Genomic DNA, 224,754 nt, shown 5'->3' on the forward strand with positions numbered 1-224,754 from the left:
AGGGATTGAACCCAGGTCTCCTGCATAGCTGGTAGACTATGGTCTGAGCCACTATTTTTGTAAAATGTGCAAGATGTGCCTAGATTGCAAAAGTCTAGGCCCCGTGACACTTAGTCTCCCCTGTATAAGATTCAAGCTTGAAGACAGGGCTGCTGGAAGGGGTGCAGAATCATATATACTCAGCTGTTCGTTTTTTCAGCATGAGACGCCCCAGCTCTGAGCGGCAGGGAAGAGCTTTGTGGATCAGTGCGCTCCAGTGCAGCTGAGTTCACTCTGTGCACAGCGAACCTGGGCGCACTGCCGATCTCCAGCCTTCCTCGGACCACTGGCGCCCCCTTCCGGGAGATTTGGAACTGCGCTAGCGCCCGCGAGAAATCAGGCCTTATTCCTGAGGGCGGCGAAGGCTGGTGCCTTTGCGGCCTCTAGTGGACTGTCTGGGAACTGCACCCAGGGCTGTGAGTGTCTTAAAAGTCTCTCAGCTGTGTCCGACTCAGATCCCATGGGCTGTAACCCACCAGGCTCCTCTGTCCATGGGATTCTCCAGGAAAGAATACTGGAGTGGGTTGCCATTTCCTTCTTCAGGGAATCTTCCCGACCCAGGGATTCAACGTGGTTGTCCTGTATTACAGGCAGATTCTTTACTTTCTGAGCCACCAGGGAAGACCCTGAGTGTCCTGGATGAGTTATTTCTGTATCTGGTACGTGACTGTATGTCTGTATATGTGTATACAGCGACGAATCAAAAAAATCACCACTCTCAGCTCCTGCTCTGATCAGGGCCTTAGCTACTCTTTCCCCTATTGTCTCATCTTCGTTTGCTGTATGACAGCCCCCTCCGAGCCTCGTGACCTCGTCCACAAGAGGAGGAGATTTTAGCAAATTTTTGACCTTTAAAAAAATTGCAAAATGTATTTTACACACAAAAGGGTACATATCACAAATGCATACAGTTTAAAGACAATAGTAAACACAGGTACCAGCCACCCTGTGTAAGAAATAGAATATTAAATCTTTCCGTGCCCTTCTGAGTAGAATCCCCCCTCTCCTTGTAAGATGTTATCACTATTCAGAACTTTGTGTTATTTAATCATTTGTATTTTATATAAATAGAATCATACTAAAAAATAAATGCATGGGATCATACTGTGTGCAGTTTTCTGCACTTGCTTTTCGCAGGTAACATAAATTTCATTAGCGCCATCCATAGTGATGCGTGGTCTGAGGTCACTCATTTCTCACTGCATACAGTGCTCTGTAATGTGACTTATGTACCCAGTCCCCTACTGACGGACCTGTGGGTTGGTTCATGGTTTTTGCTGTTATCAGCAGGACTGTTCTGAGTGCCCTTGTGCATGTCTCCCAGGGAAGCTGTGTGTGGAGCAGTGAGATGGCTGCATCACGGGGCGTGTAGTTTAAATGCTGCTAGGTTGGACTGGAGTCTATTCTGATTAAATAGAGGAGTCCAGACCTGGAGGTCCCTTACTTATCACTTAACCCAACACACTCACTGTAAGAGATAAGAAAAGGAAAACCCAGAGACCTTAAGTGACTTGCCCAGAGTCCCCGACCTTGGTCTCTCAGGCTAAGATCACAACTTAGGAAGTAATTTTGGGCGTGGGTGAGGAGAACATATTTCCTTCCCATTTTGAGGATTAGCAAAATTCATTTACCTTTAAAATTGTCCTCTGGTCTGGTTTTAGAATTCTGGACAAAGTAGAGACAAGGATACTCCTTGAAAACTGTTCCACAGATACACACACATATACACATTTACTCCATGTCCAAGCACTGCCAATTCTAACTCCTGAATGTATCCCCAATCCCTGCACTTCTGCCCATCCCCCTGGTTTCCATCATCTGTCACCTGGACATTGCAGTAACCTCTTCATTGGTTTCCCTGCTTCTAGCATTGTGCCCCCAACTCCAAACCCATTCTCCACATGGCAGGCAGAGACATCATTCTAAAGTGTAGGCAGAACACATTACTTCCCTGCTTAAAAGTCTCCTGTGCCTTCCAGTTGCTCTTAAAATAAGATCCTAACCTGGTACCACGGCTCGTAAGGCACAGTGAGGCCTGGCTCCTGTCTGCATCCACCCTGCTACTCACCTGCACTCGCCTCACGGTCACCCTGTCACCTTGGTAACCTTCCAGTTACTCTTCCCCATCTAGGAGGCCTTTGCATGTGCTTGCCTGCTGCCTGTAATTCTGTGCCCTGCAAATAAGCCTTCTTGTTACTCAGGCCTCAGCCCAAACGTCCCTCAGAGGACGTTTCTTCCCTGACCATACCACCTCCTTCCTTTCTTTCTGTTTTTTGGCCACTCCACTTACAGGATCTTTGTTCCCTGACCAGAGACTGAACCCGCCGGGCCCTTGGCAGTGGAAGTACAGCGCCCTGATCATCCGACTGCCAGGGAATTTCCACCATCTCCTTTTTTTTTTTTTTTTTTTATTGAAGTACAGTTGATTTACAAAGTTGTGCCAATATCGGTTGTACAGCAAAGTGACTGAGTCACACACATATGTACATTCATTTTTTAATATCCTTTTCCATATGGTTTATCACAGGATACTGAATATAGTTCCCTCTGCTATACAGCAGGTCCTGGTTTCCCACCATCTCCTTTCATTCTCTGCCTTTCACCCTGTTTTTTGTTTCCTTCCTAGCACCGTTCATATCCGTAACTGTCCTTGGGGAAAGTTGCTGAACCTCTCTGGACTTGTTGCACTGAGAACAACTTATCCTTGTGGCATTTTTTTTAAATGGTCACTGTTATTCCTTCCATCGAAAGGTGGGTCTCTGTCCCCTCCCTGTGACTCCAGATGGGATGCTGTGGCTGTTTCGACCAACATTTTATAGGAAGTAATGCTACATGGCTTCAGCGGCTGTATCACAAAGGCCAGCTTCTGTCTGGTTCTCCTGCAGCGCTCACTCTGGAGGGAGCAGCCGCCAGGTAAGCCTGCCGTGAGACTGGCCAGCTGGCAAGGCCATGCGCAGGTACTCCTGAAGACACTTCTAGCTGAGCTCAGCCAGTCATTCAGGTCTGTGTGAAGCTGTCTTGGATCCTCTGGACTAATCTGTCGGTCAGCTGAGTCCCACTGAGTGACCACTGATGATGCCACAGGGAGCAGAAGAATTGCCCAGTTGCCAAGCCAAGTCGTGGCTTAATTCCTGATCCACAGAATCTGTGAGAGGTAAGAAAATGGCTATTGTTTTTAAGTCACAAAGTTTTGGAGTATTTGTTACCAAGCAATATAAAACCAAAGCAATCTTGTGTGTTTGTTTCCTTGTTTATTGTGTCTCCTTTCTCTAGGATGGGTGTTCCATGGGCTGCTTTGTTCTCTGCTGTGTGACCATTGTCCAGCACAAAGCCTGGCAAAGAGTGGTGCTCAGTAAATACTTGTTGAATAAATGACAGCATGGATGAATAGATGTATGCACAGTACACTCAGCTCGAGCTCCATTCACCCTGCTGGCTGGGGTTTTGGGGACAATCCTACGGATATCTTGGCATTGGGAAGGGGGTACCCAAGCTCCTACCATCCCCTGGCAGCCCACTTCCTAGCTCTGGAAGGGGGTATTGAGAGTTGCTTTGGTCACCAAAGCCCACTAGGGCATCAGGGCCTCTCCATTAAGTGCTCACCCACCTTGACCTCTCTTCTATGGTCCAGCCTCTGGACTTTGTGTAAGTTCCTTCCAATATATCTTCCAAGCCTCCTTCATCTGAAGTCACCTCCTCCCGAAATTGGTCCAGTTTGGGAACTCTCCTCAGGCTGTCTACCTGACCTACAGAAACAAGTACCCTCAACTGCTTATTGATCACAGACAATTCCAGGAATTTCTCTTAGGATCATTCCCGCCCCGTGCCTGCAGAGCACCTCCTTGCTCTATATTGTCATCTCCCAAGGAGCACTCACAGCCCTCTCTCCCACAGTTCAGTCCTCTGATGTCAGCCCCATCCCAAGACACCTCAGCTGGCTGTTTTGCTGCCAGGATCTCATTTCAACGCCTCCACAATCCAGTGAGGTCAGATTCATAATCATCTCACTTTATGAAGAAGAAAGCTGGGATTCCAAGAGGAAAAGCGGGTTCCAGGTACATGACTGGCAAGTACTCTTCTGGGATCCAATTCATCACCGTCATCATCATGACTATAATTTCTTAAAGTACTGACTGTAACGTAAGCAGATTCTTTACCATCTGAGCCACAAGGGAAGCCCTAATAATCCACTGAAGGACGCTAAATTTAATGGGTCAAATTTAAGCAGAAATGGGATATTTTCACAGTTTCAGAATATCTCCCTTAATGTATTTAACAATTACAAAGAGTAAAATATTAATTTTAGTATCAATCCAACAGATACTACCCTAGACAGTGGTCAAGGTGACATTACCAGTTAAACATATCAACCTCACGAAGTCCTGGGGGAGGGCAGTGCATAGAGGAAAGCATATGTCAGTTCTCTGGTGTTTCCCCCCCGAAAATGCATAACCTCAATATGATCATGAGAAAACCTCAGAGAAGCCCACGCTGATGGACATTCTATAAAAGAGCTGGCTAGTACTCTTCAGATGTGTTAAGACCATAAAAGAGATGGAAGGGAGGAGGAACTGTCACAGATCACAGAGGGGACTAAGGAGACACGACAATTGAATGGGATTCTTCCTGCACTGAATTCCAGGACAGAAAAAGGACATTAACAGGCAAACGGATGAAACCTAAATGACTTCTGTTGTTATAACTTTAGTTAATAGTAATGAACCGAGGTTAATTTCTTAGTTCTGATAAGGGTTCTATCATTATGTAAGACGCTGACAAAAGGGAAAGCTGGGAGAAGGACATACGGGAACTCTGTACTATTTTTGCAACTTCTGTAAGTCTAAAATTACCTCAAAAGGAAGGGAAAAAAAACACCTTAAAATAAAGAGGGAGAATGAAGGCTAAGCTAAAATAAGCCTCCTACAGCCCATCTCTCCCACTGGTTACAACTAAAAACTCTGGACAAATTTTTTTTCTTTTTTTTTTTTTTTGGACAAATTTTTAAAAAAGCAACTACTTAAGAGAACATGGTAAAGTAAATAAAAGCAGATTGGAGTGAAAAGTCAAAATCCGAAGAATAACCCACAAAGCAGGTGAGTGAAAACTCACTACCAGGTGAGTTTCCTGGTAAATTTTTTTCCTGTATCTTCTTGCTTAGACCCAGGATACTTTAAATCAGAAAACCCCACATCTGATACAGGCAGCACACACTCCCACAGAGAAGCCCAGCACTCTGGTCAGAGAAGAGGAAAAATGGGCCTCCAGAAGCTGGAGGGTGTAATGAAACTCCTTGTTATTACTTTTGTTTAATCATCGCTCTCAACTAGCCCTGCTGCAGGGCAGCCCCAGTCTGCTTTACAGTTCCAATGCCTTTGAGAGAAAAGTCTGAGAAAACCCACCCCCTGGAGAAAAGAACTTGGAAAAGAACCGCTGAGTGTAAATAGTGTGGGGCAAATCTTCATTTTTTTTGTCTTTTGGTTTTTTGGTGCTTTGCTCCGAAGGTAAGCCCAGCGGTGAGGAATTGTATGACAGTGCTGGTGGTTAGCATTCTGAGAGAACTTCATATTTCTGACCAGAGGACCAGAAAAACAGGTCTGTGGAGCCAGAGAATGTACATATAATCCTGGTGACGAGAGAATGGATAAAGGAAATCCTCCAATTCTATGTTGAACCAGCACAAGTCCTGGGCTCAACCCCAAGCTGAGCCTATGTGGAAGACACCCTAAGAAGAGTGAGAAAATCTTTTGAGTATTGACACCATGTAAACCATTGCCCAAGTCCCAGACTAACCTTTACATCAGGCAGAACCAAACCACATAGGAAAGCTTTGAAAGTAAAACTGATATTAGAATCACTGCCAGTAGAAGGTGATAAAGAACACGTAGTCCGAACCTATCCGATTTTGCGTACTACTAAAAAAAAAAAAAAATCCAGAGCCTTTTACCAGTATCTAGAGTCTCATAATATTGAAAATGTTCAGGATACAATACAAAGTAAGGCACATCCAACCAATTGTCAAAGCAAAAGACAATCAGTAGATTCCAACCATGAAAAGACCCAGATGTTGGGATTGTCAGACAGAGACTTCAAAGCAGCTATTATAAGAGCACACTGTGAAGGGAAAATGGATACTTTAGAATGAATGGGAAAACAGACGTTCTCAGCAGAGAAATAAAAAACATTTAAAAAGACCAAAAAACAGACGGTGTTGGTCAAAGGTACAAAGCTTCCATAACACAAGACCAACAAGTTCTGGAGAGCTGTACAGCACAGGACCTGTAGTTAATGTTGTTTTGTATACTTAAAAACTTGCTGAAAGGGTAGATCTTATGTTAATCGCTCTTACCACAATGAGGAAATCAATATTGGGGGGGGGGGGGAGGGCAGGAGGAAACTTTTGGAGGTGATGGATAAATTTATGGCCTTGATTACTGTGGTGAAGGTTTCAGGGGTGCATACTTACCTTCAAACTCATCAAATCGTATACACTAAATATCTGTAGCTTTCTGTATGTCATACCTTCTGTATGTCATACCTTAACAAAACGATTTTCAAAAGAATCATTGAATTATACTAAAAAACCCCCAAAAGGATCAAATGACCAAATGACAATTTTAAAATGTAAGAAATACAATATCTCAGATCTTAAAAATGCACAAGATAGTCTCAATAGTAAAGAGAGATGACAAAGCAAAGACTCAGTAAACCTGAAGCTAGATCAACAGAAGTGGTCCAATCTAAAGAGGAGTGAATATTTTAAAAACTGAACAGACTTACGGACATGTGGGGAAATATCAAAAGATTTAATATGCATGTCATTTCTGTACCCTTAAAGATGCAAAAAAAAAATTTTAAAGATGCCTTAAAATTTCTCAAATTTGGTGAAAAACTTACATTTACAGATTCAAGAAACCGTGGTCGCTCACACAGTTAAAGAATCTGCCTGCAATGCAGGAGATCCGGGTTCGATCCCTGGGTCTGGAAGATCCCCTGGAGAAGGGAATGGCAATCTACTCCAGTATTCTTGCCCGGGAAATCCCCTGGACAGAGGAGCCTGGTGCGCTACAGTCCATGGGGTCGCAAAGAGTCAGACACAACTTAGAGACTGAACAGCAAATATTGATTCCAAATAACACTTGGTTACGGTTCCAGTTACTACTGTTGCATGACAAGCCACCTGAAAACAGTGTGTAAAACAGCTGTCTGACGTTAATGGATTCTGTGGGTCAGGAATTCAGAAAGGTCACAGCAGAGGTGTCCCATAATGTCTGGGACCTTAGCTGGGAAGACGCAATGGCTGAACGGGACTTGGTGGCTAGGGACTGGGATTGTCTGAAAATGTACATGGCTAGAAGGCTGTAGGCTGGCACCTCAGCACCGACATATGACTTCTCCCTATGTTCTCTCCACATGGGTTAATTTGGCTTCCTCATGGCATGGTGGCTAGGTTTTAAGACAGAGTATCCTGAGAGAGTCCATGGCATCTTATGATCCAGCTTTGGAAGTCACACAGCATCACTTTTACCATGTCCTATGTTTAAGGCTGTCAAAAAGGTGCATTCAGCTTCAGGGGATGGGGACACAGATGCCACCATTTGATGGCAAGAGGGTCCAGGTCACATTGTAAAGAGAGCATGTGGCATTGGAGATACTGTTAAAGCCACAATAATCGAGACGCTTGTTTGTAGGCCATAGTCTAAGTCTGCGGGTGAGAAGTGAGATGTGTTGCTCCAGTAAGGCCTTCCTGCGTGGAAACAGGCACGTGGGAATAAATGAGTCTTGTTCTTGAGAGGAGCATTTCGGCAGAGGGAGGCACAGTTACAAAGGCCCTGCCGTGGGCAAGAGTGGAGTGTGTTCCGAGAACTGAAGGCCAGCATGCCTGGAGTGTGAAGGGAGAGGAGGAGAAGTTGATGAGGAGGCTCCATTTGTGGAGTTTGGCAGAGGGAACCTTAAATATCAGGTTAAGGAGATTACTGGAAGGCCAGTGGGTGGTAATGGAGGTTAAAGGATACCAAGAGGCTGTCCCCACAAAGGCCGGCCCACACGAGGGGGCTTATCCCCATGACCGTGAGACTGGTGAGTTTGAGTTCAGGACATGGCCAGGGGCCCTTACGCCCTGACCTGTGCACCCTCCTTTTGGCCCTGGAAGATCAGGAACAGAAGCTGAAGGCCATTCCACGTTAGTGTGGAGCCCACGTTAGTGTGGGTCCCAGATCCACTGGGATCTGAAGGGACCAATGCCTACCCTGGAGTTGATTTGACGCCCTGCACCACCAGGATCCCACTGCTGCAGCCCTTTGCCAAGTTGGACTGTTCTCTGATGGTCAGAGCAGAGCACTGGGCTGGACCTCAAGCCAATGTCCACACTGCCCATAGCTCCATCCAGAGCTTGGCTTATATGTCACAGCCATGGGTGCCTCTCAGAGAAGCCCTGCTTTCAGTTCAGTTCAGCCACCCATCATGTCTGACTCTTTGTGACCCCATGGACTGCAGCTTGCCAGGCTGTCCTGTCCATCAGCAACTCCCAGAGCTTGCTCAAACTCATGTCCATCGAGTCGGTGATGCCATCCAACCATCACGTCCTCTGTTGTCCCTTTCTCTTCCTGCCTTCAATCTTTCCCATCATCAGGATCTTTCCCAGTGAGTCAGTTCTTCGCATCAAGTGGCCTAAGTTATTGGCGTTTCAGATTCAGCATCAGTCCTTTCAAAGAATATTCAGGACTGGTTTCCTTTAGGATTTACTGGTTTGATCTCCTTGCAGTTCAAGGGACCCTCAAGAGTCTCCTCCAACACCACAGTTCAAAAGCATCTCAGCTTTCTTTATGGTCCAGCTCTCACATCCATACATGACTACTGGAAAACCATACCTTTGACTATACAGACCTTTGTTGGCAAAGTAATATCTGCTTTTTAGTATGCTGTTTATATTTGTCACTGCCATGGGTGCCTCTCAGAGAAGCTCCCTCTTAGACCATCGCATTCACCCTCCTGGTCCCCAAGCAGAGCTTGGGTGTGATTGGCATTACAGAAATATGGAAACCAAGGCCATGGAGGCAGTCAGGAAGAGGGGCTGAAACCAGCAGAGAATGGATCTGGGACTAGAAGCCCAGAAGTGGGCCTCCCAAGCACTCAGTTTCACCGCCCCTAATATTAACCACAGGGTCCTTTGCATGTCGTTTGTATACACCTGCCCAGCTCACAGGTGGTGGTGATGAGGACTCAGGACCCTAGGCCCCGGGATTCCAATGCAGCAAGTTCTGACCAAACCCCACCCCCGCGCCCCATCTCCTGGCCCAAGGCGAGTTCGGATGCCCTTCCTGCGGTCAGAGTGTGAGGGCCTCGGTGCCGGGATAGGGAAACGCCTTCACCTACTCTGCTTCTGCGATCGCCTGCAACGTGGGGTCTCCAGCTTGCACCTCAAGGACCACCTGGTTGGGGGAAGGACCTGAGTAGGCTGGAGGGGGCGGGGCCCCGGGGATCAACGGGGTGAGCCAGTGGGACAGTCAGCGCGAGCGGGCGCGCACTGGAGGGGAGTGGCAGACCTGGCAGGGCCTCGGGGGCGGATCTAGGGGAAGGAGGAGGGGCATTGAGGGGCGGGGTTTGAGTGACTGACAGGGTTGGGGCGTGGCTGGCGCGTGCTGAGGAGACTGCAGTGAGGGAAGGGCTAGGGAGGGGGCGGTACCACAAATGACCGAAAGAACCAGGCAGGAGCCAGGGCGAGGGTTTAATCGAGTCTTGGGAAGGCAGTGCCAGAATGACGGACTGGGCAAGGGGGTGGCCCGGGCTGAGCGATTGAGGACGAGCCTCAGGGTAGGGGCGGGGTCGGCGGGCGGGCTAAGCTAGGCGAGCCGGGCACCGCCAGGGATAAATGACGCGGCTGGGACAGGGCGTCATTTGGTGGAATGCTAGCCTACGAGGTAGAGTCCAGAAGAGCGGGCCCGAAGACTGCTCGAGGGACCGGGGAAGGATGACTGGCAGCTCCAGGACGAGGAAGGAGGGAGGAGACGACGGGCGTAGGTGAGCAGTGTGAGTGACAAGACAGATGGCGGGACCTGGAATAAAGGCCGCTTGTGGGTGGGGCCAAGAGGCCATGAGTGACAACCTCATGGTCCGTTGGGGTCGGCCTCAAACATCTTCCCTGCAACTCTGAGAGGAATTGCTCTTCCGGCTGAACATATAGGGCTTCGTGTATTTCATGCACCAGGTGTAGTGCAGAGACATCAGACCTGCCGGAAGGAGGTTTCGATCTTCCAGGCCACCGGTCCCAATGAAATCCAGCCAAGGGCGTTCACCTGCTTCCGATTGCACCACGTGGGTCTTTCCTAGGGCCAGGAAACCCGCCACTAGCGATTGTCCCCGTGGTAGCCCTGGTTCGGCGTCGGTTCAGACCCGGCCCGCCTGTCCACAGTTGCAGAAGTGCTGTCTAGACTGCTTCCTGGTGTATCTCCGGGTCTTCGATCGACGATCTCCGGGCCTGAGCTGCTGCCCGGAGCCGCCCGGGGCCCTGAAGGCCTCAGAGTTCCTGAATTACAGTGTCTGCTGGGAGTTGGCACGTCAGCCGGCATTCCAGCTGGAGAGAAGGAGAGGGATAGGCTCTTTGTCGTGACCACGCCTCTCTGTTCACTGGCCCCTCCCCCACCCAGCTGGCCCCACCCACCTAGTGCCTCCGCCCCTGCTCTTCCCTGGCCCCCCTCTAATTCGCAGTCCCCGCCCCTAAGGATAAACCCGGTCCACTCCTACTCTCAGGCTCCGGCTACCCGCCATATCCCGCCCAGTCCTTGGCCTCGTCCCGCGCCCTTCCTCGTCTCAGGCTCCCCATTTTCAATCGGCTCCAGGACCTCCCAATGGGGCTGGGAATACGAGTCCGCGACGCTTTGTCCAACACAACAGCCCTCCTTATTTTCGCCTTCGGGTGCTTTCTCTGTATCTCCTCCAAGCTGGGAGAATGAAGGTGGTCCTGCATGAAGTCTGAATTGGGCGAGGGGAGAAGGTCGTACCAATGGGATACGGAGGTCGTGGCTCAGGTCTTTGTGTCTGGGCAGAATCTCAGGGGCTCCCTGAATCTGATCGAGTGAGAGCTGTTCCTTTCTGTAATATGGGCTCCCCCTGGGAGGGTTGGAGCGGCAGAGCCTCTCACCTCCCATTCCAGCTGTTTCCGAAATCTCAGCCTGCATTTACATAGAGGACCCCTTGCCCTGAGTGGGCTGTAATACTCTACCTGGAGCCCGCCTTGTGCCCACCAAGGTTCCCAGGGAGGACTCCTACTCCCTGGCCCTGACACCTCCAAGAGATCTGTTTTACAGAAGAGTCTGACTATTCCCAGGTTCCAGGCCTTGAGACACTGCTGGGCATCAGCCCCCAGAAGGTCCTGCTGCCCTATGTCAACCTTGAGCCGCCTGGAGCCTGCCATCACCCCATCACCCTCAGCCCTGGGGCCAGCTTCCCAAACAGATGTTCTTTGTCACAACATTACCCCACATCTGGAGACTGGAGTTCCCATAGAGGCAGGAGTGGGAGATGGTAGAGGAGAACAGAGGGTCAAGTTCTCTAGATGACTTCTCTTGGGAGGCTTGTGAGCTCTGGGGAAACAGGCTCAGAAATGGCGCTGCTTGGTCGCCATTGAGGCAGCAATAGAGCTGCCACTCACACATCAGCCACTCACTCCAGTGCAACCAGCCTGGAGAGTTCTGATGAGACACCAAGTGTATCCTCCCCAGGCTGCCTGAAGGCGGGTCTTCCCTCTTCTTCTGTCCTTAGGCTTACTCTTCAGGACATCCTGACAGCATCCAAGAGGTGAGGTGATCCTCTTGGGATTCTCTCAACTCTGGAATCCCCTTGATCACGGGGAAGGGGGAGCAGCAGTCTCCAGGAGTAAGCAGGGCCAATCCTGGGCACTGGGGTCGCAGACATCCAGGAGACTCCCACACTGCTTTCTCATCTCCCAGAATGGAGGGGGCCTGCATCCTGCCCACTGGAGGATCTCTCTCTTCAAGGCTCATCTGCCTCCGGAGCAGTAAGCCCCTTCTTCCAGGCAGTGGATAGAGTGGGTCTCTATGGCCTCACTGGGCTACAGGAACCCTGATGGATGGGTGGGTCCTCCGCACACCTCACTGGACCAGAGCTTGGACACCTAGAAAGCTTTGGCCCCAGGCCACAGAAGGGACTCACAGCCTTCATCCATCAGTCCAGCATCAGTATTCTAACAATCCCAAGCCACATTTACTGAACTCATGTTCTGCTCCAGTAACCACATCATTCCCCCTTTTACCTTTATTGGCCTCCCGTCTTTAAAATAAAATCTGAGATCCACACCATGACTTCCAAAGCCCTGCTTGGTGTTCCACTCTCTCCAACTTTCTCCTTTGCCCATTACAATCTGACCAAGATGTTCTCTCTCTATTCTATGAACACATCTGTGTTTTTCTGCCTTTGGGTCTTTGTCCAGGCCTCTCTCTACTTGGAACTAGATTGTAAGCCCTGTAATGGCAAGGACTGTGTTCACTTTTGTTTATCTCTAAATCCTCACACGTTTAAACAATAGACAATAATGCCAGCTCTAACAGGTCTTAATAAACAGTCCTGGAATAAATGTGCCTAATGCTTTTATATTGACATATTTAATCTTTACACAAAGAGACTCAGGGAGGTTTAGCCATTTGTTAAAGGTCACACAGCTAAGAGCTGAACCCCAGAGGGAGGCATTTTCACCTGTCATTGTGATTGGGGGCATGAATGCCAGGTGGTATACCACAGGCCATCCCCAAATTCTATCCTTGTAGCTTCCTGCAGCAGGAAGCATTGGGTCTGCGCTCGAAAGCTGGCAAGACTTGGGTCCTCAAAAGCCCTCTGAGAGTATTCCAGGTAGAAGAAACAGCAGTGAGCAGAAGTGTGAAGGCAAGAAGATCCAGTTCCTGGGACAACCAGCTCAGAGGGCTGAGTTGCCTGGACCCAGGGCTCTATCAGCTGGTTGCCTGGACCCAGGGCTCTATCAGCTGGTGGTCTCCAGAGGCCAGACCCGGATGGGCAGGGAAATTGAGGCATGGTGTCAATGTCACTGTGCAATCCCTCTCCCCAGGCTGTGGGTGGGAGCCCCCAGGGACGCGGGCTGGGCGCTCACAGGCAGGACGTTCCCACGCAGGGGCGGCCCTGGGGAAGGCTGTGGGGCGGGCCCCGGGCAGGCGCCAGCGATCCAGTCCCTCTGCAGCCTGTTCTCTGTTGCTTGCTCTGCAGACCTGGGTCGCGTTCTGGCTCTCTCCAAGCCGCAAGGTGAGTGAGTGGCTGGGGAGAGCCTCAGCTGCCCAAACACCGGCCAGTGGGGGATGCGGCTGGGAATCTGGCTTTCATCACCCCGTCAGGACCTGTGGGGTCACTGCTGTGGAGGAGGATCTGGGGGCTGAGGGCTACTGGCAGCTCAAGGGTGAGGGGAATTTTCCTCTGTCCACATATGGGACACTATCTCTTTCCTCAAATGTAGATTACTCCTTCCCTCTCCCCACAGGTGGGGCTCTGTCACCCACTTATCACTGATGGGGACCCTTTCCTTTCCAAATGTGGGGTGTCTGTCCACTTTCCACATATGGTACACCCTACCCTCTATCTAATTATTGGGTGCCCTTCTCTCTCTCTCTAGATGTAGGGGTCCTTTCAGTTTCCAGAAGTGGGGTACCCTCTTCTTCTCCCCAGATGTGTGCCCCCTCTTCCTATCTCTGACCAAGTTGGTCTTTATCCCCCTCTGAATCTCCTCCTCACAGCCCCCTCAGCCCCTGCCACCCCAGATTGCCAAATCCTGATTTTCCCTGGGGATGGGGGGGTTGGGTTCGCCTGTCCCTCTCTCCCACCAGGTCCAGCAGAGCAGGCTTTCCAGGCACGTAGGCAACCAATTACAGCGGGAGGAGAGGGGGAGGGCAAGCCATCTGCAGGAGACCTTGGCAGATGGCCCTGTAGCAAGACAGTCATCCCAGGAACTGCTCCCTCCCGACCTGGACTCCCAGCCTGTTTCCTCTGGGGGGCAAACAGCTGAGAGAGCTTGTCTAAGCTAGCCACCCACTGTGAGCTGAGGCTGGAACTGAGGCTGGATCTGAGGCTCCCAGATCCAAACTGTTCAGGCCCTGATTCAAGAGTTAGGCCTCGTCCCACTTCTCAGATGACAAACTGAGGCCCCAGGAGGGGGCTCCCAATGTCTAGAAGCCCCATCAACCCCCCATCATACAAACTTAGAAGCGGGCAGGGGCTGGAGATGACCTTGATATCCTGGAGACCATGCCTTTCCCAGTCACCACACCTGTGTAAACCCTGTGTCTCTGTCTGGTCCTGAGGGGAAGGGCAGAGGGCAGTGTGGGGGCAAGACTCACCCCAAACCACGTCCCAGATGACCTTCAGAGCTGCCTGGAGCTTGACCCTGAGGCAAGGGGGCCTTGGAATTCGAGGGATCCACAGTCCAGGAAGCACCGGTAAGACGTGGACATGTCCTCCCTTGCCTAGCTCCGGGGCTTGGGGCAGGGGTCCTGTGTGCAGGCTGCTCCCGCTCCCTTCCATGCTGCTCTGGGCCTGTCCTGAACCATTTCCCATAATCCTGGTCCTTGGTGGGGGGCCACGTTCATCCAGGATATAGACAGCAGCCCCCTCCCCCGAAGTGTTCTCAGGGCCTGACGCCTGTACCTCAGGTTCCTAAGGCCATTGTGTCCGGAGGCAGAGGGTGCTGACAGAACCTTCCAGACCTTTGTGTCCAAGCCAGTTGGAAGAAAGAGGCCTAAAGAAGGGGAGACTTGAGCCAGATAGACGGGCCTTCTTTTTTTTTTTTTTTTATACGGGCCTTCTTGATCCTCTGGAGAATAACAGATAACATTTATTGAGCCCTTACTGTGTGCCCTGAGCTGGGATCGATGTTTTGCACAGATTAACACATTTGGATTTCATAGCAGCCACGTGAAGTGGACACTGTGCCGTTATCTCCTTTTTTCAGATGATCAAACGGTCCTAGACCTGGGACTCTTTTTCCCAAAGCAGTTCCCATGCTCTCTGGGCAAGGTGGTACCAATGCCCTCCTGGAGGGCATCCCAGGTGACAGTAAACAGAAGAAGCTTTCCTGAGACTCTTCTAGGGCCCAGCCTTGTTCTGGACACTCACACGGAGCCCTTGAGGACTAGGCTATCAGGGAGAGCTTCCAGGCATGGAAGTGAGACGTGAAACCAACCTCTATCAGTGTAACTTTTGGGTTTCGGGCCCCGGGCATGATCTTGAAGCTTCCACAACAGTGTGAGATAGGATTACTTACTATCCCCACTTTCCAGGTGAGGACGTGGAACACAGTGAGGTAAAGCGGGCTTGTCGGAGCTGGGGCGGGGTGGACCTGGGGTCTCACGACTCCAAAGCCATGCCTGTGACCACTCATTAAGGGCAGAGGTCTAGTACTTTTCAGTTTGTGGAGCAGTTTCCCAACTGCCATCCCAGGTTCATCTCTTCGAGCCTTTCCCCGCCCATTGCCTTCCCCTGATGTGCCAACCCCACCCCAGATCTTCCCAGAGGACACAGGGTCTGGAGCCAGAGGGGCTGAACTGCCACCCTGGTCCAGCTCCCTCTTGCTCTGCAAACTTCAGTAAGTCCTTTAGCTACTCAGTTTCTTCCTCTGTAAGATGAGACTAATATCACTGTCTCAGAGCCATGCCAAGCCAGAGTCAACCCGCCCAAAGGCCTTGGCATGGTTCCTGGCACACAGTTTAAGTGCTCAATAAGTGCTGCTGCTGCTGCGTCGCTTCAGTCGTGTCCGACTCTGTGCGACCCCATAGACGGCAGCCCACCAGGCTCCCCGTCCCTGGGATTCTCCAGGCAAGAACACTGGAGTGGGTTGCCATTTCCTTCTCCAAGGCATGAAAGTGAAAAGTGAAAGTGAAGTCGCTCAGTCGTGTCCGACCCTCAACGACCCCATGGACTGCAGCCCACCAGGCTCCTCAGCCCATGGGATTTTCCAGGCAAGAGTACTGGAGTGGGGTGCCATTGCCTTCTCCGGCAATAAGTGCTACCCTCTTTGTTAATCTTACGGTTGGTGCTGGGATGTCTCAGGGGCAGCCTCATCTCAGCTCCTCCCTGTGCCCACAGCCCACGGCAAGGAGAAGATGCCTCCCTACACTAACTACCATGCCCAGCGCTCCTACCCCATGCCCGAGGAGCCCTTCTGCATGGAACTCAACGCTGAGCAGCGGGCCCTCAAGGAGAAGGAGAAGGGCAGCTGGACGCAGCTGAGCCATGCCGAGAAGGTGGCCTGTAGGTCTCAGGGTGGGGATGGGAGTGATTTTGCAAAGAAGGGCCTGACCTGTTAGGGAGCAGCCGGCAGGGAGAAACCCTGGCCAAGACAGCTAGAACCCCCTCACCCAAATACTCAAATGCATACCTGAGTGGTGAAATTCATTCTTTTGTTCATTCAGTTTTTAATTCACACAACTGTTTGAGCACAGCCTGATGCTAGGTGATGCTGGGGACACAGAAGTGAATCATGGGGAGGGTTCCTGCCCCTAGGGTGCTCCCAGTCCAGTGGGGGAACCAATGCAAACCCAGAAAGCTGTAATAGAGGATATGCTGCTGGGTGAGGTGTGTTCATGGGGCTGTGAGAACCCAAAGGAGAGAGTGAGATGCATCCTGGTAGGCTTTCCCAAGAAGGGTTGTTCCAGCTGGCCTTGGATGGTGAAGGGGAGGGGCTGCCAGGCAGTGGAAACAGCATGGGGAAGGATATGGGAACTGGAGAGCATGGAGAGTCCTGGGCTTCACTGAGTGGTGTTGGGGGGATGGAGCAGAAAGAGGCAGGTGAGTTGGATGGGAGAGCAGGGGTCTGGCTCTCGGAAGCAGGAAGGATGTGTGACACCAAGTGCTGCCCACCAGAAGTGCCCCCGGGAGCTTTGAGCCTCAACATCAGCTCCTAGCCCTGCTTTGCACACAGTAGATGCTCAGTAGGAATTTGCTGAATGGACAGCTTCTGCTGCAGGGAGGGGGTGGCTGGAAGTCCCCGAGGCCAAGAGTTGGCCCAAGAATTGGATGTATCTGAGGCACCTCCCCCGCCCCCCCCGCCCACCTGCCTCCAGTGTACCGGCTCCAGTTCCATCAGACCTTCGCAGAGATGAACCGACGCTCCAACGAGTGGAAGACAGTGATGGGCTGTGTCTTTTTCTTCTGTGGATTCACAGGTCTGCTGATTTGGTGGCAGCGGGTCTATGGTGAGTGGCAGTGCCTCACCCAGCCACAGTCCTCAGCCATGCCCTTGTGGTCATAACCATCAGCCAAGTTTTGATAAGTGAACTAAGCTAGTACTCATCTGAAGAGTTTTTGAAAAGTCCTCCAGAGTGATGTAGGGTAAAGGGCAGAGCATGGCTGCCTGGGTTGGAATGTAGGGACTCTGCCTCTCTGGGTCTCAACTCCCTCATCCGTAAAATGGGAATAATAGTGCCTACATCTCAGGGTTCTTGTGAGGATTTAATGAGAGAGCTGTTGGCTAGTGCCAGGCACACAGTTATGAATGGTGTTGTTACTAATTGTTGTTATTAGCCATGAACTTTTCAACATATTGTTTCAGCTGCTGTAACAAAGAGTCTCCAATATTCAAGAGCTTAAACAATATAGAAGATGGTTTCTTATGCTTCCCTCTTACTTAACCCCAATAAAACTGGCCGCTCTCATCTTCTCCTTCTTGAGAGGAAGCATAAGAAACTATTTCATGCTGGACGCTTCCCAATAAGTTGGAACAAACTCAGTAATTATAACTATGGTGGTGGTGGTTTAGTCGCTATGTTGTGTCAGATTCTTGCGACCCCATGGACTGTAGCCTGCCAGGTTCCTCTGTCCGTGGGATTCTCCAGGCAAGAATACTGGAGTGGGTTGCCATTTCCTTCTCCAGGAGATCTTCATGACCCAGGGATCGAACCTAGGTCTCCTGCACTACAGGCAGATTCTTTACCAACTGAGCTACCAGGGAAGCTATGGTAGCTATCATGTATTAGGAGCTTAATATCTGTCCCGCATTCTGCTCATTGCATTATAAATATTAACAAATTCAGTCTCCACAAGCCTAGTGGACAGGATTTGTTTTTGACAGGTTAGGAAACTGGGGCTCAGAGATGAAGTGATTTATTCAAGGTAACGCAGTGAGGGAATGGTGGAACTGAGATTTGGACCCCAAAAGACTTCAAGCCAGTGCTCCTCCTATCCTTGGGTCCCAGAGTAGATGAGGAAACTGAGCCTGAGAAAGAGGAAGGACCTCACCCAGTTCCCCCAGTGAGTCCAAGGTGAAGCTGGGGACAGAACCTGGAGTGCAGCTTTAGTGGGGAGTCTAGTGGGGGATGGAGAGAGCAGAGAGGGGTCCTCAGTGCAGGGCATCTCCACCCCATGCCTGGACACCCTGACTCAGTGGGAGGGGGTGGGCTTGGCAGGGTCCCATATGCCCTGGGTCCTATCTGGTTCCTTCCCTGCAGTGTTCCGTAAGAAGCCCATTACCCTGACGGATGAGTGGAAGGCCCAGCAGCTCCAGCGCATCCTGGACATGAAGGGCAACCCCGTGCAAGGCCTGGCCTCCCGGTGGGACTATGAGAGGAAAGAGTGGAAGAAGTGACATGGAATCTCGGTGGCTCCCCCTGCAGCTCCGCCCTCGTCCAGAGCCTGTGGAGGCCCCTCCCCTCCCTTAACCCCAATAAAGCTGGTGGCTCTCATCTGCCTTTAGTCTCCACCACAGTCTCTACCTGCCATAAAGCCTACATTATACCTAAGATTAGGCAGGACAGTAAGTGAGGGGCAATAAGCCACTTGCCAGGACCCCACTTATCAGTGAGGGCTTCCTGGAGGAGAAGGGGTTGGGGTTGAGCCTTTAGTGATAGGTGGGATTCGGAATGGCAGGAGGGAGAGGGAAGGCATTCCAGGTGGAGGGAATGGCTTGAGCAGAGGTAAAGACATTCCTTTATTCTGTCAATTAGCAAATACTTTCTGGGTATCTGCTGTGTCCCAGGTACTAATCCAGGCCCTGGGGATGCAGCAGTGAACACAACACACAGTGTCTGGCCTCTTGGAGGAGGCGTTTCTTTATGTGTGTGTGTGTGTGTGTGTGTGTGTGTGCGCGCGCGCGCGCGTGCACGTGGTGGGGGAGACAGAAAAGGGAATAAGTCAGTACAGTACACAGCGTGTTACACTGTAGGCAGTGCTATGAAGGAACAAAACAGCAGAATAAAGGACAGAGTTAAAAGGGGTTTGGAGGGTGGTAGGTGAAGCTTCTCAGAGAAGGCAATGGCACCCCACTCCAGTACTCTTGCCTGGAAAATCCCATGGATGGAGGAGCCTGGTAGGCTGCAGTCCATGGGGTCGCTAAGAGTCGGACATAACTGAGCGACTTCCCTTTCACTTCACTTTCATGCACTGGAGAAGGAAATGGCAACCCACTCCAGTGTTCTTGCCTGGAGAATCCCAGGGACGGGGGAGCCTGGTGGGCTTCCATCTATGGGGTCGCACAGAGTCGGACACGACTGAAGCGACTTAGCAGCAGGTGAAGCTTCTTAGACGAGGTGGCAAATGAGAAAACAAAACAGCAAGTGAAAAGATCTTGAGATAGGATTTTAGTTTGTCTGCGGAACATCAAGGAGGCCACAGTGATTGGAGCAGAATGATTTGGAATACTGTAAGAAGGTGTGTGCTGAGGGAGAGGGCTGGTCTTGGGGCAAAAAGCAGATTATATAGGAACACACACACACACACACACACACACACACCCCCCCCCCAGAACCAAGAAGAGAAGACTCCTTTCTTCTTGGTATGTCCCCTCCAGCACCCTCTGCTGGCAAAGTTCAGCATCTCACTGTACAGGGGACAACACTGAGTCAGGCTTAGAGCAGGCACTGAGGGGTGAGTTTGGGGTGGAGAGACAATACATTGATAACTGGCACAGCATCTTTGAGAAAGTCTTGACCAGGTCAATAGGGAGCTTTAGACCAAAAAAGGAGGAGTCTTGTATTGGGAAAAATGGACCCATCCCTAGAGCCCCCTTGTGCTCAGTCCTTGGCTAGGTAGGAGCAGCCTGGGGGACTCCGGCCTTGGCAGGAACACTCAGGAGCTCTGAAAGGGTAGCAGCCAGAGATGGTCACACACCTACCCTCCTCACAGCAGGTTCTCTTGAGAGACATCTGAGCAGCACACCTCCACGGACACCCTGGATGTGGATGGAGGGACTCAGCAGAGCAGCTGGGACAATATTCATTCAATCAACGAATACTTGCATCCACCACATGCAGACTCTGGGGGACAGAGTGAATGAGACCTCATTCCGGTGTTATGAGTTCCAGTCCTCATGAATCTGGAAGTCTGTAATTGTCACCCTAATCAATTACAGAACAAATGAATGCTAAGAAGGGGAGGTATGTGGTACTGATACTTGGACTGACCTAATCTACAGAAGTCAGGGTGGGCGTCCCTGAAGAAATGTCTTCATGTTGAGATGTTGTTGCCAAAATTCAGCCCCTGTACACTGGTGCTGGATTAAGCCTCAGAGACAGAGTTTTGAGAGAAGTAGGAAGAAATAGCTTTATTGCTTCTTCAGGCAAAGGGGGGCCACAGTGGACTAATGCTCTCAAGACTGTGACCTGCCCTGAAGGGGATGGTGAGGAGTGCTCGTGGACATTGTTCTGATTGGTTGGTGGTGAGGTAATTGGGAGGCAGCAGCATCAACCTTCCAATGCCAACCCGTCTGGGGTCTACATGCTTATGGGTAGCACAGAGTTAACTTTTCCACCTGATGGGTGTTTCAGTGTCTGCAAAACAGCTTGAAGGACATGGATCAGAATATTACCTAAAGTCCTTGCTGCTGCTGCTGCTGCTAAGTCGCTTCAGTCGTGTCCAACTCTGTGCAACCCCATAGATGGCAGCCCACCAGGCTCCCCTGTCCCTGATATTCTCCAGGCAAGAACACTGGAGTGGGTTGCCGTTTCCTTCTCCAATGCACGAAAGTGAAAAGTGAAAGTGAAGTCACGCAGTCGTGTCTGACTCTTCGAGACCTCATGGACTGCAGCCTACCAGGCTCCTCCATCCATGGGATTTTCCAGGCAAGAGTATTGGAGTGGGGGTGCCATTGCCTTCTCCCTAAAGTCCTTGACTTTGTTTAATGGATAAAGTATTATTATTTTGTCTTGCTTGACTTTTCTTTCTGCATTTTCTCACTTCTCTGATTAAATTTACTCTTTGACTGAAGTTTTTCCACAGAAAAAAGGCAGGTGGAGGACACAGGCAGGCGTCTGTTCTGGGAGGGCCTCATGGGATCCTGTTTGATTACAATATGAAAGATGACTAGGTATAAACTAGGTAAAAGGGGTGGTGGATCAGCATTTTAGGCAGAGAAAAGCACGTGCAAATGCCCTGTGCTAGTGAGGACCACGGCTTGGAAGAAGAAATAAAAGAAGCCAGTTGGAGGAGAAGGAAGAGATGGACAAGGGGAGACAGGGAGGGAGAAGACTCACCTGGAGCCCTGGAGTCTCTGCTTCCTCTTCTGAAGAGACAAATCTGGGGGAAAGCAGGAAGGGATGGAGCTGAGGGAATATGTGGGGGTCAGAGTATGGGAAGCCTTGAACATCTGTATTTTAAAACGATCTTATTTATTTATTTATTTTTGACTGTGTTGGGTCTTAGTTGCTACGGGAGCTTTTCTCTAGTTGCGGCAAGTGGGGGCTACTCTCTTGCTGCAGTGAGTGGGTTTCTCACTGTTGGCGGCTTCTCTTGTTGCAGAGCACAGGCTCTAGGGTGTGTGGGCTTCAGTAGTTTCGGCTCCTGAGCTCTAGAGCACAGGCTCAGTAGTTGTCGTGCACAGGCTTAGTTGCTCCTCGGCATGTGGGATCTTTCTGATCAGGGCTCGATCCCGTGTCTCCTGCATTGGCAGGCAGATTCTTTGCCACTGAACCACCAGGGAAGTACCATATGATTTTTTTTGATATTTATATTTATTTATTTATTCTATTTGACTGTGCCAGTCTTTGCTGCAACATGTGGGATCTTCAGCTGCAGCATGTGGGATCTAGTTCCTGACCAGGGATTGAAGGCTCTCCCCAGCTCCCCCACCCCCCACATTGGGAACACAAGAGTCCTAGCTACTGAACCACCAGGGAAGTCCCCATCTATTTAATTTTTATCTGAGAAAGGCATCTGCCTTCCCACCAGTTTCTGTCTGGCATGAGGGATTCATCTTTTAGTCACTTATCATGAGAGATGCTGGGGATGCTGACATGGAGCAGACAGGAGCCTTGGCCTTCTGGTCTCCTGGCCTGTGGGCAGGACTGGCATAAACTTGGCCAATCAGAGACTAAGGGAATAAGAGCTATAGAAATTTCTGATGGAATGTTTTGAACCCATTGTTTTGTCCTTTTGCTAGCAGCAGGAGCGGTTTGGACATAACTGAAGATGTTGAACTACGCAGGTGGTAAACTTTGTATAGATTAATAAATTGCTAAGGAATTATGTCATGGGTAATAAATAACATTGTCAAAATGGGCCTAGGGGAAAATTTTTTTTCCCTAGTCATTTTTTCCTCTACAATAATACTGTGTAACAAACACCCCCAAAACTTGGTGGCTTATAACTTTGAGCATTTACTTCTGTCTTTCCTGGGCTTGTGGGTTGGCAGAAGCTCTGCTGGGATCTGCCAGGTTTAGTTCCAGGCTCTCCGTTGGTATTTTAGCTTCCTAGGGCTGCCGTAACACAGCCACAGACTGGGTGGCTTAAGCAACAAAAGTGTACTTTCTCATGATTCTGGAGGATAGAAGTCCAAGACTGAGGAATTCTCTGGTGGTCCAGTGGTTAAGACCCCAACATAGGGCGCACAGGTTCAATCCCTGGTTGGGGAACTAAGATCCTACATGCCACGCAGGGTGGTCAAAAATGAAAATAAATAAAAAGGAAAAGAAGTCCAAGATTGAAGCGTTGGTAGGACTGGCTTCTTTGGATGCCTCTCTCCTTGGTTTTTCCAGTGGTCATGTTGGATGTGAGATTCGGACTATAAAGAAAGCTGAACACAGAAGAATTCATGCTTTTGAACTGTGATGTTGGAGAAGACTCTTGAGAGTCCCTTGGACTGCAAGGAGATCCAACCAGTCCATTCTAAAGGAGATCAGTCCTGGGTGTTCATTGGAAGGACTCACATTGAAGCTGAAACTCCAATACTTTGGCCACCTGATGCGAAGAGCTGACTCATTGGAAAAGACCCTGATGCTGGGAAAGATTGGGGGCAGGAGGGGAAGGGGATGACAGAGGATGAGATGGGTGGATGGCATCACCGACTCAATGGACGTGAGTTTGGGTAAACTCCAGGATTTGGTGATGGACAGGGAGGCCTGGCGTGCTGTGGTTCATGGAGTCTCAAAGAACCCGACACGACTGAGCAACCGAACTGAACTGACTCCTTGGTGTGCAGATGGGTTCCTTCTCACGGTGTCCTCACGTGGTCATTCCTCTGTGTGCATATCCATAGCGTCTCCACGTGTGCCCAGATTTCCTCTCCTTCTTTTTTTTTTTTTCTCTCCTTCTTTTGAAACTATTTACTTATTTGGCTGCACCAGGTGTTAGTCGCAGCATGTAGGATCTTTGATCTTCATTATTGCACGTGGGACCTTTTAGTTGTAGCATGCAAACTCTTAGCCGAGGCATGTGGGATCTAGTTTCCTGACCACGGATCAAACCTGAGCCCCCTGCATTGGGATTGCAGAGCCTGAGCCAGCGGACCACCAGGGAAGTTCCCAGATTTCCTTTTCTTATAAGGACACCAGGGAGATCAGTGAAGGCCTTCCCCAATGATGTCATTTAAATTTATCACCTTTTTAAAGGCTCAGCTGGTAAAGAATCTGCCTGCAATGCAGGGGACCTGGGTTCAATCCCTGGGCTGGGAAGATCCCGTAGAGAAGGGAAAGGCCACCCATTCCAGTATTCTGGCTTGGAGAATTCCATGGACTGTACAGTTCGTGGGATTGCAAAGAGTCGGACATGACTGAGTGACTTTCACTTTCATCTCAATACTGCTACATTGGATGTATTGGGAGTTAGAGCTTTGACATATGAATTTGCAGGAAACACAAGCCAGCCCATAACACTTGGGTTTAGGGTTTTTCATGTGTCTTATTGTTCTGACACCAGCAGGCTCCCAGCATGTGTTCTTCTCATGACAGAACTCAGAGACTCCTGAGGGGGCAGAGAGACAGTGGGGACTCATGGTACTCTGAAAGCCCAGGCTCAGAACCACACACAAAGAGCCAGCACCACATTCCAGTGGCTAAAGCAAGTCCTGTGGTGCATCTGTTCCAACTGCTACATTCCAACCACCCTTAAAACTCAAAAGCATGAAACAACCATTTCCTTAGGCTCACCAATTCTGTAGGTTAGGAGTTCAGGCAGGGCACACTGGAAACTGGGCTTCCCAGGTGGCTCAGTGGGTAAAAAATCCTCCTGCAATACAGGAGACACAGGTTTGATCCCTGGGTTGGGAAGATCCCTTGGAGGAGGGCATGGTAACCCACTCTAGTATTCTTGCTTGGAGAATCCCATGAACAGAGGAGACTGGCAGGCTACAGTCCATGGGGTTGCAAAACTTTCATTATTGCCAGGTAGGTGTGGAATTCCAGGCTCCCAATGTGGTCTCCACTGACACTGCGGGGAGAAGGGGTGGTAGGAGAGGGCTCATTAACTGGCCAGCTGAGATGAAAAGTCCTGCTCCCTTGGCCTTATCTCATAACACCCCACATGGCTAGTGGGTAGTCGGGGCACCTTGAATCAGGGAGGAAGCCTAGGGTCCCCACTCACCCTTTGTTGATCTAGTTGGCCATAATTTTCATAGTTTTTTTCTTTTCCCAGTGGCATTTGGCTGGAGTAGAGCTGCAATCGTCTAAAACGTCTATCTTGCTAGGATGTTCCTCTCCTAATCATTTGAATAGACAGAGCTGGCTTCAGTTGGGGCTGTTTTTTCTTTTCTGTGCCCACTGGCTTTTTTGAGTAGCCTGCTACAACTTCTTCAACCCTAAGTCTGGGATCTCTGAGACAGAAAACCCAGAGAACTCACCGCTGTGTTGTTCCTCAGGTTCTCAGGTCCTCATCCAACCTGCCTTCTTTTTACCTTTCAGGGCTTTCTTATGCTTGTTGCATATACAACTTCCAGGGATTTTAGTTTTACTTCTCAGGAGAAATAGAGGGAAGCGCAGCCTCTCCATCTTCCCGGAAGTGGAAGTACAGAAGAGGCGTCATCTGTCCTGAGGAGTGTCCTCCAGGTTGCATTGTACTGTCTGCTTGCCCATGTATCACTCACTGTGCTCTGTCCCCTATATCTTCCATTCAGGGCTGGTCACATTTAGAGGCTTTGGTCAGATTCAGATTTAACTTTTTGGCAAGAGTATTCCGTGAATGTTCTTTTGCCAGGAGGCACACGTGATGCCTCGCCGTCTTTGTGTGCCATTTGCAGCCTTCATTGGTCATTGTGTAGATTCATTAGCTCATTAGGGGTACAGATGGCTTCCACATTATCAAAAGATGTCAACCTCAATTAGAGGCTTGAAAATGAAATTTTAAAGCATGGGATACTATTTTTCCATCGGCCAGATTGACAAAGATCAAGGAGTGTTAAGAAGGATATTGGCAAGGGTTCAGAAGACAGGCAGTCACAGGACGCCAGTTTTGGGTGTCTCCATCAAAGTGACAAAAGGCCTGGAATACTACTTCTATAAATAGCCTGTGGCTACACATGCACGTGTGCAAAATGATGGATCTGTGAGGTAGCTCAGACAGTAAAGAATCTGCCTGCAATGCAGGAGACCTGAATTCAATCCCTGGGTCAGGAATATTCCCTGGAGGAAGGCATGGCAACCCACTCCAGTATTCTTACCTGGAGAATCCCATGGACAGAGGAGCCTGGGGGGCTACAATCCATGGGGTCACAAAGAGTCAGACACAACTGAGCAACTAACACTACTACTACTACTACGCATGTACACGTATAAAATGATGGATCCGTTGTTCACTGCAGTATGGTTTGGATTAGCAAAAGTGGAGAACCACCAGTGGTGCCTCCCTCAAGCTGAATTTTCCAACTGATGTGCTACCAAGTTTTTCATAAGTTGTGGTAGATGTGATGGTGTCCCACCATGTGTCTTCAGACCACCCTGAAAGGTCATGTGCAGCTTTGGTGGACAGTATTCATTTAAGAAACAGGTACCTGGGTCTTCTTGATCATAGGTGTATGCTTGGCAAGTAGGAAGTGCCAAGTACCAAGGAGAAATGACCTAGGAGCTGCCCTAGGCAGATGAGGGATGGGAGTTAGTGTATAAATACCTTGTGTTCTTGCCTCTAGAATGCTCCATGGGTCTATCAATGGATCCTCTGAGAAGGAGCCCCATTGCCTGAAGTGGCAGGTTACTCATCATTGCATCTTCTGTTGATTTCCAAAGTCCCTCCCTGATCACCCCCTGATTCACTGTCCCCACTGCCCTAGGATCACCATTTAAACCACTTAGACTTAACTTAGTCTGCATGCTCAGTCATGTCCGACTTTTTGTGATCCCACGGACTATAAGTCCATGAGATTATCTCGGCAAGAATATTGGAGTGGGTTGCCATTTCCTACTTCAGGGGATCTTCCTGACCCACGGATCGAACCCATGCCTCTTTTGCCTCCTGTACTGGCAGGCAGAGCCTTTACCACCAAGCCTATCTGAATCCTTATTTTAGGCTTTGCCTTTGGGAGGTATCCATGATAAGGTTAGAGCTTAGCCCCAAAACTAGTCCTCTCACCAGTCCCTAGAGCACTGGTGGTAAGGGGTGGGAGGTCTGACAACATAGCCTGATAAAGTTTATATAATATTTATGGTGCCAGAAACCCTTCTTAAGCACTTTACAAGCATAAAAATTTGCATGAAATCTGCATAACTACCCATCAGATCAGATCAGATCAGTCGCTCAGTCGTGTCCAACTCTTTGCGACTCCATGAATTGCAGCACGCCAGGCCTCCCTGTCCATCACCAACTCCTGGAGTTCACTCAGACTCACATCCATCGAGTCAGTGATGCCATCCAGCCATCTCATCCTCTGTCGTCCCCTTCTCCTCTTGCCCCCAATCCCTCCCAGCATCAGAGTCTTTTCCAATGAGTCAACTCTTAGCATGAGGTGGCCAAAGTACTGGAGTTTCAGCTTCAGCATCATTCCTTCCAAAGAAATCCCAGAGCTGATCTCCTTCAGAATGGACTGGTTGGATCTCTTTGCAGTCCAAGGGACTCTCAAGAGTCTTCTCCAACACCACAGTTCAAAAGCATCAATTCTTTGGTGCTCAGCCTTCTTCACAGTCCAACTCTCACATCCATACATGACCACTGGAAAAACTATAGCCTTGACTAGACGAAGCTTTGTTGGCACAGTAATGTCTCTGCTTTTCAATATGCTATCTAGGTTGGTCATAACTTTCCTTCCAAGGAGTAAGTGTCTTTTAATTTCATGGCTGCAGTCACCATCTGTAGTGATTTCGGAGCCCCAAAAAATAAAGTCTGACACTGTTTCCACTGTTTCCCCATCTATTTCCCATGAAGTGATGGGACCAGATGCCATGATCTTCGTTTTCTGAATGTTGAGCTTTAAGCCAACTTTTTCACTCTCCACTTTCACTTTCATCAAGAGGCTTTTTAGTTCCTCTTCACTTTCTGCCATAAGGGTGGTGTCATCTGCATATCTGAGGTTATTGATATTGCTCCCAGCAATCTTGATTCCAGCTTGTGTTTCTTCCAGTCCGGCGTTTCTTATGCTGTACTCTGCATATAAGTTAAATAAACAGGGTGATAATATATAGCCTTGACAAACTCCTTTTCAGATAGGTATAATTATAATTTTACAGATGAGGAAACTCAGGCACAGAGAGGTTAAGTCACTTGTCCCAGGGCTCCCAGCTAGCCCTGGCAGTCTGGTTTTATAGTCTTGCTGCTGCTGCTAAGTTGCTTTGGTCGTGTCCGACTCTGTGTGACCCCATAGACGGCAGCCCATCAGGCTCTGCCATCCCTGGGATTCTCCAGGCAAGAACACTGGAGTGGGTTGCCATTTCCTTCTCCAATGCATGAAAGTGAAAAGTGAAAGTGCAGTCGCGCAGTCGTGTCCGACTTTTAGCGACCCCATGGACTGCAGCCTACCAGGCTCCTCCATCCATGGGATTTTCCAGGCAAGAGTACTGGAGTGGGGTGCCGCTGCCTTCTCCTATAGTCTTGCTGCTAATGGCTATACAGCCCGTCTCTCCTCCCACCCCTGCTGCTCCACCAGAATGAGATGAGCCTGGCCAAGGTTGGGCTCTTCTTTCTTGGACATCTAACTGCAATGGTCACCTGCACAGCACACAACCACCCATCTGGGAGGACCGCCTAACCTCCACAAGCACCCTTCACAAAGGTCATGGAGCCACTGGAGGAGTCTGCTTTCCAGGTGCGCAGGGAGCTTGGCATGAAGCCTGGGGGAGCTTGTTGTTCATAAAAGTGATGGCCAGCTAGCTGCTGGGGAATATTCCACCGTATCAATGGTTTGCAGATAAGGGCCTTATTATTGTTGTTGTTGTTATTATTTTTACAGTGCAACTGGATGGGGGCACAGCTGTTTTCTTTTCCTTCGGTGAGTGCAGGGGGTTGAGGTTTGAGGGCAGCATTTTCACATCAGCACAATTGAAGCCAAGCTGATATGGGCACTGGTCATTTCCCACTCGGCAGCAAATTTACAAACCATGAAAAACATGTAAGACAAATGTAGTGGACTAGGCCACTACATTGTTATACTTTAAAATTTTACTCTTAGAAGACTGTTTTCTTAACTTAATGTCCATATTCTCGGTACCTTAGTGTTTCAAGATTGACTCCCTCCAACTTCAAGACGGAGTTGTTAAAACTCTGTGAAAAGACCATTTAAGTTGATAAGAATTCACAACACTCTTTATCATGAAACTATTCAAGTTAATTATTCATGTGTGAACCTACTGAAATGGGATGGTTTAAATAATTTAGGAGGAAATTAATACTCCATATGCCCTGAATTCTAACATTAGTACATGGATATCTATTAAAAATCAAAGAAGACAAATCAGTAGGGATCATATATGTTCATTTCTATTATTTATTATAGACTAAGAAAAAATTCTTGGTTTTTTTTTTCCCCCTGATTCATGACAAAGGCTGTGATGGTGGAGACAGAAAAATGGAGAGCTGGATATTATGTAATGAATTTGATCATAAGTTGATGATTTTTCTAAGATTTGTTAACTTTAAAAAATTACACAAGCAAAGCACGCAATCATTATCTTAAACTTTAAGAAACTCAGAAGGGTATAAAAAAGTGAAAGCTAACTTTCAACTCTTAGCTTGATAAAAGATTTTTTAAAGCAATAAATAGGTGTTGAATTTTACAAAATACTATTTTGATATCTTCTGAAATACCATAACGATTTTCTTTATTAATGCTTCAGTACAATTACACTGAAAGACTTCTTATACTGAGGCAATCTTATTTACCTGGAATAAGCCCTACTAGGTCATGAGGTATTCTTTTTATATTTTGTTGGATTCCATTTGTTAATATTATACTTAGACCTTTGGCTTGCATGCTCATGAGTGAATTGGTTTAGAATTTGCTTTCCTTTCCTTCTTTCCCTTTCTTCCTTCTCTTCCTTTGTGCTGTACAGCCTTGCTCAGTTTTAATAAGTTATATAATTTTAAAAAAAAGACTTTGAAAGCTTTAGGTCATTTCCTGTGTTCTAGAACTCACAGTTATATTGCTAAATACCCAGAATGAAAAAGTTCATTTGGATTTGAAATTCACTTGATTACAACATTGTATTTGTCAATTTTAAAAAGGGAAGAACAATTGGAACATTAAAAATATAATTTCAATTGTTCTGGAATAGTTTAACATTTTCTTTTATCACTTACCTGAGGTGACAAAGTCTGGTAGTGCTGACTACCAAGAATTTGAAGAGATTATCATTAATCTTGATCAGGAATTGTGTAAACCATTTTGATCATAAAACCTCTTATATATAAAAGTTGCAAAAAATTTAAAAAAATGAATTAGACAAAAAAAACTTGCATTCACAGGAATAAGATCAAGTTTTTTAAGGAATATATTTTAAATAATATATTTAGATTAGTAGTCAAAATTAATTCTTCATATCCTAGGACATGTCATATTGCTATATTTTTCTCATCATAAAAATATATGGAAATGAATTTTTCCCCAGGACCCACATAGACGTCCAAAATCCCTTCCAGCTTTTCCTCAGTGTGCAATTCCAATATTTTATGTGTGTGCCATGCCATGTTTGGGATTCCCTGGTGGCTCAGAGGGTAAAGAGTCTGCCTGAAATGCAGGAGACCTGAGTTCGATCCCTGGGTCAGGAAGACCCCCTGGAGAAGAAAATGGCAACCCACTCCACTACTCTTGCCTGGAAAATTCCATGGACCAAGGAGCCTGGCGGGCTACAGTCCATAGGGTCGCAAAGAGTCAGATAGGACTGAGCGACTTCACTTTCACTTTTCACGCCATGTTTAAGGTTGGAATCACTGAGTTCTGGGTCTGGTTAAAACATTTGTAGAATATTATACAGCTAGAAAAAAGAATTAATCTACCATGAGTTAATTGATGAAGCTGTATAACAATCAGGGATTCATGTAGGAACATGGAAACTTCTATAAGATAAACTATGTAGGCAGAAAAAAAAACAGGCACAGTGTGTCTGTTACTCTTTGTGTAAAAAAACAGAATATAGTTACGTATTATGTGAAAGAAGTGATGCTTTCAAATTGTGGTGCTGGAGAAGGCTCTTTTGAGAGTCCCTAGGACTGCAAGGAGATCAGTCAGTCCTAAAGGAAACCAACCCTGAATATTCATCGGAAGGACTGTTGCTGAAGCTGAAGCTCCAATATTTTGGCCACCTGATGTGAAGAGGTGACTCACTGGAAAAGATGCTGGGAAAGATTGAAGGCAAAACAAAAAGAGGGCAGCAGAGGATGAGATGGTTAGATAGCATCACTGACTCAAGGGACATGAATTTGAGCAAACTCTGGGAGATAGTGGAGGACAGAGGACCCTGGCATGCTACAGTTCCTGGAGTTGCAAAGAGTTGAATACGACTTAGCAGCTTTACAACAAAATTATGTAAAAAGACGTTTCTGGAAGAATCTCAAGAATCTGGAGAGGGGACTTGAGTGGTTAGGTTACCGGCCACGGGCATATCCTGGGCCTAAAGATATAGAAGCCTGGAGGCTTTGGAGAATGGTGACACTGAGCCAGGAGCCATGAAAAGCTATGAATTCGGTACCTAAAGGTTGGAAGTGTAGACGTCCTTCTGGTGAACAGGGCAGAAGATGGGGACACAGTGGAAAGCTGGCCCGACAGATCCTCTGAAGCACTGGGAGGCATCTGGGATGGGAGTGGCTTTCAGGTGGAAACCCCTGGCCACCAGGGGGCAGTTAAGCTCACTCCTGAAAGCAGACGGGGAGGAGCGCCCCCCCACCCGCCAGCTGGAGAGCCTGCCTTCCTATCTGGAGGGCCTGCCTCTGGAGTCCTGCTCCTTTTCCCAGACCCTTCCGGGATCTCCGGCCACAGCCAGTTGAACACCCTGAGGAGCACCTCCTTCTTCCTTTTGAGGGTCTTCCTGATGGCAGGGTCATCACTGCATACCCCCTCAACTTCCAGTTCATCCAAGCCTTGAGATGGGTATTGCAATCCTACCCATTTCACAGATGGGAAAGCTAGGACATAGACTAGGTTACTTGACCAAAGACCAGGAATGGCGACCCAGGATACACACCTGGCTGACCACCCTCAGAACTGGAGCGTTAACTGAGCCATGGCTTCTCCACTCTGCTCTCCTTCCAGAGCCTTCTTCACATAGCAGCCAGAGGGCGCTTTGGGGTCTAAGTGGTATATCACTCCCTAACAACCTTCCTCTGGCTCTCACTGCCCTCAGGATCAAATCCAGTACCCCTATCCCACCTCTCTAGCGTCATATTGACCCAGGAGCCCCCAGACACACCAACTTTCCTTCAGTCTGAAGAGAATTCTTGCTTGTCCTAGCATTTGCTTCTTCAGCAGGACCACTCTTCCTGCCTCCCCGCTTCTTTTGGAGAACTCTTACAGACTTGAAGGCTCTGGTTCTGGTATCATTTCCTCCAGGGAGCCCTCCCTGACTCCCAGACAAGCTCAGGTTCCATATTACATGCTGTTAGAGCATTCACTGTGAACTTCTTGGCCTCAGATGGGTGCTTCACTTCGGGATTATAATGGTGTCACTATTTCAAAACCTGGAATCACCCATGGTTCCTTTCTCTCTAGAGCTCTCTCCAATCCATCAGCTGATCTTCTGGGATTATCTTTAAAATGTTATCTGACCCCTTCTTATCTCCTTCCCCACTAGGTCTTTCATGTCTTGCCGTGCTTCCTCAGAGTCATTCTGTTTCCACCTTTGCCCTGCAACAGTCAGAGCCATCCTTATATTCATCTCCCTGTCTCCCCGACCAGAATGGAAGGTCCATAAAGGAAAGGGCTTCTCTGCAGAATTCCCGGTGCCTAGGGCTGGGATCGGAGAAGGCGATGGCACCCCACTCCAGTACTCTCGTCTGGAGAATCCCATGGACGGACAAGCCTGGTAGGCTGCAGCCATGGGGTTGCTAAGAGTCAGACACAACTGAGCAACTTCACTTTCACTTTTCTCTTTCATGCATTGGAGAAGGAAATGGCAACCCACTCCAGTGTTCTTGCCTGGAGAATCCCAGGGACAGAGGAGCCTGGTGGGCTGCCGTCTATGGGGTCACACAGAGTCGGACACGACTGACACAACTTAGCAGCAGCAGCAGCAGGGCTGGGATTGCCTGGTGCCTGAGATAGAGAATCTGCCTACAATGCAGGAGACGTGGGTTCAATCCCTGGGTCAGGAAGATCCCCTGGAGAAGAGAATGGCAACCCACTCCAGTATTCTTGCCTGGAGAATTCCATGGACGAGAAGCCTGGCGGGCTATAGTCCATGAAGTTGTAAAGAGTTGGACAAACTGAGTGAGACTAACACTTTCACTTTCATTCAGGACTGTGCCTACACAGAGCAGGGCCCAGTAAACACTTGCCAGGTGGCCACTTGACTGTTCCTCCCACTAGAATATCAACTCCTGAGGGCAGGAACTGTGTCTGTCATGTTCACACATAGTCAGTGCCCAGCACATAGCAGGTGCTCAAAAAAACCCAGTGCACAGGTGGAGAAATTCAGGACCAGATAGAGGAAGAAGGGACTTGTCCAAGGTTAGGGCAGCAGAGTCAGCACAGGTACCCAGCTCTCCTGCACCTCTTCTGCTAGCCAAGCGTCCCCTCCCAGAGCACACAAGAGCCCAGGCCCTTTGCTCACGAAGAACACATTTTATTACTGAACTGCACCTTTACTTTCACACAGACTATTTCAAAGAGCTGGAAAAAGTGTGGGCTGGGGGTTGGGGGAGGGACAGGTGCCTCTCAGGAGCCAGGACCCCCGGCTGGCTTCCCCAGACCAGGGCGGGGGGTGGGGTGGGGTGGGGGTGCAGGGAGCATCAGGCTGTTCGATCTCCGGGCACCAGCTCTCCACGTGCACACGCACTGCAAGCCAGCAGCTCCTCACACATAAATACAGACACGCTTAACAAAAATAGTATATCATCTTCACAAGGAATAAAAACTAGTTTCAAATATGTACAGCAGAGAGCCCGGGGTGGCCAGGACTAGGCCTGGACCCCCAGGGATGAGACAGGCTGTGGGTGGAGCAGAGGAGAGAGAGGGAGGTCAGAAGAGCTCCTGGCCAGGCCATCCTGACCTTGGCAGCCCGGCTGCTCAGGCTGAATGGGGGTGGGGTACCAATTGTTCAGGCCAGGCAGGGCTGGCCCCTCCGGCCAATCCCAGCTCCACCCCACGCACAAGGCTCTCCTTCCTGCCCTTCCTGCCTGAGGTAGGAAGACCCTAGGGCTCCCACAGCTGCTCCCTGTAGCTCCCCCTCACCTCTGGACCATGGCCCCTGAACCCCATGGGCAGCAGCCCAAGGCAAAGACGCCACAGGCTCATCTTCTTGCAGGAAGTGAGGCAGCTGAGGCCATGAACGGCTCTGCGGCACCTATCTCAAGCCCAGTTGGTCCCTCAGTCATGGTCATGGAGCCAGGGAAGGGGAAGAACTGGGGTGGTGCTAAACTGCAAGGCCACCCCAGCTTTGGCATGGGGTGCTTCCTACAGCTACAGTCCCTCCATCTCGGGTGAGGCCGGCCTCTAGCCAGAGACCTCCAGAGGACACTGGGATTGGGGGGAGGGACTTTGGCCAGGTCAGAGAGGGGGAGGGGGTCCTGGTCCTTATTTCTTTATCCCAAGCATCCTGAATCCCTAATTAGTCAGAAGTGGGTCCTAAGTGGCTCTTGGAGGGTGGGGATGAATGGACGGGGGGCCCAGGGCCGGGAGGAGGGAGGAGACAGGAAATGATCAATTCTGAGGCCACAGACATCAAAATGAAGGCAATCTATTGTCTCTCTTTCTGGGGAAAAGGGTCAGAAAACTTTCCAGCTCCCTGGCAAGAAAGCATGCTCAGGGACCCTAAATGCGGAAGGGGACCCACCAATCGGGTGGGGCACTCCGGCCCCCAGTCACAACCCCCGACACCTGTTAGCTTCCACCGGGGCAGGTTCTAGGGAATTTTGTGGGTTTTGATGCCACGACAATTGAGGAAGGTGGCTCTCACAGAAACATGTAAATTCTAGAAAACTAATTGCGGGGGATCAGGTCTAGGCCCAACCCTGTGATGTGTGGGTGGCTGTGGGCTCCATGGAGTGGTTCTCCTGGTGGCAATGGTGGCTGGACGGAGAGATGTGGTGGAGGCAGGACGGGGGTGTGTGGGTGAGTTGGTGGTCAGTGTCTGGTCATTTCCGACTGAAGAGCGAGCCCAGCAGAACCACACCAGCCACAGTCATGCCTGTCAGGAACCAGCGGTTGAAGCGCTCCTGGCCCTTCCGGCTCTCGGCTGCTGCATTGTTCCCGTAGAGTTCCACAAAAGTGTCCTGCCGGGAGACAGAAGAGAAGGGAACTGTGTGAGTTCTCAAACAGGAATGTGGCTGGGACAAAGCGGGTGGTCGGCGTGTGATGACCTTGCTGAGCTGAAAAACTGCAGCTGTCCATGCCCCCTTTAGGCCAGATAAAGGGTTAAGGGCGGCTCTTCCTCCTGACCCCCAACTGGGGATAACCAACCCATTTTACTGCTGAGAAAACAGGTGCAAAGTGGGGGCAGAGTTCTGTCCAAGGTCAGCCAGCTAGGAAGTGGTCCTTCAGAACCTGATGGGAAAGAGATGGGCAGGGAACTGAGGGAGGCCAAGGGGCTGGAGCAGGAGAGGAGGAGAGGGGAGGAGATGAGCCTGAAGGGGTGAGTGAGAGCTGGACCACTGTGGTCTGGAAGCTTGGAGGAAGCGGGAGTTGAGCCTGAGGGCAGTGCAGAACTCCAGGCCTCAGCCTTTCCACTGCTGCAAAGGAGGGAGAGAGGGAGGAAGGGGGAGAAAAGAGACAGGGGAAACTCCAGAGTGATTCCGGGGCAGGGCAGGTCTGGAGGAAGCCTCTGACCAGGGCAGGCTGATGGGTGGGCAGAGCAGGGTGGAACAGAGAGGGCAACAGCAGTGCAGGACTGGGATGGGGTCCATGAGGCCCTGTCCCCCACCCCAGGGGGCATGACCCGGGGCCCAGGAGGAGGTGAGCAACAGTCCTCTGCCCTGAAGCTAGTCAGGAGGGAAGCACATGATACCACAAAGGAGGGGCTGCGGGCTGAATGACCCAACCTAGGGTGGAACCAATCTGTGGGGCAGGCGGAGGGGAGCTTGGAGCACCCTTTAAGGAGGGCGCCTTGCACCCCATTTGTCCTTTAATCCTCTCAACAATGCTGCAGTGTGGGCTGTCTCTCCCTACTGGCAGACCAGGAAGCCCAGCCTCTGAGTGCAGAGGAACTTGATCAGGTCACCCAGCTTTGTGGAGGAGCCGGAATCTAAAGCTGGTGTCTGGCATCTAGGATCAGTGTGCTTCGACTCCCCCGGGAGGGAACAGACCACTGGCTGGTTCCAGAGACTGTGTTCTTGCTTCTCCACCATGAACTCACACTGTGGGCCCACACGCTACCTGGGCCAGAGTGGCTGAGCTGTGGGGTGGCCCCCTCAGACCATGCCTGCCATTTCTGGTTGTCTCCACGTCCCACCCAGACAGTTTGCTCACTATGATATGTGCCGGCCCCTACTTCTAGTCTTGACGACACCCCCTCACTCCATGCCAAGATTTTTTAAAACACAGGTCAGAGTGTGGCACACCCACAGCTTTTCCTCGGACTTAGAATGCCAGTGTCACGTCCGTTCATGTCCCTGGTACCCAGCAGAGGGTCATACAAACTGAACTGACAACCTGACTCAAAGAATCCTCTATACTTATTAAGCCATTAGGGAGGCAGCAGTGATGTGTGAGCCAGAGCAGAGTCCTTCTAGAAAGGGGAAAAGGCATTGGGAAGGGAAGGCAGGCAGGTGGGGAAAACCCCACCACTGAGCCCCTGTCACTCCATGCTCTCAAGCTCTCCAAGGCTCCCCATCACACACAGAATCGAGTCTTCACCAAGGCCAGTGAGGCCCAGTAGGCCCCAGCCCCTCCACACTGCACACTCTACTCTAGTTGACTGGGCTGTTGCTGCAACATCTGCTGAGCGCAGCACCTACTGCCCTTGTGGCCTGGAGCACTCGACCCCAGGCTCCCTCATTTCACTCCTAACTCTGTTCAAATGCCATCTCCTCAGGGACACCTTCCCTGGCCACCTTGTCTAATATGGTACCCCCTACCCTGATCTCTCGCTACCTATCCCCTCAACTTGCTCTATTTTTCTTCTTAGCACTTTCTGGAAGCAAAGCCTGCTCTTTTGGGTCTTTGTTTTGATTGATCTCCTGCAGTAGTCATGGTTTGACGAGGCATAGAGGCTGTCCTGTTTCTATATGTCCAGAACCCAAAACAGTGTCTGGCACAGAGTCAGTGATCAATAAATACATGAGGAGAACAAAGGTTTTACATGCCTCCTAAGTTCCAGACACTGTCATCCCCTTCACCTTCATCAGAATCCTCAGATGTAGCAATCTGAGCCCCATGTCACAGATGAAACAACTGAGGTAGACAGTCGGACAGACCTTGCCTGGGGTCACTCAGTTAACAAGGGGCAGAGCCAGGATCAAAGCCCAGGACTGCCTGGTCCCAACCTGGGTGCTGCTGTGAAAGTGAAAGTCGCTCTGCGACCCCATGGACTATGCACAGTCCATGGAATTCTCTAGGCCAGAATACTGGAGTGGGTAGCCTTTCCCTTCTCCAGGGGATCTGCCCAACCCAGGTCTCCTGCATTGCAGGGGAATTCTTTACCAGCTGAGCCACAGGGGGTGCTGCTACAGCAGGACTATTCCCTATGTGGGGCCTGGGGTAGAGGGGGCCTTGGGCCTGGGAAGAGAAGGGCAGTGGCAGCAGCCAGAGTCCTTAATCTTTGGCCTTCATCCTGCTTAGCCTCCATGGGTTTCTTGTTGGACCAGAAAATTCTTACAAGAACTCAAATTTTTCTGGTCCTAAGCGAAGGAGGCCCCAGTTGAAGTCACAAAAAAGACTGATCTGTGATGAGGGAGTCCTGGGCCGTGAGGCGCATGGGAGAGGGAGCCATGGCCAGAAATTATCCCAAGGGGCCAAATGTCCCACAAGAAACCAGGGACACTGGGCTGCAGCCAAAGTGGGAGAGGCCTCCCTCGATGGGAACTTTCCTGAAGTAGAGGGCTGGCAGCCACAGGAAATTTTCGGCTCTGGGCTGAGCTGGAATAAACAGGCCCCGTCCCTGCAAGGGCACAAAGCACTCACTGTCCAGGAACAGTCATTCCAGGGTGGAGGGAACATTCTCCTGTCGGTGCCACGGAGACAAGTCTCTGATCGGCCCAGCCCCCACCGTGCATTAACGCGCTTGGACAATCTTCATCTCCATTTCAGAAGCTCCTCCTAGGGAGGGGGAGAGGATCCTGGGGATTGCTTTCACAGAGAGAGCAGGAGCAAAACGGGGTGTGCTGTTCCAGGGCGGGTGCCGGGGAGGCAGCGGTGAGGGTATATTTAGCCCACGGTTCACACGACACACTTGGAAACAAACACAGCCATTTTCTCGGCAGGCGGCTGCTCTGGGTAAACAAACAGGATTGCGGAGCTGCCCTGGTCTGGAAAAGCAGAGATAAGCCCCCACTGCTGCTCAGTGGCTCCCACTGGTTTGAGCCAGAGCTGCCGTGGTAGACAGGGGGTCAGATGTAAGGTGGGCAGCAGAGAGGTCAGCCTCTGATGTCCCAGAGGCTTTCAGGAGACCCAGCCTAAGGGACTGTGTGCATTCTCAGTGTGGGGCAGGGCAAAATGGGGTGAGCTTCTCTTTGCAGCTGTGATCGCTACCATGGGATCCACGTAGGGCTTTTCAGGACCACTGGGGACAGGGGTGGCTAATGACCTCCATGGGAGAACCATGGATTCCTAGGCTACAGACTCGCCAGTCAACAAGGCCCACCTACTCACCCACTCTACAGTTTCAAAGAGCCAGTCTGTGGGAGAGCTTGGGCTCTATCATCTAGCATTGGGGCCCTTCAGAGTGATTAGACAAGAACCAGGGTCCCCAGGACAAGTAAGGCTGGGACCACTTTCAAGGTCCTACCTCCATCAGTCCCGGCCACCTGCGTGGGATGGCCACAGCCCCACAGCCCAGAGTGCTTCAGGCCCCTGAGCCTGCCAGCTCTGAGCCCTCTAACTGGTAACCCTCCCCACCTCCGCCTTAGTCAGCCAACCCTACCCAGCTTATGTGACCACTTTGGAGTTCTGTCTTCCAAGACTTTCCTACTTATCCTTCCTTCAACTCCAGCAGGAACATCTCCTTTGTACTCCCAGAGATTTTGGACCTTTGTTCATACCGTAACTACTCGGTGTCTACCATGCCCTGGGCCCAGTACTGAACAGGACAAATAAGGTCCCTGCTCTCACAGAGCTTATGTTCTAGTCCATGCATTCTCCATGGGGGTGGGGTGAGGACATAGCATAGAAAGAGATACACAGCACAGCTGTGGTATTCAAACTTATGCCAGAGCAATTAAGATAAACATGTCTAAAAACTAAAAAGACTCCTTAGTAGGGAGTGGTGAGGAGAAAGTAAGGTTGAGAAACACAGTCCTAGAGAGAAGCAAAAAGAATAAGAAGCAAGACAATTTCAGATATGATGGGGTTTTGAAGAGAGTAAATCCTAGGCAGGTGGTAAAGAACACCAGTGGACTGACGCAGGTGGAGTGGTCAGAGAAGGTCTCTCTGGGGGAGGGTGGGGGAGTCTAAACTGAGTCCTGAATAACTAGGTGGCAGTGGCCAAGGGAGGATCAAAAATCTTGGGTGATGAGATTTCCCTGGTGGGCCAGTGGCTAAGTCTGCAGTCCCGACACAGGGGGCCCAGGTTTGATCCCTGTTTGGGGAACTAGATCCCACATGCCACAACTAAGAGCCAGTGAAGCCAAATGCAAAGAAAAAAAAAAAAAAAAAAAACTCTTGGGTGAAAAAGAGCACGTTCCAGCAGAAGTACCAAGTGCCAATACCCTGAGGTGAGAAGGAGAGGCAGCAGCGTCCCCAGGTTGAGGCTGTCTGTATGGTGGTCTCGCCTGTCAGTCCGGGGACTCGGTACAGGCAGGGATCAAGACTGACGTGTCTGAAGCCAGGGGCTCATCCAGACAGGCACAGACTGGCTTCAGCTAGATCTCTGCCAGAGAAAGTCAACTGCACGATGAAGGTTACCTTGCAGCCACCTGCAATCCTGCAGAAGTCAGGAGAAAGGCTGGCACAGCATTGTCCTTGGGCAGCGGTCCAAGTGCCAGTGGACCACCTGCCTTGCCAGGGACTGGAGCGCACTTCCTGCTTGAACCCAGTCAGTTCTCCACTATTCACCCTTCCCTCTCACCTCCCCCATCTCCATGCTTCTGAGAGGCGTGGCTTTGAGCAGGTTACTTCGCTTCTTGAGCCATAGTGTCCTCGACTTTCTAAATAACAGTATAATATCTGGGACATCCCTGGTGGTGCAAGTGGATAGAAATCCGCCTGCCAATGCAGGGGACATGGGTTTGCTCTCTGGTCTGGGAATATCCCACATGCCGTGGAGCAACTAAGCCCATGCGCCACAACTACTGAACCTGTGCTCTCGAGCCTGGGAGCCGCAACCACTGGAGCCCATGACCCAGGAGTCCTGTGGTGGCTTCCCCTGTGCTCTGCAACAGGGGAAGCCACCACAATGAGAAGCCCATACACTGCGACTAGAGAGCAGGCCTAGATCACCACAGACAGAGAAAGTCTAAGAAAAAGCAACGAAGACCCAGTGCAGCCAAAAAGGAAAAAACCAAAACACATAATATGTTATGATGGCACATTCCTTTGTATCACAGAAGTGAATGTTTTGCCTGCTCTAGGCACTGAGCTGAAGCACTTTACTCCAAGGAGGGCTTATTCCCGGGGCACATGCACAGTCACGTTCGCGAGTGAGTGTTTTTGGTCCTGTCTCCCCAACTAGACTGTGTGTGGTTTTTGTCACTTGTACCTCAAGAAGCTGGTGCTGTACCTAGAACACAGCAGGTGCTGTTCTAGATGAATCCATTTGAGATGAACAAATGACTACGTCCAGTCAGCCCTCAGAACATTTTTATCGGAGCCTCATTCTACAGATGTCAAGATGGCGGCTTCAGTGTTCTCCCATAGTCTCTGTCCAGCAAGCGGGAGGACTGGGATTTGTCTGAGTTCTGGCCTCTTGCTCATGCTGAGGTCCAATCCTGCCATCTTGGGTCCCTGCTGTCTCCACCCACAGAGAACTAGGCTCCTCAGCGGCGGCAGCAGCAGCTGACATTTCCAGAGCACTTACCTTGCAAGACCCTCTCCTTGGTCCTTTCTATGGATTGGTTCTTTAAACTGTCTCTATGCTCTGTGGGCCAGTGGGTTCTACTGTTAACCTGCTATACAGCTGATAGACCCGAGGCCCACAGATAATGTGCGACTTGCCCAAGGTCACACAATGGTCTGGTGACATGACTGGGTTGCCTGCACCAACAATCTGGCTCCAGTGCCTTTGCTCCTAACCTCTACCCAGGACTCTGCTCACTTACAAAAGGACAACTGTTCTCAAGGCCCTATCATGGGCCAGGTGCATGCACTATTACTGAAGGAGGGCCTCACTCTAAGCTCAGGTAGGATGAGGCTCAGAGATACTGAGAGACCTGTCTCAAGTGGGTAACTGAAGAACCAGTTCATATTCTGGGGCCAGGCCTATAGCCCTGGGTCCCTCTTAGAGGAGGAAGGTGGCCTGAAGCACCAGCTGAATGAATGAGTTCTGGCCCCAGGCCAGCTGAGGGGAACTGGGTGCCACAGGAAAAGGATGTGACGAAGGCCAGGAGAGAAAGTGAAACCCTTCCGTCCTGGCTTTAGCGGAGAACAAGCACCGCTGCCAGACGGGCCCTTCCTTCCTCTAGTGTGACTCTGGAGAGCCCAGGCCCACTGCTTCCTTCCTGCTTGGTTATTTCTGGAAAGAGGTAGGTGGAGAAGAGGAAGGGGCTCCTAGCAGCCCAGGGAAAGTGCCACGAACATCAAGAATGTACCTGACCCGGCCTCATCAAAGCCCTGCACAGGCAGGCCATGAGTCACTTTCTGCTCTTGGACTCAGTTTCCCTGAGGGAGAGGCTGACAAATGCCAACTAAATAGACAAATGAGGCCTTGCTAGGAGATCTCACAGAGATGGCAGGCAAGTGGGCAGTGGGGCAAACGAAGAGGCCTTATCACTCTCTCAGCAGGGAGCTGCAGGCGGAGACTCGGAAGAAGTGAGGTTTGTGGTTGGAATCCACTTCCCTTGGCTTTCCTAGGGGGGTGGGAGGCGGAGGGCAGGGGTTGTGTGTGGGGTTCAGCAAAATGAGAGGAACACAGCCTCTCTCCTCCACCCTGGGGACCACAGGCCTGGATGCAGGCAACTCAGAGAGGTGACTCCATGGGGCAGGGACAAAGAGATGGGTGGCTAGACAGCTGGGCTGACACCTCAGCTGAGTCAGCCCAGCTGGTGGGTGGCACAGCGGGCCTCTCTACTTCTGAACCTCAGTTTCTCCTGCTTTGACCTCACAGGCAGTGATGGTGAGAAAAGGGGATGAAAGCACTGGTAAAGCAAAGTGACCCTGGTGTTATGGTGGAAGAGGGTGGCATGGGGAGCCCAAGCCATTTGGGCTGTCAGGCTATTTGGAGGCATCCTCACAGCAAACTTCTTGGTAATCTTTCTTTAAGTCTGCCCTTGTCAGCTGCCAGCCTCTCCGGCCCCCCACCCCCCCGCCCCGCCTCCTCCCCCTCCATTAGTTCTAAGAAGCTAAGCCTGATAGATGTGCTCATTTCTCAGAAAAGGAAGTGGTTGTGCCGGGAGGAGATAACACCTCCGCTAGGGAATTGAGAAAGCTATCAGGCCCAGCAGTGTAGCGCAGGCTCTCCACCGCCTCAGCTCAGAAGCGGGGTACCAGTCTTGGAGGAAGAGAGAGGTAATTCAGAAAAGCATTTACTGGGGGCACAGATGCTCATTTAGGGGCTCTTAATCTCCTTCCCAGGGAGTGATAGCTGAGATTTACTGAGCACTTACCAAGCACCAGGCATGGTGCTAAGAGCTTCGTTGTGTATGTAAATTCACCGAATCCTTATAAGAACCCCATGAAGTAAGTGCTATCATTACTCACCATGTTACAGATGAGGAAACAGGCACGGAGAGGTCAAGTGACCTCCCAAGGCCATCCAGTTCATAAATGGCAGAGCAGGGATCTGAATCCAGGCAGTCTGGCTCCAGAGCCCAAAGGCTTAATGGCTCCTGGGCAGCTGCTACCTGCTCATATGCATTCATTCCCTGGAAATCTGAAACTCCCCTCATCTCAATCTTATTTTACCCTTGGTAACTAACTCCCTATTCACTTTTTTCTAGGTATTTTTATTTATTACTTATTTTATTTTTGGTTGCTCTGGGTCTTCACTGCTGTGTTCAGGCTTTCTCTAGTTGCAGAGAGTGGGGCTACTCTAGTTGCGGTGCACAGTTTTCTTACTGCAGTGGCTTCTCTTGCTGCGAAGCATAGGCTCTAGGTGCGTGGGCTTTAGGTGTTGTGGCACACAGCTCTGTAGTTGTGGCTCATGGGCTCCAGGGTATGCAGGCTTCAGTATGAACTCCCTATCTTTCATGAGTAGATGGCCACAGCCTTTCGTTCTTCTCCCAGTGTCCAGGGTGAGAAGGACCAAGGCTCAGCCTCGAAACAGAATCAGAAACTCAAAAGTGACCTTAAAAGATGCCCAAGCAACCTTCCATGTGATGCTCAAGCTCAGCCCTAACATCCTCACTTCCCAGTTGAGGTTCAGAAAGATGGAGAACAAATCTATAGATTCAGTGCAATCCCTACCAAAATATTAATGTCATTTTCCACAGAATTAGAACAAATAATCATAAAAGTTGTATGGAAATACAAAAGACCTCCAATAGCCAAAATAATCTTGAGAAAAAAGAAGAAAGCTTAGAAGCATCATGCTCTCTGATCTGAAACTATACTACAAAGCTACAGTAATCAAAACAGGTTGGTACCAGCAGAAAAAACAGAAACATAGATGAGTGGAACAGAGAGACCAGAAGTGAACCCACAGACAGCTACACGCAAAAGACTCAAACTGGACACTTCTCTCACACCATGCACAAAGATAAATTTTAAATGGATTAAAGGCTTAAATTAAGACCCCAAACCATACAATTCCTAGAAGAAAACACAGGCAGTATGTTCTTTGATTTGTAATACGATATTTTTTGGATACATCTCCAGAGGCAAAAGAAACAAAAGAAAAAATAAACAAATGGGCCACATTAGACTAAAAAGCTTTTGCATGGAGAAGGAAACTATCAACAAAGCTAAAAGGCCACCTACTAAAAGGCAGAAGGTGCCTTTTAGAAGCTAAAAGGCAGAAGATATCTGCAAATGATATAGCCGATAATGGGTTAATATCCAACATATACAAAGAATTCATACAATGCAACATCAAAAAAACAAATAACCAGATTACAAAATGGGCAGAGGATCTGAACAGACATTTTTCCAAGGAAGCCATATGGATAGCCAACAGGTACATGAAAAGATGCTCAACATCAAGAAACATTAGGAAAAGGCAAATCAAAACCACAATCGGCTAACACCTCACACCTGTCAGAATGGCTGTTATCAAAAAGACAACAAATAACAATCACTGATGGGGATGTGGAAAAAAGGGAATCCTCATGTATTATTGGTGGGAATGTAAATTGGTGCAACCATTATGGAATGGAAACAGCATGGAGATTCCTTAGAAAATTAAAAATAGAACTACTATATGATCTAGCCTGCCTGCTAATGCAGGGGATGCAAGTTCGATCTCTGGGTCAGGAAGATCCCCGAGAGAAGGGATCTTGGCAACCCACTCCAGTATTCTCACCTGTAAAATCCCATGGACAGAGGAGCCTGGTGGGCTACATTCCATGGGGTCACAAAGAGTTGGACATGACTGAGCGTGCGCACGGACACACACATACCACAGAATCCAGCAATATCACTCTCTGTATATTTACGTGAAGAAAACAAACACGCTAATTAGAAAACATAAAGGCACCTCTATGTTCACTGAAGCATTATTTCCAACAGCCAAGATACAGAAACAACCTAAGTGCCCATCAACAGATGAATGGATAAAGAAAATATAATACAAATATACAACACTAAATACTAGCCATTAAAAAGGATGAAATCTTGCCATGTGTGACAACATGGAGGGACCTAGAGAGTATTATGCTTAGTGAAATAAGTCAGACAGAGAAAGACAAACACAGTATGGTTTCACTTATATGTGGACTCTAATTCAAAACAAACAAACAAAAACAGAGATACAGATACAGAGAACAAACAGGTGTTTAACAGAGGGAGAGGGGTAGGGACTGGAAAGAAATAGGTGAGGGAGATGAAGAGACATAAACTTTCAGTTGCAAAATGTATGAGTCTTCATGAGTATGAAATGTACAGTGTGGGGAACATAGTCAATAATTATGTAACATCTTTGTATGGTGACTTACCTTAACTACACGTATTGTGGTGATCAGTTCGCACTGTATAGAATTATTGAATCACTACGCTGTATAACAGGAACTAACATAATGTTGTAGGTCAATTATATTTAAAAAATCAAATAGGGACTTCCTTGGTGGTCCAGTGGCCAAGACTTCATGCTCCTAATGTGGAGGACTGGGGGGCTGGGGTTCAATCCCTAGTCAGGGAATTAGATCCCACATGCCACAACTAAAGATCCTGCGTACCCCAGTGCAGCCAAATAAATATTTTTTAAAAAAAGAAAGAAAAAGAGAGCAGATTTGTGGTTACCAGAGGCAGGGTTTGGGGGGATGGGAGGAGCGGGGAGGAAGAAAGTGGCCAAAAGGTAGAAACTTCCAGTTATAAATTGATACTAGGGATGTAATGTACGAAATAAATACAATTAACACTGCTGTATGTTATATATAAAAGGTTTTAAGAGAATATATCCTAAGAGTTCTCATAAGAAGAAAAATTTTTTTCTACTTGATTTTGTACCTCTATGAGATGACAGATTCTCCCTAAACTTCCTGTGGTCATCACTTCATGATGTACGGAAATCAAATCTTTATGCTGTAAACCTTAAACTTTTACAGTACGTATGTCAAATACATTTCAATAAAACTGAAAGGACAAAAAAAAAACAAAAGGAAAGCTGGAGCGCCCTGATTACACAGTAGGTCTGTTTCACTCCAGATGGTCCAGAACCATGGAGTTATCGACAGGGCATTGTCTGCTTACACACTTGCAGTAAAGAATCCGCCTGCCAATGCAGGAGACGCGGGTTCCATCCCTGGGTCAGGATGATGCCCTGGAGAAGGGAATGGCAACCGACTCCAGCATTCTTGCCTGGGAAACCCCATGGACAGAGGAGCCCGGCAGGCTACAGTCCATGGGGTCGCAAGAGTCGGATGAGACTTAGTGACTAAACAACAACACATACGCACTTGTGAGAAGGGGCTCCCTTCGTCCTGTGTGGATCATTTCATTTTTGAGCAGCTCTTTTGGAAAACTTTTCCCTTTGATCGGCTCTAATGGAAAACTTTTTGCCTCTTTCCCTCTACCGCCTGTCCTAGCTGGCCTTAGTTCTGGTTCTCTCTCCTCTGCTGCTCTCTTCCAACTCTCCCAAGGGCTAACCAAGAAGGTAACACGAGCTAGCAGAGAAAGGTTAAGGCCCTGAGCCAGGTCCTGCTGCTCTCTGAGTATCAGCTTCCTCATTTATAAAATAGGAGTGCTATCTAGATGAGGCCAAGGCTGGTGACAAGTTATCTTCTTTTTCTCCACCAAGGTGGGCTTCTACAGCAAAGAACAGGCAGGGACCCAATAAGTCTTGCAATTAGACTCAGATGTTTAGCTTTGGACCTCATTAATAATATGGGAATTAAAGATGTACTCATTTCACAAGAACATTGTGAAAATTCAATAGTAATTCATATAAAGGACTTAGAACTATATGTGACACCTATTAGATTTGCAGTAATTTAAGTAATTATTACTGTTCTTATTATTAGACCAAGGCTCAGCTTGCGTCTTAGACCTTTCTCCATGGTCTGCAGGGTCTCTTCAGCTTTGTCTAGGGCCAGGCTGCTGACCCCTCACACACCATCATCTGTTCAGCCTCAAGATCTTTGCTCACATTGGTCCCTACGCTGAGCTCTCTCCTACTTCTCTCTTAGGGCTCAACCTGCAGGCCTTAAGGAGGCCTTCTGCTCTCCTGCTCCAAGTCTCCTTGAGCTCTCACCCATTTGCTGAGCTGCTCATTTCTGACCATGAGCTCTGTCTCCTAGGCTGAGAGCCTAGTTCTGGGCCCAGAGAAGGTGCTGATGAGTAGGCCGAGTGGTGGGAAGGAAAGAAGGCCAGTTCCCTCTCTCTCTTAAGCCCCACCTTCATCGCCTGCAAAAACTAGGAGGAGGCCCCAAGATACCAGGTGACTGGGCAGGTACCTGGGGCTCCCCAGACACCAAGTTCTCCCAGGCTCGGGAGAAAGTTCTGGAAAAGACATCTTCTGCACTGTGTTGACACAACAGGCAGGAGGGACTAGGGTAGCAATCTATAAGGAACAGAGGTTTGATCTCTGGGGCCAACCCCCTTCCTAATTCTCCTCTGCCTTCTGGGGTCTGCACCTCCAAGTACTCCACGGTCCAAAGCAGCCACTCCCTCCTCCCTTCTGCCCAGGGCTGCCCTACTCTGACACCATCAATGCTGCGTGCTGTGAAGCGCAATGGGCTGGGCGTCAGCAGGTGTGGGTTTTGTGTCCCAGCGCTGTCACTGGCTTGCTTGGGGGTGAGTCCATTCCGCTGTCTGGGATGCTGGGAAAGTCTGGGACTTTCCTCGTCTGTACAATGAAGGCGATCATCTCAAAGGGCTCTCATTAGTGCTGTAGCATGAAGAAGATGAAAATAACTCACACATGGGCAAATAACTGACTACCTGTGTTCTCTCTCAGGGGTATTTGAAAGATCCAGTCATTTAGTGTGGAAGGTGAGAGGCAACATTCTCTCCAAGAAGGACTTGTTGCCTCCACTTCAAAGCCTGCTGAGCCTTGCCGTCCAACCTGCAGATTCCAGGGCAAAGGGCATTGGGCATATCTATGACCAGGGCCAGCTCCTCAGAGGGCCAGATCTTGCCAGGCTCTGCCCCAGTGGCCTCAACCTCCTCACCCCAGCACCGCCTCCAACTAGTCCAGACAAGTCCGGGTATTTTCAGCCACCTTTATCTGATCGGAAATGTTTGGAATTCCACAGCAGAAGGCAACAGCTCTGGAGGATTTGGGGACAGAGCAAATCCCTGCAACCCCTCCCTGCCCCCCACCACATAAGAATGCTCTCACATACAGCGTGTGAAAGTTGTTCAGTCGCGTCCGACACTTTGCGACCCCATGGACTCCTCTGCCCATGGGATTCTCCAGGCAAGAATGCTGGAGTGGATAGCCATTCCCTTCTCCAGGGGATCTTCCCAAGCCAGGGATCAAATCCAGGTCTCCCACACTGCAGGCGGATTCTTTACTGTCTGAACCACCAGGGAAGCCCCTCGCGTACAGCCTTGTAACCAAAACCTCAGTGCTGAAGGCTCCCTCAGGCTGCAGCCTCCCTATTTCATCTTCATTGCAGCCCACCAGCCCCCTCAAGGTGCAGAATAGCAAGGTGCCTGAGACTGGTGTCAGGAAAGCTGGAGGATTCTGTAGCCATGATACTGAGGGAGGGGCCACCTGGAGGTTTGCTGTTCACAGTCAATGCCCACAGCACCAACAAACTGCAGAAGACCACCACCACCAGCATGTTCAACCTCTACTCTAAACAGACGGGAAACTGAGACCTGAGGAGGCAAAGGGACCCCCCTCCTCGAAAGGCCTCTTGACTCCTAGAGTCCAACAGTGTGGGTTCTAACACACACAAGTGTGGGTTCTAACCCCAGCTCTGTGACTGCCGGACCTGGGGCAAGATCCTTTATCTCTCCAAGCCCAGGGTACTGTCTACAAAGTGAGAATACTGCCATCACAGCCTTAGCAGCAAGGATTAAAAGGTCCATGGCAAGTGCTCAATAATTGTTAGCTGTTGTTTTTTATAGCTAAAAATGAATGTCCCCATTTGTGCTTCTCATATTGTAGTCTCATTACTTATAGCTACAAACAAATAACAACAACAACAAAACCCCCACAGCTCATACTGCCTTAGCCCCTACTTGAATTCTCAAAATCTTCCAAGTAGGTGTTGTCCCCATTTTACCAAAGAAGAAACTAAGACTCAGAGAGGTGAGGAAACTTTGTCTGAGATCTGGTTACCCAGTGAGGGTGTCTGACTCCACCGCACGTTAAGTCTGCCAGTGCAATAGGACAGATGCAGAAGGATGTGACTAAGCTCTTCCTTCCTTCCCCTCTTACCCACCCAGTGCCCACTACTTGCTGAGGATCTTGAGCCTTGGATCAGAGACCATTTTGAGGCCAGGGCAGAGGCATGTTCCTTGGTAGCCCCCCTGGGTTTCTTGGTGGCAAGAAGAGAAGTATGCAGATAGCTGCTCTGTGCTTCCCTATTGTCTCCTAACCCAGCCCCTGCAAGGCCAGTCCTTGAAGAGACCCCCTCCCTCCATCTGGTCATCATCTTGGACACAAAAGCATGCCTAGTAGCTTTGGTGGAGCTGTTACCTGAGGTCCAAGATAGACCATGACCTCTTTGTGGGTTGACCTGTGGGGCTGTAGGAGGATTACCTACTTAGCTCTGGACACTCATTCATTTCACAAATCTTTATTAAGAGCCCACTGAATGCCAGGCACCATGTTAAATGCTAGAGATAAAACAGTGACTAAATTAGAAGAAAATTCCTACCTGTGTAAGTTTATAATTTAATGGGACAAGACAGGAAATAAATGTCAGATGGTGGTTAAGTGCTAAAAAGAAAACTAAATGAGAGAAGGGGTTAAAAAGAAACACTGAAGAGGGCAGAATTAAAACCTGGTCAGGGAAAGCTTCCTTAGGAGGTGACATCTGGTCAGAGTCCTGAATGAAGTGAGGAAACAGGCACTACAAGGATCTGAGGAAAGGCAGGGGAAGAGCAAGGGCCAGGCCCCGAGGCAGGAACACACTCAGGGCACTCCGAGAACAGGGAAGACCCCAGTGTGGCTGAAGCTGAGTGAATGAGGGGAGAATGACAGCGTGGGGTCTGGTAGTGGCCAAGGGTCAGAATGTGCAGGGCCTTGAAGGCCATTTAAAGACTTGAGCCTGTCCTTTGAGTGAACACTGCAGGGTTTTGAGCAGGGGAGAGACATGATCTGACTTTGATTTTAACAAAGGCCCTCAAGGCTCTCCAGTTCCTGGGTAGAGACCTGCAGGCGTAAGGGACTGGTGATGACCTGATGCAGCCATCTGGGAAGAACATGAGGGTGGCTTAATCAGGATGGTGCCAGGGAAGCTGGAGAGAAGCAGTCAGATTCAGAATTTATTTCGTAACAGTAAAGCTGAAGGGATTTCCTAATGGACTGGATATGGACCACGCGAGTTGCTTGCTTCTCTGGCCCTGTTTCTCATCTACAAAAGGCAGGGTAAAAGGCCTTTGAGGATTTTTTTCCCAGCTTGATAACTACGAGAACCCTGTGGGAGGAAAAAAGAGATAAAACCACTTCTGCTGTCAAAGCCATTTGCTCACCTGACCTCTAGGCACATGCAGGATCATGGAGTAGCCAGACCCAGGTAGGGGTGGGCATAGCTTTATTGATAAGGGGAGGGGTGGGGCATCAGAGCTGTGCTATGTGTATCTAGGGCCTGCTAGGCAGAAAGTGCTCAGTGTGAGTGAATGAGGCAACGCTGGGAGGCCAGGATGTGTGCAAGAACGTTCCAGGTCCTTCTAAGTTAACAAAAGAAGCCTGGCCCAAGGGATTCCTCTCCCGGCTTTCCTTCTGCATCCATTACATGGGCTGAGTCTCAAGTTCCCGTTCTTCATGAATGGGAGACTTCGATATCTGAAATCACCAAAGTAGAATTTCAGGGCTGGAAGGAAGCAGAGACACGTCTGACCCCCTCTAAACACAATTTCAGCCATCACTGTTTGAGTTTTATTTATGTGTCATGATCATTATGAACATTTTCCTATCAATTGACTTGCTTTTTATTTTTATTTTCATTAGAGTTCACTCTTTTAAAAAAATTTTTAAATGGAGATAGTTGCTTCACAACATTGTGTTGGTTTCTGCCATGTATCAACATGAATTGGTCATAGGTTATACATATGTCCCCTCCCTCTTGAACCTCCCTCCCACCCCTCGAAGTGGTCGCAAAGCACCGGTTTGAGCTCCCTGAGTCATACAGCAAATTCCCACTGCTTATCTGTTTTACATATGATAGTGTATTTGTTTCCATGCTACTCTGTCCATTCGTCCCACCCTCTCCTTCCCCCGCTGTATCTACAAGTTTGACTCACTTTTTAAAGCACTTTTTTCAGTACACACTTAGATGTACAGAAAAGTCTTAACCTACTCCCCAGCTTGTTCTTTCTGCATCTTTCCTCCTTTTACTGAATGATAGTGGTTTCATCTGTCCCGGTATGGAAGTCTGGAACACCTTGCAGTCATCCTTAAGTCTTCTCTAGCTCTGATCTGTCAGAAAATTCCTCTGAATATATATTCAAAATTTATCCAGAATTTCACCACTTCTTACTACCCCCACCGTCCGAACCAACATCATTTTTCTGCCTGTGTTGTTATAACCACATCCTTCCTGATTTCTCTGTTTCTTCCCTCTCTGGTCCTTCACACTGGAGCCAGCATAAGAGTCCTCTAAAGGCAGTAGGATCCGAGCCTGTCTGCTTAAAACACTCCACTGCCTACCCTTCCCATATCACTCAGAGGAAAAGCCACTGTGTCTCACCAGGGCTTACACAAACCTCTGTCTTCTACCACCCTCCTTTGTGCCCTCTGTTCTAGCCACACTCATCTCTGGTCTTCCTCAAACATGCCAAGCACACCCTTCTTACCTTGGGGCTTCTGCACCTGTTCCCTCCGTCTAGAATGTTCTTACCACAGACTGTCACATGGTTTACTCCCTCAGGTCACGCAGATCTCTGCTCGCATGGCTCCTCCTCAGAGAAGCCTTTCCCAATCACTCTTTATTAAAACAAACAAATACCAAGTGTTACCTAGCCACTGTCCATCCCAACCACCATTCCCTGTCTCTTCTGAATGTAAAAACTCCATGAAGGCATATCTCCCAGTAGTTAGAATGGTGCCTGGCATAGGCAGACACTCAGTAAGTATTTGCTAAATGAAAAACTCGAATGAAAAGGCAACATATTATTATTGATATAAACAGAAAACTAATATCATTTGCCACAAATGACAATCAACATAAAATAAAAACACTATTAAAAATTTTTAATGTTTATTTGCATATCATCTGTAAGTTATCTTGAAGGTAACTGGTACCGATCCTGGTCCCACATCTTTATAAAGGAGATACATGAGGTCTCTGGTGGAGAAAGCTCAGGAAGAAATCAGCCAGTCAATTAGAGGCCAGTTCAGAGCAGCCACACAGGTGCCCTTTCCCTGGCTTGGAACCATGGCCCTGCCCTCCAGACTGCAGGCGAAGAGACTGAATCTTGGGATGGGCACAGCTAGGCTGGACCAATGGAGCCTATCTGAAGGGCCAGGAAAGCTCACCCCTTGCACAGGCACAGAACTGGCAGCTCTGCTGAAGAGAACAAAGGCCAAGCTAGAGGAGGCTCGTGGGGCTGCACCGTGGGGGACGGGCATGCATAAACCTGTAGGCAAGGTCCATGGAGACCAGACAGCTGAGAGCAGAAAGGAAAACAGGCTAGGTCCCAAAGGGTGGTAGCTTCAATCCCGTAAACACCAGACAGGCGTGGGGGTTCGGGTGCAGGCCTAGGGGCCCAACTGAGCCCAGGGGGAAGACAAGACCTTCCCAGTCTCCTCCAACAGCGATGATGAGGCCAAGCTGCCCTGAGGAGAGCACTGCCAACCCTGCTACTATTAACCACAGCAGGCATTAGACATTAGGGGGGAAAGAGACAGGGACACCCTCCTAGTCCCCACATCCAGATGGTCTCTCCCAGCACCCTCCTAAGTCCTAGCCAGCTCCATCTACCTGGGCCCTTGAGGACTGGACCCCTGTTTGGAGGGGAACTTTCTTTTCCCATCCCCACAGGGCTGAGCACACATGGCTGCAGGTGCAGGGGGTAGATCGAGAGCTGTTATAACTGCCAGGCCAGCAACGCCTGACCTACATCTCCATGGTTGGTCATGCAAAGAAAAATACCAGGGATTTCCGTTGGTGTTCACCCAATGCAGCTGCCAAGGGAAGGCTGGGCCTTTTGAAGGCCTGTTGTGAGTGGGGTGGAACAAGTGGTAAGCTGGCTGACACAGGCTAGGGGCTGGCCTCTGAATTATTTCCTGGTTTTGAGGACCTCCTTAGTTTTCAGAGAATCTATCAAATGTTTACCTTTTTTCTACCAAGGTCATCTACTGAAGCTCCCCCTGCCCCCCCTTTTAGTATATCACCCTTAATAAGAATTGAGAGAGAAAGAGAAAATGAGAATGAAATTATATTTGGGAAAAAACTGCCCAAACTAAACATTTGTTCTAACTGTAAACTGTTGGCATCTGGAAGGAGGCTTTAGGTTTGCATAGAAAAAAAGACAATTTGGAATCCAGTTTTGCAAGGTAGTGTGAAAACAACCTGGGACCTCAGTGTCAGGATGCTGTGTTTATTACTGCTTTGTGGTGGGCAGAGACCTATCTGGCTGTGGAGAAGTCAGTTAAGCACCCTGGCCTCGCTCTTCTCATCTGTCAAGTGTGGAGGAGGGACCAGAGGATCTCTAAGGCTCTCTCTACAGCTTCAAAGTGCTTTGATCCGATCCCCGAGGCCTTCCTCTGGCAGAATTGCACCCCACCCCCATTAGGGCAGGGGCGCAACATTGTGTAAGAAAAAAGTAAGCTCTCTTTGGTGACAAGAGACCAGAGTTCTAACCCAGTGTTGCAATTTATTAACTCACTGTGTAGTCTTGGGCAAGTCACTGCAACTCTGGGGGCACATCACTTTTTTCACATGTAAATCAAAGACTTGAAAGTGGGGTGAAAAAAGCTCTACAGGAACTCCAGTGTTACTGTGCCTCCCTTATGTCACTGACCCCTTAGCATACACCTGCCTCCTAAAGGGCATGTTCTTCACCTGCAATTGCCTCAACCTGCAAATCATAAGACCGTAGAGACAAAACAGAGGGAAGGTGTGAGAAGCCCCCTCTAAACCCCCTTCTATCTGACTGCAGAGCTTGTGTTCTCCGACTACAAAAATGTGGAGGTGGCATGGATGGTGGAAAGGACTTGGGATTTGGAGTCAGAAGACCTCAGTTCCCTTCATGGTTGAGAGGAAGACCTCCTCTACACCTCCCGGCACAATCAGAGGCTCAGTGAGATAACGCATGTGCGCTCAGTTCTCAGTCGTGTCTGACTCACTGTGACCCTTTGGACTATAGCCTGCCAGGCTCCTTTATCCACGGAATTTTCCAGGCAAGGATACTGAAGTGGGTTGTCATATCCTCCTCCTGGGGATTGTCCTGGCCCACGGATCGAACCTGCATCTCTTGCACTGGCAGGTGGATTCTTTACCGCTGAGCCACCTGGAAGCCCCTGTGAGATAATATATGGATGCAAAGCAGCACTGGACAAAATTCAGTCAATGACCCTGTGCTATTACGCTGTGACCCAAGCCTGGGTTTCCCCACAGCATGAAGGAAAGCAGAAGGAACAGCTGTAATATCTTAGGCGTGTAACAGCTCCACTTTTAAGTCTTCTGTCCTGAACACCTTGGCCTCTCTCTTCTTAGCTGTATCTGTCCATCCTTCCAGACTCTCTTTACCTGGAGTCTCCAGGCCACCCAGCACAGAGTCCACAGTGCTCTCCCTGAGAGGCTATGGAAGGGCTGAGTCCTGAATCTGACGCTAACTTGCTGTGCACTCTGGGCTGATCACTTAAACTCTGAGTCTCAGGGTCCTTACTTATAGGTACCTACAGTCTCATGACCTAAGTTGTTAAGAGGTATGCCTATATGCCTATACTTTATACATCTCTTCTCTCCCATGGGAGCAGTGAGCACCTCACAGGTGTGCAAAGAGCACCTGTTAAATGACTGGGAGAAGGGTCTTTTCTGAGGCAACATCAGTGGGAGACCATCGCCAATGACCACTCCCCAATCCTCGGGCATCACACTGCAGCCCACTCTTTGCCACCCTGTCCTGAATGGTGGGGACAGGGGTGGGGAGTATGAGGTAAAGGGGAGCTGTAGACCCTCTCCTCTAAAGCAGTCACTGTGAGGTGGAGAAGCCAGATTCTCCATCTGAGAGGGCATCAAACAATACAGAAAAGTGGAAGAGGCAGAGAGCCAAGGGATATCCATGGACACTAGAGTGCGTGAGTGAGGGTATCCGAGTCTACTAGATTGCACTTGGATTCTGTCCTTAGTAGTATCTGACCTGTCTTACTCTTGGTTCACTACTCTGGACAACAGGGACAGTATGTTTCCCAAGCAGGATTACTGTGAGGGTTTAAAAATACAACACAGTGCACTTTAAAGCACCCTGCACGTAAGAGGTACTCAATAAATGTCCGCAATTAGGTTTCATTAGTACATTCATCATAGATGGCTTATGTCATTGGGCCCCTCTGCCAGCCAAGAGACTGCACACCAAGAACCAGTAAGACTTACGGCTCTCTACAGCAACTGGAGCTCTGGATGGAGAAAATTCTCTCGACAGAATCCTGATTAGATTTGGAAACCATAGAACTCTCAGCTCAAAACAGACCAGAGACCTCAGCTCAGACATATGTGAGTCCCCTCTGGGGACTCCACAGCTTCCTGGCTGTGTGTTCTTCAGGCCAGTTACTCTGAGCCTGATTCCTCATCTGTATTAGACTCTGAGACCATGTGTTATTCCTCCTGAGGGGCAGTCAGCATGTTATTTAAGAGCATAAGTGTTAGAGAATTTAAACCTGTGTTTGAATCCCAGCTCTGCAACTTACTATTAGGTTGGTGCAAAAGTAACTGTGGTTTTTGCATTATGGAAATTTACCTTTTAATATTGGAATACATTCTAAATAAATGTGGTTATGTTATACATCATTTTAATGTGCATTTCGCGCTTTGTTTATTTTTTTGCTAATGACTTATTGGAGAAGGAAATGGCGACCCACTCCAGTATTCTTGCCTGGAGAATCCCAAGGACAGAGGAGCCTGGTGGGCTAGTCCATGGGGTTGCAAGAGTGGGACATGACTTAGCAACTAAACTACCACCACCACCACTAAAGACTTATCACTTGCTATTTATTTTATATTTATTTTAGACTATGGAAATGATATTAGACAAAAAGCCAATTTGAGCGATTTCCTTATTTGAGTTCAAAATGGGTTGTAAAGCAGTGGAGACAACTCGAAACATCAACAACACATTTGATCCAGAAACTGCAAACGAACGCACAGTGCAGTATGGTTCAAGAAGTTTTGCAAAGGAGATGAGAGCCTTGACGATGAGCGCGGTGGCCAACCATCGGAAGCTGACAATGATAACTGAGAGCATCACTGAAGCTGATCCTCTTATAACTACACAAGAAGTGGCCAAAGAACTCAAATGTTGACCATTCTACAGTCATTTGACATTTGAAGCAAATTGAAAAGGTGAAAAAGCTCAAGAAGCAGGTTCCTCATCAGCTGTCCGCAAATCAAAAAAATCATCATACTGAAGTGCTGTCTTCTCTTATGCCACACAACAACGAGCCATTTCTTAATCAGATCGTGGTGTGTGAAGAAAAGTGGATTTTGTACAACAACTGACAATGACCAGCTCAGTGCCTGGACTGAGAAAAAGCTCCAAAGCACTTCCCAAAGCCAAACTTGCACCAAAAAAGATCATGGTCACTGATGTTCTGCTGCCGGTCTGATCCACTACAGCTTTCTGAATCCCAGTGAAACCATTACATCTGAGAAGTATGCTCAGAAAATCGATGAGATGCACCAAAAGTTGCAACTGCAGCCAGCACTGGTCAACAGAAAGAGCCCAATTCTTCTCCACAACTCCCAACCGCATGCTGCACAACCAGTGCTTCAAAGGTTGAACGAATTGGGCTATGATGTTTTGCCTCATCTGCCATATTCACCTGACCTCTCGCCAACCGACTACCACTTCTTCAAGCATCTTGACAACTTTTTGCAGGGAAAACACTTCCACAACCAGCAGGAGGCAGAAAACGCTTTCTAAGAGTTCGTGGAATCCCAAAGCATGGATTTTTATGCTACAGGAATAAACAAAGTTATTTCTCATTGGCAAAAATGTGTTGATTATAATGGTTCCTATTTTGACTAATAAGGACATGTTTGAGCCTACTTATAATGATTTAAAATACATGGTCCAAAACCACAATTACATTTGCACCAACCTAACAGCTTGGGTCACTGACCATAGTACACTGTTAAACCTTCCTGTGCTTTTTTTATCTAAAAATGTTCCTTGTTGGCTGGCTGTATTACTGGGTCTGGCACATAGTAACAGTATCACTTGATACACGAAAGTGTGATCTTTGTATCTAGAGCCTGCCATGGGAAAGCACTCAGTAAGTATGCTGAATCAGGCCCTGACTGCCCCGGTGGGAGGGTGCAGGGAGGAAGATGCTCCTGTGAGCTGGCACTGCTGCTAATGGCCCACGTTGGTGATGTCTATCAAATCACAAGAGCACACACCCTTTGACCCTGCAACTGCACTTTGAGGGATTGATCCTCCACAGACAGCCTGTAGTCACACGTGGGCCAAACGACAAATATAGAGGGCTGTTCAGTGAGCAGCCCTAATGGGGCTAAAAAACTGCCTCCCAAATGTCTACCACTGCACCCCACTCCAGTACTCTTGCCTGGAAAATCCCATGGGCGGAGGAGCCTGGTAGGCTGCAGTCCATGGGGTTGCGAAGAGTCGGACACGACTGAGCAACTTCACTTTCACTTTTCACTTTTACGCATTGGAGAAGGAAATGGCAACCCACTCCAGTGTTCTTGTCTGGAGAATCCCAGGGGCGGGGGAGCCTGGTGGGCTGCCGTCTATGGGGTCGCACAGAATCGGACACGACTGAAGCGACTTAGCAGCAGCAGGAACTGGTTCAATAAAGGACAGTATTGTGTACGGAATACACTGCAGCTATTAAGAATGAGAAAGTTCTTGATGGACTGATATGGAATGATCTCTGAGAGATACTGTTAAGTGAGAAAATCAAGGTACCAAACAGTATTTATAGCACATAACTGTTTGTATATCATGGGAAATATATGTGATTGCTTATGTCTACAGAGTCCACTCTCCCAGGAAGGGAACTGGGTAGCTAGGAGAAAAAAGTGGGAAGGAGACATTTGTTCCTTTCAAAATTGGAACCCCATGAATATATTATCTATTCCAAGAAAACTAATAAAAAGTTAAGGGCAGGGTGGTTTGAGAGAGGACAGAAGAGAAAAAGAGAAATGAATTCTCCCATAAGAAGCAGTTGGAAAAAAAAAAGAAAAAAGAAAAAAAAAAAAGAAGCAGTTGGGACTGCCCAAAGACAGACCCTGTGGCCAGTTATCACACTATCAGAAAAAAAAGAACTCTGGTATTTGCATCCTGTGACACCAAAATAGCACCACCACTGTATGACCAGCTACACTGGGGCTGCCCCCATCGCTGACCCTTTGGCCCCAGGCAAGGACCAGGAGCCATGATGAAGTTTCTCTGTCCTCTAGGTTAAGTTTGTCTAGGGGAAAAGAAGGTTCTAGTTAAAGTAAAAATTATCCCTGATAGTCTCAGGAGAAAAAACGAAAAAGTGGGGACCTAGCTCTGGAGGAACATGGGCAGTCAGGCTCTAGGGGGAGGGCTGGCAAGCAGGCCTGAAAACCCCCTCCTCCTCCCACCTTTCTTCCCCTAAGCCCCCAACCACTCCTTCTCCTCCTGTTTTCCTTAACAATCTGCCTTTATGCTAAAAAACACTCTATCAGATAGGGACTCCTAGAAGTAAATGGAGACCCAACTGGCTCTGGAAGAAATATACGTGGCTAATCAAATGTAAGAAAAGATGCTTTACTTCCTAAGTAACCCTGAAAATAGTCCTTGAATATTTTTAACTTTTGATTATGAGAATATTTAAACGTGTACAAAAGTAGACAGAATGATAAAATGAACCACCCCCACTCAGCTTCAACAATTATCAACTTCATACCGATCGGATTTTATGTGTTTCCACTCTCCCTTGCACGCATGCGTGCTAAGTCGTTTGTTTCAGTTGCACCCAACTCTGTGACTCTATGGGCTGAGGATCTATGGACTGTAGCCCGCCAGGCTCCTCAGTCCATGGGATTCTCCAGGCAAGAAATACTGAAGTGGGTTGCCATGCCCTCCTACAGAGGATTTTCCCAACTCAGGGATCAAACCTGTCCGTGTCTCCTAAATTCGTAGGCAGGTTCTTTACCACTAGCGCCCCCTGGAAAACCCACTCTCCCTTACCCCTGTATTATTCTGAAGCAAATTCTAGACATAGTTTAATATGTGCTTCTAAAAAAGGAAAAAAAAATTCCATAATTGCAATACCATTATTGTATCTAAAATTTGAAGAAATCCAACAAAAGTCATGGAAGGGTTTTAAATGTGATCAAAACTCCCAAAGAGGGCACCTTTGTTCAACATGAAATATTAATGCAGTGTATATAATAAGCTCTAGGTACAACTGAAGTTATAAATAATTCAGATTTATAGATGTTTAAAGCCTATTGAAATAAAGGTATTCCACCAACAAAAATACTAAGATGACATGAAAGTCAATTCTAGATCTATTAAAGACTTAAATGTGAAAGGCAAAACTTCAAAACTTTAAGGAGAAAATACAACTGTCTTTAGGACTACAGATTAAGGAAGGATTTCTTCAACATAACACAAAATGTGTAAATTGTGGAAGAAAAGATTCAACTACACTAAAATTAAGACATTTTAGGGGGCCTCCCTGATGGTCCAGTGGTTAGATTTTACCTTCCAGTCCAAAGGGTACAGGTTCAATCCCTGGTCAGGCAGCTAAGACCCCACATGCCTCAGGGCCAAAAAACCAAACCAAAACACAAAACAGAAGCAGTGTTGTAACAAATACAATAGACTTTAAAAAAAAAAAAAAAAGAAATTTCAGTCATTAAAAGATATCACATATAAGGTGAAAAGGCAAAATGCAAAACTGAGAGCCTACATTCACAACACATGCAGACAAAAGATTAATGTTCAGAATATGTAGAGAATGCCTACAAATCCATAAGAAAAAGGCATATCAACACTAAACAGAGCAACGAATTGTATAGATATTTTACAAAAGAGGAAACATGAAAGGTCAATAGATGTAAGGAAAGATTCTCCACTCCACCTGTAATCTGAGAAATGCAAATTAAAACCCCAAGACACCATCTCACACCCACCAGCTATATAAAAATTTTCAAGTCTGACTGTATCAAGTATTATTAAGATGTAAAGCAATGGAAACTCATATGCTTCTGCTTGCAGCATAAATTCTTACAAACACATAGGGTAACATTTGGGCATCATCTTCCATCAAGCAATTCCAATCCTTAGAGCAACGTTTCCCACTGTGGTCCAAAGACCCGCAGCAGCAGTATGGCCTGGGGACTTGTTAGAAACGCAAATTCTCAGGCCCCAGTCCAGGCAGACAGAAACACTGCAGGGGTGGAGTCCAGCAATCTGTGGTTTAACCAGCCCTCCAGTTGACTCTGATGAGCAGCTAAGGGGTAGGAACCACTGCCCAAGAGAGATGCTTGAACACGTGCATGTGAGGGGGAGACACACACAGATGTTGTTCAAAATCACACTGTTTGAAACTGCAAAAACAAGGGAACAACCCAAATAACCACTGACAATAGAATGGATAATTTGAGACATAATCATACAAAGGGACATGAAAATAAATGAACTACAGCTATACACGTAACATTGACGGATCTCACAATATTGAATGAAAAAAGTAAACCGCAGATGAATACACACACTATGATATTTAAATGAAATTTAAAAGCATGCAGAAGCACACACACACACACACACACACACACACACACACATTCAAACTTTAAAAAAAGGCAAGGGAATGGTAAACACAAATCTCAGGAAAATGGGCAGGGGGTAGCTGTAACTGGAGGGAGCTTCTGAGGTACTCATAAAAGTTTGATTTCTTAAACTCGGTTACCAGTTTACAGGTGATCATTTTCCTACTGAAACTTTACATATGCATAAGATATTTTCTGTTGTATTTATGATAAATTTCTTTTTTAAAAAAGAAAAAAGGTATGCTGAAACAGTGCAATAGTTGGAGTCAGAACTGCAACCATTTGCTCTGACTACATGTGTGGTGTCCAAAGAGTTAAGCCTGTTTCTGGCCTGCCAGTGGGAGGGCAGGCAGCAGCTGGGGCACAGTGGGAGTCCCTGGCTCCAGCTGGCTCCAGCTTAGATCTGCTTGGATCAAGCACCACGCCCAGGAACTGGCACCTGTGTGTGTGTGTGTGTGTGTGTTGGGGGGGACGGCCTCCGGACAGGTGGCACCTGAAGCCCTTGATGACCTGTCCATGTAAAGAACTGGGCCCAGTTAGAGGGATGGTAGCCTCCTCCTCCTCTAGGAGCCCCTCCATCTGGTAAGAAAGTATGCTGGTGGCAGTTCGGAGTTGGTGAGGAGGGGACGAGGGTCTGGGACTCAGGGTGGGGGTGGGCAAGGAACTGGGTGGGCTGGGCTCAGATATCACCGGAGGCTGCTGGGATTAGCACCTGCTGAGAATGAGATTAGGTTTCTTGGGACAGGCTCATCTCTCTAATGTCTCCCCCCACCCCCCCCCAAAAAAAAGCTGTCTCCCTGTGGCTTTTCTCTGCTGGACAGATGGTGTCTGAGCTGTCTTTTGGAGGGTGGGCTCCTTGAGAGGGTGGTGGAGGTGAGGTGGGAGCTGATGCCTGCTTGGTCATGGGATTCCCTGTCTTCCACAATAATAATGATCAGAGCTCTTACTGAGGCCCTACTATATGCCAAGTACAGGCTTGGTAAACTTAAACACTTGCCCAAAAGTCAAACAGTAAACAAATGAGGCCTTGCATGCAGGCAGCCCTCGCAAGAAACTACTGGCCATGATGATATCTTCGCCTTCTCAATAAACAGCAGCAAGCTTCTTCCAGTTACTCAGGCCAAAAACCCAGACTCTTTTCTCTCTCACACACCCCTTATCCAATCTTAGCAGATCCACTGGACCTGACTTTCAAATTATACTGATGCACTGACCACAGCTCACCACTTTGACCACGCCTCCACCCTCATACAAACCACCCTCATCACCTGCCCAGCTTCTCACTGGGCTCATGCTCCCCGTCTTGCTCATGCAGTGAATATAGGGACTTGGGTTTGTTTAATGCCGTATGCCCAACCTATTACGCAATGCCTAACACATGGCAGCCACTCAAAAATATTTAATGAACAAATGAATGAATGACCAACCTCTCGACCAACCTCTCTTAGGAAATGACTCAGATTCAGAAGGGAGGAAGGCCTGAGTGTCCTTAAGTTTTCTCAGCCAAGATGACCTTTGGTACCCCAAGGCAGTGGTCAAGGTCCTTCCCTATTAGGAAATGCCCTGGGTGCAGAGCATCACCGCTGTGTCATCTGCTTGTGCCTGCACACATGCACATACACACTGGGCCACAGGAGCTGGAGAAGAGCCACTTCTGATTAGGATGTGTCTAGGGGACTGTCCCTGCACTATATACATGGTGGTTTTCATTCTCATGAATGACGAGTCACTCATCGGTTCAGAATGGAGGATTCTGAACTGAAGGATGACAGGGTCTGATCTCTACTTTAGAAGGATCATGGCCGCTATTTGGATAATAGATGGTTGGGGGGGTCGGGGGGGGGGGGGGAACACAAGGGCAGAAGCAGGGAGGCGGCTGTAGAGCTGTCCAGGTGGGAGAGGGAATGAGCAATAGCTTTGCCCTCTCACCTCCCACTGCCGGCCTTTAACCAGGCTAAGTTCTCCTGCCAAATGAGAAACAGTGACAGCACATGCTGGGGACTTCCTCAGCAATTTCCCTTATGAATAAAGCACCTCATTAACCCCCTCAACAGTCCTAGTAAAGCAGATTCTAGCAATACCCAAGATTTACAGAGAAGAAAACGAAGGCACGAAGAGGTAAAGTCACCTGTCAAGATTCTACAGCAGTCCGCTTCCAGCCAGCATCCATCCATAGCCTAGCCAGACTCCAAAGCCCAGTTCCCAGACTTGCTCAATGGCCTTCTTTTGAGGACCTGTCTACAGTGCTACCATTCACTGAGTACTCCCTGGGCGCTAAATGCATTGCTGAACGCTGTACCTGTGTTATGTAATATTCCAATGATCAAAGGAGTCACATACCCTGGTGACTTCCATTTTACACATGAGAACAGCAAAGCTGAGAGAGGCAAAAGTCATAGAACAGGTAAGCTTATTGTCCTACTCACCTGCCACTGAGCCATCTTTTTACTATTTTTCTTTTTCTCTATTTTCTTCCTTTTCAGTCACTGGGTCAATGGAAGATACCCAACAGATCATAGTGTGGTGGATGCTCTGCTCTAAAGTATCAGCTGTCTTTTGTCCCCTTGACCTGATGTTAAATGCCTTAAGGTCAAAGTCCACAAATAACATGTGTTTGCCCATCCTACAGCACTGGACCTGAGCCTTCGACTTGGGCAAAGGAGATGAGAAGGGTCAGGAGTTCTTGTCAAAGTCACAGGGCTAAATGAAGGTGGAGGAGAGGGGCCCTCCTATGAATCCTACACCTGGATGGCACAGTTCCTTTAGCTTGAGAAGCCTCGAGGACACTTTTATCTGGGAAAATGCACCTTCCAACTCTTTATGGGGAGCACTGTTTCAGCTAACACCCTGCAGACAGGTGGAATGTCCGTACCCCAGTCTCATTCTGAAGAGACTTGCGGAGTGGGAAGGAAGGGGCAATGACTTTCAGTTCCCGTTAATGTGTCTAGAAGCAGCAGCTGATTCAGCTAGATGATGTCACCTTCCCAAACCTCCTGACCAGCAGCTGAGATGGTAAAAGCAGGAAACTGGAGGCTACTCAGCTGGCTAAGCCCGAACATGCTTCTGGCAAAGGCCAACAGTAACCCCAGGCTCTGGAGGCATCCTCCTGCAGTTGAGCAAAAAGAGTCCTCACAGATGACAGGATAGTAGGTGTCCTTCAAGACCGTCATGCCAGGATACTACCCTAACTCTCCTTTTGCTCAGCAGCTTTCTGCACATCCCAAACTAACACTTATTCGAGGTTGGAGCCCTGGAAAGAAGCCTGGGTTTGGAGCCAGACCATGCTGGAACTGAACCCAGGTTCCACCATGTCCAAGTTGCAGGACCCTGGGCATGGAACGTCATCTCTCTCAACCTCAACTTCCTCATGGAAAAGAAACAGGGGCTAACAGCCCACTCATCACACAGGCCGGGTAGGAGAATAAACAAGACAATGGACATAAAGTGTCTGATTGGGGAAAGATGCTTAGTAAGTGGTGGTCGCCATTACTCCCTTTGGGTCAGAGTGAAATACCAATACCACAAAGGGAAACCAATGCCCACACTAGACCCACTAGTGTGAGAGCCGAATATATACGTGGGCCCCAAGCCTGGACGAGCCTTGCTTTTCTGTTTGCAAAAATCTTTGCTTCAGATCTTCTCAGGCTGGCTTTCTCCTTCATCTACACTCCGGTCAAAAGTCACCTTCTCAGAGAGGCCTTCTTGACCTCCTCATCTAATGTTGCTTCCCTAGATTCCCTGAGACTGCATTACTCAGTCTCATTTTCATCTGAGATCATCTTGTTTCTTGGGGTAGCTGGCTCCCCAGCTAACATAGTAGTTCTGTGAAAGCAGTGTCCTTGACTGTCCTGTTCATCACAGCATCCCTGGCCCTCAGCAGAGGTCTGGCATGTACTGGTGCTCAACAAACATCTGCTGAATCAATAAATGAATGAATGTACCTGCAATGGCCAAAGGCTAAACTGACAAGGACCCCACACTTATTCCTCTGCTGTCAGGTCTTGGCTCTCATTCCAGATGCTGGCATTGCTACCTGGGAATCAATGAGTGGACCAACAGGTGGCCAGGATGGGCATCCATACCTGGTAATAACTCATATGTTGGGATACCAGGACTGCTGAGGAGGGCCTCAGACTCTCCTGCAAGTCTAGCTTCAGCTGACCTTTCGGTCTTTATTACCTAATAAGCGACCCTTCCATACACATTCCAAAACAGACTGCCACTCCTATGGGTCTCTCCCTCCTTGAGAGTCCATCCCAATTTGCACAACTGAGGTCATGTGGAGCACAAGCCCCTTTTTTCCCTGTCTCTGCAGTAAGTCCCTGCACAAACTCACCTCTTCTGTGAAGTATTGCTCTTATTTGGCATTTAGCATTTATTATTGGTTTTCTCAAGATCTCCCTGTCATGTTCATAACATCTTTTCTAATTCAACTGGAAGTACTTCAAGGGCAGAACTGGCTCTTCAAATGGTGATATCTCAATTAATAAATCTGGGGAAAAGCCTCTCTTTGAAACAAAGCTGGCTGGGTCCAGAAAGGGCCTGCTGGCCAGGCCCCTTTGGTGAAGGAAGCGGAAGAGATCATCATGCCGCCTTAGTCCAGGAGCGAGGGAGCCAATAAACCCTGGACAATCACATGGAGTCTGGGATGATCCCAAGGTCATGCACATGACTGGAGTTTTAAAATATACCATCGTTTTCACAAGTCTGGGCATAATTTACTTACCAATCATAAAGAATGATAGAGAAACTTTGCTCAGTTCCAAGGACTTAGTGGTATCTGCTTCTGTGAACTAAGATAAGCTTAGTCCTGGCCCTCATCTTATCTATACTTTCCTTTCCCTTGACTCCACTCACTATTTTATCCTTTTGATCATATGAATTTTCCTAAGTTGCCAACTAAATTTCCAACTTTTTTGTAAAACAGAGTAAGGCTCTAATAAAATATGACTTGGTCCATTTCTCTTTTAAATGCTACAATGGTACACAAAAACAACATCCCAAACACTTCATTATGACACAGCTCAGTGACAAAAATAATGCCTGAATCACTAAGCAGAGTGCATGGCACTTAGTGAGCATTCAAAAGGTTAAGTTCAAAGAACCTCACAATTCTTACTAGCTTCTTTTCTCTGGGCTGACTCAGTTTTCTCATGTGTAAAATAAAAACAATGTCTTAGGTTTGTTCATTTGTTCAATCATTCATTCCAAAATCATTCACTGAATGCTTACTACCTGTAAGAACAGTTCTAGGTACTAGAGATAAAATGATGACCAAACTAAAGTCCTTGTAATCATGGGGCTTATATATTCTAGAAGGGTGACAAAAAAATCAAGTAAACAGAAAGAAAATTTCAGACAGAGGTTGGTGCTGTGATAAAAATACAAGGTAAAAGACAAGAGAGTAATTAAGTAGTACAAAGCTTGGCTACTTTAGATCAAAGGTCAAAGAGAACCGCCCAGAGGAGATGACCTGTGAGCTGAGTCACCTGGAAGAACCAGCAGGCAAACACCAAGGGCAGAGCACTCCAGGCAGACCCAACAGCAACTACAACGACCCTCCAGCAGGGACAGGTGAGCCTGGAACAGCAGGAGCCCCTAAGCTAGGCGAGCAGAGAGGGAAAAGAAGTGGTAAAGGATGGAGAGGCAGCCAGTATCAGATCGTGCAGGCCTTAGGAAGGCCTCAGTAAGGACTCTGGGTTTTATTCCAAGTGGGTGGAGGGTTGTAAGCAAGAATGTGACAAGATCTGAATTTGGTTTCCAAAAGACCATTCTGCCTGCAAGGTTTGGGAAGAAGTGCTTTTTTTAAGGTACTCTTTTAGCTCCAATATCAGATTCCCCTGTCATTCTAGGCTCCCATGAATTGGTTGCCTGATCCTCCTCAACAAAGAGGAGCAAAGAGGAGGAGCAGTTTCAGCCCTGGGGCAGAAGCAAAGAATATGTGTCACCTTGTTCCGCAGATGGAGGGAGTGGCCCAATCAGGGAGGGGTGGGAATCCCAGCTTGGAAAACAGCATTGCCAAGCCACCTTTATTGTTTCTGCCTCCTGTGTGGAAGTTTCTGCCCAATGACACAGTGCTGTGGAATGCTCTCCCCACCCCCCCACACCCAATCTTCCGTTTACAGAGGCCAGAATTGTACTTTGCATTCCTCCCAGGATTTAGCTCAAATCTAGCCTACAGGAAATGGTCGATAAAGAGCTACTGATTGATTAATGATGAAAGGGAATATTCCCAGCCATTAGGCAAATATTAATGAGCATTATGAGTACTATGTTGGGTCTCTGGGGATACAAGGTGATTAAGATGAGTTTCTTGCCTTCACTGAGTTCAGAATTCAGCAGATGGACCAAAACCACAGACAGCTACAATGAGTCACAGCAGCAACACTGATGAGGCCCTCTTTATCCAGAAGTAGAACACTGGGCTCTGCTGCCAGACGGAAGTTCCAATCACCACTTACCAACCTAGCATCTTTCTACAAACCCCTTAACTTCCCCATGTCTCACTTTTCTCCTCTGTAAAATGAGAATTATAGTAAGAATGCCTACTTCAATGGTATTGTTTGAGAATTCAATGAATACATATGAAACACTTAAGGATAAGTGCTCTGTAAATGTTAGCTATTATTAAAATTGGGCTTCCCTGGTGGCTCAGATGGTAAAGAAACTGCCTGCAATGCAGGAGACCTGGGTTTGATCATTGGGTTGGGGAGATTCCCTAGAGAAGGGAATGGCTATTCACTCCCATATTCTTGCCTAGAGAATTCCATAGACAGAGGCGCCTGGAGGGCTATAGTCCACGGGGTCGCAAAGAGTCAGACACTACTGAGCGACTTTCACTTTTTCATTATTAAAATTACTGTAACATCTGTGCCAAGCTCAACATGATCTCATTTCATCCTACAAAAACCCTACAAATCAGGTATTATCGTCTTCATTGTTGAGATGGGAACTGAGGCTCAGAAAGAAGAATGAGTCCAAAACCAAACAGCTGGTATGTGAAGAAGCCAGATTCAAACTCAGCTCTGCCCCACTCTAGAGCCCATACTTCCGATAATGAAATGATCTCACTCTCTTCAAAAGCCCCCAACACAGTACAGTGCCCCGAACATAGCAGAGGTCTCTGGTTACCATTCCATCATTCCTGAAGATCTTCCAGCAGGAGGTGCTGTGATGCCCAGCGGAAGCACTTCTTTCACCTTGAAGGGGTTTGAGAAGGGCTCAAAGGACACTGACCTGGGCGCCAAGTGTAGACTTTGCTCTGGAGTTGTACGGGTTCTCCATACTGAAGCTTGGGGTACTAATTTGGAACCCTATCTTCCACCACTAAATCAGACCCAGAAACTGCTCCCAGGTGCCTGGACACCTGCGTGGACAGGCAGGCAGTTTTCTCCGGGCTGACTTCTTGTCTGGCCCTACTTGTCTCTCAGTTTCATCACTTAGCCACCAGCCTGGGGCCTCTGCCTGCACCTGCTGCTGGACCCAGTCCCAGGGGACCCTGCCCCGAAGGGCCATTTCTCAGTGACTCCCTGGGGACTTCCTTGATATGGTAATCCCTAGGGTTCCATATGAATGTGGGTGTTGTGAGCAAAGGGAAATTTTTTCTCACTGAGTAGCAGACAGGGAGTGGGTAGAACAAGGGGTGGTTGTTCTTGTTTTGAATCAGAGGTGAGCGTGGGGTGAGGTACACTGGTGCCTCCCAGTTTTATATTTAAGCAGTACTGATCCTGGCCAGTCAGAGTTCCCATTCAGCAGTCTGGCCAAGGTGGGTGAGGACATCCAGGGGTGAGGAATTAGTAGTCATTTCACCTTCCCATTTGAGTTATTACTCAGAGGTCTGGCTTTGCTGCGTAGTTAGACTGCAGAAGGCAACCAATGGCTGAATCAATGAATGACCAAACTTCACAGTGAGAGGAAAAGCAAAGACCCTGTATTTGGGGAGCTTTTACTCCACACCAGGCTCTGTGCCAGGGCACTTTATATACACTGCTCATCATCAGGAATGTTTATCAACTTGGACACTAAACACACAGCCTGGCAGTAGCTGATGGCAGTGAATGGGATGTGGTTTCCACCCTCAATCAGCTCAGAGTACCTGGCTTAATCTTTCTCCCAACAATCCTGTGAAATGATTATTAATTCCACTTTATAGATGTCCAAGCTTAGAGAAGTAAAGTAACTTGTCCAAATTCATGAAGTTACATAAGCCAAACAGCTAGGATATTGCTTCCACCCAAAAAGTGCTTGGTGGTTGAAGGAATGAATGAATGACAGTTATGGTTTGACCTCAGTCAAGGAAGGAGCAGCAACAAGACCAAACATTTATAGTTCTCAAAGTGCTTTTTCATCTATCATCTCCTTGGGCCTCTCAGCTAGCACGAGAATGAGGCAGGGTGGGTGTTATCTTTCTCTAGCAGATGAGGCAACAGGCTTACAACCACACAGCAAACAAGGAGTGAGGCCACTCTGGAAAATGCCAGAGTCCCCACAACACTGTTTAATCATTCAGATGCAAGTCAGGCACCTACTATGTGCTAGGCAAGCTCCTATGCTCTTTAAATATTCAACTCATTAAGTCTTGCCTCAGTCAACAGATGCCTGTCTTCTATGTTTCAGGTTCTGTGGCAGGATCTAGGGACAGAGCAGTAAATAAAGCAGAGGAGGAGATCCCTGCCTTCCTGGAGATACTTGGCAAAGATCGAAAAAAATAAGCCCCATTACCAAATGCCCAGTCAGCAACACTGGCCAAACCCCCACAGTGTACAGCATGACTAGGGGCCCTCGTGGAGGATATGAGGAACAAGGTTAGGAGCTGCAGTCCCCAGCTTCAGGAACCTTAAAATCTCCAAGCTCTTGCTTCAAAGCATATCCACACACTCTGTTAGCCTAAAAGTTTGCTCTTGGAGAGTAGCTCCAATTGTGATCACAACTTCTTGATCACCTGTGATGGCAATCTGCTAGTAACAGCTGTAATAGTAGCTGTCATACTGAGTAACTACACGTGCTAGGCTCCATGCTAAGTGCTCCATGTATCTTATCACATATTTTCATGATCAAGAGAGTCTTTCAAGAAAAGTACTACATTATTTTAGCCTCTTTATAGACGAAGAAACTAAGGCTGAGAGAGATAAGTAATTTGTCCAAGGGTAACTAACTATAGAGCAAGCAGGATGCAGCACTGGTTTGTCACATTTTGTATCTGACTCTTAACAGGGATAGAATTTCTCCCAGGGAAGCAATAGAGAGGCAAACATCAAGAATGCCAAGAGCAGCTGCTTCCTAGAAGGGCTGGGGCCTCAAGAGCCCCCAACAGATTCTTCCTCACCCTCTTTTATCAGGTCTGAACATCAGTACAAGGAGGAAAGGTAAGCAGGTAACGTTAGGTTAGGCATGCTCAAGCTATCCCTAGGGCAACAAGAGTCTCTGCTGAACCTCCAGGAAAGAAGTCTGTGACCTTCATTTGCCACTCACTAACCCCTCAGAGAGAGACAGAAGCAGGGCTGGCGGGGAGGAAGGGGCAGGGGAGTCCTTTCCCTGGCTTGGGGAAGGGTGAGGCCCACCTGGGAAGAAGCCTGACTGGTTCTCTCCTCTCTTGGACAAGAAGTCTGCACATGTGATACGGTGCACATGGACACCCCTCAGGGGAAATGCCAGGCTACCTTTCGGACCCAAGAAGCCTCAGAGAGGAGAGACTGGCACAGCTCTGAACTGCAAGCTAAGCGAACAATTTCTAAGCACTGTAACTAGGTCATCAGGTTCCTGGAGAAGCCAGCTGTGACTGGGAGGTGGGGGATGGGAGGGAAATTTTGCAGCCTACCAAGATCCCTACTTCCCTTCAGGCCCCGCCCTCCCTGAAATCTGCACCTGCTCCCAAACTGACCCCTCCCCCCAGCTGGGCCCAGCTGTCAACGGTTCCCAATGCCCCACCCCTGCCTTCCAGGCGCCGGAACCACAGGGGCCTCTTGGACAGGAGGTACCTTATTGCTACCTGAGCCCTTTGGAAAGGAAGCTGTGGGGCAGGGAAGGAGTGGCCTCTCCCGGGGGGGATTTCTTCTGCCACGAGGGCAGTAAGAAAGCTGGGCCCATTTGGGCCTGCCCAGGGTACCTTCCTGGCATTGCTGCCGCAGGTGGCAGAAGACAGGTGATGTTTACCCGGCTAAGACCAGAGTTGCCAAAAGGCTTCAATCAAGCCTTTGAATCTGCACCTGGCCCAGAGCCCCAAAATAACAACCAGCACTGCCTACCTGATCCACAGGTCGCAGGTGCCTCTGGCTTTTTTTCTCCCTGCAGCTCTGTCTGCTGAGCCCTGGCTGGCAAGGGATCCTGCTCCAGTGATGACTAGGGACCTGGCTGCATCACTCTGGTGCTGGGCCTCTCCCCAGCTGGCCCACCTCTACTGCCAACTATCCCGTCCCTCTGTCCACAGGCTCCCACCATCAGTCACCATTCCCTTCTCCCTTACCGGCTTTATGACAACCCAGACCCTCTTCTGCCGGTCTGCCCCCTCACTGTCGCCCAAATGCTTCCTACACATTTCAGCCTCCACTTCTGTCTGCACTGCTCTTACCTACCAAAGCTGCCCTTGCCACATTCTTTTCACCTACTGTAAGCCTTCATGCTCCACATCTTCCTCGGAGGTAGTAATGACGCCTAACTGAGCATACTGTATTCAGGCACCATGCTAGGTGGGCTAGTCACTCACTCTTTCAGTAAGTATTTGCTGAGTGGACCCCTTGTGCCAAACATTATGAGAGATGCTGGGGATGAAGGAAACATGAGACAAAACTCCTGCACACTGGGAGCTTAGGTTTTACAAAAGGAGACAGACAGTAAGGAGGTAAACACAGGTGGCCTCTGGAGAGGTGACATTTGAGTTGAGACCTAAATGCTAAGACAGCCCTGATCAGATCTAGGGAAAGAGTGATCCACGCAAGCCCGAGCAAAAAAGATCACCACTGCTATCTTCATTAAGGGATGACTACTACCTTTCATTTTATGGACGAGGAAACCGAGGACTTGGTGTGAACTGCACAAAAGTCCTACTGCTGGGAAAGCTATCATTCAAGCCTCTAGTGAACTTTCTCCTTCCTGACACTTTCCACTATTGGCACAGAAGAGGGTCTGAGCTGGCAGTGCAGCTGGCGACGGAGAAGGAGCACAGGATGATGCAGGCTGAGGGTGGAGGCCACTGGGCCGAGTCACCAACTGAGTAGCTGATGGTGGGAGTGGGCTGGTTTGGCGGAGGTCCAGGTACCCGTGGGATGTGGCCAGCGGGTCTGTCCTCTTCCATTTCTGGAGTCTACACTACAGATTTGGCATCGTTTGCCTGGAGCCGTTCACCAAGGGCTGTGAGTGTATTCCTACTGCTTTAAATGAGTTTGCTCCCTTAAGGACATTTTTTAGCCTGTTGCTAAGTCGCTTCAGTGTCCGACTCTGTGCGACCCCATAGACGGCAGCCCACCAGGCTCCCCTGTCCCTGGGATTCTCCAGGCAAGAACACTGGAGTGGGTTGCCATTTCCTTCTCCAATGCATGAAAGTGAAAAGTGAAAGTGAAGCTGCTCAGTCCTGTCCGACTCCTAGCGACCCCATGGACTGCAGCCTACCAGGCTCCTCCATCCATGGGATTTTCCAGGCAAGAGTGCTGGAGTGGGGTGCCATCGCCTTCTCTGTTTGTAGCCTAACCTGCATCTAATAATAACAACCCTTCATGTTCATTGAGCAAATCCTGGCCAAGCCTGTGCCCAACCCTAGGCCCTGTGCCAGGTACTCAGGGGTGAAATAAGCCAGTCTGGGCCTGCAGAGAAACAATGACGCTGTGGTTTGAGGGTAGGCTTTGGTATCAGATACAGCTGAGTGCAAGACCCACCTCTGCCTCTTACAAGGTGAGTCACTCTGGACATGCTATAGGGCCTCTTGAAGCTCTGAATTCTCCATCTTCATACCAAAGCAGTTGTGAGGACCAAAGAGGATGATTATGTCAGGGCATAAACATAGCACCTGGCACAGAGCAAGCACTCAACACACAGCGTCTGTCGTTATTACTAAGGAACACTTACGCGTTTTACTTTCTCATTTGAGCCTTGCTTACTCTGCGGGCTGGTACTATTCTCTCAGATGTGTGGATGAGGCTGGAAAGCTGATTCGGATAGTGCAGCAGCACCACCAGCGAGAAATTAAGCTAAGCTTCAAATCTGAGTGCAGAGTTTTATCTAAGGTTTTGTAGAAAGTGATCAATACATCCTGTAACGAGCCTTGCCTGGTGTGTCTGGGAGCTGAGGGAACAGCTGGGTGCCGCACACAGACTGACTCAGATGGCAGAAGCACACACCAGCATGGCCCAGGGTGTGGGGCATGGAAACAGATCGAGGAAGGGCACCCAGGCCCCTCACTGCAGCACCCACAGCATGCCCAGCACTCAGCATAAATAAAGCATGCACCAGTATTTGCTGATTTAACAAATGAAACAAAACTCAGGACAGCTCTGAGCAATGAATCCAGACTTACTAAAAGCAACATCGCTAAGAGTGAGTTAAAAGAATTCTAAGCCATTTACTGTGGGATAAGACTCCTGCTGTAGTTTCCTCCCTGAAATGGAACTGAACATACCCACATCACTCACTTCACTATGAAATGATGTATACACATCATCTTTATACAAAGACGTAAATTATAAAGTGTTATCATGCACATAAAAACGGTTATCATCATGCTACAGACCACTAAGGCAGTAAAGTGTCGTGAAGACAAGCACCTCAGGTTTGAATCCCCGGTCGTCCTGGTAACAATAGTCTGCGAGGCTCCGAGCATGCCACTTTTCTCTGAGACTCAGTCTTCTCAACTCTACCGTGAAGATGACACTACCTACCTGGCAGGGTTTTTAAGATGGTTTAGAGATAAAGAACACAGGCTTCGAGTAAGCCAGACGTGGTTTCAAATCTTAACTCTGCTTCTTACTAGCTGAGTCCCCCCAAATCTCACTGTCCAGTAATGCTGAGGTTGTTGGACAGTAACACAGAAATGAAGCTGGGGAAAGCCCTGCCGCATAGTAAGCACTGGATAAACGCCAACAACCATTCACACACATTCGGGGAAGGGGGTGCAGTGCAGTGTTTAAAAGGGGGAGCTTGGAAGTTACCCTTGTACGCTTTGCCACTTACTAACCGTGCTACCCTGCATAAGCTACTTAACATCTCTGTACCTCAGTTGCCTCGTTTGAAAAACAGGGATAATAATAGCAACAACTTCAGAATATTGTCTACGAATGGAATAAATTAATACATGTAAAGCATTGTGAACAATGCCTGGCATACAATAAGCACTTGATAAATGTTAGGTGCTATTAATAGTAACATTAACAATAATATTAATCACCAAGTGGAATAAGAGGGAGGGACTGTATAATCCTGGGACACGGGCATCCTGTGGAAGAGTTCCAGGGAAGTCCCTGGGCAGCTGTTTGCAGGCAAGTTCTCAGCCTCTGGCAGAAAGACTCTTCTATAGAAAGGACATGAGGCTGAGGGTTCCTGAGCAAAAACTTCAGTCCTGCTGACCAAGAGGCCAGCCTCTGGGGAGGCCAGTCAGGCTCCTTGGAAGGACACAGTGTTCCCGGCCCCGCCTGACTCGGGGGAACAAAGGCACGTGTGTGTGGCCAGGGAGGAGGGAGGGGAATGTTTCCCTTTCAAGAGCGGAACAAAGGATCTGAGGCATAGCTGAGTGCGTTCCAATTCCCTCCCAGGCTAGCTTCCATTCCTCAGATGATTGTCCAACAAGGTTTTCAATCTTTTAGCTTCCTCCTGAAAGGTGACCGCGGGGAGGGGGTGGCAGGCTCCACTCGACCCTCCATCAATCGTCTCCAAGAGGTAGGATTTCTACCTGCCAAACCTCTGAGGAGTCCCAGGCCTGTGCAGGGGGTGGGGTGGGGACCCCTGAGGGTTAATGGATGACATAGGGCACCGCAAGTGACAGGTTTCATGTCCCTCTAGGGGAAGTTCAAGACTACTACTAACTGCTACTTAGTGCGGAGCCAGGAGGGAATCCAGGAGTTTGGACAACCCCCCTCGAAGGGTGGGTGGAAAGGTGTGACAGAACTCAGTGGAAAGCATTTTCTAAATCTGAAAGGGATGATCGTGAGCTGGAGAGAGAAGACGGTGAAGGGTCAAAGGGGAGGGAACAAAGAAACTGACAAGAGGAAAGGGAGAGACATGGGCAAAAAAGGAGTCTGTGCGTGGGGAGAGCCTTTAGGAATATTACTTTCCAATTTCCACACTCTAGCCAGCAAGAATCCGGCTGCAGGGCTGGGACAGGAAGCAGTCCATGGAAGTCACTGCAATGGCATTTCCTGAAGAGGGAGAAAAAAACCTCTAGTTCCGAGGGGAGCTCTGGAGTCTGACCAAAAAGTGCTGCAGTGGGGAGCCAGTCTCAAAGCTCTGGCTTGGCCTGAGTCTCATCAGGGGTGAAACCATGAGGCAGAAGGTCCCAAAGGCAGTTCCTTTCTGCAAAAATACTATTTACAAAAATCAGTATGTAATAAATGGGAAGCCAGGTGATGTGATTGAAGGAACCCTAGGATGTGACTGCTGATACTAACCGTCACTATGCAGAGCCATACGACAGGAATTAACTCACTGAATCTTCAGAACACGGCACCATTATTACAGCCATTTACAAGGTAAAAGACTTGCCCTAGGTCACACAGCATACAAGTGATCAAATCTAGATCTGAAAGCCCAAACCCTGCATCTTCCTCCTGATGGGCAAGTCACTTCATCTTTCTCAGCCTGATTTCCCTCTGCTCACCTCCCGGGTTGTCGGTTATAACCATCAAAAAGGCAAGGTGGGGGGAATTACTGGCAGTCCAGTGGTTAGGACCCCGAGCTTCCACTGCAGGGGCCATGGGTTTGATCCCTGGAAAGAGCCATCCTACAGCATAACTATCATGAAATATGCCACAATGGTGGAACCCACCACAAGGCCTAGGGCCATTGAGAAGCAGGATTCCTAGACTCAACTTCAAACCTCCATCTTATAGATGGGAAACTGGGGCCTAGAAGTGATGTAGCCAAGGTGAAACAGTGAGCTGAGGCAGATGTGAGACTAGAACTGGGATCCTAACAAAGACCAGCATTTGACTAACATGGCAAAGCAGCACTACAGAGCTCCTGGCAGGACAGGAACACTGCCGGGGCCTGCCTGCCTGCCCTAAGGGTGTGCCAGGTCACTGTGGAGTCCAAACAAGGGAGAACAGATACTGCAGATGCTGTGAATAGGTCTCTGACACAAGCTCTGTGCAAAAATGGTCAGAATTACGATACCAACTACTGTCTGACTCTATGCGTCTCAGGCAGATCTCGTTAGGTCTTTGTGAAGCAGGTAATACCTGCCCTAAGGTTCAGAGAGTTCAAGAAGCTTGCCCAAGGTCACAGAGCTAGACACAGGTGATCTGGGACCTCAATCCAGATGTGGTGCAATTATTCAGAAGCAAGAGTGCTAGAGGGAAGGGCCATTCAGGATACCACATTTGGAGAGACTATCTCCAAAGAACATCTAGCATACTTAAACCTGATTCTATGACTGCTAAGCTAAGTGGTTAAAAAATGTGGCTTTCAAGGTGGTCGGACCCATCAATATGCCATGTGAGTCTGGTCTTGTTCCTTAGTCCCTTTTCACCATTTCCACCTCTACCTCCTGATTCAAGCCACTCTTCTTTCTCACTTGACTGCTGCGCCAGCCTCTTTGCTGGGTTCCCCTGTGGAATTCAGAACTTGTGGAGCTCATCCCTGCTCCTGATCTTTTCCTGGGCTCTCATTCAGCCAAAGTCGAGTCCTCATCACGGCCTGTGATACGCTATGAGACTGGCCCCTGGCTACTCTGCCCCCTCAATTCCACCCACTCTCCCCTCTTCCCTCTCCCCTCTGACCACTCTTTCTCTTGCTGTATTCTCCCCAGCTGCACTGGCCTTCTCTTTCATCCTTGAGCCTGGCCAGCACACTCCCTTCTGAGTCCATCCCTCTGCTTATAACACACTCTCTAAAGGAACCCACATTAACCACCAACTTACCTTCTTCAAGTCTTGGCTGAAATATTACCTTTCAGTGATGCCTTCCCTAGACACTCTTTTAAAACTGCAGCCTTATCTCCTTTGCTAGGCATGCCTCAATGTACTTTATTTTCTTCATAGCACTTAGTCTCAACTGATATATGTTACATATGTATATAATTGGGGCTTCCCAGTTGGCTGAGAGGAGAAGGCACTGGCAAGGCACTCCAGTACTCTTGCCTGGAAAATCCCATGGACGGAGGAGCCTGGTAGGCTGCAGTCCATGGGGTCGCTAAGAGTCAGACACGACTGAGCAACTTCACTTTCACTTTTCTCTTTCATGCATTGGAGAAGGAAATGGCAACCCACTTCAGTGTTCTTGCCTGGAGAATCCCAGGGACGGGGGAGCCTGGTGGGCTGCCATCTATGGGGTCGCAGAGTCGGACATGACTGAAGCGACTTAGCAGCAGCAGCAGGTGCCTGAGAAGTAAAGAATCTGCCTGCCAATGCAGGAGATCTGGGCTGGATCCCTGGGTTGGGAAGACACCCTGGAGAAGGAAATGGCAACCCACTCCAGTATTCTTGCTTGGGAAATGCCATGGACAGAGGAGCCTGGAGGGTTACAATCCACGGAGTCGCAAAGAGTTGGACACAACTTAGAGACTAAACAACAACAATTACATGTTGTCTGTTTCTCCCCATTAGAATATGAGCTCCCGACATAGAAACATAATTTTATGTAATGCTGTACCACTAGTGCCTAGGACAGCCTGACACACAACAGGAGCTCAATTAATACTATCTGAATCAATGCATAAATAATTAGATAAAGGGCAATTCCCATTACTATTATTCTGGTTTGATAAGTGTCTGTTTCTTCAGAAATTTAGTGGGCTTCTCTTTCATTACATACCTGCTATGCCTAAGGCCTCTGCTCCATGTCAATTAAACAAGTATTGACAAGACGTGGAACTCTACTCTCAGGAAATTCCTAAACCTAATAGAGGTGTGGTAGTGTCAGAAATGTCTTTATACTAATTTAAACTCTATCAGTGTGATTAACCTACCCAAGCTCTCCTGTACCATACTAAAAAAAGGCTTAGCCCCTCTTCCTGCAGATATTTGAAACCAGTGATCCTGGTCTCCTGGGTCTTCTTGTCCCCAGGCTAAACAAAAAAACCCACTGGGACTGTCTGACTCAGATCTGCCAACTGGGAACAGGGAAGACAGACTGTCGGCCAGGGAGACAGAAGAGAAGCGGATCCAGGAGCAGACTGACTCCTTCAAAGAAAAGAGAGGGAGTCCTTGGGGAGGACTCCACGGAATTAGGTTGGGGGCGGGGAGAGAGCCCGGCTAATTAAGGCAGTAGGAGATTATGTTTCCGTAGAAGAGCAGCTCACTGGGAATTACCCCTAAATCTATCCATGGTAAACCCAGACAAAATCATGGCTGCTGAAAGAAAGCCCTGTGATGGAAGGCTGAGGGCACTGGAAAAAACCAGGAAGGATGCTCAAGCCTCTAGCCTCAGGACAGATACCTGCTGGGGAAGGGATAACTAACAACTGCACCTTCCGGTAGCCCACACAAAAACCGAGAAAACCCTGCAGGTTCCACTGAAGGCCCCTGAAAAAACCTGGGGTGATTTTCTACCAGAAGCTGAAGGGCTCTGTGGGGCTACTGCGGAAATCAATCCTAGGAAGCCTGGAAAACCCTATTATGGTGATGGAGTTTTAAGGGCAACTTCAAATGTACCTCCAGAAGAACCGAGTGTTTTGAGGGGGAGCCCCTGAGACACTTCTACCTCACTTTGGGACCTGAATGAGATTACTAAAAATTTCCACGTTTGGGGTTTCTAATGGGGTTTCCCCAAGAAAACCGCAGAATTGCCAACAGCTGCTGAGATCTGCAAAGGTCGCTGAGGTGCTTCAGCAAAGCATACATCAGTGCCAATGAAGCCAGAACAGTCAAGAAGAAACCTACAGAAACTAGAAGACCACAGAGCCATGCAGCCTGGGGAAAGGCCAAATGATGTTTTCTTCCCCCACCCCCCAAAAACTGTTCAACAATGTGTTTCCATCAAGCTAAAGGGTTTCCCAGGGACAGTGATCCCAAAATGGCCTGGCCCACCTGGGTCCGACCACCCAACTGTCCACATTCCCATTGGAAAGCCCCAGAAACATTCAATCTCTGCTGTTCTGGTTGAGTATCTCAAGGGCTGGCTTTGTGTCTCAAGAAACTCTGGGGTCAAAGTTCAGTTTTTGGAGCCAGGTAGCCCACTCATTAAAAGAAGTGCCTCCACCATACAATTAGGGCCCAGGAGAGCCTTTGTTCTACATCATTTACTAGAGTCAAGCTATGGCAGGTGGCTATCATTAGTTCACTTTACAGGTGGGAGAGATGAATGGACAAGAGAGACAAACAGGTTCAGCACCTCGCCAGGGGACTCTAGGTAGGCAGTGGTGTGGCTATATAGATGAGGAATTCCAGTCCTTGGGGCATCACCCACAATTAAGCAGACATACTTGGAGTAGGCCATCTTCTCCCTTTATGCACATAATTCTTACCTGCCGGGAGGGCCAGAGACGGTTTTAACAAAAAATTAACAAGAAGCCTACTCTCACTGGGCAAAATCCTGATACTGACTTGAGTTTTACCAGTGACAGAATCTAGAAGCTGCATACATGCCTCTGGCAGCCTGCTACTGCCAACACAGGTGCTGTTCTTCCTGCAGTTCCTGAACAAGGCCAGCATCACAGACTCAAGTGAACACCTCCACAGGCATGTTTTGCTTGGCCCAACAGCGTCTCTGGCTCACATTATTACTCCTAAGACAATGTGATATGGAGGGGAAGAGATTATAGGCTTTGGAATTAGGCCCACCTGGGGTAAATTCTCACTCAGTCACCTAACTGGCTGAGGAATACTTGGGGCCAGTCATTTAAGCTACCAGGAGCTTCATATATAAACTGAGAATAAACCTACCTATCTTAGAAAGTTATTGTGTGGAGTATATGAAATAGCATGTTATTTCCATGAGATAAAGTACCATATCTGGCTTATAGCCAATACCTAGCACATGCCTGCTTCACAGAAGATGCTCAGTGAATTTTGGCTGCATAAGTAAAAGACCTAATACAATGCCTCATGCATAAGATATACTCCATAAAAGCACATTTCCTTTTCCTTTCCTGCAAGGATGCTAAATTTAGAGCATATCCCAGAGTGGAATGGCCCATAATTCTTACATTCATGGATTCCCCAGGCACAGCCTCCAGGAAGGTTATGAGATGCCACTGCAGCAGCCAGTGTGCAGCTCAAATAGAATGGTCCCTGAGAGGAAGTGGGCGGGTACCTTCTACCCAAAGGATCCCAATGTCACATGTTCTCTATCTCTTGGCCTTGGGAAGAACATGTGCCCAGAAATGGTTCTGACATAACTGGCTCTTCTGCACATATCCTCTCTGTCCACCAAGAGGAAGTAACATATGGTATGCTGTCCAACGGGCTCTGGTAACTCTTGGGCAAAGAGACAGCAGAAGATGGAATGTCAATCCAGTGGTGATCTAATGATCTTGCCCAGTGTTGCTGTGTCGAAGACCTCTTTCCACACATAACACTGGGTGACTAACAACTCTCTGGTCCAGGTGGCACTCTTAGACACTGGTTGGCAGGCCAGGAACCTCTCCCATGTTGCCTTTTGTTAACAGTTGGCCACAACCCACATGGTATTAGGACCACCAGCCAGAGATAACAGTGAGGGGCAAATGGCCCAAGTCCCTACTTAGGCCTCAGAGGGTGTGTCGGAAACACTGGAATCCTGTCCCTCCTGTAGTAAGTTAAACAAATATTTGCCCCTAAAGAAAATCAAAGCAGGCAGAAATAAGAGAGGTCATCACACAAACCAACAGGAACTATTTAATCATTTATTCCCCCAGGGAGTTCATTTACTGAAAGGCTTTCAAGTCGGGTCAGTCTTAGCCAAAGAAAGACCTCCACCTTTACCTTCCCAGCCCCACCCCGGTCATCTGACCTCTACTCTGCTTTTTATAAGAACTGGCAGTAGGAAGAGTTGATGAAGTTGCAAAGAAATGGGAAATAAGACAGGGGGTGGTATACCTGGAGGTCCCTTGCTCAGTGGTAAACTGAAGTGGCTGCCACACCCTAGGCCCAGCCTCTGGATAATTGCATTCTCAACATTCCTGAGTCCATGGTGCGTGGCCCTTTCCACCTCAGCTCCTTCAATAGATGACTTATTTTCCACAGCCTGCTCAATTTCTGAAGGACAGAATGAATACCTCTCATAAGCCCTACACCTCCCTGAGGCAGGGAGATAAGCGGGGAGATATGACTGAGTTCACTGCAAAAGAGCAAAAGCTGCTGACAGTGACCACAGGTAAAGAATCCCTCCACACCAGCTCATCCTGACTTGGTGATATCAGGGCAAGGGAATTCTCTTCCCTGGCAAAGGAATGAGGCACGACTCGGGTTCAGAAAGTGTACCTGGATCTGACAATAACTACTAGAGCAAACTTCCTGTCGCTATGCTCACATCAGCTCCAAGATTTACAAGGACTGCAAGGCAAGGAGGGTTGGCCACATTTTTTTAGTGGAAGAACCTGAGGCTCAAGGTAAACTGGCCTGTCCAAGGTCATACACCTAGTTAAGTGACGGGGCTGGGACTCACACCCGTGTCAGTTTGTTTCTGAAGTCTGTCACTGAATCTCAATGTGCCAAGGAGCCCCAAAGACCAGGTTCTTGCATTGCCAGCAAACAGTGCTCAGTGAAGAGGCCCCAGGGCCATGGCAGAAAAGTGACAAGCATAACAGCTGGAGCTCCCCAACCAACCCAGGCAGTGAGGTGCAAAGTCCCTGGGCTTATGCGTGACACAGCAAGCGCTCCACAAACTGGCCAACCACACAGAAAAGTCACATACTTTAGAGCCAATAAACATGGGCCATAGGACAAACACAACTGGCCCACTGGCGCAGCTTACAACCTAAAATCAATCCTCAGCCATCCAAGCCAGAGGGATGCAAAGCCAGGCCATGCAAACTCTGAAATAAAGGGAACCTGATTTAGAGGAGGGAAGCCCAGGACAGGACTGACATCTCAAGGGAGTAAGACTGAAGGGGCTGGTGGGTCACTGATACTCACTATCTTCTCCAGGCATTCCACTCATCACCCCCTTAACATCATGAGCCATTATGTCAGGGTGAGGGGTAACCTGTTACCTTTGCATTCTCAAAGGTTTGGGGCCAAATGAACACACAGGCTATGTTATCTTCTGCAGAGAAACTGGAACACAAGTATGACAGAGTAGGGTCACGAGGAAGACAGAATGAAGATGTCTGGTCCTCACAGAACTAGGTTATCTGTATTTCAGAAGTTAATCTCTGTGATACAATGAGGCCAATTATGTCTCCTTAACAAACAATAATAATCACCCAGCACAACAGACACAGGGGGAAAGGTTGTTGGGGATTTGACCAGAAGCCAAGGAAAATGAATATGTAAGGGGCGTGGTTCTTACCCAGCCGCCGTTCTCCTGGATCCAAGGCTCTAGGTGGTCATTCAGGTAAGTGGCCATCCAAGTTGCGATCCGACTCACCAATACCTGCATCTCCTTGTCTACGCTTTCCACGCACAGTGCCCCACCGAAGGAGAAAAAGGCCACAATGCGACCCCAGTTCACCCCGTCCCGGAAGAGTTCATTCACTACCTGTTCAAAGCTCTGATATGCTGTCCCTGGGGTGATGTGGAGCTGGGACGTCAGGTCGCTGAATGCCCGTCGGTACCTCAGTTCAAACTCATCGCCTGCCTCCCTCAGGGCTTGCTTCACCGCTGCCATGGGGATCACTTCCCGGGCATCCGAGCTTCTGCTGTGGCCAGTGGCTCCATTCACAGCAGGGCTATCCGCCAGGTGCCAGGATGCGTTGCCATTGATGGCACTGGGGGTTTCCATATCTGATTCTGTCCCTTCTGGGGCCTCAGTTCTGTTCTCTTCCACATCACTAAACTGACTCCAGCTGTATCCTTTCTGGGAAAGCTTGTAAGAGAGAAAGTCAACCACCAGCTCCCGGTTACTCTGAGACATTTTTATAATAAGGATGGGCTCCGCCAGTCCATTGTCCAAAACACCTGCTCACTCACTGGGTCTGGTCTCTGCTTAGTGGTTCTCTTCGAAGATCCAAAGCCAAGACAAGGTTCTGAAGGGAGAGAAAGAGCTTCAGGGGTAAAAAAATGAATATGCAAGCCATTTACCTACAACATCCCATTCCCCACTCCAGGTACTTGAACTGGGTTCTTTGCCGCTCTTATGAAGATCTGGGTCTAGCTTCCCAGGTACTTCGATGAAGTCAATTTGAAAGCACCAGTGGGCTCTGAATCATCACACTGACCTTTTTTTCCCCTCCCCTTTTATCCCAGCCACCCCCTTTTCTCTGAAATGTCTTCCTCGAAAAGTCACCCCCATGGGCAGTCTGCCCCCCACCCCCATACCCCCTCACCACCTACATTCAAATCCGTCTCAGGCGACGGCAGGCAGGTGCAGCCCCCGGAAGATCTTTTGTATCATAGGTGGGAGAGGAGGTGGCAGCGGGGATGCCGGTAAGTCAACCGGCCTCGCGGCGGCGGCTGGCAAAAAAAGCAGCTCCGGCTGGAGGGATCATGCGACCCGGCGGACTGAGAGCTCAGGAGGCGACACAGGAATTACGAAGCTCAAGAACCGGCCCCCTCGCTTGCTTCCTCCTCCATCGCCCCGATCGAGGGCGGCCGCTTAGCAGCCGCGGCCTCCTGCCACCCGGGAGCCCAGCCCCCTCGCTCTTGCACGCCCCTTGGCTCTCCGCCTCCTACTGGGAGCTAGGAGAACTCTCTCGGAGGTGGCTGGTGTGAGGTTTAGTTTTTGTTTTTTTCTATTTCAGTATCAGCCCTGGGTGAGGCTTCCGAAGAAACCCTGAAGGGACTTCTCGATGGGGCTCAAGGTTTCGATGAGAAACAGAGGGAGGGGAACACTGCCTTAGATCTGCGGTCTGAGTTTGGAAAGGCCATCCCCGGGTCTTTCTGGGAGGCTGAAAGCCGGAGACCCCCCAGAAACGCCGCTGGCTTTCTTTGAATTCCCCAAAGGCCCTGGTCGTGGCGGTGGCGGTGGGGGATTGCCGGGTCCTCCATTCCCCGCACGGACACAATGGCCGCCGGCGCCCTGCACAAAGACCCGGCGAGGGTGAGGCGCCGAGCCTCTCCACCGGTCAGAGACAAGGGTCGAGGCCTGCTCGAGAGCCCCCACAGCTGAGACTGCGTTTTCCTGGGGACAGGCCCAGGTCGGCTTCTTGGCACCCCCGGGAGGCCTTAGGGGCCCGGGGTTGCACCTCTCTAGAGCCCGGGGTGGGTGGGCTGCGGCCTCGCGGCTTCCTCCGCGCGCTAGGCCGGGTACCCGCCTGGCCACCGCCCCGTTGCTAGGCAACCGCTCTCCCTCAGGGGCGCCCCCTAGACCTTTCTGGGAGGTGGGGTCTCGCCCCCGGCGGCCCGCCCCGGCGTAGCCAATCAATGAGCCCAGGTAGCACGGAAGCAGAACGGCGAGGGCTCCCATTGGGCGCAGCGCCTGCCACGCACAGGAGAGGCGGCGCTCTCACCTGCGAGCCCCGCGAGCCGTGGGGGGCCACATACCCCCTTCATCGGCCAGGTCGTTTCCGGGCGCGAGTGCTCTTCGCGGCCAAGTTCCGCGCTGCGGACCGGGGCCGGCCTACCTGGCTGACGGCTCGCGCTCTCTCTTCCGAACGAGCCGGCCTCAGTTTCCCTGAAGAGACCGGGGGAACTTGCAAGCTCAGTCACTTCCGGTGCCGCGGCAGCGCGCGCGAGCCCGAGACGCAGAGGGAGTGCGCGCCTGGAGGACTGGCGTCAAGAACTGGGCGAGAGCGCCCCCTGGCGATAGATCTGAGGATTCCGGACACACAAGGGAAACATTCACATTTCCATTCATTCTTTTGGTCAGTTTAATCCACCGATCAGTTTGTATATCGAAAAAGTGTTGCCTTGTGGCTAAGAACCTTGTGTTTGGGATTCTAGTCTTGCCGATTTGGCAAGTTACTCAACTGCTGCGCGCCTCAGTTATCCTTAACTCTAAAAATAGAGTAAAAACCAGCCTCCCTCCTTGAGTTATTGTGGTGATTTTAGAGTTATTTGTGAAGTCCATAGTCTTTGCTGCATAAATACATTCGGCAAATATTTATTGTTTGGGTTGCTGAAAATAGACTTAGGAACAAGACAAGACATGACCCATGCTTTCATAGAGACTAAAACCCTTGAGATGGAGAGAGATAGTAAATAACTGAGCCGGGCTCCTCCGTTCATGGGATTTTCCAGGCAAGAGTACTGGAGTGGGGTGCTATTGCCTTCTCCGACTGAGAAAAGAAGGTAATTTCAAATAGTGACTATGGCTCTGAAGAAAACAAATCAGGGTATTTTCATAAAGAGGGTGAAGGAATAGGTGGTCCATTAAAATGGGTGCCCTCTCTGCCCAGTGAGGGAAACAGACATTTTTTTAAACTGTTTTTTTAATTGTTTGTGTAGGGTGCCAGAGATGGCCTCTTTGAAGAAATGACATAGAACCCAAGACCAGAAGTGTAAGAATATGCCAACCCGTTGAAAGAGTGTAGAGAACATCAGACTTAGCAGAGGAAATGGCTTGTACAACGTGTCCTGAGGGAGGAAGCTTCTGGCATGTCCCAGAAACTGAAGGAAAAGCACTGTGACTGAGGGAGGGCAAATGCTATGTGAAAGGATGTTGAGAAGTTGACTGTGGGAATGAGTTGGAATTGATTCTAAACATTGAAAAGTTTTATTTTGTGGTAATTTAGTTGATTGAAAATACAATATTAAAATATACCGAAGAGCATAGAAAGTCCTCTTCCCGCTCCTGCTTTCTAATCCCTGATTCCCCTCACAGAGATCATCACAATTAATTAATTAATTTTTCTGTGACTGTGTGACATGTGGGATCTTAGTTCCCCAACCAGGGGTTGAACCCATGCTCCGTGCAATGGGAGCACAGAGTCTTAACCACTGGACCATCAGGCAAGTCTCAGAGATCATCACTCTTAAGCCTTTCTTCTGGAGTCTTTCAGAGACAGTCACTGTATTCACAAGCAAATGTATACGTAAAAATGTTTTACACAACTGGTAACTTGCTATAAACACTTCTACATCTTGCTTTTTTTTGCTGAGCGCTATGTTTTCAGTCTACCCTGATTTTTTGTTTTATTTCTTAAATATTTAAGTATAATTGATTTACTATGTTGTGTTAATTTCAGATGTACAGCAAAAAAAAAAAGTTATACATATATCCATTCTTTTTTGGATTCTTTTCCCATATAACTCTCCCTTAATTTTTTAAATTAACACACAACTTCATAAAAATATGGGCTTCCCTGGTGACTCAGACGGTAAGGAATCCACCTGCAATGCAGAAGATCCAGGTTCAATCTCTGGGTAGGGAAGAGTCCTTGGGGAAGGGAATGGCTACTGACTCCAATATTCTTGCCTGGAGAAGTCCATGGACAGTGGGCTATAGTCCATGGGGTCGTGAAGAGTAGGACACTAACACTTTATAAAGATAGGCCGTAATGCACTTGCCCAATCCCCTATTTAGGGACAATTAGGTAGTTTCCAGTCTTATCTTATTATAAATAAAGGTATAACTTGTTCATTGGTTATTTTGCATATGTGGGAGTTTATCTGTTAAGTAAATTCCTGGAAGTGGAATTGCCGGTAACTGAATATATGAATTTGTTTTTGTTTTGTTTTAATGGATATTGGCAACATGCTCTACATAGCAGCTGCACCAGTTGGTCCCCACCATTAAAGCATGAGACTGATTATTGCCTCACATCCTGAGCTACACAGAGTGTTATCAAACTTTTTTATCTTCACCAATCTGATAGGTAAAAACTGAGAGGCACTTTTATTTTTCATTTCTTTTTATTGAGTGAAGTTGAGCAATTTTTCATATTTATATGAGACTTTTTGGGGGGTGAGGTTTTGTTCTGATGAATTCTCTGTTTATTTTGCTCGCCGTTTTTTTCAGTTGGTATTTCTGTTGAACTTTTTTCTCATTGATTTGTAGAATGTTTATCCTTTTTTTTTCTCCCCTACATATAAGTTATCAATAGTTTCCCAACGTATTATTTATTACCATGGGAAAACTTTTATTTTCTATATAATTAAATGTATGAGTCTTTTCCTTTGTGGTTTCCAGGTTCTATGTCATTCTTATGAAGACTTTTTCCAGCTTGATACTCTAAAAATAATTCTCTGTTTTCTTCTACTTGGTTTCATATTTTACATTTCAATCTTTGTTCCATCATAAATTCCCTTCAGTGTAAGATGTGAGGCAGGAATCCATAAATTTTTTTCCAAATAACTATCCAGTTACCCCAGTATCATTATCTTTTCCCAACTCACCTGAAATATCTCATTACCATTGTCTATATTCCCAAGTGTATTTGTGTCAATTTCTGAACTTTTCATTATGTTCCAGGGAAAGGTTTTAAACTGGCACAGGACATGATCTGATTTCCTTTATTAAAACTTGTGGTGTCACAATCATTTCAACGTGGAAACTTTTGTTCTGAAGGTCTACGATGGGCTTTGGGAGCCCAGCAGAGGGCAGAGTAGCTGAGGGGCATTTTAGGTGGAAGGTGCTGCCTGAGCAGAGGTGTGGAGTGTTAACAAGAGGATGCAGATGTGTCTTAGAAATAAACCAAGATGACTGAGAGGAAGTGGTGGCAGAGGAAGCAATGCAAATGTGTTTCCGAGGGTGCTGGACACTAAATAGGCACTGGAGGAGCCAGCCATCCTTTTTGAACAGAAAGGCATGAAGAGATTTATATTTGGGGAAGATAGAGCATTTGGGGAAGGGAACTTTGCCAAGATTTATTAAGATCCTTAAAAATGGTTCTGGAGGGACTTCGCTGGTGGTCCAGTAGTTAAGACTCCACACTTCCAATGTAGGGGGTGAGGGTTCAATATTTGGTCAGGGAACAAGAAACTGAGATCCCACACGCTGCATGACATGATCAAAAAAAAAAAAAAAGACTCTGGAAAGATCATTGAAAAATAATCTTTGATTGGAATTGAATTTAAGAAAAAACATGAAGTGCAACCAAAGTTTATCCACGGAAATATTTATACAAGGTTATTTATAACACAGGATAGAAAAAACTGAGAAGTTCAGTAAAAAGAGTGATGCTTTAAATAGATTAAGTTCACACCATACTTCATGATGTGGAAAAATATTCAAACCATAGAAGTTTGAAAAAAGGTTACAAAGCTATTCTGAGAATTATTCTAATTTATTTAAAAATGTACATTACATGCAACATATAGTAGAAAAGATTATACCAGGATGCAAAAAGGTGGTTATTGCTACATAGTCAAATTATGGATAATTTGATTTTCTTTTTTATACTTTTTGTATTATCTAAACATCACTATATTTTGTAAAGTTGAGAAATACTGTTTATAAAAACATGTTTGCTGAGATTTAGATGATGAGATGCTTATGGTATAATGTTAAATGAAGATAAAGATACACAAAATTAGATTTGTGACATCTCAACTCTAAATACCATACATAAGAAAAAAGGCTGGGAAGTCAATATGATAAAGACAAAAGAAAAATGGAGAAAGCCCTTGTGCAGACACTAAAGAGGAACAGAAACGAGTGGCCAATAATCCACAGAGACTGAGGTAGATGCTCAACCCCCATAGTTATCAGGGAAAATGCAGATGAAAACCTCAGTGAGATACCATTTCACATTCATCAGATTGGCAAATCTGAAATTCCATCAGATTGGCAAATGAGAAAATCTGTCTTCTTTTTGGTCTATGATTGTTCAGATCAGATCAGATCAGATCAGCTGCTCAGTCATGTCCGACTCTTTGCAACCGCATGAATCGCAGCACACCAGGCCTCCCTGTCCATCACCAACTCCTGGAGTTCACTGAGACTCACGTCCATCGAGTCAGTGATGCCATCCAGCCATCTCATCCTCTGTCGTCCCCTTCTCCTCCTGCCCCCAATCCCTCCCAGCATCAGAGTCTTTTCCAATGAGTCAACTCTTCGCATGAGGTGGCCAAAATACTGGAGTTTCAGCTTCAGCATCATTCCTTCCAAAGAAATCCCAGGGCTGATGGTCCTTCAGAATGGACTGGTTGGATCTCCTTGCAGTCCAAGGGACTCTCAAGAGTCTTCTCCAACACCAGTTCTTATTTTTGGTGTTTTCATGAGAGTCAGTGAGTTCAAGTCCTTCTAATTTGCCATCTTGTTTCCTCCCTCCAGATTATTTTAATGATGTCCTAAAGTTTGGTAAATATCTTGCCTTTGACTGACTTCTAGAGCTCCTTTCAATCAACTCTCAGAAAGCAAACCATCAATCCAGTGCAGGAACTGGAGGGAATGGTGCTGCCTGCTTGCCAGCATCTCCCTCACCTTGGCAGAGGAAAATTGGATAAAATCAAGTATGGTTCAGGAATATGGTTCAGGAATATTCTTGAATATTCCATTCAAGAATATGGAATAGAGACTTCCCTGGTGGTCCAGTGGTAAAGAATCCGCCTGCCAATGCAGGGGACATCAGTTCGATCCCTGGTCTGGGAAGATTCCACATGCCATGGGGCAGCTATGCTTGTGTGCCACAACTAATGAAGCCGGTGTGCCTAGAACCTGTATTCTGCAACGAGAGAAGCCACCACAATGAGAAGCCCATGCACCTCTACTAGAGAGTAGCCCCTGCTCGCTCCAACTAGAGAAAGGCTGCACAGCAACAAAGACCCAGCACAGTCAAAAATAAATTAAAAAGTAATCTAAAAAAAAAAGAATACAGAATAACTTTGGGAAAAAAAAATTATTGTTACAGAGTAGAATTGAAGATGCCCACAACATATGACCCAGCAATTCTATTTTTTTATATATGTTCTAAAATAACTCTTAACACATGTGTGACATGCAGGTATAAGGATGTTTCTAGCAGTACTACTTGTTATAGCAAAAATATGGAAACTATCCAGTTGTTCATTATAGCAGACAATTAACCAAATAGTAGTATGTTTATGGGCTTCCCAGGTGGCGCTAGTGGTAAAGAACCTGCCTGCCAGTGCAGGAGACGTAAGAGATGCATGCTGCTGCTGCTGCTGCTAAGTCGCTTCAGTCGTGTCCAACTCTGGGTGACCCCATAGATGGCAGCCCACCAGGCCCCCCTGTCCCTGGGATTCTCCAGGCTAGAACACTGGAGTGGGTTGCCATTTCCTCCTCCAATGCATAAAAGTGAAAAGTAAAAGTGAAGTCGCTCAGTCCTGTCCGACTCTGTGCGACCCCATAGACGGCAGCCCACCAGGCTCCTCCACCCATGGGATTTTCCAGGCAAGAGTACTGGAGTGGGGTGCCATTGCCTTCTCTGAAGAGATGCATAAGCATATATAATTTTTGTAATTTAGAAAGTTTTTTTTTAAATAGAAAAAGTCTCCAATATTAAAGCCTTGACCTAGGCCAGGGTCCACTGCAAATGCACAGGATGGAATTTCAAGTGATTTCCCTTTTCCAACTTCGAGAAGAATACAAAAGTGAAAGTGAAGTGAAAGTCGCTCAGTTTTGTCCAACTCTTTGCAACCTCATGGACTATCCAGGCCAGAATACTGGAGTGGGTAGCCTTTGCCTTCTTCAGGGGATCTCCTCAACCCAGGGATCGAACCCAGGTCTCCCACATCGCAGGCAGATTCTTTACCAGCTGAGCCACAAGGGAAGTGAAGAATACAAAGGCACCACTCATTTTCCTCTGTCTCTGAATTTGCCTAGTCTGGCAATTTCATATGGATGGAATTATACAGTATTTGTCCTTTTGAGTCTGGCTTCTTTTATTTAGTATAATGTTTCTGGTTCATCTATTTTGTTGTATATATCAGTATTTTATTCCTTTTATTAAAGAATACTATGCCACTGTATGGATTTACCACATTTTATTTATCCATTCATCAGTTGATGGATGCTTGGTTGTTTCCTATAGTTCATCGCTTTTAATTACTGTGTGCTAATTTATTTGCTGTGTGCCAAGGTGTCATACCTTGTGGCTCAGATGGTAAATCCCCAAGCAACGTGGGAAATCCAGGTTCTATCCCTGGGTAGGGAAGATCCCCTGGAGAAGGGAATGGCTACCCACTCCAGTATTCTTGACTGGAAAATTCCATGGACAGAGGAGCCTGGTGGGCTACAGTCCATGGGATCACAAAGAGTCATACTCGATCTAGTGACTAACGCACAAAGTGTCTTCATGGATCACAGCCTTGTCATGGTGAAGGGGCTTGTGTAACTCGAAGTTATAATCCATGGTGTGCAGGGCCACCCAAGATGGGCTGATTGAACAGACATGAATTTGAGCAAACTCCAGGAGACAGTGGAGGATAGAGGAGCCTGGTGGACTACAGTCCATGGGGTTGAAAAGAGTCAGACACAACTTAGCAGCTGAACAATAACAACAAGGTATCTGTAATTCTTCCTCCAGAATGGATTCCACATCAGCCAGGAAGAGACCAGGACACCCACAGAGCTCCGTGTTTGGTTGGATGGGAACTGTAGAAGACAGATCCTTTTGATGACTGTCACCAATGGCTCACACTTGCAAACTTCTCCAGGGGGTGTCACTGGGTGATCACAACCAACTCGCCTACAGGTATCTGAGGGTTATGCCGCCACCTAGAGCCAGTGACTAGCTGTTGTCTATTCTCCTTGAAGTAGGTGGTCTCCACTGAGCTGAAAGGCAGGTCTGGATTTCTGGCCTGGTGACCACCGGTTGGATGGTGGAGGGAGTGACAGACATGGAATGAAGAAGATTTGGAAGGGGTAGGAGTAAAAGTTGGGTCTTTCCTTCTCACTTTTTAAATACAGAGCTTGGCTTCCTGCACTTCTCCTTTGCAGACATCTTTCCTCTTCCATTATAAGAAATAATAAACTCAAAGTACACAAATATTAATAATACATGGATATATTCTTTTTAAACAATTAAAGATAAATCTCCAATTATTGTTTCTATCCATGTGTCCTGTTTATCCTTCCCTCTGAAGTTCCCACTCTCTGAGTCTCAATTTCCTCAATCTATAAAATGGAAATACAACATCACTTACAGGGTTATTGTTAGGATGAAATGAGTTATGCGCAAAGTACTTCAAAGAGTGCTTGGTATGTGGTAAGTGCCAGGTAAGGGCTAGCTGTTATTACTTCTTCACACCTGTGGGAAAAGTGTTGCACTGTTTTGCATATTAAAAAAAATAATGATCAATTATACTACAATAAAAAAAAATACTTAAGGTCCAGAAAAAAAAAACATAATGGTTTCATAATGAAAAAACAAACCCACAATCAGCACTTTGTGTTTTAACTCAATAATGTGCTTCAAAGATAGCTCCCTATCGGTCCAGATCTATCGAATTCTTTTTGAACTGATGCTTAGTGTTCCATCTTATAGACAGTTTACTGAAACAGCCCCCCCTACTAATGGACAGTTAGGGAGTTTCCAATTTCTCACAACTACAATGCAACAGCCTACTAATTGATATCCCTATTTCTACTCTCGTTCCCCATCCCCCTGTTTTCAGCATAGTAGCCAGAGTTATCCCATTAGAAGTAGAGAGTAAATCAATGCTCAAAACCCTCCCAGGACTCCCACCTTATTCAGAGTAAAAATGAATTTCCTTACTAAGGCCCACTTGATCTACATCCTGCCTGGGAATATCTCTGGCCTCATTTCCTGAAACTCTCCTCCTTTCTGTTTGATCCAGCCACCCTGTGTGTGTGTTAGTCGCTTAATCCTGTCTGACTCTTTTTGACTCATGGACTGTAGCCTGCCAGGATCCTCTATCCATGGAATTCTCCAGGCAAGAATACTGGAGTGGATTGCCATTCCCTTCACCACCAACCACCCTGACTTCCTAGCTATTTCTAAAACATTCCTCTCTGCTCCTGCCTTTGCACTGGCTGTTCCTTCTGCCTAGAACACTCTTCCTTAAGATATCTGCATAACTTACTCCTCCTTCTTCAAGTCTTCATCCAAATGTCCCTGAACTACCCTATTTATATTTACCCTTTTACATGGATAAGGCCAAAACAGTCATGACTGAAATTATGGATGAAGCTAACCGGATGTATCTGTGTTTCTTTCAGGTCTAAAATTCTTTGGTGATTTCAGACCTTGATGTCTCCTATTCATAAATAATGGGAACTTGAGACCCATCATACCATATTAATGGATGCAGAAGGACTCTCTGGGGCCAGGCTTACCTCTTGTTAATTTGGGAGGACTTGGGAAGTTCTTGCACACAGCCTTCTGGCATTGGTTCATTCATTCACTGAGCACTTTCTGCCTAGTAGGCCCTGAACACAGCACAGCTTTGATACCCCTTCTCTTCTAATATAAAACAAGCACATTTACCTTCCCTGCCCATGGCCCTGCATGTACCTGGAGGTCAGTGAACTGCCAAAGCCTAGGCAAGCCCTGTCCTCCCTTTGTCTCTGTCCAGCCCTCTGTTTCTCCTCTTCTTTTCATCTACCCTTAGGGGCCTGGTGAGCAGACAGCTTTGCATTTATCACCTATTATGAGATATCATTTATATTATGAGATCTCATTTATGAGATATTTATTTACCTTGTTTAGTGTCTGTCTTCTCCACTAGTATGTCAGCTCTCTGAAGACAGAGATTTTTGTCTGTCTTTTCACTACTGCATCCCCTCACTTAGCATAGCGACTGACACATAGTAGGCGCTCCATAAATGTTGCAGAGACTGTGTCTTCATGTGAAAGTTGATAAGTGTGTCTCTTGGAACTAAATCTAGAAATAGAAGTTCTAGGTTGCAGGGCACACATGTTTGACATTTTAAATAGATGTTGCCAAGTTGCCCTTTAAAACAGCTGAGCCCATCCATTCGCCCATCTTCTGAGTTACCTTGTAAATTATTGATATCATCACACTTTTAATTTTGGTCAATCTGATGGGTGAAAGACAATACTTGTTTGTTTCATTAAACTTAAAATTAAATTTCAGCATTACTGCTGAGACCAAGCATCTTTTCATGTCTTAATGGCCAGTTTTGTTACTTCTTCTACGAATTGCCTTCCCTCCCACTCCCACGCCTATGGAACTTTTGTCCTCTTATCACTGATTCTTGCTGCTGCTGCTGCTGCTAAGTCGCTTCAGTCGTGTCCGACTCTGTGTGACCCCAGAGACGGCAGCCCACCAGGCTCCCAGGTCCCTGGGATTCTCCAGGCAAGAACACTGGAGTGGGTTGCCATTTCCTTCTCCAATGCATAAAAGTGAAAAGTGAAAGTGAAGTCGCTCAGGCGTGTCCGTCTCTTAGCGACCCCATGGACTTCAGCCTACCAGGCTCCTCCATCCATGGGATTTTCCAGGCAAGAGTGGGGTGCCATTGCCTTCTCCTATCACTGATTCTTAGGAGGGTTTTTGTTGTTGTTTGCATTTTGTTAGATGTTTTGGAAATATTTGATTTTGTTGTTTTTCTTTTTTAAAAATAATTTTATTATTTATTTATTTATGGCTGTGTTGGGTCTTCATTGCTACTCTCTAGTTGTGGTGCAAGGGCTTCTCGCTGTGGTGGCCTCTCTGGTTGCAGAACAGGGGCTTTAGAGCTCATGAGCTCAGTGGGGTTTGTTGCCTTGAGGCATGTGGCATCTTAGTTCCTGGACCAGGGATTGAACTGGCGTCCTGTACACTGGCAGGTGGATTCTTAACCACGAGACCAGGAGGGAAGTCCCTGTTTGTTTTTCTTTTGTCAAACAGAATTTTAAAGTTTTGATTTGGTCAGTCTTTTCCTTTGTGTCTCAGTTTTTTTCTTTTATCTTACTTTAAAATTTCCTATATGATGTCATATTTTTAGCTGTAAAAATTTTAATTATTTTATATCTTTAGGGTTTTAATTCATCTGAAATTTGTTTTTGTAAATAGTACTGGATAAAAATCTAACATAATATTTTCCCCAAATGAAAAGCAAATGTCCCAAATCCATTATTTGTTCCATTTGATTTGAAATTCTACTCAGCATTTACTAAATTCTGATATCCATGGGTCTGTGTCTGCACTCTTAAATTCTTCTACTGATCTTTTGCTGTTGTTAACAAAATTTCTATGCCAGTATCCTACTTTAAAAAACTGTGGAAAATTTCAAATGCATATATGTTTGAATATGTATATACGTGGGCTTCCCAGGTGGTGCTAGTGGTAAAGAACTCTCCCACCAACGCAGGAGACATAAAAGATGCAACTTTGACTCCTGGGTCAGGAAGATCCCCTGGAGGAGGGCATGGCAACCCACTCCAGTGTTCTTAACTTGGAAATTCCCATGGAGAGAGGGGCCTGGTGGGCTATAGTTCATTGGGTCGCAAAGAATCAGGCACGAAGGACTTGGCATGCATGCATGCATGTATATATGTATCATGAACCTGTCAGTCAGGTTTTTAAAAAATGTTTTACTTATTTATTTGGCTGCACTAGGTCTTAGTTGGGGCAAATGGGATCTTTGATCTTCATTGCAGCATGCGGCATCTTTAGTTGCAGCATGTGGGATCTAGTTCCCTTACCAGGAATTGAACTGGGATCCCTGCATTGGGAGCATGGAGTCTTCAGCCACTGGACCACTAGGGAAAACCTCCTGTTACTCAGTTTTAACAATTATCAATTTGTGGCTAACCTTGTTTCAGCTATATTCCCATCTTCTCTTCTTGGCATACTCCAGATTATTTTGAAGCAAATTCTAGAGTTATTTCATCCTTACCCTTTCTATTTGTATCTCTAGAAATAAGGAATATTGAAAAACAAAAACAAACCAAAAAACTCTACTCTTGCTGTATTTTGCTTGTTTTTTTTTTTTTTTTCTGTTTATTTTTTGAAAAAACTAGATCTTTTGTTTTCTTGTTGTCTAGTTGTCCCAACTGGATTTTGCTGATTGTATCCTCATGGAATCAATTAATGATACTTTAAAAATTATAATTTTGTAATATGTTAATATTTATGAGATCTGGTATGGCAATTCCCCCTATTATTTTTCAAAATTCAGATGCCAATTCTTTTATTTTTTTCTTCCATGTGAATTTTAAAGTCAATTTGGCAAATTCCATGACAAACATGTATTGGATTTTCATTAGAATTGTATTTAACTTTTAATATGGAGAATTTACAGTATTAGATCGCACCATTCATTAACAACATATATGAAAGCCTGAGTCACCCAGTCACATCTGACTCTTTGCAACCCCATGGACTGTAGCCCACCAGGCTCCTCTGTCCATGGTATTCTCCAGGCAAGAATACTGGAGTAGGCAGACATTCCCTTTTCCAGGAGATCTTTCCAACTCAGGGATCGAATCCAGGTCTCCTGTACTGCAGGCAGATTCTGTACAGCCTGAGTCACCAGGGACACCCAAGCCTTATTTAATTATTTTTATAGTTATTCAACAAAGTTTCAGTTTTAAAATTTCCTGTAAAAGTTTTAGGCTTATTTGTTAAAACTTTTGTAGCTTTTTTAAATTATGAACACTGATCTTTTAAAAAAATTTTATGTATTTTTACTAAGCATAATTTACATATAGTAAAATACACAAATCTTAAAGGTACAACTTACCAAATTTTACCTATTATACATCAGTGTAACCATCAGATCCAGATATGGAACATCTGTATCACTCCAGAAAGTTCCTCAGATTTGTGTCCTTTTGAAGAAAAAGTTTATCCCCATTCCAAACTGAAGATTATACAAAATCCAATATATTAAAAAAACATATTTAAAAAAAAGAAATTTCTCAGGTTGAGAAGAGGACCCCTCCTCCCACCCACCCCGCTCCCTACTTGTGCAGAACCCTGAGGGGTGTTGGAGGCCAAGTTTGATAATCCATTCTTCTCCACAACCCCCTCAAAACATATTTTAAAAAATATGTGTTTATATTCACATGAATATTTTGAGGGTGCATGGAATTCTAGACCCAAGCTATCCAATACAATATTTAAATGCAAATTAGTTAAGTTTAAATAAAATTATATGTTCCCTTCTGCAGTTGCCTTTTCCACATTTTGAATGTTCACTAGCCATGTGGTGTCACTGTGTTGTCCCACACAGGGTAGAAGAGTTCCATTACCACAGAAAGTTCTATGGGGCAGCACTGATCCAGAGAATTCATTAGCTTCGCAAAAGCATCCATGACCAGAAAATGTTGAGACACTAGGTCAAGTCAGTGAAACTTTTCTTTAAGGAGCCAGAAATTTCTCTGGAGAGCCCAAAGCTCATGGTTGTGACAGAGGCTATGGTCTGCCATGAGTAAATCTTTTTGCTCCAAAAGTCCAGCCCTAAAAGCCGTTAAAATATATCCAGATTTTATGCTTTAGTGACCATCTCCTCCCTTTTTTCTTAGAGAGGGACATCTGAATTCTAATAATATTTGCCATGAGAAAGGTGTTCTTGGCGCCCCAGAGCCTCTGTGCTCAGTGTGAGGCGCAGTGTGAAGTCGGAAGGTGTTGCAGTGATATTGTCCTTTGGTGTGTGGTCGTTCTAGGTGGGCGAGGGGCTCCTGGAAAACGCACCGGGCTCTTGTTGCAGACGGAGAATATCCAGGAGGGCGCAGACAACTTGAAGGAGAAGTAACACGCTGCAACAGAGTGGACCATCCCTCTGCACCTAGGATTCCTGGGCCACTCGGGTAACGTGGCGCCAGAATCTGCAGCAGGCATCTCAGCCTCACAGAATGCTGGGTGGAATAACAGGGGTCCTGGGAGAATCTAGAGCCAAGACCATCCGGCTCAAACCCTTCTTGTCAACACAAATAGGTCCCGAGGCCTGAGATTTTGTTAGTGTCACTTGGTTTAGAGCAGGGGTCTCAAAACTCAGTGGGCATCAGTATCACCTGAGGGGCTGATAGAAAACACAGATTGCTGTGCCCACTCTCAGAGTTTCTGATTCAATAAGTCTCACGTGGGACCTAAAATTTACATTTCTAACAAGTTTCCAACTATACTGATCATCTAGTTCTTTGAGAACTACTGGTTTGGAGTAATGCTTCTCAATCCCGGCTGCATATGAGAATTGCCTGGGCACTTGAAAGTGCCACAGACTAAAACAAAATTCCGAGGGGGGTGTGTGTGGGGTGAAGGTTCATCTTTTTGTTCTTGTTGCTGCTATTACCTCCTAAGTGATTATTGATGATAAATAGGACTAGATGTTCTTAATGCAAATCCCATCTTCTCCACTTAAAAAAAAATGTGATTTCAAACAAGTTTACTCAACTTCTCTAAGCCTTTGTTTTCTCTTCTACAATACGAGGGTAATACAACCAAGGATGTTGGAATTAAAGGAGAAAAGAACAATCCTCTAAAAACCGTGGCTTCAGGCACTAACATCCGGGCGTGGACTTGGATGAAAAGTTTGAGAGACTCCACAGTTGGCAAAGAATCTAAGGGCCAGTCTATGCCGCATTGCAGGGAGCGTGCTAAGTCGCTTCAGTCGTGTCCTACTCTTTGCGACCTATGGACGTTAGCCCTCCAGGCTCCTCTGTCCATGGGATTCTCCAGCAAGACTACTGGAGTGGGTTGTCAAGCTCTCTTCAAGAAAGGAAAGGAAAAAAAAAAAAAAGGAAGGAAAAAAAAAAAAAAAGAAAGGAAAGGACGTGTCCGACTCTTACTGTAGCCTATCAGGCTCCTCCATCTATGGGATTTTCCAAGCAAGAGTGCTGGAGTGGATTGCCATTTCCTTATCCGGGGGATGTTCCCGACCCAGGAATCAAACCCGGGTTTCCCGCATTGCGGGCAGACGTTTTACCGTTTGAGCCACCAGGGAAGCCTCTTCAAGAGGATCTTTCCAACCCAGAGATCGAACCCGTGTCTCTTCTGTCTCCCGCATCTGCAGGGGGATTTTTAACCTCCTATCCCAAATAGTTTGTAGCGGAGCATTCTGGGCTTTGTAGTAACTTCGTTCGTCGAGTTGTTGCAACCGGCTCTCGCAGTTACACTACATTTCCCAGAAGCCTTCGGGGCCGGTTGTTTGCTTGTCCCTCACCCTGACTTCCGGCGTCGCCAGGATCTAAGGGGCCAATCGGAAGGCTGGGATTGCCGGTTCCCGGCACGCTGATTGGTGCGTTTGTGCAGAGTCTGCGTTCAAATTTTTCAACGGTACTGAATGAGTCCCGCGGCGGGTTTTCGCGGCGGTCGGTTGACAGCGCTTGGGCTGAGGTGAGCAGTGAGGAGGGAAGAGGAGCAGTTGGGGCGCCCGGCGGTCTTCACCCTAATTTCAAGCGACTGGAGGTCTCCGCGTGGAGGGCGCAGCTCCTGGGACGTGTACTGCGGGGGTGCCGCCCTGACCCGCGGTGCAGCCGCCCTGACCCGCGGTGCAGGAGCGGAGCTTCCGGCCTCCTTTCCCTTCGCGACAGGATTTCCCCGTGAAGTTCGGCGGAGCGGGTCTAGCAGGCTGTGTTAGCAGGTAGAGGCGGAGGCCAGCGTGGGAAATGGAGGAATTAGGACGAGGCTGTGGGCTAAGGGTAATGACAATTATGTTATTACCCAGCACACAGGCAATTAGAGTTTACTGGACTCAGCACTGTGTGTTTTTTTCATTTAATTTTCTTCCCAAGCCAGTGAAGTCGGTGCTAGTCTTAGCACTCTTTTATAGGAGGGGAAATGAGGCCCGTAATCTAGATAAATTTCTAGAAATGGGTGATACAGTAGCCCGCCCTCAAGACGTGTGGCGTTTGGTGGAGGAAAACAAGGTGTGGCCACGAAACAACTGCATCTCATAACTATTTTGTAAAATAGAAAGGTAAAGGAAGTGAGAACATAATTGAAGGCGTGTAATTCGACTTGGAGTTAACTTCCTGTTGGGGGATTTAAAATTCATTCGGTTTTATCAGTTCTCCCCCTTTGTGTGCATCACGGGGTATTATTGCCTTTCTGATTTCCTGTCCTAAAACACTTAACAGATTGGAGTGGAAAGAAAAAGTGAGCCAGATTATAATATTGTAGGATCGTTTTTCTCCCTGTTTTCTTCATTGCTGCTGCTGCTGCTAAGTCGCTTCGTCGTGTCCGGCTCTGTGAGACCCCGTAGACGGCAGCCCACCAGGCTCCTTTGTCCACGGGATTCTCCAGGCAAGAATACTGGAGTGGGTTGCCATTTCCTTCCCCGGTTTTCTTCATTAGTGGTTTCTTTTTCTCACAATTTTCTAGTACTTAGGTACCAAGAACTTCCAATCAGTCCTGCTTAGGACAAGATAGCATCTGAGTGCTCTACAGATTTTGCTTTAAGATCATCACTTGGAGTTTGCCCTGATTCAGCCTTACCTTGTCTTGATAATCTATGGCCTGTCTTTGAAATTGTCTCATGAGATGTCAAAATTCGAACTATTTGCTGCAATACTAAGGATATTTTTGTGTTGCAGCCTCAGTGTATCACACCCCCTGTCAAGCCACCCCTAAATCAGACTTGAGTCCCTTTGGTTGGTTGTTTTGGTTTTGTACTGTGGGCGTGTCAATTCAGTATTAGGTTGTCAGTCTTGGGATAAAAATTATTGTGACTCCTAGCTCACTTAGCTAATTGATCTTTGAGGTTATACTCTGTGCTCAGATTGGTGTAAGATACTGTGTGTGTACAGTCAAAGGGTTTCTGGTATGCTTGAGGACAAAAGTCTGATTCAAGTTGACAAGTGACAATTAGAACAAGACAAGATAGCATCTGCATATTCTAGTTTTTGTATTGTAAGCACCTGGCAGTTTAGAGGTAAGGGAGATTGTTGAGGCTTAAAACAGGCAAAGGTAGCTTTGGGGAGCAGGAGGGACACAAACTGCTCTTGATAGAGTTCAGTTAGGAACCAGGGCAGTCTTGGTGCATGGAAACCACCAATTCAATATCTGTTGAATTGGAAAGGCAAGAAGGTGTTATCTTAAATTGACTACAAAATTTCAGGTATGAAAAACTGAGTATATTGAATTAGGTTGATAAATTTGTTTAAACCTTCAAGTCATTTAAATAAAACAGTTATTTTGGCCAGCCTTATGCTTAAGTCTGTGCATTCTGACCTTAATAAAGTTACCTTATCCTGTAGCTGCAATTAAGTTTCAATAGGTGACAAGATTAGTGGAAGGGTCCTTTATTTCTTAGGCACCAGGAGAGGGTCAGAGTTCTCCCATATTTCCTATGTGTATTTTTTCTTTAGCCTTTCCCTAATTCTTTTGGAATTGTTGGGGAGGAAAGGAGGAGGAGAGTTTTATGGTTTTTTATTTTTTTAGAAAGTTTTGAGTTTTTTTTTTTCAAGTCTTTAGTTTATGGCTGAACTGGGTCTTCATTGCGGCACATGTGCTCTTCATTTTGCTGTGCTCAGGCTTTCTCTGGTTGTGGTGTGCGAGTGTCTTCTCTTGCGGACCTTAAGGCATGCAAGCTTCAGTAGTTGTGGCTTGTAGGCTTCGTTGCTCCATGGCATGTGGCATCCTAGGTCCCGGACCAGGGATTAAACCCATGTTCCCTGCATTGACAGGCAGATTGCCAACCTCTGGACCACCAGGGAAGTCCCCAGGAGGAGAGATTTAATTGTCCTTTGGCAAACGAATTTTCTTTGCCATGGGTAAAGGTAGGAAGCAGAATTTACTCCAGGGACATTGAACAACCCAGTCAGTTCTGTGAATAGATCTGTGTTTGAGACAGTTCACCTGCCAAGGTACTTTGTGAAGAAAGTATAGGTAACTGGAAGGGGTTCTGTTTTTGTTTGTTTGCTTAAAGAAACTTGATTGGGGGAAATTAAAGGTTAGTGAGAAAGGTATAAAATTGTATGTAGGAGCAAACTTTAGAAATTTTTTTAATGCTGTTTCTACTTTTTTAAATTTAAAAAGGTAGTAAATTTTTTTCATATACAGTATGCCTACACTTTGTCCTGATATTTGAATAGGACACACACTAATGACCCCTTGATGTTAGTGTTCCTCAGTTGCAGACTGTGGAGAGGTTGCTCTGAAGTGGAAGTATGTAACAGCAAAAACACAGGGACATAGCACATATATCCTAAAAAACTTTAAGAACACTTTTACACTAAAGAAACAATAATAGTTAAGTTTGGTGTTTAGGGGGCATCATGCTATTTAGACCTTAGCTCTCGGAAGTACTCTGGTTTTAAGCATGGTTATCCTTGGTGTTTTATACCACCCCTTCTGTTCTCTGCTAACCTTTTTTGCTACAAAGAACTTAAACCTGTTTCATCATCTTTCTGCTTCTTTCAGATTCTGGAAAAGAAGTATTTTCTGGACTTCAGAATTTCAGAAGAGAGGTGAAATAGTATATTGCATCTTTGAATAAAGTCTGTAGTCAGGGGTACTGACCAGATTAAACCACAGGTAAGGCTGTGTTCACAGTGTTACATTGAAAAATAAGGGGACCGCTAATAGCTTAAAAATTATTTAAATAATTTTAATTCATCTTTATAATAACATTTTGGAAGAAAATTTATTTAATATGGAAAAGAAAATAATGTCACCCACTATCCTGCTTCTCAGATAAATTATGGCTAACATTTTGGTAGATTTCCTTCCAATTTGGGGGGGGCAGGGTGGGTAACGTATATTTGGTTTTAAGAAATCATGCACTAATAACTATCATTTTTTTCCACTTTATAATTAGGCTATGAAAATTTTGTCATTTCGTTAAAATTTTCTGTAACATAATTTTAATGGCTAATATATTATTTCATTATATGGTTCTGCTGTAGTATTTTATCCAGTGGAATCACTGGTCAAAAAGAATGGATGTTTTTAAGACTTCGTACAAAACAACAAATTGACCTATCCACTGACAGTGTACATCACACAGGCACAATTTTATATTTCTAAAATATTTAATATTTAGATTCACGAGGTGCAAAAATAAAAGTAATATAAAAAAATTTAGCATTCAAAATCTTCCAACCCTGTCACTGTCTATCTCACCCCTTGCCACCTCATTGGTAATCACTTTTTGAGGTGTCTGCTTTCCAATCTGGAGAAGGAAACGGCAGCCCACTCCAGTATTCTTGCTTGGAAAATCCCATGGACAGTGGAGCCTGGTAGGCTACTGTCCATGGGGTCGCAAAGAGTCGGACACGACTGAGCGACTTCACTTCACTTCACTTCTGCTTTCCAAACCAGACACCTTTTGAGGGATATCATTCTCTGTAAGACTGAGTGAGATTTGACTAGGATTGTAACCTCCTATAGCCCCACTGACTGTCAGCCCTTACCAAGTCTCTTAGCTACTTACTTTTGGAACATCAGAACACTTTGGTAAAGGTAAGAGTTGTTAATTGGCCTAGAGGTAAACGGCATCTTTGATTTCTATCCAGGTTCTATTAGTCATGTAAGAGTGAATTATGGTTTATAGAGTTCTGTGGATGAATAAAAAAAGTGGAACTGAATTTGTAATCATTCAAAAATGAAATATGAAAGTTTGGAAGGAAAGTGATAGAAAAGTGTGTTTGCTTGAGATTTTTGGACAGTGATGAATTAGAACAAATGTCCTTGTGTCCTGTGCTGACTTCTAAGTGCTTGGACAGTGAGAGATTGTCATTGGATTTTAAATTGACCCAATTTTGGAAGCTTCATAGATCTGTTTCTGTAAACAGATCTGATTTCAACATAGAAGTTAGCAAACAAATGTGGAAACACAAAGTCCATTAACTTCCTTCAGACTTGGTTTGTGACTTTGATTAACAATTAAAATTGCAGCCCGGATTGTGTTGGCATTTGCTGTCTCTTGCTAATCCTATGTATAGGAAAAAAAGAAAAAAAGAATGTAGGTATTTTCTCCCTGGGTAAGATGAAAATAACTCAACTCTAACTTGTGGTAGTGTAACAAGATCTCTTATCCCTTGTGGAAATAGGAGAGGGTGTCCCTGGGGAAATGGCACTGCCTGGGATGGGACCATTTTAACTTAACTACACTTCTAATGAGGTCCTGACTTCCTCTGTTTATTCTGTTGTATTACCATTTATTTAACTCATGATTTTCCTCCAAAATAACGAGGCAAGACAGTTCACAAGTGAACTCTGAGGTACTTGAGATCATCTATCACACCAAAGTCTTTGTTTTGCTCAGGAGCTGCTGGTCTGCTATTTCAGCCTTGCTTAGAATGCATCCTTTTCCAGCTTTCCTCCACCCTGCTCTGAACCTGCACCTATTGATTTATAGAGCTTGTCATGGCTGGTTATTTTTGGTTGGAGAGTGAAGAGAGACAGGGAGCCATGGAGGTTAATTTCAGTTGAATGTGGAAATATGTTAACATTGTTTCTTTTACAATCTTTCTCAATTGCATGCTTCCCGGTATGTGTTTTCCTTTTCCATTTATTTCTTCTGCTAGAAAAAGTCAGTATTCATCTTTTTTTTTTTTTTTAATCCTGTAAGAATTTATTCAGTGAACATTTCTTACTAGATCAATAGAGTAAAATTTTTGATAGCACATCTTTAATTAACAGTCTTTATTGGTTCACTTGAAGTCTGAAAATAAGGTTTTGTTAAGCTACCCTCCCATTTCTCTCTGGTGATTCTAACCTATTTTTTTTTTTTTTTTTTTAGTATTTTATTATTTTTTTTTAAAATGTAAATTTATTTATTTTAATTGGAGGCTAAATTACTTTACAATATTGTGTTGGTTTTGCCATACATTGACATGAATCCGCTACGGGTGTACACGTGTTCCCCATCCTGAACCCCCGCTCCCACCTCCCTCCCTATACCATCCCTCTGGGTCATCCCAGTGCACCAGCCCCGAGCACCCTGTATCATGCATCAAACCTGGCCTGGTGATTCATTTCACATATGATATTATACATGTTTCAGTGCCGTTCTCCCAAATCATCCCACCCTCACCCTCTCCCACAGAGTCCAAAAGACTGTTCTAGACATCTGTGTCTCTTTTGCTGTCTCGCATACAGAGTTATCATTACCATCTTTCTAAATTCCATATATAAGCATTATTATACTGTATTGGTGTTTTTCTTTCTGGCTTACTTCACTCTGTTTAATAGGCACCTCAATAGAACTGATTTAAATGTATTCTTTTTAATGGCTGAGTAATACTCCATTGTGTATATGTACCACAGCTTTCTTATCCATTCATCTTCTGATGGACATCTAGGTTGCTTCCATGTCCTGGCTATTATAAACAGTGCTGCGATGAACATTGGGGTACACGTGTCTCTTTCAATTCTGGTTTCCTCGGTGTGTATGCCTAGCAGTGGGATTGCTGGGTTGTATGGCAGTTCTATTTCCAGTTTTTTAAGGAATCTCCACACTGTTCTCCATAGTGGCTGTACTAGTTTGCATTCCCACCAACAGTGTAAGAGGGTTCCCTTTTAGTATTCATCTTTAGCCTGCAGAACTCTGCATGTCTGTCTGTATCTTTTATTTATCACTTCCACCAGCAAACCTTCTCTGACCCTCCTGCATCTATTACCCTTTTCTGCACTTCCACAATGCTGTTTGTTTAGCCCTCATTACTGCACAGTTCACCCTGTATCACAATTAACTGTGAGTTCCTTATGGGGAAGGATTATATGTATCTTTTCAGACTTTGTTTTTTGGAAACAAGAATAAGCTATGTGATATGATGGATGGCACTCAATAGGCAGTTTTAAAAGGAACCTAACTAGTTCATAATGTAGGAGAAGCCTTAGCCTCAGGTCTGTCATAGGATTATTGGTCAGGAAGAGCTATTTCTTCACACAGAATATTTAGTTTTACAGGAGTCTGAAGCTGTGGTGGATTCAGGTAATTTTGAAATGTGAAGCCGATTCTCTTGTGGCAGCTTGATTTGTGTTGGGGAATGTGGCTGACGCATGTGCTTTTTTTTTTTTTTCAGTGAAACCTGTTGACAGAAATTCAATCTTGATTAAGGGGTGCAGGAAAGCATCCAGTTCCACCCTGCTTGGGGCTCTCATTTAAACAGTTGGCTTTGGCCTGTTTCATTTCCCACAAGGCTTTTAGTTTTTGAAGGTTTTACATCCTAATATTTGTGGGAGAGGTGCTGTAATGAAGCAAGCAGTTGCCAGTAGTTACTTTTGGTTTTGTTCATGTATTTGTGCAGTCACTCTCTATTGAGGAGAGTCAAACTTCTCAATGGATATATATTTATTTGTTCCTTTTTTTTGGTAGTAGGGTAGAGGGGTGTACTAGACTAAAAGATGACTCAAAAGAAGATTTTTTGAAAAAGAGATCATTTTAAAAATTAGTATTTTAGTTAAAAATTTTTAACCTACATAAAAATTAGGCATATTTAAGTTTGAGCCCCCTTTGCCTTTTAACCCGCACTGATCAAATGCAGTTCTAGACTTCAGAGCACATCCCTCCTTGTGATGCTTGAATAGTCCCTTTTACTCTGAACTGAGAGATTCAGACAAACCTCCATCTTGTTTATAGCAAAAATTTATATGCAAGAGTACAAACTTAGAAAAAGAGAAATTAAGGGGTGATGTTTTAGTTTATGAGAAGATTCAGCTCCGAGCTTTCTTGGTATACTTAGAATAGGGTTTTTAATTTACCGGGGTGTTCTTTTTGCAAAACTTGTTAAAAATGCTTAATTTTTCTGTAGAGAATAGTTTATTTTTGCATTTGTCTAACAGGCTCCTCATTTTTGAAGGAATATTGATAGGAAAACCCTGTATATTATAGTGACCTCAGATTTTGTAATCCTATAGACCAAGTCTTATAACTCAGTACTGCTACCTGCCAGTTTGTGATCCTGCAGTAGCTTGGATCCTGGAGGAACTGAGTGAAGTCGCTAAGTTGTATCTGACTTTTTGTGACCCCGTGGACTATAGCCTGCCAGGATCCTCCATCCGTGGGATTTTCCAGGCAAGAATACTGAAGTGGGTTGTCATTTCCTTCTCCAGGGGATTTTCCAGAGATCAAACCTGGGTCTCCCGCATTACAGGTGGGCTCTTTACTGTCTGAGCCACCAGGGAGTAGCTGAGTCAGTTCCTTATTTGTAAAACAGTGATGATGATATTTACTTTCTGTTTTGTTAATACAGTTTAAATGAGATAATTTATATGAAGTGCCTAGTAAAGTGCTTGTGCTTGGCCTGTAGTACACAATCAGTATTTGGAAGTTATTATCTAAATAATATTGTCTCTCACTCCTTGACATTTGATATTGATCTACATAAATATCTATCTTTAAGCAGATAGGAGAGGCAGTGGATAGTGTGGTGGATAAGGACACTCCCTTTAGGGCTTGTCTGAGTTCAAATCCTGGCTCTGCTACTTATGTGTATGACCATGAACAAATAGTAAATCTCTCTGTGCCTCAGTTTTCTCATCTGTGAAATTAATAATAGTAACCACTTTATAGAATTACTGTGAGAATTTAGTGGAGTTAATACATGAAAACACTACACAGTGTCTGCTTGTCATAAGTATTCAGTAATTAATAGTTATTACTATTTTTAACTTTGCTTTCCAAGTTTTTATTAGGTCAATACAAAGGATTTTATACAGAAACATTAACAAAGAAAATATTTATCATTTGGATATGTGAAGTTAGTATCCAGTTTATAGACCGTGTAAATGGGAAGCATTATTTCCAAAAATCAAAAGGTTTAACAGTTATTGCTGGATTATAAGAATAATACAAATCCCAGAAAACCTAATGACTTCTGGACTGTCACCATGGATTTTGGGGGATAATAATACTGCTTAACTAGGTCTTTAAACTGCAAAGATATGCATTGAAATAATAGAATACGAAAGTTAATATAGTGAAAAGTGTTCCCCTGACCCAGACCTCTCAGCTTTCTTCCCAGTCCCAAATGCTGTTAACACTTTTGTGTCTTCTATTCATGAGTGTACATTACCTCTTTCCTCTTTAACTTGAATGAGAGCATACACTTGTGCATTTTGCTTTTCTTATTTAATAGTTCTTGGAGCTCATTCTGTAGAAATCACATATGTAACATTATTTAATATTAAAGTTACTTAATATCTCAACATGTGGTTGTGCCATAATTTATTGAACTAATCTATTGGTAAAATTCACATATTCAGTTTTTTGGCTTTTATGAACAATGCTTTGTGAATATTCCTATATATGCATAGATACATGTTTATAAGATAAATTTCTACTTTTGGCAAGAACTATCAAAGAAAAATGCAAATTATTTTCCAAAGAGCCTAGCAGTGTAGCTCCATAATTTAAAAAGAAAAAAGGCTGTGAGGGGTTAAATTTGAATTCTTTCCAGGTAGTTTTCAGCAGCATGCTTTGGTGGAATCATGATTTTTAGAAGACTAAGTGGGATTGCTGCAATTACATTCCTGCCTCTTCCCTCCCCCTAGCTTTACTTGTCTTTGTAACATTCCTGCCTGGGAAGTCTTCCCAGTGACCTGGGTTAGGCATTAAGATCATGGGAATCCAAGATTTTCCCATGTCTTCTAGGATGTTTGTTCAAAGAATAGAAAAACTTCCTTACAGCAGAGGAATTTTAGCCACTGTCAGTTGCTGGAGAATCTTCCAATAGGGTCCTTTGAGTAGAAATATGGTCAAGGAGAGGAAAGGTATCAGAAGGTCAAAAGGCAGTGATCATATCATAGCACTCAAAATACTTTCTTTCTTGTTTATGGGAAGTAGGTAGGCAGAAAAGTGGAGTAACTTCCCCATTGTCATATACATCAAGTAATGCCCGGGAGAGGCCTAGAATTCTGTATTTCCATGTTGGGATTGCTTAGTAAGGACCTATATGAAGAGAATTTTATTGTCTGAAGGTAGGTGGTTGCTGATATTTTATCATCACTGATCAGTAGCTCAGTAATATCTGTTACTCTCGGCCATTTACTCCTGTGTATATGATGACTGCTGTAGCTCTAGCCATTACATCTGCATTCAGGCAAGAAGCAAGGTAAAGGAAAAGGGGAGGAGCAAGGGCTGTAGTATATCTATATTAGGAAAGTATGAGTTTTCTTATGAATCCCTCAGCAGATTCCTACTTTGTTCTTATTGGCCAAACTGTCCCATGGCTACTACTCCAGGCTTGGAAACTTGGTGATCAAGGGGGTGATTTCTGTCTTAGAGCACTTTTTACTGTTTTGATGGTGTTCAATGAAAAACATTTAATCATAGCTTGACTTAAGCCATGTTAACCTCCAATTTTCTTTATGCTTATAGTTCATACTATATGATTTAAATATTTATACCATCTTATCTTTAAGTCTGATTAATAGTCTTAAAATAAGTCTAGGTGTCCCTGATGGCTCAAATGGTAAAGAATCCACCTGCAATGCAGGAGACCTGGATTTGATTCCTGGGTTGGGAAGATTCCCTGGAGGAGGGCATAGCAACCCACTCTAGTATTCTTGCCTGGAGAATCTCATGGACAGAGGAGCCTGACAGGCTACAGTCCATGGGGTCATAAAGAGTCTGACACGACTGAGTGACTACTCACAGCACATCTTTTAAGTCTGATAGGCCTCCTGTCTAGATTTTGAATTCCTTTGTGTCTGAGACTAAATCTTGTACTTTTTGTGTGAGACAGTGTCTCATCCTTGAATATTAGTGAGAAAGGAGCTCCAGTATTATCAAGCCCAGATTTATGGCCACTAGCAAGTATGAGTGAACTGCTACCACATAGCTTACTGAGTTAAATAGAATAATGAAAGTAGAAATTGGGAAGTGTGAAAACTTAAGAATTGAGGATAATAAAGAATCCTCTATTCAGGGTAAAAGACTATGAAGACTGTCTCTACTTGGAAAGAAATACAGTACTGTTTCCTATGCAAATATAGACCATAACTACATTAACATGCTTCTCTAATTCATAGGGTGAGGGCAGATGATGTAGAAAACATATTATACTAAAGTCAGGCGCCTCAGTTCTAGATCAGATTCTTCCTTTATATAACTTTATGATATTGGGCAAGTCTTTTTCAATTTCCCTTACTTTCAGCTTCTTCTTCTAGGATGGGAATGATTGATGCTTTAGAGGATTGTTGAGGGTATTAAAATTGTATGTATTTAGTATTGTTATTTCATGGTGCTTGGCATGTGTAAGCACCTTTGGTACCTTGTTTTTACCATGATCATTAGTAGTAGTGTTGTATGATCCTAGAGGACCTCATTTTGCTTTATTTAATCTTTATCTATAAACTGAAAAATATAGGTGTTGTTTAAAACTCCTCCCAACTCCAAAATGTGATATTTCTACACTAAGTACTTCAATTGGAGCATTGTTATAAAGATACCTGTGGAGGTATAGCTTCATTGAGTTCATAGGGGAGACCATGGGAAGATGATGTTCTTTGGTGCGTAGATTGATTTCACCATGTAAACCAAATAGAACAAATTCCTTCTGAATTACCCAAGTCCACTGAGAGAAATTACCCAAGTCCACTGGCCAAACCACCGAGCAACAATGAGGTTGCTGCTACTGCTAAGTCATTTCAGTCGTGTCCGACTCTGTGTGACCCCATGGATGGCAGCCCGCCAGGCTCCCCTGTCCCTGGGATTCTCCAGGCAAGAACACTGGAGTGGGTTGCCATTTCCTTGCATGAAAGTGAAAAGTGAAAGTGAAGTTGCTCAGTCGTGCCCAACTCCTAGCGACCCCATGGACTGCAGCCTACCAGGCTTCTCCGTCCATGGGATTTCCCAGGCAAGAGTACTGGAGTGGGGTGCCATTGTTGGGTGGACCTAATCTCATAATTTATCTCAGAGCATAAGTATAGTGGTATAATATAGAGAAAATGAATACTGAGGGCTATTAGTACCTGGAAGAGAACTGGCACACCTCTCTGTAACGCAAGGGAATATTACTCTCCTGAGGAACGTTTTCACAGTATGTGTCAATAGCCAGTGATTCTGTCTTTAAGAATTTGTCTTCAGGGAAGAATTAAGTATATATATACAGAAACTTAGCTTCATGGATATTCTTTTATTAGTATCTTTAAAGTGAAAGTATCGGGACAGTCCTAATATAGGGGATAAGTAAATTAGAACACAGTCATTAGTTGCTGATATATCTATATTGACATGGAAGATGCTTGCGATATGTGAAGCAGATTCAAAATGTCAATGATCTCATTGGAAAAAAAAAAGTAAAAGTTAAGTGTGTGTATTTGTTGTGTGTGTAGAGAGAGATTGAGAGAAATTGTGTGGGTGTGTGAAGTAATATGGCATTGTGGATTTTTATGAAAGCTGTTTTTGTAATCTCATTTAAAAAATGAGCATGTATTTATAAAGGCTTAAAGAAAGTACTTAAATTAGCAAATGTGTATGTAAGTCATTAACTGATGTCTACTTCTCTTCCATGATACAGAATACTTTAAGTCCATGTCATTCCATAATGAAGACAAATGATTCATTGGGTTTCGTAGGGAAATTATTTGCCAAGTGAGTATAGCCTTTAGGCTATTACTTTCAGCTGTTTTTTTAACCACATTGGGTTGGAGTGGGGGGCTGACACGCCTACACAGGTTTCCACAGGACAGAGGACACAGGACACATGGCAGCTCTTCTGTACAAAGTATGCAGAAGTAAGGATGGGCCCACATCTTTTTTTTTTAACCTAATCTGCATGTTGTCCCTTTTATGTATTTTTAAAGATATTTGTCTTTATGCCCAGGAGTAGTATTTTTTACAAAAGTATTTTTAAAGAAGAAACCTGTACTTGGCAAAACACTATTGAGATTTTTTTACTATGTATAAGATACTGTTCTGAGCACCTTAATGGATGAGTTATACACAAGTGAGTAGAATTCATCCTTGTCTACAGGAACTTAGCGTTTACTAGGAGAGAGATCTGCATAGTTAACTAATATAAAATTAGATGGTATAAAAGCACAATGGCTTTGGAGGGGCAACAGTAGGTGAAAATTGGGAAAGATTTTAGAGATGATTGAATTGGACTTTGAATGATGAGTAAGATTTTGGCTGGTAGCTATGATGTGTTTCAGAAATTGGGTTATTCAGGGCAAAGAGAAAATGCATTGGATATGGATGAGACTGGAAATGAGAAAACGGTAGATTGAGGAAAATAAGATAATGAATGTAAAAGACTTAGCACAGTACATGACATTTTGTAGGTATTCATTAAATTTGGCCTCTTTCTAATTCCAATGTATTTACTTCAAGGAGTGTTAAGTTACTGAAAAAGTAAACTTTACTTGTAGTGTGATTTGAAAAGTAAGGCCTATTGCCCAGGTTATTTTCAGAATTGCATATGTGATTGTAAAAGCAAAATAGGGTACCAATACCTTAGATAAATGTGCAGTCAAGTTTCTGAACCATTTATCTCCTTAGGAAGTGACCTGTTGAGAAAAGTGACACAAACGTTGGAAGTAACCTACTGTTTTGCACCAAGGGTGGAACACAATGTCACAAGTCACAACCTCTTATTCCTATGATGCTCCAACGGACTTCATCAATTTTTCATCTTTGACTGATGAGGAAGATACGCAACACATAGATTCCTGGTTTGGTAAGTGTCTGCTTTTCTAGTTGTTTTAAGGGATAGTGACTTGCTTTGTGCTGAGCACCTTTCAGAAGAATGGATTGTAGATAGCTAAAACATAAATTCCTTTCTGTACTCAGAGACTTTGTCATCATGATATGATAGAAATAGTTGAAATGTCCACTATTTTGGAAATGGACTATCAGTAGAAATCAAAGTTTTGCAGTTAAAAATGATGAATATTTAAGTTTTATGAACATATGGTAAAATCCGGTTGAAAAAAGTTGAGTGAAATTCAACTACATGTCTATAGTGAGGGCAGTCACATAAAAACTTGCTTTGTTGTCACTGAGCATAGAGTATAACATCACAGCTGGAATGTTGACAGTGATACACTCCACCAGTCTTACTCAGATTTCCCCAGTTTCACTTGTACTTATTTTCATGTGTATTAAGTTCTGTGTGATTTTATCACCTGCGTTGGTTCATTGATTTACTACCACAGTCAAGATATCAAACCTTTCTAACATCATGAGGATCCTTGTGTTCCCCTTTTAGAACTATATGCACCTCCCTCTTGCTACCTCTCCCCAGCTCTTTTTTTTTTTTTTTAATTGAAGGATAATTGTTTTACAGAATTTTCCTGTTTTCTGTCAAATCTCAACATGAATCAGCTGTAGGTATACATATATCCCCTCCCTTTTGAAACTCCCTCCTATCTCCCTCCCCATCCCACCCCTCTAGGTTACAGAGCCCCTGTTTGAGTTTCCTGAGCCATACAACAAATTACTGTTGGCTATCTATTTTACATACGGTAATGTAAGTTTCCATGTTACTCTTTCCATACATCTCACCCTCTCTTCCTCTCTGCCCATGTCCATAAGTCTATTCTCTATGTTTGTTTTCCATTGTTGCCCTGTAAATAAATCCTTCATTATCATTTTTCTAGATTCTGTATATATGTTTTAGAATACGGTATTTATCTTTCTCTTTCTGACTCATTTCACTCTGTATAATAGATTCTAAGTTCATCCACCTCGTTAGAATTGACTCAAATGTGTTCCTTAAAGTAATGCTCAAAATTCTCCAAGCCAGGCTTCAGCAGTACGTGAACCGTGAACTTCCTGATGTTCAAGCTGGTTTTAGAAGGCAGAGGAACCAGAGATCAAATTGCCAACATCCGCTGGATCATGGAAAAAGCAAGAGAGTTCCAGAAAAACATCTATTTCTGCTTTATTGACTATGCCAAAGCCTTTGACTGTGTGGATCACAATCAACTGTGGAAAATTCTGAACGAGATGGGAATATCAGACCACCTGATCTGCCTCTTGAGAAATCTGTATGCAGGTCAGGAAGCAACAGTTAGAACTGGACATGGAACAACAGACTGGTTCCAAATAGGAAAAGGAGTACGTCAAGGCTGTATATTGTCACCCTGCTTATTTAACTTATATGCAGAGTACATCATGAGAAACGCTGGACTGGAAGAAACACAAGCTGGAATCAAGATTGCCGGGAGAAATATCAATAACCTCAGATATGCAGATGACACCACCCTTATGGCAGAAAGTGAAGAGGAACTAAAAAGCCTCTTGATGAAAGTGAAAGTGGAGAGTGAAAAAGTTGGCTTAAAGCTCAACATTCAGAAAATGAAGATCATGGCATCCGGTCCCATCACTTCATGGGAAATAGATGGGGAAACAGTGGAAACAGTGTCAGACTTTATTTTTCTGGGCTCCAAAATCACTGCAGGTGGTGACTGCAGCCATGAAATTAAAAGACACTTACTCCTTGGAAGGAAAATTATGACTAACCTAGATAGCGTATTCAAAAGCAGAGATATTACTTTGCCAACAAAGGTTCGTCTAGTCAAGGCTATGGTTTTTCCTGTGGTCGTGTATGGATGTGAGAGTTGGACTGTGAAGAAGGCTGAGCACCAAAGAATTGATGCTTTTGAACTGTGGTGTTGAAGAAGACTCTTGAGAGTCCCTTGGACTGCAAGGAGATCCAACCAGTCCATTCTGAAGGAGATCAGCCCTGGGATTTCTTTGGAAGGAATGATGCTAAAGCTGAAACTCCAGTACTTTGGCCACCTCATGCGAAGAATTGACTCATTAGAAAAGACTGTGATGCTGGGAGGGATTGGGGGCAAGAGGAGAAGGGGACGACAGAGGATGAGATGGCTGGATGGCATCACTGACTCGATGGACGTGAGTCTGAGTGAACTCCAGGAGTTGGTGATGGACAGGGAGGCCTGGCGTGTTGCGATTCATGGGGTCGCAAAGAGTCGGACTGATCTGATCTGATCTGATTATTCCTTTGTGTATATGTTCCACAACTTCTTTATCCATTCATCTGTTGATGGACATCTACGTTGACTCCATGTTCTAGCTATTGCAGATAGTGCTGCAGTGAACAAAGGGATACATGTGTCTCTTTCAATTTTGGTTTCTTCAGGCTATATGCCTAGGAGTGGGATTGCTGGGTCATATGGTGGGTTTTTTTCTAGTTTTTTAAGAAATCTCCATACTGTCTTCCATAGTGGCTGTATCAATTTACATTCCCACCAACAGTGCAAGAGTGTACCCTTTTCTCCACACCCTCTCTAGCATTTATTGTTTGTAGACTTTTTGATGAGGGCCATTCTGACTGGTGTGAGGTGATATCTCATTGTAGCTTTGATGTGCATTTCTCAAATAATGAGTGAAGATGGGCATCTTTTCATGTGTTAGCCATCTGTATGTCTTCTTTGGAGAAATGTCTGTTTAGGTCTTTTCCCCACTTTTTGATTGGGTTGTTTGCTTTTCTGTTATTGAGTTATATGAACTGCTTGATATTTTGAAAGTTAATCCTTTGTCAGTTGTTTCATTTGCTATTATTTTCTCCCATTCTGAGGTTGTCTTTTCACCTTGCTTATAGTTTCCTTTGCTGTGCAAAAGCTTTTAAGTTTAATCAGGTCCCTCTTGTTTACTTTTCTTTTATTTCCATTTCCCTAGAAGGTGGGTCATAGAGGATCTTGCTTTGTTTTACGTCATCAAGTGTTTTGCCTATGTTTTCCTCTCAGAGTTTTATAGTTTCTGGTCTTACATTTAGGTCTTTAATCCATTTTGAGTTTGTCTTTGTGTATGGTGTTAGGCAGTGTTCTAGTTTCATTCTTTTACATGTAGCTGTCCAGTTTTCCCAGCACCATTTATTGAAGAGGCTGTCTTTGCCCCATTGTATATTCTTGCCTCCTTTGTCAAAAATAAGGTACCCATAAATGCATGGATTTATTTCTAGGCTTTCTATCTTGTTCCACTAGTCTGTGTTTCTTTTTGTACCATACTGTCTTGATGACTGTAGCTTTGTAGTATAATCTGAAGTAAGGAAGATTGATTCCTCCAACTCCATTCTTCTTTCTCAAGACTGCTTTGGTTATTAAAATTCAGGCTTCTGGGATTTATGAAATTAGCCCAAAGTCACAGTGAAAGTGAAAGTGTTAGTCACTCCGTCTTGTCCGACTCTTTGGGACCCCATGAACTGTAGCCCCTCAGGATCCTCTGTCCATAGAATTCTCTAGGCAAAAATACTGGAGTGGGTTGCCATTTTTAAATGGAGGGATTGTGCTACTCAGAACCCAGTCTCCAAATAGAGATAGGATTCCCTGATATTGGGTCAGGTGATATGACACAAACTTTGATATTGTCAACAAATAAGGATGTGAGGGGTTTTTTTAATTTATTTTTTTATTGAAGGATAATTGCTTTACAGAAATTTGTTTTTTTTCTGTCAAACTTCAACATGAATCAGCCATAGGTATACATATATCTTCTCTCTTTTGAACCTCCCTCCCATCTCCTTCCCCATCCTACCCCTCTAGGTTGACACAGAGCCCCTGTTTGAGTTTCCTGAGCCATACAGCAAATTCCCTTTGGCTATCTATTTTACATATTGTAATGTAAGTTTCCATGTTACTCTTTGCATACATCTCACCCTCTCCTCCCCTCTCCCCATGTCCATAAGTGTTCTCTGTTTTTATATTACTTTGGGATAGTATGTGAGACCAGTGATATGTCATGCTAGTTATTGCTGGGTCTTCTTCATTTTCTTCTTTCTCATTAAGAGAAATCAGTATGTGAGGGGGGTAGAAATGAGTCCATTGCAGCTGTACTTCACACTTACAGTGCAGTGTCCAGATGTGATAGCATATGCCATTCTCTTGGAAAAGGACTCTAATGAAATCCAGTGGGTCTGTCGGGTGTGTATAGGAGGAAGGGTGGATAAGAAAGCCTGCTGCCGTACAGAAGGTCTTCTCCATGCCCTTGGTCCACTGAAACCCTGAGGAAATAGCTGGCTGTCTCTCTTTTTCCAAGTTTTTTTCTTGAAAACAGGAAAGGAAATATTAGTACAACAGTAGTTTTAAGTATACTTTGGAAGCAAAAAATGGATCCCACTGTTTTTTCAAAATCATCTTAGTTCTAATGTTCAGTTCAGTTCAGTTGCTCAGTTGTGTCTGACTCTTTGCGATCCCATGGACTGCAGCACGCCAGGCCTCCCTGTCCATCGCCAACTCCCGGAATTTACTCAAACTCATGTCCATTGAGTCAAGTGATGCCATCCAACCATCTCATCCTCTGTCGTCCCCTTCTCCTCCCGCCTTCAGTCTTTCCCAGCATCAGGGTCTTTTCAAATAAGTCAGTTCTTCACATCAGGTAGCCAAGTATTAGAGTTTCAGCTTCAGCATCAGTCCTTCCAATGAATATTCAGGACTGATTTCCTTTAGGATAGACTGGTTGGATCTCCTTGCAGTCCAAGGGATTCTCAAGAGTCTTCTTCAACACCACAGTTCAAAAGCATCAGTTCTTTGGCACTCAGTTTTCTTTATCAGATCAGATCAGTCACTCAGTCGTGTCCGACTCTTTGGGACCCCATGAATCGCAGCACGCCAGGCCTCCCTGTCCATCACCAACTCCTGGAGTTCACTCAGACTCACATCCATCGAGTCAGTGATGCCATCCAGCCATCTCATCCTCTGTCGTCCCCTTCTCCTCCTGCCCCCCATCCCTCCCAGCATCAGAGTCTTTTCTAATGAGTCAATTCTTCGCATGAGGTGGCCAAAGTACTGGAGTTTCAGCTTTAGCATCATTCCTTCCAAAGAAATCCCAGGGCTGATCTCCTTTAGAATGGACTGGTTGGATCTCCTTGCAGTCCAAGGGACTCTCAAGAGTCTTCTCCAACACCACAGTTCAAAAGCATCAATTCTTTGGTGCTCAGCCTTCTTCACAGTCCAACTCTCACATCCATACATGACCACAGGAAAAACCATAGCCTTGACTAGACGAACCTTTGTTGGCAAAGTAATATCTCTGTTTTTGAATATGGTGTCTAGGTTGGTCATAACTTTTCTTCCAAGGAGTGAGCGTCTTTTAATTTCATGAAATCTATACATGAATACTGGAAAAACCATAGCTTTGACTAGACGGACCTTTCTTGGCCAAGTAATGTCTCTGCTTTTTAATATGCTGTCTAGGTTGGTCATAACTTTTCTTCCAAGGAGTGAGCGTCTTTTAATTTCATGGCTGCAGTCACCATCTGCAGTGATTTTGAACCCCAGGAAAATAAAGTCTGTCACTGTTTCCACAGTTTCCCCCCCTATTTGCCATAAAGTGATAGGACCAGATGCCATGATCTTAGTTTTTTGAATGTTGAGCTTGAAGCCAACTTTTTCACTCTCCTCTTTCACTTTCATCAAGAGGCTCTTTAGTTCTTCGCTTTCTGCCATAAGGGTGGTGGCATCTGCGTATCTGGGGTTATTGATATTTCTCCCGGCAATCTTGATTCCAGCTTATGCTTCATCCAGCCCAACGTTTCTCATGATGTACTCTGCATATAAGTTAAATAAACAGGGTGACAATATATGGCCTTGATGTACTCCTTTCCGTATTTGGAACCAGTCTGTTCCATGTCCGGTTCTAACTGTTGTTTTCTGACCTGCATATAGATTTCTCAAAAAACAGGTCTGGTGGTCTGGTATTCCTATTTCTTTCAGAATTTTCCAGAGTTTGTTGTGGTCCACACAAGTTCTAATGTATTCCTTTATAATTTTCTTCCAGATAATTACGTCTTGTTACACAGTTGCAGTCAGAGTATACATTCACAGTGGGACTCAGCACATTCCTAAAACTTGTATCAGTAGGCTGTTGATAGTTTCACTGTTTGTACTGGCTTTGGTCATGGCAAAACCTAAGATATAATTCCCTGAGAGAACCTAGCTCTATTCCATCCTCTTGCACTCCACACTGTCTTAATTGAGGAAGAACCTCAACTCAATTAGACTACAAGATGTCACTTGTAAGCCTTACCAATCTCACTGATTACAGTTTTCTTTAAAAGGAACATGATGTATTTAGGTAGTAGATAAGGCCAGTTTATGATTATGTGTTCCTAAATGTGTATCAAGCAAAGATAAAGAGCTATTCACAATGCAGAGTCTGCACTTCTCCTTTTCTGTAATACTTTGTTCAGTGTTACCAGTGTTTTAGTGATAAGTTTTTGCAGTTGCTGTCTCTGTTATATAACCTGTACTTATTTTTTTTAATCACTGAAACTTTGCTGGTACTTGCCAAATGAGTTCGAAGTGTACCAGTAGGAGGCTTTAGGCCTCATTTTAAGTGTATGACACTCTTTTGTTTGCTTCCTTGCTGGTTGTTTAGATGATCATGATTTTACCTTTTCACAGATGAGAAGGCTAATCTGGAGAATAAGTTTACTGGGAAGGATGGTACAGGAGGGCTTTATCAGGGCAAAACACCTCTGAGGAAGGCTAATCTTCATCGAGATGTCACACCTTTGAGGCCAGGTAAGAAAGAACATCTTAGAAAAAAGCTCCTTGGCAGAATGGTGGAGCAGTATATTAGGAACCCAAGGGACCTGGGGAAATTACCTAAATGATGTATTCCTTTGTTTTTAATTGGTGAAATGGGCTAATTCATTTATTCATTTCATGGTAAGTTGAAAACTAATGATGTGCTATGTTCTTTTCATTTTTCAACCTTTGAGAAATTAAGCTAACATAGAATTTTATTGCCAGATATATAACTATTTTCTTTTTTGACTAGATTTAATGTAACCTAACCCAAGTCTGGCTGGGAAACAAAACAGCAGGAAAGAAGAATGTACTGCTTGATAATTATGCAAGAATTCTTTGAGTCTTGTATCTGATTTTAAAAGATGATTGACATTTAACTAATAGTTACTAAATATAAAAAAATACTGTCTGTTTGATTAGAACAAAAAGTATTCTTTTAAGAGGTCATAAATCCTCAAAAATGATTGTTTTGAAATAGTAGCTATATTTAGATATAATTCACATGTCATACAATTCACTTGCTTAAAGTTTATATTTCAGTCTTCTTTCATATGCTCATGGAATAGTTGCACAATCACCATAATCAATTTAGAACATTTGAGAATTAATCTTATGGGTTAATCTGAAACTCGCCCCAATTGCAGCACTAACTAAAGGGCCATAGACAGTCGCTGTATTTTCAGTGAACTTGTTTAGTTTGCAGAGTCTCAGTTGCTAGGCTGTCTTTCAAACACAGGTGATATCTTACTGAATTTGGGGTTTGGACACGTATCCATCTTTCTTGCATAAGAGGTTATCACCATGTATACATATTTCACTTGAGGTGCTTAGAAGTGTCGAAGATTTTTCTGTTGCTTTGATGGTCTTTGTGCTCTTCTTGAACTGAAAGAGGATGTGATGGTACCTTGTTTGTCTGGACCACTTTCAGTTTAAAATTATTTGTCAACAGTGAGCCCCAGAGCTGGACGCCTCTGCTTGGCCCATCATGTGTCAAAAACCACGTACATTAATTCCACTCGTGCATACCCCTTGGTCACAGGGTTTTTGTTCTTTCTTAGTACACATTCTCACCTGTCTCATCAGTGCTATTCTACCCTTAATCTAACTGGAAAATTCTTATACATCATTCAGTTTCCAACTTAAATATCTTTTTTTCTCTAACTGATTCCCCTTATTTGTGTTCACAAAGCACTTTTTAGAGCTCTGGTTTTTTGGGGGTTTTTTTTGGCCTCTCAGCATGTGGGATCATAGTTCTCCAACCAGGGATCACACCTACTCCCCCTTGCAATGGGAGCACGGTCTTCACTACTGGACTATCAGGGAAGTCCCTAGACCTCTATTTTAATTTCAGCTTTTATTGTGTTGCTAGTACAAATAATTGTGATAAATTTTTCTATATTGATCTTTTATCCTACAACCTTCTAAACTCACTTATTAGTTTTAGTACCTTTTTTGTAGATTTCATCAGATTTCTACCTTAGTGATTATGTCATCTGCAAATAAGCCTTTTGTTTTTCTTGCATATTGCAGTGCCTAGAGCCTTTAATGTGACGTTAAATAGGAGAGAAGTAGACATGCTTGTTTTATTCCTAACTTTAGGGGAAAGCATGCAGGCTTTTACCATTAAGTATAATGTTAACTGTAGTCCTTTTTTTTTGGAGGCCTCAGTTCTTATTTTGATTTCAATCCTGATGTAGTTTTTTTATAGATGTCCTTTATCAGGTTGAGGAATTTCTCTTCTATTCCTATTTTGCTGATAATGTTTATAGTAATATATGCTAAATTTTCTTAGATGCTTTGTCTGCATATATTAGGATGTTTATATGATTTTCTTCCCTTTCTTTTTAGTGTTTAAATTGCTTAGTTACTCTGCTTTTCCAATTTTAAGCCAATCTTTGTTTTCTGGAATGAATCCCAATTGGTCAGGATGGTATTTTTCTTTATATTTATATTTTAGGTTTAGTTTGTTACATTATTTTGTTTAAAATTTTCTTCATCTGTGTTCATGGGGAATAATCTGTAGTTTTCCTTTCTTGTGATGCATTTGTTTGGTTTTGATAGAGTAAATGTTCACCTTACTATATAAATATTCCCTTTTCATATCTCTGGAAGAATTTTTGTAAAATTAATATTATAGAATTCACCATTCAAGCCATCTGGCTCTGCAGTTTTCTTTGCAGAGAGGTTTTTAACTAAAAATTCAATTTCTTTAGCAGATATAGATTATCTGTTGCTTCTTGAATGAGCTTTGGTAGTTTGTCCTTCAAGTAATTTATCAATGTCATCTAAGTTGTTTAATTTATAGGCAAAAAGTTGTCATAATGTTTCCTTATTATCCTTTTGATACTTATAAATTCTGTAGTGATATCATCTCTCTCATTCCCTATATTAGCAATTTGTGTCATCTCTCTCTAATTTTCTAATCAGTGTGGCTAAAGATTTAGCAGTGTTATTAATCTTCTCAAAGAGCCAGCTTATCAGAGTTACCAATCTAACACCTCTCCAGTATTCTTGCCTGGAGATTCCCAATGGACAGAGGAGCCTGAGGAGCCTACAGTCCATAGCGTCGCAAAGAGTTGAACACGACTGAAGTGACTTAGCACATACACGTATGCATGGCTATTATAGTCTTGCTGATTTTTCTGTCAACTTGTTCCATCAGTTAGGGACAGGTTTTGAAATTTCAGACTATGATTGTGGATTGTTTATTTCTCCTTAAGTATCTGGTATGAATACAGATGATACAGTATCCCACTTGATTATGGTGTATGATCCTTTTTTGGTTGAGAATGTTTGCATCTATGTTCATCAGTGACATTGACCTTTTTCTGTAGTATCTGTGTCTGGTTTTGATATCAGGGTGATGCTGGCCCCATGGAATGAGTTTGGAAGAGTTCCTTTCTTTGCAGTTTTTTTAAATAGCTTGAAAAGGATAGGTGTTAACTATTCTAAATGTTTGGTAGAATTTACCTGTGAAGTCATCTGTTTCTGGACTTCTGTTTGTTGGGAGTTTTTTTAAATTAATGATTCAAATTCATTACTAGTAATTGGTTTCTTAATCTTTTCTGTTACTTCCTGATTCAGTCTTAGGAGATTGTACATTTCTAGGAATTTTTCCATTTCTTCTAGGTTGTCCATTTTATTGGCATATAGATGTTTGTAATAATCTCCCGTGATCTTTTGTATTTTTGTGGTGTTGTTTGCAGCTTCTCCTTTTTCATTTCTGACTTTATTGATTTGGCCTTTCTCTCTTCTTAATGAGTCTAGCTGAAATGTTTATCAATTTTATCTTTTCAAAGGACCAGCCCTTAGTTTCATTGATCTTTTCTATTTTTCTTTTAGTCACTATTTCATTTATTTCCATTTATTTACTTCTTTCTGTTCTGATCTTTATGATTTTTTTTTTTTTTTTTTCATTCTGCTAACTGGGTTTTGTTTGTTCTTTCTTTGGTTGATTTAGGTGTAAGTTTAGGTTGATTGAGATTTTTCTTGTTTCCTAAGGTAAGCTTGTATTGCTGTAAACTTCCGTCTTAGAACCACTTTTGCTGCATCCCATAGGTTTTGGACTGTTGTGTTTTTTCATTTGTCTCCAGGTATTTTTTTGATTTCTTTGATTCCTTCAGTGATCCATTGGTTGTTTAGTAGCATATCGGTTAACCTCCAAGTGTTTTTGTGTTTTTGCAGTTTTTTTCTTGTGGTTGGCTGCTAGTGTCATAGTGTTGTGGTCAGAAAAGATGCTTAATATGATTTCAGTTTTCTGAAATTTACAGAAGTTTGTATTGTGGCGTAGAATGTGATCTGTCCTGGAGAATGTTCCCTGTGCACTTGAAAATGATGTGTTTTGCTGCTTTTGGATGAAGTGTTCTCTCTCTATGTATCTGGTCTACTGTGTCCTTTAAGGCCAGTGTTTCCTTCCTGAGTTTTCTGTGGATAATCTGTCCACTGAGGTAAGTGAGGTGTTAAAGTTCTCTGTTGTTGTGTAACTGTCAGTTTCTCCCTTTATGATTGTTAATATTTGTTTTATATGTTTAGGTGGTCCTATGTTGGATACATATATATTTATAATTGCTATGTCTTCTTTTTGAATTGATTCCTTGATCATAAGTAATATCCTTTGTCTTTGTAACAGTCTTTGTTTTAAAGTCCATTTTGTCTGATATAATTATTGCTACCCCTGCTTTTCTTTGATTTGTATTTGCATAGAATGCCTTTTACCATCCTCTCACTTCTGTTTGTGTGTGTCTTTAGATCTGAAGTCAGTCTCTTGTAGGCAGCATATATATGGGTCTTGTTTTGTATCCATTCAACTACTTGGTGTCTTTTGATTGGAGCATTTAATCCATTTGCATTTAGACTAATTACTGATATATATCTACTTATTGCCATTTTAATTGTTTGGGTGTTGTTTTTATATATCTGCTTTTGTTCCTTTGTTCTCTTCCCTTATGGTTTGATGACTATCTGTAGTTCTATATTTGTATTCCTTTCTCTTTTTTATGTGTCTGTATATCTATTATAGATTTTTTTTGGTTTGTGATTACCATGAGGTTTATATATATGTATCTATATCTCCATGATTATTTTATGTTGCTGATCTCATAATTTCAAATGAATTTTAACAGCCCTGAATTTGTACTCTCCTCCCCTTATGATTACTGTCTTTAACATATGCTTACTGAAAAGTCAGTGGATAACCTTATGGGCAGGCTTCCCTGGTAGCTCAGCTAGTAAAGAATCCACATGCAATGCAGGAGACCCTGGTGTGATTCCTGGGTTGGGAAGATCCCCTGGAGAAGGGATAGGCTACCCACTCCAGTGTTCTTGGTGAATATTCCAGTATTCTTTCTCTGGTGGCTCAGACGGTAAAGAATCCTCCTGCAATGCGGGAGACCTGGGTTCAGTCCCTGGGTTAGGAAGATCCCCTGGAGAAGGGAATGGTTACCCTCTCTAGTATTCTTGCCTGGAGAATTCCGTGGACAGAGAAGCCTGGCGGGCTACAGTCCATGGGGTTGCAAAGAGTTGGACAAACTGAGCAACTCACTCTTTCACTTACATGATTATTATAAATGCATTTTTTACAGGCAGCATATAGTTAGGTCTTTTTTAAAATTTAATCATCTGTGTCTTTTAATTGGGTAAGATACTATTGAAGCTTTGACATGGCATACTATTTTTTTTTTCCTATGTCTTTTTCTCCCCTCGAGAAAGAAAGTTCTTTAGGAAATGAGCTAAATAATTGTTCTCTGGAATAAATATTGTGTGAAATGTGTTTTCTTGGCCTGACTTTTATTCCCTGTCATCTGGTTGAAGTGAACTTTAATCAAGGCTCAATTCATAAGCTGTACTATCAAATGCTATTTTTTCCATGAAGCCGTTACTTGATTGTTTCTTTTTCATTATTCTCAGCACTTTTTTTCTGCTTCTGTTTTATGATGTCCATAGTAACATCAGAATACTTTGATAAAATATCTCCTTCTTCTTCCCACCCCATACACAGTCCCTTTTCTTAGATGCTACATTTTAAAATTCTTATTGTTTTAAATTTAATTGGCAGTACTCTTGCCTAGAAAATCCCATTGATGGAGGAGCCTGGAAGGCTGCAGTCCATGGGGTCTCGAAGAGTCGGGCACAACTGAGCGACTTCACTTTCACTTTTCACTTTCATGCATTGGAGAAGGAAATGGCAACCCACTCCAGTATTCTTGCCTGGAGAATCCCAGGGACGGGGGAGCCTGGTGGGCTGCCGTCTATGGGGTCGCACAGTCGGACACGACTGAAGCGACTTAGCAGCAGCAGGGGGTTGTATTTATAATGTCTGGTCATATGATTACTACAGAAATATTTACATTATTTTGATTATGTAAATATTACTCAATGCCAGGTCAGTTACTGTGATGCAGCTACATTTCTTCTTGGTTCTTCTTGGTGTTATTTGTCACAATCCCTTGACCACATAAAGATGATCTTGACATCAGGGTCAGGTAGATTTTTAAACTTGATCAATTACTTAAAATTTTGTCACATTTGAGCTTGCTACATATTGAACAATGATCCTTGGAAGCTATACTGCTTTATTTGAGGGCGGCATTATTTTTCTTAGTTTCTTCTTGGCATCTTGTTTCCTGGGTCTTATGTCCTTTTTCTTGTATTCTTTCATTTGTACTTCATTAGGCAGGGATACGTCCCCAAGGAACTTCCTAAGATAAGGTGCAGGAAGAGAACTTGGAGTTCTCACATGTCTAAAAATGTCATTGTTCCACCTTCGTTTACTATTGAAAGTTGGATTTAATATAGAACTGCAGTTTAAAAGATTTTTTTCTTGATTTCTCTGAAGGCATTGTTCCATTATCTTTTATCTTCCTTTGTTGCTGATGAGAAATTCAGCTTATCCTGTTTTCCTTACTTAGGTGATTTCATTTTTTCACAGAAGGCTTCAGAATTTTTATCTTTTTGAAATGTCATGAGAGGGACTTACTTGGTGGTCTGATGGCTAACACTCTGGTCTCAGTGCAGGATGCCCAGGTTTGATCCCTGGTCAGGGAACCAGATTCCACATGTTGCAACTAAGAGTTCATATGCCACAACTAAAGATCCCACATGCCATGACAAAGGTCAGCAATTCCACATGCTGCAACTGAGACTCAGTACAGCCAGATAAATAAATAATGAAAAAGTGTCATGAGGGGTTTAGGACACTTTTTTCTGAGGTGCCTTAGACTAGTAAATAGGCAGGGCCCTGGATATTTCATTTCTGCTTCAACTATAAAGTAGCTTTTATAAATTGGTCTTCTGCACAAGATTTCACTGGAACAAAAGGTTCCACTGCTTAGGAGGATACACACACACATATTTCAATCTAGAATTTTCTGTATTAAGTCATATGTATATATAGACATGTATTTCCTTGGGATTTGAGTATAGACTAGTTTTTGTTCTCTTGCAGTTGATAATACTTACAACAAACAAGCAGAAAAAGAAAATCTGGTGGAAGAGTCCATTCCATCAAATGAATGTCCCTCTATGAAAGTCAAAGAAACCACATCAAGAAATAATCCAGTTCAGCCTCAGAGGTAAGAGGTGTTCAAAAGTGGCGGTTATATTAATAATGTTCAGAGAAGGGTTATGTGTCCCATAGTACATTAGACTTTTCATGTTACCTTATTTAATCTTCATAACATTAATGAGTTGTAGGTAATATACTTATTTTATATAGATAAGAGCTCAGAGGTGCTAAAGTTGCTTGTCTGGGGCAGATTTATTTCAGAGACAGGATTCAAACTGTTTATAAGAAACAGCTAGAATTTTTCCAAAGTGACTGTAGCATTTTACGTTTCCATAAGCAGGATAGTATGAGAGTATCAGTTGCTCCATATCTTGGCCAACACTTGGTATCAGTCTTTTTACTGATACTTCATTGTATTTATAATTTGCATTTTCTTGATGACTAATGATGTTGATCACATTTTCATGTGGTTTCTGGCCATTCATATGTCTACATATATAATTGCTAAAGACCTTGATGCTGGGAAAGATTGAGGGCAGGAGAAGAAGGGGACGACAGAGGATGAGATGGTTGGATGGTATCACCGACTCAATGCACATGGGTTTGGGTGGACTCTGGGAGTTGGTGATAGACAGGGAGACCTGGGGTGCTACGGTTCATGGGGTCGCAAGGAGTCGGACACGACTGAGCGACTGAACTGAACTGATAATTGCTTTTTAAATCTGCCTTCTTGGAGTCTCCCCTATGCCTGAAGATCTTAGTGGTCAGCCAAAACCAAGTAGAGTTTATACTCAGGCTTAAGTTTTCATCCTCTGTGTGGTTCTCTTAACTTCTGGAGTATTGCCTCTAAATTTCCAGCTGCTTTGCTTCAGACGCCTCAAGCTAGTAAGACTTGAGTTGTGTGCTGTCCTACTATATGCACACTGGGTAATGCACTGAATCAAAAAAAATCCAGCAAACTCACCAGTCTTACCTACTGCACTTGTCTTTTAAGGATGGACACCTCACCAGTTTCTGCTTTCTTCACTGGGCATGTTTGGTCTCCCCTAAATACACATTTCCTTCTCCAGAGGATCTTCCCGACCCAGGGATTGAACCCGGGTCTTCCACATTGTAGGCAGACGCTTTACTGTCTGAGCTACCAGGGAAGTCCAAATACACATAGTTAGCATATATAGTAACAGGAAACTTGTGGAGAGTTTTGGCTCAGATTTTGAGTGACTTGTAGCTCTTTTTCTTCTAGGACTTTCCTCTGAGGTTTCTAGCTCCTGTACTAGCCTGAATTCTATCTTCTGTTATCTAAAGCCAGTGAGAGTAGTTTTCTGCTGTTGGAGCTGCCACATTTGGGGCATGCCTGCAGGCAAAAAACTCATAACTCTTAACCTTTGTAGTTACTATTCATGGATAAATATTCCTGTTTTCTGCCTGCTTTTGGTCACTTTTCCAGTGTACTCAAATAGTCGTATTTTTGTATATTGTGTACATTTTGTAATAATATGCAAGAAGATTTGCATGATAAATATACTGTACATTACTCCATGTTTTTGTTTTTATGAGTCCCTTTAGAGATTAATATGAAAATACTTGCAGATGAAAGATATGAAATTTGGGATTTGCTTCAAAATCTAAGATGGGTAGATGAAAAGAAAGTTAACAATGTGATTGGCTATAAGTTGGTAATTTTTTTTTTCTATAAGTTGATAACTTATAAAGCTGAATGATGAGTACCTATTGGTTCTTTATGTTATTCTCCATTTTTAATATGTTTTAAATTCTTTGTGATAAAGATTTTTAAATTAGGTGCTCTATGCACTCATAAAAATTTGAATATATACTAATAAATCTTGAGAGTGTTGAGAAAAATTAAACAACATCTAAATAAATGACAGGACATACTACATTCATGTTTTATTTGTTCTGGCTATGCTGAGTCTTCTTTGCTGTGCGGGCTTTTCTCTGATTGCAGCAAGTAGAGGCTGCTCTAGTTGTGGTGCAGGCTTCTCTTGTTGCAGACCCTGGGCTCTAGGCATGTGGGCTTTGGTAGTTGCAGCACGTGGACTCAATAGTTGTGGTTCCTGGCTCTAGAACACAGGCTCAATAGTTATGGCTCATGAGCCTATTGCCCTGCAGCATGTGGAATCTTTCCAAGTCAGGGATTGAATGCTTGTCTGCTGCATTGACAGGCAGATTCTTTACCACTGAGACACCAGAGAAGCCCCCTTGTTAATGCTTTGAGAGACTCAATACTATAAATATCAAGTCTCCTTACCCAACCTATAGATTCAATGCTATCTCTACAAAAGTCCCAAAGGTTTTCATTTTGGACATTGATAAGTTGATGCTAAAAGTTGTACAGAAATGCAAAGGTCCAAGAGTAGTCAAAATACTTTTATTTTGTAGATAGCAAGTCATATTATAAAGCTACAATAATTAATGCTTTGTATTAATTTGGGTATTGCCCAATGATGAGACCAATGGAATCATATAGAAGCTTACTCTGTCATATATGGACATATATGGACACAATATATACAAAAGTGGTATTGCATGCCTATGAGGAGAGGATGTTTTTATTTTTCCCCTTCAGTAAACAATGACTGGACAATGGGTAGCCAAATAGAACAAAATGAGAGTTGTCATCTATCTCACTCCATATAAAACAGTCAGTACTAGGTGAATTGTAGATCTAAATGTGAAAACATAGCTCAAGTAAGGAAATACAGGAGAATATCTTCATGACCTTGGAATAGGGAAAGACTTCTTAAATAGAATCCACACAGAAAAGCACTGACATGCTTTTTAGGAAGAAGTGCTTTTTGAACTTACTATCTAATCAAATGATACCATAAAGAGTGAGAAGCCCCACGCCCCCACACCCCCCAAAAAAAGGAGTGAGAAGCCAACCCCTAGATTGGCGGGAGATATTTGTAACACTTAAAACCTACAATGGGCTCATACGCACAGTATATAAAGAATTCCTACTAATCAGAAAAAGATTCACAATGCAGTAGAAAACCAGGACACTTAACTAGTACTTAATGAAATATGATAACCAAATGGCCAATAAACATGTGAAAAGGTGCTCAATCTCCCTGGGAAAAGCAAACTAAAACCACAGTGAGGCTCTATGATTAATATATACCAATCTGTATGACTGAAATTAAGTCATTGACAATACCAAGTGTTTAGGAGAATGTAGAGCAATACAGACTCTTATAAATTTGCCAGTGTAAGCATAAGTTGGTAAAAACACCTTGGAAAATAACTTTAGTTAATAAACCAAAGTCCTGTGACTTAGCAGTCTTACAACAACAATGTGTATATCAGGAGACATATGCGAGAGTCAACAGTTGATTGGATAAATAGTGGTATGTTCCTATAATGAATGTTACAGGGCATTGAAAATTCGTGAATTAGAACTCCGTGAATAAATGTGGTTGAATCTCACAAACATAATATTGAGACAGAAAGCAAGACAAAAATGTATAAAGTTTTTATTTTCTTTTCAAACCAACATACAGTGTTTATGGAATGCATGTCTATATGGTAAAAAAGATAAAGCCAAAGTAGTCATTACTGTAAAATTCAAGGTAGCACCTGCTGCCAGTGTTTTGTTTCTTAGTTTGGGTGGTGATTTCATGAGTCTTCACTTTATAATCATTAACTTAACTTGGTTTTTGTGTACTTTTTGTTATGTGTTACATATTTTAAGAAAAATTGGGGGTCATGACTAAAAGAGGAGAAAATAAACACTTCAGTAAATTTCCAGGAGATCTTCTAACTTCAAGGCTGACTAGTTAGCTGTGTAACAGGGTCAAGTCACCTCATCTTTTTTTTTACTTTTACTGATACCTTCAAAAGGAAGGAGTTGTACCAGTGCCTTTTTACAAAATTAAATCAACTTTATTGAGGTTTGATTTACAAATACCAGTGCACTTAAAGTACCAACATTTTGTGGTGAATTTTCAAAAGCTATCAATAAGACATTAGATTTTTAGAGTGGAAATAATACCATTTTTGTAGTTTGTACAAATAGCCTTTGTAGTTTGACGTATTTTCACATTTCTGCAACATATCTAGTAGATGTATTCATTACAGATAAGTTTTGTCAATTCTTCTACCATAGAAGATCTCTCAGACTCTCTGCTAAGAAGAATTTGGAACAGAAGGAAAAGCAGCATGTAAAAATGAAAGCCAAGAGATGTGGTACTCCTGTAATCATCAATGAATTTCCACCCTCCAAAAAAATGAAAGTGTAAGTAGCCACAGCTTCTGTCAGTTGGCATAGATTTTACCCCTGTTTGCTCCTATGGTAATAGCAAGCAGAATACACGGTGCTTGTTCGTATTTTTGTCAGTTAGGAGTGCGTTTTGTTGAAGGTAATATGGTAGCCAATTTAATTAGAGAAGTTTAAAGAACAGTGATTTATTTGCTTCATAGAATTCTGAAAGTAGTTTGCTGCTAGCTTTGGTTCGATGACATTTCTGAGTCTTAGTGGTTTTTTTTTTCCCCCCATACTTGCTGCTCAAGATGGCTGCTCTGTGTTTCTTAGCTTCTTCCTTGTGCTTGTTGCCTCATTATCACAAGATAGCTTCTCTATCTCTAGGTATTATATCCATGTTCAAGAGAAGGGTCTGGCGAAGAAAGAGGGGTAGCATCCATAATAGGAAAGTAAAATATTTTCCAGTAATGCTTATGTTTATACAGTAGTTGACTGAACTGTAAATTAGATCCCCTCTAGTTGCAGTAGAGATTGTTGAAGCAAGTACAATATTTTTACCGTCATATGTTGGCTGCCCCAAACAAAATTAGAGTTCTGTCAATAAGAAGTGAAAGTGAAATCTCTCAGTGGTGTCTGACTCTTTGTGACCCCATGGACTGTAGCCTACCAGGCTTCTCCGTCCATGGGATTTTCCAGGCAAGAATACCGGAGTGGGTTGCCATTTAAAGCGACATAAATTTTGGAAAGGAAACTATCTTGCATTTGTTCATTTGATGATGAGCAGTTGGAATCTCTTCCCACCTTCCTGAACCATCACCAGACAACTCTTACCTGACTTCTGTTGGTGTTCGCAAAGTTTGCTTGTTGTAGCTATTGTTATATATAAACTGATGATACTGTTGAAAGAACCTTGGCTGTTGAAGTATGGCTGTTGTCCTAAAGAATGAAAAAACTTAAGCCATGTGTAGTAGTAGATCTGGGGAGGAGATTGAGATATTTGTATGCTATAGGGGATTGAGATATTTTTTGTCCTTTTCAACTCAAGTTCTCACAATAAAAAGAATTTAGAAGAAGAGGAAGAAGGCAATGCTTGTCAAGATATTTCTGAAAAGAATGAATCTTCCCCTGAAAAAGCCAAGGGCAGACATACTGCGCCTTGTATCCCACCTGTAAGGTATGATACTTTGCTGAATTTCAGCTTTAGAATCAGAGTAAAATTACAAATGTGTACAACTACAGTCTGTTTGAAGCACATGGAGCCTGGGAAACTCTAAAGGCTGTCACCATGGTAAGGTACATTGTTTATGTCCTAGTGGGTGCTTGAGTTTTATACATTGAAAAAAAATAAACTATTAAAACAAATGTAAAAGAAATAGAAAAAAGTTAGTAAAAGTTCTTGTTTAGTCGCTCAGTCATGTCTGACTCTTTGCAACCCTGTGAACTGCAGCTTGCCAGGCTTCCCTGTCCTTCACAGTCTCCTGGAACTTGCCCAAACTCATGTCTGTTGAATCAGTGATTCCATCCAACCCTCTCATCCTCTGTTGTGTCCTCCTCCTGCCTTCAGTCTTTCCCAGCATCAGGGTCTTTCCTCTGAGTCCTCTCTTCATATCACGTGGCCAATTACCTAAATTGAACAGTATTTACTTTTTCAAGCTCCATTCTGGACTTTACTCAAATAAAATACCTATTTTTACAGTCAGTATTTAAGCAGTCTTTGGATTTTGCTTTATTCACTCACTATGAAACTCTTATTTTCTGTACTGCTACAAAATCTTCACATTTATCTTTCTTTTTGGTTGATGGTTTACATTCTTTATATTAATTGGAAAATTTCCTGTTAAAAACACTGTTTCAAATTTTTCACTGTTACAAGGAATCAGTGAACATCTTTATAGAGAGATTCTTTTCTTTGAATAGTCTCCTCAAGATAAGGAAAGAGAAATGATCCTTTTTATGGCTATTGATATTGTCAGTTTTATTTCTGAAATGTGTGAATTTTTAGTGCCATCAACTTTGAATATTTTTATTTCCTTGTAGTCTCACCTGTATTGAATTTTTTACTTTAAAATTGTTTCAAATTTCACTGATGTAATGTTGATGGCATCAAATTATTTTAATTTTTATTTGTTTGCTAACAGGATTGTATTACTGTTGCTGTAAACATCTTTTCCAGAGTTGTTTCCTTTTTATTTATCTGTAAGTGGTCTTAGTGATGTTTCATTACTAAGAATGACTACTTGATTATTGGTTTTTCTTAAGAATGGCTACTTTAAATTGAACTTATACTATGTCAATTATTTCAGAAACTGTCTGGTTTTTAATAGTCACAAGTATTCTGTGAAAATGAGTATTTGTATTACCCATTTAAACTGGGGAACACTGAGGTTCATAGAGGTCAAATAGTTTTCTCAAGATTACATAGGAAGGAAATGAAACAACAGGGTTGTGATTTGAACTCTGGTTGGCTCTACTCCAAAGGCTTTTCTCTTTATCATAGTATATATTTTATGTATATTAACCTTTTGCTGTGTTTATTGAAAATATTACTACTGGTTTTTTGGTTTTTCTTGTGGCATGAAAATTAATCATTATACAGTCAAATTTGTGGATATTTTGTAAAATCCTCTGTAGTCTATTTTAACTTTTTTTCTGAAATTTTTTCAATATTTTGGAATAAATTTTGCATCTTTTTTTTTCATAGTGTTACCTAGGTTAGTATTGATTTCTTGGATAATACTTTTTGGTTTTGATGGTTATTTTATCCCATGTTAAAAATCTAATCTATATAATGGCTTTAGATTTTTTTTTTTTTTTACCATTAAATCTCTTTCTCCTCTCCTCTCTCATCTCCTTTACTTATTTGCCCTTTAGGCAGAAGATTCTAAAAAGTACTGAGGAGCAAGAGTTGGAAAAGAGAATGAAAATGCAGCAGGAAGTGGTAGAGATGCGGAAAAGGAATGAAGAATTCAAAAAGTTTGCTCTTGCAGGAGCAGGTCAGTTTGGTTCTGATTGAGTCTGATTTATGAGGTGGTGCTTCTCATACCCTTGGTGGTTTTTAAAGTCTCAAAAGCAAAAATGTCTTTCTTGGTCAGTAGTCAGTGTAAAAAGATGTGTTTATTTAGGAGGCTGGACATGGGTGCCATTCATATCCCAATGATCATTCCCTAGAATGTTTTATGTACATTGGTCCTTTCTTAGAGCATGTTGTCGTTCCTCTCCATCTCTAACTGTTGAAGTCACACCCATCTTTTTTTTTTTTTGACACCCATCTTTTGAGGTCTTTTCCATGAGTTCTTACCTTGTTTTCCCAAGTAGAATTAATCTCTTCCTCTTTTTACCTCCTAATTCTTTTTCTTTGTATTAGAAAAAGAAGGAACTAGGATTAAGACAGAAGATAGAGCAGTTGGACAGACCAATTTTTTTTTTTTTCCCTATTTTATCCTAAGCAGAGGAGAAGAAAGTTGAGTGAATCTACTTGTAGCTGGGGAGGAAAGTATGACTGGGGGAGCTGAAAGGATCGGAGTTCTTTTTTGCTTTAGCATAATTATATTGGTGAAGTCAAATCTGTAAAGCTCTGCTTACTGGGTTGAAAAGCATCTTTGGAGTTTATGGGGTCTCCCTTTTAGAGATGCTTAGTTAAGTGTGTTTCGAAAGTCATTTCATAGCTTTTCTTGTCAAAAGTATTCCAGTTTCTGTGTGTCTCCAGAGCTATGAACACACCTGGGAGATGGGATTCTTCTCCCCTCTGCTACCTTATTACAATTTGCATCTGACTGAAGGCCCTCAAACTCAATAGTACTAAATGAATAAGGCACATATTTTGGTGTCCTTGAGGACTGTTTCAAATTGGGTTATATGCAGAGAGTAAATAAAGTTAGATCCATGGTAATAGAAATAACAAAAGGACTGACTAAAAAGGGACTTACTGTATGTATGTTCTGTATTATTCGTGTTACCTGTATGTTTTACTGTACTTTTTACTCAGGACAACCTGTGAAGAAATCAGTGAGCCAGGTAACCAAAGCAGTTGACTTCCACTTCCGCACAGATGAGCGGGTCAAACAGCATCCTAAAAACCAGGAGGAGTATAAGGAAGTGAACTTTACATCGGAACTGCGAAAGCATCCTCCATCTCCTGTAAGTTGACTGTCTAAGTTAATATTCTTGTTAGTTATTCAGCGAAGATTCTGGTGTAGTATTTATGGTCACTGTTGATAATGTAATTGAGAGAAGCATGTGTCTTTCAGTTAAAATATATCTAAATCCTCACTTTGCCCCCTGTTAGCTGTGTGATCTTGAATAAATCACTTTCTCTGGGAAGCATCTTATCAAATTACTGTGAAAACTGAATTGAGAATGTACATAAAACACATAGAATTACATGTGGCAAATTGTAGGTACAGGCTTGTTATGGCTTGTGCTATTAAACATTTGTTTAAAAAAATCTTGTGTCTGCAAAGTTTTGTGCAAACTATAATGGGTTTATGGGGAAAGTCAAGTTGGGGCAGACCACTCAAATCCTATACAGTTTTGTTACCAGAGCGCTAACAAAAGCAGTAATAATCCTAAATTAAAAATCTATCACTAAGAATTTCTACTTGCATTTGCAGTCACCAGCATCATTTTTTTTAAGTAGGTTAATCTCTTTTTAAAAAATTAGTTTTTGGTTGCACTGGGCCTTTATCATTGTGTGTGGCTTTATCTAGTTGTGGCGAGCAGGGGTTACTCTTTGTTGTGGTGCATGAGCTGCTCGTTGCAGTGGCTTCTCTTGTTGCAGAGCACAGGCTCTAGGCATACAGGCTTCAGTAGCTGCAGTACATGAACTCAGTAGCTGGGGCTCTTGGGCCCTAGTGTGCACGGGTTTCAGTAGTTGTGGTTGCTCCACAACGTGTGAAATCTTCCCGGGCCAGGGATCAAACCCAGGTTCCCTGCATTGGCAGGAAGACTCTTACCCACTGTACCACCAGGGAAATCACCAGCATTACTTGTTTAAGTCAGTCCTTTGCAGACTTAAATCCTGGAGTTGTGATTCTTCCTTTGAGATGTAGGTCCTTGAGTTTTACTTCCAGTCAGAAACTAATTTTATAAAAATTAGTGACCCAAGGAGTGGGCTTCTTCATTAGTCAGTTTTGGGGTAGGATATGAGAAGAGAATTTGATTCAGGTAGCTGCCTGAGCTGATCCAGAAGCCCAGTTAAAATTTTTAAATGACTTGGGGTGGGATACCTGTACAGCTTTTTTCCCCTTCTAATTCTAAGAAAACTTGCTCTTGATTGCTTCAAAACATGAGCATGCTTGGAAAAATCACCTTATGTAACAGAATAGACAATTTGTTAAGTGCTAAATGCTTTCTCCCCCTTTTTAAAAGATGGGAGTATACAGATTATAACCCATGCTTAAGGACCGACAACTTAAGAAGAATAATCATCTTGGCTTTCCATGGATTCTTTTCCTTTTAATCTTCTGTGCTGAGTTTGAGGCTTGAGGTGGATCTGAGCTCTTCCATAACATTTCATTTAGGGAATTAATTCTTTCTTTTCAGGCCCGAGTGACTAAGGGATGCACCATTGTTATGCCTTTCAACCTGTCACAAGGAAAGAAAAGAACATTTGATGAGACGGCTTCTACATATGTCCCCCTTGCACAGCAGGTCGAAGCATTCCATAAACGAACCCCTACCAGATACCACCTGAGGAACAGGAAGGATGATATTAGTAAGTTTCTTTCTAGTATCATACTTGGCTGGAGCCTCCCCTAGAATTCCCTGTGCTTGCATCTTAGGTACAAATTTGTATTTAGTTGAAATCCTAGTTTTTGAACTAAAGCATGGCATATGTTGTATGCAGACAACAAATGTACCCATAGTTGAGCATTTCTCAAACCACCTGGCTATCTGTCCACTCATACCCATCAACCACCTTGATCCTCCTGGTCAGTAATTGGCTGAGGGGAATTAAGGTAACACGAGATGTCATGACACATCAAGGCTGTCTTTGCCATGTGTCAAGGTGCACACTTACCTACAGAAAATGAAAGCTTTCTATTCACTTACTGTTGTGTGCTTTTTGTTCATTGGTTCAATAAATGTTGACTGCTACAAAGCAGACACTCTGTGTGATGTAGGCAGTATAGAAGTGAGCAAAACAGACTTGGTGCTCAACATCAAGTTTGTAATTCAGTGAGAGAGATAAACGGGTCATCACAGATTATTGTGAGTGCTGTGAATGTGGAAGGAAATATAAGAATCAAAGGAAGTGCAAGATAGGGAGAGCAGGTCTGTGTGCTGAGAAGTCCAGGCAGGGAAATACAGGAGAGAAAAGAGATAACCAATGGTTAAGACCCTGTACAGGTAGGAGAGGGATACTTAGCACAGGTGGCGTGATTGTTCTTTGAAAGGGGAGTAGAAGAGAGGAATGAGTGCAAATGTTGGTTAGTTTGTAGATTTGGTGGTGAACCGACGAGAGGAAGCTAATCTGACAGTGTGTATCTTTATGAAAATAACTCCTAAAAGAAGTTTGAGGATTGGAGGTGTGGTGTAAACTAGTTGTCAACCGTGCAGGGTAGTATTCTGGATAAAGCAAAATCTGGTTGTTTGACTTTGAAGGTTTCTGAATTTTTCCTGCCTTTGCCTAGGCACTGTTTAGTGCTATTTTAGGCAGTCAGATGAGTTAGTTCCTTTAAGGACAGCATTTCCTAATGTTACCATGTTCTAGTACCCATTTGTCAAATTTTATATCATGAAAATAATCTTTTTTATTCTGATGGAAATTTAAGTATTAACCATGACTTTCCAAATATATGTGACTCTTATTAGAGTCTGGTATTCTGCTCTTAGAATCTTGATCCTAGCAAATAGAAAGAAAAATTATTTTCTGCGATTTTTATTTAAAATTTTGGACTATTATAGCTCAATAATAGTTATATGTATACTTGAAGCCTGGCTTATTTCTAAAATAAGTAGATTTGTTTTCCATCTCCAATTGTTAGGTGGTAAGGTCTAAATTAGAAAATTCATTCTGGGTAATTATGAAAATTGACAAGGTTGCTTCTGGCCAGGTAAATAGTATTTTCTGTGAGTGTTTCCTGTGAATGGTGATGGTGATCTTAATATTGATGCTTTGACATAGCTTTTTTTTTTTTTTTTTACTTTTTTCATTTGACTTTCTGTGGGAGATAGTCTTGATGTTTCGATATAGATGCTTTTAAGGAGTTCATAATACTGGAAATTGTTACTTGGTCTTCAGAAATGCCTTATTTTATTATTTGTCAATAACATGCAAAATAGTTGGCACTGTCAGTAGAAAGGCAGTGCAGGCCTCGGCAGTGATAAGAAATCCATCAGACACAAATGGATTTTAGATTCAGAAGATGATAGCAGAGTTTACCCACAGGCTACCTTTATCATCACCTCTCAATAAAGAGTGATAGGGGAGAAGGGACTGAATGTTTGTCAGACTGACTGTTGTGAGCTGAGCTGAGCTGAGTGTGAGGGGCCAGCCACTCTCTGGCTTAGCATCTCTGGGCTGCCTAGCTGAGTTCAGCACCTACAGGTAAACGGGGTCTTAGCTAGGTGAATGTCTGTGCTCTTGGTTTACAGTGCCATTACCCTCCAAATCTGTGGTCAGAATATGCAGAGACCCACAGACTCCTGTGCTGCAAACCAAACATCGTACAAGGCCTGTGACCTGCAAGAGTGCAGCGGATCTGGAGGCCGAGGAGCTTGAGAAGCAGCAACAGTAAGTTCCACTGGCAGTATTTGAGGGAGAGTTCCAAAAACCTGCCTGCTTCCTTTTCACTTCTGTAAGGGGGACAGTTACTGTTTTTCTTGCCTTGGAAATTATGGTATTTGAGCTACAGGCTCTGCCTTGCCTCTGTGATGAAAGGATTGAAAGTGGGAGTAGGGAGCTGTCCTGGAGTGTAAACTGGTAAAAAAAAAAATAATCAGAGGTTGGGGTGGGAGAATTTACGATTACAATAAAGAGGGCCCTTTGAGGTTTAGATAAATCTCACCCTTTTATGGCTACCCAAGGGATTGTTAAAACTCTTACCAGTGGAGAGAACTGGAATTTAGTGTGAGTTAAGTCTGGGGGTTGTCTCCTGTGGCCTTCTTTCTCCCTTCTTGTACTTCTTTTCGGAAGGGGGAGTTTCTTTTCTCAAAAGAAGTACAAGAGAAACCCCAATCTTTAGAGTGGTGGGGATGTTAGACTGTCTTGTTTTTTCTTTGCTCTCGAGGCAGGGATAATGGCTATGGAGAGAGTTGAATTTTTGTTGCACATGATGGATAATCTTAATGATTACTTTTTTTTTTTCCTGGTTTTGGCCTACTTTGTTGTTTAGTTTTCATTTTATTAAAAAAATCTTTTTTTGTGGTTATCACTTAAATTCTCGCCTTACAGATACAAATTCAAAGCACAGGAACTTGATCCCAGAATTCTTGAAGGTGGGCCCATCTTGCCTAAGAAACCGCCTGTGAAGCCACCTACTCAGCCTGTTGGCTTTGATTTAGAAATTGAGAAAAGGATCCAGGAGCGGGAGTCAAAGAAGAAATTGGAAGAGGAACACTATGAATTTCATTCCAGGCCCTGCCCTACTAAGATCTTGGAAGATGTTGTGGTAAGAGTGGGGAAGCCCTGCGAGCTGGTAGAAGTGTCATGTTCACAACCACATATCCCCCCCAGTCACACATGTTTGGATACTGTGATCAGGACATCGTATTAGGCGCTCTGGGTGAAAAAGAGACATGGCAGAGGTGGATTTTGCTCTTAGGAAACTTAAAGTCCAGTATGGAATCATAAAGTAGCCAGTGGCAGAGCTGGGATATGGATTTAGGTAATGTGGTTCAAAGGTCCATGCTATTGTATTAAAATAGGAGGTACCTTTTAAAATGAAAGGTTCTTAGGAAAATGTATGATTATTTTTTAAAAAGCTGTCTACATCCTACCTAAATATCACCAGTATTACCTGAGCTCCATTTTTAGAAACACTGATGGAGGAAATTGGTTTGGCAGTTTGTTGTACTTTGGAAATGTTGTGGTGAAGTGGTAAGTGGGGATGGGTGGCTAGAGTTCATTAGGAGTTAGTTAAGTGAGATCATAGAGTAGTATTGTACTGGGTAATGTGTTGTTGAGAGTTCTGGATAAATGGATCAGCAAAACACTAGGTGAGTAAGTAAGAACCTACTGAACTGATATGGTATGCTGTAGGGTAGTCATTGCCAAATCACCTGGGTCTCAGAGTCCTCTGGGATTTTGTTACATAAACAGATTCCTGGGCCCCACCCCTGGAGTTTTGATTGTCAGGTGCAGCATAGATTAGAGAGCCCCGATGAAGACCTTAGCGTCTGACACAGAGTATGCAATTGTGCTGTTAATAGTAATAACTGTTGCATGCTTACATTGTGCAGCGTTTTACGTAATTATATTATTGATTTCTCATAACAACTCTTAAGAAATAGGTTCTATTTTTATCCCTACTTTTCAGATTAGCAAAGAGATGCTAAGAGGTGTCTAGTATGCAGAACCAGGATTTGAACCGTCATCTCCTTAAACACTGTGTTTCTCTACCTCACAATGCTGTTATTGTTTATTCTGAGAAGTGCAGTTTTGAGTTTGTTTTCAGCTCTTTCTCTACTGAAATTTCCAGGGACGTCAACTTTTGGATTCTAGAGAAAACAAAGCATAGAAGGAGTCATAGATATATTTATTCCTTCTACTCTCTTCATTTTTTAGAAAAGGGGGGCTTTCTTTGAAGGAACAACATGGCTTGCCCATAGGAACATTTTTAAAAGTTGATGGCAGAACTGAAGTTAGGTGTCTTAACTTTTAGTGCTGGACTCTTAAAGCAAAAAAACACGCCTCCAGAGCCTGAGTGCAACTGTCTGTCTGCGACTGTTGTCTCCATCTCTGTCCCCTCGATGCTGAAGCTCTCTTTCCTGTGTCCTTACAGCGTTTCTTGCGCTCTCCCACTTGTTGATAGGTGGCAAGGAGACAACGGGGCTGATGAGAGATGGGCTTGGGCAGCAGTGGGCCTTGAGGCAGGGATGAGAAAAGGGCTTTTGGGGCCGAGGTGGAGTGATGAAAGCCTTGAGCTCCAGGGTGTGAAATGTGAACTTGGTGCCGACATCCAGTGGGGAGTTGGGGCTCCACAGAGGTGGATATGATATCAGTGAGGCCAGTGAGTAATTTTAGCAGTGATATTTTAGGGACTTGGGGACACCAGCAGGCTTTAGAAAATTTTTTTTCATAGTCCCTGAGATAACATTGCTTCATGGTAATTTCCTAATTGCTCTGGGACAGGCCTGATAACTTGTCCCAGGGCACTTGGGGGCATATCGGCCTTAGGGAGACGTGCTCACCCCTTACATGCCATCCCGGGCTGCTTTTCCTAAATGTGTCTTTTATCCATCCATGTTGCCTGCTTATACCGATTTATCAGCTCTTTAGAAATACCCTCCCTCAGCTTCCTTTCAAAGCTTCCCCATTCCTTCAGCTACATATTCTGTTGGGTTTCTTCAGAGCACTTGTGAAAATCAAAAAATACTTGGTTTGTTACTCTTTCATTGTCTTTTCTTTCCTCCACTAGAATGTGAGCTCCCAGATAGCAAGGACTATGTCTGTCTGTATTGTTCACTCCTGCTTCCCCAACATCTAAGCATAGCATAGACACTGGGGTATTGAACAACTGTGTGAGAGACCATATAAGCTGAAACCCATCAGCCTGTGTTAGACACTGGGAATTCGAATGAAATCAGAAACAGCCTTCATCCTCAAAGCTTTCACAGTCTAGAAGAGCAGATTGGCATGTAGACAAATAAGGACAGTGATACTAATCAACATATGTTCCCTGAACAATTACTACTACTTGTAGGTGCTCTAGAGGAATGCAAATGGCAGTATCTCTACCCTCAAGGAGCTTATAACTAAAAACAACTTTAAAACAGTAAAACAAAAGCTTTCTCTGTTTCTAGAAACCTAGTTTCTTTATCTCTATTTCTGAATGAGCCCCCTATTGGCTTTGATTGCAGTGGAGATGGGGTATGGATAAATAGTTGCTGCAAAGTTGATTTTCATAAATCACCATTCCTTCTCCCTCAAGTAATATGAGGATTGGTCCCACTCATATAAATATCTCTTTCCTGGCTTACTTATTAGAGATTTCTTTTAAAATGCACATCTCTCTGCTGGGAGGATGCAGACAGAGGGGAAAAGTAGGAAATGAGGAATTATTTTAGAACTAAATGAGTTCTCAGATATTTATTTCAATTATTTTTATGAAAAGAAAAAAAAAAAAAACCAAGGACACATTATACAGATTAGAATGAAAGCTGGGCTAGATAAGACCTTTGACTTCTTGTTCAGTGTTCTTTCCATTTCCACCTGTCCTGGCTGTGTTCAAGCTCCAGGCTAGTGTCCACCTGTCCAGGATGTAGAACAAGAGATTTTTGTTGTTTTCTGGTAAGCATTAGATGAAAACCCATTTCATAAACTTTTGTCAGTCTGGTTATAAGTTCTGTATTAAATTTTACTATATTAGTGATTCTGATTTTCTTTGGAAAGTGTGTGACAACTTTTCACAGCAGATTGAAGCTCCCCTTTACAGTAGTCACCTTGAGAGAGTATGTATTCTTTCCAAAGATTGATAGTGTGTACAAAGCATTTTGGAAAAGCCACTTGTCTTGGATGTTGTGACAGTTTTTTGGATCTCTTCAACAATACCAGGTCTTGATACTTTAAAGATAATTAGCTTTTAGGAGTCGGTCTAAAGTCATTCAGAACTAAAACTTCAGAGTAGTCCAAAGTAGTAAAGCTGGAAACAATATTGCTTAATTAAAACTAAAGAGTGAGCAACTGCCTTGCATGGCCCTAAAACTGGCTTTGAAGGCCACTCCAAGAAAGGCATTCCAAACATGTTTGGAGCAGTTGCAGCATTGTTGGGATTAAGAAGTCTCCCAAGGTACAAATTAGAGTCCAAGAGTCTTCAAGGTATAAATTCTGTTATTCATGCTTACAGTATTCATTCAACAAACATTTACTGAATGCCTGATACTTGCCAAGATCTGTGTTAGGTATTAGGGACTGATGGAATAACAGTCCGTACTCTCAAAGCACTCATAGCAGGAGGAGATGAATATCTTAAATCAACAAGGGCAATGAAGGTTTTTTTTTTTTTAATAAATTTATTTATTGTTGCTGTGCACAGGCTTTCTCTAGTTGATGTGAATGGGGGCTCTTCTCTAGCCGTGCACGGGCTCTGAGGAGCTCCGGTTCATCACTAGTTGTGGCCTCTAGGCTTAGTTACCCAGTGGCATGTGGGATCATCCCAGACCAGGGATCAAACCTGTGTCCCCTGCATTGGCAGGTGGATTCTCAACCACTGGACGACCAGGGAAGTCCTGCAATGAAGTTTTTGTATGTACCATAATAAACTGTGTACAAGGGAGAGTGGGGTCAGTAGGTTCAGGGAGTGATCTACTGACGGGTTTTATAAAAGAGGAGATGCTTTAGTGGAGGCTTGAAAAGAAAGATTAGATACTTCCTAGCAGCTGGAGCATTTCAGAGAGAGCATAGGCAAAGATATTGAGATGAGAACCAGTGTTAAATTTTGGCAGTTGCCAGTAGTTCATTGTGGCTAGAAGGTGATGTCTAAAGAGGGACAGGAGACATGCCTGGAGAGTCAGTCAGGGTATCAAATTATGAAGCATCTTGTCCTTCATGCTGGAGAAGGCAATGGCACCCCACTCTAGTACTCTTGCCTGGAAAATCCCATGGATGGAGGAGCCTGGTAGGCTGCAGTCCATGGGGTCGCTAAGAGTCGGACACGACTGAGCGACTTCACTTTCCCTTTTCACTTTCATGCATTGGAGAAGGAAATGGCAACCCACTCCAGTGTTGTTGCCTGGAGAATCCCAGGGATGGGAGAGCCTGGTGGGCTGCCGTCTATGGGGTCACACAGAGTCGGACACGACTGAAGTGACTTAGCAGCAGCAGTCCTTCATGCTAAGGAATATGTTATACTGTTCTAAGTAGACATTGCTGCTGCTGCTGCTAAGTCGCTTTAGTCGTGTCCGACTCTGTGTGACCCCATAGACGGCAGCCCACCAGGCTCCCCCGTCCCTGGGATTCTCCAGGCAAGAACACTGGAGTGGGTTGCCATTTCCTTCTCCAATGCATGAAAGTGAAAGTGAAGTTGCTCAGTCGTGTCTGACCCTCAGCGACCCCATGGACTGCAGCCTACCAGGCTCCTCCGTCCATGGGATTTGCCAGGCAAGAGTACTGGAGTGAGGTGCCACTGCCTTCTCCGAAGTAGACATTAGGAGCCATTAAAGAATTTTAAACCAGGAAGTAAGATGATCAGATCTTTTGACTGTATAAGAAGATGGACTCGCAGAATGAGATGAGAAGCTGAAAGTTGTTAGTGGGCTAGTGGAACGGTACAGGCAATAGATGGTGTGGCCTATGGCATAACAATGAAGAGTTACAGAAGTGGAGTAGAGAGCTGATGGGGGAAGCATATGGATATGGGTGTAACAAATAAGGAGTTACTGAGGATGTCTTTAAGATATTTAAGAAATTGATCTGGTCATACACTATATGCAGAACAAGAGCCCTAGAGATTGCCAGATTCATGATAGAGGGTAAACTCTAGCAGAGTTAGAAAATACTTCTGGAACAGCTTTCTAAAATATATTCGTTTGAATCACATGCATAGTATGATGATACACATAATTCAGTCAGAAAGGATTTGAAATGTTGGCAGTGTTTTGGAATCACAAAGCAGGAAAATCTTTGAAGGAGTTGAATGTGTAAGAATAAAGGAATATAGAGATTAAATGCCTCTTTTAATCTGCTCCCAAAGAGATGCGAGAGTTGATAGTTTGGTGTTCTTTTCGAATTTTATTTTCTATGCTTAGATTAATTATATATTTTTTTTGTTTTATTTTTAGTGTATATGCAGATATCTTTTGATTTGACTTACTAAAAATTTTTTTGGAGTATAGTTGATTTACAGTGTGTTAGTTTCAGATGTACAGCAAAGTGATTCTGTTATATACATACACATATAGTCATTTTTTTCAGATTCTTTTCTCATGTAGGTTATTTTAGAATATTGAATAGAGTTTTCTGTGCTATATAGTAGGTCCTTATTGATTTTCTGTTTTGTATATAGTAGTGTGTGTGTTAATCCCAAGCTCCTAATTTATCCCTGTCCACCCCCCATCCCCTTGCTCCTATTTCCCCTTTGGTAACCATAAGTTTATTTTTGAGATCTGTGAGTCTGTTTCTGTTTGTGAATAAGTTCATTTATATTATTTAAAATTTTTTGATTCCACATGTGAGTGATACCATATATTTGTCTTCCTACATGTACATTTTAAAAACACAAAATATTTTGTTTCAGCCACTTGTCCCTCCTCTCTCAATATTATGAATACTGTTCTATGTCAGTAATAAAGATTTATTTTATTCTTTTTGATGACGTATAATATTCTATTGTGTGGATATGCACCACAGTTTAAGAAAGGATTTAACCAGTTTTTATTCTTTTTAAAAATGTTATATTGAAATATACCTAAAAACTAAACTAGAGGTCAAATATTAGGGTGTAATATTGGGTGAAAGAGAATGACCATTTAAAGGTTTTAATAGCTAATTCCTAAAGATTGTACCAGCTTATGTCCTATACCTCACCCAACTGTATGTGACTGCCAACTTCTCGTCACATGCCAACCAACACTGGTATTAATTAGTCTTTAAAGTGTATTACTCAGTCTTTTAGATGAAAAATGCCTGATTATAGTTTCTAAAATTCTTGAGATTAAGCCTCTTGTGTATTTTTGTTAACTTCTTGCTCTTTGTCCAGTTATTTGGCAAAAGGAAATTAAGCTAGACCTTGCCCAGTGCTTTTTTCCATTCACCTTTTGAGGGTACGTGCGTGCGTGCTACTCTGTGCGACCCCAGAGACGGCAGCCCACCAGGCTCCCCCGTCCCTGGGATTCTCCAGGCAAGAACACTGGAGTGGGTTGCCATTTCCTTCTCCAGTGCATGAAAGTGAAAAGGGAAAGTGAAGTCGCTCAGTCGTGTCTGACTCAGCGACCCCATGGACTGCAGCCCACCAGGCTCCTCCATCCATGGGGTTTTCCAGGCAAGAGCACTGGAGTGGGGTGCCGTTGTAACATTTTAAAATATAAATTCTTATTGTAGAGCTGTATGTGAAATAGGTTTAGCAGAATGGACCATATTCTGTCCCTAGTTAACATTTGGAAATCCTTTTTGATTTTTTTTTTTTTAAGGGATTGGGGTATAAAAGGGAGAGAAGCAATAAAATATTGACGTTAGTTTATTTTGTGGTGTTTTTCAAAAATACCAAAAAATATTTTGATGAGTTTTATTTTTTATTGAATATACAACTCAAACTATGTTTTTTGTTGATCTTCTATCATGTTAATACACCTTTTGAGTACTAATACATACCAGTGTTAGGTGGATAAATAACAACTAGCCTTTTTTGATTTCTGATACATGAACTTCTAAGAAAGGTATTAATTTCATCACATAACCTAGTTGAGATTGTTCTGGGATATCTAATTGAGTTGCTTACTCCCTTCAGGGTGTTCCTGAAAAGAAAGAGCTTCCAATCACTGTTCCAAAGTCACCAGCCTTTGCTCTGAAGAACAGAATCAGAATGCCCACCAAAGAAGATGAGGTGATTCCCTAGGATGGGATCTCTATTCCTTCTGCATAATCAATTTAAGCATTGCATGCATGCTAAATCACTTCAGTTGTGTCCGACTCTGTGATCCTATGGACTGTAGCCCACTAGGCTCCTCTGTTCATGGGTCTCCAGGCAGGAATACTGGAGAGGGTTGCCATGCCCTTCTCCAAATCTAAATGTTACTGTTTCTTAAACATAGAGGAATTCAAAGGCAGTCATTCTTGCCTGAAGTTGTCTTAACAGTGGGTATGAATGATTGGTCATCTATTTTTCCTCTTCCAAGAACAAAGTAGTAAGTGTATGAGGCTCTTTGCCAACAAAGGTCCGTCTAGTCAAAGCTATGGTTTTTCCAGTAGTCATATACGGATGTGAGACTTGGACCATAAAGAAAGCTGAGTGCCGAAGAATTAATGCTTTAGAATTATGGTGCTGGAGAAGACTCTTAAAAGTCCCTTAGACAGCAAGGAGTTCAAGCCAGTCAGTCCTAAAGGAAATCAACCCTGAATATTCATTGGAAGGACTGATGTTGAAGTGGAAACTCTGATACTTTGGCCATCTGATACAAAGAGCTGATGCATTGGACAAGACCCTGATGCTGGGAGATTGAGGGCAGGAGGAAAAGAGGGCAACAGAGGATGATATGGTTGGACGGCATCACCAACTCATGGACATGAATCTTAGCAAACTCTGGGGCACAGTGAAGGACAGGGAAGCCTGGTGTGCTGCAGTCCATGGGGTTTCAAAGAGTTGGACATGGCTTAGCAACTGAATGACAATGATGAGTCATCTTGGCTTTCAGTGGTAACTGGTTGTAACATGTTTGTTTCCATTGGATTGAAAAATCAGTCTTTTTTTAAGACCTATACTCTATTTTGCCTGAGCTATTGTCATCATTCAGTGAAGGACTTTTAAAATTCACACTAAGTAGTTACATCTGCCCTATCCTATCTCCATTGACCCAAGGGGTAAAGAGGTGACTATGTGGTGATGGTTCATGAAGCTGGAATATATAAACTGTCAATTGATCAGGCTAGTTTCTTATTACATCTCCCTTTTTATCTATAAATATCCAGAGTTAGGGTAATTTTATAGCATATCTCAAGCATAAACCTTTTTATAGATTCATTTGAAACTAGAATACACAGTAATCTTATGTTACCAGCTTGAACCCAGTCAACTTACTTGATCCTATTCTGGGTTTGGCAACTGGAAATACTCCCAGTCACATGTTTTAGCAGAGTCTGGAGGCTGGGTCAAAAAAGAGGCCAGGATATATGCTTGGTTAGTACTTTTCTTCTGTTCTTCATTTTACTCACACTGTTTGAGCTCATTTAGTTTTTCCAACCTTCCTGTGAAAAATTTTAGATCCTTTAAAAGTAATTGTGTTACTTTTTGTGAAAATGCTTTCACGTTGATCGTACCCCTGTGAGTTAATAAATGACTTAGGTTGGTGAGTTGGTAGGTATCCCTCTTTGATAGAAAAGGAAGCTAAGACACCTGAGAGGTTGAGTGACTTGCCTTAATGACTTCTTTCATATATTGTCTTCTGACTTCACATTCAGAGGAGGCGAGAGAGTGAGAAATCTTGTCTCTAAACTGCAATTTTTTCCCTTAGGAAGAGGAGGAGCCAGTAATGATAAGAGCTCAACCTGTGCCATATTTTGGAATGCCTTTTAAGCCCCAGATCCCAGTGGGGAGAACTGTGGAAGTATGCCCTTTTTCTTTTGATTCCCGGGACAAAGAACGTCAGTTACAGAAAGAGAAGAAAATAAAAGAACTCCAGAAAGGAGAGGTGGGTGTTCCATTTCTATAAGTAGCATAATATTAATACTAGTCTTTAATCCCTCAAAGGTAATCTTTTATCTTGCACTTTTTAAAAAGTATATTTATTTGGCTGCATCAGGTCTTAGTTGCACCTTGCGAGATCCTCATCGCAGCACATGGACTCTCTAGTTGTGGGTCATGGGCCCCAGAGCATGTGGGCTCTCTAGTTGCCCCATGACATGTTAGTTCCCTGTGTTTCCTGCAGGGAAGGCAGTTCTTAACCACTGGACCACCAGGGAACTTCCTTATGTTGTACTTTTAACTGTATAATCACTAACTTCCTTTGATTCCTCTAAGAACCTTATGAAGTATAAATAGGGCAAGTAATTTAAATAACCATTCTGGAAGTTAAGCACAAGGAAGTTAAGTGACTTGCCTAGGATCATGCTGGTAGTTATTGGCAAAATTGGGAGGAAAACCTCAATTTCCTTTTGAGCTTATTAGTTTTCTGTACCATGCTGGTTTGAAAAACTTGCCTTTCATATTTTTCAGATTCATCCAAATATTCTGGAGCAGCTGTGGCTTTCTGACTAGAAAGGCCTTATCTTAAATCTTACATTTTCTTTTCTACTAGGTGCCCAAGTTCAAGGCACATCCTTTGCCTCACTTTGACACCATTAACCTGCCAGAAAAGAAGGTGAAGAATACCACCCAGGTTGAGCCATTCTGCTTGGAGACAGACAGAAGAGGTGCCCTGAAGGCACAGACTTGGAAGCACCAGGTGGGGATGGGGAGAGCAGTTAAAATGTGAATTGCTCGACTGTTGGTTTGTTGCAGTAGGTAGACCCGCTACACCAGGCTTCATCTGGGAACTAACATACCAGATTGTTTTAGGGACTCTTACTGTAGTCAGGGGTCAGAAAACTTTTTCTATAAAATACCATATATTAAGTATTATAGATTGTATCGGTTACATATGGTCTCTGTCACATGTTGTGTGTTTCAACTCTTTAAAAATATAAAGACCATCTTTAGCCTAAGGGCTGTACAAAAAGACATTGCAAGCTGGATTTGGTCTATAAGCTTAAGTTTGTAAGTGATCATCTGGAGAATGTGAGAGCTGATAGACTCTTTTTGTGACAGGAGATTCTTAAAGATCTCATTTATTTCATCTACTAGACCTGCTCATTAAATATTCACTTTTTTCTGTTGGTGCTTTAATAAGCAACTATGTGATAAAAATAAATTCTCAATAGAGTATGTTTTCTCAACACACTGTGTGCTATTTGCTCTTTATAGATGATAGGTGATTTAAAACAGTTAATCGGTTGTTGGCTGGTTTAGTTGGGATCTGATTCTGCCTTGTCTGGAAAAAAAATCTGAATCCCTAAGTTTGTCAGTATTAATATTATCTCTTATTTTGGAATCTGTCCAAAAGGGGCTCAGGCTTGATCTTTATAGAAAGTCACCACTGTTGAAGCCCAAGAGATATGATTGACTACGTTACTAAGTCTAGGCCCCTTGTTGGCACTGTTCTCTAGGAGAATGTAGGACTGTTGCTTTGAAAGCAGTCATGACATAGAATGTGGGGGGTATTTTCCAAAATAAAAAGATTTTTTTAAGTTTTTCAGACTTATATAAAAGGAAGAATAGTATAATGAACTTCCATGAACCTGGCACCGTGTTTTCTAGTGCTCAAAACATGGAAAATCTTACTTCATCTAACTTTCTACCTACTCATCTCTATACTGGATATTTCTGCCTACACAAGATTATTTTGAAGCAAATCCTAGGTGCTATCTCATTTTATTCAAAAATACTTCAATGTGTAACTTTAAAATGCAAGGATTAAAAGAATTGCATAATTCCAGTGCTGTTATCACACTTAAAAAGATTAATAGTAATTTCTTAATAGTGACAAATAGCATTCATATATCCCCTATCTCTCATTTTTAAAACAGTTGAATTGTTCAAATCAGGATCAAGAAAAGGTCCATATTTTATATTGGTTTGATAAATCTCTAAATCCCTTTTCACCTATAGGCTGCTCTATGTGCATTTTGTATGTTGAATAAATGGGATTGTTTGTCCTATCTAGGTTTTACAATCTGGATTTAGGTCATTGTGTTCCCATGGTATTGATTAATAATCATCTGCTGTCTTTATAGATGAAACAGTTCAGAAACATTCGAACTTGAGTAATTGAGGTGGTAGTTATGGAGAGTTGGTGGTTGCTTGGCTGACAGATTTTCTTTCTTACAGCTGGACGAAGAACTAAAACAGCAGAAAGAAGCAGCTTGCTTCAAGGCTCGTCCAAACACTGTCATCTCCCAGGAGCCCTTTGTTCCTAAGCGAGAGAAAAAATCCGTTATCGGTAGTATTTTATGTGTTCTTGAGGGATTGGGGAAGAATTGTGAGACTTCTAGAACTGAGTTGTGTCAGTACAGTGCTGTGTCAACCAGAAGCATTTGCGTGTAGAGATCTAGCGTTTCTTCCTTAGCAGAACAGCGTCTGGGTGGAGGCAGCTGGCATTTCAACAATTTTACTTCCCAGCTCAAAGAGTAGCAAGTAAGGAGGGAAGAGCCAGGACTTCTTTCTGGACTTCACCTTAAAGCTAGTCTTAGATAGAAGACATTTGATTCCTTTAAGAACTGAGCTGCGTTTCTACTAAAGTGGGATTCTTCTCCTAAATCTGTCTCACGGTCACTATGTAGTTTTGAGCAAGCCACTATCTGTATGGGTCTTGCTTTTCTTCTAAGTAGATGATTTATAGGGGTCCTTACAACCCTGAAAACTTGAGGACTTTTTGTATGTGGCATGCTTCACCTTTCTCCCCCTTGGGCCTCCTTTGAGCTCCGCCTTTCTGTTGCCACGCATCTCTGTACACTTGGTGGGTCTGTGGGGCTAGGGTTCCGCAAGTTATGCTTGTGCACCAATATTTTCTCTGTTTCTGTACTCAGAGGGCCTTTCTGGTTCTCTAGTTCAGGAACCTTTTCAGCTGGCGACAGAGAAGAGAGCCAAGGAGCGGCAGGAGCTGGAGAAAAGAATGGCTGAGGTGGAGGCCCTGAAAGCCCAGCAGCTAGAGGAAGCCAGGCAGCAGGAGGAAGAGCAGCAGAAGGAGGAGTTGGCCAGACTACGAAAAGAACTGGTAACTGGGCAGCCTACATACTGACTAACCCACGATTGCATCTGTTTTGTTTATCTGTACCTTGCCTTGTTCCAGAAGGGATCTAAGGCAACCTCCAAGGATGCATCGAAGATAAGAAGTCACACAAACCAAGGGTGGTGACAAAGTTGACAAGTCAACGAGGCTGAAGATGTGTATATTGTGATCCATGGATCTCCTAAGTTTATACCATAATTTTGGCCCTTTATGGGAACCAACCTGTCAGTTGCAAAACTTATCGTGGTCGAGAGATGTACATTTATCTTTGATCCTAGATTCAGTCAGAATTTCTTCCTGAAGAGAACATCACATGCTATGCCAGTGCACAGTAACACATTTGTAGGACTTTAAAAAATACATACTTTTGGTTGTGCTGGGTCTTCATTGCTGTGTGCAGGCTTCTTATCATGGCGGCATCTCTTGTTGCAGAGCACGGGCTCTAGGCCCATGGGCTTCAGTAGTTGTGCTCCACAGTATGTGGAATCTTCCCAGACCAGGGATCAAACCCGTGTCCCCTGCATTGGCAGGGGGACTTCTATCCACTATACCACCAAGCAAGTCCCAGGACTCTTTATTTAACTTATTTTTATTATTGCCTTAAGGCTTAAGGAATAATAAGGAAACCAATGTGTTTTACAATTAGAATATATAGGTAAGGAAGGGCATGGGAATTGTGTGACAAGTGTATTTTCATTTTCCTCGTAATACTTGATTCAGATTCCTTGGAGTTATAGTGCATATCAGTCCAGGTGACGTTCCATGCTATCACTAGATAATGACTTAAATATTAGTTATCCAAAAAGAAAGCTTAATTCACCTTAAGGACCCTTTCACTAAAACAGTAGCAAGTCACATGAACTGCGTTAATGAGGAACATTTTAGATGGAACTTCAAATGCTTAGTGTAATAAAAGGATGACTGTGGAAATACATGTTATTGAGATTTTGTCGAAAATAGCTAAGCCAGCAGTTGATATAGCTGTTGGTAGAGGTGACAATGTGAAGGAGGACTCTAGAGAGTCCAAACTATTAAAGGGAATAGCTTCTTGACAAAACCAAGCTACCATGTGCTGATTAGATGAAAAAATACATAGATATAATCCTCAGTCCAGATACACTCAGAAAGCTAGCCTCAAATGTTTTGACTTTTCTTCATTGCTTGAGTCCTGCCTCTTGTGTTTATCCATATTGTAGAGCTCTTTAGTAATCTGGTTTGATTCAGGGTTAAGAACGGATGGGACCATGCCTTCTCCCAGCAACACTTCCTAGTTTTTTGTTTGCTTGTTTGTTTGCTTTAAAGTCCATACTTTAGGTGAATATTAAGACTCAGTAAGCTTAAGATTGTACTCTGACAGATTGTTAAGGTGTAACTCCCCTCTGATGTAATTGAGTACACCCCCATTATACCCCAGTACTGAACAGTCAGACTGGAGATAGGTGCCCTCTGAGGAGTCCAGCAAGACCAGAACAGAAATCTACTTGTGGGACGTCCCTGGTGGTCCAGTGCCCTCCAGTGCGGGGGGTGAGGGGTCAGTTCCTGGTTGGGGAGCTAAGATCCGGCATGCCTCATGGCCAAAAAACTAGAGTATGAAAAACAGAAGCAACATTGTAACAAATTCAAAAAATGGTCCACATTAAAAAAAAACAACACTTTAGAATAATAGAAATGAAATCTACTTGGGCTCCAGAGCTCTTAATGCTTTGCTGCTAGACTGTGTTGCCTTTTTCCCCCTTCTCTTAATTAGTGACTGGGATGTGCAAAACTATACAAAAATGTCCTCAAGAAAAATAAAAACACCTGTAAGTGTAGTTCTCTAACCTTCTTATCAATGGGAATTACATTTTTCTCTGCAGGTACACAAAGCAAATCCAATACGAAGATACCAGGGTGTGGAAGTCAAGTCCAGTGACCAGCCCCTGACCGTGCCCGTCTCACCCAAGTTCTCTACCCGATTCCACTGCTAAACTTGGCTTTGAGCTGCAGACACCATCTGGGAACCTGAGCTGCTTTTTCCATCAAACCAGGAGCCACCTTTGTCCTGGGGGCATAGAGAGAATCCATTTCTCCAAGGTTTTTTCCTACCCATGCCTTGCAGAGCATGCCTGACAAGTGTGGACTCCCGATTTCATTGAGAGTTGTTTTCCTATATTATTGTGGCTAATAATGAGACTCAACTCGTGTATGTCTCAACCAGACTCTTTGGAACCATCAGTATGATGGTTGACCTTCAGTATGGACCTTAATTCTGACTAGAATTTAAGCCTCTGTATCAGCGCAGTGTAATTTCTATTGCCCTTATCCCACCTCTCTTTTTCTATTTTAATCATAAAATAAACATAGTTAAATACTGATAGATTTAAGTCATGGATTAAATGGAACCATGAGATTCTTTCTTCTTCTCTGTGCAAAATGAAGTTAGAGTTAAGGAGCCCATCACTATGAGTGGGGAGGCCTCATGAACTGCCTGACGAGGAAGAGACTTGACTGACCAGAACCTCAAAGCGGCCATCAGCGGGCTTCAGGCAGGTCTGCTATTCAGGCAAATTCTTCCCTTGTTGGTGCCTATGATAACAGAACGCTGAGCAGTACATGTGTTAAGTCTTCCAGTGACCTGGACTGGAATAAAATTTGTTTTTCCCCTCCCTCCCCCCAGCCCCAATTTTTTGTTATTTGATGTTTCTACATCTGTTGAGCCCCTTTAGAGGTCACATCTTATTGGGGAAGTGGCTACTTTGAGACAAGAGTCCAGGAGCTTTTAAAAGTATAGGCTCTGTCCTTAAAGGAAAGTGCTCTTTTCTGTCCTGTGTCAGAATCCTTCCATTGTTTGAACTCCCTCCTAGGAACGACTCTGGAAAACTGTTATTCCTTCAAAACGGACTGTGCCTTCTTCTCCAAATGTGTTTTTTCTCATCTGGTAAACTCTTCCTTATGAAATCTTTCTCATAAATCTTTCCTTGACCATGTGGTCTCATCCGGTAAGGATGGTAACTTACTTCTTTGTGCCTCCCAGATGTTTCTTAATGTATATATCTCTAGTAGAACAGGTAAACCACTGAGTTTCTTGGACTTGTTTACAAACTAGTAGAGATGTAGATAACTAAAATTGTTATTCCTTGAAGATAAAAATTAGGGTAATCATATCCGTGGTCCTTGTATTCTGTTGGCACAGAATTTGCTAGGTTCATGTGAAATAGTTTATTTTCTTTTAGACTTGATATCGTTTATGAACTCTTACTCTGTACCAGTCTTAATTCTGTGCCACGAGTTAAAGGCTGTATCCATATTCTGCCGAGGCCAGTCAGTCCTAAGCAGTATATATGATGTTGGATCTATTTTATATTCCTTTTGTTTATTCATTCGGTGAGCATTATTTACAGTCCATTGCAGATTTAGTGATGGGCAGCAAAGCGACGTGTGATTTGCAGATCCCTGCGTCTCCTAAAGGCCCACAGGCTGATACAAAGGGCAGTTCTTTTGCTTATTTCCTAGAGATATGTGGTGTATAGTTCCATAACAACTTGTGTAGTTGCTTTACAAAAGATTGATTTGGTGCTAGTTATACATATGTTGGCATTGTTCTAGTCTCTGGGCATATAAGCAATGAACAGAAATAGAAGACCTTGACTTTATGGAGATTACCTTTTAGAAGGGAGACGGACAATAAACAAGTAACTGTCCTCTTCTGTCAGGTGATAAATGTTTCTCTGACTGACTGCTGTGTGGAAAATAGACTGAGATGGGTATCTGGGGGGCATGTGAGATTGAACAGGAAGGAAAGGAGGTTCTTGCTGTTGTCCAGGTGAGACTGGTAGTGGCTTGGGCTAGAGCGGTAGCAGAGGAGGTGATGAGAAACGGTTGGATTCTGAATGGATTTTGAAGCTGTAACTGACAAGACTTGCTGACTGACTGGACTTGGAGAGGGAGAGAGGGTAGAGAAGGGCATTCAGGTATCAGCCTGAAACAGAGATAGAGTTCTCCAGGCCTTGTGCTGTGAAAAATCAGGTCTACCCCAGTCCTTGTGTCTCTTGTGGATTCTCAGGGGGTGAGGAGGACTTCCATTTGTTTCTTGTCACCTCTCTGGTTTTTCTACCTCTGTTCATATATTGGTCCCCTGTCTGTGCGTGTTCTTTTCGACTTTTCTCCTTCCCGTGTATCAGCAGTTCTCTTAACAGTTCGCTATCGTTCGTAGAGTACCATCTAAAACCATTTTTTCATATATTTTGTCCATTTATTGTTTCAGTTTCAGATGGAAGAATAAATCTGGCCCTCAAGTTGAGAATTTTAGAGTGTTATCAAGAATTGTGGACCTATGGGATTTTTCACCCCATTTGCTCCAGCCTGGATTACCCCCTGTGGACATAACCCACATCAGGGTGGTAATGTGTGACAGCCTTAGAGACAACAAGGAGGGATTATATTACTTCAGAGCAAATAGCTTTTCAAATTAAGATGGCCTTGCTTCCCAGAATTTCTGGGTGGCTGTCTATCTCTATCTCTTCTCTGTCTAGTATTGAATCCTTTCTTTTGGACCACCTCATGTGACCTTCATTTTTCTAGTAAAGGCTCCCATTTTCCCTGAAAGTCAAACTGCTTTTATTTTACAGAGAAATTCAGGTTCTATTTTATCCTTCAAGACTTGTCCAAGAGGGAGCTTTGCTTTTAATACTCAAGCTACCCTGGAATTTTCCTAAACAAAGAACCGGACCTCTAATAGGAATGTACTGAATTCTTCTGAGAAATCTGGTGGCCATACTTGGCTTGGCAATTTTGTAAAACTCATAGCCCATGTGTACATGCAGATTATTGGAATTCCCACACCTTCTGGGAAGGACTCTTCGTTTTCAGTGTTGTTTTGACTTGGTCATGGTTCCCCATTTACATAGTGTTTTATACTAATTAATACAAAATTATTGTTCACTCTTAATTTGATCATTTTGTCCTTGTGTAATTGCTTTATTGCCATTTTGACTCCTGTTTCATTCCTTACCAGTTCTTTTCCACAGAATTTTGTCCTTGGAAAGTGGAGCTTAAGTGGTAGACAGGCTGCAGTGGCATTTGCTCCAGCATTTAATAGAGATAAGTCTTGTACACAAATAGACGTCATACAAGATAGGATGTGACTGAGTAACAGGAGACAGAAAAAATGCTGCAGGAATTTAGAAATTCTTGTTTGAGGTGAGATTGCCGTCCTTAAAGATGTCTCTTTTTTAAGTAAAAATTATGAAAGTAGCACAGTCATCCCTCAGTATCCACAAGGGATGGGTCCCAGGACCTGTGGTACCAAAGTCCACAGATGCTCAAGTCTCATATGAAGTGGGTGTAACCTATGTGCAGCCTCCCATGTACTTGAAATCATCCCTAGATTACTTACAGTACCTAATACAATGTAAGTGGTTGTAAATACAATGTAAATGGTATGTAAAAAGTTGTCCCTATACAGCAAATTCAAGTTTTGTTTTCTGGAACGTCTGGAAATTTTTTTTTTTTTTTAATTTTTGATCTGTGATTGGTTGACTCTGCAGATATGGAGCCTGTAGTTACAGAGGGCTGACTGGACTGTCTTTTGGAAACAAAAAGGTACAAACTGTGTGAAGCATGACAGTCTCCCTCACTGTCCCTCCTCCCGCTCCCCGAGAGTTACCCATTATTAACAGGTGTGTATTCTTCCAGAATGTTTTTTATATACACACACAGTCACAGAGCATTTTTTTAATAATAAGGTGATAGCATTATGCATTTGCCTTTAATTTATTCTTTGAAGGTCACATTAATCAAAATTCAAAAGCTGCGAAAGTGTTTAGTTCCCCACTCCAGGTATAGGTGGTACTCCAGGTTTGTTTCCTTGCAGAGATGGCTTCAGCATGGATGTATTCCTACCTGCTCTCTCTTATTTTTCCACACATAGTATCATAATTTACACTCTGCACCTTGCTCTTCTCATATGTATCTTGCATTGGGTGATGTGACTACCTTGGGCATTGTGCTAGCTTTCTCCCTGGCGAAAGTATGAACCTTCTTAGGAGAATCTAGTGTGATGAGGAGGCACACCTGGAGTGGGGTCTAGTTCTGTGTGACATCCTGGCCAAGTGACCTGATGTCCCAAGGGCTTGAGGTCAGGTCAGCAACACTTGCCCTTTTAGCTCTTCATGGCTTCGCTGAAACCTTGACGGCTTATTGGCCTGAGTATCTGGTTAAACCTGTGTATCCTCTCTGGTAAATCTTGATACGCTTCCTTTTCAGTTCCCTTCTGAGTCTTGCCTGCTGGGGAAGTTCCTCATTGCTGAGAGTAGCAGTTAAAAAAGCTGTCAGACACGTGGCTGGGCTCCTGTTTCTGCACAGGCAGGCTGAGTAACAACTTGGTGGTGTGGATCCAGGTAGAAACTGGCCAGCGTTCTGAATCTGCCTTGCAGCCTGCTGGGATGCTCAGTTTAGACAACATATAAAGTTTCCTGGCTACAGGACAAACCCAGGCCTATGGAAAGAGCCGGAAGGTTAAAGTGTGTGGTACTTTGAGCAGTGACGAGGGCGTAACCAGGGAGCTGACGTGTTTGCTTCAATGCCAAGAATTCCAGGACAATTTGTTATTCAACCAAAGCCTGTGTAGTTGCTACAAAAAAGAAGCCTGGGGACATATCTTTTCCTTGTTTTTGTCTTCCTGCATATCCATTCTGTTCTCTAGTGCTATGGTAAAGATTGCTGACATCAAAAACAATGTCTGATGCTGTTTGCTATTCTCTTTCTTGCAAGAGAGTAAGAGGCAGGGCTCTGGTCAAAACATGGCTCTTATGTGCTGAAAGTATCAGCTTCTTGAAAGGGCTTGACAAATGCTAACATACTCCAAGAAACCATGGTTGGAAGGGCTTAGGAAAATCCTAAATTTTATCAGGAATTATTTTGCCAGATTAAGCCTAGCCTGAGGGCATCAATTACCTTCTTTCTTTTTCTTAAAATTTTATTAAATGAGAAATAAAAACTGACCTGTCTGATGTGCCAAAACCCAAGTAGTTATGGGACTAGTATCCCAGAACCTCACAGGCAGGTGTGTGAACGGGTTAAGAATTGTTCATCAGCTTGTTTCAGCACTGGTAGTATTCTGGAGAAGGAAATGGCATCCCACTCCAGTATTTTTGCCTGGAGAATTTGTGGACAGAGGAGCCTGGCAGGCTACAGTCTATGGGGTCCAAGAGTCGGACACAGCTAAGTGACTAAGCACACACACACTGTTCTCAGGGCTTCTTTCAGGAGCCAAGGTGGGTGTTTTTCAGTAGGTCAAATATATAGTCAGTGGTTATAAATTGTTATTTGAAAAGCATTTTGGGGCAGCATTATCAAGTTTGCTGGTAAGGAGCGATGAAAAGCCTGAATCTGACCTGACACTGACAAACTCCACTCACAGTGTTGCAGTGTACTCTCTTATTTACTCTTTGAATTTGCTCTATGCAAAAATCTCAACTGGGTTTTGCAGTGTTTTTAAAATTGGGATTTATTGTTAATTATATACAGTTCAGAAAATACCTGGTAATGGCAGAAGAAAAAAATCCGTGATCCCATCACCCATGTTCAACACTGGTGTTTCTATGTATAATCTTCTCTTACAAAAATTTTTTTCTACATTGTAGTGGTTTTCTGTTTATATGTATTTTTTGTATTCTGATTTTTTTTTCAGCGTAGCTCAAATATTTTTCCTGTATTACTGCATACTCTATAAATACCAATCGTAATAGCAGCATGCTGTTCCATTGTCTTGAGTTTACTTCTCCCCATTGAAAATGTTTGTTTTGCAAAAGATTTTTCTAGGCTATTTATAAGACAGATTTCTCTGTCCCCCTAATGTATTATATCTGTCTCTAAAATTTAAATGGCTGTTTCAAACCACTTAGTCTTTGTAATTAAAATGTTCAAAGGAAATATAAGTCTCTCCCAAAAGCATAGTTAATGACATCATTCTGGCACACACGTTTGCAAATTGGAAAGCTCCTTTTGGCTGACATGTCCATGTTACTGGCCCTGGTGCCAGTGAAAAAGTTTATTGGCCCTTAGCAAAGCCTTTCTCAAGAGAATTCTAGTTATGCTATTTTAAAGTTTTGGAACTCTGTGTCTTAAGACAGATTTACCCAGTAGATTGTCTCAAAGCTGTTGAGATTTGTCTTTCTTAACTAGCTGGGCTATGAGGTGTCTTTTAGGAAGAGTAGAGGCAGGGAATATAATCTCTCTTCTGGCACAGGCACTCTGGGTGACCTTTAAAAAGGCATTCTGCTTTTCTGGACCTCAGTTTCCACATTACTTCAGTTTCCATATCGTCAAAGACGAGATTGAATTAGAAAGAAAAATAAGGTTCTTCCCAGCTTGAATATTTTCAGATTTTTTTCCTAGGCAATTTGTTTTAATCACAATAGCCCTGCTTTCACATTTATATTTTTCTATAGTCAGCTGCTCAGTCACTGCAAGAGGGCTCTTCTAGCAAGCTCCCTGCCCCTAGATTTCATTTGGACTTGAGTGAAGTATGTTGGAGACCAGTGCACTAATTCGTTGAGGACTTTCCAAGGGTTGTTCTGGAAGCGGAAATCTAGCCCAGATCACACCAGGGGACTAATCTCTGAATAATGTCCTCTGACACACACACATATTTTCTGATGTTTCTCTTGACCTTGGAACTGGTTAGAGACAGCACAGAATGCTCAATGAATTCTAACAGACTACAACAAGGAAGTCCCTCCCACCCTTGGCTTTTCCAAGACGTAAGCTTCTTGAATTGTTAGAGGCAGTTTAAGGATATCACCTTGCCTTGCTGCTCTTCTATTTCTCTCTGCTGCAATTCAGTTTTTATAATGTTTGTGATCAAAGGGACCTTGGATGGATTTGAGATAATTGTCACAGAATTCTGGAGGAGTACAAAATTGTTTAGTGGAGTGAATCCTAGATTGGGGATTGGGAGAACAGCTTCTGGTTTTGTGGTCTTGAGCGTATCATTTGCATTTTGTGGGTCTTAATTCTCCATCTTAGAAGTTTAAAACAGTGTTTCTAGAAAGGACCTTTTCTCCGGCTCCATGAATGAGAATTTGCTCCTAGCTAGAAAATGACCAGAAAGCACTCTGGGCCGTCGTAGTGACTGGCACATTGGGCACTCATTCATCCCTGTGTTGGCCAGCGTGATTCAGTGTGACCCTGCTTGAGTTGTATATTCAATATTAATTGTCAGTATGTGTCACCAGAGGCCCCTGCAGTTTACCTGAAGCTAGCAGCCTGACAGGACAGGGCCAGCAGCTACTAGTCAGCCATAAGCAAGAGAGGCAAGGAAGTTTAGTCGAGCTTGTAGAATCCCGTTCTCACTGGTTCGGAGGTTGATGTCTATACTGTAGCCTCTGTGACTCTTACTTGCACATGAGCCATTTTCTCTCTTGTAATTTGTTACTACAATTATAGAAAACTAATACGTGAAGCAACATAGCAGGTAGGAGTTGGGAGGGGTTGTTAGTATCTTCCCACCTTCACTAAACAACTTTTTGTTCATTTCCCTAGCTATATCTGGTGGGCTGCCGTCTTAGGTCGCACAGAGTCGGACACAACTGAAGCGACTTAGCAGCAGCAGCAGCAGCAGCTATACTGACCACAGGGTCTTTGTGTTTTCCTCACACACAAACCAAAACACTCCTACTCACAGCCCCAGGAAAATGGGTAGGAATTGGCAGGCTTGAAAGCTCAGCCACTAGAGTTGGGGAACTTTTCTTTAGGGTGGTGGTCCTCAGGCTGGCCTGGAGACCAGCAGATCAGCATCACTGGTACTACAAATGCAAATTCTCCAGCCCCCTGAATTAGACACTATGGACATGGAGCCCAGCACTGTGTTTTAACAAGCCCTGCAGAGAGCTGTGAGGTACCCCCATGGGTGAGGACCACTGTGTCAGGAGATGTCCTAGTGGACAACAGGACTCCCAACTCAATGCTCCCTATGAATCAGGAAATCTGCAGCCATTCTCTCCTGTGACCCTCAGTATCCAGGCCAAACCTAGAGCCCATGTGGACAGCAGGAACATGCCTCCCCTCTGAGCTCCCTGGAGAGTCACATTTGTGCAGCCTGTTCATGTTACCCAGGAGAGCTGCTGAGTTTGAGTGTTTATCTCCTTAGCCAAGGCTCCATTACCAGAAGATGGAAGAATGCTTTTCCATATGTCCTTCCAACAAGTCATAAGACAGATGAGGAAAACTGAGGCTCTGAGTTTAAGTTACTATCCCAAAGTCACACTGCTGGTAAGTGGCAGAGTCAGAATTTGACCCAGGTCTGTGCCCTCAAGTGCCTTTTGCACCACACCAGTTACATCCCATGAGAGGATGGATGGACATTTTCAGGAGCTCCTGGAGGACAGGGCCTAGCTCTTTTGGGAGCCGAGTGACACTTGATCAAGAGCCCCATGGGTGAAGAAGAGATTGTTTCTATCACCCACCATGGCCAGCAACTGAGGACTTTGGAGCAAGCTTGTGGGCTGGAGCCCTCATTGAACTCTTGATGTTGCTTGTGGGAACCTCCTGCTATGCTTCCCAGAGACTGGGAGCAGGCGGGGTTCTCTCTCCTCAGTTTCACCCAGCAGGCTTCTCCTCAGACCAAGCTGGATGCTTGCGTTCCTGTCCGGGATGCGGCAGCTGCCGGTCAATTAAGTCACAAGCCTCAGCAGACCTGAATGATAGCCAGAGTGGTCGAAGTGCCAAGTGAGTGCAGCCTGAAGGTGCTTTGTCCCAGGCCACTCATCCTTTATTTGAAACCCCCATTACCATCCCAGATGCGACCCTCTTCTTGCAGCAGTCTCTCAGAGCTTGTCACGCACCCCCTGGCTCATGTGGTAACCCAGTTCAGCAGACGGGCCTGGAGAGTTATAAATAGCTTAGGGGTAGGCCAGGAAGCCAACCGGTGCACCAGGACAGAACATGCATTCCCCGCTTTTGGAGCCATTTCCTGGGATTGTGTGCCGGGAGTGACTCTTACTGCAGGTAAACTCCGATTCCTCTCCTCTCCAGGGTCTGCACTCTGCCCTTTAGTCTTGCTTCTTTCTGTTTGTCCCCCTGCCCCCACGGGCCCTGCCTTTGGAAGGCGGTGCTTCCAAGTCTGCTTCTGGGACATTTCCTGTTCTTGGAACAGCTGCACCAGCCTGGGGTACCCTCCTGCTACATGATCCTATAGGGAGGTATCCAGTGGCCATGGGCAGTTTTCAGATGACCTTGTTCCTCTGACGTCATTAGATGGCTATTTTTGGCTTTGCTGTTTGTGCTGGAGAGAAGTTGGGCTGGGATGGGCGAGAGGGAGAAAGCATGAAAGAGGGTTCGGTCTTGGTTTCTCATCGTCCCAGGGCCCTACCAAAATAGGAGCATTTATACTTCAACATTCACAGAGCACCTACTGAATGTCAGGCCCCGCAGCTACCAAGCTGTGACATAATCTAAATATTCTTCACTCGCCCACAAATTCACTGTTCAGCAGGCGTTTACTTGGTGGTGTGGAACAGTGACGATGAGTGAGGGCTCTCTGCCTGATGGCTTGGGTTTGAATTCTAGTCCCAGTGGAATCCCACATCTGAAACCCTGGGCAAGTTACTCCTCTCTGTGACTCAGTTTCCTCTTGGAAACAGGACTGATAATAGTATCTACCTCATAACGTTACCATGAAGATTAGAGGAGTTCACATCTGCGTCTGGCACAGGGTAAATGCACAATAAATATTAGGGGCTATTATTATTAATGACAGAAGCACCACTGTTTGTACTGAGTCCTTGGGATATAAGGTTGACTGACATGGTCCTGATCTGTTCTGAGCTGGCACCTGATCCCTAGAGCCCCAGGTACTAGGGCAGTGCATGCAGCCAATACAAGTCAGAAGGGAATACCTGCCGTGAGTACTGCGAGACCCTAGCTTGTGGAAGCATTCCAGGGAAACAGGTGAAGTTCTTGCCCTGGGAGAGCCTCAGAGCAGTGGTTTTTAACTCTGACAGCACATGGGAATCCTCTAGGCAGGTTTGAAAAATAAGACTGAGCCCCTCCTCCAAATGTGCTGCTTCAGTGGTTTGAGCTCAAGAGGGGCTCAGACTTTAGAAGTCATGAAAGTTCTCCAGACTTTCCCACGCGCATCAGGGTTGAGAATACAGCCCAGGCTAGAAGGTTGTGTGTCCTGGGAATACCCTGCTGACCACCTCAGGACTGCCTCAAAGGTGGCCTCTGACTCGTGGGTTCTCAAATTTCAGGAGTGCATGAGCGCCCCCTGAAATGCTGGTTATAAAGACAGATTCCTGGGGCCCCATTTGAAGGAGGCTTCATTTTAAACAAACTCTAGGGCCTAGGCACCGAGAAAGCCTGCCGCAGCCATACCTTTAGCTGAGAAGTCACTTGTCCTCAGTCCCCAAAACTGTACCTCTGAGACCCCACGGTGTTTCATATCTCATGTGTAGCTCTAACCATTTTCTGTGTTGAGTTGTAGAAATGTGTATATTGATATCTTGAATTATTTATCGCCTAAGAGTTACAAATAGTCATTTCAAAAATGTCTCAAAATCCAGACAAAGCATAAAAATAATCTCTCCTCCCACACCTGCATGTATATATGTGTATATGCATACATATCCCCCCAGATATTTTCTCTACAAATATTTTTAGCAACAAAAAGAACCCACTTCATGAAGAATTTTGCAGTCTTTTTTTTTTTTTCCCAAAAAATGTACTATATGGTGATTCTAGAGCTTTTCCTCACCTTCATCTCTGTGTCCCCAAAGTGACCAATTTAGTTCTTGCCACAGAGTAGGGCTTCCCTGGTGGCTCAGACGGTAAAGAATCTGCCTACAGTGCAGGAGACCTGGATTCCGTTCCTGGGTCAGGAAGATCCCCTGGAGGAGGGCATGACAACCCACTCCAGTATTCTTGCCCTGGAGTATCCTAGGACAGAGGAGCCTGGGGGGCTAAGGTCCATGGGGGTCTCAAAGAGTCTGACAGGACTGAGTGACTAACACTTTCACAGAGTAGAGCACTTAGTAATAATCTTGGCAATAAAACTCTACAGTTCTGGGTTGAACAATGAGTGTCATTTAAACTTTCAGAGAAATCTACGTCTAGTTGGTCACACAGAATGTCCATAGATCTCTGCTTACCCTCCTTGGAGGAAAGGACTGGGTCTGCGGTAAGGCCAGCAGCCTTACCAGGACTGTCCCTGGGGCTGAGAGGTACTGCCAAAGCCCCAGGCTCAGGGACCCAAGATGGGAGAGGGCAGAAGAAAACAGCCCTTAGTTGCTCCCATATCAGGACTGGAGGGAAAGTCGTGAGGAGAGTTGGCTGCGCTCTTTGGAGTCAGAAAGGTCGTTGCTCAACTCCCTGGATTTTCCATCACAGCCGAGCAGGCAGAGGGTCAGGCCGGGAAATGTCTCCTCTGAGCCGGTCCTTTTAAAGCCTCTTGGCTAAATCTGTTTCCTCCAGGAGCCAGGGAAGCAGTGCCCAAGTGGAGTTAACCCCTCCACACCCAAGGAATTCTCCCAGGGATGGTTGAGCCTGGGAGCCCAGACTTCTGGAATGCAGAGCCTTCCAGGGCAAGAGGCCTAAGGAGCCGTGAACTCTGGCTGGAGAAACCTTCTCTCTGGCCTTGTTAAATCCAGCAGGCATAATTGCATCCTCCTGACCTTAATTCCCCTGGCGGGTTTAATTGGCCCTGGCATTGCCCCACTTCCTGTCCTGCCGCTGTAGAGGCGGGGGTGGGGGGTGGGGGTGCATGGCTGCACAGCTGGTGCAGGGTGGGAAAGCCCCTTCTTAAGGGTGGGCAGGGGCTCTGGCAGCCCCCAGGCAGGTGGAGGAGGTTTCCCCGTGCCCCAGCCCTGTGCCTCCCAGGGAGCAGCTGGCCAAGCTGAGCTCAGCTCCGGCGGGTGGACGGGCGAGCAAGCTGCAGGCAACCCTGTGGATCCAGAAGAGGTCAGGCTCTCGTCTCAGTAGGAGTGAGTATGGAGAACCCTCCAGGGACAGATGAGCCTCCACCTGGGGTGTCCACATGATGGAGACCCCACAGGGCGGCAGGCACTGGGCCAACCACTCTACATCCACGTGCTTGCTAAATGCTCCCAGCTGTCCCTGGGAGAGAAGCAATGGGACAGAGTAGTTATGAGCTGGGTGTTGTGTTAGCTGGTTCAAACCCAACCCTGTGACTTAGCCCTGTGACCCAGTTTTCCTGTCACATCTGTGAAATGGGGATGAAACAGCTGATGTTTATATGGCACTTAAGTACCCACGCGCTGTTCTAATGCTTTATGTACATACTTCCCCTGTGATGAAGGGGCTCGTCCTATAAATGAAAGACAAGAGAAGGCATTTGCCCGAGATTTACAGTCATTAATCTGAGAGCGTCACTGCCCAACCTCCTCAGCCACTGCTTGGCAGGACTGTGGTAAGGATGGAATGAGGACGGGGCCTGGCCCACTTGGTAAGAGTTATTATTTGGGAATCGTAACAGTAACAAATGTAGCAATGAAAGCCCCTTATGTTGTCCCAGCCTGGATTTTGGTCTCAAAGGGTGGCTGTAGATCTGAATCTGGGTGATTTGAAGTTCTTCGATAGCTGTGTGACTAGGGATAAACCTCTTACCCTCTCTCAGCATCAGTTTCCGCACCGTTAAGAGAGTCTAGCACTTGGCACCTGGAGTCCCTTGTGAAGATCCAACAGACTGAGCAAAGCCCCTGGCAGAGCCCCTAGTGGCCCTTCACAGGCACTCACTCACTAAACGGTCAGTACTGATAACCACGACCATAACGAGAAGACATCAGCAAGGGCCATTATGATAGAGTAATCCCACGAACGTGGTCCAGAGCCTGGACCCGGTTACTCATCAGGCACCGGTTGGCAAGTGCACTTTGTGCCGGGGACACGTGTGAGCATCATGCAGCCCCTGCCCTCGAGGGGCTCGGACAGTGTCGGTGGTGGGATCAGCCCAGAACGGGAAGGAACCAGAGGAGGGAGTCCAGCACTTCGAGCTAAACCAGAACATGCTGTGGGGACAACCAAACAGAGGGCCAGGGGTCCATATTATAGGCACAGACAAGAAGATTTCAACCTTCAGAATGCTAGGAGGCCCATAAAACCGGTACCCGGCAGGGAACCAGGGTGAGACACAGTCTGGGAAGTTTTAGGCAAGAAAGAGAACTCTGAGCCATAAAGAAGCACATTTCTGGCCCAGCTCCCTTCCCTGAAGAGTGACTTTTGGCAAGTTACTCTTTGGATTCTGCCGTCTTCACCTAGAAGACAGGTTGAGATCCTTCACAGAGTTATTATCAAGGTGATGTTTTAAGACAGTATGGATAAAGCTAATAGGAGGCACTCAGAAAATGGGAGTTCCCATCTTTTCAGGGAGCCTGGGTTCAGATCCCAGCTCGGCCCCTTCCAAGCCCAATGGCTCTGGGTCAGCTGCTTAACTTCTCTGTGCTTCAGTTCCACCATCTGTAATGGTACCTACCTCACTGAAGATTCCAAAGATCTGGTTCCGAAGATCACACAGGAGCACTTGGAACAAGGGCCAACACACGTGGTGAGTACTGTATAGCTGCTAGTATTTTTGCTTCCTAGAAAAGGCAGGCTGTCAGCTAGGAAGGAGAGAAATGGAATAGGGGAGGCCAGGTCAGAAGAGGAGGACAGACTGAATAAAAGGCAGCAAGCTGGGGAAGGGGCTCCAACTCTGGCGTTTGCTAGCCTTGGACTGACAACCCCGACACTTTCTCACCTAAGAAAACATCATTCATTTTGAATAGTAATCTGTTCACATAATTTTAGGTTCAAATAAAGAAGTAGAAGACTATGCAGTGACATCTTTCTCCCACCTCTGGCTCCCAGTTTCTTAGCCTGTCAAGGAAAACTTCATGCTTGTAAAGGGAAATTGTATATATTAGATATATTGCTGCTGCTGCTAAGTCACTTCAGTCGTGTCCAACTCTGTGCGACCCCAGAGACGGCAGCCCACCAGGCTCCCCCGTCCCTGGGATTCTCCAGGCAAGAACACTGGAGTGGTTTGCCATTTCCTTCTCCAATGCATGAAAGTGAAAAGTGAAAGTGAAATCGCTCAGTCGTGTCCAACTCTTCACGACCCCATGGACGGCAGCCTACCAGGCTCCTCCATCCATGGGATTTTCCAGGCAAGAGTACTGGAGTGGGGTGCCATTGCCTTCTCTGATTAGATATGTTATGTTCACTATTATAAATTTTACCCCCTTTTGCACAAATGATAGCACCTTCTACATGCTGTTCTGCACGTTGCTTTTTGTCCCCCCATTTTGTAGGTTGCTTCTTGTCAGTTCACTCACAGCTTCTTCCATCTTTTTTACAGCTACACAATTTCCTACTGTTCAGATGTGCTGTATTCTCAAGCCATTTCCCCCTTCCCTGTCTCAATGGAGGGCAAGCATTGCTTCCTCTATTTGATCATTGGAGGAGCTGGGCCGTGCAGTGGGGTTGGAATGACTGGATGGGTCACCACAGTCAGGACCTGAACCCAGTCCTGAATCCACTCCAGAACTATTTCCAACGCACTCAGCTTGGGGCTAGTACTCAAGGTGGCCTGCAGAGAAGCTCTGGGCACAACACCTGGGTGATGGAAGGCCCTTTGGATCATACCTCTCCCCATCCCATCTCTGCTTGAACACCTTGGGCTGGTGGTCCCTGGGTCACCACTGTGGAGGAGGATCCTTGGAAAAGACTCTCCACCAGCCAGCCCCCCCCACTTTCCAGTGGGCCATGCATCAGCTCAGGGGAGCAAAAACACTGACCATCTCTCACAGCTGTTTGGGACAGCATCCATCTCCCCAAGAGCCCAGGAAAAAGACATTTCAAAAGAAACGGCTTTCAGGCCCATAGGCAAGTTGAGCAAGCGCCCCCGAGACCTTTTCTTACTCAAAGATGCTCCACACTGGTCTGGAGGCCAGGTGCAAGGCTTGTGGACACAGAGCTGGGTGCTGGGGTCAGGGTGACTATGCCTGGGCCTGTGTGGTTCAAACCAGGCTCTGGGGAACCCCAAGAGATGTTGGCAGAGCCGGAGCCTGGCCTGAGCATAGTCTTGCCCTTCAGCCCTGTCTGAGAGCTCCCTCATCTATCTTGTTCCAAGTCAGAGATACCAGGCAAGGTCTGGGAGAAGGCTGCTCCCCCGGGGCCCCAGGTGCCCCCTCCTGCTTTCTCTTCCTGCTTGTTCCAACACTACTCTCCCCTCGGTTGGTCCACAGGAAGAATGCCGTGTCCTCTGAATGGGGGCCAAGAGTGACAGGTGGTGGCAGTCAGAGTTGCATGGCCCCTGGTGTAAGAGATCCTCTCCCCCGTCCCCGCCTCCTCTGCCTGCACCCCTGCCTCCGCCTCTGCCCACCAGGCGCCGGCCTTACAACTGCCCAGGACGGCTCCCGGGCAGCCGCTGTGAGACAGACGGACACCAGGTTGCCCCTCTCCGCTCCAGGTGCCTCTGTCCCCTCCGCCGGCTAGCCCCCGCCTCCTCTCAGCCAGACAGGAGGAGGCATCCAGCAGCCCGACACACCTTTCTCTTCTTTCTGCAGCTGGAAAGACTCGAGTTAGACAAGCAGAAGCACACGCCTCCCTACCTCATGGCGACGGAAAACGGAGCAGTGGAGCTGGAAATCCCAAGCTCATCAACAGGTGCCAAGTGGGGGCCGGAGGTGGAGGGAGGAGCTTGGGAAGGGGTGTTTGAATCCAGAGCTGGGCCGGTGCTCTGGATTTGAAGTGGGAGTTCTGTGCCCAAGGCTTCTTTGTGTGGCACGTGGAGGACCCAAAAATCAGAATTATCTCTGGATAGGGTAGGACTGGGTCAAGGGCCCACGGGAAGCCTTCCCCAGAGAGACCGGGAGAATGTGAAGTCCCCGTGGATGAGGCCTGAACACTCAGAGCAAGGGTTGGGGCGTGGGCTCAAGGCCCACCAGGGGCCCAGAGCCCTGCACCCAGGGCCTCTGAGGCCCGGACAGCCCATATTGGGAGCCCACGGAATGGCCCCAGAAGTTCAGCGGGACAAGTGCTTGTAAACTGTGGCCTGGGTAGGAACCTGGGCCCAGAACCGGTCCCTGGCCAGCCTGGCTGGGGAAGGAAGGGTAGGAGGGTGGATCCTGACTGGTGTTTCACCTTCTTTGCAGACACAGCACCAAAGGCTGCAGCAGGTGAAGGACCCCCAGCTGCAGAGAAAGACCCTGGGCCCCCAGATCCACAGAAGGATCCTGGGCCCCCAGATCCAGAGAAGGATGCTGGTCCCCCAAACCCAGAGAAAGAACTTGAGTCCCCAGACCCAAAGAAAGAACCTGATCCCGACTCGACGAAAGATACTGAAGCCCCGGCCCCAGAGAAAGGGGACGGGGCCTCAGCCCAACCCTCAGCCAGCAGCCAGGGCCCTGAGGGAGAAGGAGGCCTGCAGGGAGAGCCTGCGGAGGGCTCGGCTGGGCAGCCGGCAGCCCTGCCCCAGGAGACAGCGACAGCCGAGGCCAGCGTCAAAAAGCCCGAGGCTGAGCAGGGGACCCCCGGCAGCCAGGACCCTGGAGAAGCCAAGGAGCAAAAGAAGGTAGCAGAGGGCCAAGCACCGAGCAAGAAGGGCTCACCCGCCTTTCTGCACAGCCCCAGCTGCCCCGCCGCCATCTCGAGGTGAACGGCCCTGCCTGGGAGCGGGGAGGGGTCTGCATTACTGTCTGTCTCGGGCACTCACCACGTGCAGTGCTGGCTTGGGCAGTTCCAATGTTCAGCTCCCTCTGTCCTAGGCATTGGCCTGACCGCCTGGTCTTCCTGCAGAGATCAGAACTCTGTGATAGTTCACAGAAGCCTGGAGTGTCAGGCAGCAGAGGACCTCAAAGACCCCTTCTCCAGGCATCTGGAGTCCAGAGTCCCCCTTACCCCATGGACTTGGATCTCACCAAGGGCAGGACTGAGATGTCAGGAGGAAAAGAAAACTCATCTTCTTAATACAGTTATTGGTATAATCTGAAAATATGACTAATAATCAGGCTGATAGATAATTACTAATACTCTTGAAGTGAAAAGTGAAGTGAAAGTGAAAGTCACTCAGTTGTGTCTGACTCTGCAGCCCCATGGACTATACAACCCATGGAATTCCCCAGGCCAGAACACTGGAGTGGGTAGCCTTTCCCTTCTCCATGGGATCTTTCCAACCCAGGGATTGAACCCTGGTCTCCTGCATTGCAGACAGATTCTTACCACCTGAGCCACAAGGGAAGCCCAAGAATACTGCAGTGGGTAGCCTTTCCCTTCTCCATGGGACCTTCCCAACCCAGGAATCGAACCGGGGTGTCCTGTACTGCAGACGGATTCTTTACCAACTGAGCTATCAGGGAAGCCCACTATACTCTTAGAACTATAATACAGCACCAGTCTCAAGGTGCAATTCGTTAGCTTTACCTGAATGCCAATGATATAAGTGAGGTTATTAATGATATATTTATTGTAAACCACAATAATAACACTTACCATACCAGTTTAAACTATGTGGTAATATAAATTAGTATCATTAATACATTATCAATTGTATCACCACAATTTTATGAATCAAGAGCTACATAACCTCCCTAATTGTCACTACCTAATGATTAACCAAATCAGCAATCCTATTAACAGTTGTTAATGATCTCTTAGTGCATTGATACTCAAAATAGCAACACAGACATGGGAATTCTCTGGTGGTCCAGTGGTTAGGGCTCTGCACTTCCACTGCAGGGGGCATGGGTTGGTTGTTGGTCGAGGAACTAAGATCCTGTATGTCGCATGGCATAGCTGGGAAGAAACAACCACCACCACCACAGACATTTACGGTGTTATTAAAATCCCCGGATTTTATATGAAGTGAATTTGGATTCATCATCCAACGTGTTTGGGTGGGGGCAAGGCTGTATCAGCTCTAGATTGCAGACTAGGTTTTGGGAGGCCTGCCGGGGTGGGGGGAGCTGTGGCTGCTGAAGGTGTCACCCATCTGTGTTCTCACATTTCAGCCTTGAGAAGCCACTGGCCGAGAAGCCCCTAGATGAGACGTTAGAGCTTATCTTTGAAGGGGTGCCTGTGACCCCTGGCCCCACAGAAACTGAGCCAGCCAAGGTAGCAGAAGGAGAGAAGAACCTCCCGGGAGGCAGCCAGAAGGAAGGAGAAGAGAAGGCTGCAGGCCACGCTGGCCAGGATGGGGTGCAAGGGGACACCTCGAGGGGGATCGAATTCCAGGCCGTTCCCTCGGAGAGATCGGAGGTGGGGCAGGCCCTCAGTCCCACAGCCAAGGAGGAGGACTGCTTCCAGATTTTGGGTAGGCCGGGGCTGCCCTGGAGCCCAGGGAGGAGGGAAGGGGCTCTCCGTGTCTCCCCCGTCTCCTCGCTTAGAGCACTAAACCCTTCTGAGCCACCTCACCCCGGGTGATTCATCAAAGTGTCATCCAACCCCAGGAAGTCTGAGTTCCTAGTCCCCTTCAAGAGATGGGGAAATGGGGACTCAGGAAAGGGAGCACCCCAAATCCACAGCTAGAGCAGGATATGAACCTGACTCTAGAGCTCTCTTGTTTACTTTCTTCTACATTGGCTAAAATGGAGTAAAAAAAAAAAAAAAATCAGACATGTTGGAGCACCACCAGTTCTCTGGACGGTGGGGTTTGAAGTTACTCTATAAAAGGGCTCAAATGCCCTTTTAAACTGCATCCTGGACGGGTAGGGAGGGTCATGGGAGCCACAGAGGGTTGTGAACTGAGGAGCACAGGTGTGTGTGTGGAGGGGGGAGGGAGGCGGTGACCAAGGAAGCTGGGCACATGAGATGGGCAGGACCGGAGTGGCCTCAAGTGCTGATGCTTTATTCAGCGAGCAGAAGGGTGCCATTGAGCATGAGCAAGCTTGGCCCGTAGGTGAATAGGGAAGGGGCCCGGGCAAGGGTGCAGCAGGCCTGGGGGGTGGGGTGAGATGGGGTCAGGAGAGCCCAGAGTGTCCTGACAACCCCCCTCCTCCAGGCCGAGGTGCCCTGGGAGACCTGCCAGTCTGCCTGGTGAGCGGCATAGTGCCACCCAGACAGGGTGGGAGGGCCTGGCGGCTGGGCGGCAGCCAGGAGCCCTGCCTCCTCCCCTTAGCAGCGGCACAGACCTCCAGGGCCCACTCAGCCCAGCAATCACATCCTCGAGGGACGGACCTGAACAACCTCCAAGGGCCGTCTGATTTATCACCAGCCGGCTTCCCCTGCGGCCTCTTGCTATTTATAAAGAGGTTTCCATTCCCGGTGACTCAGCCTGTCGGCGTCCAGGGCCTGCTGTTCCTCGTATTGTCACTAGGTGGCAGCAAGTCTCTACCAAATAGCTCCATCCCCGGCTCCTCCCCGCCCACCCCTGCCCCTGGGCCAGGGCCGGGGGATACCCATTCCACAGGTAGTGAGAGCTTGTGGTGTTATTAGAGGGGGTGGTAGGCAGGTCCTATCCTCGACTCCTTCAGACACAGTAACGCCTATCTGGCATGGCGCTCCACCATTATAGTTGAAAGTGAAAGTAGCTCAGTCCTGCCAAACCCAACTCTTTTCAACCCCGTGGACCGTAGCCCATCAGGCTCCTCAGTCCATGGAATTCTCCAGGCCAGAATACTGGAGTGCGTTGCCATTGCCTTCTCCAAGGGATCTTTCCGACCCAGAGATTGAACCCTGGTCTCCTGCATTGCAGACAGATTCTTTGAGCCACCAGGGAGCTCACAGTTAGGAACCCCCCACCCCACCCCCGCCCCGCCCTGCTCCGCCCTTTTTTTAAATGGAAATGAAAAACTTTGGGTTGGAGTCCTCATACCTTATAATGTGGGAGGGTCTGAGGAATCCAATCAGCCATCCCCACTGTTGTGCCTGGAGAAGCTGAGCCCCCCTCTGACAGAGGCAGAGGCCTCTCAAGGAGGGTGAGTGTTGGTGGCAGAGCTGACATTGGAAACTGGGCCCCGAGCCCCTAGCCCCTATCCTGGAGCCAACTGTCTCCCAGGTATCACTTGGTGAACGCCCCTGGATGGGGCCCAGGCCAGGCAGGAGGGCATGGTGTCAGGATGAGTCCTTAGCAGCCCCAGCACTGACCGAAATGGCTCTGCTCTGCTCCACAGATGACTGCCCACCGCCCCCAGCCCCCTTCCCCCACCGCATTGTGGAGCTGAGGCCCGGGAACATCAACAGTCAATTCAGTCTGAACTCCAAGGAGGCACTGGGCGGGTGAGAACTGGGGCCCCAAGCCCCTGGCCCATGGGCGGGAGAGCGTGAAGTCCCCAGGCCTTACATCTGCCCCATGGGAGGCCCAGACATTCCGATCAGATGTGAGCCGCAGGGTCACAACTGCTTCCATGTGGTCTCATGTGTTTGTGTGCAGGCTGTCACATGGCTGGTGTGTCAGTCACTCACACAAACACACCATTGGTCATTAGGTGTTTCCCATAGGAAGCACGTAATACTGTCCTGTCTGTCTCAGTTTGGAGTACCACACTGACCCCTTCAAGATGATCCTCTGTTTTGTTAGAAGTCCTGAAGTTCCCTCCCCCGGGGCCTGGTGCCCTCGCCTGCCTGTGAGGTGCCCATCAGGGGCTGTCCTTTGATGAGCCTACCTTTCCTGAGGCTGTGGTTTGTGCAGGTCAGCTGTGGTCTCTGCAGTAGAGCTCACGTTTGGGGAGGGTAGTGGAGCTGGCTGGGATTTCCGCATCTCACAGGGAACAGAGCACAGGCCCCCCACACTTGGCCTTGGCAACTCCCTTACTCTCAGCCTCTTCTCTCTCCAGCGGCAAGTTTGGAGCGGTCTGTACCTGCACAGAGAAGGCCACAGGCCTCAAGCTGGCCGCCAAGGTCATCAAGAAACAGACACCCAAAGACAAGGTAGTGCAGTCTGGCTGTGGGGAGGGTGAGGGGATCCTTGGAACGGGTGCCTCTCACCTCCCGCCACCCACACGTCTGCACCAGGAGCCGGGGGTGAGAAGCTTGGTGCTCCAAAGACATCACACAGATCAACAGATAGACAGGCGGACAGTCCTGCCATAGGGGCCTGATGCCCCTGACCATAAACTTCACCCCACAGTTGGTGAATTTATCTTGGGGACTTTCCCTTCAAGCCCTCTGGTTCAAGTCAGTAAGGGCTGATGAGCACAGGCTCTGGGCCAGATGCTGTGCTGTGCACTGGAGGTCCCCGAGGGAAGCCAGGTGGTCCCTGCCCCCCAAGAACAGCAAGGGAAACAGGCTTCAACACCAGTCCGGGCCTGGTTCAGAGCAGTGTTCATTCAAGGAGTGAATGAATGAATGAGGCATAGACTCATATGGAGTGAGGGAGTCGGGTATGTGAGGGGGTGATGGCAACCTAGCAGCCTGGCATGGTGAGAGCTATATAACTTAGGAAAGCTAAGGTGGGAGGGTAGGGAGAGGAGTTGTCACAGTGGAGTCTCCCAACTCACCCGCAGGTCAGCAAAGGGTCTCCTGAATGAAGGCTTTGAAGAAGGAGGAGCTGTTTTCCAATGGGAAAGGCAGGGGAGAGATTTTCAGACAGAGGGGACTGTGGATAGAAAGGCCTGAGGATCAGAAATGGCAGGTGGGAACCCTTGAGTCGAGATCAGGACCAGGGGAGCAGAGACAGCACATACAGAGGCCTGGAGCCCAGAAGGAGCAGGAGAAGCAGCTCCGGAGGAGTGCTGGGAAGTCAGAAAGATTTTCTTCGTGACTCTTTCTCTATTGCTTCCACTTAATGGGGCTTGGGTCCCAGGCCTCTATCATGGACCTGGCTCAGCGGAGATGCTCAAATGTGATGTGTAAATTAATTGGAGACAGCTATTGATTGGTTAATTATTGGGTACTTTTTCTGTGCTGTACACTGTGCCAAGTGCTAGGGAAATGGCATCAAACAAGTCCTAACATGCTAGAGAGACAACTAAAACCAAACTGCTAACAGACAACTAAAACCAAGCTGAAACATAAAAAGTGTGGTGTCCGGAGCTGAGACAGTGTTAAGAAGACAAGTAAAGCCAGGAAGGAACAGGGTGTGTGGAGCTGCTCAGATAGGATCAGGTGACCTTAGGCTTCTCTGAGGAAGTGGCGTGGAAGGTGAGATATTCCAAGGAATGGAATAATGGAAAATGGAACAGTTCAGGCAGTGATCCAGTGCTCTGGGGGAACAGATCTAGGGAGAGACCTGATCATTTGCCAATTTCCTTGGTGTAAATATTCCTACTGTGGTTGATTTCAAGCTACGATGTGACCACTGGCTGGCAGACTTTCTGAAAGTGACAAATAATGGCAGCTGAAACTAGGAAGGCAGTGATGGGGGAGCTGAGAAATGATTGGATTTGTAATCTACTTTGGAGGTGGAGTCAAAGGATTTACTGATTGGTTGGATGAGAGGGTGTGAGGAAGCAAGAAGAAGAGAGAAACCCTGGAAAGCTCCTAACTTTCTGTCCTGCACACTGGGGTTAAAAATGACGGCCTTCTGCTGATGGACATGCTGCGGGCAACTCAACTGCGGGGAAAGGGTGGTATCAAGGGTTTAATTTTGGGCATGAGAGATTTGAGATGCCTATTAGGCATCCAAGGGGGAGGGACTGGTGTCTGGAGTTCAAAGGAGCACTTAGGGGTGGAGATATGTATTTGGGAATCAGTCACATCTGGATGGAATTTCCAGTCATGGGACTTGAGAATGCCCTGGGAGAGAGTGTAGAGCAGGGAGGGCTGAGCGGGAAGGATGGGGCCCAGGATTCAGCCAGCAGGAGGCAAAGAACCAGCAAAGCAAAGGAAAGATGTCCCAGCAGAAATGATTGTGTGGTAAGGACACAGGCTGGAGGGTCGGGAGAGAGATGGGAGGCAAGGAGACCAGCGAGGAGGGGGAGGGCAGTGGTCCAGGCTAGGCCCACCCGAAGAGGATGGAGGGCAGGGAATCATGATGCTCAGATGGTATCCCTGATGCTCCTGGGCCCCAGGAAATGGTGTTGCTGGAGATTGAGGTTATGAACCAGCTGAACCACCGCAACCTGATCCAGCTTTATGCGGCCATCGAGACCCCGCATGAGATCGTCCTCTTCATGGAGTAGTGAGTGTCGGCGGCAGGGTGGGGGCCTGGTGTTGGGGGGGAGCAGAAGGCAGCAGGCCCAGAGGCAAGCCTGTAGAGGGGTCTGTGCACACAGCATCGAGGGCGGCGAGCTCTTCGAGAGGATTGTGGACGAGGACTACCAGCTGACTGAGGTGGACACCATGGTGTTTGTCAGGCAGATCTGCGATGGCATCCTTTTCATGCACAAGATGAGAGTTTTGCATCTGGACCTCAAGGTACTAGGGGTGGGCAGCCTCCTGGGAGGGGTCGGGGTGGCAACGGACCACCTGAGGTCACTGCTGCAGCCAACCATCCCTCCATCCCCCGTGACTCCTTCTCCTCCTCCATCCAGTCCTTCCAGCTGTAAGAGTCAAAACAGGGGGCACGTCAGAAAGCAAGAAAGACTTGGTCCCAGCCCTCTCCTAGTCTGGAGTTGTTGTAGTACTTGTTGAAAGGGTCTCTTGCCGTCCTGTGAGCCCCACATATAACACCAGCTGATCAGTGTTGCAGGAGCACCTGCCTCTGTGTAGGCCCCTGATGGGCACTGCTAATGTCTGTTCACTTATCCCACAAACATGTGTTGAGGGCCCACTAGATGCCAGGCAGTGTTGGTGGTGGAGACCCACTGGTGAACAAAATAGATAAAAACGCCTGCCCTCGTGGAGCTTACGTTCTAAAAGGGGAATCAGGAAGATGCATCAGTAAGTATAGTGTTGGGCTTCCCTGGTGGCTCAGCGGTAAAGAATCTGCCTGCCAAGCAGGAGACCCGGCTTCAATCCCTGGGTTAGGAAGATCCCCTGGAGAAGGGAATGGCAACCCACTCCAGTATTCTTGCCTGGAGAATCCCATGGACAGAGGAGCCTGGCAGGTTACAGGCCCTGGGGTCACAAAGAGTGGGACACGACTTAGCGACTAAAACAAGAGCAAAGTGCAGTATCGGTACAGCAGCATGCACGGGGCAGGCACTAACAGAAGTGTGTGCTGAGAGAACGTTTATGTTCTTCTTGCTCGATACCTTGCACATAGCGGGTGAGGGAAAGCAAATACTGGGTTGGCAAAAAAGTTTGGGTTTTTCCCTAAGATTTTATGAATCCCTCCAAGTCTGATCAGCTGGCCGTGGCCATGGTGTGGAGTGGGCAGGGGCCCCATGAGTGCCAGGTAGCCCCATCTTTATGGCAGGCGTTAATGTTTGTGGAATTAATGGGAAGGCTAGTGGAGAAGATGAAATCTGAACACTGAGGCGGGTGAACGCCCATCGGCAAAGTGGACAGTACTTTCATTCATTCATTTGGTAAATACATACTGAGCACCTGCTTCTGTGCCTCTGTGCACAGTGCACAGTGCTGGGCGTGGTTGTTGCCCTCTGGATGGTGAGGACATGACCCTATCCCCTGGAGCCTATGAGGTCAGTGGTAGAATCAGGCGTAATAACTCGATGAATAGATCGTTTTATTTTTTTGTTAAAATTTTTCTTAATTTTTATTTTTGACTGTGTCACTCAACCTGCAGGGTCTTGGATCCCCCACCAGGGATCAAAGCCACGCCCCCTGCAGTGGAAGCGCCGAGTCTTAACCATAGGACTGCCAGGGAAGTCACTAAGATCACTTTAAACCACTAAAAGCATTATGAAAAAGTGCATGAGTGTAACAGGGAGACATACAAGGTAGAACTGAAGAAGAAGGTAAAGGCCGGAGCATTCAAGGTCCGATACAGGAGATGCTCCTGGTGCTCTTGTGAACTAACCCCTCCGCTGTGCTTACTAGTGGTCAGAGGCACTCAAGGCGTGTCTAGAGTGTGCGACAGCCCTTTGGGTCAGGTGTGCTGTTATCATTGCCACTAACAAGTGAGGGAGCGAGGAGGGTAAGGGAATGGGTTTCAAAGGGGCCAGTCTGACAGCAGGGAATTTAGGAGGTGGTCATAAGCCAGGAGAGATGATGGGGCTGGAACCCGTAGCAGTGGGGGAGGAATGGGAAGTGGTCAGATGATGGACACATTCTGAAAATAGAGTCAGCCGGATTTCTGATGGTTTGGATGTGGGAGGGCAGAAGGAATGCAAAGAGTACAGGTGCCTCCCGAGTTTCTGGGCAGAACTCAAGCCTGCGTGATGGCACTGGAGGCTGCCCTTCTCCGGTAAAAGCCATTTTCCTTGGGGTAGAGCAGGGTCCCTGATTAAAATGCAGTGTCCTGGGGAGAAGTTTGACTTAAATCTCTGTGTCCTAAATGTGATTTTTTTTTTCAGGATAGCAATAAGTTTTTCATCAGTAAAGGGTTTCATGGTCGAGTAGGCTAGGTGAACCGCAGCCTGAAGCCCCTTCCCGGGGTCCCAGCTGCAGGGCTTTTCAGGAAGTCCCCTGTCCTCGTCCTCCAAAAGGAGATCTGGATCTGTCCGGTTTCCCCTGCCAATTGTGTCCTTGGAGCCTTTTTTTTTTAAATGATATTTTTTCTCTTTTTTTAAATTTTCTTTTGGCTGTGCTGGGTCTTCACTGCTGTGTTTGGGCTTTCTCTAGTTGCGGTGATCCGGGGTCACTGTCTAGTTACGGTGTGAGGGCTTCTCATTGCGGTGGCTTCTCTTGTGGAACCAGCCTCTAGGCGCATGGGTTTTAGTAGTTGTGGCTCATGGGCTCCAGAACATGGGCTCATTGATTGAGACACATGGGCTCAGTTGCTCCAAGGCGCGTGGGATCTTCCAGGACTAGAGGTCCTTGCATTGCAAGGACCACTGGACCACTGGACCACCAGGGAAGCCCTCCTTGGGGCCTTTGCATCCTTCCCGTGTTTCAGTGGAGCACTGTTGGGCTGTTGAAGTCACTAGCATCCTGCTCTGAGCGCAGCAGTGTGAAAGGACCTTCAGAAAGCCTCCTGTTTGGGGCCTCAGATCAGATACCGCAAAGCCCAGATGAAGAACAGAACCCTGTTCTTCAGAACCCAGCTGGGTCAGGAGGTGGAGGCCCTGGGGGAACTGGAAGACTCCCGCCCATCTCAGCGGTCAGCACCAAGTCCCTCCAAGCCGTGTGTGGCCATATGGCCAGGGCTTACGGTGTTCCAGGTGGTGCTGAAAATCAGGGTTCTTGTGCAAAACCTGCCTTTTAGCCATCATTAACGACTTACAACGTTTCTGCCCCACAACCTCGGATGAGTCCTATGTCCTTGTGTTACATGAGGAGGAGATGGAGGCCCAGCACAGGAGGGGTTAGCCCTTCAGTGATCTCACATGCTCACCCGTGCTTGGCGTGCCGGATTCCAGGAGTCTTGGCTGAACACCTACTGGGTGCTTTGTTAGACGTTGAGGGTGGGGAGCAGGGACGCCTAGAGAAGAGCCCCTCTCGGGCCTCCAGATCCCCCTCTGTGTCTGGAACAGGTAGATCTGAGAGTCTCTGATGGGGGGCTATCCACTCTGGCAGCCTGGGCCTCTGGTCCAGGGAGCCTGGGCCTTGGATGGACTGGGATGGGGAGGGAGGGTGAGCTGGGTCAGAGGTCAGTCCAGGCCACCCCCTTCTCCTCAGCCAGAGAACATCCTGTGCGTCAACACCACGGGCCATTTGGTGAAGATCATTGACTTCGGCCTGGCACGGAGGTACCACCTTGGGAGGGCGGGGTGGGTGGGGCTAGGGGAAAGTGGGAAGGTGTCTGGGAATGGGCTGGGAGTTGTGCTCTGAGCTCTTGGCCTGACCTCCAGGTATAACCCCAACGAGAAGCTGAAGGTGAATTTTGGGACCCCAGAGTTCCTATCCCCTGAGGTGGTGAATTATGACCAAATCTCCGATAAGACAGACATGTGGAGCCTGGGGGTCATCACCTATATGCTGTGAGTGTTGATGGGGTTGGGGCACATGGGTGGGCAGCTGAGGCCAAGATCACTTCCACCTCCCCACTCCCTCAGTTGAGGTTTACTGGGCATTGGGGGTGCACTCATCATTCCTCTTCTTCACGGTAACCCTGGGAAGCTGGGATGATTATGGCCATTTTACAGATGAGAAGAGTGAGGCTCAGAGAGGGGAAGTGACTTGCCCAAGGTCACCCACCCAGATTCAAACCCAGGTCTGTCCCACTTGAGAGGCTGGGGGTCTTTTCAGCTCACGGTGCTGCTTCTCAGGATCCGTTGCATCCCCGACCCAATCTCACCTCCCTGCCTCCTACCATCGCCTCCTTCCAGCCTGAGTGGTCTCTCCCCCTTCCTGGGAGACGATGACACAGAGACCCTGAATAACGTTCTATCAAGCAACTGGTACTTTGACGAGGAAACCTTTGAGGCCGTGTCAGACGAGGCCAAAGACTTCGTCTCCAACCTCATCGTCAAGGACCAGCGGTGAGGCTCACCCCCCAGGACATGAACCCCATGTGTGCAAAGTCCAGTGCGTGTGTGTGCCGGGTGGGAACTGGGCTGGGAGGCCGGCTCCCAGGCCTGCCGCCTCCTCTCACCACGCCACCCCCTCTCCACAGGGCCCGGATGAGCGCTGCCCAGTGCCTCGCCCACCCCTGGCTCAACAACCTGGCAGAGAAGGCCAAGCGCTGTAACCGCCGCCTCAAGTCCCAGATCTTGCTTAAGAAATACCTCATGAAGAGGCGCTGGAAGGTACCGCTGGACTGAGGCGGGGAGGAGAGAGGGATATGGGGTGGGAAGGGCACTGGCCCCACTGGCCCCGTCTTGGCCGGTTCGGTCTGGAAAACAGAACTGGCTTTTCTCTCTTTGTCCTGGGCTGGCTCCTGCCCTGGGTGGTGGCCCTCCACTCACCCCCTCCACCCTGGGGAGGGGCATCCTTTTATGGCCTGGGCTCAGGAAAAGGTCTCTGATCCCCATGTCAGGCTTCTTCCCTTCATTTCATAAATACTTCTTGACCATCTACCACCTCCGGGCATTGGGGACACAGCAATGGATTTCAGTCTTCGTGAACTTACTTTTGGTAGAGGATGGGGAGTTATTAAAAGGAATTAAGGAAGGGCTCTGTTGGCTCAGACGAAGAATCTGCCTGCAATGCAGACAACCCAGGTTCGATCCCTGAAGATCCCCTGGAGAAGGGAATGGCAACCCACTCCAGTAATCTTGCCTGGAGAATTCCATGGACAGAGGAGCCTGGTGGGCTACAGTCCTTGGGGTCACAAAGAGTCGGACATGACTGAGCGACTAACACTTACACTTATTAGGAAAAAATAAGAATGGTCAGAAAAAAAAAAAAAGAATGGTCAGGAGTGCTGGGGAGAGGCTGTGCTTCTACATAGGGTGGCCAGGGAGGGCACACTGAGAAGGAGCCTGTGAACAAAAACCTGAGGAGATGAGGGCTGAGTCAGGCTGGAATGGAGGGGGAGTGGCCCCAGGCAGTGGGAGCAGCGCGCGCAAAGGCCCTGAGGCAGGAGCACGGTTGTGGAGTGTGAGGAACAGGTAGGAGGCCAGTCCTCTGAGTGGAATAAACAAGCGGCAGGAGAGGTGTCCGAGAGGATGGGGAGGCAGGGCGTGGAGAGACTCAGCCACGGTGAGGGGCTTTTTCTTGGAATGAAATAGGAACCAGACTGCTTCCCAGGTGGGTAGCGCTAGTGGGAAAGAACCTGCCGGCCAACGCAGGAGACATAAGAGATGCGGGTTCCATCCCTGGGTCGGGAAGATCCCCTGGAGGAGGGCATGGAAACCCACTCCAGTATTCTTGCTCGGAGAATTCCACGGACAGAGGAGCCTGGCGGGCTACAGCCCCTGGGGTCACGGTGACACGACTGAGCGACTTAGCATGCACACACAGACCGCCACGAGGGGAGCGGTACTCAGGTTTGCTGACGGGTCTGTTGAGTGAGGCAGGGCGTCCTGGAGGCTGTGGTGTCATGGCGCCTCCTGTGGCCATTTTGGGCACTGCAGCCTCCCTGGCCAGGGTCCCTCCTGGGACGAAGGGGACCTTAGGAGACTCACAGCCTGTCCTAGCGCTTCCCCCCTGCCCCGCTGCTGACCGGGACCCCTCTCCCTCATCCCTCAGAAAAACTTCATTGCTGTCAGCGCTGCCAACCGCTTCAAGAAGATCAGCAGCTCGGGGGCACTCATGGCTCTGGGGGTCTGAGCCCCGGGGAGCAGCTGAGGCCTGGACGCAGCCGCGCAGTGGCCAGGGCTGAGGCCACACAGCCCAGAAGGCGGAGCAGACGGGCCAGATAGCCGGGCCAGGCTGGCCAGGACGAGGCTGCGCCAGGCTGGGAGGCTCGGGGCTCCCACGCCCCCACGCGGTGACTGCTTCCCCGACATGAGCCGCCTCAGATGTGGCCTGACTCCATCCTGCTAGCGCCTCCCCAGACAGGGCTCTGGCCCCCAGCACAGCCCGGACGCCAGGGGCCCTGTTGTTCCCGCCTGGCTCCCCTTCTTGAAACTGCTGCTCTGGTGACCCCTGCTTGACCTCACCTGGGGCATCCCTGGCCTGGGCTTGTTCCTAGCTAGAGTGGGAGGGCTGGGGGTCCTGGTATGTGGGGCTTCTGCAGTTGTGGGTGGGAGGCCTCGGTGGGGCAGGACGGCAGACAGCCGGTTTCTAAGGCGCAGCTGCCCCGGGGAGACAGAGCAGGCTTTGTGAAGGAGGGCCTCCGTGTCCCCACCCGCACGTCTCCCCACTCCCAACAGATAAGGCTTAGCACACACCATCTGGTGCAGGGCCCGGCTCCCGCCCACCTTCCTTGCGACCACCAACATACAGGAACTCTGTGTGAGAGAGAAGACGCCCAGCCCAGGCCTGGGTGGAGGGGGAGGGGAGAGGCCTGGAAGACAGGGGAGACCACCCCCGAGCTTGCCTGAAGGCCAAGCCAGCCTAACCCAGCCACTCCGGCCCCCATTCCAGGGGTCACCCACGGCCTCAGAGGATGGTGTCGGCAGGCCCAGAGGAGTGGGAAGGCTGTCGGGCAGCCCCCAACCTGCTCTCAGCTTGTGCCATGTAAATAAATGTACAGGTTGGAAGTGGCCCCCTCCCTCTATGTGTGTGCACCTGGGTGAAGTCACAGCTGGCCACCGTTCACGGAATGCTGCCATGGGCCAGTCACTTCAGCAGCACTACGAGTATGGTGTGATGCTTACTGATGCAGCCTCAGGAGCCAGACTACCCAGTGCTTGATCTGGGCAAGGGGCTGCCCGCTTGGTACCTTAGTGTGCTCATCTGTGAGAGGCCATAGCACCAGCCAACATTTATACAGGACTACTGTGTGTCTGGGCTTCCCAGGTAGCTCAGCTGGTAAAGAATCCACCTGCAATGCAGGAGACCCCGATTTGATTCCTGGGTCAGGAAGATCCCCTGGAGAAGGGATAGGCTACCCACTCCAGTATTCTTGGGCTTCCCTGGTGGCTCAGACAGCAAAGAATCGGCGTGTAATGCGGGAGACCTGGATTCGATCCCTGGGTCAGGAAGATCCTCCTGGAGGAGGGCATGGCAACCCACTCCAATATTCTTGCCTGGAGAATCCCCATGGACAGAGGAGCCTGGTGGGCTACAGTCCGTGGGGTCACAAAGAGTTGGATGTGACTAAGCACAGCACAGCACTGTGTGTCTGGCTCTATTTAAGGGCTTGTATGTCTGTTAACTCATTTATGAGGTTACGAGGTACGTATTATTCATATTATACAGAGGGGGGATACTGAGGCTTAGAGAGAAGAAGGAACTTGAAGGCTTTTCAACAAGTCAGAAGCTGGGGCTTGAAATGGACTATTCCACCTCCCACAGCAAGGCTCTGCCCACAAGTCCTCCCTGCTTCTCACCAGAACAAGGTATAGGCAGATAGCAGAATCTCCAAGTGGAGCCAGGAGTTCGGGCCTGCAGTGATGGCCGTCCCCTGGGAGGCCTAGGGAGCGAGCTGTTCTCCAAGCTCACCCACGGGCGTCAGCCCTCCTCATCCCAAGCCTCTGCTGGAGGGAGCAGCCTAGACGGCAAGAGAGCTTAATGCTAATAGGGTACAGCTTTTCTGGCTGTGAGGACACTTGAGTAAATTGAGGCCTAAGCGGGGCTTCAGCAGGAATGGCAATAACAGCAGCTCCTATGCACTGAGCTCCGAGAGGGGCATGGCCCAGACCCAGCTCTGCGTGTTCCGTGACTCTGGTCCCAGCGACCCTGCATGGTGGGCAGCTGTATTATGTTCATTTCTCTTGATGGAGCAGCCAAGCCTCAGGGAGGCAATGCCAGTTGCTCAGGGTCACACGGCTAGCCCATGGCAGAGCCAGGGTTTGTACCCAGACAGTCTGGGACCAGAGCCCCCACTCTGAACCACTGCACTATCTGCCTCTGCGAAATCTTGGATGGAGACCTTGACCGCTCAGCCTTCCAGCCCCTGCTTCCATGAACGCTGGCCAGGAGGGCAAGGCCAGGTCTTCACCCGACCCTGCCCTGTTCCAGCAGATGGGTGTGGAGTTCCCCTGCCGCAGGTGCCACGTGGGACAGGATCGGGGGGCTCTGGGCTCTGAGCCTGCTGGGCTTGCACTCAGGGCTCGGGGGGGCACCTGGGGGAGCCTGGCTTAGGCTCTTGGTGGGAGATGTGTAATGGGCAGGGACCCTAGGGCTGTGGATCCCTTGCCTGCCTGTCTGCCCGCCACCTGCTAGCTGGGCCAGGCCTGTGGTTTCCTCCGCGTTCTCTCAGCCGTGCTGGCCCCCACCCAGGCTGAGCCTCGGCCACACAGCATGATGATGAGGAATGAGTCACCGCCATAGTGGAGGGGTAAGGAAATGAGGTCCAGCCAGCACCGAGATCCAGGGCTGGGATCCAGCTGGGGAAACCAAGGCCAAAATAGCAGGCTGCTCAGCAGGGACAGGAGAAGCTAGGACTAGAACCCAGGACCCCAACTCCCAGCACAGGCCTCATTTCCCCCTCTATGAAACAAAGGACAAAGGACAAAGTTTCAGAGGACAGCCTCAGCACCACTGTCCTCTGCCACCCCAAGGGCCATGGTGACAATCAAGAGATGGGACAGGGGGGCTCAGTCACCATATTTCACAGGTGAGGAAACAGGTTCAGAGAAACTGATCTGTCTGAGGCCACACAGCGAATGAATGTGTCCTGAGAAGGAATCCCACCCAGAGCCGTGGAACATGGCTGATCACTGCCTCTCCTGTCTCTATTCCCTCCAGGGAGCACGCCTTACAAAGCTCTTTCTGATTCATCGGGTGCCTCCTTTAGGTTTCCCCTGGTCCCTGGAGGTAAAGGATATGGACTCGACAATATGGAAACAATGAAGGGGGGCGGTTCAGAGAGCTTTTGCTCCCCCAGGGCCACGGAGCACACCCAGGAGAAGGCTGGGGTGGCAGTCCTTGGTGTGGGACTGAATCTCTGCCCGTCTGAGGCTGGGATCCAGCCCCGTGGCCTTCACTAGCGCTCCATCCCCAGCAGCCTCAGAGCTGCCCTAATGGAGGGAGTGGAGCCAGAGCCAGACCCAAAGCTCGGGGCTGGGGCTGGGGTTCTGCAAGTCCCGGCAGCAGACCCTGCCCCTTGCTTGGCGTGCCCTGCCCATCCCACTGCCTGTGCTGTGGGCTCCCCCTGCACAGTGCCCATCATGATGCTGATGCTATAATCTTCTCTGCAAGGAGCTCTGTTGCCCCATGGGGCCAGGGCCACCAGTTGCTCCTGCACACCATCGTAGGCAAACCCCTCCCCCTACCGTGGACTCTGAAGGGTTAACACCCTCAACAGGACAGCTCCTCCCGACTGGTCCCAGCTCTCTGGTCCCAGAGAGCGGAGCGGAGAGCAGCGTTCTCCAAGACTATTTCCTGCCTCTGGGCCTTGGCCAGGCCCACAGTGACCACCCCCATGGGTCTGAGGCCACATCTGGTTTGGATTACTCCAGGGCTGGTGACGCTGCCTTTTCCTGTCGGCATCCAGTGGCCTTGAATTCCACCAGCCACCTTGGACCCAGCAGGGCAGCTGTGGGAAAAGATTCAGCCAGTGACAGGGTTGCCCAAAGGGTGTGGAGCGGCCAGGGCTGTCCTAAGGGATGTGCCCACCTGGACCAAGCATCCATTCGTGCAGCTGCCCCCGCACCTGTTCCTTCCTTCACTCTAATGGGTGTTATTTACTGAGCACCAGGCACCATACCAAGTGATTCCCACGTGTGCAGTCACTTCATCCCACCCCGTGAGTGTGTATTCACTTCATCCCACCCTGTGAGTGTGTATTTCAGCAGTTCAAGGATGAGGAAACTGAGGCACAAGGAGCTGACGGACAAGTGCATGGGTTCCCAGCCAGTACATAGTAGGGTGAGGATGCACAGCAGGTGGCCTGACTTCAGACACATCCTATCGCTTCACTGCTATTTCTTGAGACCCTTTTCTGGGCCTGGCCTTAAGCCAGAGCCTGGAGAAGAATTAGTCATGGCCTTGGTCTTTGGGGAGTTCACAGTCTCTGGAACCTGTGGGGTGGGAGGTTGGGGATTGTAGTGAAGCTAGAAGGGCGTGGAAGAAGACACTTGCTTCCAATCTCTCCTCTCCAGTGGGAGTGACAGCCAAGCTGAGAGCAAACACGGAGCAGGCCTTTTCCAGACAGAGTGAGGCGGGTTGTTCCGGGCAGCTCCAAAGACTTGGAACTGAGAACAAGCTAGTCTTGAAGCATCCCAAGGGGCTTTTGCAGACGAGGAAGCAAGAAATAAGTCTGGAGAAGTTAGCAGGAGCCTCAAATGCCAGGCTGAACCCCAGCCATAGGGAACCATGGAAGGGTTTCAAATGAAAGAGGGACAAGATCAGATCTGTGATTTAGAAGGATCGCTGCAGTCCGGGACATCACTGAGTGGGAGAGAGAGACTGGAGGCAGGGAAAGGCCAGAGGAAGGTTGGGGTATGACTGCTTGAGGGGGCTGTAAGGACTGTGGGGATAGGAAGAGGGAGCTGCAGACAGGCAGAATGGGGTTCACGTGGACCTGTGCACCCTCTCTGAGCCTCAGTTTCCTGTCTGTAAAATGGGATGATAGTACCTGCCTCCCAGGGTCAAAGCAAAAGTGACCTGAGATGTACAGATCAAGCACCTGGCCAGGCTGCTGAGTTGACGTGTGTTCCACAACGCTCTCCAGTCCCTACTCTGTTCTGGACACTATTCCAGGTGTAGAGGACAAGCAACCAATAGACAAAAACTCCTGGCCTCATGGAACTTCCTTCTTGGGGGATAGACACTGGGCAGCAATAACGAACTTAAAATGAGTTGGTGGGGTGGATGGGGGACGTGGTGGTCAGGGAGTGAGTCCTGTGGGTGTTCGTGGAAGACTGGGCCAGGCAGAAGGACGAGCAAGTGCAAAGCCTGTTTGGAGTGAGGGTGGGAGAGAGTGCAAGAGGAACCAAAGCCAGATCATACAGGCCTTTGAGAGCTTGGCCTCTGGGTCTGACCAGGAGCCCCTGGAGGATTCTCTGAGATTTAATCCACGGCAAATGGACTTATCCATATATCCCCTCAGCACACGTTTATTGAGGGCCTGTTACATGCCAGTCAGTGGAGAAGTGGATAAAGTGGATAAAGCAGACCCAACCCCTGGCCCCAGAGGCTTATGACACTAAGGCAGAGATGTAGGAAAGAGTGCACAAAGAGATGCATAATTCCACATTACAATAGGCGCCAGGTGGAGGAAACACATGGGATGCAGAGATGGGGGGAAAAAATCTAGAGACATCCATTCAAATCAAGCGGTGAGGGGAGCCTTCTCCCAGGAAGTGATATTCAATTTGGGCTCTGGCTGCTAAGAAGTCAGCCATGGGGAGTGAGCTCTTCAGGCGGAGGGAACAGCGAGTGCAAAGGCTTAGAGGAGTCAGCTGCCTTAACTCGCTCGGGACAGTCAGCCTCCTCTTGGTCTCCCAGAGAGATCAGGGCACCCTGAGGACTGTGGTCTGGAGGAGGCAGCCTTTCCGGGGGTCAAAGGCAGGGTTCTGGCTTTGGGAACTTTGACTGTGGGACTAAATGAGCCTCTGGTCTGTTTTTAGCCCAGAACCACTTCCTTTAGCCCCACCAGCTACCTCCCTGAGTCACCACCCAGTTACCAGCAGGGTGGGAACGGGGGATTCGGCACCTCAGGGTCTGGACCTTCAGGGACAGTCTTGCCAGAGAAAGGGGCGGAGAGGCCTGGGCCGAGGGTACAGGGCCCTTCGGCGGGGCTCTTTCGTGTTCTGCTAGTTGACGGGCCATGTAATGTGAGTTTCAGGTGTCCAGTTTCATTCATGTTGACTGAATTGTACGCATATTGTGCAAGATGAGATTTTCCCATATACAAGTCCTTGAGAATTGAAATCTTGCTCCATTTTACAGATGAAGAAACTAGTACTCAGAGAGGTGACTCTACTTACTTGTTCAAGGTCACACAGCAAGGAAGTGAAGACGCCAGGAACTGACTCCAAAGCTTCATCTTGTAACAATCTCTCCTCTCCCTACACCTCCCCCCCCCCACCTCCACAGGAGCTAGAGCCTCCCCTGGGGGGTAAACCAGGTTAAGAAGACAAGCCCCAGAACCCACGTATTTATTTTGCTTAAACACATACAATGCTGTTTCCATGGGCCAGACCCTGTTCAAAGCACTTTGCAAATATTAATTTATGTAATCCTAGCAAGAATCCCATGGAGGTTGGCACTGTTAGTAAATCCACATTTTTCAGATGAGGGAAACCCAGAGAGGGGAAGCAACTTGCTCAAGATCACACAGCTGGGAAAGGAAAACTGGGACCTGAAGCCAGACAGCTGGGGTCCAGAGCCCTTGCTCTTAGCTGCCATGCCTACTGCCTCTGGCAGCCTGGCCTCTTAGGAGTGATGGGAGGGGATGTTTTGGCTGGGGCTTGGATTCTTGGGTTTGTACACTCCCAGTAGGCGGACATGCCAGGCTAGCCGACACAGCCTCCCCCGTCCTCCTCATCACTGTGGTGGCCCCAGAGGGCCCACGCTCTAAGGGAGAGGGTCTCCCCACCCTGGCCCAGGCGCTGTCTGGGGTGTGGGAAGGAGCCTGGAACTCTGGGCAGTGGAATGCTGTAAACCAGGGAAGGAAGCGGGTGGGTGGAGAGGCGAGGGGGAGATAAGATGTGGAGGGTGGAGAAGCAGCTGAGGAAGGCCCAGCCCTGTGGGTGGGGGCAGCCTCCCTGGAGGCAGAGAGAGCAGAGACCAAAGGACCAGCAGGTGAAGAACTTCCTGACAGCCCTTCAGAGCTGCCAAACTTGGGTGGGAAGAGGCCAGCTCTGAAGTCACCCCACGTGATACGCACTGCCTGGTGTGGAGGGGATTCAGAAATGGGGCGGGAGACGCCCTTTCAGCTCTGATAGTCCAAGAATCTGAGTCTGGAATATTCTGAAGTACCACTGGTTCTACCGTTTTAGATTTGATTTAGCCTGACTCTACAAGGCCACTCAGCACCCTTTTGCACTCTGACCTGCTGAGGAGAAGAAGTGGAGGTTGGGAGCCCCTCCTGGACACAGACCAGCCTCCAGTGTGGAGAATCAGGAGAGGCTCCTGTCCCCCTAAGAGCTATACAGTTAAGGCAGCAGAGGGGTACTCCTGCCCTGCTGTGTGGCCTTGGGCACATCACTTACCTTCTCTGGCCTTGGTCTCTCCATCTGTGCTGAGGTTCTTTCTCTGGGTCGGCCCAGCTTAGGCATTCCAAGTCTCTGCCGAGCATGGTCCTTCCCGTCAGGTGGGGGTGGCTAGACAGGAGCCAGAGGGTGTCTGTTGGTCACGGAAAGTATGTGAGGGCAGGAGGCCCAGTGGGTGGGGTCCCCGGGCTGGGCAGCAGGCAGGCAGAGGGTAACGCGAGACCATGGTGTCTGGTCTTCCTGGTCCAGCGCCTCTGGGAGGGCATCCCTTCCAGTTTGTCCCCCAGGTCAGCCCCACCCTGGGATTTGGGTTCAAAGAGTCAGGCTGTGCCTTGCTGACTGCAACCCCCTCACCGGGCAAGAGGAATGAAATCAGGGCCCAGAGAGATGGGCACCGGTCCAGGCTCACATGGCAAGTCCAAGGCAGGCTCTGAGCCCAGGGTCCTGCTTAGGCACTGGGGCTGAGGGGCCCATCTTCACTTCTGGACTCTTTGAGGGGACCTGAGAGGGACATGGAGGGGACTTGCCCAGCTCTGGGTGTGGCTGACCCCTTTGCCTGTTCCCCTACCACAAATTGGGGGCAGGGGTGCAGTTTCTTCTCCCCAAGCCCCCACCCCAGTTAGATGCTAAACCTCCTCCAGGGGTGGGTGGAGCAGGATGCCGAGGCTTGGGCTCTCCTCCCATTGGGCCGGCCTCCCCATCCTCCTACTAGCTCCAGGACACAGGCTGGGAAGGGACTGGGGTCACCAGGTCTCCACAGGAATGCACCACAGGGAACAGCGCCCGGCAGCGGCCTCTTTCTCTGATCCAGCTGAGATAGGACCCCCGCGCCCTGAATCTGTCCCTGTCTCTGAGTATCTCTCTGTCTCCTCTCTCTCACACATACACCCTGAGTCATACTGACCCACACAGGCACACCCCGCGGTGTGAACCTCTTCTCGCCCTGCCCTGCACTCGTGGGGCTCCATCCTGTCCCCTTTCAGCCACAAGGCCGCCCGAACGGGACAGGACGTCCCCCTGCTGCTCCATGGGTTCCAGGCTGGGGCCCAGCACACATGGTGGGGAGGGTCCTCATACTGGCCAGGCATTTTTCCACCCCCTTGTGGCCCCACAGAGCCCCCTACCCTGCAGGTCCCCCCTCCACCCCAGCTCTGGAGTCTGTGGGAACCAGACAGCCGGGGCCGTCCAGCCGGGCTCGCTTCCTCCCAGGCCTCAGGGGACTGGCCGAGGGAGGAGGGAGCCACAGAGACTGAAGCCAGCGTGGCCGCCTGCCCGAGAGGGGGGTTTCTGGAGGGAACTGGGCTGCCTGCCTGATGAAGGGGTCTCTAGCCTCTTGGGTATCATTTTGTGGGACCCAAGAGCCTCCAGCAAAGAATCCTTGGCTCCTGTCTTCTCTCCCTACACCCATGATCCAGACGGGGGACTGAGGTCCCGGAAGAAAGGCATCTGCTTCAGCAAGCCTGGTGTTGGAGGGTGTGGGAACAGAGGTTTCAGGTCCTTAAGTCTGTTCCTCTGATGGGGGACATGAATATACCCACTTCTCCTGCTTCCACCCAAGGGGGCAGCTGAAGAAGGTCAAAGGTCAGGGCTCAGTCTTTTCTGAGCTGTACCCTGGATAGCCACCCCCTCCCACCAAGAGGGAAATATTTTCTTAAAGAGACACCAGGAGATTTCAGAGAGCTGTTGGCTCAGGGAGGTCTCCCAGTCACATGGGAAATCCAGACAAGGGAAGTGTGCCTGCCTTTTGAGCCTTGGGCTCCCTGTCTGTGTTAGGGGTGAGGGGTGGCTTTTTAGACCTGGCACGCCAGGCTTCAAAAAATGCCCCCCTCCCCCTGAGGGGGGTCACCCTATGTGCCACCCTGCAGCCTCACTCAAACTACAAGTTAGGATTGGTTGTGGGGGGGCGGGGCAGGTAGAACCACACAGACCTGGTTTGGATTTCTTCTCTGCCACTCATTTTCCATTTGGAGCCAGAGCTAGTGAGCCCCGAATTCTTTAAGCCTCAAGTTTCCACCACTGTAAAATGGGGATAACATTCTGTACCACACAGATATATATATATATATATATATATATATATATGAGAAGATATATATGAGCCCAGGACAGGATAAAGACCACAAATGGTCACAGGTATTGTGGCTGCTCATCATGAGGGAGCCAAGTCACAGACTTTGGGGCTGGAGGGTCAGCCACTCAGTGCCGCCCAGCCCCAACCCTGCTGGGCATCTCTCCTGATTACATCCCTCCTCTCTCTCTCTCCCACTCCCTGCTCCCCTTTCCTCTGCCTTCCTGGGAAACCCCCTGAGAAAGTCCCCAGCAGTAGAGAGCCTCATGTGGGACATTTATATCCGGGGTCCCCTGCCCCTGCCATTCAACCCCACAACCACACCCACTCTACATGGAACCAGGCGTCCTGGTATTCAGCTGCCAACCATCCAGCAGACTGACCCTCATCATCACACTGGCTTTATTGGCCCTGAGAGCCACAGAGTAAATCCCCAGGGGGCCCTGCTTCCCCTCACCCCCAAGTCTGTCCAGAGGCCCTAGGGCTGGCTGAGTGTTCACCGCTGCAATCTTGGCTTCCTGTCCCAGCTGTCGTGAGCTTGCCAGGCCCGCATCCTTTGAGAGCTCCCCAGATCCCAGAGTCAGGCTCAACCTGGAGGGCGTAGTTGGCAGGGGCTATGCAGGGACGGCCTGAGGCCGGCTGGCCTTCACTCAAAGAAGAACATTCCTGGCGTCCGGTACAGGCAGGGGGTCAGCCCCAGTGGGTAGCTGGAGCTTCCCTGGACAGGGAAGCTGCCTGCAACCCAGGGTTCCTTGGGGTCAGCTGGCAGGGGCAGCGGGGCCCGGAGGGAGGCTGGAGGGGTGGATGGTGCAGGGGAGGGGGCTGCTGAGGCCAAGAGGTGCTCCAGTCCTGGGTCAGTCCCCATGCAGAAATTCAGCGCCTGCAGCCGGCACTGGTAGCTGCTCCCGATGGTGGCCTCGGGGGTCAAGATGGGTGCAGGGGCTTTGCTAAACCCCTCAGCCTCAGAGAAGCTGGTGGGAAAGCCAAAAGCAGGGCACGAGGAAGACGAGGTGGCCACAGGGAGCTCCCCTGGGCCTGCAGCCTTGGGAGTGGGCATCTCCTTGGCCTCTGAGGGTGTCTGAGGCCTGGCATCGGTGGTGGCCGGGCACATGCTGGCTGGCAAGGCCCCCACCAGACCCCCACAGCTTAGGCCCTTGGGTTCCAGTGGCTCCGGCGGGAATGGGCACTGTCTGCTAGCTGCGACGTCAGGGGCTCCTGGGTCCTGGCTGGTGGCTCGGAGGGGTCCACGGCGCGCTTTGGTGGGGCCCTTGGTGCCCTCAGCACCTGCCCGTCGGGTGAAGCGCCGGCGGCGGCGCAGAAAGCTGCCATGCTCAAACATGTCATGGCAGTCGGGGTCCAGCGTCCAGTAGCTGCCCTTGCCCGGCTTGCGGTCATCGCGGGGCACCTTGACAAAGCATTCGTTGAGTGACAGGTTGTGGCGGATACTGTTCTGCCATCCCGGCCGGTTGTGGCGGTAGAAGGCGAAGCGGCCCATGATGTAGCGGTAGATGCCGCTGAGTGTGGCCCGCTGCCCTGGAGAGTTCTGGATGGCCATGGCGATCAGGGCGATGTAGCTGTAAGGAGGCTTGGTTGGCTCGGCCGCAGGGGCCAGGGGCCCGGGTGGGGGTGGCTGCTGCATGCTGGCCGGGCTGGCCGGGCTGGCCGGGCTGCCGGAACCGCTGAGGCCAGGCACGGTGTCCAGGGCTGGTGTCCGGCACAGCCTGCCCAGGCTGGTTAAAAGGCCCACTGGCCCAGCCTCCCAGCCTGGAAAGGCAAAAAGGGGTGGGCCCGCCAGGCTGCCCTCCCTTCCTCCCGCGTTCCCCTCCCCCCAGGCCCAAGAGGGGCGGGCAGGAGAGGCCAGGATTGGGAAGCTGTGAGCAGCTGCCCAGGGTGAGGAGACATGGGAGGGAAGGGACTGAGACCCTCAGCCCACATGTGCTGCCTGGTGGTGGTGGTTGAGGACGGATGGGATGTGCAACTGGGCGAGACAGAGACAAACAAAAAGAGATCAAGGCAGAGATAGAGAGAATGAAGAAAGGAAGGACAGAGACGAAGAGAGGTGGGGACATAATAGGGAGACAGGAACACACAGGAGACAGAGGCAGAGACAAGAGACAGCAAGTAGACAGCAAAAGGGGAGACACAGAGCCAGCCCCATACACGTGCGCACGTGCACAGAGCACAGAAAAAGAATCACTGAACAAGAGAAAGAAAGAAATCCACAAAGATAGGATGAGGGAGACACACACACACACACACACACTCTCAGGAGAGAGGAGAGGTAGGATCTGTGAGCTCAAGCACAGGGAGCTTTGTGAGAAGAGCCTCAGGGCCTCTTGAATCCCCACCTCTGGTTTCCTCTTTCTCCTTTCCTCCTCTTCCCAGGCCCGTGATTCTCTTTCTCCTCCCCGAAGTGCAGAGCACTCGGGGTCACACTGTTCCCTGCCCTTCTAGCACTGGGGTCTGCAAGACGTGGGCACCTGGGGTGGTCATGAGAGCCAGCCCAAACTCGGCTTGCTGGGCGCTGGCGCCCTCTAGTGACTAGAATGGGGAGGACAGACCTCAGGCCAGAGACATCCCCCTTCCAAGAGGCTCTCAACCAATTCTCTGGCAGAGCCTCAGTTTCCCATCTCTAAAATGGAGCTGATGACTCTGCAGTTGTCCAGGCGGTGGCAAAGCTTACACAGAATCCAGTGCTCTTTTAGAGCCTGGCACCGAGTAAGGGTTTGGGCATGACAAGGACTGTCACCTTGAGCTGAGTTTCTCTGATAGCTGCAGCCTTAGGCTGGGGGTACAGTGAAGCCCAGGACAGTCAAGGCTTGTGAAGGATGAAGCAACCTCCACCGTGCTCTCCCAGCCCCAAGCAACCAAGTCAGCCGGCACCTCCTGTGCGCCACTGACATGCCAGGCCAGCTCCCCTCCCCTCTCGACAATTACTTCTCAGACCAACTCTGCTCCAGAGGCCCTCATAGGTTCTTTTGAGTAGATGAGGAATCTGAGGCTCAGAGAAGTTAAGTGACTTGCCTGACACCTAGTGAGAGACCAAAGCTGTGATTTCAACTCAGAAGTCTGGAACTCCTTAATATACTACTCCTTCTGTGAGGGGCAGGGGTAGAGGACAGTTACCAGGCCACCACTGGAAAACAGGTTTGTGACCCCCAAGGGAATAGGGACCATGGTTTGCTCTATCCCCAGTGTGCAGCATTTGCCTGAAATGGAGTAGGTGCTCAATAAACATTTGTTGAATGAATTTTAAAAACAGTGATTTGACTGACTTCTGTCCTTTGCGGAGTCACACAGTTTCTCCTCTGTAAAAGTGGCTTATTTATATATCACTGAAAAATTTATTACATTGCCATCTGTAGGGGAACTCCTATAAATAAAGTCAGAAATCAGAAAAGGTAAAAGGTCTGATATCTGGGGTAGAAAACAGTGACTTTACTGACAAGGCAGGGTCACTGCCTTCATGGTGGAGGGGGTTCCCTCCCTCCACCATTCTCAAGGACTCCCTACAACTCACATTTTGCAAAAATTGGTGGGGCTTGGGGATGGGATGGACTCCTGGCACCCACTTAGGTTCCTATCCTAGGCCTGCCTCGGTTTCTCCAAAGTCAGTATCTACAGGTGGCGGTCTAGTGGTTAGCATTCAAAGCCCCAGGTTCAGGTCAAGTCCTCTGTTTTGGGAGCCCCGACCCCCACTACTTCTTACCCCCTCCAAAGAAGAGAGACTTGTGGCAGGTGGAAGGAGGGTCTGGAAACTCAGAACCCCTCAGAAGTGGGACAGTTCTGTTACTGGTTGGGCTTCAGTCTAAACCATACCGAGGGTCTAATTATTAGTAAACTCAGCCCCTGCTCCTTTTTTTTGGCCAGGCTGTGGGGCTTGCAAGATCTTAGTTCCCCCACAAGGGATCCCTCCAACCTGGGCCCCCAGCAGTGGAAGTGCAGAGTTCTAACCACTGGAGCACCAGGGAACTCCCAGTAAACTCAGCTTTAAGCAAACTTTATAATGGATCAAGTGCAGTTAGAGTCCACTTTAGGTACTTCCCTGGTGGCTCAGATGGTAAAGCGTCTGCTTACAATGCAGGAGACCCGGGTTCAATCCCTAGGTTGGGAAGATCTCCTGGAGAAGGAAATGGCAACCCACTCCAGTATTCTTGCCTGGAAAATCCCATGGACAGAGGAGCCTGGTAGGCAACAGTCCATGGGGTCCCAAAGAGTTGGACACGACTGAGCGACTTCACTTTCACTTTTCACTTTTAGGTAAACCAGTGTAGGCATGTCTGACTCTTAACAAAAAGATCAAGCCTTGTTTCTGTCCTAATTGTTATTTCTGGAGCCTCAAGATTGAGTTTGATTTCCAAGCCTGATGCCTCAGGTCCAGCTGTCTATCTCTGCGCCTGATTCCCAGGCTCCAGCTTGGTGGCTGAGTGGTTGAAGGTGGTGACCGGCTCCCATTGTCCCAACCTATCTTAAATCCCCTGGCTCAGTTGGTGCAGGACTAGGGTGGGATCTATACCCTGTGGGGAGTTGCTTTAGTGGGTATGGTAGGAGGAAGAAGCCGCTTAGGGCTGACTCAGCTGTGTCAGCAGGTGATTGATGCTGTCAGGGATGCTAGGCTGGGAACCTGCCACCCGGGCACCTGGCCGTGGATCTTCGAGTGCAGGAGGAGCTCCCTGGCGAAGACTGGCTCCACCTGCGGGGTGGGAGTGAGGTGGAGGAATGAGCCAACCTTCTCCTTACCCACCCACTTTGTTGGGGGGCGGGGAGTGACAACCCATTTCCACGTGCATTTTCACACAGGAGGTCTTCCAGATCAGAGGTCATATGGCAGGTCAGGGGTAGAGCTGGGACTGGAGGGAGCAGTGAGAGGCTATTTAGAGGGGCTGGGTGGGGGGTGGTTCTCCGATGGAGCGGAAAGTGACTCACATGGGCCATAATGAGCCGCTCCTCGGGCTGGTCCGGGGGCCCCGGGTACTCCTCACCAAAGCACAGCCGGATCTGGTATTCGGGCTCCGGGCAACCATCTTGTAGGTGGGCTCGCAGTTCTATGGGCACCAAGATGGTGGGGTCTGGGGTCGGGGGATCCCATCTGGTGCCCACTTTGTGCTCATATCCCCTGACCATGTCCTGTAAATCCACATCCCCCACGTGCCCAGGCCCACTTCCACATCCCTATGCCTGTCTCATGTCTCACTTCTAATTCTCAGGCCCTGTGCCTTGTGCCCTAGGCTCACTATCATGCCCACTGCCACTCACCTACGCCTATCTTGTGCCCAGTGCCCCAATGCCCACCTTATGCTTAATGCCCTAAGACAACACGTGCCCAAGTCCTAGGCTTCTGTCCCACACCCAGCGTCCCAAGTCCGCCACAAGCCTACACCTCCACCTCCTACAGGCTCATGTCCGTATTCGTTCCCACTCCCGGTGTTTCTGGGTCATGTCCTTTGTTTCCAGGCCCATCCCAGGCCCAGAATTCTCAAACCCATGGGCCGGTTGTCGCGCTCTTACCCGCGAGGAAGCGGCGCGTGTCGAGCAGCTGGCAGGTGCGCTCGCGCTCCAGTTTGTTGGGCTGCGCGCGGTGCGGGGCAAGCGGGCCGCGCCAGTACACGCGGCCCTGGCAGAGGCGCTTGGCGAAGACGCCCTCGGGCGCCACCCACAGCAGCACGCCGCGCTCCAGGTGGGGCAGCAGGCGCCGCAGCACGTGGGCGCTGGCCGGCGGCTCCGGGAAGCGAACCTGCGCGACCCTCGGCGGCGGCCCCAGGAGTCGCTCGGCGGCCGCGGTGGCCGCGCGCGGGCTCAGGCTGCAGCCCTCAGCCGCCAGCGCTGTGGCTTCGCGCACCAGCTCTGCGCGGTAGAAGAGGCGCACGTGCAGCCAGCAATCTGCGGGAAAGGGAGCGGGCGCTGGCTCCCTCTCCATCCACACAACCGGGCAGGGGACCCAGCGGTCCTCCCGGCCCCCACCTCAGGAATTTTTGACACTCTCTCCCGTTAAGTGATAATAATTCTAGCAGTAGTGGTGGTGGTAGTATATAATTACAGCTTCCAGTATAACTACTTTCAACGGATACATACTTGGAACTACCAGGATGGAACTGGTAGTTGAGCTTCAAAATCAGAGTTTGGAGCCATCAGTACAATGGAGGCATGATACTGCTGCCCTCCTAGCCCCAGTTTTTGGAATTCTAGGAGCTTCTTCCCAGCAAGGATTTTAGTGCTGGAAGAAATAATAATAATAGCAACAACAACAAAACAGCAGGCTCCAGTTAGCAGTATGCTCAGTGGTTAGGGCTGTGGGCGCTGCAGCCAGGCCCTTGGATTCTAATCTCTCACTGCCACTTAGGAACTGTGGCGTCTTAGTAACTTTCCCAAGGTTACTGTGTGGCCTTGGGCAGGGTTCTTAATCTCTGTGTCTGGCTTCTGCATCTGTAAAATGCCAGGAATGGCAGTATCTATCTTACAGGGCTGTGGGGAGACTTAGAAGGATGCCTGGCATAAGCTAAGCCCTCAACAAATGTTCGCTCTTGTTATCTGGAGTCTGCATGGGTGTTTTGGGTGGGAGACAGAGGCTATTTGGCTTCAATCCTAGGCCCTCCTCAGTTCTGCACAGTGGTCAGAGGAGAGGGCCTTCCAGTTCCTTACCAGGGTTGCTGAAATCCTCAGACGGCAAAGGGCTCCAGGGGTGGACGGGATTCTGTGCCTGGTAGCCTGGGGAAAGAGAGGAAGCAATAAGGCATTGTCTCACCCTGGGTGCCTTTACCCCTATATCAAGGTCACAGAAGAGGCCAGGGAGGGGGCAGGGTTGGGTGAGGAGACCCAGTCCTTACTGTGGTCAGCCAAAGGGCTTGGGAGCAGGAAGTTCTGCTGGGCTAGCCTGGAGGGCTGCTCCTTGTCTTTATCCTCTGTGACTAATCCGGATCCATCCTGAGCATTGGGAGGAAGGGTGGTAAGGGTAGGAGATAAGACCTGTGGGCCACAGGAGTTCCCAGACAGTCTGCACTGGGGCAGATGGAGGTCTGGGCAGAATGGAGGGCAGCTGGGGTTAATAGGGACTTTGAGGTTTCAGAGCTGAAGACTCTTTTTCCCCACAGAGGTAAAGAGAGTTGATGAGGTTTTTGGAGATAATGGGGTCAGAGATGAAATTCATTGTGGTAGGGAGAGAAGTGCTAGGAGTGAATTAGGAGATGGAGTGACAGAGATGGGGGGCACAGAGCGATGGATGGAATGGGGCACTGGGGACAGTGGGATGAACCAGGCTAATGGGGTGATGGGATGGAGCAATGGACCATAAGTGAAGGAGGAGATGTGTCGGGTGGAGTAAGACTGATGCAGACAGTGATGGAGACAGAGATGATGGGAGATGATAGAGAGCTAGAAGTGATGAAGGTGAAGGGAATACAAGGGAACTAGATTTGGTGGCATGAGTGGGGACATACTGATAGACCCAGTGATAACAGGGGAGAGGCGGTGAAATGGGAGAAAATAGGATTGATGCACATGAGGGATGGAGGTGAAGGTGATGGAGACAATGGGACAGAGATGGTGGAGTTAAGGAGAATAGAAGGAAGGAACTGAAAGTGATAGCAGAGATGGAGTAGAGGCAGGAAGCAGAGCTGATGGAGGGATGGGGACAACGATGGCCAAGACCTGATGGAGAGGATGAGGTGATGCACTGGAGATTGTAGCGGGGGTGGCACGGGTGCGAGGTGACTGGGTCGGCAAGGCTGCAGGGGCTAGAAGGACACACTGACCTGCTCTTCGGTCCTGCAGGCTGGCTCTGTCACTCCTCCAGGGGGCTTCTGCTGGCTCTGAAGAATGCCCTCCTCTTTACCGGGAGCACAAGCCCTGGTAACTGGATGGCACAAGAAATAGTCTGTGGTTTCCTGGGCCCCAAGGTGAATCCCTTCAACCTTGTCTGAGATGATCCCAGCTCACTGCATGATCTCAGGCAAGGCCCGCCTCTCTCTGGGCCTCAGTTTCCTCCTTTTGGAATGGGGAGGTAAACTGTAAGCATCCTTCTGTGTTTACCAGCCCATGATTTTAAGCTCAGTAAGTTCACTCTTTCCCATTTTACAGATGGGCAAGGTGGAGTCCTTATTGCCTAGAGAGCCATTCTAAGCTTCTACCTCCAGGGGGCAGTATGGTACCTGGGTCGTGGGCACCATCAGACAGGAGCCGGTAGACCTTGTAGGGGTTGGAGATGTCCAGCTGGCTGCGCTCAGGTACTTCACAGAAGTCAGCACTCTTGTTGAGGGCACAGCGGAGCCGTGTCTTCCAGGTAGAGGGATCCTCCTTGTCAATGCCCTCTAGGTACTTGCCCTTGTATATGGCCCAGGCCTGAGGATAAGCAGGGGAATAGGGGAGGAATGACCTGGGAGACAGGGCTGGTGCCATGCAAAGGGATGAGGACTGCCTTGGCTCCACCCTTCTGTCTCTTTCTCTGCCCCTAGGCTCCTCTGTTCCTCCCTCCCTCCATCCAACATTTATTTCTTGAGCTCCTGCTCCTTGAGCAAGCTCAAATTATAGACTGAAGGGGGAGCAAGACAGACATCCCTGTTCTCAAGGAATGCAAGTCTAATGGGAGAAGGCAGCTGCAAACAGCTGAAAAGAAATAATTATATTCCAAATTATGGATTGTGAGAAATAAAAAAATAATACAATGGGACAAAAAATGATGGCAGTGATCTGCTAGCTGCTGCTGCTGCTGCTAAGTCGCTTCAGTCGTGTCTGACTCTCTGCCACCCCATAGATGGCAGCCCACCAGGCTCCCCCATCTCTGGGATTCTCCAGGCAAGAACACTGGAGTGGGTTGCCATTTCCTTCTCCAATGCATGAAAGTGAAAAGTGAAAGTGAAGTTGCTCAGTCGTGTCCGACTCTTAGCGACCCCATGGACTGAAGCCCACCAGGCTCCTTCATCCATGGGATTTTCCAGGCAAGAGTACTGGAGTGGGGTGCCATTGCCTTCTCTGGACCTGCTACCTGGAGAGCCATAAATAAAATCTGCACCTACTGCACCATACAAAGTGGACTCCAGATGACCAAAAAAACAAAAGTAAGGTGAAACCATAAACCTAATAGGAGATTATGTAGGAAGAAATCTTCTAGGGGGCAGATAATGTTTCATAAACAAAATTTTGAGGGCATGAACCATAAGGCAAAAAATTTGCAAAGTCTGAATCAGCAAGGGGATAAGATCTAGAACATATGGGAACTCCTGCAAATCAAGAAGAAACAGAGAACAACCCCAAAAGAAAAAAAAAATCTTATCAAAGAACACCAATGAGTGGTTTACAGAAGAGGAAACCAGTAGCCCACGAGCGTAGGAGATGTTGTGACTCATTAGTGCCACAGAAGTGCAGATAAAAGTATGAGATATCACCTGTAAGCTTACAAAATTTAGCCAGTTGGCTAAGCCAGGAGTTGGTTGGGATGTGGACACTGTTAGTGGAATGGGGGCAGAGTTTCTGGAGGGTACTCAGGCATGCCTAGTCCAGTTAAGTAAAAGCATAGCCTGTGACCAGAAATTTCAGTTCTCAAGGAATTCTCACAGAAGCTCATGAGGGGACCAGATTCACTGCAGAGTTATTTGTGGTTCAGAAAGCAAATTTGTGTCCATCCCTGGGGAAGTAGATGGGTGTGTGTGTGTGTGTGTGTGTGTGTGTAATAGATACCCACTGTAGAGTCTGTACAACATCTAGGAACAAATTAGATGGACAGAGAACAAGAATGGATCTTCAGAGCTGACCCAAAGCTGACCCAAAGTACTTGAAATCAAAGTAAGATACAGAATGAGACCTACAACACAAGATGATGTACATAAGGACACACACCAAACAGCAATGCCCACTTTGCAAGAACACATATAAATCAAAGATACTCATTAAACACATTAGAATGACTGTTATGGTTGTTGTTTGCTGTTCAGTGGCTCAGTCGTGTCTGACTCTTGCGCACTGTAGCCCACCAGGCTCCTCTGTCTATGAGACTCCCCAGGCAAGAATACTAGAGTGGATTGCCATTTCCTTCTCCAGAGGATCTTCCTGACTCAGGGACTGAACCTCTGTCTCCAACTTGGCACTTGGGAAGCCTGACTGTTATGGTAGAGGGACTAAATAAATAAAAAATAGGAGGGACTGCTTTAGAGAGGGTTATCAGAAAAGGCCTCTTGGAGGAAGCAGCATTTGGGCTGAAGCCTGATTGAAAAGAAGGAAGGAGTCTGACAAAGAACTAGGGGAAGGCTGTTCTAGGTAGAAAGAACAGCGAGGGCAAAGGTCATGGGGGTGAGCTGGATTTCAAGGAAGGCCAGTGTGGAGCAGAGAAGTCAAAGGGGAAGACAAGAGATGTCTTGCTCAAATTGATCACATTCAGGAATCAGTGGTGGACGGGGGTGGGGGGTGATTTAACCGATAAATCGCACTCAGTCATTGCTCTTGGAGATCCCAGGCTTAGTGGGACACCAGACAAAAGCCACACTTCCCATGTTGGTGTCTCTTGCCAGTGGTGAGACCTTTAAGGCTTGATTTTGCGGTCCGTAAACTGTGCTAATAATACCTAATCTCACGTGGTTGTGGCAGGTGTAAGCTGAGTGGTCTGGGTAAGATGCTTAGCACAGCAGCTGGCACACAGTCCGCACTTGTTTACTGCAGAACGTGTTCATAATATTCATGATGCTCTAACTCAAAGGTAACCTGGGCTGGAGGCTCGGGGAGCTATCACCAAGCTGAGAGAGGGATCTTTGGGAACATTGCTGTGCCCCCCCAAGCACACAGAGTGGTGCTTGGCACACAAGAGATGCTCAGTAAATATTTGTGGGATGGACTGAATTTGGCCTTAAAGGATGAGTAGGAAATTGCCAGGTGAAGTGATATTCCTGGCAGGGTAACAGCTTGAGCAAAAGCGTGGCATGAAGCACGCAGGGGACAGTGAGCAGCCTGGTATGACGAGCTGATGTGTGTATGTGAGGGTGTGTATACAGTTGATTCTCATTACTCATGGTACTTGTGTTTCCTAAAATTTACAGAAACACTGAGTAAGGGAACACTGAACTATCGCTCCTAAAGGAAATACAAGGCTAAGTCCTTGTCAGCCTCTGGTACATCAACTGGTCAATACATCCTGTTTATCAACTAGTCAATACATAACCTTGTTTTATGTGTATTTCTGTTGAAAGACACCTTATTGAATATAAACTGTTGATTCATTAACAGTGAACTTATGGCCAACACCACTATAACTAACATCTGAAAGGAACTTACTTTATACAGGTATTTTCTCCAAAAGGCATATCACAGCCTTCCTGTGCTCAGGAGTCCTAACAAAGCTTCAGCACTGTGTGGGCTTGGGGGTCATTTTAGACAGTGAAATCACCAAGAGAAAGCACAAAAAGTATCAAAAATGTGGTACTAAAGATTGTCTGTGAAAGAATACCTGTGAAAGGACAGTAGAAGAGCTGAAACTAGGGTTGTCACCTTGTTCAGCTTCTGCTGGAAATGTGCATACTGGTGACCCAGTTTTTTGTTTTTTTTTCATTCTGTGAATGACTGCAAAAGTACCTTGAATATCAATCAGGGGATTACACATAATTTCAGCAAGTAAGAGAATTTTTCAATATGCTATCTGTGAAGAAAGAGGATCTACTGCATGTGTTGGGGGAAAGAGAAAGAGGAATTAAGGAAGAAGACAGACTGAAGCTGGATTATGAAGGCCAAGCATTATCCTGTGGGCTTTGAGGTACCGGGAGGGCGTGAAGCCAGGGGGTCACATGTGTGTGTCACTAGTGGGTTGAAGGATAGATCAAAGCACCCCCAAAGAGGGACAGGAAGGGCTAGTCCACAGAATCTCCCACTTCTGAACAGCACACAGCCTTAAGGTACAGGCCAGGTAACCACCTGTTCGACACTCAATGAGTTCCTTCTGTGAGCCGGGCACTGCGCTCAGGGTCACAACCCATGGGCAGCTGGAGGAGGCAGAGTCATACAAGGCACTTGTAATTCATAGGGAAAGTTGTTCAATGGAGGAAACAGAAGGGATCAGGGCTGACTTGGGATCAGAGCTTCCTCAATGCTTTAAACAAATGAATACATCAGGGGAGGCTTGTCTTCAGTAGGGGATGTTTATGCTGAGCATGATGGGAGTTGGCCGGTAAAGGTGGAGAGGGTGTTCCAGGCAGGGGGAACGGAATGTACAAAGGTCTCCCAGTGAGAGACACAGGAACCATTTGGAAAGTGAAAGAACTATCTGGCTGGGTCTGAAGTTGGGGAGGGAGTGGGGAGAGATGGACAGAGGCCAGAGAGGAGCAGTTCGTGCAGGGCTTTGAGGTCCTGGTAAGGAGTTGGGACTTAATTACAGGAGCAACAGGGAGCCATGGAAGGAATCTGAGGAGGGGAGTGCAGAGGCAACATTTACATTTAGAGTGATCCCTCTGGAGGACAGAGGGGAGAGCCAAGGGACGGGAAAGCAGGGCACTCAGTTGTCCTGGTGAGAGATGGTGGGAATGGATCCAAGTAGATGGCTGAAAGAGCGGTTCTGCAGGAAGAGCCAAACACCTTGGTGATGGGTTAGAATGAGATTGGAAAAGAGGGGAGCAGCCAGGGTTCAGGTGCCTGGCTCTGCAGTCTGGGTGGCGGGTGATGCTATCTCCCATTTTGAAAAGTAATTTCGCAGCGGGGAGCTGACAAGTGTGGTACCGAGGAGGTGCTGAGTTTGAGAGATCTGGGAGTGCTAGACTAGCAGGCTTGGGGCTTGGAGGGGAGGCTGGGAAACACTGGGCTCCATCCTGAGGCTGTGTAAGGAGAGTGGGACACCAGGAGGGAGGCCCAGGAGGGAGTGCTGCGAACACCGAAAGAGCAGGAGAGGGGATGGAGGCTGAGAAGCAGGGGCCCGGAAGGCAGGAGGAGAACAGGTCAGGGTTGGAGTGGAGTGGGCACACAGAGATTCTGGGAACCAAGGGAGACTGTTTCAAGGAGGAGAAGGGGGCCACTAGATGCAGACCAACTGAGGGGGGGGGGTGTCTAAGAAGATGATAGCAATGGCATTCTTAGAGACAATTAGAGACATCAGCAGGAGAAAGAGAAGCCAGGCTGTGGGGAGAAGAGGAGCTGAGGGGTTATAAGTGAGGGCGTTGATGATCAGAAGGCCCTTTCTAGATGCTTTACACTCTGTGAAAGTAGAGGGGAGACCAGAGAAGCAGGAGCTGGAGGTAGCTTGGTGTTTGGGATGGTGGCAGTGGTCTGGGATGTGGCTGTTTGCTTATTGCTCATGGAAGAGATTCGAGTTAAAACCTTGATGGGAAAGAGACAGTTTGGAGGAAGTTAATGGTGACTGAAGAAAGATAAGGCATTCCTGGAGGAGGTCCCTGAGAAGGGCTGGGCTTGGGAAGCACAGAAAATGTCCCAAAGTTGCTGGGGTTAACAGTTTAGGGGTGGGAAGTGGAGGGAATTTCCACCCATGGCAGTGGTATCTAATTTCCCCAGGAAGAGGGTGAAGTACCCTAGCGGGTGAGGATGGTGCAAGTCATGCAGCGCTTGGCTAATGCTCTTTTAAGAGGGTGGGCTTCCCAGGTGGTGCTAGTGGTAGAGAACCCTCCTGTCAATGCAGGAGACATAAGAGACTCCTGCATTGATCCCTGGGTCTGGGAAGATCCCCTGGAGGACGGCATGACAGCCCACTCCAGTATTCTTGCCTGGAGAATCCCATGGACAGAGGGGCCTGGTGGGCTACAGTCCATGGGGTGACAACACTGAAGAGCTGGACACACTGAAGCGACATAGCAGGCACCCAGGGGAGGGTCTCCCATATGTAGAAAACATTATCATCAACCTAGAGACAGCCGAGGTTAAGGGCTGAACGAGTGGCCGGAGGTGGCAGCGCATCAGGTCGCTCCAGGCGCTGGGACCGTGTGCATACAGAGCCCTCCGGGAACCAAACCTGGGACCCCCGCCCCCACTCCCTTACCCTGAAGAGCGCAGCGTCCTGCCGCACCTGGTAACCCTGCTTGGCTGCGTGCTTCCAGGGGATGCGGAAGAGGGTCTTGCCTGCGTCCTCCCAGCGCAGCCCCGCATAGCGCCCGCTCTCGATCTGCGCCACCAGCCATTCTCGGAGGCGCAGGGGACCCCCGGCCCCCGCCATGGGTCGCCGGCTGTCGGAGACCTTCCCTTCGTCCCTCCGCCAGGGGTCGCCGGCCATAGGGGAACGCAGTGCTCCGGGGATCAGGTCTGGGGCGTGCGGGTGACCGAATCCCAGGGCGACAGGGGATCGCGCTCCAGGGCCACCTGGACAGCGCGGAGGCGGCGAAAGCGAAAGTCTGTGTGGGAAGTTTCGCTTTCCTTTCTGCTCCCTGGAGGCCCTTTCGCCCCACCCTGTATCGCCTGGCCTGGAGGGCATCAGTCCTTACACAGCGGGCAGCCTGAAGTGCCGTGGGAAGCCAAGACCCACTGGAGGGTAGAGGGTGGAGTAGCCCCGGGTTCTACCGGTCCCTGGAGCCGGACGGGGGCGGGGGGCGGGGGGCTGGGGGGGGGGGCCGCGGGCACCCAGGGTGTCCCTTGCTCCATCCCTGCACCTGTTTTCCTTTCTTCACAGCCTCCGGGAAACTTAGTCTCTTTCCAGGACCAGGACTGAAGAGGTGGGAAAAGCATAGTGCCTACCAAACTAACTCCTGGCAAAACTGGGAGGCAGAGACTGGTTTAAAATGCACACTTCCAGCCTCCAACCTAGACCTGCAGAATTAGATTTCCTGGGCAAGAAGTCAGGGAACGTGAATTTTAAACAAGTCCCCCATGGGATTCTGATCCAGGTGATCCATGAGCCACCCATGGAGAAATATTTCCTTAAATACTGGGAGTCCCCTTCTTCTGACCACTCCCCGATATGCTTGCTTGGTCTGGCTTTCCTGCAGTGTCTCAATTGCTCACATGTCTCAACAGCATGTGAGATGTGTAAAATTACTGATTTTGTCATTAGAAGACTGAGGTCACCCAGTTAGTGCCTGGGGGAGCCAGTATCTGAATCCGGGACTCTCTGCCCCCCGAGTCCAGGAGCCTCAACAGTGTCCCACACGGCCTCCCAACAGCTGTACCTGGAGTTTATATAGATTCCTGGTGGGGTCTGTGATACCAACCGCCCACCCCACCCCACCCCACCCCACCCCCACCCCACCCCACCCCACCCCCACCAGAAGTATATGCAATTTTTTCATCTCTATATTTTTTCTGGGTGGCGCTAGTAGTAAAGAATTCACCTGCCAATGCAGGAGATGTAAGAGACAAGGGTTCAATCCCTGGGTCAGGAAGATCCCCTGGAGGAGGAGGGCACAGCAACCCACTCCAGTATTCTTGCTTGTAGAATCCCATGGACAGAGCAGCTTGGCAGGCTACAGCCCACAGGGTCACCAAGTCAGACATGACCGAAGTGACTTAGCACGCACGTATCTTTCATTAAACTGTCAAAGGGGGATTGTGATATGAAAAAGGTCAAGGAGCTCAGACTGCTCCACGCTGGCTGTGTACCTGGGTAAACTGAGGCTCTGAGAGGGAGAAACCAGCCCTCCCTGCAGCCAGCACTGAGCAAGATGGGGGCCAGCACTGACCAGAGGCTGGGCACTGTTCCTCGTGTGTACCTGCCAGGGAGCTTTCCTCATGCTCCCCACTCTCTGTCCTCATATGGCAGCAGCCACCCAGTTCTGACCTTTCTACAGTCACAGCCAGGATTCAAACTCGGAACTGCAGGGCTCCAAAGCGGCACAGAGAATTTCAGATGGTTAAATACAAGAGTAATACTTGAATCTAAACAGGAGTCTCGATTGTGTCAGGCAATCTCTTCATTTTTTTCAGGGCAGGGGGCAGAGTCATAGTAACGAGGAGGATGGGGTCCACAGCCTGGATTCCAATCCCAGCCCCCCACCCCCAACTTGCTAGCTGACTATCTTGGGCACCAAGATGGTCAGTTTCTTCATCTGTCAAATAGCAAAGCCTACTTCATAGGGCCACTTGCAGATTCCATGAGATGCAGGTCCAGTGTCCAGCACATTGCCTGACCCACAGAGAGTGCTCAATAAATGAGTGATAATATTATTGCGGTTGTTGAGCCAGAGTGTGGTGAAGGTAATGATGAGGGGGGGTGGGGAGCATCATGAAGGACCTGGAATATCCTATCAAGGGGTTTTGTTTTCTCCTAGAGATGGCAGAGATAATTGTGTGTGCTCAGTTGTTTCAGTGTGTCTGACTCTTTGTGACCCCAAGGACTGCAGCCCACTTGGTTCTTCCTAGCAAGAATATTGGAGTGGGTTGCCATGCCATCCTCCAGGGGATGTTCCCAACCCAGAGGTCCAACCTGCATCGCCACCCCTGAGCCACCAGGGAACCCCAGAGGGCGATGGGGGCTTTTAAATAGGGCGCGACACCAACAGAATCACGAAGATGTTTTGAACCCTTCGGGTGGTGGCACCACTAACCAGCCAGGAGGACCACAGGCTCCCTGCACTCTGGTGAGTCCTACCACCCCGCTCTCCATACACCCTCCTACCTCAGGCCTCTTCAGGTACTGTACCCTCTGCCTGAAATGCTTCCACCAACACAGCAAAGCAGCTGTTTATTTGTTTATCCAGGGTCTTTCCCATCAGAATGTCAGCAACATGAGTGCAGAGGTTTGCTCACTGCTGTGTCTTCAGTGCCCAGCTCATGGCCTGACACACCATAGGTACTCAATGAACTGTTGTTGCGTGAATGCCGAGGAGGAGGTGGGGCAGCAAGTGAAGGTTATTTCATCCATCTCCCACCCCCAATCCTGGAATCTAGGCCTCCGCCATCACCCCCAGGTCTCGGTGCATCATAAGAACCCCTGTACAGGTGATTATTAGATTACAGAAATTTCAGATCCCTCTTAACTCTAAGTTAATTTTAGTTTAGGAAAAATAAGCTCAGGTGACCATTGTTCATCCTCAGCCAGTCTGCCGCTATCTTGGGCTGCCCTGAGGCCCTCCCTTCTCAGTGCTCCCCTGGCCTTTAAACTCTAAGTGGGAAGGGTCATTCCCAGTAGGTGGGGGTGGATCCTCCTGGCCAGTAACCTTCAAGACCAGAAGGAGTTGCTTTTTAACAACCGTCATGGGACACAGACTGTCCAGGGTCACATCCAGCTTCCCCTACTCTGGCTGTGTGTCCTTGGACAAGCTGCCCGACTTCTCTGAACTTGTTTCCTCCCTGAGGATTAAGTGAGCTCATTCAAGTAAAAAATCAGGCATGAGGGAGGTACTACTTCTATACCTTTACTAGCTAGGATTTGTGGATAGGGAAAGGAAGGGAGCTGGGGAGGAAGAGGTGGGGTTCAGGGAGGACAGGGGCTCAGCCAGGGGGCAGGGGGTTCAAAGAGAAAGAGGAATTGGGGGCCTTTTCAGGAGACCAGGGCTCCAGGGAGAGAGAGCTGTGAGGATAAAGGAAGCGGAATTCAGCCCAGCCCACTGCAGTGCTGGGAAGATGGCAGGCTCCTCAGGCCGTAGGGGATGCAAACTTCCTCCCATTCTTGTTTCCTGCAGGCGTCAGGAACAGCGCCCCCTCACCTTAGCTCAAGGACTGAATGACTGGGAGACGAGATCAGACCGGCAGCTTCTGCGTCTCTTTAATATCCTCCAGGCCCATTCAGCCCTCCCCCTCACCCATTCCCACTCCCGCCGCCTTCAATGGGGCGGGGCGGGGGGGAGGCGCCCTCCCCCAGCCCAAGGACTAAGGCACCAGGTGGCTGCAGCAGGCCGGCCCAGACACAGAGCCACACACACAGATGGAGGACACACGGACTGCGGACGCAGACAAGCCAGGAGGGCAGAGGGGCAGGGGCAGGGATCAGGCCGCCGCGCGGCTCCCACGGGCGCTGGGCCCCTCCTGAAGGCCGTGAGAAGCCCGGACGATCCCAGAAGGGGGACCAGTCGGGAGGACGAGGGGCGCCACGGCGGGGGCGGGATCCTCATTTGCTGCCTTTGCGGGACAGACACCGCGGGAGGCAGGAGAAAGTCTGCTTGACGCGCGCCAACAGCGGCAGCGGCCGGTGGGCCTCCCGGGGCGAGCGCGGCACCAGGCGCTGCAAGGTCCCCTCCGAGGCCGTGGAGTTGGGCGCCGGGGAAGCGGCCGCGGTCGCCGAGCCCTGCCGGCAGCGCTTGCACAGCGGCAGCAGCGCGCGCACCTCCTCCTCGTCGCGGAAAGGGCTCTCGCCGAAGCGCTCCTCCAGCTGCCGGCGAAGCTGGGGCGGGAAGAGGGGCGGGGTCGGTCCCCGGCCCCGGGTCCCCTCTCCATCCTTAGACCTTCCGCTCTTTTACTAGCTCCCCACACCTTGCTAAGCCCCTCCCCTTCCTGAGCGTCCTCTTAGCTTCCCTTGGGGTCTCCATCCCCCTCAGTGAGCCCCCTCTGCCTCCGAGTCCCTTCCCTCTCCCTGAATCCCCTTCTTCCCCTTTGACACTCCAACTTCCAGACCTACTGAAGTGACCCCTCCACCTGCACAGTGGGGACCACACTAAGCCCTCCCCAGCCTGCACAACTCGCCTCTTTCCTAATACAGCCTTGCAGACAAGTTTGGGAACCAGCCTGGCTTCCTACACTGGCTGCTTCTCTCTCTCCCTTTCTCATCTCTTGTTCCGGGGAGAGGGGAGGGTTGCCTCAGTCCCTGACATCTCCACGTGTCATCTGCCCAGTGGGCACAGGAGAAGGTATTGCTTTGGCCTCCTCAAGGACCCAGGGGTGGAGTAGGGACTGGACAGGTCTCTCCAAAGGAGCCAGAGGCTCAAATGCCTTCAGGTTCCAGGCAGGCAGAGTGGGCATTGCTGGCACCTGGCCAAATTGAAGGGTCCATAATCTGGCCCGCGGGTATACACATCCTAAGTTAAAAAGGAGAAGGAAACCTCTGGCTGTCCAAACAAAATACACCTAGGGGCTAAGTTAGCTCAAGAGCCACAAGTTCAAGACCTCAGAAAAATCTGCCAGGTCTGAAGCACAGGCAAAATTCTTTCCAGTCAGTGCTCAGCTCAAGTAAGAAGTCTCGCACCCCTGCCCCAGCCCCTGCCCCTGTTGTTGTTCAGTTGCTCAGCTGTGTCAACTCTTTGGAACCCCATGTGTAGCCCGCCAGGCTCCTCTGTCCTTGGGGTTTCCCAGGCAAGAATACTGGAGTGGGTTGCCATATCCTCCTCCAGGGTATATTCCCAGCCCAGGGATTGAAACTGCGTCCCCTGCATTGGCGGATTCTTTACCACAGAGCCGCAACCCCTACCTTCCGGGAACTGCCCCAGCCAAACTCCTCAAGCTGCTGCCTAAAGCCTGGGTTGGGGTTGGCAATGGGCCGGGTGGCCTTGATGGCTTCAAGCACGTCCCTCCAGCTTAGCCCCGTCACAGTCATCACATACGCCGTCACGATGGTGGTGCTTCGGGAGATGCCTGCAAAGCTGGGACACCATACCCCCAAGACTTCAGGTTAGGCCCGGTCTCCTCTGTGTCCCCCAGGCACCGAATCCACACTCAGCTCTCCCACCTTTGCCTCCTGAGCTCCAACTACAAGGAACCTGCCAAAACCTGTCTTCTCACATCCAAGCCTTTGCCTTTGCTGTACCCTCTGCCTGGCATTCACCCACAACAAAGGCCTGAGTGAAACATCACTTCACTCAATCATTCAACACATGTTTCCTGATCATCTGTGATTTTTCAGGTACTGGGGATATAGTTGGGAATAAAACAGACATAGTCTCTGCCAGCCTGGGGCTTATAAGATGGTTAGGAGAGACAGACACTAACCAGGGAGACAATTTCAGGTGGTGATAATTGCTTTGAAGATGAGTCCAGGGGCTAGGAAATGGTATAGGAAGAGGGATTCATCTAGTGGAAGGGATATGGAGGATTAGGGAAGGGGTTCCCAAAGAAGTGACAACAAGCTGAATTCTGAAAAATGGGTAAGGATTGTTAAGAATATTCCTGCAGTGTACAAAGACCATGTGAGTGGGATCCAGATGGACTTGAAGAATGGAGAGATGACCAGTGAAGCTGAAGCAAGGAAAGGAGAGAGGGGGAGAGACAGGCTAGAGGAGGTGTCCCTATGGCTCAGGCAGACCTTCCCTGAAGCAAGCGTGGTGAGAAGTCATGGGATGAATGACATCTACAGGGCCAGGAGGTCCTGGGAAAACTCAAAAGGTCCCATCTCCCAGCCTGGGCCTCCTCACTGCCCTATACTATAGCCTCCAAGGCTGGAGGGGAGGAGAAAGAGCCGGAACTACTGGAGGATGCTGAACTACCTGCATGACTTCACCTATTCCTCCCAATAACCCATCAGGTCAACAGTCTGTCCCCCATTTTACAGATGAGATAATTGAGTCTCAGGGAGAAACAGCTATCTGGCCACAGCTGGGGAGAGTGTCATCCATCAGGCTGTCAGATGAATGGTGGACTGTCAGGCATGGTGACAGGCTGCAGAAGCCCGATCACAGGCTGCACTCCCCGAAGGATGAGGGTGTGTTCAGGATGGAGGACACTCACTCACTTCCCCTCCCCCCACGCCCTTCCTAACTCACCAGTGTACAAGGCAGTTTCCCCCATTGAGGCGGCAACAGTGGATGAAGTTGATACATTCCTTGAAGTGCTTTTTGCTAGAGAAGAAAGCAAGAAAGTACTGAGTGTTGGGGTCGGGGGGCACAGGTCTCCAAGAAGCTGTCCCCCCCACCCTCCATTTCTGGGATGGCAAGAGACAGACAAAGAGCCTTGGGCCCTCAGGTCAGCTGACACGTGAGGTGACTAGGGGCCGATGCTGCAGTACAGGTGGAGAAGTGTGTGTGCAATAATGGTGGCATTTCAGATGGTGAGAGAAGCCTTAGATGAAATCCCACCACAGAGGCAGGAGCACCTCCTCAACGGGTCCTGTGGATCCTGTTTTCATGGAGGATTCATCTGGATCTTTCAAGGAAATGGGCGGGAGGAGTCCCACCCCTCTGGGGTCTACAATCAGAGCACCTGGGGACAACAGCCAGCAGTGGGGTTGGGAGCAAGATTCCCAAGGGTAAGGAGTGTCTGTCTGGGTCCCCCGCAGGCTGGGGGCCCCTACTACTAGTAACACAAACAATCTTTGCTTTTTGAGCCCCCGTTACACACCAGGCCCTGTCCTAGAGCCTCAACCTGTACCATCTGATCCTTGAAAGTCTCCTTGATGATGAAGATCCCCACACCCCACACATCCATTTTTCTCTCTCAGAGAGGGGAAGTGATTTGTCCAAGGTCACACAGCAAGTAAACGGCAAAGCCTGGCCTGAACCCAGATTCCTAACTCCAAGGCCAGGAACAGGCTGAGCCTGACCCTTTCCAACCCTTGAGGGCATCTGAGCCTGAGGGACAGGGTGCTTTCTCCATTCATAGGTGAGGACACTGAGCTCTTCTGGGAGGTTAAGGCTTGGCCAGCGGCATAGGCAAGGACATGGCTGAGAATCAAAGCAGTCTGGGAGACCACCTGTGCTGGGGTCCCCAGGACAGCTCTGGGGCCTGAGTCTTCTCTGTCTTCTCTCAGGCCACCTCCCACCTCCCCTCCTCCCACCACAGGAGGCAGCTGTCCTGTTTGTCAGCCCGTCCAGAGGAACTTACATGGGTACCTCAGGGGCGTCGGCCACTGAGATGCGAAGGTAGGTTATGTCCTGCAAGCACAAAACACACATGGGCAGTGGGCAGCCCTTGCCTGCACCCCCTGACCCCAGCCTGGGCCTCCCAAGCACCTCGCGACCCTAGGCCAGTTCCTGCCCCTCTCTGGGCCACTGTTGTCTCTGCCCAGAGGATAGACACCTTCTCTGAGAGCCTCTCAGGTCTGACCACCTATGGTTCCAGAACCTTCTGAGGAGATAGTATCTTAACCCCATGGGTGGCTTGGGCATCTGCCAAAAATGGGCCCAGGGACTTTTTATTTAACAGCTGGGAAAGGGTCACTTAAAGTGACTCCCCTCCATGTGAGGATTACAAAATTACACAGTAAGAAGGGCAAAGTAGATTTTATTATCTTGAAAAGAAACAAAAACTATGAAGATAAGCTTTTAGTTCATGAACTGTGGTTATAAACTCTGTGCATGCTAAGTCACTTTAGTCGTGTCCGACTCTTTGTGACCCCATAGACTGTAGCCTACCAGGCTCCTCTGTCTATGGGATTCTCCAGGCAAGAATCCTGGAGTAGTTTGCCATGCCCTCCTCCAGGGCATCTTCCCAATTCTGTACTAATTATTAAAATAATCAAGTATGAATTGTCAGTAATTTCTCCAACAAACGTGCTCTGATATCATACCCAACCTTCACACAAGATCTTAAAGATGAGTTCTGCCCACATTCCAAGAGGCACTTTTCTCAAGAACCTCTCTTCGTCCTTTGATATTCAAATGGCTCTTTTCAAGGGCCTGGCCCACCTCCAGCCAGTGACTAAGGGACCCCCTGGCCAGGTCCTCATCTGTTAGTGGCTTGTGTGAAATTCCAGCCCTTCTCTATAACTCATCTTCCCCAAGGTCACTAGAGCCTGCATCTTTTGCAAGGTTTGCAATTTCAGTTTGCAACACAATTGGCCTTGAACTTCCTGGACATTATCAAACCCTGACTGGTAAATTTTGTGATGGATGGAGAGGGAGATGCTGGTGAGGAGAGGGGAGGGCTGTGGGAGCAAGGACTCATTTTGCCAGCTATCATTTCATTAGTAAATATAGTCATGCCTAGACAGCTTCCCCAGGCACTGTAGTGACTGCATTCTCCAAATACTCCAAAACAAGCCTCTCCTATAAAGCAAAAGCAGACTCCACTGACCTGGAAATTTCTTCTTCAAATGACACTGAGAACCAAAGATTATCAGAGGTTGCTCTTAGAGACCATCAAATCTGACACAAGGGGAAACTCAGGCCCAGAGACGGGGAGGACCCTGCCCAAGGTCACAGAGCAAATCTGTGACAGAAGCTGGTCTGGATCTCAGGTCTCCAGGGCCCCTTTCCACCCAGTGTTCCTTCCCTTCAGTGGGTGACCCAGACGCTAACAGATAAGAAGGAAGGGGCTCTGTTGATAGGTTGAGAATATGATTAACTTTGTTATTATATCAGCTAAAATTTATTGAGTACTTATTATGTGGCTCTCAACAACCCAGTGGGGGTAGGAACTGTTATAAAATCCCCCTTTTTCAGACAACTGAGGTCTGGAGAGGTGAAGTCCTGGGCCCAAGGTTCCAGAGAGAATGTGGTAAAGATATGAATTCAGACCGCTGGACTCCAGCACGTGTGGCCTGGATTTCTGCCTTTCCTACTCTAGGTCATAACCCTTACCCTGTTTTTTCCAGGACTTAATACCAGCACCAACCCTCCCAGTGGAGGCCAGTGTGCAAAACATCTTCACCATCTCGCAGCTCCCTGGGGACAGACAGGGCTGAGGGATCAGAGACCCAGATGGGTAAAATCATAGCCCCAGGTCACAAGTGAGATGCAGAGCCCGGAATCATCTATTCAGCTGGACAATGGGAAGCCCCTGTGAGAACTCAGCTCCTTAGCCAAGGAGCTAAGCTTCCTGGATGTGTGGCCTTTGGCAGGGTACTTTACCACTCTGGTTCTCAGTTGCCAAAGAGGGAGCAAGTAGGGATGCTAGTGGAAAACAGATCAGTTTTTAACCAAATGAGTTAGCATGGCTCAGGAAGGCCCATGTGCCAGAATAGGACCTGGCACGTAGTTGGTACTTGATAAATGGGTGCTGTGGGGGTGTAAAGCACCCCTCCCCCGCTATGCACACAGCCCTGGGGTGGGGGTAAGGCATACCTGCAACAGAGGCTGGGGTGACTCATGAATGGAGATGATGTGTGTGATCTTATTCCGGCCTAGCTGATCTGTGTCTTTGGCATCTGAAAGAAACAGGATGTCTGAGCCAATCTGGCAGGTGTGATTTATATGTTCCCGATGGTCAAGTGAGGCAGGAGCTCACCGCCCTGCTCTCCTCCTGGTCCCTCCCTCTCCACCTTTGCCCACCCTCCACCAGCACCCTGCTCCTTCGCCACCTCTTGCCCCTAGCATGACAGGGGCATACCCCTGTCATACCCCTAGGCTTCAGTCTTACCACTGGGGTACCCACAGGTAACAGCTCAGCACCTCCCCAGCTTTGTCCCCCCATTCTTCCCATCGCAAACACCCTTTCCTGGCATATTCTTGACCAGGCAATTCTACTTTTAGGAATCTTGACTACAGAAGAATGAACTCACACGGAAAACTGTGTGGGAGAAGACCATGTTCTCTTCTTATGACCGTGAACACATCAGAAATAGTTAAAAATGGGAACAACCCAAAAAGGGACTGGATAAATAATGGTATATTCATACTTGAATACTCTGCAGCCACTAAATGGATCTCTACGTGCTGACGTGCAAGGAAGTCCACAAAATATTAAATGCAAAACACAGGCTTCAGAATAGCATGCAGAATAGACTTCCATTTTTTGTTTTAAATAGTGTATCTGTATTTATAAAGTTAAATGAAACATGACCCAGGGAGATGCTCCCCACAGCTCTCAGTGACCATCACTAGGGGCTGGATTCCCAGCGTATGAAGATCTTTTATCATCAAAGTAAATAACACTCTATCTCCGCTCCATGCCCACTTCATCATCCACCACATTGACTGTTGACTATGTGCACACTTGGCTGAGCGTGGCACTGTGGGGTCAAGTTCATGACCCCTGCCCTCATCAGCCTACATACTTAAAGAGGATTCAGACCTTACTTACCAAATATTCAGAAGTCGATGTGGTGTGAACTGCTGAGGAAGCTTCCAGGGAGGAAGGGACTAGGGTTTAGGAGAGGGGGAGCCCCTAAGCCCAGGGGGGACAGGAGTAGGTGGAGAAAGCTCTGTCCCAGGCAGATGTCCCTCCCTCCCCGAAGCTTTCTCTGACTCCACTGATGGAAGTGACTTCTCCTGCCTAGGGTCTCACCAGCTCCAGACCAGCCTATGTCTTAGCACAGGTCTGGGACAGGCAGAGTGCCGTGGCCTTGGGACAGAGTGGGCAGTGCTCACCAGTGAAGTTTCTGAGGTAGACTCCAGTCTCTAGAGACCTCTCCTCTGAGGAGGAGGTTGTGCAGGGAAGTGTTCCCAGCTTCCCAGCTAGAAGCAGCACCTCTAAACAGACCTCAGCCCAGAACCTCAAGACCCAAAAAACCCTTAGAGGCGGGGGTAGGCCTTGTGCTGAGGCAGACGCTGAGGCTCCCAGCAGGTGCAGGCCTGCCCAGGGTCCAGTGTTCTGAGCCCTTTGCACTGGAGCCGCCCCTCCACCCTCGTCCCCCTTAGACGTCATGAGTTCTTCCCTGCTCCCAGCCTGGCATCACTTCCCTGCCCCCAGCCCCATTCCTGAGCATGTCCAGGGTGCGTGGGCCAGAGCATGAATGGTGGACACAGGCCTGGGACAGGGAGCATGCCAGGGCCTTGGGACAGAGTGGGCAGTGCTCACCAATGAAGTTTCCGAGGTAGAGTCCAGGAAGTACCTACAGGAGAGACAGGCAGGGCGTCAAACGGGTAGGGGTGCATGACAGCTCCCCTTAGACTCGTGAAGAGTGTCTGACCCTCAGGACTCAAGGAGCAGAGTCCTCTCTCCTGTGGGCCTGGACTCTCTGTGAGAGGGGTCTAGGGAGGGCGGCAGAGGCAGGCCACCAAGGTATGCCAGCTTGGGTAGGGGGAGAGGAAGAAGGAGCAGGGCACAAAGACCTAGGGAAAGAGAGTGGGAGGAGCACAGGGGAGGGGCGAATGGAGAGGTGGACTTGGCCGGTAGCAGGTAGGTGATGGAGAATTCTGAGGAGGCGGTGGGAAGTAGGGACAGGTGGGGAGTCAGGCAGAGGCATGGGGGTGTGGGAGTCGGGGTGGGGAAGGATGGAGAAACAGCACTAGAGAGTCCAGGGGGACAGAGACAAGGCAGACAGAGACACATGGAGTCAGAGAAAGGGACTCAGGGAGAGATAGAGCCTAGGGTTGACAGAGAGCCACAGAAAGACACAGCAAGAAATACAGAGTCACAGAGACACGGAGACACAGTCAGAGAGAGAGAGAGAGATACAGCCCCAGAGAGACAGACATTGAAGTCTGCTCGTAGAGACCCGGGGAGACGGAGAAACACACACACACAGCCAGCCAGAGCCAGAAGGTCAGAGGCCGGCGCCCGGCCGGAACTGGGGGCGGCCAGGGGCGGGCTGCGCCATCTCGGCCCCCTACCTTGGTCATACCATTCCCCATGATCCCAGGCACGGGGTTCCGGGAGCACCCCAGCTCGCCACCCGCTGAACGCAAGGGTAACAGCTGCCCTGACGGCCCGGGCCCGGCGCCTGCAGCCTGGCGGGGATCGGGGGGCCCGGCGTCCGCAGCTCGGCCCAGCTCTGCCCAGCCGCCGCCGCCGCCGCCGCCCCCCCCGGCCAGGGAGGGAAATGCTGGAGCCGCCTCGGCCGCCACAGGCTCCTCCTACCCGCTCGGTCACGTGGGCCGCACCCCCCCAACCCGTGGGTCGCGGTGGGGGGCTGGACAAAGCCCCAGTGTGCCGGGCCCGGGGCCCGCGGGACAACGACAGCTTGTTGGGGCCGCGTGGGGCCTCCACCTCCGGAGGTGGGGGGTGGGGGCGCTCCCCCAACCCTGGCACCGTCAGGCTCGGGGAGGGGACGGCGGCGGATGGGGGCGGAGAGAGCCCCCCAGCCGCGGGGCCCAGAGACTCGGATCCCAGTTCCGGCTCGGCCCGGCCCTCCCTGTGGGGCCCTGGGGCAAAACGCCGGGCTTCTTCGGCTTTGTCGGTTTTCTGGTAGAAACGTGACGGGGGCTGGATTTGGATCGCTGCTGCTGCTGCTGCTGAGTCGCTTCAGTCGTGTCCGACTCTGTGCGACCCCATAGACGGCAGCCCACCAGGCTCCCCATCCCTGGGATTCTCCAGGCAAGAACACTGGAGGGGTTGCCATTTCCTTCTAGGGGTCCTCTGATCTTCAGATTCTGTGTGAGGCAAGAAAAGTGGGTAATTCCTTCCTTTTGTACACCCTCCTGCCCCGCCCCCATGCAGGCATCCTACCCGCCAGTCATCCTCCTCCCCGTCTCCTGCAGCTGGTCCGTCCTCCCCTCCTGCACTCCATCCATTCACTGGTCCGTCTGTCCATTCATCCAGTCATCCTCCCGTCTCTTCCTCTCATACACTTGGGCCTCTGAGGAGGGTACCATCTGGGTCAGCTTTCCTGGGACCAGGCATAAGTCTACTTAGGAGCTCCCATAAATCAGAGGTACATGTGAGGAGGGAGATGAGTGAGCCTTATGGTCATCTGGGTCCTTTGAAGTAAAGGAGACTGCAACAGGGTGTAGTTAGAGGCAGGAGTCTGGAAAGGTGGGTATGGAGACCAAGGTTCCAGGCCCTATTCATTCACCTATGACCTGTGCAATGACCCTGGGCAAATCCCCTTGGGCTCCCAGCTACTAACTGTATGTCTCAGTGTGTTACTAAAGCTGGAGAATGCGAAATAATTGAGAGCACACACTTCCTAGGGGACTGAAATAGTAACCGCTAAACCAGCTCTGCTCCTCCAGCAGTCACCTGCCCCTCTCCACCTACAGTAGTAGGTGACTGCAGCAGGAAGGTGGGGACCGAGTCCACGGAACCTGTTTGAAATACAGTGACTGGAGGAAAATAAAAGTGTTTCTTTGGTATTTCTTTCTTCCTCAAATTCGCAGTGTACATAGAACTGCCTGTCTCAGCTGTGTGTCCAGGGTTCTCATAAAAACTAAATTATCCAACAGATAGTTAGTACCGTCTATATTGGAGAAGGCAATGGCAACCCACTCCAGTACTCTTGCCTGGAAAATCCCATGGATGGAGGAGCCTGGTAGGCTGCAGTCCATGGGGTCTCGAAGAGTCGGACATGACTGAGTGACTTCACTTTCACTTTTCACTTTCATGCACTGCAGAAGGAAATGGCAACCCACTCCAGTGTTCTTGCCTGGAGAATCCCAGGGACAGCGGAGCCTGGTGGGCTGCCGTCTATGGGGTCGCACAGAGTCGGACACGACTGAAGCGACTTAGCAGCAGCAGCAGCAACCCTCTATATGGTGTGACACAGAGGTAGATAAGGTGGTGGTGGTTCCTACCTTTTTAGCTAATGGCCTAGACTGGCATTGCCCAGTATGAATACAATGCAAGCCACATGGGTTATCATAAATTCTCTAGTAGCCACATTAAAAATGTAGAAAGAAGCAGGTTGTTATTAATGGTTTTATTTGACCCAGGATAGCAAAAATATAATAATTTCGATGTGTAGTTAATAGTTAAACATTATTAATGACATGTTTTACATTCTTTTAATTGTATTCAGTCTTCAAAACCCAGTGTGTATTTTAAACTTGGAGCACATCTCAGTTCAGATTAGCCACATGTCAAGTGCTTAATGCCATATGTGGTTGGTAGCTGCATATTGGACATCAGGGCTAAGAAGGAAGGCAAACAAAATAAGCAAATAGACAAAACATTTGCAAACAATGGAAATTTGCTGTGGAAGAAACAAAATGGGGGACAGGAAGAACTCTAAACAGGTGACATTTGAGATAAGACCTGACGTGTAAGAAGGACATGGATGTTTAAAGAGTGGTTTCCAGCAGAAGGAACAGCATAAGCAAAGGCTCTTTGGTGGGAAAGCTTGGCCTTTGGGAAGAGTCAGTAGGACTGGAGGGGAGGAGGCCAGAGGGAGGTGGTAAGTATGAGGCTAAGGAGGAGAGAGTGAAAGAACACGTGTGGCCATGATTGGGTGTTTATAGTTTCCTTCTCAGCATGATGGAAAGCCTGACAGTAAAATTTTAACCTGAGAGGCCATGTCATCTGATTTACATGGATCATCCTGGCCCCTAACTGGAGTGTAGATTAGAGAGGCAAAGAAGGGAGGTTTTCAGGAGAGATGTTGAGAGATACAGTACCCTGGGAGAAGTGGGAGCTGAGAATCTGGAAAGTGTTGAGGCAGTCAAAGAGCAATTTGGAAAAGAATTTTCAGACACAGGGCATTTCAGAATGGAGTGAGTTTATTAAGAACAAACAGCAGAGATAAAATGGACACTGCAAGCTCAGGGGGGCGACCTCCTGACAGACCAGGGAAAGTTGACAGTTTTCATGGGTTAATAGCCAATTTTTATAGTCTCAAGACAAAGAAAATTCCTGCTGGATGGTTGGTGTTAGGTGCAATAGGGTGTTTACTGGAATGGGCATCTTTGCTTAATTGGGAGTCAGGAAGCTTGTTAGTGACTATCAGGGGGCTTTGGGCAAGGTTACAAAGGAGCTCAGTCAGCTTCGGAGGTGATCTTGATTCTGGACTCTGTTTCTGTGGCCTTGGGGCAGGACTCAACAGAAAGAAGGGGACAGATGAGCACATATGAGTATTTTGGAAGCATAGCTGACTTGCATGTAGACTAGATATGGGGAACAGGAAGGAATTCTAGGATGACCCCTAGTTTTCCTGCCTTGAAAATCACTATCTGTGCCTCAGAAGTAAAAGCATGGCTATTTATCCATTCAACAAATATTATTTATTGGGCCCTAGGTTACACATGTGGAGAAGGCAATGGCACCCCACTCCAGAACTCTTGCCTGGAAAACCCCATGGACAGAGGAGCCTGGTAGGCTGCAGTCCACGGGGTCACTAAGAGTCTGACACGACTGAGCGACTTCACTTTCACTTTTCACTTTCATGTATTGGAGAAGGAAATGGCAACCCACTCCAGTGCTTTTGCCTGGAGAATCCCAGGGACAAGGGAGCCTGGTGGGCTGCTGTCTATGGGGTCATACAGAGTCAGACACGACTGAAATGACTTAGCAACAGTAGCAGTAGCAGGTTACACGTGAAATATTGTGCCAAAGATGTATGATTTGAGTTTCCCAGAATGTCCCACCCCACAGATAGCTTAAAGGAATGCCTAAAAGGGGGCCTGAAGTCCAGTTCCTCTTCATGACCCTGGCCTTAACAGCTGTGTGAACCTGGTCAGGTGACCAAATGCCCCAGAGTCTGTTTTCTCATTCATATGGGATCAATTACCCCATAGCCCTCTGTTCCTCTATTTGAGTTTTTCAAAGCACATGTAGGAAAGAACGCTATCACATTAAAAACCCTGGGAAAATGTAGTTATTAGAGTTAACACATTTAATATCTATGTACTATTCAGCCTTTGAAAGTGTTAGTTGTTACAAAGCCTAATTTGCCTTAAATGAGTCACTAAGTGACAGTTTTCTAAAACCAATAATAATGTGAAAATGCTAAAATGCAGTTCTAACCTTGTCTTTCCTTGCTTAGAACCATTCGGTGGTTCACCATGGTAGGCAAATTAATGGACAAAAATGTCCATTCTCTAATTCCTGAAAATTGGGAACGTGTTATGTTATGAGGGAATTAAGGCTGATGATGGAATTGAATTTGCTATCAGCTGACTGTGAGATGGGGAGATTAGCCTGGATTGTTTGGGTGGGTCCAATGGAGCCACCTTGGATTCACATAAGTGAATCCTTGTAAGTGAAAGAGGGAGGCAGGAGTGTAAGAGTCAGAGGGGTGTGATGACAGTAGCAGAGGTCACAGTGGTATGATTTCTGGCTTCAAATATGGAAGGGGGCCATGAGCCAAGGAAGACAAAACAAGGAAACAGACTCTCTCCTAGAGCTTCCAGAAGGAACTCAAGCCTGCCAACACCTTCATTTTAGCTTAGACTCATTTTAGACTTCTGACCTCAAGAACTATATGCTAATACATTTGTATTGTTTTAAGTCACTCAGTTTACGGTAATTACAGCAGCAGTAGGAACCTAATACACTCAATGTCCTTGGGGAAAAGTCCAACCTGCTTAGCATGGCACACAAAGCCTTGTGGGATCAGGCTTCTGCCACTGTGACTTGGAGCAAATTTCTTAACTTGTACAGGCCTCAGATTTACTGTCTATAAAACAAGGAGGGGGGGTACTCTTTCTGCCCCCTTCTGATGCCTATGTCAGAAGCTTTCTCTATCTCCTTTATACTTTAATAAAACTTTATTACACAAAAGCTCTGAGCAATCAAGCCTCGTCTCTGGCCCCGGATTGAATTCTTCTCCTCCAGGGGCCAAGAATCCCGGTGTCTTCGCGTGATTCAACAACAACCTTTCAATTCTACATACACCATTCTGGAGCTTGCCTTTCATTATTGTTGTTCTGGCTATACCTCATAGCACTGTGGGATCTTAGTTCTCTGGACCAGAGATTGAACCATGTCCTCTGCATTGGAAGCACAGATTCTTAACCACTGGACCATCAGGAAGTCCGTGATTATCTATTTTATTTAGAGTAGTGTGTATCTGTCAATCCTGAACTCCTAATTTATCCCTCTGCCCCTGCTAACCCCTTTGGTAATCATCAGCCTCTTTTCAGTATCTGAGCCTATTTTTGCTCTGTAAGTAAGTTCATTTGTACCATTATTTTAGATTTTGCATACAAGTGACATCAAACATTTGACTTAATATGACATCATATGTCTGACTTAATATAATAATCTCTAGGTCCATAAAAAAAAAATAAAACAAGGAGGGAAAAAGCCCCTCTAGGTGTGTAGCAAGATTAAAAATGAGGACATATTTAAAGTATCTACTAGAGAGACTGCACACAGCACATCACCATTATTATCATCATTATTGTTGTTATTATTATTATCACAGAACAATTGACAGGGTGTTAGGAGGCCTGGGTTCTACAGCCCTCACTAGGGCTCTGTTTCCACATCTGTGAAAAAGGAAACAAACAAAAACATACAGGTTTGGCCGTCTCATCATCCCTCTCTTTGCTCTTTTCTGGTCACTGATCGGCATTCACTTCCTCAAACGTGTTTTCACTCTCTTCTGATTTTGTACATGCTGTTCCCTTTTCCTGGAATGCCCTTCCCATTTTCTTTACCAGATGAACTCCCATTTCCTCTTGAAAGTCTCTACTGACTCCAGTAGAGTTGGTTAGACCCCACCATTGTGCATTCCCAAAGTATCCTAAATGTCATCTCTCATAGTACTGATTTTCTGTTATTGCTATGGCTTATTTTTCACTTAGAAAAAAAACCTGAAAAACAAATTCAGATAAGAATATTTTGACATATTTGCTTCAACTGGGTTATTAAAAAAATTCCAAATAAACTTGACATAGTTGAAATTTCTTCTTCTCTTTCCTCATCTTTAATTCTTTCCCCACAGACAATACTGTCATGAATTGGGTATACATCTTTCATCTGTGTTTTTAAATTTGTAATACCTATATACTTGTAGTATATAGAGTATACTTTTGTATGTGTTTATATTTAACACAAATCATAGCCTTTAAAAATATTTATCCTTCTACAACTTTCTTTTATTGACTCAAAAATAAGTTTGGGGGATATTTTTATATTGATATAGAGCTGAGTCATTAATTTTTATCACTATATAGTATCTTATTATTAAACTATATCACATTTTATTCATCCATCACCATACTAGTGGATATTTAAATCATTTCTAATATTTCCACTAATACAAAGAACAGCTTATATTATATGCAAAGAACATATTTATACATACAACCCTTGCACAAGTGTAAGAACTTCTTTAGGGAAGGTTGTCACCTTGCACATTAGCTGCAAAATGAAAGGTAGTTCATAGGTCTTGCAGCTGTATTCAAAGAGCGTATGTTCAGTAGTTGAACTGATGGGTTGTGAAGTGTGCGCCTGTTCAATGTATAAAATATTGCCAAGTTGCCTTCCAAAGTGTGAATGTACCAGCAGCATATAAAGATTCCTGTTTCCCAACATGCTCACAAACATTTCGCATTGATAAATGTTTTAATATTTTTCTGGTTGATGTAGTTAAAACCATATCTCATAATTATTTTTATGTATATATCTCAATTACTTATTAGTGATTTCAGTTTCTTCTACTGCAAATCCCCATTTGTGTATTTTATTCACTTTTCTTTTGCAGGTTGTGGGAGAGAGTCTTTTTCTTAACAGTTTGCAAGAGTTCTTTGAATACTATCCCTTTGTTATACAGGTTGAAGATTTTTACTCCTAATCTGTAGCTTGTCTTTTGGTCTGGTTTATAATGTCTTGTGTTATATGTCGGAGAAGGCAATACTCCAGTACTCTAGTACTCTTGCCTGGAAAACCCC

The 224,754-nt window shown here is 46.9% G+C and overlaps 7 protein-coding genes and 2 long non-coding RNA genes across 26 annotated transcripts; 4 read left to right on the forward strand and 5 right to left on the reverse strand.

The window, feature by feature from the left end:
• Positions 1 to 13,207: 13,207 nt before the first annotated feature.
• On the forward strand, positions 13,208 to 18,733 carry COX4I2 (cytochrome c oxidase subunit 4I2). Of its 2 annotated transcripts, none has more exons than XM_019972211.2 (5): positions 13,208 to 13,305; positions 14,408 to 14,489; positions 16,135 to 16,299; positions 17,112 to 17,243; positions 18,495 to 18,733. In XM_019972211.2, the coding sequence occupies exons 2-5, from the start codon at positions 14,408 to 14,410 to the stop codon at positions 18,629 to 18,631; spliced, it is 516 nt and encodes a 171-aa protein (XP_019827770.1). In that variant the 5' UTR covers positions 13,208 to 13,305; the 3' UTR covers positions 18,632 to 18,733. The 2 variants fall into 2 exon arrangements, with proteins under 2 accessions (XP_019827770.1, XP_019827771.2); XM_019972212.2 differs by having other exon boundaries at positions 13,235 to 13,305; positions 14,355 to 14,489.
• A 15,807-nt stretch (positions 18,734 to 34,540) lies between these two features.
• BCL2L1 (BCL2 like 1) lies at positions 34,541 to 84,721 on the reverse strand. 4 transcript variants are annotated; one of them, XM_019972218.2, is made up of 3 exons: positions 84,608 to 84,721; positions 82,396 to 83,071; positions 34,541 to 35,091 (listed from the first exon to the last, which is right to left on the reverse strand). In XM_019972218.2, the coding sequence occupies exons 2-3, from the start codon at positions 82,957 to 82,959 to the stop codon at positions 34,954 to 34,956; spliced, it is 702 nt and encodes a 233-aa protein (XP_019827777.2). In that variant the 5' UTR covers positions 82,960 to 83,071; positions 84,608 to 84,721; the 3' UTR covers positions 34,541 to 34,953. The 4 variants fall into 4 exon arrangements, with proteins under 4 accessions (XP_019827777.2, XP_019827776.2, XP_019827774.2 ...); XM_019972217.2 differs by having other exon boundaries at positions 84,494 to 84,646; XM_019972215.2 differs by lacking the exon at positions 84,608 to 84,721 and adding an exon at positions 83,379 to 83,634 and having other exon boundaries at positions 82,396 to 83,089.
• On the forward strand, positions 41,546 to 59,902 carry LOC139186555 (uncharacterized). The gene is made up of 2 exons (XR_011570175.1): positions 41,546 to 41,649; positions 56,067 to 59,902. It is a non-coding gene; the product is annotated as an uncharacterized lncRNA (long non-coding RNA).
• Positions 84,722 to 87,565: 2,844 nt separating the features above from the next.
• LOC139186554 (uncharacterized) lies at positions 87,566 to 98,958 on the reverse strand. Its single transcript, XR_011570174.1, has 3 exons — positions 98,722 to 98,958; positions 96,538 to 96,625; positions 87,566 to 92,137 (listed from the first exon to the last, which is right to left on the reverse strand). It is a non-coding gene; the product is annotated as an uncharacterized lncRNA (long non-coding RNA).
• Positions 98,959 to 99,064: 106 nt separating this feature from the next.
• On the forward strand, positions 99,065 to 153,402 carry TPX2 (TPX2 microtubule nucleation factor). Of its 7 annotated transcripts, XM_019972220.2 has the most exons (19): positions 99,066 to 99,378; positions 102,159 to 102,272; positions 111,206 to 111,279; positions 112,189 to 112,366; positions 119,058 to 119,177; positions 126,130 to 126,256; positions 130,316 to 130,444; positions 131,457 to 131,585; positions 133,283 to 133,404; positions 134,397 to 134,548; positions 135,953 to 136,124; positions 138,008 to 138,146; positions 138,807 to 139,023; positions 146,017 to 146,112; positions 147,737 to 147,913; positions 148,520 to 148,666; positions 150,148 to 150,259; positions 150,846 to 151,033; positions 152,905 to 153,402. In XM_019972220.2, the coding sequence occupies exons 4-19, from the start codon at positions 112,261 to 112,263 to the stop codon at positions 153,013 to 153,015; spliced, it is 2,244 nt and encodes a 747-aa protein (XP_019827779.2). In that variant the 5' UTR covers positions 99,066 to 99,378; positions 102,159 to 102,272; positions 111,206 to 111,279; positions 112,189 to 112,260; the 3' UTR covers positions 153,016 to 153,402. The 7 variants fall into 7 exon arrangements, with proteins under 7 accessions (XP_070657563.1, XP_019827779.2, XP_019827778.2 ...); XM_019972219.2 differs by lacking the exon at positions 111,206 to 111,279; XM_019972224.2 differs by lacking the exon at positions 111,206 to 111,279 and having other exon boundaries at positions 150,867 to 151,033.
• A 14,950-nt stretch (positions 153,403 to 168,352) lies between these two features.
• On the forward strand, positions 168,353 to 182,995 carry MYLK2 (myosin light chain kinase 2). 2 transcript variants are annotated; one of them, XM_019972227.2, is made up of 13 exons: positions 168,353 to 168,491; positions 168,589 to 168,688; positions 169,177 to 169,675; positions 171,031 to 171,332; positions 173,131 to 173,236; positions 173,794 to 173,887; positions 175,969 to 176,078; positions 176,173 to 176,314; positions 179,582 to 179,652; positions 179,755 to 179,883; positions 180,232 to 180,384; positions 180,519 to 180,651; positions 182,036 to 182,995. In XM_019972227.2, the coding sequence occupies exons 2-13, from the start codon at positions 168,637 to 168,639 to the stop codon at positions 182,114 to 182,116; spliced, it is 1,872 nt and encodes a 623-aa protein (XP_019827786.1). In that variant the 5' UTR covers positions 168,353 to 168,491; positions 168,589 to 168,636; the 3' UTR covers positions 182,117 to 182,995. The 2 variants fall into 2 exon arrangements, with proteins under 2 accessions (XP_019827786.1, XP_019827785.1); XM_019972226.2 differs by having other exon boundaries at positions 168,363 to 168,688.
• Positions 182,996 to 192,008: 9,013 nt separating this feature from the next.
• FOXS1 (forkhead box S1) lies at positions 192,009 to 196,196 on the reverse strand. Its single transcript, XM_019972228.2, has one exon. The coding sequence runs from the start codon at positions 193,260 to 193,262 to the stop codon at positions 192,270 to 192,272; it is 993 nt and encodes a 330-aa protein (XP_019827787.2). The 5' UTR covers positions 193,263 to 196,196; the 3' UTR covers positions 192,009 to 192,269.
• Positions 195,042 to 206,042, reverse strand: LOC139176056 (interferon regulatory factor 4-like). The gene is made up of 8 exons (XM_070801464.1): positions 205,575 to 206,042; positions 199,768 to 199,957; positions 199,372 to 199,472; positions 198,448 to 198,544; positions 198,263 to 198,328; positions 197,132 to 197,503; positions 196,550 to 196,668; positions 195,042 to 196,316 (listed from the first exon to the last, which is right to left on the reverse strand). Exons 1-8 carry the CDS (start codon positions 206,001 to 206,003, stop codon positions 196,206 to 196,208), a joined length of 1,485 nt encoding a protein of 494 aa, XP_070657565.1. The 5' UTR covers positions 206,004 to 206,042; the 3' UTR covers positions 195,042 to 196,205.
• A 3,161-nt stretch (positions 206,043 to 209,203) lies between these two features.
• On the reverse strand, positions 209,204 to 218,567 carry DUSP15 (dual specificity phosphatase 15). Of its 7 annotated transcripts, none has more exons than XM_070801465.1 (7): positions 217,830 to 218,567; positions 217,064 to 217,097; positions 215,389 to 215,471; positions 213,209 to 213,258; positions 212,152 to 212,226; positions 210,864 to 211,035; positions 209,204 to 209,843 (listed from the first exon to the last, which is right to left on the reverse strand). In XM_070801465.1, exons 1-7 carry the CDS (start codon positions 218,544 to 218,546, stop codon positions 209,571 to 209,573), a joined length of 1,404 nt encoding a protein of 467 aa, XP_070657566.1. In that variant the 5' UTR covers positions 218,547 to 218,567; the 3' UTR covers positions 209,204 to 209,570. The 7 variants fall into 7 exon arrangements, 6 of the variants coding, with proteins under 6 accessions (XP_070657566.1, XP_019828265.2, XP_070657568.1 ...); XM_019972706.2 differs by having other exon boundaries at positions 217,819 to 217,989; XM_070801467.1 differs by lacking the exon at positions 213,209 to 213,258 and having other exon boundaries at positions 217,819 to 217,995.
• Positions 218,568 to 224,754: the final 6,187 nt, after the last annotated feature.

Source organism: Bos indicus, chromosome 13, assembly GCF_029378745.1.
Source record: "Bos indicus isolate NIAB-ARS_2022 breed Sahiwal x Tharparkar chromosome 13, NIAB-ARS_B.indTharparkar_mat_pri_1.0, whole genome shotgun sequence".
In the NCBI taxonomy this organism is placed as follows: Eukaryota; Metazoa; Chordata; class Mammalia; order Artiodactyla; family Bovidae; genus Bos; species Bos indicus.

Bases quoted from the DNA above. Each gene is read 5' to 3' on its own strand.
- COX4I2 (XM_019972211.2), top strand. From the start codon at position 14,408: ATGACCTTCAGAGCTGCCTGGAGCTTGACCCTGAGGCAAGGGGGCCTT. The intron at 14,490-16,134 runs GTAAGACGTGGA...CTGTGCCCACAG, and splicing joins CCACAGTCCAGGAAGCACCG to CCCACGGCAAGGAGAAGATG. The intron at 17,244-18,494 runs GTGAGTGGCAGT...CCTTCCCTGCAG, and splicing joins TTGGTGGCAGCGGGTCTATG to TGTTCCGTAAGAAGCCCATT.
- BCL2L1 (XM_019972218.2), bottom strand. From the start codon at position 82,959: ATGTCTCAGAGTAACCGGGAGCTGGTGGTTGACTTTCTCTCTTACAAG. The intron at 35,092-82,395 runs GTAAGAACCACG...GTCTCCCGGCAG, and splicing joins TCCAGGAGAACGGCGGCTGG to GACACTTTTGTGGAACTCTA.
- TPX2 (XM_019972220.2), top strand. From the start codon at position 112,261: ATGTCACAAGTCACAACCTCTTATTCCTATGATGCTCCAACGGACTTC. The intron at 119,178-126,129 runs GTAAGAAAGAAC...GTTCTCTTGCAG, and splicing joins TGTCACACCTTTGAGGCCAG to TTGATAATACTTACAACAAA. The intron at 146,113-147,736 runs GTGATTCCCTAG...TTTTTCCCTTAG, and splicing joins TGCCCACCAAAGAAGATGAG to GAAGAGGAGGAGCCAGTAAT.
- MYLK2 (XM_019972227.2), top strand. From the start codon at position 168,637: ATGGCGACGGAAAACGGAGCAGTGGAGCTGGAAATCCCAAGCTCATCA. The intron at 179,884-180,231 runs GTGAGTGTTGAT...GCCTCCTTCCAG, and splicing joins GGGGTCATCACCTATATGCT to CCTGAGTGGTCTCTCCCCCT. The intron at 180,385-180,518 runs GTGAGGCTCACC...CCCTCTCCACAG, and splicing joins CTCATCGTCAAGGACCAGCG to GGCCCGGATGAGCGCTGCCC.
- FOXS1 (XM_019972228.2), bottom strand. From the start codon at position 193,262: ATGCAGCAGCCACCCCCACCCGGGCCCCTGGCCCCTGCGGCCGAGCCA.
- LOC139176056 (XM_070801464.1), bottom strand. From the start codon at position 206,003: ATGCCCTCCAGGCCAGGCGATACAGGGTGGGGCGAAAGGGCCTCCAGG. The intron at 198,545-199,371 runs GTCAGTGTGTCC...CCCAATGCTCAG, and splicing joins CCTGCAGGACCGAAGAGCAG to GATGGATCCGGATTAGTCAC. The intron at 197,504-198,262 runs GTAAGGAACTGG...CCTTTCCCGCAG, and splicing joins TGAGGATTTCAGCAACCCTG to ATTGCTGGCTGCACGTGCGC.
- DUSP15 (XM_070801465.1), bottom strand. From the start codon at position 218,546: ATGGCAACCCCTCCAGTGTTCTTGCCTGGAGAATCCCAGGGATGGGGA. The intron at 217,098-217,829 runs GTATGACCAAGG...TCTCTCCTGTAG, and splicing joins GCCTGGGATCATGGGGAATG to GTACTTCCTGGACTCTACCT. The intron at 213,259-215,388 runs GTATGCCTTACC...TTGTGCTTGCAG, and splicing joins CACCCCAGCCTCTGTTGCAG to GACATAACCTACCTTCGCAT.